This window comes from Epinephelus fuscoguttatus, linkage group LG10 (genome assembly GCF_011397635.1).
Source record: "Epinephelus fuscoguttatus linkage group LG10, E.fuscoguttatus.final_Chr_v1".
NCBI lineage: Eukaryota > Metazoa > Chordata > Actinopteri > Perciformes > Serranidae > Epinephelus > Epinephelus fuscoguttatus.
Window position 1 is genome coordinate 18,848,613 of NC_064761.1, and position 288,358 is coordinate 19,136,970.

The 288,358-nt window shown below is 40.6% G+C and overlaps 12 protein-coding genes across 16 annotated transcripts in view; 6 read left to right on the forward strand and 6 right to left on the reverse strand.

The window, feature by feature from the left end:
- Window positions 1-1,433: 1,433 nt before the first annotated feature.
- LOC125896212 (uncharacterized) lies at window positions 1,434-6,888 on the reverse strand. Its single transcript, XM_049588606.1, has 8 exons — window positions 6,369-6,888; window positions 5,999-6,108; window positions 4,376-4,464; window positions 3,916-4,022; window positions 2,658-2,779; window positions 2,303-2,489; window positions 2,142-2,227; window positions 1,434-1,848 (listed from the first exon to the last, which is right to left on the reverse strand). Exons 1-8 carry the CDS (start codon window positions 6,886-6,888, stop codon window positions 1,720-1,722), a joined length of 1,350 nt encoding a protein of 449 aa, XP_049444563.1. The 3' UTR covers window positions 1,434-1,719.
- A 1,289-nt stretch (window positions 6,889-8,177) lies between these two features.
- On the forward strand, window positions 8,178-10,405 carry LOC125895601 (ubiquitin-60S ribosomal protein L40). The gene is made up of 5 exons (XM_049587570.1): window positions 8,178-8,236; window positions 8,671-8,782; window positions 9,192-9,278; window positions 9,620-9,722; window positions 10,252-10,405. The coding sequence occupies exons 2-5, from the start codon at window positions 8,680-8,682 to the stop codon at window positions 10,343-10,345; spliced, it is 387 nt and encodes a 128-aa protein (XP_049443527.1). The 5' UTR covers window positions 8,178-8,236; window positions 8,671-8,679; the 3' UTR covers window positions 10,346-10,405.
- Window positions 10,406-13,000: 2,595 nt separating this feature from the next.
- On the reverse strand, window positions 13,001-90,350 carry LOC125896213 (homer protein homolog 3-like). The gene is given in 13 exon segments (XM_049588607.1): window positions 13,001-15,569; window positions 18,214-18,294; window positions 19,370-19,480; window positions 30,505-30,661; window positions 40,446-40,582; window positions 45,212-45,220; window positions 55,155-55,262; window positions 56,819-56,950; window positions 60,880-61,036; window positions 88,294-88,363; window positions 88,610-88,746; window positions 88,748-88,846; window positions 90,331-90,350. Coding segments are annotated over 13 exon segments (1,404 nt in total). The 3' UTR covers window positions 13,001-15,383.
- A 4,132-nt stretch (window positions 90,351-94,482) lies between these two features.
- ddx49 (DEAD (Asp-Glu-Ala-Asp) box polypeptide 49) lies at window positions 94,483-102,841 on the forward strand. Its single transcript, XM_049587328.1, has 13 exons — window positions 94,483-94,729; window positions 95,345-95,468; window positions 96,310-96,395; window positions 96,554-96,675; window positions 97,017-97,204; window positions 98,084-98,224; window positions 99,931-100,006; window positions 100,397-100,473; window positions 100,659-100,756; window positions 100,903-100,977; window positions 101,412-101,500; window positions 101,759-101,830; window positions 102,570-102,841. The coding sequence occupies exons 1-13, from the start codon at window positions 94,615-94,617 to the stop codon at window positions 102,744-102,746; spliced, it is 1,440 nt and encodes a 479-aa protein (XP_049443285.1). The 5' UTR covers window positions 94,483-94,614; the 3' UTR covers window positions 102,747-102,841.
- Window positions 102,842-102,859: 18 nt separating this feature from the next.
- LOC125895465 (regulator of nonsense transcripts 1-like) lies at window positions 102,860-120,785 on the reverse strand. 3 transcript variants are annotated; one of them, XM_049587326.1, is made up of 24 exons: window positions 120,378-120,785; window positions 119,831-119,973; window positions 118,293-118,382; window positions 117,566-117,733; window positions 115,868-116,048; window positions 115,530-115,691; window positions 115,081-115,165; window positions 114,704-114,802; window positions 114,075-114,183; window positions 113,642-113,801; window positions 113,228-113,346; window positions 112,921-113,085; window positions 112,370-112,484; window positions 111,852-111,995; window positions 109,648-109,861; window positions 109,409-109,526; window positions 108,974-109,130; window positions 108,626-108,768; window positions 108,039-108,213; window positions 107,238-107,319; window positions 106,929-107,093; window positions 106,413-106,633; window positions 106,047-106,169; window positions 102,860-105,728 (listed from the first exon to the last, which is right to left on the reverse strand). In XM_049587326.1, exons 1-23 carry the CDS (start codon window positions 120,546-120,548, stop codon window positions 106,050-106,052), a joined length of 3,306 nt encoding a protein of 1,101 aa, XP_049443283.1. In that variant the 5' UTR covers window positions 120,549-120,785; the 3' UTR covers window positions 102,860-105,728; window positions 106,047-106,049. The 3 variants fall into 3 exon arrangements, with proteins under 3 accessions (XP_049443283.1, XP_049443281.1, XP_049443284.1); XM_049587324.1 differs by having other exon boundaries at window positions 115,078-115,165; XM_049587327.1 differs by having other exon boundaries at window positions 115,039-115,165.
- A 3,180-nt stretch (window positions 120,786-123,965) lies between these two features.
- On the reverse strand, window positions 123,966-133,541 carry LOC125896068 (pyroglutamyl-peptidase 1-like). Its single transcript, XM_049588397.1, has 5 exons — window positions 133,381-133,541; window positions 131,306-131,358; window positions 129,750-129,866; window positions 128,996-129,228; window positions 123,966-126,653 (listed from the first exon to the last, which is right to left on the reverse strand). The coding sequence occupies exons 1-5, from the start codon at window positions 133,412-133,414 to the stop codon at window positions 126,455-126,457; spliced, it is 636 nt and encodes a 211-aa protein (XP_049444354.1). The 5' UTR covers window positions 133,415-133,541; the 3' UTR covers window positions 123,966-126,454.
- A 1,729-nt stretch (window positions 133,542-135,270) lies between these two features.
- lsm4 (LSM4 homolog, U6 small nuclear RNA and mRNA degradation associated) lies at window positions 135,271-143,127 on the forward strand. Its single transcript, XM_049588719.1, has 5 exons — window positions 135,271-135,380; window positions 135,937-135,978; window positions 137,294-137,392; window positions 137,822-138,002; window positions 142,194-143,127. Exons 1-5 carry the CDS (start codon window positions 135,378-135,380, stop codon window positions 142,307-142,309), a joined length of 441 nt encoding a protein of 146 aa, XP_049444676.1. The 5' UTR covers window positions 135,271-135,377; the 3' UTR covers window positions 142,310-143,127.
- A 1,537-nt stretch (window positions 143,128-144,664) lies between these two features.
- Window positions 144,665-218,335, reverse strand: LOC125895590 (E3 ubiquitin-protein ligase rnf213-alpha-like). 2 transcript variants are annotated; one of them, XM_049587541.1, is made up of 67 exons: window positions 218,140-218,335; window positions 208,084-208,190; window positions 207,539-207,657; window positions 199,998-200,729; window positions 199,623-199,819; window positions 199,284-199,433; window positions 198,849-199,048; window positions 198,129-198,391; window positions 197,729-197,982; window positions 197,005-197,211; window positions 196,412-196,604; window positions 195,802-195,857; window positions 195,538-195,697; window positions 189,670-189,801; window positions 189,424-189,522; window positions 189,208-189,330; window positions 188,087-188,276; window positions 187,624-187,797; window positions 183,798-183,947; window positions 182,766-183,388; window positions 182,120-182,279; window positions 181,824-182,041; window positions 180,004-180,141; window positions 179,584-179,739; window positions 178,145-179,426; window positions 177,237-177,421; window positions 176,947-177,090; window positions 172,849-176,451; window positions 170,053-170,183; window positions 169,712-169,807; window positions 169,474-169,595; window positions 169,167-169,280; window positions 168,978-169,027; window positions 168,074-168,224; window positions 167,781-167,916; window positions 167,315-167,500; window positions 166,006-166,130; window positions 165,713-165,873; window positions 164,899-165,102; window positions 164,325-164,512; window positions 163,213-163,333; window positions 162,848-162,948; window positions 162,548-162,727; window positions 162,018-162,163; window positions 161,661-161,763; window positions 161,292-161,406; window positions 160,093-160,300; window positions 159,813-160,003; window positions 159,548-159,670; window positions 156,121-156,231; window positions 154,450-154,692; window positions 154,111-154,198; window positions 153,822-153,856; window positions 153,602-153,705; window positions 152,984-153,128; window positions 152,565-152,739; window positions 151,966-152,054; window positions 151,419-151,670; window positions 150,317-150,446; window positions 150,062-150,139; window positions 149,042-149,222; window positions 148,562-148,766; window positions 148,109-148,186; window positions 147,357-147,554; window positions 146,762-146,851; window positions 146,351-146,529; window positions 144,665-146,001 (listed from the first exon to the last, which is right to left on the reverse strand). In XM_049587541.1, the coding sequence occupies exons 1-67, from the start codon at window positions 218,160-218,162 to the stop codon at window positions 145,845-145,847; spliced, it is 15,528 nt and encodes a 5,175-aa protein (XP_049443498.1). In that variant the 5' UTR covers window positions 218,163-218,335; the 3' UTR covers window positions 144,665-145,844. The 2 variants fall into 2 exon arrangements, with proteins under 2 accessions (XP_049443498.1, XP_049443499.1); XM_049587542.1 differs by lacking the exon at window positions 218,140-218,335 and adding an exon at window positions 208,811-208,860.
- A 12,122-nt stretch (window positions 218,336-230,457) lies between these two features.
- Window positions 230,458-232,504, forward strand: LOC125896285 (transcription factor JunD-like). Its single transcript, XM_049588722.1, has one exon. The coding sequence runs from the start codon at window positions 230,648-230,650 to the stop codon at window positions 231,467-231,469; it is 822 nt and encodes a 273-aa protein (XP_049444679.1). The 5' UTR covers window positions 230,458-230,647; the 3' UTR covers window positions 231,470-232,504.
- A 2,865-nt stretch (window positions 232,505-235,369) lies between these two features.
- On the reverse strand, window positions 235,370-267,562 carry rab3ab (RAB3A, member RAS oncogene family, b). Its single transcript, XM_049588720.1, has 5 exons — window positions 267,485-267,562; window positions 246,797-247,021; window positions 241,023-241,141; window positions 238,692-238,816; window positions 235,370-238,407 (listed from the first exon to the last, which is right to left on the reverse strand). The coding sequence occupies exons 2-5, from the start codon at window positions 247,019-247,021 to the stop codon at window positions 238,217-238,219; spliced, it is 660 nt and encodes a 219-aa protein (XP_049444677.1). The 5' UTR covers window positions 267,485-267,562; the 3' UTR covers window positions 235,370-238,216.
- A 3,337-nt stretch (window positions 267,563-270,899) lies between these two features.
- The window catches only part of LOC125896304 (mpv17-like protein 2), a 35,795-nt gene continuing 18,336 nt past the window's right edge, over window positions 270,900-288,358 (forward strand). Inside the window, exons 1-6 of one of the 2 annotated variants that reach the window (XM_049588754.1) lie at window positions 270,900-271,000; window positions 274,104-274,427; window positions 274,579-274,740; window positions 275,116-275,192; window positions 276,172-276,300; window positions 276,792-279,301. In XM_049588754.1, the coding sequence (XP_049444711.1) occupies window positions 274,238-274,427; window positions 274,579-274,740; window positions 275,116-275,192; window positions 276,172-276,300; window positions 276,792-276,890 (657 nt within the window). In that variant the 5' untranslated portion in view covers window positions 270,900-271,000; window positions 274,104-274,237 and the 3' untranslated portion in view covers window positions 276,891-279,301. Of the gene's footprint in view, window positions 271,001-274,103; window positions 274,428-274,578; window positions 274,741-275,115; window positions 275,193-276,171; window positions 276,301-276,791; window positions 279,302-288,358 lie in introns of those variants that run through there. The other variant, XM_049588756.1, reaches the window with a different exon arrangement.
- Window positions 283,020-287,067, forward strand: LOC125896305 (mpv17-like protein 2). Its single transcript, XM_049588757.1, has 5 exons — window positions 283,020-283,209; window positions 284,087-284,248; window positions 284,348-284,424; window positions 286,657-286,785; window positions 286,931-287,067. Exons 1-5 carry the CDS (start codon window positions 283,020-283,022, stop codon window positions 287,027-287,029), a joined length of 657 nt encoding a protein of 218 aa, XP_049444714.1. The 3' UTR covers window positions 287,030-287,067.

Consider the following 288,358-nt stretch of genomic DNA (forward strand, 5'->3'; position numbering starts at 1 on the left):
CGAAAACATATAAAAGTAATAATGTAATAATTAAAAAGATCAAACCAAACAAATGTAGTGTAAAATACACTGTAGAGGAGAAATCTGAAACACCTCAGTAGAACCTGGTGTCTCTGTTTTGTTTATTTTGAAGTCATGTGCCTCAGTATTTGACAGAGTCCCTCACATGATCACCATGTCACATGTTGTCTGACACTGGGGTGAGGGATGTAGGCTATGACAGGGTGGCATCACTGAAGCAGCTGTCTTTGTGAAACCTTCTCAGTTGTAAACTCTTTCAGGTATACCAAATACTAATATTTCATATGGTGATACATAAAACCACTGGACACTTAATTTGTGGCTTTTCTTATCAAATTGTGTCACTATAATCTCACAGAGTGCAATAAATAACTGCTGAGGCATTTGCATGCTCAAATGTCTGTAATGGTGTTTTTCAAACTAGCAAGGTCATAGGTGTGATTCAGGTGAATCTCCTTGAGCTGGACTGACCTGCTCACCTGTTTTTAAATGGCAGCTGCAATTTTCCATACATTCTACAGTCTTAAATTAACATATCTGACTAGAAATTAAATTGCATTTTAACCAGTTTTATAGGTCACATGTCATTTGTATTTGGCGCAGCTCCTGGCAACAGACAGGCAAATTAAAACAAGAGCTGTCTAGTCTATTCTGGATTGTCACCTAGTATTAAACCATGTCCTTGCTGCTGCACCCTTTGAACCTGAGCCTGTTGGCCAGCTGACATTCCAGCCCATACCTGGACTGCGGCCTTTTCACCGGGTTGATGAACTCCAGATTTAGTTTATTTACATCTGCTCACCAACTTTTTTTTTTTTTTTTTTTTTTTTTTATCAACACAGCCTGCATCTTTGGGTCAAGGCTGTGTTATTGCTACAACATAGGTTGTTTTTACACAGTTTTGTGGTCAATCATGCTTGAAGGAGGGGATGAGAATCTTTCTGCAACACAGACGTTAACCTTCTTCTTAGCAGTTAGTGTTGACACTGTAAACAGGGTGGAAGAAGTAGGACAGTCAAGTGCGAGGCTACCTACCTCCCTGGCCCAAATATGACAGGCTGGGCTGTATGGTTTATGTTTAAACCACCTGCTAAAGCTGCACTTGCACAGTGACAAAACATTTCACACTCTGATGGCCCCTGAACTGCTCTAGGTAAACATTTGTTTATTTATCAGCCCAGTAAGATTATTATTCTCATGCAGAAACACTGTAGGATGATGTGACAGAGTGGCTTTAGTTGGATGCATGACTTAAATTTAAAGGAGTTTTAAGCCATAATGAGTGGGAAGAATGAGGTTAAATTTCTGCACATGAATAAAATATATGACTTCTTCTGTTGGGGTTGTTGTCTGGGACATGTAGGTCATTTTCATATCCCTGTTACTCCTTTGTTCACAATGGAATTCTCAGTTGACTTTGGATGTCTTCTTTGGATGTCTACCACTCACAAGGACACCACTACAATGACTTCTTTGCATAATAGTTTACTTGTATGTAACATTAAAGACATGTTTAACTGCATATTATGTTAGTGTGTTGTTATTTGTTCAGCAGTTGTACACGTGTGCCCATTTGAAAAGTGCAGTTGCAGCACTGTCAAAAACTCTGCATCCATAAAAGTATATACATAGTATATAAAAGTTTTATCTAGAGCTGGGTGGGTACACAAGAGCAAGTGACCAAGGTGCAACTCACAGTCACTGCATGACAAAATGAGTGCAGAACTGGCTGCAGCCGGGACGCTGCATGATCAAAGGTTTGGCGGTGTAGTCTTCACTGTGGGTGGTGCTGTAATGCTGACGATCCAGCGGGAACCTGATGTTGCTCTATGGTTGACAGAAAGACAGACAGATAGTATCATATTATAATATAATATTATGGAACCCACGTACAAAGACATGGGAACATATCACATCCACTTTCTCAGGAGCATGAAACAGAAACTGCTGCTGGTGCTCCTTCTCTTAACTACTACAATTACTACTATTTCTTACCACTACTCTCAGTGCTATTGCCATATTATTATTTGTTACTACTATGACAACTACCACACTGCTGCTGCTTGTTACCCTTATTACACAAGTGAGTGGGAACATTTTTGACTTTTGTACTCTCTCACCCCCTGCATTGATGGACAAGGTGTCTGTCTGCAGACCTTTAAAGGGATGTAGTCAGTCTTGGTGGTGCTGGACTTCCACTCGTGTCCTGCCAAACACATTAAACACATTTAATATCTACATGCACCTCCCTTTGAACACACAAACATGACCGATCCGTCACCTGGTCCACTCAGTATGTTGCTCGGCAGCTGGATGGCTGGTCTGGCCCGCTCTCCATCCTGTTTGCTGTAGTGCTCTTTGGCAGTGGTTGTGTAGTACAGGCCCGACAGACAGGGTGGGCTGAACTGTACATGGCTATTGGTCATCAGGTCAGACCCAAGCACATACACTGGACGCTCTGTGTGGCGCTAGTGCAGGGAGAAACCTTGTCAGCATTATCAGATATGACACAGTGGGATCATCACACGAAACTTTAAACATAAACTCCATCCTTCCATCCAGTAATGTGCCAAAAATAATTTTATAAATACAAAAATAACTAGAAGAAGAAGATGTAAGAAGATCTGTTGTCTCACATCAGAGAAGGATATGCTATTGGTGGTGACAGACATCCTCTCCTTGTTGCGCCCCGAATCAGTGTCCCCCTTGGGTAAGGAACTGGAATTTTGGTTCCTCCTTATCACAACAACTGGATCTCCTGTGAGATAAACCAAATAGACTAATCCAAGCAGGACAACAGGGATAGATTAGAAGAGTCGGGTTTCGTCTGTATCTCAATGTTATGTCACCTTAGTTTGATTGGTTTAGAACAAGAATACTTAACTTGCTTTGCCTCAGGGGCCACCTTTGCACAATGACGGGAGATCAGGGGCCAGTTAATAAACAAACATTAATTATATTAATCAGTCTATATAATGAATCAGTTGCTGCCCTTACTCAACTTTGCCAAGAGGCAAATTCAGTCGCAGCAGCCCTGCACAGGTCAGGTGGAAGCAGGGGCCTTTCTAGGATTTAAGGACATTCAGGGCTCAGCCTAGACCTCTGTCAGGGGGGTCCAAGGGATCCTCCTCTGGCACTTTTTCTTTGATGAACGAGCTCTATTTTAAAACTTTTTTATGCACTTTGGCACCTTATTTAAATTTCAAGTACAAAGCAAAATTCCCAGTGTGAATCTATTTTCATTGTGAATTAGAAAATGGTCAGCAGGCCACACAGCACCCTATCACAGGCCAGATTTGGCCCACGGACTGTGAGTTAAGTATCACTGGTTTACAATGAAGGTAAGACAAATTTACAAATTGTGAAATTGCAAAACTTAAGCACTCATATTCTCAGTGTCTCTGTAATTAAAATGTGCATTGTACAGTCAGCTGGATCATCCAGACCCTGGATGAAACTCTAAGTTAGTCCCTCACTGATATTTTTTCTGATTTTACTAATGGCAACATGAATGTGATGTACAGAACAGTAGCTGAATAAGCAGCGTACATTACACCAAGGCTTTGTGTAAACTTTTGAAGTTGTGATCAAGCAGTAGCACTAAAAATAACCATCCAGTGTTGAAATGGAGAGGCAACTGTGGGTCATGAGGTAGAGCGGATTGTCCACTAATTGGAAGGTTTGATTCCTGACTCCTCCAGTCCACATGTCGAAGTATCCTTGGGCAAGATTCTGAACCCCAAATTGCACCCCATTGGTGTGTGAGTGTGAGCCTCTGGGCATAAATAAATGCTCTGAGCAGCTACTTAGTACTAACTTAAAGTGCTGACGACATTTTCACCATGAGAACTTCAAAGTATTAGAATGAAAACTAAGGGCAAAGGAAAGACTCACCCAGCTTGTAGTGGCCAAAGGTCTCTCTGGTTGTGGACAGCCATAAATCCTTAGAGAACTTTCCAAGGTCGAGCTTCAAAGGTTCCTTTACCACAGGTGGTCTGTATCTAAAACACAGATAATGCTTATATTTGTGTGGGGATAAACTCAACACCAGATAATCTAAGCTTTCAGAGAGTGACAAATAATATATCTGAAAAGTAACATTTTAGACCACTTTGAAATTTACATTTTTGAGGCCTTTCAGTCAATCAAGTGTCACTTGTTGCATCTAAGACACCACAAATCTCCTGGAACGCCAAATCAAAACATGCAGTGAAACCAAGAGAGGTCTTAAAATAGATCTGAGGGGTGACACCAGGCCGTACAGTTTCCTCTACAGTTTGACGTGTGTTTGTGTAGGATGTAAACTGTGTCACGTGGCAGGAAGATTTTCCAGTGAGGCAGAAAGGCTGCGGACCTGCAGACAGTGGGTCGGATGAATGACGCAGCATGGGTCGTCTCTCTCTCCACAATCTTTGCAGGATCACCCAGAGCCACTGAGGAGGGCTGAAGAAAGATATAGTAAAAACAGTCACTGTCACGGTTTGTGCCAATAATACCCATTTCACGGAATGCTGCATTAAAAGGTCAATGCCCCTGTCACTCTTGTGTCTACTCAAAGCTGATGCAATGTTAGTAAACCAGGTCATAATGCCCCTTCCCTTAGCATACACAGAACCGAGCATTCAATACTTCAGCCTGCATTCTGGTTAAACCTGAGTCTGTGTGCTAAAGTCAGAGAAGTGGCTTCTCTGGAGCTGCAGAGTATTTCAAGACTACAGATTTATTTATTTTTGTAAAGATTAATAAACCACTTTACTCCTAAATATGTGCCATTACCAAAGCAGTGATAACACACCAAGGGCTGTAAACCGATCAATATTTTGATTAGTGAGTGCCAATTAAGGGAGCCAGCATGTGATTGAGGGCCACACAGGAAAAGTGAGCTGACCACTGAAATCGCTAACTAGCTAACAGCACTAGCTGCCCTGCAACCAGTAGCTTTCTACAAGTTGTCATCCCTGACAGCTCAAAAATATGTGTTCATGTTAAAGCTATGACTTGGAATGCCCACATACTTCCATGTGTCCTTTATGTTGGCATACATGTCCAGTAGATAGCACCAAAGGGCAGAGTCAAAAGTTTCTAACAAGAATGATTTTCATTTTCAAAATGTCTTACAGTTGTCTCGCTTGAACTTTGTTATACTGTCCCACAGTCTCTGGTGGTACTGCTGCATTTTCTATATGCGTAAGCTTTCAGAAAACATGCACAAATATAGACGAAGTGAACGCACAATACAGACAGAAGGCATGATTTGATGCAGTCTGCTATGACATTATTAAATGTAAACTATTGAAAACTAAAGTGTTGAAATGGATCGCAAATTATTAAAATATTATGCATGCAAACCACATCATGCTCAGGGACCACCCACATGCATTTTCCGAGGGCCGCCATCGGTCCGTGGACTGCACTTTGACCAACAAATAATTATTCAGATCTTTTACTCAAGTAAAAATAGCTATTCAACAATAGAAAAGTAGTTAATTCATGTTCTGCATCCAAAATCTCACTCAGGTGACAGTATAAAAAAATAATTGAGCCACTGAGGTACACTGAGGTCTAAGGTAGGAGGAAATGGAAATTTGTTAAGTAAAAATATCTCAAAGTAAACTTTACAGAGCTTACATTTAGGCATGTAGACTTTTTGGTGCAGTTTTTAGGCTCAGAGCAGAAAATGTTTTAATTAAAAATGTGGTATTGTGTCTGCTGCTCATTCTGAATTTGATCAAAAGAGTAAACAGGAAGGATTCTGCATTATAAGGGAGAAATGGCCTCCAGTGCTAAGTGGAGAGGACAGTGTGGTATTGTGGTGATTTTTCTTATTTTCATTGTGATTTTTAAAACACTGCCAGCATAAATCCATGGCAAAAGTTCCCCTTGAGAATTGGCAGGTTTTCAATCAAGCCATGTTTTGTTTGGTGAGAAAAAAACTCCATCTCGGATCACGACCAACATCTGCTGCTGCCTTTTTTACCTTTTCCACAGGTTTAGCTGCTCTGGTCCAGGCTCCCTGGAAGGTGTCGTTGTACTGGGAGGCAAAACGTTGATGGCGCCTGTCCCCTTTGATCGTGGGAAAGCCCTCTTCTACAGAGAAAATTGAAAATTGACATGAACCGTTCAGCAGGACTGAGAAATAACCCTCACACAGATTCCCTTACTGTTATTCATTACAAGTCGATGATGTTGTAAGGCTGACAGTTGACACATTTGTTCGCAGTTAATTCCTAACTGAGTCTGATGACTGTTTGCATCAATCATTTTTGTCTTGGCACTGAATTCATCATCTTATCAGGATTTATCACTTTTAAAATAATCAGAATGAAATTCAGAATGCAGTCACTAACCTAGATGTTTACTTGCGGCTTTTACAACAGGACAGTGGTGGTGTGGAGTGAAGGAGGCTTTGCTGGTGCTTTCTGGGAGCGTTTCCACATGCTGGATCTTCTTGGTGGCCTCTGTGTGTTGGATGGGAGTGGGAGGATGCTGGAAAGGCCAGGGTTGGAATTTCTGGGAATGTGTGGTGAGGAAAGTAACCTCCCCAGGGTCTGTTTGCATCTTGAAGTTGGTGTGAAGTGCTGTCAAGGGTGGGGTGCGAGTGATCTGTGGCAGTGGGTGACAGTGGTAGGACACCCTCGCCTCTGTCAGGTACTCCTTGATGTGCCTCAAGTCCTTGTGGTCCACCTGGGCTGGGATGGGCAGAGAAACAACTTCCCGCTTCTTTGAAGAAAAAGGCTGGAAATCCTCCTGGAAACGTTTTGTGAATGCATCTGGATTGTTCCTGTCCAGAAATGGGATGTTGGTAGACAAGAGGCAGTCTTTGCCCACAGGACGGGCTTGGATCAGTGTTTTTACCACTGCTGTCATTTTGGATACCACCAGTGTCCCGTAGCTCTTTGCTTAAGCCAGCTATCTTCTTCTGAAGCAGGTGAAAAATGCTACAGTGCCTCACCATGGAAACCTCTGTGCTGTGGAACATGATGATGTTGATGCTGTTGCTGCTGCTGCAGAGAAACAAATGCATGCCACGGTGTCCAGTTACCTGGTTATATGCAATGAATGGAGTGGACACACAAAACTATTCAACTGTAACATTTTATTCCACAATAAGGACTCACACAAACAACTGCTCACACTTAAGTACTGAGTCAGAAAAGAATAAAATGTTTCTTGGTATTCATGATCTAATAGTGTCACTATACACTTCTTTATTTTGGCTGCCTATCAAGGCAGCTTGATATGAGTTTCCTCACCAGTAAGAACCTACTAAATATTTGGAGTGGACGCATTTCCCCTTTTCAAGAGTCATATGCATTATTCAGCATTACCTTAGATACACTTACAATATCAGCTTGCAGAGTGGCTTGATTTGGTCTGCGCTTGAGTACACAATGCAATACTTTATGTAGTGCCTTTCAAATACTATCTATCTGTACAGTATGTACATACATAACACCACATTAAACAGAAGGCTCTGGTTAGTTATAACATGCACGTCATATTGGCTATAGAAGTGCATGCATTTCAAATAGCATAAACAGATTTAATGTAATTTGATTTTAAATTTAACGCAATAATACACAGTATTTGCTTGCTATACTTGCACACATAGCACGTTTTGTTCATGCATGTTCACTGTGGCCCTGCATTACTTGCGTCGGTACAACAGCAGGTGTCAGTCAAACTTCATTTTGGAGCAGCTGTTTCCAACCTGGACAGTTACCCTCATAAAAAAAATGAAAGGCAAATCATAGTAGGTGCTCAAAAGTCAAAATGTGAACCAAAACTGTTTCCCAGTCACTGATTTTGTTTATTTGATTTTGTTTGTTTGTTTGTTTTATTAGGCACTTATGTTTGATGAATTATCAGCTGAATTTCATTCTTACTGCTCACTGTCGCCCTCCTCGTTTTTTTTGGTCTATTTTGTGGAATATATATCATACATTTAATACCATAAATGTACCGTAACCGGCAGTTTCAATTTAAACGGCTGTCCTTAATACAGATTTTTGTAATAAATAATGACTAAATAAAAAGTTACGTTTTTCAATAAGTTGTGTTGTCTTTTCAAGAATGAAATTAATAAAATTAAATAATAATAATTTAAAAAAAGTTAAAATAGCGTACTCTCTCGAGGTGCTCAGCAGGAGGAAGTGATGTAATTTAACGTTACCCTGTTCCGCTCTCTTTTCGTTGAGGCTCAGCTAACGGCCGGGTGGGTACACGTTTCGTCCAGCACATATTTCTCGGTTTTTAGTGAATATTGTGTCGTTTGAAACGATTTAAACAACATATTTACTGTCGAATATAGAGAGTTATTGTGTAGTAAATGTCACTGGCTCATCTCGAAGGCCTGAAATAGAGAAAATTGAAACTGACGCTGCGCTAACGGTACGCATGTGGCGAGGCCCCTACCATGACCACTCTGTTGCTAACATTAGCTAACATCGTTAGCTGCTGACCAGAAGCCGGCAAATTGCAGTATTCAATACAAATAATTAAAAACGGAGACTATATTAACAGTTGTATTATAATGGATGTGTACGGCAGGTCTTTGTGTCGTTATTGTACTGTAAAAGATGCTGTCAGTAACGGTGTGGTCAGAGGAACGTGTAAACCTGGAAGCTAATGTCAGTTTTTGTGTCTCAGCCTGCAAACATGCAGATCTTCGTGAAGACGTTGACGGGGAAGACCATCACCCTCGAGGTCGAGCCCAGCGACACCATCGAAAATGTCAAGGCAAAGATCCAGGACAAGGAAGGTGAGCCGTTACCTTTTAGTCTTAACCTGAAGGGAGCCTCGACGGTTTGGTAACGTTCATTAGCAACTAACACTTTGTGACACCACGAAAACGTCTCTGGAGGCCATTTATTACCTTCAAGTTTACTATTAATGCGAAGTGTTGTATAACAATGTGTTAAGGTGGTAAGTCAGTCTGCTTTTAGAAAAAGCCAGTAGATTTGGTGTAATGATAGACAAGGCCTCTGGCCCTTACGTCAGACCATTATGCCACTTGTTTTCGTCTGTTAAAGTAGGATATTTGATGTGTGTGACTCAGTGATTAGTCCTTTCAACCATTTGGCATCCCTGTCTCTTCTATTCAAATATAACTAATTGTCCATGGTCAAATATAAAATGCACTGTTGTTGATAAGTGTTGTTGGCTTGCAGGAATTCCTCCTGATCAGCAGCGTCTGATTTTCGCTGGCAAACAGTTGGAAGATGGACGCACACTGTCTGACTACAACATCCAGAAAGGTGAGTTTGTTCAGAACAAGTCCAGATGCACAATCGACAAGATTCTTACTGTAAAACTAAGTGTTAACTTTAAAAACTTAAACAAGCAAGTTACAACAGGAGTCTCCCACGAATTGTACTACTAATACAAATAAGTGTAGGGTTTTCTAATTTCATTACATTATGCATTTAACTCCTCATTTTATAAGTGTGTACCACCATTGTTTCTTTCTTAAAAGGGCACATCTGTAAGCTTTTAAAATGTACCAATGTGTGCTTAGATAGAGAGGGTTTTCTGTTGTGCTGGATGTAAATGTAAATTAATCTGAGATTGACATCAATGTGTTTTAACCACCCACCAGAATCCACTCTGCATCTGGTCCTGCGTCTGCGTGGTGGCATCATTGAGCCCTCTCTCAGACAGCTGGCCCAGAAATACAACTGCGACAAGATGATCTGCCGCAAGTAAGTCTCGAAAATCAGCAAGCAGTTCGTTTTAAATGTGGGTAATGCTGCTGTTATTTAATGTTGAGTGTTAAGGCAGAGTTGAGACAAACTCCTTTTTGAAATGGCACCACAAGAAGTGTGCTTTGGTCAGTTGGTGATTGATAAAGCGTAAATATGTGGGGTGGTGTGGTTAACTTGTGTAAATACAGGCTGAAATGACAAAGACAACAGCTGTGGATCCTCAGGCTCTTTTTTTTTTTTTTTTTTTTAAACTGACCTTAAATGTTGGCTTGTGTTACATTATTTAATACATGCCCAATTCAGTAAAATTTATTTATTAGCACCTAATAGTGGTGGAAATTTTTTAGAGCATTTCTCCAGTGTTTCACAGTGTTTAGATTTATGTGGTTTTGATTTGTTTCCCCTTAATGTGGCACATGTATTCCTAAATTCGATAGCACCAGAAATAAATCTACTAGTGTTTAGAACATAAATGTTGTTCAGGACATATTTCCTTATAGTTGACCCCTGGCCACTTGTTTTGCAGGTGCTATGCCCGTCTGCACCCCCGTGCTGTCAACTGCCGCAAGAAGAAGTGTGGACATACCAACAACCTTCGCCCCAAGAAGAAGCTGAAGTAGACATTTTGACTGAATCGGCTTTCTTTGCCATTTTGTGTTAAAATAAATGTAAGAAAAGTATGCTGCTTGTCTGACCTTTATTCTTGAAATAGTGAATCTTTGGCATAATGTGAAATCATGTCTGCAGTTCCTGGTTGTGAGGCTGTACAGGGGGGAATCTTAATGTAAGGACAGTGTAACCAGACTGACTGAAATGAGATAAAGCCGGTGCAGTGAACTCTTTTTACTGTTTGCCAAACGCTCCCAAATTAAGATTGAAGATATTCATGAGAAGAATTTGGCAAGTAGCTAATGTCAGAGGCTTGTTCTAAGAAGCCTGTCCACGGAGTTATCTGGGTAATTCAGTAAACCTGCTGTTTGGAATTGGCGCTGGTTGAAACTAACAGTGGGTGCACTCCAAAACCTGACTGCAAAGTGCCAGGTTTCACTGGTTTTGAGTGTTTTCAACTTTTATTTCAGTTTGGCACTCTACACAGCGCATGCTATTTGTGTCAGTCTAAATAGACGTCACTGTGCAGCCCAAACAAAACGCCGTGTGTCCCAACTGCGTCGTTAACAGTGGAATAATAAACACATTTTACAAGGCTGGCGGCTGAATAACAAACACAGGATGGCACTGTCTGTTCCAAAAGCTGTGAAAAGTTTATCACAGCATTTCCAACACCACCTGCTGTTTGATTATCAGCTGAAAGAAATTCAGTATATCTGCCACCTCATATGCTACCCGCATTACATTTATACTGGTTTCTCAACCCTTGCTGCTACATAGTGAGCAGCATGACTAAATGTAATGCAGCCACTGTCAGCTCAAAGTGTGATGAACCAAGTCAGTCCGAGCTGACAGCTGAATACGAAATTCTTCATTTCAGTAGGAGGAAACAAAACCAGTCTAGAAAAAAAATTAAATGGTGAAAGTGTAAAGTGCAAACTGTAGGAATGCTGAAATACACAACACAACCCTGAGTTTCTCACCCCCCCCCCCCCATCACAAAGACTACGGCAATGACTTTGCATGACTGAGTTTTAATGTTAAACAGTTCTATACAAATATAAGGAACTAATCTCACATTGTCAAATACCATACAAACATCTGCTCTCAAATTCAGTTCTTCTCGTGACAACAAAATCATAGTCTTGAGCTGACCAACACCAGTCGACAATTTTTCCTCTTATTTCCAGATGAAACTAACCTGAACTAACTTAAGTATTCTGAGGTATTTTGAGTCGTACTGACAGGTCGAATATCAGACAATGAGTAACTCCAAACGTAAGCAGAATATAAAATATCTGAGATGAACGCTGAGCATCATGCAGAAGTCGTGTGTTTATTCCAGTTGATGTGGCTTTAGTGTGACAGTGGTGCATCTTTGGTACTGCATTCTCTCTTGTAGCTGTAGCTTGTAACAGAAAGCCTTATTCCAGTGTATTTAAGGAGGAATCCACCCACAGTTACTCAAATATATTCTGTATATTATTGCTGTTTATTGTAGGGTTTTGTTGTATTTATGCTTCAGCTGGAGACTTCTGAATTTCCCAAAGTGTACTCTGAGATAACCCTATAGGGAGTACAAGTGTTTTGCTATCCAGGATGGGCGTATTTTACCAGAATATGAACATCGCCGGTGAAATAGTCTCAAATATAAGATGGATTTCTCCTCAAAGCAGTTGTAAATGCACAATAATACTGAAGATCTTACTCACGTTCTATAAGAAATAGCAACACAGCTGACTGTATAGTGTACCCTTAATACTTACACCCTTTTCAGTACAATAATGCAATACTTACTTAATGGTGAAAGGAACAAAATGTCCTCTCTGTTGTCCCCAAAATTTCTCAAAAGCGAGGTCAGACACCAGGGAGGATGCTGGCTTTTACATTTAATCTCTCTACCTCCCTTTTCTGTGTACACAGGAACTACTGCTAATGTATTTACACAGTGTTATTGTGCATTAATGACACACTGGAACAAGGCTGTTGTGAAGCAAAGTGTTTCTGACATCAACCGCCAGGAGCTTAGTGCTGAGGGGCTGCTGCATTTTCTTCATGCTTGACAAAAGGCTGGGAGCACTCTGTTGTAATCTGGTGAAGCCATGACAGAAAAAAAACACCAGTTGTGGGGAAAAAAAGCACTTCTGTTGTTAAAATAGAGGAGAACAGGCTTTACAGAGGTCTCATTACCTACAAATTACTTGTATTTACTATGAACAGGCATCTATGCTAGAAACGTTATTGCTAATTAAGTGATGCTTGCATGTAGCAGCTGACGTCAGAACTTATAGATGGTGTAGTAACTTGTCAAAATGAGGAAACGTCAATCTTATATGACTAAAAGATAGAACATAACCTCTTAATGCAGTAACATAGCATAACTTATTACTGTACTTTTAATAACAGGGTGCTAGTACATTATCTGTTAGTTTATTACACTGAAGGTGGAGTCTGCGATTCTGGAGAAAGATTATATGAACTCAACACCCAAACAAATACTCCCCCTCCATCATGTGCCAGATTTACCATCCCTTTGTCTTTCACCTTGTTCTGTGCACAAGCACAAACGCCCCTTTGCTGATTGGCTGGAATAGTGTTGTTTGCCTCGGTCCAAGCCACCTTGTTTGTTCCCCATTAACAAAGCCAGGGCTGTGTATGAACATCTGATTTTTCTTTTTCTTTTTCTTTTTTTTTTTTGGCGCACACAGAATGGACAGCAAGTGGACCGTGATGAGACATGATTGGATCAGAATCGCAGACTGCACCTTGTAATGACCTAAATCACATTTTGACATGTTAGTATGATTCTGGCAGTTACTGCGTCATCAGCTGCAATAGACTGCACCTTATCTGCACCTATATTACTGTCATATGAAGAAATCAATAACTCATCAGGGGGCGAGAAGCAAAGATCAATAGATAATGTGCATCAGAACTTCATATACAAAGCTGACAGACAAGTCAATTAAGTACCTATTTTACTAAAACTACTGCAGTTGTGCTTTTTAACTCTCAGGTTGCACACTGCTAGGTATTGTGCACACACACACATACACACACAGCTTCACATTCCTTGGCAGGTACGGGGCTTCTGCAGAGCTCATGCAGTGCTCTCATAGTGATCTATGCTCTGCAGCTCTGCTGAGCCTCTTTCTAGGGTTATTATTACTATTATGGTAAATGGTAGTGTTGAGCAACACAGAAAAAAGTACATAAACCATTTCGTGAACACTGACACATGTAAACAAAATCAAACTTGGCACAAACATAATCAAGTGCAATCTCAGGTTCAATTCGACAGAGTGAGAAAACACCACCACAGGCCACAGCGACACATCTGGACCTCTCCTTCAATCACTCGTCTACCTGTCAAAGTGGCCTGGCAGAGAGAACAAACCAAGCAGAGATCTGGCCGGTAGCCATGTCTCATTTCCCATCACAACTGCGAGTAACTGTTAATGAACATGAATAATCTAAAGTGGTGAGAAAAGAGCAGTCCTCATGAAATGTTACCAAAAAAAAAAAAAAAAAAAAAAAAAAAAGGTCATACGCTGGCGATCCTCAGAGGACAGAATGGGAGCAGGTTGTTGCATCTGAGTTTGCTGATGTTCTGGCTGGTATGAGGCCAGTCCAGGCTGCTGATGGTGAACCAGAGCTGACTTTATTCAAGACCTTTGCCTCAATGTGTCCTTATCCTGACTCCTACTGGGTGCATCTCCACAGTGCTAAAGGAAGGATGACACCAACATGAGCTGAAGGGTTGTTATTCTGTAAAAGTAGACACTTGTTCACTTGTATAGCCTGTCTTTGTATATTTGTCTTACTCACGCTGACTTCTGTGATCTACCAATAACCTAAGAAAATGCATTCCTAAAAGCCGAGTCATACAGGACTGTTAAGTGTGAGCCTCAGGCTATGAGTTTTTTTGTGTCAGCCTTCTGCCAAACCCCATTGAAAAAAAACATCTATGCACAGTTGCTTTGCTCTTTCTATAACCCAAATGTCCAGAATTATGATCAAATATTTATGTTTAGTATAGGTATATAAATGTTATTGTCCATAAAATTAGTTTTCAACCATTTCAAGTCCTGACTCGAGCGTTGCTGTTACAGGGCTGCAGTTTTACTGTCTGTGCTCAGCCACCGTTAAATGGCTGAGACCTCTGCAGGAAAACACAGCAACACTGGCTTTATTTAACACCGCCAGACCATTATCTTTTGATTCTTTCCGAGTTTTACTGCCACCCTTGCCTCTTAATTCAGTAAGAGAGTATACTAACACAAGTAGATTGCCTGCTTTGTGTTAAATAAAGATACATCACGCAAAAATAAACTAACAAGTAAAAAAAATCATTTGATACTAGTTGCAAATGTCCACTTTTACAAAATAGCAAACCACTTTTGGTGCAAGTCCTCTTTTTAAAAGGTGCTTTAAGTAGAGTTTGCTATCAATAAATCATTTCTTCAGTCCTTTTAAGACATCAGTATCATTACCATCAACAAGTGAGACCATCACTGAAAAAATGTTTAGCTCCCAGCAGCCACTAATCCACATTTTACATTGAAAACCACCAGGTCAGATTTAGGCAAAATACACTGACTTGCAATGGCACCCAAAAGAGGTGGAGGGCGCTGTTCTTCCAGAGCAAATTGATCTAAAGCTGTAAAGAGTGCTCAGTGATGGCAGATGGTGTAAAAATTATATTATCCTCTTCAGGGGCTCAAGGATATGCAGCTGCTGGGAACTATGATATAGAAAAATAATGGTAGTATCCAGTTAGACCACACTGTCAACTGTTTATAATACGGTTGCAGTATTAAGGTGATATTGATGTTTTATTCTGCACATAGCACCTTTAAGAGGTTTTTGACGCCTGTTTGCCTGCACTGATCTTAAAAAAAAAAACAGATCCATGAAGGTGAACATCTGTATGTTTTCCTCCATATTGCTTTGATTGCTGCTCCGCTGATAAAGCAGTAAAACACAAATCAAGGCCGCATGGTTGGAACCTGTGCCAACTGTGGAGATGCAGCCCAACTGCTGCTGTGGCTATTTGTCGATGAGTTTTGCCAGGCTCTGTCTCAGCTCGTTCAGGTCGCAGATTTTGACGTCCAGAACGTCGATGATGCGTCGGACCTCGACCTCCGCCTGGTTCTGCTCCTCCTGACTGGAGGCCAGCGTCTTTTCAGCACTCTGGACCCGATCCTCCAATTCGTGGTTTCGTCTCTCCAGATCCTGCAGAAACATGAATTGTTGTTAATACAGTTTTCTCATCTAGATGTATTTCTGGATATTTTCTGTGTGGGTTGGTGACAAAATTTTATGCTTTTCTCATGTTATTTTGTGACATTAGTGTGAACAACCAGCGCTCTTAAATTAATCTGTTTAGGACATTCATTTGTTTTCCGTAACCACTTATCCTGCTCGCGGTTGCAGGGGTGCTGGAGGGTGAAAGGTGGGGTACACCCTGGACAGGACGCCATACTATTGCAGGGCTGACACACAGAGACAATCACTTACACTCACATTCACACCTACAGCCAATTTTGAATCACCAATTAACCTGACATTATGTTGTAGATGACCTTTATGTGTGACTATATGATGTACGTGACCTGACATAGACTTATTATCATGACGTGACTTCAGCCAAATGATCTGGCAGGATTCTGGCCAAATTTTGTTATGGAAGGAGAAACAATTGTTCTCTGAGCTGGCTGATTAACTGCAAACTGAATGTAATTATTGGTAAAATTTCTCCCACTGTATGTTTACATTTCTCTACTGTTTCTATAGTACAGATGCAAACAGTAACAAAGACTAAAATTGCACATTCAAACTGAGACACAGAACACAGCAGGTACAAGCAGAGCATCTTGCTTAAAGGCACGTTGGCAGTTAAATGCCTGTAAATTCTTCATTCCTCGTGTGGCTGCTGACTGCAGTAAAGTTTAATGAGAATGTCATCGGGATAATTTACTCGAAACTGTTTATATCGCATATTCAAATGTGCAATTTTGTGTTTGATGAGGTTATATTGTACGCCAAATGAATAGATATGGAATAAACACAAGGACAGCAAAGGTCAAATAAGAATATAAATAACTTACAACTGACACCACAACTAAAACTGAAGAGGAGGCAATGGAATATGCATAAGGTATAATCTGCATTAGTATGGAGACTCAATACTATTTGTTTTCTCCTTGAAGCCCTCAGTTCTCCTGTACTGATTCTCTGCTGCAGGTCTGAACTGTGCTGCCTCTTTCATAGGTACAGTATCAGTGGTTTGATTTTCCATTAATCGACTGGGTGGCTCAGTTTGGTTTGGAGAACAACAGAAAACAACATGAATGCTGTAAAACATAAAAAAGAAATGTAATATGGTGAATACAACAAAACCAGATACATCAGTAACATCAAAAGACACCATGAACATTTCTGCTATGAATATCTGCAGAGTAGAAATCAGTAAAGCTGACTTGAAAAGAAAATCCTTTAAAGACTGAACTGGTGACCATCAATGGAGAACAAACAAATGAATGTCTCTGAAGGTGAAATGCTTTTATCTCCCTCCCTTTCAATAGAGCCGTTTTCTTGCCTTTCTGTCGTATAAAACAAGCTCTATGAGGTTAAGTTACGAGAAAAATGTAGGTGAGCAAAACCAATTTGTGCAGCTGTATCACCAACCAGTCCCATTCATCAGGTTTTGAGTTGTAGCCTTGAAAAGGTCTGCTAACAGTCTGTCTATAAAGTGTTAGAATTTCTTAAGACCTTGATACACTCATCCTCTCCTCAAGGAATATATAAAGACAAGCAACAAACAAAAAATGTAGAAGATTAATAAAAAAAAATACGCAGGATTCCAACTGCTTATCAGGTTAGAAGATATTTTCCTTAATGCAGAGACTAAAATTTCACAGCAAATGTAATTAGTTTGTATTATTTTGTTAATTTTCTTATTACTGAAAGATCTCAGTCATATAGAAAGGAAAATGTTGGTTCCTAAGGACTATTTCAGTGAAGATATTCTCTGATGTCTATTCACTAACTGAAATCACTGGGGAATTGGCAGCTTGGCCTAACAAATGCTTTTATAGCATAGCAATCTATATCGGGTATGAGTTCATTTTCCCCTCTTCTAGTTCATTTGTTGTCACTCTTTCTCTTGCTGTACGTTGCTGTTTATTAAATGGCAAATCTTTTGTACAACTTTAAAATTGTGTATTCAATGTACAGCTTTACATTTAATAAGGGTGGGGGAAAAATAGATACAGCATAGTATCGCGTTTTTTTTTTTGTGGCAATATTGTATCGATACACAGATGCCAGGTATTGATCGTTTATTATATACATCATTAAGTTTTGCAAATGCACATTTTAATAAAATGAAATGCAAGCGCACACAAGTGAGCGCGGAGCACAGAGAAGCAGTCAGAGCTACAGGCTACAGTGAGGCTAAAAAGAGAGTTCAAATGACGTTTGAAGACTTTTTATGTCGGGGCTGCAGGACACTTGGATCACTACGGATGAGCATGTTGGAGATATTTTGTGGTTTCAATTTTGTGTTCTTGGATGTTAGTCTGGGGCATCGTCAGCCATTAGGTGTGCTAGCCGCTCCCCCCACAATCTCCGCAAGGGATGTGAGGATTCTAAAACTTCACCAGAGCCTCCCTCGGCATGAGGGTGAGTAGATAATGGCTGAATTTTCATTTTTGGGTGCACTATCCCTTTAAGTATGTTCTTTTACCATAGAACCTGTATGAGGTACAGTATAGGCCATTTCCCACTAACACACTTGTAAAGTAAAGTGAAGTTTACTGCAACGTGATGTTTCACAGAAGAGAGAAACACACTCTGCCAGTTGTCATCATCTTACCTGGAGTCTCTGCATGGCCTCCTCTCTCTCCTTCTCCAGCTCGCCCACATCTGTCTTCTTGCTCTGAAGGTTGTGAATTTCCTGAAAACAAAGTGATTTCAAACTGTCACAACACCACTTCCCACACAACCACCACCCCTGTTTATCAGAACGCTGCACATTCATCTTAGTGTTTGCACCAAAAATACATAATGTGGCTCTAAAAGAAGCAGACTCATTTATCATTCACCACGTTGGTGATAAGATTTGGGACACCTTGATGTTTTTGGGGAGGCTGACTCGGCCCCTGGGAAAACATGCCACCGTGACCTTGCAAGATTCCTGTTGCCAAAAGTGAAATGTATTTAGATGAGGTGACAGACATGGTTATGTTAATCAGGCTGGAGGACAGCAGCGAGCTGCTTTCAAGGAATATTTCACTTTAATGTCCGTCTTATTTATCCAGAGAAAATGGGTTCTGGCTGAGTGGGTTCCATTTGATGGCCACTGACTTTGCTCAAAGGCAGAATATCCACAAGGTGATACTTTGGCATCATAAAAAATCATATTAAAGCAAGGCCGGAAACGGTTATGAAGGTGAATCAGAGTCCTAATTTCACTTAACATGTAGGTGGCAGCTCTGGACATCTGCATCTTGTCTCAAGCCCGGAAAGCTGTGGTATTTATCAAAGCTCTGTCTGAAGAATTACAATGCGTCGTAGATAAATTAGCGACTTTGTAGAAATAGACACTGGAAGGGCATAAGTAAAATCCCTGAAGCACATTCTCTACTCAGCATTTTGTTTAGCAATTATCTTTTGTTTCAGAGAAAAACAAGATTATTGAACCAGAAAGATCTCATTAAAAGCCTTGAAGATGGTTTTGAGAAAAAATACTCAAACTGGCACTTATACATTTCCAGCTCTCCTGGCTCAATACATTTACTTAGTAACATTTTACTGAATGTTTCCAGTTTTTTTTTCTTCCAAAATATAAATGAATATCAGATGGACACTGAGGCTCCATTTTCCCAAACCAAAAACAAAAATGTCCAAGTGATTACTGGTAATACATTGAGCGCACTGGTGTATGTATAAGCTAGCTCTCTACACAGGGGTTCTCTTTAAGATGGTAAATGGGTTCGGACAGTGTGCAGTCAAGTGAACTGATGTCTTGCCTGATCTTTGGCGCTCAGCAGGGCCTCCAGCTCCTCCAGTGACCGACTCAGCTCCTCTCTAGCAGTCTGACTAGCAGCAGGATGCCCCAGCTGGGCCTCAAGCTCTGCCACCTGGAACACAGACACACAATCAGTACATATAAATCTAATTTAGAAAGCACATTTCAGTTTTCTCAGACATTTCCCAAGATAAGAAGACTGAGAGTTTCTAGCCATGCTAACCCTTTGAGGCTGTACTTCAATCCATCAAATCTTTATTAAAACATAAGAACACAAAGCCACAAGCTTAAGCCTCATGGTGGTGCACATGAAAAGGTCAGGGGATCGCCAAAGTCAGGGGGATTCATTCTCTCGGAGCTGCTGAAATATTTCAGTCTCAGTTGTGTTGGACCAACATACAGACTGACATTTCTACATCAATAACGTTAAATCCAGGAGTTTGGGGAGCATTAGGAAGGAAGGGACGATTGAAACAGGTTGGTTTAGTGAGATCTTTTGAATGTTGAAAGAGTGGGGGCTGATTTACTGAAGGTAAAGAAATCCAGAAAGAGAGAGCAGCAACTGAAAAGGCCCCATCATCCCAGGTTTGGCATCACGGGACCTGAGGCAACAGGAAAGGGTGAACTGGAAGTGGATTTTGTGTTTCCAATAATAGCAAAGGCATGACCTGCCCTTCTCTGCCTTATTCTGCCTCTGACTAGCTTACCCTGACATTCTTACCCTAACCCTAACCTCAACCCTGCTTCCTAAACCTAACTAACCCAAACAACAAAGGCGATGAGTACAAGCCTGTCAGACGGAGAGTAGGGCAGGTCTTGCCTTCGCCATCCTACAAAAGAAAAGCTTGTGGACTGGAGAAGGAAATCATGGAAGGAAGGCAGGAGCTACGTTACTGAGAGTATTGGAGCAGGTAAGAGTGAGAGCATTATTCAAAATTTCGCTGGGAGCTATCAGCAGTCAGGGAGAACTGGAGGGACGTGGTCTTTGAAGTAGGTGCAGTTGAACTAGCACCAGTAGAGTATACAAGTCATGGTAAATACAATCTTGGAACTAGGGTTGTCACGATACTGGAATTTCTGACTTGAATACAATGTCTTCTATAAAATCAATATTTGATACAATTTTTGATACCATGGGGAAAACTGACATTAAGGCCATACATTATTTTTTAATTAAAAGATAAATCTAACAAGGCTACAACATGACAATGATGACTCATCTTTTCTTGGTAAATAGCAAAAGAACAGAAGGATGACTGTAGAAAACATTAACAACAGAAGAGTGTGAGAAAGTCCAGCTGGTACTGGGATGAGTTTTGAAACCGTTTCAAATATTCAGAATCAAAATATATCAATAAATTTATATTTCTGACAACAGAACTTGGAAAGCATCGGCTATCGGTCTAACAAAGATAAGCCTCTGGGGGCAACTGCCAATATTACGGGGGTTCTGGTGTAGCCAGTGGATATCCAGGCGAAGACCTCCTCTGCTATGCACCAGTAATTTTGGCTGACCTCTGTCAACAGATATCTGCACACAAATGCAGATAAATATGCTGTTGTATGCCTCCGTGAACCAGTTACGCTACAGTTTATATTCATGTCTGTCCAGAGTCATATACAACCATGATGGTAGATAATGTTTCAAATATGGATGTTGCCGCACAGAAGCTACGTATTCTAAAACATGGATGCTTCAGACACTTCTTCAACCTGGCTGCTAAGAAGATTTATACAATCAGCACAGTTTAAAGATGGACACCCAAGATGAGTGTCATGAATTCAGTATTGGACCAAATGTCTCCCCTTCTGTTCAACCAATGTCAGTCTTATTAATTCAGAGAAAACGGATTGTGGCTGAACATGCCCTGCACGCATTTGATGGACATTGACTTTGCTCAAAGACAAAATATCCACAAGGTGATACTTTGGCATCATAAAAAAATCATATTAAAGGAAGCCCAGAAATGGTTATGAAGGTGAATCAGAGTCCTGAAGGTAAATTCAGTAGTACTGGACCAAATGTTTCCCCTTCTGTTCCTGAGTTATGAGAGAACATTATGATGTCACAGTGAAGCTGAGGTTTGACCTTTTGGATATAAAATCACTTTTTCATTTGAGCGTATTAGACATTTGTGTTTTATGTTGCCATAATTAATGCAAGAATTCTTGAGTTGTGGCCAAAAACATGTTTTGTAAGGTCACGGTGACCTTAGACTTTGACCACCAAATCCTTATTAGTTTTCTTTTTGCCAAATTTGAGGGATTAAGACATTCACGACAATGAGACACATGCAAGGTCATAGTGATCTTGACCTTTGACCACCAAACTCAAATCAGTTAATTGCTCAGTCCAAGTGGATGTTTGTGCAAAATTTGAAGGAATGCCCTGACGGTGTTCTTGAAGTATTGTGATCACAACAATGAGATGTACCAGGTCACAGTGACCTTGACCTTTGACCTATGACCACCTAAATCTAATCAGTTCATAGTTAAATCCATGTGGACGTTTGTGCTAAATTTAAGGAAATGCCCTCAAGATGTTCTTAATATATCACATCTAAGAGAATGAGATGGACACAAGAACATATTAACCTTGACCTTCGAACACCAAAATTTGATCAGTTCATCATTGAGTCCAAGTGGACGTTTGTGCCAGATATGAAGGAATTCTCTTAAGGGGTTCCTTAGGCTGTTCACTAGAAAGGGACGGACAGTCATCCTGAAAACATAATGCCTCTGGCCACAGTTATTGCCAACATAAAGAATAAAGAGCTAAATCGTCGTCAGACTATAGCCAATAAGTTCAAAGACTGCATATCACTCAGTGTGAGCATGCAGATTGTTCACCTGTAGCTCAAATGTGACTGATCTATATTATTCAGACTACAAATGGAAATCAGATCACTTCTGATACCAAAATCTTATATCGTTGCAGACAGATTCTACATATGCTCTGTTTACAGAGATTATGTTAAATATAATACTGCACAAAACACAACGCGACATAGTTTTCATTCGGAGCCTGATTGATGAAAGTCAGCAGCAGACGATACATGTAAAAACCATGAATTTCAGCAATGCTGAACAACTCTATCTTGCTGTTACACTCAAGCACAAAGTTCCTCTAATGTTAAATTGATTTTAAATTGATCCTGTGGGGCCCAAAAAAAAAAGAAAAAGAAAAAAAAAGAAATCAGGAGTCTCTGTCTGATTAAGTTTTATAATCTAATCTAAGCAATTTAGTCTGAAGCTGATCAGTCCAGGTTTCATGGGAATATGTAATCAGGTTTTTCCATAATTTGCTGATGGGCAAACACGAGAAACAAAAATCTGCTTGCTAAAAAAACAAGGGTAAACAGAAACCCATTGTAATGAGAAAAAGTACTGGGATCTCATTTTTAGCAGCTGTCCAGTGAGAAGCATTGAAAAGGCTGTATAAACCTAATATATGGGGTAATTTCATAAATACAGAGAACAACACATGATCCTTCACCTCCAGCAAAAACAGGGTAACCAGCGAAACTAGCATTAAAGGGTTTTTTGTACGAACATCAGCATATAAACACAATAATATGGTCACACAAATACACTTAAGTTTGATGATTACTACTGATGGAAATGAGGAGAACCAACAGAGGGTCATCACCTACCCGCCTACACATATCCATCTACACATGATGATTCATTCTCTCTCTAATCTCTGCTCAATCTCCACACACAGACACAGACACAGACACACACACACACACACACACACACACACACACACACACACACACACACAATAGCAGCACCCAACTATGATGCCTCTATGGAAAAAAGCTTTACTGCCAGTGGTCACAGTGCTAAACTCTCTCGCCTTGGAGAGCCTTTTTCTTTTTTTTTTTTTAAATTGCCGGAGAGATGTGACCTTGTGAAAAATAATGAAAAATAAAATTTCCCCATGTGACCCACTTCCTTGTGTTTAACATATTAATGGAAAAGTCAGAGACGGTGAGTGGCAGTTTGACTAAACAAGGACAATCGGTTCAGCCTTTGAAGTCTGAACATGATGTGATTTAAAAGTTTGTGGCTCACTGTGTATCTTCAAGGCGCTGACACTGCTGAGATTCGGGGTGCCACTGGGCCTTCAAAAGAAAAATAATATAGCACAATTTTTGCATGCTCTGGGAGTAATCAGATTAAGACAATAATCTAATTGTGTCCTGAGAGTTTGCACAGCTTAAAGTACAATAACAGGATTAGTTGATAACAAGCTTTATATAGATTCATATAAACACAGATAAGACTCATATGACATCATCACGTTGCTTGTTTTCTACATCTGCCATGGCTCTACTGACCTCTGCAGAGTTTAATAAGATAAATAAATCTCAACAATGTGTTTATATGAACTAGAAAATGGACGTGTTGTTCATAAATCTGTGTGTTGAATAATTAGGTCTAATCTGACAGTCCTCCCATTAAGATAATTAAATATAAAAAAGGTTTACAGGACAGTCCTGCGTTAATTTGATTAAATGGATCAAATGTGCCTGTGCATGTCAGTGTGGACTCATTACTGTCAGCTGCTGTGGTAGGACCAGACTTCAAATGTGATCAAAGCTGACGGGTGAAACATTTGTTTGCTAATTTACACTAGGGCTGTTCATCTTTTACACACAGTTACTTATAATTAGGGATGCACGATATTGGATTTTTTTTGCTGATATCCGATATGCTGATATGTAACAACTCATTTGACCAATAACTGATACCGATATCTCTGCTTTTTTCCTTATCTAATTTTACTGATCATAAAGTCTCTTCTGTAGTGGATTTAACATCATATTATGCACACATACTCTTATTGCGATGGCCCACCAGCAGATGGAGACATGAAATACAATACTATTCAATGTATGTAATATTCATTGTGCAAATTAAGACAAAGCATGTTGGCCGATTCTGACAGTGCATTTTAAAGCCAACATCTGCCAATATTATTGTGCATCCCTACTCATAATAACTGGAATAATCTTAAATCTCTTGACTGCTGGTGAAATATTGAGCTGTGACGAGCGTAAGAATTGAAATCACAGCGCCATATAAAGCTGAAATTATTAACCTGGGGCAGGTTGCTTATTTTTGGCATCATTGGGCAAAAATCCCATAATAAACTTTCAGCATTTTGTAATTCAAGTGGACTGAGTGAACACTAGTTTTCTGCACCTCTTCTTGGCTCTGTTTTCAGACTTTAGAAAATCTAAAAGCCCAGGAAGAGAGGCTCTTTCCAATCAGAGACTATTTTCAGAAAGAGGGCGTTCTGATTGGCTGTTCTTCAAATGCAGATCCACATGCACTTCCCTTTGGTGAAAGCCTGAATTAATGGCAAAGAGTCCTGCAGAGAAAGTTGCTATTCCAGCACTGGCAACAACTGCCTACACTGCAAAGCAGGAAAATAGACAGCCCAACCTCACCACTGGATCAGCAAACTTTCTGTTGCTGCCATTACACAAGTTAGACCCAGCACTGCCACCGGCCACCAGCCCCCTGTAACACCTGGCCTTAAGGGTGTGTGGCTGAATTCTAGCTGCTACAGCCACCAACCGAAGGTCCATCTCAGAGCTGCTGCCTGCTCTCCTCCTGGGAATACAGTCCACAGCAGCGGAAAACAAGGTAGAGGGACGGTGCAGCAGCTAAGTAGCTTTTTCTTGTCTTGTTTGTGGTTTGATAAACAGAGAGAGAAAGAGCTGAGCAAGGATGGCTGGATGAATACAATGAAACAAGATTAAATAAATCAATGTATGGGAAACACTGGGTTACTGTATGAGGCACAATTCCATTTTCTCATATGTGAATATCTGCTGGTTTTGTTTGGTCCTCTGTATACATAAAGTGACTATCTTTGGGTTTTGACTGTGGACTGTGCAATTTAAAGATGATGCCTTGGGCTTTGGGAAATTGTGATGGATATCCTCTCTCTATTTTCTACAATTTTAAAAACAAAACCATTTATCTGATTTGAGAAAATAGCTGACAGATTGTTACAGACAGACATAAAGGTAATAGGATTTTGTTGCAACCTTTGATATGTGACGATGCTGTGTCTTTGTATTGACAATATATGATAGATAAGGGAGTGTTAAAGAAATCTGAGATAAAAATAAAAAGGTAAACAGAGCAAGTCAAACAGATACCTTAACTCATCTGCTGCATCTGCTCAATGTCTGAAATCTAAATGTGAGCGTGAAGGGAGGGAGGGTTTTTCTGCTCCCATGTCAACATTTTCCTTTCCCTCCCTTTAGCATCTCCTCTGCATTTTCACAGACAATTTCAAAGTGTCTCTTTATAGATTCCACGCTACGCCACGACGCATGCCAAGTTCAGAAAACCGCTGCCGGCTGAGAAGGGGGTGGGGGTTGGTCCACATGATCCCAGAGGACTCAACCCCTTCATATCCACTCTGTATGTGACAGCTACTGTCCCCAGAGGCACCAGCTCCATGTCTCTGAACTCCATGCAAATATACATGAAGAGAGAAACCTATGAAACATCTGATTTTTTCTAAATTAATGTTCCCAGGAACATTTTACTCTCAACAGATTGACAGGAGATTGAAAACTCAATGGTGTTATATACACACACACACACACACACACACACACACACACACAGTATAGGCGTCTAGAAGCAGTGAGCTGAGTAAGCTATCGATGCAGATGCAGGGAAAAAAAAACAGATGTTGACTGTCGAACAGTGAGCACCTTGGCTTATCAACTTATTATTCACTTATTATACCACAGTAAAGGAATTCATTCATATCACCCTCACTCCTAGGAGTACATATGGTCTTGGTCAGAACCATTCTGTCCTGGCTCCTATATAAGTTTAACTAAACTATCTGACAAAATTATAATTGTGCTGCTTTGGTGGAGGTATGTACTCTCTGAGCTCATTATCTTTAGACAGAGTTGGAGCGTTTACCAATGTTTATCTATGGAATTAATTTTGTTCTGTTTCTACAAATTTGATTTACATCCAAAATTCACAGTTGCTCAAAATAAATCCCCAAAACTCAGAAACACAAACAAAAAGGCAAACAGTGCAGTCACGTAGGAACTATGGGTTTTGGATGCAAATCAAATTTCTTTGTATTTCATTATTTAGCTTTTTGTTGTATTTTGTATTCTTGTTTGGGCCCCTGTGGTTCTTCAAACAACAAAGGCCCCACAACAGATATTAAAGATACACTATGCAGGATTTTTCTAAAAATAAAGCAATATATAGACTCATACAGAAGTATCCCTCTAAATCAGGGGTGTCAAACTTATTTCAGTTCATGGGCCACATACAGTCTGATTCCATCGCAGGTGGGCCGGACCAGTACAACCATTACATAATATCCTATGAATAATAAACGCCTCCAAATTTTCCCTTTTTTTTGTTTAAAGAAGTATATTTTAAAAACGCTCGCCCATTTACAAAATAGATGACAAACAGTTTGTGATGCCTTCAGAGGAATGAGTGCAATTTCAACAATATTTTTCAGTTTTTCCACATGCTGTCAGTCTGGTACTCACTCACTGTCATTCCATGTGCATTTTTCTATACATTTCCAATCCTGTATAGTAGTCTTGACATCACCACACCAAACTAAAGTGAATGATGTATTATGGTCGGGGTGGAAAAAACATTTTACATTAGGAAAGCTACTCGTTGTTCAACCTGCTCCTTAAACCTAGCACCTCTTAGCCTTAACAAGTGCTTTACTATTAGGTGTGCAACGTCATCCAGTGGGTCAGATTGGACCCTTTGGACACCCCTGCTCTAAATCATCACGTATGACTCACTGGAAGTGTGTGGCGGTGTATTTTTCTGTAGCGATTCTCTCAATCTGTATTTTCTGGGATGTATATGGGACATTTATGGGCGTGTACCCCTTCAGTGCTCAGGTGGGATTGCCGCTTTAAAAAATGGTAGCGACCAGGTTGCCAGACCATAAGCAGCTGGCATCTAAGAGGCACAGTGCCGGAAAAACGCCAAACCACAGATAACTTGGGGTTTTACTTTCACTATCGCCGGCGAGCATGTTTACAAATCTGCATCGTATACTTTTATTCCAAATGTAGCAAAAACTAAACACAGTCAAAAAAAAAAAGCAAAAGTGAAACAAAAAAAAACAGCGAACATGAACAAGTACAAAAGAAGCTATTCACGTATCCTTCAGTAACATACACTATATAACCTAAGTATCGTTCTCCATGTGTTGCTAATTCTCATTAAAACCAAGAAGAGGTCAGAGTCAACCCAGAAACCCAGAAAATAAACCCTCTGCCGTGGTGGAACACAAACATGGCTGAAGCCGAGAGTGCGACGAGGGAGGGAAAAGCCAGCCAACCTCTCTTCTTCTGCACCTATGATGATTTATCTTCTTCCTCTAACTGGGGCAGAGAGGGGGGAGGATGGTGGGCAGTATAGGGTGTCCTGTCCCAAAAAAAAAAAAAAAAAAAAAATCCCTGCCCCCCTCAACACCCCGTTGCCAAACCCTAGAGGCCTGCTCTACTTCCAGCCACCTGGTTGACTTTGCTGCAGTGTGTGTGTAGCTGCATGTGTGTTTGGGGGGGTTAACCTTCACCTGGTCTCGTAGAGATAAATGAAACCACAGAGTGCGCTAAAAATAAAAGGGCCAGTTTTCTGTCACCAGTGGTAATAGTTTCGTGGCAGGCCGGTTTGCGGCAGCACTGTCACATTGAAGATGCCTTTTTAAGCTTGACCAAGGGCATAATTTTCTCTCCCTAAATTAAAGATGAAATGTCTGCGTTCTGGCCCTGCGATTATCACGGGAGCCTGTCAACAGAAATATCTCAAGGAGGCGGGGCTGGATGAAAAATGCATCTGCAGTTTGGAAGAGACCAAGTCCATGTGGGGATTTTAGTGTGATAGTTGTAGATGTATGAATAAAAAATATCTGCATAATATCCAGTTGCTATCTGAGCAGGCACATAGTGAGAGAAAGAACGGAAAATGTTTCACAGAGTGAAATCATACACTGAGTTTCTGCTTTGATTTAAATATATTTAAATATTGTCATTTTAAGCCATATGGAGGACCTTAATCATACCTCCTTTTAATAAGCCTAGTTTATAATTCACCCAGTAATACATACTCTAATAAAAGTCTTAGGTGTACTAAATTTTCTTTATGTGTTATGATCACATATATTTAAACTACACTAAAGAGAATGACTATGCAGTGGGTGTAGATGCCCTAAATAAAAGACAGGGATGTTTATTGAGTGACTTGTTTTGCAGAGATTTGCTGGAGGACATATTTCCTCCTTTGGGTATGAAATGATTGGCAGGAAGCAGAGCATCACATAATGCAGCACTGATATGAAAACACTTAACTCAGCACTGTGAAATACAACAGGAAGTCTGTCCAGGCTTATTGAGGTGAACCATCCTGTTTTATGCAAGTAGCTGCCATATTTGCATTTCTTTAAATTATCTTTGGTGACTAAAGTGTTGACTGTTGGACCTCCTGTGACACTAATCTATACGAAGACAACAGAAAATACTTATTTCTGATTAATTTGCAGGGGAACAATGGTTCTGACGTGGTGCTACAGTCAAGTCAATTTTAAATGCATCTCATAGAGCCAAAAATCTGTCCAGAAAAACGGCATCTTTGTACACCAGTGGTTTCCAACCTTTTTCCTTATGGGACCTCTTTTCTATCATTGAATAAACTGATGACCCCCGACTAAATTACATATATCATGGAATTTCAAATCACATTCAGTGCATAACAATAACAGTACAGAACAAGTGATAACCTGTACAATTTGAACCCACTTCCCCTACAACAAGCACTTTGGATTAATTTGAACAGACTTAGCCTTTGTACACGGGGCGCCAGCTCTACCAGGTGAGCTTGTGGCAACCTCATGTACAAAGGCTATGTCCTTGCCACAGCAGCCGTGGGTTGATTCCAACTCAGGCCCTTTGCTGCGTGTCGCCCCGTCTCTCTCTCTCTCTCTCCCAATTTCATGCTAGACTTTCCTATCTTAAAAAAAATAAATAAATAATTAATTAATTAAATATTTTTTAAAAATCTAATAATAATAATAACAATAATAATTTGAGCAGATTATATCCAGTGAATACTTAATCAGTAATGGGGTTTCCTGATATTTGTAGGAACTTTTTTTACATAATTCTTTTAATTTAATTTAACTTATACTAGCCTTATTTTTTTTTCTCCCTGACCCTTGTTCTATCAGCTCTTTGGTTGTTTTAACTATGTACTTTATTTAATACAGGACAAGGCTGTTGAGCAGAGAGAGAAGGCTCTGTGAATGTAGCTACACGGTGCCCTTATCCTGTAAGATCTTTGTTTAAAGTTTACAACTTGAATAATAATCTATATTTAAAAATAACAAACTCATTTAGCTTTTCTCACAGAAATGAATGAAATGTAGAGATACAGCATTTACTGCTACTACTGTATATTATTTTAAAAAAAAGTTTTCTTACCCCTTAAAACTAAAAAGGCCTTGCGACCCCCTATCAAGCTTTGGTGATCCCTAGTGGGGGTCAGGACCCCCAGGTTGGGAACCTGTATTTTAGACCCTCAATTCTGATTGCAAAAATACAACAAAAACAAAACTTGGAAAACTGCCACTCAAGGCACAGTATTTGAAACTGCAAGTAACCATGGCAAAACCACTGATGCTTCACGCTACTCTCACGGTTGAAACTGAGCCAACAATGGGTTAAACAGATTACAAACTATTGAAACATAGCCTCTTTTATCCCTTTGGTCATGGTGTGATAATACACTTTGAAGTGTCCCAGAATAAGGAAATAATCATCCTCTCATACTGTGAAAGCTTGTTGTGCATCATTGCTTATTGTGACCTGGACTGCTGGTGCAAACACTCAGTGCAAACACTTTAAAAATGATGAGATGAGTCAAGAGTAACTCTCAAAATGTTGTTAAGTAGAGTATTTGCTTTGTAACACTTCAAACTGCACCCTCAGAAATGACCGCTAAGTGAAATCATCAACACCTGACCACAAACACCATGAGCTATTAGCTGCAGGGATATTGTATTATGAGGTGTTCATTTGTCCACTCTCTGTGCATCACCTGGTCTCTGAGGCGATCCGTCTCCTCCTGGTATTCAGCCAGCTGTTTCTTCCACTGCTCCACGCTGCTGTTGGCTTCCTCCAGTGCTTCCACCAGCTTGGAGTTACTGTCCTGCAGGGTGAAGAGTTCAGCCTCCAGGTTTATCTCACACACAGACCTGAGGGGACAGACGCAGAGACTTAACTTAAAGCAGGAATCATCTGTTTTCCTTGGTTCTGAGGAGGTTATCAGTATATCTGAGCCATTTTTTAAAATCAGAGCTTTCATATTTAACATATTCATTTGATCGATTGTTAATATGAAAAATATTGATTAGTGCAGCTTTTAAGACGTGATGCTGGTCGACTGTTACACTGTCAGAAAGAAGATTTGCTGATGAGGAAAATGCAGAGGATAATGAGGTAATGAAGTGAAACATTTATATCATGCTGCACCAGCTGTTAGGAGACATTTGATGTGACATTTACTTGATTTAAAGAGCAATGAGGTTTTCAGAGAAGTTTAACACAGAATCAGATTCATTCACAGACTTGTAAATTACCCTTAAATGTGACTTTTTATTACCTTTTTATTTTTTGACCTATAATTTTAATCATTTAAAGGGGACCTATTGTGCTCATTTTCAGGTTCATACTTGCATTTTGGGTTTCTTCTAGAACATGTTAAAATGATTTAATGTTTAAAAAAACACTTTATTTTCCTCATTCTGTCTGTGCTGGAACATCTGTATTCCTCCTCTGTCTCCGTTTTATCGCCTGTCTCTTAAAGACCCTGTCCCAAAAAAGTCCAGTCTGCTCTGATTGGTCTGTGTTTCCCAGTCTTGCATATCTCAGTGTCTCTGTACCGTCACTGCAGTTGGAACAATGACTGTAACTGAGTATAGCAGCACTTTCTACTATGAAAAATCAGCAATAAAAGCTTCTATAAGATCACAATCAAACTTGTTTCAGTAGGAATATCCTCATGAGACCCGAACTTTTGTTTTGTTTGCAATTTTAATTTTTCCTACCTATTTGGGATCAATCGGATCCAATAAGTATAAAAAAAAACTAAACATTGTCAGTGATAATTAAATCCAAATGTCTTCGAACAGTGTCAAGTAATTCATAATTAACAGTGTCTTATCTTGTTACTGTTGCTTTTGCCGGAAAGCTGCGAGCGTCTAGACACAGAGCCGGATTGGCGAGTTGATCCGAGGTGCCCAATTTTCTGCCTCGTAGGGTGGACATATTGGCAGAACCCTTTTAGTTTAAACAGACCGAGACGGCCTTCCGCAACGGGAGGGGCTGTTGAAGACTCATGGGAGGAGCTGTTGATGACGCCGCATGGGCGACCCACTCGTGGTGGATAAACAGTAAACAGCTGATAGCAGGAATTAGCGAGTAGCTAGTAGCAAGAGGGAAACGCAAACCTGACAGACACTGTAAAGATGAGCAACTGGGGAGACAAGGAATTGTGCGCCCTCCTTGCCCTCGCAAATGAAGAGGCCATTAATCGTCAGATAATGGGAACTGTGAAGGACAGGCCGACTTAAGAGAGAATCACCGAAGGACTGACCAGCCGCGGCTTCTCTCCCACGTCACTGTTTACGCCACACGCTGAGCAACACATTTTGTTACTTGCTCACGCCCCCCACTGCCCCGAAAAAGGCGCATTCTGTATAAACAAAAGCAGGTAGACAGCATTTTGCCGCACTCCCGATTTTGTTTTCATACTGCCAATGCTGAAAAAAGACTGATTGGGCTTTCCTGCAAATTTGGACAACTCCTATCTAAAAAGGGCTATAGGTTAGTGTACTGTGCTCTTATTACCACTAGATGGCACAAAAAAAGTGGGTCAAGTGGGACAACAAGTTAAGTAGAACGAAGTACAAGGTCAAGTCAACCCAAAATGTGACGTCCTCACACTAGGACACAGGGTCTCAGGGGGATATGATCCAAAATTGAGGAGAAATTTCAAACTTTGGGAAGCAAGAGGTTTTTCCTCACAGTGATTACTTTTACATATGATCACCTTATTATTTGAAATTTTCACTGTGTTTAATGTGAACATCCAACACTGCAATATTTTATATATGACAGAAGATAAGGAAAAGCATAAGAAGTCCCCTTTAAATATTCTCTCTCTCTTTGTCATTTCTCTTTTGTCATTCATGCTTACAATGCAATCCTGCACAAATCTTTTTATGAACTAATAAGTCCACCGTGGTTTCAGATGCTCCTGTCCTGCCCAGTTTAAAAAATATATAACACATTAGTCAGTGTGGTTTGTTTTCTGGGGTGTTTTTGTGTGCATTTTTTAAAACAATTTGGCTTATACCCTGCAAGAGAACGAACAGTGTGCTCCTTTTACAGTGGAGAATTACAGAGAACAGGGGGTGCTGTGGGGAGAAATAAACCAACACAGGGAGAGATGGATCAGGTTCTGTGTGACAGAAAAGGTCAGGATCCAGGTGGGATATTTAATAAACCAGAGAGCTATCACATAAGAAGATGCGGTTTAGGAAACAGAGTCTTTGTCATGACGACCAAACTAATGGCTTGGCAACCATAAAACTACTCACCATAGCAACAGGAAGAAAAAGCCTGCGTAGGCTTATGACAATCATAAAATGAAACTGTTGGGATAATAGGTTGTAAAGCAGCCGGGTATGAGTGTTTTTTCTGCTTCCTGGTCTCAGATGGAAGGTTGAGTGATCAATAATGGGCACCATAATGATGATAATTATGAGCTGCTAAATTCAGCGCCAGTCAGGCCTGGCTGATCTTAAGACATGGACACACACACACCGACACACACACTTTTTGTTTGATTGTCTCATTTCTGCTCTTCTAGCTTATCAACGCTATTAGCTTTCTTAAGAGCTGAAAGTGAGCTTTTCTTACACCCCAGAGCAGCCAGTCTGTGATGCTTCGGGTGAGTTGTTACCTCTCAGGAGAGCATTCATTCACTGCTGTTAAAGAAACTGTTTGTTTTTCGTGACTTTTAGTCTAGTACAAGTTAAGCACCAAAATCCCTGGCTCATCTGGTCCTAATAAACCCCAGCACTGCATGTCCTCCCTCTCTTCATACTCTGCTGCATACAACTAGCGCGTCCGGACAAATGCATGTATTTGAACTCTGCTCATGCATTTCATTGAGGTGAGCTCAAATGAACGACCTTGCCCAGGCACACAACTTATCTCTGCAAGAGGATGTTTACGTGGAAGTGTTTCAAATAGTAAGGTTTGAGTAAAAAAGCATGTGTTTGGGTATAAGCAGCATACAGCTGGATAAATGACACCTGGATTATACTGCACAAGTTGTGTGACTTTGTAAATGGATGCTTTGATATGCTGTTAAATGCTGCCCCGATTTACTCCAATTCATCAAGAACTTCTGTGTTTTTTGGATTCTTCGTTCACCATGGAGGCATATGAGTAAAACAAAGTTTTCTTCACAGATTCAGTGTAACACGGGTCAGTAACTGATAAACAAATGGTCACTGGGAGGGGTGAGGTATTTATTAGACTGCTGCAGTATCCCTTTTCACCTGCAGTAAGTGAAGTTTTTGGCCTGTCAAATATGAATACGATATAAAAACAACGTCGACATGCCTACAGCTTCTATTTTTTTTATATATACTTTATCAATCCCCCTGAGAGGAAATTAATTTTTTTCATTCTGTTATCAATTACACACAGGTCCGAAATACACATATGCACAAACAGGACCAACACATGCACTAAGTGCAGAGATGTCAGAGTGAGGGGCCCATGGACAGGCGCCCTGAGCGGTTTGGGGGGGGGGGTTGGTGCCTTGCTCAAGGGCACCTCAGCAGTGCCCAGGAGGTGAACTGGTACCTCTCCAACTACCAGTCCACGCTCCATACTTGGTCCGGATGGGGACTTGAACAGGCAACCCTCCAGTTCCCAACCCAAGTCCCTATGGACTGAGCTACTGAACTTGCTTACACAGAGCAACTACAGCAATCAAAAAAACAAAAAACAAAACAAAACAAAACAAAAAAACAGTTGGCACAGTTGTTGGCAAACAGTTAAAAATCCTGCAGTCATGGAGCAACATTATCATTCAGGAGTCGAGTTTCTGAAAATGTGGTGAATGTAAGTCCTAAATGAACTCTCTTTTAGCTCTGTTTTTGGTCTCTACCAACTCCTGAGGGAAGTATCTGTCTCTCTAGTTGCTAAATGGTCCACTATAGCCCAGTTTTCACTCAGCAGTACGGTACGGTACAGTTCAATTCAATTTGGTGTGCTTTTTTTCCCGTTTCTACTGTTGTGGATGGTACCAATGGAACCGTTCTGTACATCCCCATTTTTGGTCCCCCCTCTGTTGGGGTACCTAGCACACAGATCTGGTACTAAACACTGCTATGAAGTACAGTCGGACTTTAAACTACACTGGGTGACTGCCAGCAATGTTTGAACGTCGTTCCTGTTGACTCCGGCAACACTAAACCCCTGAGCTTACCTTAGAAGGACTAAATGCACAAACCTGCTATTTTTAAATATCCCATGGAGAGAGACTCTCACTGCAGCCTGTTTTATTTTGCTCTCAAAATGTCAGTGTGCAGCCTCATTCTGTGGATGATAAATGAGGTGCAGACTAATACAGGAGTGCTGGACGGAGCAGTGAGTGACAACAACCCTACCCATAGTTTGCAGTTGAAACGCTAGGGTCTAGGTACCATGTCTGAAGGGTTACTTGTGGTTCCAAAGGTACCATATCAAAAGTGTTAGATGGGCTTATGTTAACCAGATAGTTGCTAACTGTGTCTGCCTGTTGTTTGGCGCCTAGCAGGTCATGTAAAGTGAGATTTTAGAGCTGTTTCACTGATAACATATCCTATTGTGGCTGAAAACAATGCCACGAGAGCTCTGACAGTGAAAACTGTGAAGTAGCAGACCAGAGAGATAAACCATGATCTTTAACTTGATATAAATCGCTGAAAATATCACTTAGCATAGCACTTTAAATTTGGATTCACTGTGGCTACAGCATCTCAGTCAGTAGGAATGTGGCGCTCCTCTGTGCTTCAGCCACACCTTAGTGAAACACAAATATTTCCGGTTTACAAAATATTTTTTTATTTCCTGCTGTCAGTTATGTGTCACCTTTATCAAACAGCAGCTCAAAAAGAACCCCCTCAGTTGTAGTGTGGGTACCAGCTCGGCTCTCTGGATGGATAACAGTATGTGTTGTTTGTACAGTAAATCCAGAGTCCTGTCTCTACAAAACTTGTTCCCTGTGCCAATGAGGTCATGTTTTCAGCTTTGTTTGTCAAAGGAATATCTCAAAAACCTGTGAACAGCTTTCAGTGAATTCTGGTGAAAAGTTGGACCATATGGGCTAGAGGAAAAATGAGAAAAGTTTGTTCCTGCTATTTTCTCATGATCTAATAAAATCACTTGAAACACTTATGAAAAAGCATTGTGATACAAACATTTCATAAATATTGTCAAATTGTGAAGCCTTAGCAGAGTATTCACTCTTTAAATGCTCTTATAATCGTTGCGAGGACAGGCTTTTAGTAAATTTCCTTCACTATACAGAGCTCAACAAAGTGCTCGGGGTATTTCCATCTGCTCACATAGCCAAGCTCAGGGTTAGAGACGGGATTACAACCTTTGTAGTAAACTTTCTGAACTCTACCAGATAACATTTCCATTCCAGCACTCCCACACACTCACATCTGCTGCTCTCTCCGTTGTTTTCTATCAATGCGTGCTTTATGTCTCTGTGTTTTGTGTATTATTGCTATAGACTGTTGTTTTTATGGTGTATGTGTTGCTGCAAGCCAAATATTCTTTCATAGACATCAGAAGCTCCGAGCATAACATTTTACTGCATGATGTCCTTCGCTTTCTGTTCCTCATGTTTTTGTCTCTCTGCCTTGTGTTGTCAAATAAATATCCAAAATAAAATCTAAGTGTGTTGTCGGATGATTGTTATAGCTGCACTAGAATAAAAGTTTTTTTTCATCTATATTATATTGAGCAAAAAGAAGAACATAAAAAAAAAACATCAGTGAGACATATTTAAACAGTCCTCATGATGGAAATGTTCCTGTGTCTCTTGATTTGAACAGATCACACTGAACATACCATGTGATGTACAGCGATCTACAGATACAGTTGATCGTGGGAGTGCACCAGCTTATATAATGTTGTGCTCCCTCTGAGAGGAAAAGAAAGCTAACATTCGCCTTATAATTATGAATTTATTATATTGATTAGAGTGGTCTGGAATGTTTGAAGGATTACTGCATAGAAGCTGTTTTGATGCACGAGCAGCATGTCGAATGAAAATAAAAATTTTAAAGTCTCCTAAAGTGCTTTTAATGAGATCCTCTCAAGGTCTGAGCACACGTTCTGATCATTTCAATTTATTAATGTAAAACTATAAGGCGGTGGTGGAAAGTAACCAAACACATGTACTCAACTGTACTACTACAGTCTGACATTACATTATTTTCCATCTACTTCACTACATCCCAACGAGGAAATATTGTATGTTTCACTCCACTACATTTATTTGACTGATACAGTTACTAGGTACTTGTTAAAATTAAAAAAAACACATGATATGCTTACACCTAGTAGCATGCAAAGTATCAAGTTGGCTCCACATTGACAAACTACAACATTATATTGCTCTTACATGTATTCACTATTGATAGAAACAAAATAATGTCATTTTCTATGATGATATAACACTTTGAAATGAGACATTGTGCATTATGGGTACTTCTACTTTTGATTATTTAAAAGGTATACTATGTGAAACTGAGAGTAAAAGCAAACCACAGATTCACTCCTTTGGCATTTCACCTTAATATATTTGCGTTTTTTGCACAGTGTCTCTGGAAATCCAGACTCAAATCTAAAAAGACTTTGAGTCTGGCCCTCACCAATACACCCTTCCTACCCAAGGGGTGGCACTAACTGAGGTATTTCAAATGTCGCCACACGGAATTGGATAGCACCATGGCCAATCAGAGCAAAACACAAGGTGACGTATTCATTGCACTAAGCCCCATTGGTTTGCTGACCAGTGGGGCTAACTGATACATTATGCTTTTGCTGTATCCCATCGGCAAAACAGCAAAAACGTCCTTCCTGGAAACGAAGGCTTCTAGGGCAGTCTTCTGTTCCTCTCCCAAGGAAAAAGATAAGTGTAGTTGGCTTAGCGTCTCTTCCAAAGCTAAACTGAATGGACGCGGTCCTTCAGCAGCTGCCATCCTGGCTATTTAGTTTTCGACTCCTACGGCGCAGCGTTGTCTTCATCATGTTATGCCCACCCAGAGCCCGCCTCTGTCAGATAGACTGATCTGACTGGTCCGATTGGTGATTCAGCGGGCTCTGCTCATCAGGGCCAGATTCCTGTGCAGTGCAAATTCGAATTTGCTAGGGGCGGGGCATCTGGATTTCCAGGTTAGCAAAGCATATCTTTACATACATTTTGCTAATAACACTTTTGTGCTTTTACTAGCCCTGCTTAAAATTGGCCAATTTCAATGTTAAATTCTGGAAAGCAGATTAAATAAGTGCACAGAATCTAATATTCATACAGATCAGACCAGGTTTATCAACAACAGATTCTATTTTTTAAGCTCAGAAAAAATGTCAGCATTACACATTTGATAAATCATCAAGACAAGCCATTTCGTGCCTTGATGCTGAAAAGGCTTTGGACCAGGTTGAGTGGAGGCATTTACTCAGAGTTCTGGAGAGGTTTGGTCTCGGTGCTTATTTTTTTTGGCTTTTTTGCCTTTAATGTATAGGACAGAGTGAAATGGGGCGAGAGAGAGAGCGGGGGGTGACATGCAGTAAATGGTTGCAAGCCAGACTCGAACCTGCGACCACTGCATCGAGGCATCGCCTCTGTACATGGGGCGCTGGCACTATCCACTACGCTACTGACGCCCCTGGTCTTGGTGCTTCTTTCAGTCTCTGGGTGCACTTGATATTTTCTAATCCTGCTGCCTCCATCCTCACAAATCAGGATAAATTGTCTCCCCTTTCCTCTCAGCAGGGCTGAACCCTTTCGCTGCTTCTCTTTGCCTTGGCCATTGGGCCTCTGGCAATCAGCATAAAGGAGCACACACTTATCAAGCCTGTAACACTGGGTGGGGGGAGACCACATGATTTTACTTTACGTTGATGACATTGTGCTCTTTGTATGTGACTCCGAACAATCTGTCCCCATCCAATCCAGTGACTCTTTTAGAGAAGACTCAGGTTACACCATAAACTGTCAGAAAAGTGACCTTATCTCACTTACAGCAAACCTGGATCCTCAATTTCTGAATACCACTGAATTAAGAATAGCCTCATATTGTATGAAGTATTTGGGCATTAAATTATCCAAATGTCCCAGGACTCTTGACTTTTTAAATCAATTTCACTGAAAGGTTGAACAAGTTAAAAGAGAATATTGTTGCTGTTAAGATGGTTTCCCTGCTGAGATTTCTGTACTTATTTCAGAATATCTTTATTTTCATCCCTAGATTTTACTTTAAGTCAATTGACTCTGTAGTTATGCCATTAATTTGGGGATATAAAGCAAATAGAACCTCAAAAGGCCACCTTCAGAAACCCAGGGAATATGGTGGCCTGGGGTTACCATGTTTTTACCATCAGAGTCATGATATACTGGCAGTATGTATTTGAACGAGGAGAAAGATCTAACCTTTTCTCAGTGGCTGCCTGTTAAAAAAAAACAAAAAACTTGCCCTTAAGACGTTCTCTCTTGCTCTTCTTTTTCTCATTATCTACACCTCCTGCCACTTTCACAGAGAACCGCTTTACACTGTCAAACGCTCAGACAATCTGGCACCAAATTAGGAAATTCTGTGAGCTTCCAAAAACATCAATACACGCTCCAATTTGGCACAACCATGCATTCTCTTCATCTTTTTCAGATGTTGCCTTTAGAGAAAGGACCAAAAAAGGAATAGTCATTATAAAAAGATCTCTACACAAGCAGACATTTTCAACATCGTTTGATCAACTATTATCAAAACTCTCACTGTTCAAAACTAGATTCTTTAGAAATAATGCTTGACAAGACATTCTGTCCTTTGAATTCCCACCTGAAGACAATCCAATACTCAGACTTTTGCTGCCCCCCCCCCCTCCCCAGAAGCTAAAAACCGTACTGCGTCTTTCCTGCAAATCTTTTCAAACAAATTAGGAGAACCCATGACTAAAATAAAACACTGAAACTAATAATGACATTTGGAACAAAGCACTAATAAGAACAAAACCTTGTTCTGTTAAATCTAGGCTACAACTGATCCATATCAAAGTTACACATAATCTACATGACTAAGGCTAGACTGCACACATTTTCCTTGATCTATCACCTTTATGCAATAGATGCAACAGATGCTGAGATAGATAGATGCTGAGAGTATTTACATAATTTTTGGTGTCTTTTGTTTCAATATTATTCTAATGTCTTAAAGGTTACTTTAACTCCTGACTCGGTAACAGCTCTGCTTGGACATTCCACAACATTGGAAAAGCCGGACCATAACACCCGCTCAGTCTTGGTTTATGGCATGTTAATTTCCAAGAGATGCATATAACTCTGGAAATCTGACTCCCCAGTTTGAAACCTGTTTGAGAGAACTTATAGCTGTCTTTCATGTAGAGAGGCTGAGATATGATTTGTCTTGTAATCTCTGGACATTCTACAGCACACTGAACCCAGTGCTACAGTACATAAAGGACCAACAGACCTACCCACCAGGTGTCAGGTGTTTCTCAAAGATAGCAGTGAAGATGTGTAAAAACTGTTGACAATACTGCCCTAATGTCATGGCTTGTCATAAAGTAACTATGGGCACTAAGCTTTCTTTTCTTCAGACAATAGGCCTGTGATCAGAAGCATGAGGTATAAACGCCCTTCTGAAGTAAAGAAAACATTGTCATTACCCTTCAGACAACATCTTCTTCACCCTCTCCTTCTCAGCCGTCAGCTGCACCTCGGCGCTCTTGCTGCGAAATAGTTTTTCCTCGCCCGGCCCATTGACTGTGAGCAGCGGTGGAGAATGGCGGTCCTCCGATAACTGCTGAAACAAAAGGGAGGAGAACAGAAACAGGACATTGCCTCTATTTTAAAGCTGAAATGAAATCAATAGCAGCCCTGTTAACGCAGCATTAGTTTCATTCTGTATTAGCACCTTTAGTGTAAGTGATGAAAACTAGAAAGGAAAATATGTTTCTTGTAGTTGTTTGGGGTTATTGTGTAAATCCTAATTAACTACCCTGCAGTTTCCCAACAGCAGACCAGAGTCCTCTAATAGAAAGAGCCCATCATTTAGAGGACAAGAGCACTTAACAGGGTACAACCGGCACTTTTTGTCTGCACTACATTATTTTATTCAGAGTGGGTGATCTAAATGCAGCTATGGAAAGTAACTAAGTACATTTAATTAAGCACTGTTCTGAAGTACAATTCTGGGATTATACTTGAGTACTACATTCTGAACACAGGATTTTTTACTTGCAACAGATAATTCCTGCACTGTGGTATTTCTACTTTTACTTAAAAGGTCCAGTGTGTAGGATTTAGTAGCATCTAGTGGTGAGGTTGCAGAACTTTCTCCCGTGTGCTCATCGTGTAGGAGAACTACTGTGGTTGACGCCAAAACGCAAATGGCCCTATCTAGAGCTAGTGTTTGATTTGGCAGTTATGGGCCACTGGAGAAACAACACGGTGGACTGCATGGAAGAGGACCTGCTCCTTAGATATAAATGGATCATTCTAAGGTAACAAAAACACAACAATTCTTATTTTCAGGTGATTATACACAAAAAACAGACTTATGAATATAATCCATTTGTTCCAATAGATGCCCCTTAATCCTACACACTGAACCTTTAAGTACAGGATTTCTTCTTCCACCGCTGTTTAAACAAAATTAAAAATGTTCCAATATGCTGACATACCCTTTGACAAAAATTATTGATTGACTACTGATACAAGATTAAGTACAGATAATTAGATATTGGCCCAGAGGTTCAGGCCTGAGCTGGTGACAGGTCTATTACTATCTCTAAATCCAGACCTGTCATCAAAACAAAACGGGCGAGACACCGCAGCGGGACAGGACAGAGCTCAACCTGTCAGAGCCTGATATGTTCCATCTGGGCTCCTGTAAACAGGCTCCATGCAGAGCGAGCAGCCATGTGTGGAGCCCAGCTGCCTTCTCTTCATGCAGCCTAAGAGATATGATTGGACACTGATTCAACAGGAAATGACTGAAGTACAGTTCCTCGCTGCAAGCGTTCATCTGGTGTCTGTAAAAAATGTGCACATGCTGGTAATCCTGCTGTAATGTGTGTGTCTGTTGAGATATCACTGCACATCTGGCAATAGACTCACAGCATTGCAGGTTTCACTCGGTACCAAAATACTAGTGTAATTATAGGTTCATTTTGGCACCTGACCTACATTATCAGTCTTAATCTTTTTACTAAAAGCTATTAGTTTTAGTTACAATTTGGTCATGTCATTGTAAACTTTATTAAAAGAAAAAAAAAAGATAATAATATTATAAGAAAGATCTTCAAAGATCATCTCAAAACAATCTCACCAAAAGCCCCATTTCCACAGAGCAGTACGGTACGGTACATTTCAGTTTGGTACGCGTTTTTTCCGTTTCCACTGTGAACAGTTGTGGATGGTACCAATGGAACCATTCCACACGGTCCCCATTTTTGGTCCCCTTTCTGCTGGGGTACCTAGCACACAGATCTGGTAATAAAAAGTGGAGCTGTGAACACTGCAGTCTGTTGATTGTTCAATAGCGGACGGTCACTCTGCTCAGAGCCGAGTCGTGGTTGGTTTTGAGGCTCATGTAACCTCTGTTCATACCGTGGAGAGTTACATGTATTAGTGGACTGTGACTATAAAAAGAAAGGATGTTTTGCTGCCTCTTGCAGCAGCTGGAGTCAGAGAAAAAAATAACTTAATTCACTGGGCCGACTGTCGGCGACTTTTAAGTTGGAATGTTAACTTGCAATGTTACTCAATGAGGTGACGACCTGAATAAATCAGCACACCGCACACCATTTAACTTTAACAACGTTGACCATCACTTTAGTTTTTATTGTCTCTCTTGGATGACAAACACTTTTAGTAATGAGTGGATCTTCAAGTGTTTACATATATTAATTTCGAACGGGCTATGTGAACTGCATATATCCCAATACTCACCTGGAGAAAAAAAAAAAGCGCTGTGGATCGTCGTTCCTGTGGGCTCCGACAACACTAAACTCCCGAGCTTGCCTTAGAAGGTCCAAATGCACAAACCAGCTATTTTTAAATATCCCATGGAGAGAGACTCTCACTGCAGCCTGTTTTATTTTGTTCTGAAAATGTCCGCTTGCAACCTCGTTCTGTGGATGATAAACGAGGTGCAGACTTACATCTGTGTCACAGGTAATGAGGAAATACAATGAGTGCTGGACGGATCAGTGAGTGACAATAACCCCGCTCACATTATAGTACTGTTTACAATGGAAACTCTAGGGTCTAGGTACCATGTCTGTAGGGTTACTTTTTGTTCCAAAACCTACCATATCCGAAGTATTTGGTGAAAACGGGGCTTAAATGTCAGTTGAGTGGCTGTTCTGTAGCTTTTCTTCACATCACATAGTCTTTCTCAGCAGATGTAGAATTGCAGATGTCCACATTTTCATTTCTATCTGAGCACTTCTTGTAAATCGTCATCCTGTTGTATACTAAATTTTATATTTTACAGCTGTATTTTACCAATTAAGATAATCTTGTTTCAGTTAATTCAGATTTTACAAGATGATGTTTCATTTTCATTCATGCCTTTTCTTATCAAGTTGCACTTTTTATGAATCCATGAAACAATAGGTCAAGCATCCAGATACTGTAGTTTTGATTGAGCTGATTTTAACAATAGATTAACTTTATGATACATTTATTACTAATAATACAGTGATATACAGGGGCTCGAATGTAATGAGGTTTCTATCATTTGTTTTGTTGGGAACTAAATAATCAGTGATCCATGTGACTGGTTTCTTTTTTATTTGTTTAGATGCCAGTAAAACCAGAAGCACCATCATATCACTAATACAAGTAACTACTGACTCGTACATGATTGTCGATATTAACTCATGAGGTTAGCGTGAAAGTTAGAATCAGCATTTTGATGTAGAGATTAGGGCTACAAACAATACAGTTTGTGTCTCACATATCGCACCAGTGACCTTTAGTTTGATCACTGAATGGATCTGCAACTTTAATACAAGAAGGTTCAACTCGTTCCTTGTTTGCAGCCTGGTTACTACAGCTGGACATGAAGTTATTTGGGAACAGATGTAGCCAAAAGGTGATTTATGAGTGAAGTAAACAGCTCTACTTGCAACATAAAAGTCAGCAGTCTTTGCCTTTGCTCTCTTTTTTTCTTACCTCATTAAAAGTATCCAGTGCAGTATAAAATACAGGTTAAATGAGAAAAGCCATTTATCGTCCTCTCGTGTCAAATGGATACTTTGAGTATGACATTACAGCATGCAGATGGCTTGACTCCAGCCTGGCACAGTCAAGTCTGACCAATCTGCTTTGATATTTTCCTTCCCTGCTGCCCAGAAATGGGTTCAAGCTTCCTTTCACACAGTTTTGTGAACCATTTTCCTCAGTTTGAGGCTGTGGGCTATGACGCTGAAAGAAAACACTGAAAGAACGTCTCTTCTTTAAAAGCTTGCAGATGAATTAGCTTGTGCACATTTCTTTACCCCGTCCCCTTCTTTCTTCTTCTCTCTGCGTGGTAACCTAAACCTGAACCTGTAACCGACCAAGTGCCTCGATGCAGCATTAAAACCCTGCACTTATTGGAGAAAAATCTTGTATTATTAATCTGAGCGAGCCTGAGTGTATTCCCCTGAGGACGATGGCTTATTATCTATAGCTGAGCAGCTCTCTGTCTGACCCTATGTATGGATATGGATAAAACACAGCCGACTCAGAGCCGTGTCCAGAGGAAGGAGCTCGAAAACGTGAAAAATCAAAGCTGAGACAACTCCAGTCCGACCCCAAAGCCAACGGATCGGCTGTGCGTACCTCTGAATAATTTATGCTATGGATCATGTTTAAGTCATAAATGGTATTACAAATTTACAGCAGTTTTTCCGTATGTTGTTCGCTAACAGGCTGAGTGGAAACAAGGCAGAGACACTAGAGCACAAGCCCGTGACCACGACTAATTAGGCAGAGTTCAAAGGAATTTTCACATTTAAAGGACAATTCTGCGCACTGTCTGTTCCCAGGGGAGGTGCTCAGTCTGGATCTCCTCAATGCTGATGAAACAAATTCAGATGAACTTTGCTGCACATTGCCTCATTTTGTGCATCTTCGATAAAATGAGCAGATCAAATTTTATGTTGCTGTTGCCGTCGTTAACAAAGCTTTTACTGTTTTGTAGCAAACGCAAGCTGTGCTTTGAAGCTAAATTTGCTCTGAAGTCAACTTTGATCAGACTCCAGATGAATTATTGAGTGTGATAGTCCGTGCAACGCTGAGACGCATGACTATGAACACCGCAGTTGCTCAGACAAAAGAAGATGGTTGTCTTTGTGTTGCTTTTTGATTGTGGGGTGGAGTGTGTGTGTGTGTGTGTGTGTGTGTGTGTGTGTGTGTGTGTGTGTGTGTTTTCACGCACCTGGGAGAGCTGAGAGATGAACATGTCCCATGATGCATCAGGGAGATGGAGAGGAAAGAGGCAGATGAGGAGAAACAGAAAAAATTGTTGTTAGATAATTAAAACCATAGCGTTATTTTGACCACACAGTGTTCCATCCTGTGCTCATGAAAGCTTCACCATTCACTGTTTTCCACTTTGTTTGATCTTTGTTTCTGCACAGGTACTGATTCATTTTAGATAGATAGAGATAGACAGACAATAAGTTACATATAATAAAAGAGGTTTGTTTGGAGTGAACGGAAGAAGCAGAGGGTCCTCAGTAGGAGCAGTGACTGTAACTGAAGGCTGAACAAAGAAGACTAAGTGTATCAAAAGAGGAGGTCACAGTCCCGCCCACATTTTTTTAAGTGACATGTGACCCCTGGGAAATGAGCGGCAAGCACTCAGCAACAACAATACAGATGCAGATTCAACAAATTCATGTTTTCCTCTTCGTTATTTTATCACCAACAATGTGAAATATAATTAAAAAAACATAAAATCCAATAAAAACCATCCACATGGACACGATCTGCAAAATAATTATGCACATGTGAAAATGTGTGTTGTATTTTAAACTCCAGAGCAGCAGCTAAAAAAACTTTTCAGGGGCCCCCGGAGGAGGGTCACCTTGTAATCGATGGAAATCCCAGATACTTTAAATATTCAACAGCTTTCCTGAGAGCTTTCGTCATGACGTCTCTGCGCCACTGTTCGTCTTAAGTACATCTACACTGTTTACTTATTTATCCCAGCATCCGTCCATTTGCTCTCTCGGCTTCAGAAAAGCTCCTGTTTCTACACCCCGTGTTTCACACACCTGATTTATTTATTCATGTGTCCATGCATCAGAGTGTACATGCTTGGGCTTCCCTTGAAGTACCTGTCCTCCTGACTACACAACACAAAAGACACACACACACACACACACACACACACACACACAAAGACACACACACACACACACCTCTTTTGCGAGTTTTAATGCCAAGTCTGTGGTTTAAAATATTGATGACTGGCATTTCTCTTTGCCTCTCTGCCTCTGCATAGATACCATGCATGGGAGGAGATAGCCAAGGAGAAAAGCTCCAATCAGCAGGCGCAAACAAATGACAGCTGTTACCTGTCAGCGGAGAGAAACTGGCTCTGAGTCCTGCTGTGTTTACACTGTTGTTTGGATGATTTATGTGCAGTAATGTCAGTTCTTCTACAGCCCTCTTGACATTTATTTACTTCACTGTGTGGCTCAGTGGTCCCGACCTTTTCATTGTCTGACAAGCACCACAGCCCTGCATCTGAGCTCATTAACACCATACGTCGTCTTCTTAATGCATTTATTTGAACATACTCTAAACACAGTTAATCCTATTAATTGTAAAGATGGATGCTGTTACAATAATTTGTTCATACAAAACACAATGGTCCTGGAATTCTGAATGCTTGGGCTTTTGTTAAGTTTGCATTTGTAGGCTACTACTACCACTTAGACTGACAGAAGATGGACATTTCAGCTTTTTATCCATTACTAGTCCATACCCATTGGTAGCTTTGTCACCTTCTACCTATGCCAATCCTCAATGCCTATGTGCAGTTTCACATAGATTGACCATGTCAGTGAGTAGAAAAAAAACGTGGGACAGACAGAATGACTGACTGACAGAATGACACACTGACAGTTTCCGTGATTATGTGCAGCATACCATACCATGACTTAGTCATACCAAAAATTAGGAAAAAAAAACAAAAAACATCAACATTGGGCCACAGGGGGAGCCACAGCGATTGGTCGCATTTTAGCCATTTTTAAGCATTTTTCTGTTGTTATAGCACCACCCAGTTGCCAATTAGAGTTAAATTTCTCCAGTCACCTTGAGGCGTCCTGTTCTACATATCTATCAAGTTTAGTAAAAATCAGTTAGGCCTAGATAAGAAATTAGCACTGTAGCGCCCCCATTTTGTTTGATCGGGTCAATAATGGAGGGGTCCCCTCAGATTATGTGTGGTCATATGCCTACAAAGTTGCGTGGTGATCGGTGAAACCCTTGAGATGTTATACACCTTTATGTGATGAGCCACGCCCTCCGCAATATTCATTGCCTTATAGAAGCTCAGTTTTAGTAAGTTTTCCAACTTTTGCCAAGAGGGAACTTTAGATGTTGGTCCCTAGATTATGTTCACCGAGTTTCATGCAGATCAGGCAAACTTCCTAGGAAGAGATCCATTTGAAGTGTTTTTCAAAAAAATCAAAATGGCGGAAAATCTATATAACCAGAAGTTATGGGTTCTTGAGGCAAATTTGTTCCTCATGAGGAGAGGCATCTCTGTGCAAAGTTTCATGTCTCTACAACATACGGGGCATGAGATATGCCCATTGAAAGTTTGCAATGTCAATTGGTTGCTATAGCTCCCCCCTTTGGCCAATTGGTGTAATATTGCTTCATTCGCATTCTCCCATGACCCTCTACCACTGTGCCAAATTTCACATGGATTGACCAAGTCAGTGAGGAGAAAAACATGGAACAGACACACATACAGACAGAGTTTTCGTCATTATATAGTAAGATAGTAAGATGAAGCAATCTATTGAGGTTGATACCTCTTGGATGTCTGCAGAGTACATGCGACAGCCAGCAGTCAGTTAGCTTAACTTAGCATAAAGACTGGAAAAAGGGGGAAACAGCTCGCCTGGCTCTGTCCAGTGGTTACAAAATCAGCCTTCCAGCTCCTCTAAAGCTCACTAATTAACACGTTATATCTCGTTTAACAAAAACCCAAGCACATAAATGACTTGCAGTTTTACGGGGGACAAACTATTTCTCTTTTAGGACCAGTAACTTCCTGGAGTTTCCTCTGGTTGCCTGGAAACTGTTCTTGGCCAAGAAATAGTCTGACCCATAACCCTGTGTAATACTGCCAGATATGATGGACTGATATGGGAACACATACTTTCCAGAAACAAACAACAATTTATCTTCTATCTTCTATATCATTTCCATTTTATAACTCTATTTATCTGCTTTACTGTTGTAAAAAAAAAAAAAAAAAAGCTTTATTTAGCTACACAACACGTGACCTAAGTAGGGCCATGGTTAAGAGTGTCGATACTAAAACCCATAACAATGAAGCACCTACTAAAAAATAAATATATTCCATAAATATTATTTCATGCCAGAAAATTTATTGTGCTTCTTTGCACTTGTCAGCTCCACGATGCTCTCTGTATTGCTCTGTTTATTATTCTTCATTTTTTATCTCACTGAACTTCACCATCTCCTCCTCCATCTTATCTCTGAGCTCTGCAAATAAGCCCGAAAGCTGCAGCTTTACCGCATGCAGATCCCCTGCTGCCATCCACATATCAGAGGCAGAATATGCCCAGAAAGCTCCGAGCTGCACTGATACAGCTCTGCAACACTGTAGATGGTCACTGACCAGGGCTTTTACTGACCAGCTGAATGTGCTGCAAAACCAACTGATAAAGAAGAGGAAAATAAAACAAGATAAAATACCTCCAGTGCTGTAGAAACCAGCATTTTCTGTAGATTCACCAGTTTATCATGATGTAAGGTTTGCATGTATGTTTACTTCCAGGAATATAGAAACATTGTTGTTCCATTCACTAACATTTAAAGGAACAGTGTGTAAGATTTAGGAGGACTTAGTGGCAGCTAGCAGTGAGGACTGCAGACTGCAACCAGCTACATCTCCCAGTTAGGATTTGTTCAGTGTTCATTGTTCAGGAGGTTTTTACCAAGAGATGAATTATCTGTAGAAGTCTCTTCTTCTCTAAAACAAAAGGACCAGATGATTTAAATCAGTAAAAAAAACTGAAAAAAGAGAGGGGGAAAAAAAAAAGCAGTTTCATGTTTCAAATCAGTGTTTCTCCGACACCGTTCGACATCTCAAAGATGGGGCCACTAGCCCAGCACCTGCTAATGTGTGATCACCTTCTCTTCTCTGATTACTTTTATCATGTGCTAAATTAACTGCAGAGGTCTCCTTCTCTCCAAAACAACGGTCCGATGATTTAAACCAACACTGAATAAAGCAGGATCATGTTACAAATCAGTGTTTTTCTGATGCTATTCAGCATGTCAAAGACAGGCCCGCTAGCCCAGCACCTGCTAATGTGTGTTCTCAGCTAACTTAAAGGTATAGTGCACCCAAAAATAAAAATTCAGCCATTATCTACTCACCCATATACCCATATGTGTTTTTGAACGTTCTAAGCTGGGGCGCCCAGCCTGCATTAGGTGGAGTTGGGTTGCTACCCCCTCTCCCCCTGGATCTCCGCAAGTGTTGTGGAGGACTCTAAAACTTCACCTGAGCCTCCATCAGCATATGGGTGAGTGAATTTTCATTTTTGGGTACACTATCCCTTTAAGATCCAGACGTTTAGGAGATTTTCACTGGTTGACGAATAATCCGCAGAGGTTTCTTCAAAACAAACAGACCCAGTGAATAAAAACGGTAAAAAACACTGAATAAAGCAGTTTCACGTAAAAAAAAAATAAAAAATAAAAATCTAGATTTTTCTGATGCTTTCATCTGGGAGGGGCCTCTAACTAAGGTGACCAACGTAAAAACATGAACGGCCCGATCTAGAGTCAGTGTTTGGTTTGTCTGTTTTTGGCTACTGTAGAAACATGGCAGTGCAACATGACAAACTCTGTGGACGAGGACCTGCTCCCTATGTAGATATGAACGGCTAATTCTAAGATAACGAAAACACAAAAATTCTTATTTTCAGGTGATTATACACTAAAGAAAACATGCCTATTGAATCATATTGCATTTCTGCCAATTAATCCCCCTAAATGCTACACACTGGACCTTTAACTCAAGCATTGCTTTTACCTAAAACTCCAGTTTTGAAAAAGTTTTTGATCTTAAGTTTTGTTCTCCTCACCATAGGACCAGGGGTCTGTGAAAAGCTTTAAACAGGTGTCAGATGTTGGTGTAAAAAAGCCTTAATGGAGCTCTTAACTGGCGAAACAGCCACACTGGAGCTGCCATCAATACTTGGCTCTAGTTCATACATACAATAACCTTGTGTACTCACACTCTATAACAGCTTTGATTGGGTATTATTTCTATATTACGCAGGTTCAGGCAGTCAGCAGTGTGGTGTTTTACAACGTGCAGCGGTGAGTCAGAAGATGTGATAATAACCACAACACCACCTCTGTGTTTACCGCCTGACACAAAATCAATGACGGCTGTGTTTTCTAGAAATCAGCACAGTGTGCTTGCGACTAACCTTGCAGCTCCATCCGTGTGGTGTTTCTGTGTGTGTGTGTGTGTGTGTGTGTGTGTGTGTGTGTGTGTGTGTTTGTATGTGCTTGATTAATCGATTTAGTATGTGTGTATGCATGACCATGTGTCCCTCTGCTGTGTGTATTTTACCCAACAGACAAACAGGCCTCTGGTTGCCGTGGTAACAGGATGTAAAGCCTCCACTTACTGACCCTGACCTCTGACCTCTGTGTGTGCAGTTTGACTCCACATTTCAAATTGAGGGCATGAATTTTATGCTTCACTTCCTCACAGCGATTGACAAATGCCTTGTTGTGCTCTCCATTTTTATTCCTACATACCAATATTTTGCACGTGTACAACTGGCAGAAACTGAAATATCAACATGCAACACATGTGTGTGACTTGTGAGGCATCGCCAAACCAATTTCACAAATGCAATTAAGTCTGGAACCTCCTGGCAGAGGTGGGAGTAAGTCACAACTCCCTGAGTTCAAGTCGATCCATTAAGCTGATAAGTTAAAGCTAAAGAGACACATTTACATACATGTCTTTGTGATTTTGCACTGATGGATGAAGTTGGATGTTGTGGTGATCATGTCACTGATTTCTGAGCTGCAGATCTTGCATACCACTGTTCTCCTTTTACTACTGTCAACGGCAACATCATCCTTGAATCCAAATGTTATTCTTTTTGGACGAACTCACTCAATGATTGCTGCCTTGTGCGCTAGCCACTGCTGGTCTGCCACCTCCAAGTGGGTTGCCAGGTTTGTGCACATTGCACCAGAAATCCCCTTAACTTCTCAATATCTAGAAAAATGTAAATATTTATCGAAAAAGTCAAGTCTTTGCGAGTCATCTGTCTCAACTCTAAGTCAAGTCTCAAGTCATGAATACCAAGTCAAAGTTAAGTCGAGTCTTTAATCAATGTTATTCAAGCAAGTCTTCAAATTTGCGACTTAAATCTGACTCAAGTCAAGTCATGTGACTCGAGTCCCCCACCCTGCCTCTCCTTTCATTTACGTTTTGCAAGGGGCTTTATCAAGGGTGGCAGACAAAACTGCCTCTAGACACAACTGGTTAGATATGGAACCAATCAGAGCAACAAAACGTGGAGTAGCGCTGAGCAACAGACAAATGTAAACAGTCTTCAGCACACAGAGATGAGCTGTGATGATGTTGCTTTAATATGTCTGTGAGTACAGCAACACTTGTTCACAGACACATTCACGCTGCACCATTTTCCATCAGACTTTGAAAATAGCACTTTAGAAGGAAGTGCAGCTGCAGCCATCTTGATTGAAAATACCTCAGCAGCACTCCTCTTTACTGAGCTAGATTTGTGCTGCTGTCATGCCCATAGTCTAAAAGTTAGAGATATTTGAGTGATCAAAAGGAAAGTACCCATCTAATGTCAAATACACTCAGACTTTAGCACACCTATCCCAGATCTGGAGTATGAACATTAATCAAAGTATGAGAGCTTAAAATCAAATCTGCAGTTTAAAGGCATCAAAAGGACTTTTTCCACTTTAGGGTGAATCATGTTACAAAATGTATTTTGATTTAGAGGAGAATGACAGTATTATCAGTATTAGTTTTGAGTTGTCTGACCCAAAATTCAAATCTATGACTCAGGGGTGGGGGGTGGGGGGGGGGGTCAGTACAGCATAGCAGTGCAATATTTTGCATGGTGATATTATATCGATACACAGGTGCAGAAGTATCGATCTTTTATGATATACATTATTAATTTTTACAAATACACATTTTGCAAGTACAACTTTTGGTACTAGAAAAATAAACGGAAGTTCTATTTCGGTCCACTAGATGGACATGGATATGCACTGGTGAGGTCAGCAGAGGTTTCAGTCAGGTGCATTTGGCAGGAAGTTCATCAAAACAAAGATGGACGCACTGGAAAAAGAAATCAGAAACGCAACGTTGGTGTTTAAATTAAATGTCTGGACTCTTTTAGAATTTCTTTAACATGGAAGAAAAGGAGGACTTGGGTATGACACATGCAATTGACAAGCAGTGTCATATGAGAATAAAATACTCCGAGAATAACACGAACATGACGGCCCCCTGGAACCCAGGTATGTGACTCCGAAGTGAAGCACAAAGCTGAGGAATCTTTGAGTACAGCAGGAATGATGGCATTAACTTGTGACGCCTGGACTTCCAAGGTAAGTGGATTCATATGTGACTATAACGGCACATCATCTCACAGAGAACTGGTGACTGCTGTCTCACGTTCTCCAAACAAGAGCAGTACATGAAAGTCACACTGGAGCAAACATCCTGCAAAATACAGCACAAGAATGGGCGATTGGGGTTGTAGCAGATGACACCTCTAACATGGGTGTTGCCATTCATTTAGCAGGATACCTGCATGTGAAGTGTTTTGCTCTCATGTTTAATCTGGCCTCTCAGAGGGCGTTAAATCTTCCAACAGTTGAACATTTCTGGTGTATGCAGTATTTGTGACAGAGTTGGTCAGTCTGTCTGTTTTGCATCACATTTTGCTGCAATAAAAATAATTAAAGTCAGATGAACACACTGAAAACTTTATCTGATGAGGTAAAATGATGTAAGTTTTCCTTTGGGGAAAAATTTACAATTTTTTTTTTTAAAGCAATAAATCACAATACTCATCATATCGCAATAATATCGTATCGTGACCTAAGTATCGTGATAATATCGTATAGTGGGTCCTCATGCAGAAGACACATGTTACATTATGTAAACAGGTGGAGGATGATTAAGAAAAAATTACTGAACCAGTTGACCTGTGACCTACGAGTCTCACGGCTGCATCTGTGCAGCTCAGTTCAGCATCGACACTGAGAGAAAGCTGGTCCCCGGCCCTGATGAAAACAATATCTAATACAACTTCACCATTAAATGTCAGCTACTTTGATGAAATATTGTTCAATTTGTGCACCACACTTCTTGTGCTGTTGACCTTCTTGGTATTGATGCTCTGTTTTGTTGTACCCAGTGGTGTTTTCTCTCTGTCCTCACTGAATAAACCGACAAGACAAACCATCAGCTCTTATCTGAGTGTCTCGGAGCTGAGGTCGTGGCTGGCAGCGTGACTCTGCAGTCTCTTAGACCTGCTGAGTGGCTCTTTGTTAGGACTTCCACATAGTGCTAATACACACAAACACACACACTTTAGTCTGTTATGAACCCATGTCACTACAACAATCCAACACGCTAATACTTGGCAGAACTAACTAATAAACAAGACTAGCAGAGCAGCTCTGACGCCCCACTAAAGTTAGTTTCCTCCGTGTTTGTACAGTTGAAATCACAGCCGCCAAAACAGGGCGTGTGCTATTTTTGATGCTGCAAATGTCAGAAGAACTGCCCCAGAAAAAAATATCTGTGTGTCTTGTGATCTACTTGTAATGTCACGACAGGGCGGCTTGTTTTGGGAGGGGGAAAAGCTCAGGGACAGAAAGTTTCCACTGCAGACAAACTTTCACTTTTTCCAACTGAACCTCAAGAGTTATCAAAGCTGGCCATTGTCCTTTCAGCAGCAGCCAGATTCCCTTCAATTATAGATGATTCAGCTCTCCACCCTTCCTCCACCCCCCCCCATCTCCATTCTCCTGATCCCTCATTCTTCTTTCTTTCAGTCCCGGCCATTACTGCCCCTCCAAACACCTTCAGCGCCAGCGTCTCCTTCTGCCTCCCATCTCCATTTGTCATGCATGAAATCTTTTAATGGAGTTAACCAATGGGAGAATAATGGAGCAGCCAGATGGGGATACATCTAATCCCTCGTGATTCTGTATATGTTTAAAATAGAAACAAAGCCACTGAGTTCATTGAGATGTTACTGTGCCGCTCTGTCATACGGACATGGGGGTAACAGACACCATCATGTCCCTTTGAGGTCCTGAACCTGTTGTCCTTACTAGAGGCAATGTCCAGACTTTTCCCACATGTTTAAAAATACATTTCCTCTAAAGTCTGAACTGCAAACACTTGCACTGTAAGCTTCTCAGATTTTATTTACAGAATGAGACCAGCGGTTTTTAAACCCTAACTAACTGTGGCAGCTCCCTTGGTGGACATTTTGCTCCTTATAATGGCCACACTGATAAAAAAAAATCCTATTTTTCTGACTCCTCATTACCCCAAATTCAGTAAGTTGGAATGACACTATCCTCAATGCAGATAGCTTTGATTTATTTATTTTTTTTTAACTCTGCCATTTGAGAATACTTCCACCGTCCCAGTATAATAGAGGTGAATGAACCTTATTTGTGTCATTTAAAGCATCTCAAAACTCAATTTAAGAAACTCAACAGTAATGTGTCTCTTCAGAAACAACGTCCTGATTACTCAGACTAATCTTCCACCTCCCTGTGGTGGAAGTTTCATATTAGCAAATGGAAAAGCTTTCATGAGGTGATTTATTGTTATAATCTAAAATTACTAACAGATCACCATAGCAAAATGCATATGTTACTACGTAAATGTTCCCTTATTATTCACTTGCTTTGGTGGATTAGGCCTTTATCATATCTATTATGATGGCACAACTTTGGTTATTTGGAGTTTCTTCCTCTAATCAGCCAAAATAAGAAGGGAAATTTGTGCGGGCAGACACACACACAAGCTTTAAGAAAGTAGAGCAGTGCTTTACCTCTGGAGCTGCAATGTTGAGAGCAGGGTTAGCCAGTTCAAACCTCTCCTGAGATTTCTCTCTGGCCAGGCGGGCTGCCTCCTTCACCTCCTTAAACTGCTCTGCAAACTGTAGGTGGAGACACAAGACAGAGGTTACACTCTGCTGAGAGATAACTGGAAAACTCAAAACGCACGACACCTACATCATCACTGTCTTAAAGCTTCCAAAGCTACCTTTGACATTTTTTTATACTGCAATTTCAATGTAGTAATCTAAGCATATTTACACTCACTTTTGATGGCAGTTTAAAGGGACAGTTCACTCCAAAATCAACAATACATGCTTTCCTGTTTCCTGTAGTGCTATTTATCAGTCCAGATCGTTTGGTGTGAGTTGCCAAGTGTTGGAGATATCAGCTGTAGAGATGTCTGCCTTCTCTCTAATATAATTGAACTAGATACCACTCAGCTTGCGGTGCTCAAAGTGCCAACAAAATTAAAAATTAAAAATAAATAAAAATACATTTGAAAAACTAAACAGCAATGTCTCTTTCCAGAAATCATGACCGGGTTTGAAAAATAATCCACAGACCTCGTTGTGAGCAGTTTCATGAAGGAACTATTTTTCTCATAGTAAACCACACCAGCCAACCATATCACCACGCAGATGGAAGCATACATCTACCCATGGACGAGAAGATCATGGTCGTGACACGGCAAGATGTAAACATTAATGGCGTCCTCCTCGGCTGAGCTGTAACGTACATGGGGTAGAGCACTAGAGCAAGAAAATGCAGGTAATATAGGTAAAGTGCAGGTGATGAACAGCAGGTGTGTGACGGGGTAAGCGAACAGTATTTTGACCGTGAAGAGTGGCAGCATGAAGAGTTTGTAGCATGGAGACTAAAACTGATGAATGACACTTAACTACTGAATGGACACTAACCTGTGGTTGAATCAGAAACTGTTAAGTGGAAACCTACCTGAGATTAACACACAATGTTTACCTGTGAGAGTTGAGCACGTTTTAAACAAATAGGTCATTGCATTCAAAGTGGACATTGGTTTATTATCGTTTCCCAGAACACGCGTTCAAAAAGTTCTCCCCATTTTTTTTATTGAAAGACTACAATATGTTTGGCGGGTGTAGTTCGGTAGAAAGAAAATAGTTCCTTCATGAATCTGCTCACAACAAGGTCTGTGGATTATCTCGAGTAACCCATCTAGCTATCTAGTTCCATTTAATTACGAGAGAAGGCAGACATCTCTACAGCCGATATGGCCAACACTCGACAACTCACACTAAAACAACCTAGACTGATAAATAGCACTACAGGTAAGAGGAAAGATATGCATTTTGATTTGGGGTATTCCTTTAATTTAATGAACAAAAATAAATCAATTTAATGTGTGTGACAGATTGATCATTTTGTGTTTACGTGTAAATATAATCCAGCTGTGTCAGACACTGACAGAGTAAAAGCTGTGTTAATATGAATTAAATATGGTGGAAAAATGACTCATTGATCATCACATCACTGTCCTCTCCTGCTCCAATGCCCCTCTTCCTACCCCTCATCCTCTGTGTGTGATATCTAATAAATACAACTATTTCAAGTATTTTGTTTGAATGTTGCCGAAGTGTGTGTGTGTACGGTATGTGTGTGTGTGGGCGGTGTTAACCTGCTGCAGCTGTTGCTCTGTGGAGAAGCCCAGGCCGTAGACGGTGTTGGCCCGGCTGTCTGCCCACTGGCCAAACTTCTGGGAGGTTTTGGTGAAGGTCATGTTGGGGGTGATGGTGCTGTTGATGATGGCCTGACACCACAGGGGAAAGAAGCAGTAGTAAATAACATGAACAAAGAAATAAGATAAATGGTCCCAGTTGGAAAAGTGAACATTTTTTGATAAATAACTTGATCTTAAACAGAAATTCAGGATATATATAAAAGCAGAGCGAGAACAGAGAGGGATGCAAATGTGAAACATGTTGTGTTGAATATGCACACTGGAAGGTGTTCAGCCAAAATCTATAAGGGATCAACCCCAACATAAATCTCAAATACAGAAAGAATTTATTTCTTTTTATGATTTATATTTTAGACATTTATTATAAAGACAAACTCATTGTTCACTGGAACACAATTATTATTCATTATTTTGCATTATGTCTTAATGTTTGTGTGATTTCTTTGAAATCAAACTGTTACATTTTCTTCAGCACTGTTTACATCCGTGTTTTCATCTCACACATTTCTTCAGGATTTGATTTTTCTAAGTAAAACCACTTCTACAGTAGCTGGGATGAAGCTGCACTGACTCAAATTCTGCAGGTGCACTGCACTTGGATGTATTTTTTATTTACTTTTTTTTTTTTTTCCAAATTTTCAATGTCAATGTCAAGGTCACGGTCAAGGTCATGGTCAACTTTTTTGCCCACAAGGGAAATTTGGCTTGGGCTTCCACCCCTGCTGCAGCCACAAAAACACATACACAAAACAGTGACTGAAATATACAAAAGACATGGGCGGGACCCAACAGTACCAGTGCATCAATAGTGATCCTATCTTGTACATTCGATCTATTTCAATGCCTCATTTAACAGTTTAATTGACACAGGGACAAAGGAGCTTTTAAATCTGTTTAAATTACACCTGGGTAACCTGTACCTCCTACCAGAAGGCATCAGTACATACTCATCATGTAATACGTGGGCTGCATCACCAACTACCTTATAAGCCTGTCTTAGAGAAGCCTGTTCATAGATGACTGCAGAGAGAGAATTTAACAAAACATACAGAAACCAAATCATCTCCCTGCCCCCCCACATACGAACCAAAAGAGGACCTAACTCAAAAAGAGGTGGGTAGTAATCAATATATATATATATATATATATATATATATAAAAAATACAAAAAAAAAAAAAACTCCCGACAGGGGGTTCTATTCCCCTGAAGGGAGTTGTTTTCCCAGTATTCACCAGCTCATTATACATTATCCCGCTTATTACACGGCTAATTATCAGTTAAATAAATAATTTGAGACAGAATATTGATTAATTATATGATTTTTATTGATTTATAAATTAAATCGGGAGGAGAGAAAAAAAAACTGCCGGCAACGGCTGAAACTGCACTACAATAGCTACAGGGAATCAAGAGAAAATGAAAATCAGCGTCCCTAGCAACGCTGGGCTACATAGCAACGGTCATTACACAGTAATATCAGACCTCTGAATGCCGCGACTGACCAATCAGAATACAGCATTTAATAGAGCCGTGTAATAAATACAACATAATCCTGCCTTAATCAGAGGACTACTGGTGTATCAATCTGGTATCCTTTTTATAACAAATCTAATAGAGATGTTGGTAAAGTATCAGTATATGTCAAGTAGGGCTGCCAAATCTTTGAAAAGGTGTTGTATTAGTTTCTTAGAGTATATGTGATCTTTTCAAGTGGAATGCAGCTGTTCATTTCTGAAAACCACCTGGCTATGGGAAGATGGGAATCAAAGCTATTTCCAAAAACCTCTTTTGGAAGTTCCGTAAAGAAGCACTAATGGTTGTAAAGTTCCCCAGTAGGCAGATTTGTGGTACCAGTGGGAAAGCAAATCCTACAAGTTTTGTCATGACTTCACTCAATTTGTGCCAAAATGTATAGAGCTTTGTACATGACCAGGTGCAAATCAGAAACGAGCCCTCCTCTATACCACATCAAAAACATCTGTCTAGTGTTGCACAGTATTCCGGTACTAAAATAGTACCGCGGTACTAGAGTATTCCAAACGGTACTATACTGCATTTGGAAAATACCGGTACTTTTTAAATTGATTCAATTCATTAATTTATTTAATTCATTTATGTACACAAACGCCTTCCTTGCTCCTACTGGAGCACAGATTGCGCAAGTGGTGTGTATGACAACACCTGTATCAACATTCGCAGCTGGTGCACGTGAAAAAAGACAAGAGAAAGTCTGCCTCGCAAAGGGAGACAACACGAGACAACACAAACTTGGTGGAACATTTGAGTTACCAAACTGTGACGTCCGTACCGAGGTACTTACCGAACCATGATTTTTTTGGTATCGTTACACCCTTACTATTTATTGTTCTAAAGGTTTGTATCCAAAAGGACTTATCCTTAGGAAAAGTACCGAAAGAATATCGAAAAGTATCGAAATTCATATTGGTATTGGTACCGAAACAAAGATTTTGGTATCGTGACACTACATCACTACAACACTACATCTGTCTGATAACTCAGGTTTATATTGTTTTTTTATTATATTCACCGAGTTGGTGAAGAGTTGGATGTAATTGCATGCATTTATCATGTGCTTAAAAAGCCTGTTTTTTTTGGGTTTTTTTTTAAAAAGGTCATTTTTAAGGAGAAAGAATTCAGAATACCCAGAATCAACAAGAACATTCATAATGTATGTCACCTTTAAATGCCAAATACATTGCAGCTCATTGTTATTTTTTTCTTATGCATGTACTTGACTGGCAAATATGCTGATTTTCATCTTTTTATCGAGAAGCCAACTCTTCACTGTGCAGCAGCTGATTACAGTGAACAGGCTGGTGACTGCTTTGAGGTCTGTGGTTTTCATTAGGATCAGTAGCAGCAGTAAATAACACAGCAACATTAATCCAACTGTAACACTTAGATTATATTGTCGTCCAAATCTGCAGTTGTTTAACTAACAATTAAAAAAAAAAAACCCCTGTGGAGGTTGACTGTAGAGGTGTGCGTGCAAATAAAGATATCCAACAGCTCGGGCCAGAAAAAGAGCTAAGTGAAAAAGCTTGTTGTGGTGTGCGATGATCTGTTCAGAAATACTCCTGAGTGAGCAGTCTGATGAGGTGGATTTGTTGCCAAATGTAGATTTCTTTGGTCTCCTCTCCAAAAGCCTCAAGTCTCCGGGCGCTATATTGGCACAACTGGGTGATAACTACAAAGAGTTTTCATTTAGGTGCTAACGAGATACGCTGTCAGAGTTGGAACTCCCAGGTACTTTACTGTGCTTGTGGATGCCGTATTACCGCTGTGGGTGTGTTATAAATATTCTGCTGACAATGTGCAGCTTCGACTAATGCATTCCCACCCGTAACAGCCACAACCAAATGGAAAACAGATTTATTTCTCTTTATTTGAAGAATCTCAGGATAGGGTGCGCAGAGGAAGCTAAATAAAAAGCAAGCCAGTGAGATATGATACTGCACAAATGATGAGTTGTTACATTAATACACTAATAATACAAGAAATATAATAATATGAGGAAAATGCTATTAACTAACTGCTGAGTGCGACAAGCTGCAGCATGTTACTTCAAAAATAATGGACTCAGTGAAAGCTTAATTTGATATTTCTTGCTGCATCTCATGCTGGCTTTCTTTGGCAGAAATACTACAATCAATAAAAACTAGAATTACTATCTTGCAGTTGTCTATCTCTGTGAACCCGTCAAGTTGCAGTTACAGTCTACATCATGCATACATATGTCTGTCCAGACTCATATGAAGCCATGACAGCTGACAATGCTTCAAATATGGATGTTGCTGCAAAGAAGCTTCATATTCTAAAACATGGACGCTTCAGACACATCTTCAACCAGATTTTCCTCTTCAAAGAATTTTAGTAGAACTATGTGTCTCGACCTGATAACAATATGTGTGATGTGAACCTATGACAAAGCGTTAACGCGTGCATCTGTACAGACATATGTGTGGAGGGACCCCACCTTCGTTCCGCCCACGCTAATGATGCGGTAGACGCTGCGGCTGGCATCGTAGAAGAAGGACACGGTGACGGCATGTTTGCTGGCCGGCAGCCAGTTGCGTTTGGTGGCCGGGTCGATCTGGAAGACATGAGCTCTGGCGCTGAAGATGGGCTGCTCCCTTTAAAACACACAGCAAAAAAACAGTTAATGTCACGGGAGATTTAATGTCACATTTAATTAAAAACATTACTGAATATATGGAGGCGGCTCCCACCGCCCTGCTGTTAAGTCACCATGTTTTCAAAGAGGACCTTTCTCTCTGTAGAAGAAGAGGGGTTTCTGTTATATAAAGCTGTGACTGTTTACAGCACTCATGTGTGTTTGGTACAGTGTTAGCTGGATTCTTTGCAATATTAACATCACTTTATTAAATTTGCATAAGTGGAGTAGATAGAGTACAGTATCCTGACTCCTGCCCTCCTTGCACTCTGTATGTATGGATAACATCAAACCACATGCTAATGCACAGACAAACATGCAGATGCTGTATGAACATTCAGTTTCATATACTGACAAACAACCATACAAATCCATTTATGACCGCAGGTTTTCGAGAATGGGCTGTTTTGTAACCCTGCAGTCTTTAACCTGTGTTTTTTAATTACTTGTTCATGTAACATGTTTATGGGTATGAGTATGGCATGTCATCAATTTTCTATTTTTGGACAAGCCAGAGAGCAAGACAACATCAGGCTTTTTCCATGTTGTATTTCTTTATTTCATTTTATCTTGATTGCATTGTATTGTTTTCCATTAGTTTATGCTGTTATTGTCCCATGAGCACCACCTGGCATTCATGCAGTAGTAATTTCCCAGCTCAGGATGTCTCTATGAAAATAACTTAAATTCCTGTTTTCGTGACAGTTTCAGAAGCTAATTTCTTCCTTTATTTTAAAGTGAAAACAAAAATTAAAAAAAAAAAGAAATGTTTTATGTTTTCCAATTAGGCTTAAAAAAGAGAAAAGCCATGGTTGTTTTTTTCATGGCAAGAATAATTTACCAGTAAGAAGACCAGTTTTTATATATAATAGAATTATGCAAACAGAAAAAAAATGAAAACAAAATGATCACGAGTTTAAGCTTTAAGAACAAACTTCTTGGAGAGCATCTAATTTGTTTAAACGCTGTGCTGTTGATCATTTTGTAACAGCAGGTGTCACCTTTTTAAAGGAGGCATATAAATCTCTTTTTTTTCCCCCTGAACTCTTCAGTTGTCACTCAGCTCTATCACAATCTGTGAGGGGAGCCTGAGGTTGAGTGTTACACGCCCGACATTTAAGAGGCATAAATCTGCCTGCGAGTGACACTCGTCACTGAGCCAGTTTATCTGTGGAGAAATTCACCTCAGGGGCTCCGAAGATAAAGATGAGCGAGCAGACTCTCACTCCAAGTCTAATGCAAACTCTATCCATCTGTAGCAAACACTGATCCGAGAGAGTTGGTTTAGACTACAAAATAACATATTTATTTTTTACCTCTGCTTGAACTAACTTTACTGTTAGTCAAACTTTATGATCTCACACTTTAACAACACAAGTGGATGGAAATCTGTTTGTGGGGCTCAAAGAAGAGAATTCAAAAAACAGCTTTTGAAAGACACTTTTCAAGATATAATGCCACAGTTTTTCCCAGTTTTATAATAATTCAGCATACAATACGACTTTTTATTGCCAGGATAAGATTACTCATTCACTCATTTTCCGTAAACGCTTAAACTGTTTGGGGGCTGGAGCCTATCCCAGCTGACATTGGGCAAGAGGTGGGGTACACCCTGGACAGACAACCATTCATACTCATATTCACACCTACGGCCAATTTAGAGTCACCAATTAACCTGCATGTCTCTGGACTGTGGGAGGAAGCCGGAGTACCCAGAGAAAACCCACGCTGACACGCTGAGAGCATGCAGACTCTGTGGGTTCGAACCAGGAAACCTCTTGATGTGAGGTGACAATGATAACCCGAGCATAAGATTAAAGAACTAAAAAACTCTTCAAAGCAAATTTGTAGATAATCCTGAATTACTGGGACATGCAGATATGTACATTTCAGTGCTCTGATCACCACAACTTCAATTCATCTACTTTTTTTTTTAGGGTTTTGTCATGAAACATTGACAAATAAAACCAAACCTCAGGTAGACAAACAGCTTTTGTGGTGTGTTGTGACACCGAAATTCAATTTTTGAGCCTGTTTGAGGTCCTCAGCTAAAACTAAAAATGAACTAAACTGAAAAACTAATTAATACTTTTTGTGTTCTGAAGTTTCAGGACTCCATGTCAAACCCAGACAAAAAAAGGAATACTCGCTTGGTATAACATGAGCATGCAGATGCAGATATCAGGTTTGTTACAGAAAAACTGAGTTTCTGTAGCGTTCTACTGTGACCAACATTAGAGAGCAGACTCAGAAACGAGTGTGCACATTATTTCATCCCCAAAGTGGATTGTAGCGTTCAGAATTTGTTTTGTGCTCTCTCAGATACCCCCATACCGTTTGCTGTGTTCATTTTATTTACAGTATGTAAAGTAATATACTACCTGTAAGTATCTTTTTGGATGGCATCATTATTCGGAAAAAGACTCATTTCACTTAACCAGCTCTCAAGTGCTTGTTTATCACAGAAATATGCCAACAGTGATAAAAATGTATCCCCTTTTCTCCTTATGAGTTATGCAATACTTGAAAATGGAAATATCACACACAGGAAATCTTCATTAGTACACTGATCAAAGCCAAAAGGCTAAAACATCTGTACCCATCATTAAAATTATCTGAACATCATTATCATCTTGTTCATCTGAGCGCAAACCATTGACTTGTTTGGCGCTTTGGGGACCCCGCTCTCCCATTGAGCGTGGTGAACAAAGCTATAAATAGGGGCAAAAATACCACTAATTTCCGAATGTGATTGTGTTTTTCAGCAACCTCGAGGTCATTGATGTTCTCCTGGTGTAATGAGGCTATTTGTGCAAATGAGGCTGAGGATTTGCTAACCGCTAGCAGTCCAATTAGCCATCCTGCTCCCTTTGAAGAACCACGCACTCACTGTAGGCACTAAAAGTGGATACGGCACGCAGGACAATGAGGGACTATGCGGGCACTTTGGTGAATTCATGCAACATTACACAGCTAATAGAGTTTGCATAATGTTAACGTATGCAATGAGCCGTTCCCATTGCGAGTCAATTATATGCTGACATTAATGAGGATAATGTGCGCGGGGAGGAGGCTCTGTTCTTTGTCTAAGCAAGAGAAACAACCATTTATATAGGTCAGCAGCACTGGCTATATGAAGCATTGTTCCCACTAGGTTTGGCTGGAATTACTGTACATTTGCATACAAACAATAGTCGGTATTGTTTCAACACAGATTACTGGAGCTACAATTGACAATAGACAATCGCAGCGCAGCCAAGAAAGCAGATTTTAGGTGTCAGTCAGGTTCAGGATAGCAGAGGCTCGAGATGCAATACATATCATTGATAGATGATATAAACATGGGTCTATGACGACTGAACAACATGGAGTCACTGGACAAAAGTGACAGACATGAAGAGCAAACTACTGAGTCTCTAAGTTGTGATACACTTGGCTCTCAGGATCTGACGCATTGGTTTTCTCACAAGAGTTAGACTGATGTTTGGTTGCTGCCACATATACAGGATTTCTGAATGATAGTTGGTTGAGGACTTGAGGAAACAGGAAGCATGAGGTTTGATTTTTATGGGTTTTTTTTTTTAGGTAAAGTTTAATCAATGCACACAAGAATTCATTTATAATATAAAATGTTATATAAAAAAAGATCCGATACTGTACATAGTGCACATTATCTATATGCAACCCAACTAGACTGATACCTACTGTTTATTCGTCAGTATTTTTATGATCCATACTCTTAACCTCATTTTGGCTTTATATATATATATATATATATATATAGTATATATTTCAGATTTTTTTCCCACTTTCTATTCCAAGTGCTGCACAGCAGTTTACCTCGGGATAAATCAAGTTTTCCTCTTATCTTAATCTTAATGGATGGAGTTTTGGGGTTTACATCATTTAAAAAGTACAAAGGTCAATGTGAAAGAAAATACACTGAACAAAAACTGAAATGTAACACTTTTGTTTTTACTCCCCTTTTCCCCATGTTTAAGTTAAAGATCCAGGATTATTTTTCTCTAAAATTCTGGTCACAAATTTGTCAGAATCCATGTCAGTGAGCACTTTTCCTCTTCCAAGATAATCCATCCACCTGACAGGTGTGACATATCAAGATGCTGATTAAACAGCATCATCACCACACAGGTGTGTTGAGACAGTCTCAATAAAATGCCATTGATACTTTTGAAATTGGTGCTACATGATCAGAGAAAACAGAGGAAAAAGCCTGTGCACTGCCCCTCACCGGGTCAACGAATGGTCCCACTGGAGGGTGATGTAATGCAAGCTTGTCCGTTTTGATACAGGAAACAAAATGGCGTCCGATGGATAACAAACTATGTCAAATTATAGTTAAACAGTAAGTTAAAAAAAGTTTCTGAAAACATTTGATGTGAGAAATAGGCAATACAGTAACAGGAGCTTGGTTCTTATTTGATCAGCGATCTCAGATTTTTCCAGTATGTGAAACAGCATCTCATATTACAGCCAAACAGTGCACTAAAATATGTTTTCGATACATCTTAGGTTTGAAATAGGCAATACAGTAACAGAACCTTGGTTTCTGTTTGATCAGCACTGTTGAGTTTTACAGTTTGATCTGAGTTTGGTTTGGCGAGAGAGGAGTGATCTCTTGCTTTCCCAAGATCTGCTTCCACACTGTTTGTGTCCGTGGTGGCAAGCATTCAAAAATGCAGAAGTGCAACCTGTAGTTTGAGCAACAGCCTTGAGTCAGCAGATTTGAGCTGAGAAATGAGCAGGGAGATCTCGTCACTGGTAAAATGGAGACATTTCCCACAGTTCATTTACACATACCTACGTTGTTCTGATACAAAGATGGTTGATAAATCAGCAAAGTATCTCTTTAATGATCTTGTTAGCATCTAACTAGCTTAGATAGCTTGGATTGTTGTGTCTTTGACTGCATTTAGCCTGATCCTTCATCACTGGGCATCAGCCGGATGAGTTCAGTGCTGCAAACTGTTTTACAAGACAGCTACTTGTTGCTTTAAAAGGTGCATTAAGTATGTGGGCTTATTCCATGGACATTTGATGTGTTTAGAATGAATGGTGCAATCATTAACATTAATAATGGATGCTATTCACTTAATGGGACACTTAATGGAAAGAAGCCAATAATGTTTTTATTTATACCCAGGCTTTTATCTCCATAACAAATCAAAATATCTGCTAATAAAAAGACTGACAAGATCAGCAACTATCTCAACTATCAACAGGGAGCTGTTCAGTGCTGACTCTCCCCAAGCTGTTCTTTCAAACATTAATGGTGCTGCAATTAACGTCCTGCTGTTGGAATACAACTGTTACTATGATAGCAGGGAACCAAACAGTTGTACGTCCTGTTTGGGTAAATCTTAGAACACAGTATGTAATATCTTTATTTTACTGCTTGTTTAATTTGCTTTATGATTGCACTGTTTGGACTGTAGTTTTCATGTCACTGCCAGAGACCAGAAAAATGATGAAAAGTGATAAATGTTTTCATATTAAACATACACCAACTGTACAAACTTGTGGCAAAATGCTTTGGATTGCAACTTATGCATTTGTCCACTATAGAAAATGTTGTCACAGCAAAACGGCAAGTAATGAAGTTGCAGGAGATTTAAAAATCACTAATTTAGCAACTGTAGGAACAAAATCTCAATACTCTGAAGATCAATACCATATATAGACATGTAGTTTAGAGAGTATGCTGCTGACCTTGTGTGCTGGTTTTGTTTTACTGTGTCCTTGAACACATTTTATCTGTGTATGAGAGATTGCTGCTCTCACAGAAGTTATCAGTAAACCAGAGGCCTCGCTTTTGCTCTCCCTCTTCTTACTTTTAGTTATATTATGTGTCCGAATCTGTTTCTTTGTCAGACCTATGGAGGACCTCTGTCAGAGCTCTGACCTTTCAGCTGAAATAATATTGACTCTGTTATAACTCTCATTATTCTGTTTTACCACTTTATTACATAACACGAAAGGCAACTTGATCGTTTCATGCTTTATTTGTTCACTTCTGCCACCGCAGCAACAATGTATGCAACAGAGCATCACTTGGCCAGAATTTTTTATTTATTTTTTTTGGCGCTCACAAAAAAAAAAAAAAAAAAAAAACCCACCCAGATTATTCCAGCATGTGACCTCAATTAACCGCGCCTGGGAACCAGACAAATCTGCAAGCTCATGTTGGAATTTGCATTTGTGCAATTATGCCCCCAAGAAATCTTGAGAAAAGTTCAGTCTGCTTCCTGACAAAGACAATAACCTAACGCTGTTACAGACAGGGCATCTGTAGGGCACTGTCAATGTTGCTTCCAAGCGTTCAATTACTGCGTCAGATTTTTTCCAGCTTGAGCATATTAGTGTATGAGTTATCATCTCTATCACCTTTAACAGCCACTGTTCAGTTGCCCTTGAGCAAGGCCATTTTGGCGACAATTTATCAAGTGAAACATGAATAACAGGAAAAAGACTGAGGAGAAGTGGCCATTTTTCTGACACTCTAAGACAGGGGGAAAAATGCTCAGATTTCAAAGCTTTTCAGGTGGGACAGTTTGGTCTGAGGTTTGTGGTTACCCTCAACGTTGATCTCACTGTCAGGAGGTAAAATCCTGCTCAAACATCTTACTCAAACTGAGCAAATTAACAGCACCATCAAAGAACATAATTATGCAGAATAAAATTAATCATCTGGTCGCTTAACTGAAAACCAGGACGGTAAAGGAAATGAGCCAGTAAGCCAAAAAATAAATAAGAATTAACTTCAAAGTAAAGGAGCCTCTGTCAGGATTTCCATTCTATCATATTCTCATCTTAATGAGAAAAGATGAGTGACTGCTCATCAGCTCCCAGCCGTCACAGCGGATCACACAGAGATTAATGTCCCGTCATTCATTTGACGTCGCTCTGTGAAAAGCCCGTCACGCTAATCAGCTCAGACAGGATGCATCACGTCGAGGTTTGATGATATGAGCAGATTAAAACTGGATTAAATCCCTCCTGAGGTGAAGGAGAGCAAACAGCAGCTTGACAGCCACAGAGGCCTTGTCTCACTTAATGCAGAGCAGGAGAGAGGAGTGTAGTCTGAATTACACACACCTGATCCAATTAACAAGAAACTGTGTAGCGTTTAATCAAATCAGGTGTTGTGAGGGTAAAACCCTGCGTGACTGGGTAGAAGGAGAGCTCCTCATATCTGGCACCCTGAGGAGCTGTCATAAAGCTTGAACTATAAATCAGTCCAATGTATTTAACCCGACGGGAAGGCAAGTTACCAGATTCATGTCTGATAAAAGAGCAGGATGTGATCTGAATAACTCAACTGGTGGTGCAGAAGCAACACCACCATGAATATGCTCGATTACAATTTAAGTCCTGCTCTCAACATTTTATATAAGTTAAAGTACAGACATATTTGCGGCGAAATATATGGATATAAGAAGTTAAAAACAAAATGACAAAAAATCTCACACTACAATATCAGTGGATCCTTAATGAACTCAGTGGTGGGAATAATGCTGCATTCAAATGGGGTCAGGTTGACCTTGTGGACACGACTTCAAATGTCATAAACACAAGCTCCATTTAAATGCAGCATAAGTCACAAGTTACTGTCTTTGTGGGTTTTGTATTAATGGATAAAGTTGGACGCTGTGGTGGTCGTGTCTCAAATTTCTGAGCTGCAGATGTTGTATTTTACCACTGTCATTCACAATATAATCTTTGAATCCATTTCACTAGAAATCTCCCAGTCACGTTTCAAAAACAAAACACAACTGCATCTAGAAAAAACGCAAATATTTAATTAAACAAAGTCAAGTCTTCTCAAGTCATCTGTCTCAAGTCATGTCTAAGTTATGAATACCAAGTCAAAGTATTTTATCAATGTTAGTCAAGCAAGTCTCAAGTCCTCAAATTTGCAAGTGAGTCTCAGTCTTGAGTCAAGTCATCGCCCAACCTCTGACATGTAAACAGAATTAAAGGGAAACCAGCTTTGCGTCATAACAATGTGGGCTGTATGTGTCAATGAACTGTGGTAAACTTCCCTCCATCTAACCAGTGCCTATGTATCCATCTTCGCCCCCCATCCCCAGCAAAGCTCTGCTGGATGATGTAATTTACGTCATCCAGCAGAGTTTTGCTGACTCTCCAACTGCTGCTCGAACTACAGCCTGTACTTCCGCATTGTCATATTGCCCATCACCCATGTTGCCACTGAGAACATAAAGAGTGTAGAAGCAGCTCCAATGACAGACCTGTACCTCTGTCTGTCTCAAACTTGGCTCAAAATCTGATAAAGAAGTAAAACTAAGCAGTGCTGATTGAATATTTATCAAGATTACATTACTGTATTGCCTTTTTCTCGCCTACAGTGCTTTTAGAAACATATTTTAGTGTCGTGTTTAGCTTTAATAGTGAGAGTTTATGAACAGGAAGGGGGGCCCATACTGTTTCCTGCACAATGAAAACACAGGCTGAAAAAACTTGGATTAAATGGTAAAACTAGACAGCGCTAATCACATATAGACCAAGATTCTGTTACTGAGTTGCCTATTTCTTGCCTAAAATGTTTTCAGAAACTGTTTAACTGTAATGCCAATGCGGCAGAGTACGAACTACAACATTTACCTCCATCAAGGATGTTATGTTTTTGCTTTGTCTGTTTGTCAGCAGGATTATGGAAAAATTCCCAGAGTTACTATAGTCCACTCTGAAATAGAGTGTAAATGTAAAGCAGCTTTTATACAGCAGATACTGTGCTGAGGGCATTTCCACCTCCTGCTGTGAGCCAGAGGCCTCAATCCAGTAAGGGGTCATCTGGATCAATTATTGTTAATCTATTCCAGGTCACATATACATCACTCAACCCCCCCTACATCCCCCCCCCGTCATACTATACACACTTACTGCTGCACATCTATGTGTGAGCAGAGGAAGAGCTGTGTTCACATTACAGCTCAGTAATTAAAGGGGTCAGTAAAATGACAACGTGTTATCTGAGGTGTAAACTGACATCACATTGTTCTCTTTCTCTTTCTGTTTTCTGTCTGTGGAAATTATCTGCTTCAGCTTTGCCTCTTCTGTGTTTGTGCAGTTTGTCCTCTTTCCAGGTAACATGGTAAAGAGGTTCGGTCTCTATATGTCTGGTGACACCTGGAAGCTGCTTGACATCCTCCCACATCTATTGTTCTCCTTAGATGTTCAGATTCTATGTGTCATTTTGTCAGGATTGGCAAGGATTTTCTACACTGTAATTTCATTATGTTGGTGTGTTCTGTACACACGACATCTACTGGGGGAGTTTATTTTTGTCCGCGGCGAGAATCAGAGAACACAGGGTATTGTACACTGTACAGATTGTGAAGCAAGAATTGGGACTTGTGATACTGGGCTATGTAAATACAATTGGCTTGACATGACATTTGTTTTTTTTCAAGATTGAGAAACTACAAATGTCTTTATTTGTCTCATAATGTCCTACAAAAGCCTTCAAGTGGGTGAGGTCCTTGGGGAGGCTAACAAAATTTTAGGTTAAAGGAATACTTCACCCACAACATAATCATTTGTCTATTAATTACTTACTCTGTGTTACTTTGAATTCCGGTTTGTTTTTCTCGCTTGCCTCCACGGTGAATGACAAATCCAAAAACTGAGATAACGCTTGATGAATTGAAGTGATAGAGGTCCATGTTTAACAACAGCAAAACTACATGAAACATCCTTTAAACAACCAAGTGTCAGTGTTTCCCAAACACATGCACATCTCACTATTTAACACTGAGGCATAAACAGTCTCAGACAGAGAAGAGTAGCACGCCTGGGCAAGCATGTGCATCTGAACCCTGCTTGATGGAATGCACAGGCAGTTTAGACAAATGCACTTGCCCAGGCGCGCATTTGCACCCCTAATTTCTACTTCTTCTCGATATCTGCTTAAATGAAAAATATTTTTAAAAATATCCATCATCCTTTTTAGTGATAACAGTGCTTGAACTATAGATGTGCTAAAAACTAATGGCATTACCTGAAAAGCTTTTGAGAGCTGGGTTTGTTGGGGGAAACTCTGAACCCCTTTTTCATTTACGGAAAAAACCCAAACTCCTTGGGATCTTTTTTTTGTTGTTGTTGTATTCAAGGTCCAAGTGGAGGAGACAGAAAAAGACAGAGTTTTAAAACATGGGAGACACAGGAGAGGAAGCTCAGCTGGGATCTGAGCCCAGGCAGGTGGGAGTGAATCCTCAAGAGTGGCTCAATTCTCTATGGGCAAAACCACTTTTCATGCCTCTCTGGGACATTTTATCTTCACTTCTGCACGTCTCTGCGTTCATACCACACATGTCTTCAGCGGTCTGTCACCGCGGGATCATGATTTTGATATTGTGCCAAATGATGGATTTAAAACTACACTTTCCCTCGAGAAACTTCTAAAAGTTTGCTGTAAAAAATAACTTCCTTTGATATTCTGCCATTGTCAGAGAATGGGAGAGTAAAGCAGCTGAGTCTGAGCTGATGGCTGAGTTTTTTTTAATCCATAACTGTCCTCTTCATTTCCCTTTAAAAAAAACACAGCAGTGACACCAGATAGAGGCGGAGGCACGCAGCCCTGAGGCCATCAGCTCCACTCCACCATCATGATATATTAATTGGCATGAAGCATTCAGATGAATTTCGAGGTTACATACAGCATGAGAGACCTGATGAAATGTTGGACCGAGCCAAACAGCCAGCCCTCCTGGAAAGGCTTCTGCTGATGCACGCAGGCTCTTTCTCTGCTTCACATCCATACAGATGAAATAATTCCTCTCAGGGACAGGAAAATATTACAACTACAAAAGGTATTTGGCTGCTGCCTGCAGCAAAGGCCATAAACTGAGGGACTTCCATGATAGCTCCATCTGGACGAGCTGGAAGATGCACAGGACGAGGGCTGAGCTTTCTGCAGGGAGCCATCAGAGAACAAGGAGGCTTTAATACGCTTCCTCTGACCTACGAGGCTGCATTCACTGCATGCTCAATTCCAAATTACTCCTCGGACATCTCTGATAACGGTTCATTACCTCCTCTGGAATAGAAATCACATCTCATATAGATATAAACTGACAGTGATGTAGGAAAGACACGTGCTGAGTTCAGCTAAACCCAGTGTGAATCTACAGTTGCATGAAAAAGTTTGGGCACCCCTTGTCAAAATTTCGTCTACTGCATATAGCTAAGCAAGTAAAAGATGACCTTATTTCCGAAAGGCATAAAGTTAAAGATGACACAGTTCTTCAATATTTAAGCTTTGTTTGGGCACCCTGCATGGTCAGTAAATGGTGGCTCCCCCTTTGGTTAAGTATCACAGCTACTAAATGGTTTTTGTAGCCAATTAAAGGTCTTTCAGTTCTTGTTCGAGGGATTTTCCCCCATTCTTCCTGCAAAAGGCTTCTAGTTCTGTGAGATTCTTAGGCTGTCTTGCATGCACTGCTCTTTTGAGGTCCATCAACAGATTTTCAATGATGTCTAGTTCGGGGAACTGTGAGGGCCATGGCAAAACCTTCAGTTTGTGCCTCTTGAAGTAGAAAATTGTGGATTTTAAGGTGTGTTTATGATCCTTGTCTTGTTGTAGAAGCCATCCTCTCTTCATCAGCTTTTTTACAGTTGATGTGACGTTTGCTTCCAGAATTTACTAGAATTGAACTGAATCCATTTTGCCCTCTACCTGTGAAATGTTTCCCGTGCCAATGGCTGCAACACAAGCCCGAAGCATGATTGAAGCAACCCCCTGTTTAACAGTTGGACAGGTGTCCTTCCCATGAAATTCTGCACCCTGTTTTCTCCAAAAGTTCCTTTGCTCATTGTGTCCAAAAGTTTTATTTTAACTTCAGTCCACATGACTTTTTTCCAAAAAGCATCAGGCTTGTTCAGATATTCCTTTGCAAATTTCTGATGCTGAATTTTGTGGTGAGGACACAGGAAAGGTTTTCCTCTGATGACTCTTCTATGAAGATCATATTTGTACAGGTGTCGCTGCACAGTGGAACAGTGCACCAAAGCTCCAGAGTCTGATAAACCTTCCTGCATATCTTTTGCAGTCAAACAGGGATTTTGATTTGCCTTTGTAGCAATCCAACAAGCAACTTTCTCAGAAAGTTTTCTTGGTCTTCCAGACCGCAACTTGACCTCCACAGTTTCTGTTAACCACCATTTCTTGATTACATTGTGAACTGAGGAAACAGCCACCTGAAAACACTTCTTATAGCCTTCTCCTGCTTTGTGGGCATCAGTTATTTCGGATTGCTAGGGAGCTGTTTAGAGGAGCTTGTGGCTGCTGATTGTTGGGACAAGGTTTTGGGAGTTGGAGAATTTATATAGCTTTGAAATTTGCTTCACTTGGCCTTTCCTAATGATGACTGTGAACAAGCCATAGCCTTAACAAGCTAATAAAGGTCTGAGACCCTGGTAAAAGTTGTCTGAGAGCTCAAAAGTCTTGGGGTGCCCAAACTCTAGCATGGTGCTCCTTTCCTTTTTTTTACTCTAAAGTTGTACAAAACAAAAACAATACACTAATATTGCTTAAAATGTTGAAAATTATTACTAATTATTACTATTACCATTATATACTCCATGCCTTTTGGATACAAGTTTATCATCTACTCACTTAACTACTCACAATAAAGTAAATTTTGATCAGGGGTGTCCAAACTGTTGCACGCCACTGTACACATGGAGAGGATGCCGATGTTTTATTATATTCCCTTTACTTTTGCATCAATAGAAAGATTTGTCTGCTGCCTTCAAATCAAGTCGAGAATATCAGACTTAAGAGTGGAGCCAACAAAGTGGGAAACACAACTTGAAAATTTGACACTTGATGACATCCTATAAACTACAGGTTGTCAAAGGGCTGCAACTAAAGCCCTATTGCAACTAGACTAGTATTACCTGGGGGTGTTACATTATTTCCAATATGCTGTCAAAACTTTCAATTATGATTGCCAACACAGCCTCCACAATTCTCGACCAGGAAAGAGGCAAAGAGGAAAGAGGCATGGATAAATCAAAAACACCTAAATATGACACTAAATCACAGAGATGATGATCATCACCAGACTAATATCATCACATGATCTCTGTGTTCGGTGAAATTTGGTGAGTAATTTGCAGTGGAGTTTTTGCTTGACAAATCATGGACAGGGCAGATTTACAAATTAATTTTTTTTATTTAATTTGCTACAGAAATGCAGCAAATTCAGAAGCTGGAACTTTGCATGTTTGTTGAAAAATTACTTACTATAAAAATAGGGATACATTAATTTTCTGTCAACTAATTATTGTAGGTCTAGTCTTCATGGGTTTCAAAATTTTGGACCTGTCCTGAAACAGGGCTCCCGCAAAACCCACCTGACCCAAACATGGATCTACAGTATAATTATTCTTTATAAGAAACAAAGTCCCATATCCGACAGGTACATGAGGACAGTCGGACCTAATCTAATTAGACCTGATCCAAAATGTTGTCGTCCAAAGCAGACCCACACAGAGAGAAAGCACCATCACTTTGTGATTTGCTACCAAACAACTGTGGTCATAAAGTGTCATTTTTCTCAGCAGATCACAGTTCACACTCTCTGTCTGCCGCAGAATAACACATTTCTCCAAGATAATTATGACACACCATGTTATCAGTCCTGAAAGCAAGTCTGCTTGGCATCACAACAGGACCCTTTCTGACCTGATTAGACTGAATATAATTAACAACCAAGTCAGGCCAGGTGGATACATGCAGACATGTTTGCTCACGTTGTATCACAAATCTAAATAGAAAGGTTTTGTGTCTTTATGTTGACGTCTGCTGGCAAAGTACTAACACAGGGAATATAGTGGAATCAAGTAAAACTGTTTTTGAGTGTGCAGAGGTTCCTAACTAAAAGAAATAGCTCAAGGCTGTTATGACCACACAGCATGTGAAGGTTACTGCTCATTCCTTGAAAACAACAAGACAACAACCAAGAAGTGGAGCAGTTCTGTGGGCACACAGTTAAGCCCAGAACCAGTGTCCTCCACAGAGGACTAATCACTGAGCTACAGACTCCGAACAGCACAACATCACTCTCGGTGTCTGAGTGCAGGAGAGTGTCCTAACTCTGTGTAACAAATAGGATGGCACTTTGTGAAATCGCTTTACCTGAATGGACAGAGACGTTTCTGTGCGCAGTGAAGTTTGAGGCTGTATGTCGTGTTTGTTTTTCACTTCCTGAGGAGTAAAATTGTTCTGTTGAGTCAAATCAAAACACTTTCTGTCATTGTCAAATAGATTGTGCTTATTCTGTGGCCTGCCCAAGTTGTTCGATCAGGCCCCATCACTGAATGTTTAAAATCCAAGCCAAAAACAACTTGTTTTCTCTGTCTTTTTACGTGTTTTGGGTAAGTCAGTGTGTTTTTGTCATTGCTTGTTGTAATTGTTCACTTCCTGTACTTTTTCCTTATTATTGTGCAAAGCCCTTCGGTCGATCACTGGTCATGTTTATACTTTGTGATATGAGTAAACTGACTTGACTTTGATGTCAAAATGCTATTGTCAGTTTATCTCATAAGCAAAGTTTGCAGAGTTTTGGACTCAGAAAGTCTGTAGAAAGTAGAAGAGAGAATCACTACAGGCCTCACGATACAATATCAGTTATTTTAAGTGAGTATTTCGATAATATATAGCAATATATTGTGATTTATTACCTTTTTGGAACTGTAAATTATGTTTAATCTAACAAGAGAAATCTTTTAGTCAATTTATCTCACTTCAGTTATTTTCATTTCAGCAAATGACATCGATTGAACTGAAAGAACAATTGATTCTATATTTCTATACAGCTACCAAGGGTTTAATTTGTATTTGTAATATTAGTAATTTATGTAATTAATAAAATGATACTTGGCATCCATGTATCGATGTGACAGGGTCAATTATACAGCAGTAATATGTGTAACAAAGTCAAATGAACATTTGTAATATTAGATATTATAATTATGAAAAATGTTTTTCAGTTGTTACCATCTGACATGCTTAGACCTCATTGCTCCCATAGTAAATTCCATGTTTTAGCGCTGCTAAGCTATGTTTATGAGTTCATTTTCAGCCTAAACCTATTGTATAACATGCTAACATAGGGGCTCGAGTTATATGGTTGTAATGGACGGATGATTTTGTTTTTTCCTCTCGCTGTCAGAGTCGTAAAGATAAACGGAGATCGCCTCCAAAGATGTCCACCCTTTTCATATCAACACAACACAGACATCACTAGAGTCCACTGGTTACATTGATACAATATTACCAAGCAAAAATATTGTGACACTACCCTGTATCAATTTTTCCACCACCCGGAGCATCAAGGGCTCAAAAAGTCAGAGAGGCCTCAAACAGTTAGTCACTTCGCTTTGGAACAGTCCTTCATAAAGATAAAATGCTGAAGTGCTGCTGAGCAACACACAGTGCCCTCAGTTCCAACAGCACATATATATCTGCACACAAAACAAACAATACCAATACAATGAGTATCACTAGTAAACCATTTTAATGGTGAAATTTAATATATAAAAATCTGACTTTCTCCAAGTTTGTAAGGCTTATGAGTAAATTAAGAAAATGCTCACTGTATTTCTTACTGCCACCAAACACACACACATGCACCATGGTTGTGTTGTGTGTCTTCGCCCCAAGTCATCCCTTTCTAATCCTCTCTTGCTGCTCTCCTCATCTCTCCTCTTAACTTCAGGACCCCTTCACCACCCTGAATCTCTGATCTGTGAAACAGAAGCTGCTCCCTCCTGTCTGGCCCCGCAGTCAGACCCAACCAGTCGCTTCTGTAGTTGAGAAAGTACTTCTCAAACTGCCAATAATGGAGCTCTATAAGCTCTGCGGGCTGTAAATAGCCTGGGGGGAGGGCGAAGCTGCAAAACCTGCTTGCCAAAAATCCTATTGGTTGTATTTAAAAGCTGAGTGTTCACACTTGAAACAGAAAATCAGAAATCCTGTGGGAGATCTGATGAAGGGGGGAAATGGCTGAAAGGTTAATAAGTAAGTTTCATGAAAATGATCAGTAATGGTAACTGTGTAGAAAGGTCATACGATATTGTTGCTATATAACCCAATCTGGGATTTTTACTGCACTGTGTAACGAGATTTATACCCAAGAGCATGTTTAAAGGAAAAGGACACAAAAATAATGACTGACTGTGACTGGCTGATTATTCCGTGCCAGAGAAGCAGTAAAATAAAACCCCTGACATTAGTTTTGATGCTCTGAATATGAATATACTGTTTATCCAACATTAAAAAAGACCTTATAAATCACATGGATAATGTAGATCTAAAATAATTTGCCTGTAAATCAATTCATCAAATGTCAGAAAACTACCTGACAAAAATTTTGATAATTAGTTCATCATTTATCAAACAAAAATGTTAAATCTCTGCTGACTCCAGCTTCTTAAACTGTGAGGATTTGCCGTTTTTCCCAGTTTTATATATAATTGTACATCTTCCATGCTCTGGGCACATGTGATAGACATTTTTCATACGTTCTTGACATTTTCAAGACTAAACAATTCATATATTAATTCATATATTAAATGTGATTATACTACAATTCTATTTCCAAAGCCTTCAACATTTGTCAGGCCAAGGACCCCTTAGCTGAAAGAGAGACGGAGATACTCCCTACTACATATATTGGATAAAATGGCCGAAAGGTTAATAAGTAAGTTTCATGAAAATGATCAGTAATGGTAAACTAGGTGGCACTTGAGCCAATTCTCGCACTTGCCTGTAGCTGCTCGGTCTGCAGCAGTTACAGCTTGGCCAGGTGCATTAGCCTTCAACCTCTGCACTTTCACCGCTGGTTTCTGGGTGTGGAGTGGACGGTGTGTAAGTGTCTTAATTTAAAAGTTATGAAACGATCCACTGCACTGTGGCTCAAAAGAACACATTCATTCATTCATTCATCTTCTAACCGCTTCATCCTCTTGAGGGTTGCGGGGGGGCTGGAGCCTATCCCAGCTGACATCGGGCGAGAGGCCGGGTACACCCTGGACAGGTCGCCAGACTATCACAGGGCTGACACATAGAGACAAACAACCATTCACGCTCACATTCACACCTACGGACAATTTAGAGTGACCAATTAACCTAGTCCCCAATCTGCATGTCTTTGGACTGTAGGATGAAGCCGGAGTGCTCGGAGAGAACCCACGCTGACACGGGGAGAACATGCAAACTCCGTACAGAAGGGCTCCCGTGCCTGGAATCGAACCGGCAACCCTCTTGCTGTGAGGCGAGAGTGCTAACCACCACACCACCGTGCCGCCCCCAAAAGAACACATGTACACTTGAAATAATAACACAGATAATTTGCCAATATGTTTCAATAGTACATGATTGTTAGCTAACTAGTTCACCTCGCCGTTATGGACAGATGCCACACAGTGATTTAACGTTAGCTAGCTCCCATGACTGCACAAGGATTCATGGGTAACAGCTAGCCTATCACTAATCTTGTGTATTACACCCTGGGCAGGTCGCCAGACTATCACAGGGCTGACACATAAACTCCTTTTACACTGCCAGATTATCCCCAAATGTTGGGCTGTTTTGCCGGCAAGCTGCAAGCGTTTAGACACACAGAGCCGGATCCGAGGTGCCCAATTTTCCGCCTCGTAGGGTAGACATATTGGTGGAACCGTTTTAGTTTAAACAGACCGAGGCAGCCTTCCGCAACGGGAGGAGCTGTTGATGACGCCACACGTGCGACACACTGGTGGTAGTGAGCAGCTAGTAGCAAGAGGGAGACAAGGAATTGTGTGCCCTCCTTGTCCACGCAATCGAAGAGGCCATTAACCGTCAGATGACGGGAATGGTGAAGAGCGGGCCGACTTACGAGAGAATAGCCGGAGGACTGACTAGCTACAGCTTCCCTCCCATGTCACTGTTTACGTCACACGCCGAGCTACACATTTTGTTACTTGCTCACGCCCCCCATTGCCCCAAAAAAGGTCCATTCTGCATAAACAAAAGTAGGTAGGCGGCATTTTGCCGCACTCCCCGATTTTGTATTCATACTGCCAATGCTGAAAGAAGACTGATTGGGCTTTCCTGCAAATTTTCACAATTCCTATCTAAAAAGGGCTTTAGAGACAGACAACCAGTCACTCTCACATTCACTCCTACGGCCAACTTAGAGTCACCAATTAACCTGCATGTCTTTGGGCTGAGGGAGGAAGATGGAGTACCCGGAGAAACCCCCACTGACACAAGGGGGAACATGCAAACTCCACACAGAGGGGCTCCCCCACCCCTTGCCTCAAACCAGTAACCCTGTTGCTGTGAGGCAACAATGCTAACCACCACATCACCATGCAAACTAAACCAAAATATCTAACAACACACACACACATTCACATTTTTAAGTCTGTCTGTAAACAATATTCAACCATATTTGTCTTAGTCAGAATGCTGAAGCCTCATATCAGTTTGCCTTTAACACACAGAACTGGGACTGTGTGTACTAACACTTTTAGTGACAGAATTAAAATACATGAATCTTTCCTTTGTGTGAGCTGTTAGTGTTGCAGTATCGCTGTTACAGTGGAGATGTAACACTGTGAAGACTGCAGATGGTCTTACACAACATTATTGGATCGCATTTATTTTTTTCAGTCACTTCATGAAAATTTGATGCAACAACTCACATTATATTCCTCAGATACAAGTTTCTGTCCAGTTGAAAAGAGCAAAGCTGTACAGATGAGAGGGTGAAAACGGGTTATCTATAGAAATCGTATAATAGTTGTATAGAAATATTAAATTATTTACAGAGACCCATGTTCAGTCTGTCAGGTTAAATAACACGTGTTGAACCATAAGCCTGAAAAAGAGTTGAATTCAGTCTAAATGTGAGCGTCAGCTGAGCGCTTCAGCACAGCATCATTTTTCACCATCTGTGCATTAAGTCAACACAAAACTGGAACTCTGCTCTGGTTTTACAGCCCTGGGGACTTCAGGGGTTGTTGGGTTTTTTTGGTTTATTTTGGGCAGATTCTCTTTGTTCCTCTCAAAGCTAAATTTCTCCATTAAGGGTCTGCTGCCTCTGACCTCTGAGAGTAAGCCGCCTTGTGTCCACATCCACTAAGCCAGCGAAAGTGTCTTGTCCTGTCCGGCAACATGACACGCTACAACCACATACCAAAATAGCACAGCAAGGGGAAACGCTAACTCATAATGTGGCAGCTCAGCCGTCTCACCGTATCTGCAGCACAACATATTCTCTGCCAATGTTTTCATGCTGGAAAGATGTGGAGTGAGTTCTGCTTGTGTTTAAAGACAGCACAGCACTTATCTGAAGGTCAGACTGTGCTTTGTATAGTGCTGTCTCCCATTGTGAAGGTGACACAATGAGGTTTTCTGTATTCAGGATATAAGGGTCACAGGGAGACACATGGAAAAAGAGATGATCTTTCATCACGATGCTGCCGTGGCACCTTCATTGCTTTCATGACAATAAAACTCAGTGGAAGTGGACGAAGAGAGTGAGCTAGGATGAGTGTTTATCCATGCAGTTGCAGATGTCTTCAAAACAGCGATTAAGAAGCTCTTCTCCCCACAGAGCAGCTGCTTTCTCCTTGGCCAGTGGGAGGACGCAGACGCTGAGCAGCTTTTATGGTGTTATTGCTGCAGATTAACTGAATATGTTCCCGCTGAAACCAAAGTTTAGACGTCCTCTGCGCTGCACAGAGAGGCTGCACGGTGACATTAAGAGAGATTTCAACAGTGGATGAGGTGATAAGAACAGCAATATCAACCTCAGCCCATAAAAGTCCTCTGTTATTATATAGATAGATGTTCATACTGTGACCCACCTTTCCACATACTGAATATATATGCTGCTTTCAAACAGTTCTAACAAGTGGTTATGCTGCAACTCTCTGAGTTAAGGGAATAGTTTAACAATTTGGGTTATCTTTTTCTGAGAGTTAGGTAGGAAGATCGATACCACTCTTGAGGGCGGTATCGATCTTCTTATCTAACATTTCTCACCGAAATGTTGCAACTAGAATTTTACTTGATGTGATATTCCATCGTTTGTGTATCAAACGCTAGAAAAGTGTCTATAAAATGCACTTTACAGTGCACAGTGGCTGTGGTTAGCTTGGATTTGTGTCAGCTGAGACATTGTGCATCCAAAAAGGTCTTCTGCCTACCCAGGTTCTCCTACACTGTGCCGCTCCTCCGTCACACATGCAACCAAAAATGTCATGTGTGGCTTAATATTTTCACCGGTCACACTGATGCTCCTGACATTTAGCAGGGCTGTCACTGTGTGTGTGTATTTTTTCCCCACCTGAATTTTGCAAAGACTCGACTCTGCTCTGCCTCTGATTGGCTCTGACCCTGACATTCTTCTTTGCTGCACAACCTTAAAACATACCAATAATTCAAAATGAAGAGACCAGCCTTGCCTGTTACACCTATCCACGGACCAACATTATCAGTGGAGGTAGGGTTGCAATGGTATGAGATTTTCATGGTACAATAACCATCTTAGAAAAGATAGCAGTTTCACGGTATCACAGTATTACAGAATTTATATTTGTATGCCTTAAAGACATAGTGCACCCAAAAATGAAAATTCAGCCATTATCTACTCACCCATATGCCGAGGGAGGCTCAGGTGAAGTTTTAGAGTCCTCACAACACTTGCGGAGATCCAAGGGGGAAGTGGGTAGCAGCACAACTCCACCTAATGGAGGCTTATGGCACCCCAGATTCAAACGTCCAAAAACACATACCTCTAGGCTACAATGAGGCTAAAAACAGAGTTCAAATGACGTTTTTCCAAACAACTTTTTATGTCGGGGCTTCAGGACACTTGGATCACTATGGACGAACAGTATGGAGATATTTTGTGGTTTCAATTATGTGTTTTTGGACGTTTGAAACTGGGGCGCTGTAAGCCTCCAATAGGTGGAGTTGTGTTGCTACCTGGTGGTGAGATAACCACTCCACCACCTGTCTCCCCTGTAAGATGCCTTACCCTAACCCATCATCTTTGATGTTTACAGTCATAATGTGTTAAGAAACTACCAGTGTGTATGGGAACTTACAGAAACGGTCAAGCTTAAAATGTATTATTGTGGTGCCAACAGGTGCGGTAAAAATTTGGGGTGCTTTGCTTGTTCACCTAAGTGGAAAAACATTCGGCACCCCAGTGCAACCAATGTAAAAAGTTAGTCTGGAGCCCTGGCACCTTGCACTGGCTACCAGTGGCTGCTTGAATCCAGTTCAAGACACTGGTGTTTGCCTATTGTGCTGTAAAGGGCTCAGGCTCATCCTAAATCCAGGACACTGCCAACTGGCCCACGACTTCCTCTCTACCAAAGCCTGGCTACCTCTCTGTAAAGCTGTCCTGGCTCCACAGTGGTGGAACAAGGTCCCTGCTGCCATAAGGACAACAGATACTCTACAAATCGTCTGTCGCAGAATGAAAACTCTCTGTTCACACTTCACCTTGGCCCATAAAATGACAAAAAATAAAATCTCTTATTGTCTGTGAAGGCAGCACTTGAAGCTGTTCAGCATATTTACTGAAGCTGATGTACTGGCATGATTCTCACAGTTTTTGTCGTTGTACCGTCATGGTTGAACACACTTATTGTCAGTTGCTTTGGATAAAAGCATCAGCTATATAACTGTAATGTAATGTGTCTCTTGAGAATTTCCATTGTGTGATTTTACACTTTCATTCCACTACAAGTCAGAGGAAAACACTGTATTTGTTCACACCACTATATATCTTTTACGTTTCACAGTTTGACATGCACAACAAACAACTGACAGAATATGAATATACGCAATCCAATAGTATATGGAGCAGTGGAGCTGCAATGGAGCAACCGACAAGGGGACAATATGATGAAAGAGACACCAGACAAGAGGAGGAGAGCGTGCTGACAACATCTGCACATCATGACAAGCATGAAACCTCCACTGGGTGAACTAGATCTTACAGTTAACAGCATACTGAAGGGAGGATAAACATTATGGGGATGTGAAGAGGGTGGATTTTATTCAAAGGCAAATAAATGTTTGATGAAGTAGGGATGGGCAGACTGATCCCCAAAGTATCAATAGTACAGATCCTGATGTTGTATTCTTGAATATCAAACAGAGCCAAAGAGCTTTTTCTCAATTTCATGATGCAATGTTGACTTTTCCATCAAAAGCTGCCTTATACTGAAATTTTACCAGGGCTTCTTTGTTACCATTTAGCCAATTTCCTTGTTTTTTTGCCAAATAACATCTATATTCAGACAAGGTAATAAATTATGAATAAATACTTCAGTCCAGGCAGACGTTTAAGCAGTTTTTGCTGATGGAAGGTATCAATAACAGTCATCTGATTCTCTGTATCATCTGGGAGGAGGATCAAAAACTAAACTTTAGTTTGTCACCCATCCCTGCCATGCAGAACCACAACAAAGACACAATGTGCGTTTGTACCTCTCTCGATGTAGCGGGAACATTTTACAGCTCGAAGACAACTCCTCTGCAGCAGAACAAGAGGGAAGAGCATCCAGGTTACACAGTGGAAATAATAACCTGTGGAGCTTGTCAGGCATTGTGTAGTGATGTCCCAGTGAAGTAGCTGCGGATACTGAATGCTAATCCAATAATGACATTTTTCAACACAGTGCGGCTACACCTCATACAACAAGTAGACTGGAGGTGGAAACTTTAATTCAGTTAACTGGAAATGTGCTTAAATGGCAATGATCAACTAAGAGAAAAGCACCTTATTTTCACTGAGAAAATAAATAGGGATACACAATCATGTATATTTTGCCGATACCCGATATGTAACAACTTATTTGGCTGATAACCGATACTGATATCGATATATCCACTTTTTTCACCAGCTAATATTAGTGATCATAAAGTCTCTTGTGTAGTGGAATTAACATCATATTATGTATGCATACTCTTATCATGATGGCCCACCAGCGGATGAACATGAAATACAATACTTTTCAATATATGTAATATTTATTCATTGCGCAAAATAAGAAAAAGCATGTTGGCCAATTCTGATTCATTTTAAAGCCAATATTGGCCAAAACCAATGACGTTCTGATATTATCGTGCATCCCTAAAAATAAACAAACTACACAAACATCATTCATAGCTCTTTCAAACATAAAAACACCAACCAGTTAATATAATTATCATCTATGGATACATTGCTGCTTGTTATTTATACTGTGTTTTGTAAGGTGTACTTGAGTGCTCTGAAAGGCGCCTATAAATAAAATGCATTATTATCATTATCATTAAATGTGACCAGGAAATACAGCTTTTTTAGGCACAAATTTGGAGCAGACCTCTGGTGAATCACTCACTGCCTTCAGCGTTTCTTAATCAATTGCAGCGTTCATTTGGTGCATTCGAGCGGTCCTCTTTACCCATTAAGAAACAATATGTTCCAAACACACACACACACACACAAAATATTGTTATGGTGGATTTCTACTCTAATGCACTCATAAATCACTAGCATTTTTTTAATTAGGATACTTAATTATGTTTTATTTTTTTGGGAGAATCTTAACGCAGAAACCACCTAACAGTAAAAATAACAGTAAATGGTCTTAACAGAGCTTTTTTTTTCCAACAAAAATATAAGCTTATTTATTTTTCATCAATTGTTAACTGATATTAATGAATAAAGTGAATGCATTATAACAAATTAGAACAGTATTTCTTTATTTAATTCCCGGTGACACTCAGATCTACTGTCTATTCTAATGGATGAGTGTTTTTTTTAAAAAAAAAAATCCAGAGTAAAAGTTCAGTCTTTCATATAATTTTTTGACATGTACAAGTAATATAACATTTTATGTTTACTTTAAACACAGTTTAAACACAAATAATGTACTTAAACAATATGATAAATAGATTTAAATGTGCCTTGGCTTCCTCGTTGCCTCACAGTCGGCCATGCTTGATAAGAAAAGGGGGCGTGGTTCACTGCAATCCACTTTAGATAATACTGAATTCTGTGATTGGCTAATAGACATACAAATAAATAATTATGTGTGCCTGGGTGGAGTCAGATGACAATAATCATAGATCTAGACATCCTAGCAAAGTTATGTCCATTGGAATGGAGAGGGCTCTGAATTCAGAGAATATATGACATGGCCACTTTGTGTTTAACAGGTATTTGCTTTCATGTGGTCATCAGCTTCTGATATATGTATAATTTAACTGAATGGATCGAAAAGCTGCTGCTGCGGGTTGTAAATAATGAAAGCTGACAGCAGCCTGTTATAGAAAAATAGAGGATCTCTATTAAATCAAGACTCTCTCTCCATCAAATGACATATTGTACTTGGACAGGAACCTTCATGGGTCAGGTGATATGTTTAATAAGTACCTTAAGACAAGCTGTACACAGCATGAGAGCACCTGCGCACTCAACACTGATTTTGTTTATGGACCTGAAGTGGTTGTTAATCAAGACTCCTCCTGGCACTCGCCTCTGTCAAGAGGGCAGAGCGGCTACGTGCCGTCTCCATCTGTCAAGAGTTGTTCAGATTTCTGTCTGAGTGCGCACGGTGGCCCGCAGGTCCTTCATGACTTTCATTTGGACCAGGTGATTTAACTAAGCTGCATGCAGTCACCACAGAGGGGTGAAGCCGAGCTGATGTCTGGTCTAAGCTCTGACTGTGTAAAAGCATCAGACACAAGCCATCAGACCAGATGTCTGTCAAAGGAACAGCATTCCCACTTGGGTGCAGATGTTAAACAGCAGGTTTGTATGGGTGGTGGTGTGCCAATGACACCACTTGAAAGGGCACAGTCTACCTGAAGCTTTCTGTGGCACAGTGACAGTATGTGCTGCGGATACTAACTTGGTCTATGCCACCCTCATTTACACATCCATAAACATATCCATGCATAACTGGGGCACCAGTAGCTCAGTCCATATGGGAACCAGAGGTTGACAGCTCATGTGTCCGTACAGACCAAGTGTGGAGTGTGGACTGGTGGCTGGAGAGGTGCCAGTTTGCCTTCTGGGCACTGCCAAGGTGCCCTTGAGCAAGGCACTGAACCCCAGGTGCTAAAGAGCTGTGTGTAGTCAACTCAGATCACTTGTCTTAAAGTACTGCAGTCTCTGTACATGTGGAATATGGAACTAGACTGAGATATTTCTAAGAATCCTGATACAGTTTCACCAATAAGTCGCCCATGCTGAAGCGAGACATCTAAACTCAGGTATTTACCACTCTGTTGGCTATATGAGAGCAACACCCAGGTGGTGCACTTGGAAATGTGACTTAATAAATTGTTGAGGACCGCCTGAATGCACCATTAGTTTCTGTGTGACTCATCTAAGGAGGAGACACGTTTTCAGTCTGATCTTGAGGACAATCAAAGGACACACTTTCTAGTCTTTGGCGGGAAGCAGCAACTGAAGGCACTGTTGCAGTTTGGGCAACAAACGGGTCCGAATGGGAACTGATGAGATTTTATTGATACCAATGCCTGTCACCGATTCTGCTTATGAGCCAGATTGTTCATTGATTCCTTTATTGGTTCCTGATCAATTACATGTGTGGAAAAAAAAAGTAGTCAGTGTTTTATCAACCCTGTGTCTGAACACAGTGTATAAACAGACTAGGAAAAAGGGCATGCATGTGATTCAGGTGTGCAAAAGCTCCACTGTGCTAAGAAAAAACGTGTTAATGTTACTATAACATGATATTCACCATTGGTAACAGACGCTGCCCTACTGGGAAGCAGTGACACTCATGAGTAGTGTCTTTCCTTGAATTTAAGACCATGCCGCATAGAAAGATGCTTCAGCATAGAGCTGGTGTTTCCACTCTTACTTAAAATTATTATTTTACAGACATTATGGCAGCACTTTTGTCATCTTTCTTAAGCTTCATTTTAGCTGACAAATTTCCAGAGGTGCAGACACTTGAGTTTGACACCACTGTTTTGCATTGTGCAACTATCAGAAAAACATGCCGGCATTGATAAAAGGAAGTGATAAACTTGGAGGTATGCGATTCCAATTTGGAACCAGTTCTCAACCAATACAAACAGGGGAGTACTAAGACTATGCTGCAATTTGGACATCCCAATGACACCTTCTTACGTAGTGTAAGTTGTAAGTAAATGGACCATACGTCTATAATAAAACTGTTTTTTGCATGCAATGTATTTTAAGTGTCACTGAAAAGGGAATACGGCCAAACTGCATACGTGTATAAATAATGTTCTTCCAAAAGCACATCAGTCAAAGCCTAATAGAGATAACAGAGCACTGAGGACGCTCTAATACTGATCTCAGTCAGTCATCTGAGAAGCAACTCAACTCAAGTGTCACTAAACCCACCAACAGCATGGACTCTGGTAATGTGAGGAGGGTTCAGGTGTGTCTGAACAGAGCTGAAAGCCTGCATGTATAATTCAACACACACACACACACACACACACACACACACACACACACACACACACACATATGCAGCTAATGAGAATGACCACGGTTTGACACCAGGGGCTTCCCATTGCAAACCCACCCAGGATCCCCTGCACAACAGTCGGCCTGGACGTGGCCAGGATGTGTGTGTGTGTGTGTGTGTGTGTGTGTGTGTGTGTGTGTAAATAGAGGAATAGAGAACAGGAAATCACAGTAAGTCTGTTCGCTGCAGGATGCATGAGTAATCTGCTTGTTTTGTCACGGGTTTAATAAAATGTGATTACATTTTATTAAACCAGTGTGTGTGTATCAGACACATAGTTTCATGTAATGCAGCCATGGTCGGTCAACATATGAGTTTGACCTTTTTACGGTCACACGTGTCATTAGGGTGTAAACGGACATCAGACTGGGTCTCGAGCTCTGCTGTTCACACATAAAGGACTCCTCTCTCGGCAATGTCCACCAGAGTGTACACAAAGAAAACAATGCAGTGTCACATGTGAACTGGTGTTGATCTGATCGACAGGCTTTGGTTGGACCAAACAAGCACGAGCTCAGAAAATTCCCACAAGTCACCACAAACTTCACTTTGTGAGTGTTTCGCCATTTGAACAAATCACTTCCAGACAGCAGGAGTGCGCCAGCTGCACATTTCATACACAAATGTCTAACTTACCCCATGCTCTGAGGATCTAGATGCTGTGTAGAGGACTGATTCCACACACAAACCCACTTTTTGTCCTTTTCTCAGCGGTTTCCAAACGGATTCACTTCTTCTCCGATATCCTGACGAAACTTACATTTCCAAAAAAAAAAAAAAAAAAAAAATGACAAATCACTTCCGACTCCAGATTTCCCCCGTTTCCCCTCCAACAGTACTCCTCTCCTCTCAAGTCAGTTGTACTCCAGTCTGTCTGCCTTCCTTTGTCCACCGGTGGGTTTCCACCGCCAACAACACCGCGGATCTGTCGTCCCCGTGCGTAATTACGCACCGTGACCCGTCAGGCTCCGTCCTGCGGGTCGGACAGGCGGAGGAATGCCGATAAAAGTCAGGCAGCACAGGGCTTTTGGCTCAAACCTCGTCCAGGACTTGTGCAGCACTCCCCTCCCGCCTCTGTGGCAGATCACTGGGATCCCATTCAACTCTATCTGTAGGACCGTGGAGCCTCTTAAGCGCCATCTGATGGCCACAGTGCAAACTACTACCCCCCACCCCACCCCCATTGCATCTTCCTCATCCCCACCTTCCACTTAAATGTCAGAATGTGAAATACTACATGTGGAAATAGCCTGAGGACAGTCTTAAAAGCCCCCCTCAGTGCGTATTTATGAGATGCAGCGTAATAAAAACAAGAAGCATCTGAAAATACTGGTGGAAGAGCAGAAGCCAAATGGCTGTTTACTATAAAAAAGCTTCCCCAAATAATCACTCAGATGTACAATCCTGCACCCACTGACTGTGCTGATCTCACCATAAATCAGATTATATTATACATAAAGCTGTTTATAAAGAGCTATATGGTAATCACACGAAGCACTATGACGGATGAAATCTAAAAAATCAAATAAATATTTTGCTGTTCATGGGACAGTGAAAAATTTATATAATCTGGTTGTGAGAATACCACAAAGCTCACTTAACTCACTGTGCTACATTTACATTGAGACCCTACAGGAATATTATGCAGTTAGTAAAACGGTTCTATTCATTAGGGAGCAGAGCGTATTTCATAGCAGTGATTATATAATCAAGTGACCGTGTTCATCTCACTGAAAGTCACATCACATCAGGGGGTTTCAAAGATATTTGTTTAAACAGAACTGTAGAAAACCTGACAAAAGATATGACCCTTTAAATCTCACACAGAACATTATCCACATCAAAACAAAAAATGCACACAATAAAAGTAATATACACTGCTCAGTTTAATTTTATTTTATTTTTATAGCCCAACATCACACATCACTAGTTGCCTCAGAGGGCTTTACAATATAGGACCCCAAAAAACCCTTTCAAAAAAATGAAAGAAACTCATGAAGAGCAAGTGAGGAGGGATTCGTCTTCCAGGATGCACAGACATGCCATATTTATTGTATACAGATCAACATTATAAAATTAGAGTGCTCCATATGACAAAATCATAAGTAGAAGGAGAGAGATGCACAGCAACAACAATAACAACCATATAATGTCAAAATATGAATAATAATTATAGTAGCATTAATTAGTTTATATCTTATATCCATCCATTCATTTTCATCCACTTGTCCAGGGCCAGGTCATGGGGGCAGCAGGCCAAGCAAAGCACCCAAGATGTCCCTCTCCCCAGCACAATTTCCAGCTCCTCCTGGGGGACCCCAATTCCCAGGCCCAGTCATTTCGGTCGCTTGTGATCTCATTCTTTCAGCCACCACCCAGAGTTCATGACCATAGGTGAGGGTTGGGACGTAGATGGACCAGTAAATCGAAAGCTTCACCTTCCGGCTCAGCTCCCTCTTCACCACGGCGGTCCAGCGCAGTGCCTGCATCACTGCCAAACCGCCAATCCATTTCACGCTCCATTCTACCCTCACTCATGAACCTGAGATACTTGAACTCCCTTGCTTGGGGCAGTAACTCTCCCCCAACCCGGAGAGGGCAATCCACCATTTTCCAGCAGAGAACCATGGCCTCAGATTTGGAGGTGATGACTCTCATCCCAACACTTCGCACTTGGCTGCAAACTGCCCCATTGCATGCTGGAGGTCACGGTGTGATGAAACCAACGGAACCGCAAAAAGTAGATGATGTGGTTCAGGACCCCTTCCTCTCCGCGGCTGCACCTCGAAATCCTGTCCATGAAAATCACAAACAGTATCGGTGACAAGGGAGAACCCCCTTGAATGCGTTTGACTTTACGCTGAGAATGCAAATGCAGCTCTGGTTATACAGGGACAAGATATCTCATACTATCTTAAAGTATGACTAATACTAATAGCAGTAGTAGCAGGGATCAGGCAGGACAACAGCAGCAGCACAACCACAATCCAGGTGCAACCCCGATCTGTGAGAACCTCCAAGAGGAGAAAGCAGAAGGGTAAGAAGCCAAGTTAGTAATATGCATAAATGGGACATGAATATTTGTAAATGAAGAGAGAAACAGAGGAGAAGACAGGAGCTCAGTGTATCTTAGGAAGTCCCCTGGCAGACTAGGCCTTTATCAGCCTCACTAGGGGCTGGTTCAATGCAAGCCTGAGCCAGCCCTGACTAATTACTGACACTGAAAACTCTGTGGAAATATAATTTGGTTGTTCCGGTGATTTTTTGGCAGATAGAGTTTATAAAATGCTTTGCCTAGTCATGAATCAGATCAGTGTTCGGGTCTTGAATTGTCTTTTACTGATCACATTTATAAGATTTATGAAATCCACATATTGTTTTAAAGTTCTTCATAAATCTGATTTGATATGACATGTTATATACAGTAACAAATGAGCACTGACACACACATGCACATATAAACATTGTGTGGAATATAGTAATCACCCAAAAGATGGTATAAAATGCCATTATTAATTATAAGGTTTTGGCAGTTTTATAGTGGAGTTTTGTGAATGTGAAACTTTGCTAATTGGTGAAAAGACGACAAGAAAACCAGAGAGCACTTAACCCACTTACTTCTTTATATTAAAGCTTCACAACTCTCCTTATAAAACTGTAGAAAATCACTGTTGCGTGACACGTAGGAGCTGCACTTCATCTTGTTAATTCATACAGGCCTTGGTTTTGAGTCACCACTGATTTAAAAGAGACTATATTTGCATAAATATGAGGTGAGCATAGGAGAGCAGGGCATGCTCAAATGTAGTGGAAGAGCGATGGGAGCAGCTCTTGTGCACTAATCGTGCTGCTCAGTGGCCTGTTACAGCGATGCAGCTGGCTGCTGCTATGTGCTGCAGGGAGGCAGCAGGGAACATCAGATCTCTGTCTTACATGCAAACAACCCTCGTGTTCATTTAGAAAGACACTTTTCAGCTGGTCCGAGGCAGTTTGCAGCACAGCTGGATGGACTGGGCAGGATGGAGCTGAACCTCCAGGCCTCTGCCTTAACACAAAGGGTATTAATCACCTCTGGCAGCACCAGCATGCACACACAGATGGGTCGGCTTGGAGAAGATTTCTCTCCTTTTTCAGGTCAAGCAGCGGCTGAATCAAACTCATAGTGTCTTCTTCATGTTCACTGTGGCAGGAGGCACAGAAAGACAAACACCAGTATGATGTGGCAAACAAGGCATCATCAGCACTGGAAATAAAGCCTACAGCCAGTGATTACATTTTTAAAGAGGCTGTTTTGCAATTAATGTGATTGTCTGACTTTAATTTTTTATGCAAGAAGATGTTCTTCAGTCAAAAGATTATGCAAATTTCCACAGCACCAAGTGATTTTGTCTTCATGTGTATTCCTGTCTAAATCATTCATCACATGTTGGAAGCTCTGACATCCAAGTTGTAAGTGGGCAGTTGAGGAGCAGCAAAGAGTAGCAAAATATTTTTCTTTGTGTATTGATGATCTCCTTCTGGAGTTTCATAGCTCATACATGCAATCTTCTTAACTCTGGAATGTCAGACCAACACATAAAAATCAGCTGCAGAGGGTGATTCAGGCCCCAATTACTTCAGGTCAGTCAGTCAGAGGAACACGTCAGTGTGATCAGCAGGAAAGCGCAGAGAGCCAGTAAAGACTTATTAAGGTGATAGTTCAAGGTTAATATCCATTCAGGCCAGCTGGAGCTGTGGAGGCTGTAAATGCACCACAACACACATTAGCCACCTGCTGATAATCGCTTATTAAAAATCACTGACGAAAAACTAATTCAGGACCAGTGGTAGAAAGTAATTAAGTATATTTGCTCAAGTACAATTTTGAAGTCCTTCACTTCCATTTTCTTCTGCTTAACACTTCTACTCCACTACATTTCAGAGGAAACTGTTACATTTTTTACTCCATTACATTTCAAATCAAATCAGACTTCATTCAAATACCACCTTTCATACAATCATGAAGCCCAAAGTGCTTCACACCTCAGGATTAGAACAGCACAGAAAAAGTTATAGATAAATAACTAGGCATTACAACAATAAACAATAAAATGTTTGAAATAAATAACATTTAAAAGAACAAATAAACACAAGGGCCCAGGAGACATTTGTATGTAGGGTCTATGTGTGTAGTAAATGGACTGAAAAATGGGACTGACCATGGGTTCCATAATGGCCCCATGCCAGTTGGCCACATGAATGGGTTTACCTGTGGTAGTGGGGTTATGCTAGGGCTACCTGGGTACCAGGTGGGTATGGGCCCAAAATGGGCATCTTATCTGGGGCCCGTGGGTAAACCCACCTTTATGGGCAACTGACATGGGGCCATTATGGAACCTATGGTCAGTCCCATATAGGGCCCATTTTTCAGCCCATTTACTACACACATAGGCTCCACATACAAATGTTGGGGGGGAATGTTTGCAGATTCAGATTATTAATACAAAACATAATCAAAAATAAATTAGGATTTATTAGCCTACTGAGAATAAAGATAAGACTTAATTGATCCCTAGGTGAAATTCACAAACTACCTGACAGTGTACATCATAAAAAATAGCTTCACCTTTAACAGCTGTAACATTAAAGTAATGCACATATTAATGTATCAATAATTATAATTAAATGTACAGAATATATTTGATGCTAATACTTTGTACCTTAACTTGAATACAATTTTAATGCAGGACTTTTGCCTGTAGCAATATTTCTACACTGTGGTATTGTTACTTTTGCCCAATTAAAGGAGCCAGTTGCGCAAAACACCTTAATTTGTCATTTTATGACACCTGAAACTTAATTTTTCCTAAGATGAGGGATTTACTAATGGATGTTGCATGTAATCCCTGAGAAGGTTTCCTTTGTCAGGTAAAAATGGTTAGGCATTTACTGCATTGAAAACATTGACAGTGGTAAAATACAACAGTCCATGATAACCATTTGTTTGCTTGCATTCAAGTTTGTGATACCTTAGTCTTTTGTGCAATAGTGTGACTTACTTTAAGGAATTCCTTGAGTATAAGACCATGATAAGGAGAAAACCTTAAACACCGTAAACATTTTAAGGAGACCTGAGGGAGGAGACGTGTTTTGGGCAACTGATTTTTTCTTGAGAAAGCCTCAACATGGACTTGTCAAACATACAGCCTGTGGGCCAGAACCAGCCAGCCAAAGGGTCCGATCCGGCCCACTAGATGACTGGACTAAGAGGTGCCAGGTTTCAGGAGCAAGTTAAACATGCCGACTTCATGTAAAATTCTGCTTCAGAGGCTTTTCCACCCGGACCAGAATAAAGTTATCTGATATAACAATGAATGCATACTGTGACCATGTTTAAAGATATTAAACATTGTGCAAAATAAAAAGTAAAAAGTAGTAGTAAAAGGATGGACGTCTACAAAAATAATTCTTTACACCAAAAAGGGAAAATGTTGGAGCTGATGTTAACGATGGTTTTATTGGTGTGACCCATATGAGATCAAATTGGGCTGTACATGGCCAATGAAATAAAATGAGTTGCCTTGAGGTGTTTTGTGCCACTGGCCCTTGAGTACTTTATTCACCACCAACGTCAACGTGACCTTAAAATACCTAAAACAGTTAAAGGTAAGGGGGCCAGCTCATCAACAATAAATAAAGTAAAACTATGGTGTAATCAACATCACGTTTTAAACTTCTCCAGGGCCAAAAACATCTGACCAGTAGGGGGCAGCAACGCGCATGCGCTACCTTCACTCTGCCACAACTTGGTGAAGAAGGCACGCTATCGTCATGCGGTTACGTAATCATACAGCGACCAACGATGTGACACACGAGGATGTTTTACTCTACGTTCAAATAGAGGATTTCAGCTATTATTTTGTCAAATAAAGAAGAAAGAGCGACTCACCTAGCCGCAGAGGACGAGATAAACCAAACATGGCGGACTTTTCGTCGCTGGGTCTCTCAGACTGGCTGGTTAAACAGTGTAAACAGCTGGGCATCAACAAACCCACTCCTGTGCAGGAGAACTGTATGCCAGCTATACTAGAAGGTAAGACAGCTTCTACTCAGTCTTAAGGGTAGAAACATATCACCAGGCTATCTAACGTTACCTATAATGTAAACCTCTTCTTGTGAACGGCAGAATGAGCAGTCTGTAAAGTTAATTATACAGATACGGTACAGGTATTCATAGCAAATGTAACTTAGTGTTCTTTAAGAAAGGTTAACACTTGGAAAAAGACTAATACTCTAAATTAGCATTAGTATTGTATAGTTCTTCTGTTATATATATATTTTTTTATAACTGATTACCATGTTTCCACAGATTCAGAGATCTGGGACCAGGCTGCTTTTCTCCCATGACTTTTCTTCAAAATACACATTCTTGGTTGTCATCAAAAATATGTCCCATCTGACTGCTGCCGAATTTGCCAGAATAAGCTGTAGATCAGAAAATGTGAAAGTAGTGATCTTGAAAGTGTGCGAGTTTGTAGTCAAGCAAAGACACAACAAATTATGTGATTTATTTTATGGAGATTGGGTTGGGCCCCATGATGAGGAATGTATTGTAATTCTTTAAGAGAAACCCTCCAAAGTCACCACATGGTACAGTCAGTTAAGTTCAGAGCAGGTGAATAAAGGTGTTCTGTGTTTTTCCCTGCAGGTCGGGACTGTTTGGGCTGTGCTAAGACCGGAAGTGGAAAGACAGCAGCTTTTGTGCTGCCAGTGCTGCAGAAACTGTCAGAGGATCCATACGGCATCTTCTGCTTGGTGCTCACTCCCACTAGGTCAGTGCCAAATATCTGTCCAACTACTTTAAGTGTTTTATATTCAACAAGATGCAGCCTGACGTATTGTATTCGTTTTAGATTCAAAAGTTCAAAAACACCTTTTTTATATACAGAAGCAACTGGACTAAATCATGTTATTATTCAGTGTAAGATTGTTTGCTGAATGGTTCTTTTTCTTGTTCATTACTGGTCATTTCAGATAATTTCATTTCCAGGTATTCCCAAAAAAGAAGAGTAAATGTTTCAAGATCTAAAACATGGGTGTCAGTCCTTCAAAATAAAAGACTCTTTGTCTCAAACTGAACAATCAAAATATAAAAGTCTTGGAATGTTAGATCCAGGCATCAGATCCTAAATAATGTTTCTGAGATATGAAGAGAAAGAGATGTAAAGAGTCTTATTCAAAACCACCGAATCTACATTTAGGATTTATGTCGATACCTTTAATTTACCCCCCAAAAAACCCTCAAAAACCTTGATTCAGAATTTAATTTCTTCCATATTAATATTTGTATGTAGAAGGCAATCAAATTTGGGTTAAGAAACTAAAGAGAAGTAACTGGCAATATTTCTGAGAGTTGATGGTCAGAAAACTCACATAAAGCATCAAGCTATTCAATGTTTTTAGTTTCCTACCATACCAGTCAGGGTTTCAACTCGAGGGGTTGTCATTTCAGCTCACTAGGACAAACAGAGTTGAAAACATTTTTCAAATAAATCTGTTTCTGTCGCAAAAGTAATGCACTTGTCATTGACACTTTAGCTAAGATGAAAAGCACTGCGTGTAGTATGTTCCAGTATTTCCAGCTGATAATATTGTACATGTGATGCCATGCAGGGAGCTGGCCTATCAGATTGCAGAGCAGTTTCGAGTCTTGGGGAAGCCGTTGGGTCTAAAAGACTGCATCATCGTTGGTGGAATGGGTAATTATTAGATTATTATGAAAGTCTGCTGGAGTTTTAAAGCTGTGATGATACACTGCTGCTGCAGGAACCTAAACAAAACACTGCTGCCAGTTACCGTTTAATTCTGTCTGAACCTCTCCTCTGTGCTGACATTGTCACTGCTGTGTTACTAACAGACATGGTGAGCCAGGCCCTGGAGCTGTCCAACCAACCACATGTGGTCGTAGCGACGCCAGGCCGGCTGGCTGATCACATCCGCAGCTCCAACACCTTCAGCATGAGCAAGATCCAGTTTCTGGTGAGTTCAGGAAGGACCACAAACCGAGACTTGGACAAGGTTTCGGCGCTCTGTCTCTGCTGCAGCTCTCATATTCTTAAAGGGACAGTTTGGATCTGTTGAAGTGGGGTTGTATGAGGTACTTATCCAGAGTCAGTTTATAACATACAGCAAATATCAGTCCACACGTCACCAGTTTCGAGTGAAATCCTTTGTTAAAATCAATTTTATTAATGTCTGAAATGTTAGATCTGTGTATGAGGAGACTATGTAAGTATAGTGAAGGTTAAAGAATAATAAGGTCAGGTTCGGACATTTGAAGGCACGTCTTCACATGGCATCATCTTTTGTGTGTTTGTCAGATTATGGACGAGGCGGACCGGCTGTTGGAGCAGGGCTGCACTGACTTCACCAAAGACCTGGAGACGATCTTGGGGATTTTACCGGCTAAACGGCAGACACTGCTGTTCAGCGCCACACTCACTGACACTCTGCACGAGCTGAAAAACATCGCCATGAACAAACCTTTCTTCTGGGAGAGCATGTCAGAGTGAGTAACCTGCTGCCGTCTAAAGGCTGTTTGTGGAAATAATTAGAAAAATCCACAGTCAGGGAGAAGACAGAAAGACGTTACAGGTGTTTAAAACCTTGTTTACAGAGGTAATTTTCTAGGTAATAAATTAGTTATTTCAGGTCCTTTTATTAAAATAAAAGATAACACTGAGGGTCACAGTTGCTTTAGCTTCTGTGCCTCATTTCAGATGCATTGTGTGCAAGAAATCTTGTGTGTTATTTATAAAACAGGAGCACCAGCCTGGAAGATTAGTTTGCTTGTCATCTGATCTGAGGTGCAACTGATCACTGAAGCATATCTCTCCCACAAATGCCTTTGGATGCAAGGCAGAGTTGTGCAAATAATGGGAGTGAAGTGTGGCTGACTGAGCATTCTGCTAGATTTACTGATGCTCAGATATGTGCAGGGAGCAGCTACAAACTCATGCAGGTGTGTTCGGTGTGAAGCAGAAAGTGTACCACCAGTGACGGCAAACTCAAAGTGGGTGCAGAACAAAACATTATCACCGCTTGACTTCATTGTTCTCAGTTACAGTGTGGGCAGAAAAATGAGTTGCGTCTAATTTCCTTCAGGCTGAACATGACTGCAGCACTCAGGCTTTTGAACGCTGTGCCGTCGAGCAGATTTTCTCTCACTCTCTGCAGCTGAATATGAAAGCATTCTGATCTGATCATAACAATGACATTTAAATTCTCCTTGTGCAGAATTCTTGTGAACCCTGGCCTGAATCCATACCAGCTTTAGAGCTGCTGTTCTGTAGAACAACCTCCGACTTCTCTGCCAACAGATAATGAATCTATCTGTGTCTAACTAACTACAGGGAACAGTGACATATGACATCATTGTTGTTAACAGGACTCGAACCGTGGAAGAGCTGGACCAGAGGTACATCCTCACTCCAGAGAAAGTGAAGGACGCTTACCTCGTCCATCTGATCCAGAAGTTTACTGACGAACATGACGACTGGTCCATCATCATCTTCACCAACACGTGCAAGTAAGAAGCACAGAAGTAATTAAAATACCTTATAGATCACATGCCTGACACAATCTTAATCCTAATGCAATAGAAGAAGAAGAAGTACTTCATTAATCCCAGAGGGGTATTTCATTTTTTTCACTCTGTTGTCATATACACTCAGGCCCGAAATACATACAAGCGCAAACGGGACCTGTACATGCATTACATGGAGAGATGTCAGAGTGAGGGGGCTGCCTTGGACAGGCACCCCAAGCATTTGAAGGTTCAGTGCCTTAGTCAATGGCACCTCGGCAGTGCGAACTGGCATCTCTCCACTCACCAGTCTACTCTCAATACTTGGGTCTGTATGGGGACTTGAACTGGTGACCCAAACCACATTCCTGTGGGCTGAGCTACTGCCGCCCATAGATGAACTGCCCAACATGGGGCTCCAACCCACAACCCTGAAATTAAGTCTCATGCTCTACCAACTGAGGTAGCTAGGTGACAAATGCAGGGTTTTCTCAAAGAAACCTTGTAGCCCTTTTGAAGCTTGAAGTTTTGCCAGTATGGTGTTGCTTCAACTCCATGATTTTTAAGGATGTAGTTTTGGCGAATTGGGTTGTGATTTTTAGTGTAATACATACGTTTTTGTCTTTCATTAGTAAATGGGCGGCTGCAGGCTACAAAATTAGCACCATCCACTAACCAAATGTTGGTAATGTATGCAAGTGGCTGGTAGATTTGCTTCACTCACCAGCCAAAGATTTGTGGTAATCTATTGAGGTGTTGGTTAGGTTTGAACTCTGACTAGCCATTTTGTCAAATTTAAAGGTGAACTACTGGGGTGTGCCATATCATCTAGTTAACAATAATATCGCAATATTTTTTAACATAATATGAAAAATTCATATTGTGATACTCGTGACATTGACATCATACTGTTACCCAAGCATGGCTGAAAGCAAAATTATTACAGACTCTGTGGTGGTCCAAAAAAGAGGAACAGCATCAGTAGTGTGGATTAAACTGTGGTGGCGGTTGTTTAGGCATCATTTTTGTTTGAATATTTGAAGGCAAACTGTTGACGTGTAAAGTACACCACCTATTTTGTTGCAGTTCTATTTTCTTAAAATGAATACCCCTGAAATATCATGATACTAATTTATCGCCCACCCCTTGTATATTATTCATGATTTGTAAATGCGCTTGCCATCGAAAAGTAAAAATAAAAGCCAACCCCAGATTCACTCTTGTTTGGCATTTCGCCTCAGTATATTTGGAATTTTTCTGTGCTGTTTCTTTTGGATGCCCGTTGCTTACTGTCTGACACCTGGTCGCTACTTTTTTTTATAAAGTCCTGACCTCAGATGAGCACAGATGGGGTACACGTCCATAGACATCCTTAACACAGAAGAGAGTTAACACAGGCAGAGGGCTGAGTCTCTGCAGAAAAATACATTACCACACACTTCTAGTGGGTCATAAGAGATGATTGAGAGGGATAACTTCTGTACAAGTGTATACATTGTTTTTTGGGAAAATCCTCTATAGTGTATCTTTAATTTTGTGCCTTGGGTCGACAGATATTTAGAATAAAACGTGGGGGTTTTTTCTTGTCTATGAAACTTAAGCCTGAGTGCAGTCAGTATCCAGGGGTATGTAACTGTTAGTGTTGATTTGGTGTGGTTCGTATGAAAAGCACATTTATTGCCTAAAATAAGTTTGTTTTTCTTTCTCAGGAACTGTCAGATCCTCACCATGATGCTGCGTGAGTTTAACTTTCCTACCATCTCCCTGCACTCCATGATGAAACAGGTGAGAAATCACAAGCTCTCTTTTTCAGCTCTGAACTGAGTCTGTCACTGAGAAAACAGTAAAGGGAGGCCTGCTCTAGGATGTTTTTAGGGTTATAAGGGAGTCTGTATCAGAATCTGTTTTACTGGTCCATTTAGTTTGCACATACAAAGAATTTTAATGCTTCAAGTGACAAAAAGGTGAGACTCTGTCTTTCCTCCAAAATGATTTTGTTTCCCTTATCGCCCATCCTCAGAGCTCTTCAACAAGCTCACGTCGGACGTGGAAATTACATTCGTCTCATTAAAGCCGTTGTGATCATGTAGGAACTGTCAGTGTAAGGGATTAACGCAGATTAAAGAAAGTGAAAGGGGGCCAGCCGAATGAACACCTGCTCTTTATCTTCTCCAGAAACAACGATTTGCAAACCTCGCCAAGTTCAAGGCCAGCGTCTTCAAAATCCTGATTGCGACAGACGTGGCTGCCAGGTAAGAAGCTCCGCTGAGCCGCTGCGTGTCTCAGGCATGATGGCAGCCATTTTTACACCTTTTAAAAGTTTAACATTTGTAAATTCTTCCCTGAGTTGCCACACAGTTTCAGACTTAGAGATTCAGCTGTAGACAGTCTGAAATCACCTTGTTCTGATATCCTTCTTGTTCTTTCTGAATTGCAGAGGTTTGGATATTCCAACAGTCCAGGTCGTCATCAACCACAACACCCCCGGCCTTCCCAAGATCTACATCCACAGGGTCGGACGAACAGCAAGAGCAGGTAACCTTTGATAACTTCCTAGAAGATTTTAACTTCCCTCGTTAAGTGAAAAGATCAGAAACGCTAACATCAGTGACTCACTCTGGTTTCATTTCACATCCAAAATAAATGCAGCTTATACATGACAAGGTTTTCCTCCTCTGCAGGGAGGAACGGAGTGTCTATCACACTGGTGACGCAGTACGACATCCACCTGGTGCACTCCATTGAAGGACAGATTCGTAAGTTAGTTGGTTATGAGACTGAATTAAAATCTGGGGTAAAACTTGTAGCAAATCCAGTGTTCACTCACACAGGATAGAGAAGTCCTTATGGTCAGGTACTACGTTTACCAGCACTTGTCAGCTGTGACTTTTTATACAGATGCTCCCTTTCCATTTCTTGGTGCTTTTTCTGACCGTGAGCTACGTTAACATGTTCGCTTCTAAAGCATCAATATGACTAGTAGCTCCTCTTATGTAAATGTGATAGTCTTTATTAGTCTTTGATCTTTATTAAATAAACTGAAAAGGAAAACCATAGACAGTGTAGACTGATAAGAATACAGTTTCATAGCATTTACCACTTACCGGTAACCCAAAGAAGCTGTAAATACCAGGTCCTGGTGTGTGTTGTAAACCTCCAGTGTGTGTACATGTGTGTGGTGTATCTCCAGAGACTAAGCTGAAGGAATATCCTGTGGAGGAGAAAGACGTCCTGAAGATCCTCACCCAGGTCAACGTGACCAGACGGGAGTGTGAAATAGTACGAACGCCTCTTTTCTTTATTTTCAGTCATATCATGGTAGTTTAGTGTGTGATAGTTCGTGATAACTGGGTCTGTCAAGTGTTCTGGGTTATATTCCTGATGGATTTGTTAGAGGCAGTACCTGAATAACATTCTCATTTCTTTGACTTAATGAGTGTGTAAGTCTTCAGTCATGGCTGTGTGTATATTAGACATGGATTTTCTCACTGAAATGACTCGTATTGACTTGATGATAAACTCTTTTCTGTGTCGTAGAAACTCGAGTCGACAGACTTCGATGAGAAAAAGGAGATCAACAAGAGGAAACAGCTGATCTTGGAGGGGAAGGTACGTTCCTTTCTTTTTGTTAACAGCCATTCAACGTTGCTTTTGTTTCACCAGAGCCAACACATTTTAGTAACGTCAGGTTTTCCTGTACATTTATGTAAAGGTTTTGGATAGCATGTGGTGGTAATCATAGGTGAAATGGAGAAAGTAATAATTTACCAGACTACTTCATCTGAACATGCAAAAAGTGATGCTTACAGGAAATTGACTTCAACTCAAATGGTAAATGAAAGGAGCAGCATGTAAGATTTAAGGAGATTTGGTGGCATCTAGCAGTGACGACTGCAGATTTCAACCCGTTGTAACTTCTCCAGGTTAAAATTCCTTTGTTGAGGAGGTTTTGACTGGGTGCCAAATTATCCAAAGATGTCTCTCCACCTCCAAAACAAAGAGAGGAGAGGATTTAAACCAGTAAAAAAAGAACAAAAAAACACCAAATAAAGCAGTTTCATGTTGAAAACAATCAGTGATTTCCGGTGCTGCTCATCACAGAGGGGCTTCTAACTATGACAGTCAATAGGAAAACAGGATTTGCCCTATCTGGAGCCAGTGTTTCGTTTGTCCGTTCTGGCCTTCTTTAGCATGGCGGTGCAACATGGTGATCTCTGTGGATATGATTTACTCTTTTCAGGTGATGATACACTAAAGGAAACACTCCATTTCTGCCATTTATCCCCCTGACTACGACACACTGAGTCTTAAAGTTGATTGTTGATTTGTGATCAAACTGCTGTTTCAGGATCCAGACCTGGAGGCTAAGAGGAAGGCTGAGCTGGAGAAGATCCGGAGCAAGAAGAAGAAGTTCAAACAGAAAATCGAGGAGAGCATTCAGAAACAGAAACATGGACAGCTGAAAAAGAAACTGGCAAAGAGAAAACAGATGAGAAAGAAAAAGGCGGCACAGGAAACGGCGTGAAAACTGCCGTGACCCATGTATATACTCAAAGATTTATGACTGTACAATAATGTTTTCATATGTGAGCAAATAAATTTGAACCTTTCTGAATTCCATACCATCGAAACATCGTCTCAAATTGACAGCCTTTATTGATTCAGTTTAACAAGGAACCACCATGTTGTGATGAAACTTCACTGCAAAGACATTTCAAATAGGTATTTACATCACATTGAGCTCTCAATCTCTGTTGACGTAGAGAATCAAGGGTTTCGATGCAAATGTTTCAACAACTAATTTACAACTGAATCACTTCTTCACTGCACATGTTGCAATTCATTGTGGCTCAGAAGATGGAAAAAAACATCAAAGCAATAATATTACGGCAGCGGGTTTTTAAAGCTATAACATGTTAGGAGTTCGGTGGAACGGGTTGATATGGGAAACTAATTCATCCAACAAAACAGAACTACTTCTAAGTCAATTAAACATGGTGACGTCTACTTGCAACATGATTGTCACATGTCTGCTGAAATAAGAAGCAGGTGAGAAGAAACAGTGGAATACATTCTTACTGTGTTCAGAAAGCATCTTTCCTGGAAGAGTTAAAAAACTACAATCCCTCAGACAGTTTGAGGAACAGATACAAAATTAATGAAGGAAAACGGTGTCCGCCTCATTCCTGTTGTCAGCAAGTTGCTACAAAAATGGATTTATTTATTTTTTTTAGTAAAACTACACAAAATGGCTAAATAACACCCAACTGAACAAAACGTGACACACAAAGCAGCGAATCCTCCGACAAAAGCAAAGTTTGGATCAACTCAAGGTTCAGGTTTCACACAGTTCTCCAGGAAGAGGGTTTAAGGATCCACATAAATCTCAAGAGGAACTCTACAAGGAATACATAATGCAGGCAAAACAGCTTTGCACAAATCAAAAGTCCACAGAAGGGAAAAGAAATTCTACCAGTCTTCATTTTGTTTAACTCCACAGAGAAGGAAGGTGGCTTTTTCATCCGCCCGTCCTTTTGAGAAACGACCCAGCTGCTAAACTCACTGACCTTGTGTTTACCTGGCCTGATTTTATTATTAAAAAAATAAAATACAACAAGTCCTTTTCTGTGAGTTTCTTGAGCCCTCTGGTGTCTGGAAGGTTTTTTAAATGCTGGTAGTTTGATTTTTAACTACATTCATGCTTGTGCTGCAGCTGTTTATTTGAAGGTGATTGGTTATAGGCACTGATTCAGGTTTCTCGTTCACTTTTCTTTGTCTCCTTGCCATCGTCTAATCGGTACTGATGGCGTTTCCACTGTGTGTAACTGGGGTTTAGTAAAGTTTCAAAATATATTCATCCACACAGGAACCAAAGCTCTTTCAGATTGTGGTGATTTATAAATTATAGGGTTATGCTAAGATTCTACACATATTTCTTAATTATTCAACCCCTGATTATCTTTAGTTTTTCGTGGCTGGGCAATATGGCCGTCAGCCTGGCTATATTGCTTGTCCTGAATACAATTCACAAACTCAAAACGCTGTGTGAAATGACACTGGGTTTTGCGACTACATCTAATGTGTGGTCATCTTTTGGGACAGTCCTAAAGCAACATTTTCCTCGACATGTTTAACCCCAGTGATTACCTGAACTCATTTTCCAGATGTGGAAACTCTCGTATTCTCCTCAGCCACCTTCCTTTTCTACTCCTTACCTGTGGTGGATTGATTGCCACGACCGCCTGTAAGCCTCGACTACTATCATCCTTCTCCCCCCCGACTCCCTCCTGTTTGGTTTCTTTCACCTCCAGCAGGGATTTGTGTGATGAGTGTGTACAGTCCACAATCCCCTGAGGACTCAATCAATGCAAAGCATTCAAGCATTTGCCAATCTAAGCGTATACAGAGTGTTGTCAAAAAGACATCTGGTCATGAAGCACAGCAGGACATCAACAACCCCTGCTTTCAAAAAGAATAAAATAAGGAAAAGCCTTTGTTGAAACATCAAATGACATTGAGTTGAAAGTTCAATGCTGGTCGTGTTTGATAGTTTCAAATGACTTTTTTGCAATTTTGTGCTCTGTGATAAGAAAGGTACTTCAGAGAAGAAAAAACTGTCCCATGATGGTCGCGATATCAGTGGGATTCGCGCGTCATGTCTTGAAAAAACAGTCTGAAATCCCCGTGCCACTCCACCACTGACGTGTGGTCGAAACCACCCTGTTAAAGACCTCGTGAATGAGCCAGTGGTTCTCAAGGCAAATGAACGGTATTTCAATTCAAGGCTCTTTAATCTCAGACTCAAGCACAGAAACCGTGTTTTTATTTCCTCTCCGAGAGGGTGTGTCGACTGCTGCTTCCTTCAGAGGCTGCTGAGGTTTATGGGCCCACTACATGATCGTTGGTGCCGCTCTCCTCCCATGATAAACCAAATTGAAGAGATCCAGGTTGAGAAACCAACCGTCATTTTAGCATGGGGAGTTTGAGTTTCCTGTTTGATGGCTTTCTGTATTCATGCCCCCCTGCAAGTTTGGAGAACTAGTTCTTCAAATTCAGTTGGAAGGCTCTGAGTGTTCCTTCCTCTCCTGGAGGCTGTGGGTTGAGGGGGCAGGCTGGATTATTTTGTTGGGAGTTGAGCGCCTCATTTGGATTCCCATTAGAGACCGTTGAGATCTCCCCTTTCGTTTCCCTCAGCAGCTCTACCACACGCTGCCATCTTCTCGACTTCCCTCCTTCACTGTGCACGGGCATCGGTCCCTGCCTCTCGCTTGTTCACTCGGCCTCTCTTGCCATCTCCCTGCCCGTCTGTTCGTGCTCTCTTCTTCTTCTACCCTCTTATTTCTCTCGCTGGTCATTGGTTTGGTTTCGCTATCCCGTCGCTTTCACTCGGTGGTGCTTCGGTTGTAGCAGAGGAAAACAGGTATCCATTTTATGTTTTTATTATTTCCCAGATTAAAAAGCTGATGAACTAAGCTCAGCTCAAGCCTAGCTCCCTTCTTCAAGTGACCTGCAAGACACAAAACAAGCTCATAAACAGTTGCTAAAGTTTCAAATGTCACAAAGTCACAATGACATTCATCAAAGATTGGGTTTCACATTGGTTGCAGGACAGATGGACGTCACAAAGTGCAGGTAGGATACATCACACTACAGTGACACCAACTATCCCCACATGATCCAAATCATCAAAAGGCAATTTAGCGTCTATCCATCTAAGAGCAGGAAATTCAGAATGTGTGAATTCTCAAAAGCTTAAAAAGGCTGGACGAATTTTTCATAAGGTTAGGCCTGTACAACAAAATGTGAGTAGGTTTTATGTACTTACACTCTAATACTGTGACAGTCCAGTCACCCCACCATGCTGGTATGCACGTTCACCCTGGTAAGTCGAGTCCTGGGACAAAGCCACATCGATTTGGGACTTGAACTCATCACCCAGGTAGCTGTCCTGGAGAACAGGAGGACAGAAACATCATTGTAAATACATTTTTGGTCTTCATCACTGAGTGTAATCTCTTTAATGCAGACCTATTATATCATTCCAACCTTACATTAATTAATCTATGAAAAAATTATAAATCATAAAATGAAAAGGGATTTTAGATATTCAAAATAGAAATTTGAAAATTAATTATCATGAACATATCTTATACGATAACGCTTCATTCACTAAGTGAACGTGTTGTGTTACCTGAGACAGCTCTGGCTGGGAGAGGCCAGGCTGGCTCATCTGAGAGGGCTGGCTCATGGAGATGTAGCCCTGCGTCAGCGGCCCCTGGGAGAAGGGCTGGGAGGCCCCGTCCTGGCTGGCCTGGCTGTTTGGTCCGTTACCCTGACTGGCACCCTGGTGTGCCGACCCACGGACCCTCTGCCGCCCGCCACGTCCAGGCTTACCCTTCATAGCTCCACGACCTTGATGGAAAAAGGAGATCAGGATTAGATTCAAAACGATCACCATAACCACCCGTCGTACCGAGATCATAATTTATTTACACTATATGGGAGAAGAATCACTAAATGAAGTTTGGGATTTACAGAGAATTATTGTTGGTGGCCAATAAAGACAGGGCGTGATAGTCGAGCTCATAGCACGAAACATTACGTGAGGAAGTAACTAGTCCAGACTGTAGTCGGACCAGTTTGACCAAAGTTTGTTCATTTCCAGTTTATGTAATGTTCAGTGGACTATCTCAGTGTTGTATTGTACCTGCAGCCGGGCCATTGGTCTGACCCAGGTAACTGGGCGGAGGCATTGGTGGCATCACCAGGTTGAAGGGTATGGGAAGATTCATGGCGGCCATGTGACCAGGGCCTGCCCCAATCATCCCGATCTGGTCGTGAGTTTGAAAGTACATGTTGGACGGACGTCCGGCTGAAAGAAAGTACGCAGAATGAGACTCATGTTGTTTTTGTAAATGAAGAAAACAAGACCAGGCAAACCTGGTTTTGTGGGACTGCGATGCAGCCTGTTGATAAAAAAAAGTTATTATCTTGAGTCAAACCATAAAATAAATACCAGCATTGCTGCGATCATAGGCGGAGCCGGGGATGAGGGCTTCACGGGCATCGTACATCGCAGTGCTCATAAAACGTCCTCCCTGGGAAAAAGACAATCGCCATTTTGTCAAGTTGGATAATTCACAGATTTAGAGATGCAAATATCAATAATTTTCACTAATAAAAAAAAAAAAAGTCCATGTAACACAAAATGTTCTAATTTTCCTGACCCCCGCTAAGTGTCTTCAAATGGTTTGTTATGTTATATGATAAACAGGCCTGCTCCCTGAAAGTCAGAGATTCAAATCACCAGTTGGAGACCCCTCAGTCCGCTGAGATAGCTGCAAGTCGAGCAGTTGGGGGGTTTTTGCTAGTCAGTGTGCTGTACAGTGTACTTCTGGAGACATTTTGGTCCTCGGATTTTGCTTCAGAGTGAGCGCTCATGATTTTCACGCTTCTCTTTGATACAGAGAGGTGCAGACAGGCAGGCAGTGGCCTAGAGAGGCAGAGGCTTTGAACTCTAAGGCTCTGAGATAACATTATCTTCACTCTTCTGTTGAGAAGTGGTGAATTTACAGCTCACAGCCACTTAATATGAGACTTTTGGGGGTTTTTTGGCTTTTGTTTGATATCTAGTGTCAGCAAAAAATGTTGCTACACATTTCCAAACCGTCTTTAGCAATAGTTACCTTGTTTACTATATTGCATGAATGCCGCTGTCTCACTGAATTACTTTAAACTTTATATGGAGGAGAACAAAAAGATTTGTCAAATATTTGTGTTAAATGGCCAGATTCAGACAGTGTTTTATTCTACTCACAGGGTTGATGGTGTTGACCAGCTTGCGGGGCTTGCTGAACTGCATGAGGCTCTCCCGCAGGTTGTTGAGCGGTCCCTCCACGAGGACTTTCTGCTCCTTGTAGTTGTTCAGCAGGTTGTTCCACAGCGGCTGCTTGGAGAGGGCTTTGGGGTTTCCCACAATGATCACACCATACCTTCATTCACAACACACACAAGACGACTGCTCAGGGACGGGGACGAAATCTTGTACTGAACCGCACTTTATGTAGTATCTTTAGCGAAAATAACATCTTTTAAATTATTCTCGCATAAGGTTTTGTGTGTAAAATTCCAGTGGTCTGATAATTCCTACAATACACACAGCTACATACAATGAATAGTGGGCATGTCTTATTTAAATTGTCAAGACTGTAACAGAGTAGATGCAATGTGTGTTCATGTTGCAACAAGTCACCCTAAAAACTTCACAAGATGAAGTGTAGCTGTCAATAGTATCTGATTTGCACAATTCCTAATCAACTTCTACAGGCAAATCTAAATAGCTCATCATAAACTAACAAGCTGTCTGTGTGCTGTGCCATGATTATCCACTGTGAAGCTTCTTACTTGGCTCTGGTCAGCGCCACGTTTAGACGACGTGGGTCATTCAGGAAACCGATGCCCTGGTGCTCATTGGCACGGACACAAGACAGGATGATGAAGTCCTTCTCTCTGCCCTGGAAGGCGTCCACACTGGCAATTTCCACTTGCTATAATAGGACAGGACAAGAGGAGGATGAGAGGAAGACTGCACAGTACAAACAGAGGAAGAGATTTTGTCCAGCACCGCAGAGTGATCTCACTAAACAAAATTTACAATCAAGTCAAATTTAAAAGAAGTTTCAGCTCAGGTAATTACAAAGGATGAAGTTAAAATGCATCCAATCGGGACTGTGTCTCAGCCGTGTGTGGTACCTGATAGAGTTTGGTGTGCAGGGAGCCGCTGAACTGCATGTACTGGACCAGGTAGGAGCGCTGACCCTCGTATGGGGTGATGATGCCGATCTGGTCAGGTTTGGCTCCAGCCTTCAGCAGCCTGGTGGTGATCTTCTCTACGTTGGCAGCCTCCGTCCTTGAAAACATCAGTGTCAGTTAAATACTGTATTGCTCAGTCCTTAGAAAATTACACTTGAAGTTTAATGATAGTAGGCTAATGATGGCTTAAAAATGCAAATTATGTCTATGGAGCCTCACAATCCTGTTCATGACTGACAGGAGAGGGCTCTCCCACCATTAAGGTTTGCAACTATTACAGCCTGCCATACTGGTTTTGATGTGAAGGCTGTAAGGAGAGCTCCCCCTACTGTGTGGTTTCAGCACGCCCTTTTCCAACCTCTTTAATAATGTCACCTGTTAAGGTAGGAGGTCCCAGAGCTGGCAATCTCCTCCTGACCCTGAGTCACGTAGAAGAACATAGGCTTGTCCGGCTGCGGCCACTGGAAGTCAAAGCCCTTCTTGATGCGGTCAGCTGAGGAGAACATGAAGATTTCATTACATTTTTAGAGTTTGTAGATATTTTTATGTGCTACAGTCACAATTAATTTGCCCCTCCATCAAACCAGATAATGAACAGCTGAATCTTGACAAACCTGCAGTGACGCCATTCTGCAGGGAGCCCTCATAGAAGATGTTGGAGGGGAAGGCACTGAGAGCCGGGTGCATGCGGTACTGGACCTGCAGGCGGATTGGCCGGATCCCCAGAACCACCAAGCGTTCAAACAGGGACTGGGACAGACCTGCTTTGGCTGCTTTCTTACACATCACCACAGGCCCCAGCTGGCAGTGATCACCCACCAGAATGAGCTGGGAGGAGGAAGATGAGCCACACAAGTGTGACAATTGGGTTAATATAATATAACATATATATAACAGCAATGAAGGAAGCTCTTGTTCTGGATATTCAGGACAAATCATTTTGCTTAACCCAACATATTTAATTCATAATGTTAGCCATATAATTTACTCAAGTGTCTACAGTTATCAGACTTACATTCAGTGATTTTTAAGAATTTTTCCAAGAGAATTTTAAACCAAATTTAAGACTAATTTTTGGACAACTCATTGTTTTACTTATTCAAACACTACAGGTAAGTACAAAAGGCAAGTAGGGCTGCATCTACTTATTTTAATTTTCGATTAATATGTCAGTTATTTTTCTGACTTATCAATTACTCATGTGGTCAGAAGTATTAAGAAAACTGTGAAAAATGTTGATCAGTGTTTCCAAAAGCTAAAGATGGCACCCTTAAATGTCTTGTTTCATCCAAAACCTAAAGATATTCAGTTTACTGCCATTAGGAAGTAAAGAAATTGGAGAATATTCATATTTATGTAGCTGGAATCTGAAAATATTTACTTTTTTCCCCCTTATATAATTACTCAAACCGATTAACTGATCATCAAATTAGTTGTTGATTAATTTAATAGCTGACAACTAATTGATTTATCAGCTCTAAAGTCAAGTAGAATATATTTAGCCCCATGCAGAGGTAGGTTTTATGTAGGAATATGGTTATTAGAGGGAGTTAAGTTAATATAAATTTTGCCAACATCTGGACTTTCACGCAGAAGAACTTGACTAATTTTGAAAAAAAGATATTTAAAAAAAAAAAAGGGATAAGCCAAATATGATAAAATATTTGTGGCAATTAAGACCCCAAAAATTCAGATTTAGGACTATTCAATGACATTTAAGGCCAAAAATTTATAAAAATGGAATTTACAACATGTTAAGACTTTTTAAGGACATGCAGACGTCCTGTTTATTTAACATAATGACTTGCACCGATTATAATTTTTTGGGCCGATCCCGATTTGCAGAGCACTTGGATGGCCGATTCTGATTTCATTTTTTTCAAACCACTTTACAGCACACAAGATATTGCAATATCTTCTAACTATCCTTTGTTAGAGCATTTCAACCAAGATACAACCAGCTTTTCAATAATCATCTCAAACAAACAAACAAAAACAGTGACACAGGTTGAGAAACAGTTTCCTTTTTGCTCAAATATAACTTCAGGTACAGTATTTGAATAAATAAGTAAAAAAGGCATACATAAATAAAAACATAGTTAAATAAAATAATAATTCTTGGTGTATAGCATTTGTGGATAATTTCTTGAATGGACAAAAAATCTCCTGTGGAAAATTCACACAGGTCTTCACATCTACAAAGTGCAGTGTTATGGACATTCTTATTTTAACAACTAGAAAAAAGGTGCACATTCTTCGGCACCGTGGACATGCACATCTTCAGCATGCGGACACGTGCCTCGTCAGTTTCAAGCAGCACAGTTCAGCAGTGAGAGCTCTGCAGTTAAATTTAACACAGACAATTAACAACTTTCTCCTTCTCTCTTGGATGTGTGTGCGTGAATGATTAAGGCGAGAAGCCGCCCATGTTTCACTTCCTCACATCGCTCAAGCCGTGAGTTGCGCATGTGTGTGTGTGCGCGCGCTGCTGATGTTACACAATGTCAATCATGCGGCGCAGCGGGACTTTGACTGGTGTTTTAAATTGGCATATTTTAGACTGACCAGCAGAAAAATGCCGGCAGTAGCAGCTGCAGATGTTCCTATGACAATTCCTATTTTCTTATTCACAATTGTTTATTGCTGCTTCAGTGGTGCTCTTTTCAGTTTTCATTCACTGTTGTTGTTAAAATAATGAATTAATAAATAATAATAAATAAAACATGAACAGGCAGTGCTGGCCAACACTGTTTTACTACGTTTATCCAGTTAGTTGTTCACCATTAGTTGTTTTATAGCTGTGTGGGTGGACGTTTACCTGCTTGGCTCCAAGCACCACGGGCACCATACACTCCGGCTCGGTGGCCTGGGTGCTCTCATCAATCAGGATGGAGCGGAACTGCATCTTGGCCAGGCGAGGGTCTCCAGCACCGACGCAGGTACAACAGATAACATCAGCATTCTGGGCAACAAGGAGGAAGATCATTTACAATCCTGAAACAGGGCAGGGGCTAGGATAATGATGAACAGTTATAATCCCGTCAGATAGTATTGTTTCTATACTGAGATTACTAACGCAGGCCTGTAGTGTTTTTTGTACGGATGAGAACAAGAGCAAAAGAAAACAAAAACAAGATTAGCAACAAGCTTCCTAAACAGAGAAGGTCACAGCACCTGCTTATACAGAATAATAAGAACAGTCAAAATGAGTTTGTAACTGCTCAGCAGAAACTACTTGTTGCATTAGCAGTGCCTGAAAAGCAGTAGGGGGCCTCTTTGTAAGCCGAGTTTCAACCTTGAGCTATTTTGGTTCAACGCTTTGAGGCTCCTCCTCACCATGAGCAGCTCCCTCTCAGCTGTGCGTTTCAAAGCCCTGTAGCGTTTCTCATCAGCAGACGACAGCTCGCCCGTCTCATCCTTCAGCTGCTGCAGCTTCTGAAGCTCCGGCATACTAGGAAATCAAAGACACATCAAGGTGACTACAGAGAACACACACTAGAATTACACACTATTAAACTAATCTGTGATCTAGGGCAGGAGTGTTAAAAAAAAACCCTGCCCTTGCCGCTTTTGGAACTACAGTTCCCATAACTTCGGGGGATGTAAACAGGAAGGATAATGCTGTCATGAAGTCAGTTAATTAGCTGCAGACTACAACTTGAGCTTCATTTTTCCTCACAGTTTGACAACTTCTGATCTAGGGACCAGGGAAATGTCAGCATCTTGTGATGGTTGATTGGCTGACTTGATTTGATTGACTTGATTTCCTCAGTTGAGGAATACCCCAGTCAATGACCAGGTGAGTATGACAAAGAGAACTGAGTGCATTTTGAGGTCAAAGCGACCGAAAAAGATGTCCAGAATCAATTTCCCTATGTGCTACTGACCTGTCCATGTTGCTGATCTGGTTGTGTAAAGCCAGGAAGGACACTGGTGACTCGATGGCCTCTCGGCTCTTGGCACACAGCCGGACGACCTTAAGTCCAGTCTTGTCAATCTTCTCAGTCAACTGATCCACGGCAATGTTACTGGGAGCACACACCAGAACTGGTCTGCAAACACATACACACATACGCACACCAGGTAGACAGTTAGGACATGGACAGTTTTGTGAAATACAGCTGGTGGAATAACAAAAAGAAAAACATTACAGAATTCTTTATGTATGAAACTATTAAACTCTTAGCATTTTACCCATTGCCTTGTCGGGACAGGTGGTAGACGATAGTGGCAGAGGTGACAGTCTTCCCAGTGCCAGGAGGACCCTGGATCAGACTGAGGGGCCTCTGCAGCACGGTCTTCACAGCATACACCTGAACACACCAGTTAAAAAAAAAAAAAAAAAAAAAAAATGCAATAATGATGATGTGAGATCCAAATCCCTCACTTAAACCAAACCAAATAACATGTTTTGCCCACTTAAATAAAGGTTTGCCCTACTAAGTCAGACGCTTCCCTTGCTTTTCAAAACTATTCAATCTAGGTGACCTCTATCGACACTGCTGTACGTGATAAATCACAGTAAACAAGACAACTCGACTCGTACTTTTTCCTGCTGTCATGTCACAAAGAAATAACAGGGATAACAGGCGTTTCGTGGGAAGTGACCTGTGAGTGATTGAGGTCAGGCAGGCCCTGGGCAGTGAAGCGCTTTGGCAGCTGGCACTTGATGGTGACATCCTCCACCTCGTGGCCCAGCAGTTTATGGTAAATGTAGCCAGACACGGAAGTCTCGTCCACCGCAAACGTCTTCAGGGCGCTCTGCATCCTGCAGCAACACAAATGTGAGTCATTATCACTTGTTTGTATCATCACTGAACCTCTGACCTTTCCAAGTAGGTGAATTTGGGCTGACATCTTTACAAATGATAGACAAAACTACCTCCTGTAAAAATGCAAACAATTTATTTCTGTGCACTCTTTAAGGTACAGGAAAAAGAAAAAATAACATACAATGTGGAGTCATACTGTGAATTGAGAGTAGTAAATTTAAATGTTTTCGAGTACATTAGGGATTTGAGGATATAAAGTTCCAGCCTACCTGTCAAACGACGTGGACTTCCACACAAAGTCCACCTGGAAGTTGTGGGGGATTTCCACAGGCGCTCCAACACTGCTCCTCAACTCGATGGCAATTTCATCCCCATAGTCTTTAAACACGGGCTGTTAAGGAAATAAACAGGCTGTCTACACTAGTTAAGTTTTATACTAACGACCAGTGGGGATTTGAGGAGGAACACCATCCCCTATCCTGGCCATGATTAGACACTGTAGGAGAGCGGAGATTCTTATCTTTCTAATTATACCTGTATTGTTTTTATAATCCAAATATGAACCAAAATACATCATATTACTCAATGACTGTCACTGGGCCATGATTATGAGGAAAAAAAGGCCTGTGACGTTTGTAACAACTGGCCACAAAGATACATGACAGAGCTTACTGGCCTTCTAAACTGGTTTAGACAGTGTAGACATGTAACGTTATATTTTGATGCACAATGCTAAGCTGCTTAGAACTAGCTCAAGCAGGTCGCAAGTATGGTTGTTAAATGAAACAAACCAGATCCATCCTCCATTAAAATAAAGTGTCCATGTAATGAGCCAGACGTAAAGACGCTGTAATGCAATGGCTGATATGTATGCAACTGCTAACAGTGTACAGGATACTGTCAGGGACTTTGATGACATGGCCGATGCCTTTCCACAGCGGGGCCAGGTCTCCCTTGTACCGCAAACAGATCTCATCACCTTGCATCAGCCGCATATCTGGGATTGATACAAAAACACCAGTTAGACACTATCTATGCCCAAAATAACCAACTAATAAACTAAAAAGATGGGCTACGTTTAAATGATACAGTACCGTGCAAGCACAAAAACCCACTACAGAACACAGTACAGAAATAAAACCAAGCACACATGCCACCAAAAGATGCAGGGTTGGGGGAGGTTGCGTGCAATTCTCAGGACTGAAGGGGGATGGGGAGGGGCTCTATCTGTACCACAGAACCACAGGGAGGATGTCAAGCTCAGAGAATTACCACCTGAATCCGTCTTGGGCAGTGTGAAATAGGCAATCCGCTTTTTATTCAGCCCCAGGTCCCACCTGACTGTAATATTGTCTTGGGTCTGCAAAAGGAAAACAAAAAATGCATAAATAAAAAATCAACAAGTAATAACAAGGTCAAAGGTCACATCGCTGTGGCATTATTTCTGTTACCCTACAGACAAAACAGAGCTTAAGCAGGATGCCTCACACTGAAAAATAAGTCTCAGTGTGGTCTGGATTCACACTGCTTCTCTTTATAGACATTTACTGTGATCACAGCACAAGAATAATATCTTCAATGTACATTTGAAACTATGTAATGGGTTACTAAACAAGTTTTCATGTCAGATAAAACTGCCCTAAATGTTTACAACCATGGACATTTAAGGAAGAAAAACACTGTTCTCTGAGTTAGTTCGCTACTTAGAGGTGAAGTTCAGATACCTGGGACTCCTTAAGCTTTTTGTCGTAGTCCGCCTCCAGTTTGACCAAAGGGCCAAAGATGTTTTGGTACTGGTAAGCGTCCTCATAGCGCAGCAGCACGTGCTGGGGCTCCTCGTCCACTCCAGGTTTCTCCAGGTCTTCCAAGGTGGCAGTGGGGTTGTCCTGAGAGGAGACAGAGCCAAGAAACTGTCAATTCAAAGTACATCAGACAAACTGCAGCTGTCACTTACAAAACTTCAGCCTGTGCTTACCACTTAAAAGTTTACAACGGTCTGGTCAAAACATTGCTCTGAAACTGTAACACTGGAGGAAAGCCTCCCAGCCTGTAAGCTGTATACCTTCCAGAGCTCCTCCAACTTGTTGATCTGCTGAGCGGTGATCTGACGGGCCCGAAGCTGCTCCTGCTCCGATGGGATCTTCACCAGCCAGGACAGAAAGCAGCGGTCCTGGATCAGTGGTTGCCACTGTGAGCTGTCCCAGTTGATGTCCTTCAGGCTACTCTGGCTGGCACAGGGCTGTCTGCGTGGAGATTAAAGGTTCATACAAACACAAACTTAGCTTATTTGTAGGTTTTTACAGTATTTAACTTTTGCAGAAAATGTAAAAAAAAATGCAGTTTGTCCACCTGTCTTAAGTTCATTTCAGTACTTCTTGCCATATGAGCCCACAGAAAGTGTTAGATTAACTGCCACGGGGCAGGAAGCACTACATAAAAAGGTCTGTGGACATCAGCATAGAGTTCGCCAAGCAACAGCTGCAGACTTAATAGCCGATTACTCACGTATGTCTGCCAGTCAAGTCCCATTTTGAGGAAATCTAACATGTGGTTAAATAAATGTGATATTAATCAGCACAAGCAAGATGTCAAAGATATGTTTGAGGTTATTAGAAACAGTGTCCCCATTACACAGTTTGTACACCAGGGAGTAAAATGTCCTGCTCAGTACAGATTTTTATCCTATTTGATAACCAAATTTATGAGATCCTCTTCTCTTGGGCTTTTGTATTTCATCATATTGAAATCACACTATCCCATTCATCTTTTTAATTATATTTTTGTTAATCTGTGATGTTTCATCTCATTGTAATTTAGATAATGTAACCTGTAACTCTTCTGGAGCAGGGCTATCGCTAATGGTTAAGCACAATATTTGTTTATGTTCATTTTATCACTGATGAGGGAATTTTTTGCTATTAAGTTTTATCAGCTGGCTTTTTTCACATCTGGCTGACTACTGAAGCACTTAAGAGACTCTGCACCTGTTTCCTTAGCCACAGGGTACATGACAACTCATAAGGTCGTAAGGGCTGAAACCTGAATAAACCTCACAACAAACTTCCTGTTTCAAAGCAAGAATTTGCATTGCTAGCTGTGAGTTCCTCCAGAGTATCATATAATGCTTGTCACTTACTGACAATGCTGTCCCCAAGGGACACCTCTTGACAGAACACATGAGATTTGTGGGCACTGGTTACTGGACAGTCTGCCTTCGTACAAGGCAGCCACCCCACCGGTAGTACAGAGTATATGCAGGAATCCTGAGGTTAATTTCAATACCTTTTTAAGACTTTTTTAAGACCTTCCAAAAAAACCTTAAGACCTCATCGCCACTTAAAGCTGTCTTTAGTAGCAACGCATCTTTAACTTACTAATCAGTTGTAGTTTGCAATTAAATATATGGAGCACAAACATACAACAGAACTCAGATAAGATGAGGAGGATTTTTTATTGTCTTTTGCTCCTCTGTTTGGGGCCTGGACGTGCGCCGTCTCGTGATGTCACACAGGTACGCACACGGCCCCGAGTGGCAGTCTGAGTGTGCCTAACTACACATTGTTGTTTGTAATAGTCGCAAGGAGGAAAATAAATTATACATTCATGGATACTTTTTGTCAAAGTTTGAATGCCAAGAAAATTTAATACTTCATAAAATCGCGATTAAGACTTTTTAATACTTTTTAAGGGCCTTAATTTTCCAACATTTGATTCATCAACTTTTAATACTTTTTAAGACCCCGCGGACACCCTGAGTTACCTGCAAAGTAGCACCACTACGGAATCAGCCTTGGCAGGGATGAAACCCAAGAGGAAGACGTTGCGGCAGCCGCAGTTGTAACACTCCAGCACCGTCTCTCCAAGTGGCCCGTCTTTATGCAGCGTCACCTCTTTGCATTTGGCTCTCACCAAGTGGTTCACGATGTGACTGGAAGTCAGAGAGCGAGAGTCAAACGACTGAGAAAACAATAAGATAACACTTTTATCTCCTGGTTGCAATGCTGCAAAAATCTATTGATAGTTTGCAGAACAACACATACTTAACCTAAGTACAAAAACAGGACAGATAAAACAGACGACTTCTCAGTTTCAAAACACATCATAAAATGGGTCCGGTGGTTTATTCCCTAAACTGTCGCTTGTTGATGTCACACAGCTGAAGGGGCGTAAACTTAGACCCACACCGTTTCCTACCAATGTGACAGCAATGACGAGCTCTGAAGAAACTACATCATACAGATCTCTCTTTACACACAAACACCACTGTATGTGTGAAAGAGTCTGGCTGATTGTGAAAACTGTGTTAAATGACAGTCATAATTTAAAAACTTAATAGTAGAATAACTCACATTCAATGCAGTGTGTATTATTTTGATTATTGTGTCAAATTTAAATGGGATGTTAACATGTTTGGTCTACCTCTGTGGCTTTTTCATTCTGGTGCTTATATGTGGGGCAATAAAGGAAAAGATGAGTAGACTACACACCTGCCAGATGTGTTTCCACGTCCATTACAGAACCACTTCTTGCTTGTATTACAGTACACAACACACGCTGGATCATGGATACCACAGTAGCTGAAAGACAATATTGCATCAAGACAGCATCTGAATTACTGCAGTAGTTATGAAGTCAAGATACTACATGAGTGCAGGACCTCGCTCGACCCAAAAGCAAGGCCGTGCCATAATGACAGCAGGCTGAATTACAGAGGAAGTGCACACATAATATCAAGTGTCAGAGGGGTTAGCATGTTGTATCTGACATGTAACGTGTTTTTAGATAATTTAACAGTAAACATGTTTTTGCTTGCATTTTTTGGTTTCATGCCCTCTCAATATATACAGGACGCTTACACACTCCAGTTGAACTCCGAAAAGTGTTTGTCAAAAACTTAAACTGAAGTTTTCAACTCAGTTTTAACAACTTTTCTAATTCATACATGTTATTCCTATGGTCTAAGACGGTCCAAAAATATTAGTAAACATAAACGACTCTCCCCCAAATCCAAAAACAAGAGTGCTGAAACTCAAATTTGTGATGTCACAGGGTATAAAGTCCAGAGCTGCTCCACTGACAATGAATTGGGAAAGACGTTCTAGATGATACTGAAAACACCCAGAATATATGGGTTATTTTTCTGTCTCAGAACTAAAAGCACAACAATAGAATAAAGAAAACAAACATTCCACAGGCCACAAAATCAAGCTCCCATTCATTGTTTATGGAGCAGCTCCAGATTTTATGCTTGACAACATCACAAGTTTGAGACTTTTTTCTGTGGTTTCTGGCTTTGAGAGAGAGTCCCTCACATTCACAAATACTGAACCTTCCTAGACCATCGAAATAACATATTGAAATTATTGTGGTTATTGTTATTGTTTAAAGTGGTGTTCCACTTTAAAATTAAAATGGATGTGTATTACATTCAAAATTAATAGCAAACACTCCTAACCCAGAACTGTTAAAGAAATCAATTCAGACAAACTGTCCCAAAGCTGGGAGTCAATCACATTTCAACTACAATAATAATATTTCCCCTCCTTTTCTAAGGTAACACCTTACACTGCAGATTTCTCAATAGCTTCTTAAACTAAAACAATTTTCTAAATGCATTTTACTTTATCTTTAGTAAGATAAATGGTGTGCATACAGGACCATTAATCATGGAAAGAGAGTCAATATTGGACCTGCAATAATGATCTGAAACCTGTCACTGCAGCTGGCTGGTGTGTTACCAGTGTACCAGTGTCTGGCTTGTGTTATCTGTAAGTCTTATATGGGTAACATTTGTAAACTCTGACAGCTTATCAGAAAAGTTGTAATGAATTTAATGAACTGTGGTGAGTTTTGTAAGCTCTGCGGGTGGTGTGTAAGATCCCGGAAAACTACACTACAGTAAATACTATAAATACAGTACTGGGTAAGCATCAAGTAAACAAACAACGCTGATAGACTGTAATCACTTCCTCAGTGATCTACAGTAATCTGACATCCTGTCATGATGTGGCTCATGTCAGCGTACCTGCATGCGTGCACAGGCAGGTCTTTGGTGTAATACGTGTCTTCTTCATCCTCCTCAAAGTTGAGCTCGGCCAACAGCTGGCTGGCTTTGGCCACGGAGTCATCCACTCCACCGTTGTGAAGACCCTCATCAGGACCATTAACCTGTAGCACAACACAAGCTTTACCAAACAAACTGAATGCTAACGATTAGCAGCTAGCGGCTAGGAGACGCTGCGCGAAAAAGGCAGGTAATTTGAAGTTGATGACTGAATGTCAGTGCTCTTAACTCTTATTTTTGGTCATTAAAGTTACCGCTGTGTATCTGGTTTGCTGCAAACAGTTCAAAACAAACATGTCAAGACACATAATGTTACTTTAGGAGTTTAGGTAATGTGCTAGCTAGCAGCGAGCTAACGGCAACGGCTAGCTAACATGAAGCTAGTTAACGCTGGATCCAATAATAGCGGGCTAGCATGCAGCGCTGTGTGAGCTAACCTAGCTAACTGCCGCTAACGTCAGTAAACCGCGCTCTATTGTGGCTTCTGGTTAAAATGAAAGCCCCAGACCTGACTGTCCAGCTGGCTCTGAGTCTGGCCTTGAGTTTGCGTCTGGCTGGGAAGGGTGAAGTCGGTGAAGTCGTACTCGGAGCCCTGGGTGTCCGCTCCGAGCAACTCCGCTTCCTCGGTGTCTAGGAAGGTGAGGGTCTGGGAGCTCGGCCCGTACGCCTCCACACTCATCTCGACTCAACTTTCGCTTCGCTGAGCGGCTTCCGGTGTTCGTCTGAAGATGAACAAAATCCTCACGATATTTGTTTATCGAAAACTGGTTCAGAGGCCGAGGCTCGGGGTCTGGATTCGAACCCAAACAAAAATGGTACCGATCAGAACCTCGAAAGCTCCAGCAGGTCCAACAGCGACGGTGACGAACTCCCCTGCGCCGCTCAACGTGTGACGTTCACACTGTCGGCTGTGGAGACCGATCATCAACCGAGACAGAGCGCTCACTCTGATCTTATTTCCGGGTATCAAAACAGAACAGTGGACCCCTGCAGGACAACTCGGGAATTACAAGTATAACCCATAGAGGCCTGAACTTTTGTTTGGTATGGATTTTCTATTTCTCCTAGATATTTGAGATCAGTAGGACCCGATAAGTATAAAAAACTAAACACTGTCAACAATTATAAAGTCTCAGTGTCCTCAAATGAGACAATAAAAGGCTCCTAATGTCCTCAAGTGTGATGATAATAAAGTCCCAATGTCCTCAAAAGAGACTACGCCCTGATGTCCTCAAACATGACAGTAATAAAGTCCCAGTGTCCTCAAATGAGATGACAATAAAGTCCCAATGTCGTCAAGTGTGACTATAATAAAGTCCCAATGTCCTCAGATGAGACAATAAAACAGTCCATCCCAATGTTGACAAACAATGACAATAAAATCCCAGTATCCTCAAACAAGACTATCAATGTCCTCAAATGTGACAATAATAACATCCCAATGTCCTCAAATGTGACGACAATAAAGTCCCAATGTCCTCAAAGGAGACTGCCCTGATGTCCTCAAACGTGACAATAATAGTCCCAATGTCCTTAGATGAGACAATAAAAAAAAGTCCCAATGTCCATAAACGAGACTACATCCCAATGTCCTCACATGTGATAATAATGAAGTCCCAGTGTTCTCAAACGAGACAATAATAATGTCCCAGTGCCCTCAGATGAGACAATAAAACAGTCCCAATGTTCACAAACGAGATGACAATAAAGTCCCAATGTCCTCAAACGTTACAATAATAAAGTCCAAATGTCCTCAAATGAGACTACAATAATGTCTCATTGTCCTCAGATGAGACAATAATAAAGTCTCAGTGTCCTCAAATGAGACTATGTCACAATGCCCTCAAACATGATGATAATAAAGTCACAGTGTCCTCAAATTAGACAACAATAAAGTCCCAATGTCCTAAAATGAGACGATAATAATGTCCCTATGTCCTCTAACGTGATGATAATGAAGTCCCAATGTCTTCAAACGAGTACTTCCAAATTAACAACGTCTTAGCTTGTTACTTTGCTAAAATGGGTCAAATTTGTTGCCATATCAAACTACAAACGTTATTAATCATAAATAAACAGGTTTCAAATATAACGTGATCAGATTCTGGACCTTGTCCACTTTTGTGTCAGGATCGGCTGCAGACTGACTTGGCAGAGACGGCTTGTTTTCCATCTATAAGTGTATCATGCTCTTGTGCACTAGATGACACATAAGAGCATCCATGAACAAGGACAACTGGTCTAAGTTAAGCAGAATGAAGTATAAGGTGCAGTAAAACCCAAAATGTGAGTCCTCATATGAAGACACAGGGTCTCAGGAGAATAATATCAAAATTAAGAACATTTTACTCTTGCCTACTAAGTACAATTTTGATGTACTTGTACTTTACATGAGTATTTTTATGTTATGTTCCTTTATAACTCTACTCCACTACATTTTGGAGGCAAACATTGTAGCCTATTTTTTCACCACTACATTTAAGTTTACAGTGTTTGATTTTTCCACAGTGGGCTACTGTAGAAACAACACTGTGGACTCAGTGAAAGAGGACATGCTACATATGAACTGTATATATAAACTGCTTACCCTAAGGAAACAAACACACAACAATTCCTAATTTCAGGTGATTCATCTTCATCTGTTTTTCACTACTTCACGGTAAGGAGGAAAGAATTTTGCCATCAGCTAATGAAAACATAGTTGAACATTATACACACATACACACTGGACCTTTACTGCATCATTACAACACAGTTATATATTATTCTGAAATGGGCCCCTCACTGAATGCAGGACTTTTACTTGTATTTCTACACAGTGGTATTGCTACTTTTACTTGAGTAGAAGATCTGAGTATTACTTCCAGCACTGGGAGATACCCACACTGAAGTTAATCTAACCATGATGTCAATATGCATTCATCACAAGGCTGATAATCAACCAAGAAAAAATGTTGCTTTTACCCCTGGACCCTGCGGCAGGTTGATCCAGCCATTATTTATTACTCTAGTAATCTCACAAAATGCGTACACTTAACTTTAAAATAGCGTTCATGCTAAAATCTCCCAATTCTGAGTGTTAATTGCTAACACTGTAACAAATCTCAATTGGCAAAAGAAGTGTTGAAAAGAGTGTAAACCACCCAGGGAGCAGTGTTCCATCAAAACATTCCCAAAGATCCACGGGTGATTCTCCTTGGAGCAATCCCTTAAGGGTTTGAGAGAAAGTCTACCTATTACAGATCCTCTTGGGGGCTGCGATTAAACGTATCACAATTAGATATTTGAATCCTGAATATCCAATGTACAACATCTGGATTACAAAATATGAGAACTGTAGGAGATGGAATCACATATGCATCAAGGCTGCAAAGACCAAGATGTATACAGAGGTGGAGTCCTGTAATGAGTTTGTCTATTCCCTTCCTACTTCTGTATTTCTAAGTTTACTCTATATTTACATTTTTTTCTCCTTTTTCTTCTTTTTTTACTAATGAGTGTACATGTAGTCAAACAGGTACGTTCGTAATCATATTATTATTGGCATCTCATTTCCTTTCTTTCTCCTTGCAAGTTTGAATCTCAGGTACATTTTACCGTACTTGAACACTTCACCATACTTGTCTTTAACCTGGATAGATATTACTGCAGCTGAAAACTTTGTACAATGATCAAAGTACTATGTGAGCTATGTAAAAACTGCTTTGCTTGTATAGAATGCTGAAGTTGAAATAAAAAAATGAGTTAAAAAAAAGTGTAAAGAAGCCTGTTGTTAAAAAGTTTTAAAATTTGAAACTGGGAGCTGACATCTTTCACCTATATGATACTGGATTCATTTTTTTGCATACTAAGTGCTAAACCACATATTGTTAAGCAACAGGCAATGCCTTTTTTTTAATCTTTGGTGATGCAAAATTGCTCAAGTCAAACCAAGAGTCACGTCAACTATTTGCAACACAGCGGTACTTCATTTTCACATCTATGATCTTTGACAGGCATTTTCTTCCAACCAGCTTTATATAAACACAATAACAAGTCAATGACATGCTTTTAATAGGCATAACTAATACGTACTGGAAAAACAGACACAAAGATGTTACTTGTTACTTCTCTTTATTTCAAAACGTTTCTTTTTTTACAAAGCCAAGATTACGTATTGTAACAGTGCTTTGTTAATGTCAGAAGCAGAAGAAGACACCTTTCAGAGGATTCTCCCTAAACTCACAATAAATCACAGAGCCGTAATGTTATTGTACAACAGAGCACACACCGAGATACAAAAGTATTTTTGAGGTAGCCACACATCTGACTGGACAGCATCAGTAATATATCTTTGAATTGACCCGCTGGGTATTTTAAGGCCTTTTCATAACACACATAAACAATAGCAAGGCACAGGAAAGAGTCGGGGTCAGAGGTCACCTCGTATGTAAACTTGAGGCTCTTCACTTTTGTGAGCGAACATTTAGGGGCGTCTACTCCACATCCCTTTAACTTCTCAGCACTCACAAAGCCACACGGTGAAATATCAGCACCTACAAACTCAGAACTAAAACCTGTCTGTCAGAAGAGATTTTTAAACCAAACAACCAATATGTAAAAGATAAAAATTTAGGTCCGAGAATAGGTTCAGTTCTGTTTAGCTCAGTGCTCTAGGTTGCCACTCTGTGGTACATACCATGGTGCTGAGTGGTAATTAAAAAGACACACACTGCTAAAAATAATGCCAATCTGCTTAAACACACTGGCACCAACTTGCTCAACTGCTCAAAAAATTTAATTAAAAACTAAATGACAGCCCATGAGAACATTTCTGCTGCAACGCAAAGCATAGTGTTAGTGTCCTAAGACTAGCTACGACAGTTCAACTATAGCTTTGTTTCCCACAGGCTGTTTTATCTGGGGATACACATGGTGCTGAAGCAGAATGCAGACCATTCAATGTTATACATCTCTACTAAAATACATCAAACTGAAGCGGGGTTTGGTGACCATTCAAAAAGACACAAAAACAAACAGAACATTTAAACATTTTCACTTGGGAGATGCACCATCACAGTTTGTTTAAGGGTCAGAGCAAACCAATGCTCAGGGAAATAAAGCAAAAATCACCTATAAAGCATACCTCACATGCATAATCATAATCACTGTGGGACAAAAGAAAAAAAAAAGATGCATGTATGTCTGGAAAGCTCCATATTTTAAGGTAAAGTGACTGAAAATAAAAATACAAAATGCAAGCATACACATACCTCAAATTGCTGTCTGTATTCCAGATTAAGTAAAAATGTAAAACAAACAAAAAAACAAAGTGCTACAGAAATAAAACTCCAGGCCCAACTCTGACTCAACCAAGAGTCCGACTCCATCAAATCAAATCGTCAGGTAAAATAAGCAGCTGTATCTGATTCAATGAAGGGAACAACAGAAAGCTTTCATCGAGAAATAACAATTAGGGCTGCTCAGAGAGGAAAATGTCAGATTTTGGTCTTGAAATGCTGCTGTGAGAAACAAACTGCATGTTTATGCACAGTTGAATATGAATGAATATCTTGAATAATATCTTATTATATCAAAAGAAAAAAGAATGTTATGAACCATAATGTCACAAGTTAAAGAGGAAACTTTGTTTAACTCAATCTGAAAACGGTTGTAGTGATAATTACAATATTTTGTCAAGTAACTTTGCAGCCATAATACAATTATGATAAACCTAAAAGACTGAACTTGAGATCTGTAAAATAACATTGCACATCCTGGGGGCCAGATCTCAGTGGGGTGGATTTGGGGTGGGGGTTTCTGTCAGAATTGGGCCAATAAACTGGGGGAAGATGAGCTGGAACCAACCCGTTCCCTGATTTAAATAACCTTTGTAAAAGAAGGCAAAATTACAACTTCTTATAAAGAAAAAAGGACTCGAGAAACAATTCAACATCAAGTGTGAAACAGCACAGCTAGGCTTTAGAGCAGCTGGGAAAAGCTATCCGAAAGAGACTGAAATTAGCAACACAGTTTACTGCTACACATTTCTATTTAAACCATGTATCATGTACATTTAGAGGGACAACATCTGACACATAATGAGTGAAATTAAAATTTGAGGATGAAGCATTTTGAAAGTCAAATACTGTAGAGTACAATCAACTGTTCCCCCAAACGTGACCTCTATAACCATTTCAATACCCCTAACCCTATAAGGTGCATTCATAGAGGTCACATTCGAGGTTACAGAACTTCTGCACAGCTGCTGTGACTTTTTTCACATATTTTTAACCCCAAAGTCAGAATGTTTTATGTTTATGTTCACAGTGGGACAAAAACTTGCATTACAACATGACTGAGGGTTGACTTGAGACTCCCATTTTATATTCTCACTACTGGGAGACATTAAAATGACTAAATGAGGCCTAAATAAACTTGAAGCAAAAACATAAGAGAAACAAACGCTACACTGAAGTTTTCATTTTGTCCAAGTAAAGACAACAATTAAAAAAAAAGAGAAGAAGAAGTTTGGCTACTTGTGGTTAAGTGCAATTTCTTTTGTGTGGTGAGGGGTGGGGAGGCTGGTTGGCATCTGGAGGTCACTTAGTGGAAGTGGTGCTGCTGGCAGTGGATCTTCTCTTCGGCCTGGTCCAGAAGCTCCAGCATCTCCTGGATGATGGCCTGCAGCGCACGTCCCAGGTCCTCCCCGCTGTAAGGCTTTCCGAGGGGAGGCACATGAACGAAGGCAGAGCGACCGTGGCTCAGGTACAGAGACGTGTAGTAGGTGAAATCACACAGATACCTGTCAGGGAGGAGAGCACGGCAATGAAAAGACACATTAAGATTATAATAATACTGGATTTAAGTGCTCTACTGGTTCATTCATTAACACACTTCACTTATACATACAGTGTTCTCCAAGTTTTCCATTGCGCACATACATTTATTTCTAAGGTTCCCTACACCTGCCCGAAATATGATTACAACCAATAACATCTTTATGGCATAATTATAACTAACTGTAAGTGTCTGCATGCATACCTACACCGTAGATTAGCCGCACACACAGTTATTCACGCCCTCATCAACCAGATCACAAAATCAGCTGGCATACTTAAGGGGTGTGTTAAGTATTTTTCAACCTGGACCCAATTTTCACGTGTTTTTGTGTCTAAGTGACAAATGGAAACACTACATTTTTAAAATTCAGGTTCAGTATTGAGGATGATGGCAAAGCAGGCTGCAAAGTAACCACTCAGAGCATGTGTGTACTGTCAATGTACATTCACTGTAAGTGCTTGTTTTGTCACTGACAGGCTCAGATTATTATTTTACATGTCTGACAACATTATGGAGAGGATCCCTATGGATGAAGACCTTTTTGTTATAGACTCCATTTAAGTAAAGTAATTTTAGTGTGTATGGATCCAACATATTTTCATATCTAACTGAGGGGATTGAGGGTTTATTTTAGCCAAACCAGATTTGGTTGTTGGAACAGTGGAAAGATGAACCAAGACAGGTTTTGTGAGTTTTATTTTGTGACTGTCAACTCTGAATAAGTGTGTTTTGTGATGGTAAAATTACTGTTTATTTAAATGGAGTCTGGTGGTTTTGGTGATAGCTATTTCAGGGCTGTTTCTGGTTTAAAAAAAACCCAACAGGATCTTACTCTTTAAAGGGATCCTTTCCATAAATTGCCAGACACTAAAAAAATAGTTTCAGTGGCAAAAACAAGCATTTTCAGTGGACGTAATTGACTGTATGAACTTGCCCCAAGTGGTTAAATTGCTTGTTTCGTCTGCCATCTGCAGCACTCGCGCAATCCTCGACCAACTACAAAATTGTTGTTCCTAACTCACTTTCACAAAGAAAAAAAACATGGGAAAATTGGGACTTGGTTTAAAAATACTAAATTTACCTTTTAGTAACACAATTTTTACTATCAGTTTGGATAAACCTACCACTGTTGATGCTGTCACTACAACCTGACTAATATCTCAGCATGGCTGATTTTATCTTATTACAGATCTTATATCAGCACAATTGTCAGCTGGTAAGAACAAGACATTTTAGCACACCTGGCTAAAGCTAATGCATCTTATACAACAATCCTGCAGTAAATTCTACCTTCATGGAGGTTGTAATGTTTAGTTTTTGTTTGTGTGTGTTTGGAACTCAGAAACTGTGTGTCCTTTTTGGAAGATGCAGTTTGTGGAGCTGTTAAACTATATTGTGTTTTACTTACCGATTTTTCTAACATTTTTTCCAACTCATCTATATCAAGGAGGGTAAACTCAATAACAGGAATACATTTTTGTTGAGTACAACGAAGCTACAGAGACTGCTTAACACCTGCTCTAAGATTAGGGGGATGTCCCAGCTCAGTCTCTGCACTCTGGCCTACTCACCCCATCCTGTGTATCAGGGTTCCACCTGCTGCCCTCTGGGCGGAGGTATAATGTCCCTATGCTCTGGATTTACAGAGCTCAAGGCTCCTTCATCTTTAAAGCGAATGCTGCCATTAACCACAAACTACAGTCCACCTTTTTGTTGCACTTTGTATATTCTGCTGCTTGCACTTTTTTATTCATTGTGCTTTGCAAACTTGACGTTTGCTATCACTTGTAGTTCATAGTATTCATGTTGTGGCCTAAACGTTTTACCCGTGTTTTTTTTGTTGTTGTTTATTGAGCTGTCACAGAATTGCCCTCAAGGGACGATAAAGATTTATTGAATTGAACCTATCTGTATTATGCAATACAGTTCAACAGCATCACCAACTGCAGCTTCAAAAATGATCATCCCAGTCCCACTCTGTGTTATTTAATATGTTGGATGACTGACTTTATATGGTAATTTGCTACTTTTACTCCTCTGTTCCACTTGATTTGCACAGATTGAACAGATCTGAATTATTGTTAAGCAATAGTGCATCCTACTTTTACTACACACTTTGTTGCACAGTTTCACTTGAGCTATCTGTCAAACTAGAACATGCCATATTGCAGACAGTTAACACGGTGTGCAGCTGATTTGTGCATTTAACAAAGTGATGTCAATTTGTGGAGCCGGAGCACGTGGCCAGGAGGTGAGTGGCAGAACAAATGGCTGACTCTGTAACAAATAAGTGTAAATAATTACCTTCCAGCGTCTTTGGAGACAGAGACAGCTACTCCCAGCCCCGAGGCACTCACTCTCTTACAGACTGATTCCATGTCAATAACTGAGTTGATACAGTCCGGGCCTCCCACAATGCAACACTGTGAATCAGGACAGAAGCTGCTGTTGTCCAGGCCCTTATAGCCATGATTTCTGCCACACTTCTCCAACGTGACAGTGGTGGCCATACCTGAGACTCCAACATGAACGACCAACTGGCAAACAAAGGAAGAAATTCAGCACAAGTCAGGATTAAGAAAATATCCCTGTCCCAAACATAAATTAATCACAATATGTCTGTGGCAACATTTTTTTGACTTCTCTGCTTGTTTGAACCTGAGGTGTCTAAAATGAACAGAAACGCTCTTATATTTGACACAAAACACAGATCTGAACCCAAGAACTATGAAACCAGAGCCAATATGAAACCTAAGTATCAATTTTCACATTTCAAACGCCCTCACAGAGAGCTTGCGTCAGAGCTACGCTCAAGCCAGTAATTTGATAATTGCATGTAATTTAATTCAGCTCAGAGTGTGTTGCGCACATTCATTATTATCTGATTATTCTCAGGGCCTCGCAGATCCAGTTATAACTTAAATATGCCTTTACACAAGACCTGAGACCTGTGGCAGTAAAATCAGACCAAACCTGAAACTGAGGCAGACACAAGTTTCTGTATTGCACCTTTAAAATTGGAATAATGCGGAGAGGTCACACCCCGTTCTCCTCTTACCAGTGGACGATACTTCTTCCATAATGAAGGAACCAAACTCTGGACTGTCTGGTACTCTACAGGAACCTCGGATACATGCAAGTCCACTTCACTGCCCAGTCCAAGCTTCTTCAATTCCTGTCGGGACAATCAAAAGCATAAAAACTGAAACACGTACTTGCATTTAAAAATTGCTGTTTTTTCCTGAGCATCTTGCAGTGATGAAGGTGACGATGAGTGAATCTAGAAGGTGGATCTTTGAGTTAAGAGGACACACATGTTTTGAAACTGTAGCTGATAACCGTGATGAAGAGAATGCATTGTTTAATTCGCCATTCACGTCTCCAGTTGTGTGTTAGTTTAGTAAATTAACACAATTAACACTGCTCATTATTCTCTCTTTGCCTACTCCCTCAGCACTCATACTTACTGCACACTGACAGCTAATTTTTCCTTAAAATATGTCCTTAAATTTTGCTGTACTCTTGATATTACGAGCATTCGCACATTTCTTAGTCCATATTTTACATATTCATCCTCTCTGTTTTTGACATTGTACAGCTGTTTTCATTTAAAAAAAAACAGACACAAAATATATTTTTTGTTTTTTTTGTAAATTCCTATTTTAGATTCATGATTCTTGACTTTTGTAGTACTTGTTTTTCATTATGCACAAGTCAGATTCCTTGTTTAAAAAACAAACAAACAAACAAACAAACAAACAAACGAAAACTATTTCTGAACCAATGGTGATGATGTACAGCCCAATATTTCTGTGGAATTTTAGTTACCTGCTAAACTAAGCAGGTATGTTTCAGCCCTGTTTTGCTCTTTCTTAGAAGACCTATGTCTCTAACTTGCCCTGTCCTTTTCAAATAATTTTACCTTGCGCTTAAATTGAAAAATGTGCATTATGACAACCAAAAAAAATTGAATTGCGACACTCAACAGTCTTCATATATAGTATAAAACAAATCAAGAAATAAAAGATGCAATCATACATGTTTTAAGTAAGATAAATCTGTGTCAGTTCACAGCCAGTGGGCTGACACCTCCCCCTGTCTCCCTGCAGGACAAATAGCCCTGGACACTGACCCCCACTTGTATTGAAAAGAGGCTTGTTTGACCACGTCTGTGACCCCGCCACAAAGCGGCCTTTTGTTTGCCTTTAATATCCTTATCAAGTCCGTCTAGACACCCTGACAACCAACCTCATCCCCCACATGCAGTTTCCCCAGCAGGACACAGAGAGCCTCCATGACACTGCTGCATGCCATGAAGCCGGCTGGTAACTATCAGAGCATCATGTCACCACCACTAATCAGGCTATACGTTCGTTATTCATTTTGAAAAAGTCACAATTTATGCAGACTGTCAAATTTTGGCTACAAACATAATGAGATTTATCCAGTTGTATGCCATATCTACGATGTGATCAATAGTGATGTTTTTGAATCTTAACAGTCTCCTTTTAATCCAAGAACCTGCCGTACTGATTTCTGTTTGATTTATTTTAACACCATAGAAAAAAGAAATAAATATGTGCATCAAAACAGCGATAGAAGGGTAAAACACACCTGTACTGCTACCCAGCTGGCGTTGACTGTGTGCTCTCCAAATGGCCCAAAACCTGCAAAACACGTACGTTTATTTAATGTTAACGAACCTGTTTGGATTCTTCTCAAAATGACTAAAATTTGCACCTTCACAAACAGAAATGAAGAGCAACTATGTTCTGTTTGTCCTTCCAAAATGAACAGTGAACATTTTTGGTGGTATCAAACCAAAACAAATGCAAATACATTTAATTTTGCAGAAATATGAATGTAGTGTAACCTCCAAAAAGGCTATGAGCTATCATACGTAAGCTTACTATACCAACTGTGTTGTTGTTGCTAGGGCTTGAATAGGGATGACTAAAAATATTTTAAAAATTAAAAATGTATTGAGATTACTTTGCTGAATACAATATAAACTGTTAACAGTATACAGACATAAACCTTCCAAGATACTAGATTTTCAGATAAAATTAACACTTCAAAATAACATTATAAATGTCTACAGTGCTGCAGCATGCTGCTTTCCATGAATTACCAAATTAAAATCAATCACTATCACTAATAGTCCCTCCACACACCACTCCATATGACCTGTGAAATCACAGCAGCAGCCTATGTATATTCACTCAGGCTTGTTTATGTAGAGATCTATGAGCTGATCCCCTTCCACCACCCTTGCAAGGGTCAGTGAGTCCCTGGGGGATGGGTGGAGGGGGGGATCAGTCTGTCTGACAGGCTGCTGAAAAGAAGCAGAGTGAGGGGCCGGCAGCTGCCAGCCGGCCGGCTATTGTGAAGATGCTGTTCCCAGGCAATCTACACGTCTTTTATCAGCTGGGACTGCGAGCTTCTGCACCCCTTTGTGTCTGAAAAGTCACTGCTTCTGTTTTCCTCCACAGACTCAGACTGTAGCCTGTGCTCTTATAAAATGTTAGATTTAAGTGGCATGAAGTGAACTTAAAATTAGTCTTGTTTTGGGAAAAATAACCATTAATAATACATCAATATTCACTGATATATCCATGCCACTGCAATCATTGCTTGGGTTTTCTTCTGATTTAATAAATAGTAGGACTGTGTGTTTTCTAAAATGAAACATGCGGAGCAGCTTCAAAGACAGATTGGACACAGATGGAAATAAGAGTTGTAGACCAGACTTTGTAATGCACAGCAATGTTATTAGATCTAAAAACAAATTGGATGAGCTTCCATACAGAAACTAATACAGTGAAATATCAATACTGGAATAGTGTTGATTACTTGTAGTAATGTAACTTACTTCTAACTATCAGCTCTATAATGACACCATGTCTGGACAGAGGCCTGATGCAGAGAGCAGGTCCAACTGTTGTGAAACTCACAATACAAAGCCATGAGGAAGAAGCACTCAGGCACAGTTTTTTCTTTGTCAGAAAAGCTTAAGATGATTCACTCTTGCTACAAAATTCCTCCCTAAGATACTCCATATGAGTCCTACAAAAATTAAGGTAATACATGGTTAATATCAACAATAATTTGAGCCATAGATTCCTCATTCATGGTTGTCCGTCTAGTTTATTGTTCCTGGAACATACTGAAGTGAAAGTTAATAACTACATTATAGCTTTGATATCATTATAATAATAACAGCAATAATAACCATAAATAATGTTTGAGTTAACTGTGATTGTATTATTCAATCTATGTATTGGGGCCACATTTTTATCATTGTAAGCTCTATAGAGAATTAGCAAACATTAAATTCTTACTGAATGATGTTAGCATTAGCCGACATGTTTAACGTTACCTTATATTGATTGATGTGGCCTTTTTAATACGACAGGAAATAACGGCAAATAGATGTCACCTAGCTCGTCAGAAGCACTACTTATATATAACTACACCTAAAATAGCTGAACACCGCTGATACGTTGTTATTAATACAGCTGTAAGCAAAACCTGTCCTTAAACTGTCAGTAACTGCTGCGGAGTGAAACACTAACAGCCTGACGCCATTAACGTTAGCGGCTGTCATGTCCACAACTTTTCCCCCACTTCACTGTGATGTTCAGTGTGCCCACAGAGACGACAACAATGGCTGTAAGACGGAGACAAACCTGTAACGACCACAGTCCGTTTACTGTTATCCATCTCCCGTCCTGTCGCTGAGGCTCCGTTGCCGTTTTTAGGTCTTTACTTTGAACCAGGACCGGAGAGAGACAGTCAGTACCCTCCACAGCTGACGGCTCCGTCTCCCAGACACAAATGAAACCTGTCCGCCTCGCTGCGGGATGCGTGAGACGTGACGTGATGACGTCGGACCAAACAGGGTCTCAAATGTGACGTAATAAACAAATAATACTGTGCATTAAATTGAAAATAATCAATAAATAACGAAATGACATGTGGCCATGCCAATAATAAAATATTTAAAATTATTTTAAAACGTAATAATTGATAATGCCGTATAAATTAAAGTAATTAGATTATAAAATATTCTTATAGTAGGCCTATGAGAAAATTACTGAAAGACAACAAGCTTTTCCACAATTCTTTTTAACGGGTTGTATTTTTTTTCCTTTTTCACTACATATAGTCCCACAGGATCTTTGCCTAGTTGTTCTCAACCCCTTTCGCTGGGGGACTTGCAGGCTTCTAGTCCATACTCAGCACAGATGTTCCTGTACACTATCCATGCCACTTGGTTGTGCCTCTCAGTGTACATTGTCCCAGCTTGCATCTGATATCCTGCTGCTGGACTGATCTTAGGGGCCACTTTGCACAGCCTGCACCTGCACCTCGGGTCCTATCTACTATGGTAGACCCGTGCCTTTATGGATCTGGTGCTCAGGGCCTGTTCTTGTGCTGCCACGATCAAGACCTCTGTGTTGTCCTTCAGGCAAGCCTTCTCAAGCCACTAGTAGGATTTCCTAATGTCAGCCACTTCCTCTATCTGCTGATGGTACATCCCATAGAGGGGTTTGGTCTTCCACAATATTTCCTCTTCCTCATCATCACCCTCTGTCCTCTGCTGCCAGAAGCACTCAGTGAGCAGGTCATCCTTGGGGGGCATCTTCCTGATGTATTTTTGGATGCTCAATGTTTAATCCTGAATCATGGCTCGGACACTCACTGATCCTTGCCCTCCCTCTTTTTGCTGCTCATAGAGTCTCAGGGTGCTTGACACTGGTTGGAACCCACCATGCATTCTGAGGAGTTTTCGTGTCTTGACATCAGTGGCATCCATTTCCTCCTGTGGCCAGCTCACTATTCCAGATGGGTATCTGATGACTGGTACGGTTTACATCTTGATGGCTTTGGTCTTATTCCTCCCATTGAGCTGCCGTCTTAGCACCTGCCTTATTCTCTGTAGAAGACCTGAGCACAAGCTATATTCACAGAGCCTTTACTCTCTGCTTCACAGCCTCGTCCTACATTTAAAAAGTATGCAGCAAAACAACCAAAGAGCTAATAGAACAATGGTCATATCTATCAGTTAGTAAGGAGTCGTCAGTTTACTTGTAAGAAAATAAAATAAAAAATATGTGGAACTCCTTACACAAAATAAATAAGTGGCAAAAAATTAAAAACATACTTTTAGTAGTCCCAACGTTTTTCATTTTTTGAAAAAAAAAAAAAAGTTTTAAAATTTTTCATTTATTTATTTCATGTACAAACATTTCATGTTTTTTAAATTTTCTTTTTACTTCATTTGTTAGAAAAGTTGAACAGCTTTTTGTTATCACTAGGGCCTATCCCTCCCTGGATCACTCGTCCTCCAAAATACTAAATGACAATTTAATAACTTAAGCTTTGACATCATTATAGTAATAACCATAAAATATTTCCATAAAATACTTCTGGTGGAAAATATCACCAGCCTTTTAGCGCTTCACTCTCACACATCTATTTGGCTCCACTCGACCTAAATATGATGTAGAAATGTCTGGCAGTACCTCTTCTTGACTGCAGAGGGCAGCATCTCACACAGCCATTATTACGCACCACAGCACCGGAAACGCATTATCAGAAGAAGAAGAGTAGGTTGCAAAATCGTGTTACTGAAGGTCCAAAACAGCAACTTGAAACTTAAACCTTAAAATATACTATCACAATGGTAAGTATTTTACTGTGGTGTTCAGATTAAGTGTTTTATTTTTAAGTAGTACCCCTGCTTCTAAGCTAACGCTAACTGTGTTGGCAGCACTGTAGCGCCGGGTCACAATGATGCTCGTTATGCTAGCCAAGTTAAGCTAATAGCTACTGTAGCTAAACTGAACATAATTGGCACAAAGCGGCTGTTTTAAAATGTGTGGCGACTTTACAAGCAGCGACAGGAAACCTCCATATCATGCTGAAGTGATTATATGAGCTTACTAAACGTTAAATTCTGTCAAAGCGGCAAGTTTGTATAGTGAGCGTGACGCTATGAACACAGGATTCACATAGAAATGCATGCTATGAGAAGCTGCAAATAACAACTGCCCCCGTCACCCTTTGTCAGACACACTGCTGGGTCAATCAATGTATCAGACAACTTCTAGTAACGTTAGCTGTGTATGTATGAAGATGAAAGTTGTAGTCCTGGGAGTCAAGCTTACTCAGGTAACTAGATAATGTTGATGACAGGTGGTTTCCTACATGTGACCTGTGTTTTTTCTGTCATTTAACAGCTTCCACTATCTCTGCTGAAGACTGCCCAGAACCATCCTATGGTGAGGAGACACTGAACTCTTTCTGCTGTCAAGTAACTTGTGATATCACTGTGGCAATTGCATATATTTTAATGCCAATTATCTATACATCATTTGATTAAATACCCTGTCAATCATTATGAGTAAGGTGTATGTCAGTGTATCAGATTAGAAAGTGATCAGTGAAAAAATCCATACAGACTGAAAGCAGTTGAGAAATACAGTAAGTGTCTTACTGTATGTAAAACTATGTAAAGCAAGTAATCTTTCACTGAATGTAGGTCTGTAAACAGAAGGTAATATTGTTTTAGTCTGTCATCCAATCAGTTTATTTTTTAGAACAACTTGTAGGCAGTTACATGGGTTTGGCTGTCTGCTTCCCTTTGACTTTGCTTACATTTTTAATATCAAATCAAATCTATCTATATAGCACATTTAAATCACATAGTACTATAACATGTACAAATAGGGCTGCAACAATTAGTCGACTTATCGATGACTAATCGACTATTAAAATAATCGGTGACTATTTTAGTACTTGACTAATTATTTGAGTCATTTTTCATAGAAAAGTACTATAAAAATACCCCAAAATACTCTTATTGCAGCTTCTTCCATTCAAATATTGGCAACTTTACACACCCTCCCATGATGGTGAAGTAAAACCCTTTGGCATGAGTACGAAACAAAACATTAGATGAAATAATTTTGGGGTTTGGGAGAGACAGACTGACATTTTTCAACATTTTAACACATTTTTCAATAAAATGATTAGTCAACAATGAAAATAATTATTAGTTGCAGCCTTATACACAAATACAAAACCGAGTAAGACCGAGATAATAAAAATACTGAAATATTAAAACTACTACGAGCAACCAAATGCCATTGAAAACATGTGCATCTTAAGATTTGTCTTAAAAGTGTTAATGGAGGGGAGCATTTGATCGAGAGTAGAAGGCTATTCCAAAGTGTTGGAGCAGCTACCGCAAAGGCGTGATCTTTACGGTCTAATGTCTTACTATGTATGTACTGCGTCTGTGTGCCTCTGTTACTACTTCAGCTTTGACTGGGTCAGTTTTCTGGTGAAATTTGTGTAACATGACTCGATAAATTACCTCCAATCTAGGCTGCCCTCTCACCTTCAAAATTTAATTGGCTGAAGTTCAGTTTGGTTGTTTTTGCTGTTATTAGGAAACAGCCTATAATCCCTGTGTGTAGTTTTTTGGGGTTATACCACAAGAAAACTTGTGCCCTAGCTTCTGTTGTACACCCTGCACTGTGTTGTCAAGACTCTAAAGCAGCTGGCTGTTTCTTTGTGCCCTTGTCTCCCCAGCTGGTGGAGCTGAAGAATGGGGAGACATACAATGGTCACCTGGTCAGCTGTGACAACTGGATGAACATCAACCTTAGAGAAGTCATCTGCACCTCGAGGGTAAAGCTGAGCTTGGGTTTTATACAATTATACATCTGTGTGTCCAGTGTTTACATGTAGCTTTAGCTGTAGGTGTCAGTGTCTGCAGAGTCCGCTGTAGATATGTAGGTGCATCTTTCTGAAAATGTAACAGCAAAGAAAGTGAGTGTTTACAAGCACTTAAAAGCATACAAGCATTCTAAAGTACACATTTTTAAGGTTTGTTTCTCTTTTTTTGTCCTGTAAATAATTACACAAACAACTTGGGACCTAAGAAAGAAAAACAGACAATAGAAATGTACAAATGTACAGTACAACCTGGCATTATAATCTTGATCTACAGACCTAAAAGGTGTAGAATGAAGCTCGTCATGGCCACCCTTTTTGCAAAACAAATTTGTCGTTAAAACGTGACTAGGATGTAATGACACCTCCACTCCACTCTAACAGGATGGAGATAAGTTCTGGAGGATGCCTGAGTGCTACATCAGAGGAAGCACCATCAAGTATCTGCGAATCCCCGACGAGATCATCGACATGGTGAAGGAGGAGGTCGTGTCGAAGGGCCGCGGACGTGGAGGTGCCCAGCAGAACAAACAGCAGGGCAAAGGAAGAGGAGGAGCCGGCAGGGGTGAGTGGAAACGCTCTCTGCTGATCAGACAGACTACTGCAGGGGCGTGCCTTTGTGCCTGCTGTCAATATTTACATCTAAGATCATAGAAAAATAGTCAACCCAGTGCAGTGATTTCCTCCAAGATAATATTTGCCACTTTGTTTGCAGTAAACAAAGTTTGTTGTTGTTTTTCAGTTTCAGTTATATATTGGGGGGGTATTTTGGGCATTGGGGGGGCATGTCCTCCTCAGTGTATATGGTGACTACGGCCCTGTCATGCATGTATAATTAGGCTACAGTTGTCTGAGTGCGCAAAGGTGAAGTGGCTGGTCTTGTCATACAAAGTTTGATGGAGTGTCAACTGGACAATATGGAGATATTTGCATCTTGAAAGCCGGACTACAAATGTGGATAGACAGGGAGAAACACACGCAAGCCTAAGACGTGGTAAGATACGATATTCCTCACTATATGAAGTGACTGATAACAAGATCTGTATAATGGATTGTAAAGAAATTCGTCAGGTTTTTATTTTGTAGACAATTAATCTGGATTTAAAGCATGATGGGATGACAGCACAATGATGTGTGTGGTATCACTGGAAAGCTCTGCTCCTGTGCTTTCATGTGATATGAGTGGCATTTCTGTGCAATGCTGCATTCGCGAGTAATCCATCCAAGAGTAATGTGTGTGCAGAGCTGTATGAAAGCTCTGTAATACATAATTTTAGTGTAACTTTATCATTTTTTTTTTTTTTTTTTGCTGTGAAAACATTGGACTACCGCTGTTTCATGTGATATGTGTGGCTTCTCGCTATGACGCACGGTCACGGAGAAAATCCACAGAGAAGAACAGGTGTGAATTTGGACGCATTATGCATCGTTCAGGCCCATAGTGTTAAACAGATGCAGATTATGGTGTACCAAATCACCAATGTACCAAATATAACAAATCCGGAAAGCTGTAAGTGAGAACACATTGCAAATAGAAATCTCTCTGAACAGCAATTATCACAGCTAACAAACATTAAAATATTTCTCATGTCGAACACTAATAGTGAAGTGGAACCAACGATGGTATGGGATACGATTAAAGCAATTATGAGAGGGAATTTGATATCACGGACAGCTTACATGAATAAAGTGAAGAGGCTAAGATATGAAAAATTACAGGAAGAATTGAAAAAATTAGAGAAACAAAAACAAACGAATATAGATGTAACACTGACGAACCAGTTAAAAGAAATCAGGAAACAAATAGATGCAATCCTGACTGATGAACTTGAAAAGAAAATTAGATTCACAAAACAAACCTTTTACGAATCTGGCCCTAAAGCAACAAAGATCCTGGCACGACGCCTTAGAAAACAACAAATTAAAAGCTGCATATCTAAGATTAGAGACCCATTGAATAACGTCATAACTTCTAAACCTCTGGAAATTGAAAATTGCTTCAAAAATATTACATGTCACTATACTCAGAACCAGATCCACTGGATGATGAGATGATTAAAAATACTTACTATCACTGGATCTCCCTCCATAGGTAAGGTACAAAATGAATCTTTATCCGCTCCAATTACAAAGAAAGAACTAGACAGAGCTATCAGCAATTTGAAAATAATAAATGCCCAGGAGTGATGAAACTTTAAGCAGTTACAAGATCTTTGGGGAGGACCTTGCACCCACATTACTTAAATCTTTGAATTGGACTCTTAAATATGGTAAAATACCCCATCATGGAAGGAAGCGGTGATTTCAGTGATACTAAAGGAAGGCAAAGACAAAGAGTTGTGTGAATCTTACCGACCGATTTCCATATTAAACGTAGATTATAAAATATTCACATCCATCATTTCTAGAAGGCTGGAACATCTTCTTCCTTACTTAATAGATGAAGACCAAACTGGATTTATAAAGGGCAGACAAACGCAGGATAATATCAGACGCACACTACATATTATAGAACATATTAATAATAGACAACTCAGTACAGCCTTGATTAGCCTCGATGCCGAGAAGGCATTTGATAGAGTTAGTTGGCCTTTTCTTTATAAAGTTCTGGAGAGATTTGGCTTTAATGACCAATTTATTAGTTGTATAAAAGCTCTCTACAGTAGCCCTATTGCCAGGCTGAGGATCAATGGCTCTCTGACAGACAATTTTAATCTTAACAGAGGTACAAGGCAGGGATGCTGCCTCAGCCCCTCCCTCTTTGCGTTATTTATAGAGCCGCTTGCTCAGAACATCAGACAAAATGATGAACTGGAAGGGATTAACATAGCAACAGAGGAGCATAAAATAGGCCTGTTTGCTGACGACATTATCACCTATCTAAGGAATCCAAACGTAACAATCCCCAGACTTCTAACCACATATCAAAATTATGGCAAGATGTCAGGATACAAACTGAACATCAAAAAAACACAGGTACTTTGCTTAAATTACCTACCGAACAGTAAAATTAGGAGTAAATATAAACTAAAGTGGGACACAAAATGGATTAAGTATCTCGGTGTAATAATTACACAGAATTTAAATGACCTGTTTGAATTTAATTACCGTACTTTGACCAACAAAATTCAGAAAGATATAACACGTTGGTCAACATTAATTTTAGATTTCAGTTCGAGGATAGAGGTGATAAAAATGAATGTACTGCCTAGGCTATTATATGTCTTCCTCTCACTCCCCATTAGGATCCCAGAATTCCAGTTCTCTGTGTGGAACAAATTAATATCTAGATTTATTTGGGCAGGCGCAAAACCAAGGGTAAAACTCACAACGCTCCAGCTAGATAAAGCGCGAGGAGGTCTTGCCCTGCCTGACTTTAGACAGTATTATTATGCGGCTCAACTGCGATACATTGTCTACTGGTGTTCCCCAGAATATCAAGCCAAGTGGAAAAATATTGAACTCAATTTAGATAAAGTGCCACCCCCTGCTAGATTAGGGGGGAAAAAATGTATAGATCATAAGGAAGATAACACGATTTTGAGAAACACTTTGAAAACATGGTTTGAGATTGTTAAGAAAAACAAAATGGAAGGTGACAGTAGGTTGTTGATGTGGCCCTCTCATTCACCTGACTTTGGCCCCAGGGTATTAGATGACACGTTTATTAGGTGGACGGAGAGGGGCATAACAGCAATATGTACACTTGTTGAAGGGAAAACTTTTAAGAACTTTGATAAACTCAAACGGGAGTTTAATCTTGTAAACGGAGACCTGTACCGTTATTTACAGCTACGTAACTTTTATGACAAGGAAGTGAATAGGCACTTATCAGCGGAGACTAATGAGATGATTGTATTTTTGATGGGCGCATATAAAAGAACCCCCTCAAAGATTGTATCAAAACTGTATAGCAGCCTCCAAAAATGTAATGGAAGAAACTCATTATATATCAAATCAAAATGGGAACAAGAATTCAATGTCATATTGTCAGAGAATGATTGGTTTTCCATGTGCAACACACAACAATCTTCAACTAGTTCGAGAAGATGGCAAGAATTCGGCTGGAAAAAGCTTTTTTATCACTCCACACATTAAGACTAAACAAATACAACAACAACAGAAATGTTGGAGAGGGTGTGATCATGTAGTAGCCAATCATTCTCATATCTTCTGGACATGTGCAAAAATACAATTATTCTGGAATAATGTTATCCAAACAATGGAGGAAATTTTAAATCTAAGAGTGCCCAAAGACCCACGGACTGTATATCTGGGACTTATCCCTGTTGAAGTAATTGAAAAGAGAGACATTTACCTCTTTAAAATATTGACTATTGCTGCTAAAAAGGCCCTGACAAGAAACTGGATGAGAAGCGATCCCCCAGGGCCGAGACAATGGCTGGACATTGTTGAAGAAATATATGCCATGGAAAAATTGACTTTTTGTCTGAGAATTAAAGGAAGGGATTTTAATCAAAAGTGGCAAAAATGGACTACATTTAAGGTCAAATCCCAGCCACGCCCTTAAAGAAGAAGAAGAAAGGGAAAAAAAGAAAAGAATGACAATATACAACGTCTCCCCCAGGTTGTTATGTTATTATTGTTATTATCATTCTTTATTTTTATTTTTTATTTTCCATTTCATTTTTTCTCTTTCCTTCCCGTGTCACTTGAAAAAAGCAAAATAAAAAGTTTAAAAAAAAAAATATATATTTCTCATGTCTTTCTCGCTCTCTCCTATGTCTCTCTGTAGGTCTGTTTGGCGGTCGTGGCAGAGGAATGTCAGGTCCCGGTCGCGGTCAGCAGCAGCAGATGCAGCAGCAGGACAAGAAACCAGGCAAACCACAGGGAATGAAGAACCAGCACTGACGGACAACATCACACCTTCAACAACACATCCTGTTATTCAGAGTGATTTCTCCTTCAGTACACGAAGATAAAATGAACTCTCTGGTGTTTCCCTTTGCTGTGATGTTCGTCTGAACTGACCATTGCAGAAATCACACTGGGAGACTTTAGGAGAAGCTGTGCTTTTGCACTGAATTTTGTTTTTTTGTTGTTGTTTTTTTTTAGCATCTGTAAGTTGGTATTAACATTTTTTAGTATGACCATTTACCAGAGTATCAGTCACTTCTGACAGACTCCTTTTCTAGATTAATAATATTTATCATTACAACTCTGCAATAACATGATGCATCATAAACTACATTATATTAGCCCAAACTGTTTTACATCAGTTGGTACACTGGATTGTGGTTTTTATTTTCATTTTTTTTTTGGTCTCTTCAGGTGTAGTTTTCATGGTGAAAAACCTCCTCAGCCCCAACTTCTGTTGCATGAACATTTTTATAATGCTCTTTATCTTTGTCTTGTTTATGACGTTTTGTGGTCTGTCTGCTGCACCGCCATGTGGTCAGATGACGGCAGGTGAAACAGTAGACCTGGCAGTTGGGTGGGCCAAAGTTCAGTCCCCGAAAATAATCCCTTATGTTGAAGCATTTATATGATGACACATCATGATCAGTGAGATTTCCAGATTAAAAAAAAAAGATTCTCATATTCTTAAGTCTGAAATGGATAAGTCCAATATGTGTCATCATGGTTGGTTTTCATTTTATTTTTGTAACAAAAGACGATGTTGTAATTTATTTACACGAGAACATGAGAATAAAAAGACTTTTGTTAAAGCAGTCGTATTTACTTAAAACAGATCATTTGTGTTATGATTTAGTTGGTAGCTATTTGTTCTGCTAACGAAATACTTCACCCACTAAATGATCATTCATTGATCATCGAGACTAAAAATGAAACATGTCTATGCTTAAACTTTTAGTCCCTTTCAGAGAGGGCTGAAGGCAACGCATGGGTTAAGGAGGTACTGACAACACGACTGGATACAAGAGACTTGGATTATACTGTATGAGTTGTGTGAGAGTTTGTAAACAAATGATCTGAGGTAGTTTTGCTGTTGTTAAACATGGTCCCCAATTACTTCAGTTGACCTTCGCTAAGTCCCGCCCCCGGACACAGACTGACCAATCATAGCGTAGCATCGTGCTGGCTCAGACCAAGGTCTGACAACAACACAGCTGTGCTCCATTGACTCTAATGCAGTCCTTTCAGAGTTCCTTCATTTTCAGGCTGGTTTTGTGGATTTGGAGCTAAATGTTGTGCCTGGGGCACGTCGTGTATTAATGATACTCGTTACCTGGAGAGGTTGGAAAAAGATATACGTTTCTTCCCTGTTCCAAAACCAAAATCAGACCCTGAAAAGTGTAGGGTTAGCTAGCTAGCTACTGAAGATATAGCCTACTGAATGTATACACATGCTGCTTTTGCTTTTTAATGATTATAACAGTGAAAAAAAGGCCGACCCTGCTGTACAGGAACCAGTGACGGGAAGCAGGGAAACTTTGCTAATATTCAACCAGCTGTGTGTCATCACATTCTGAAACACTGGTCATCTGCACACACTGCGACGCCACACAGCTGGTTCAATATCAGCAGAGTTTCCCTTTATATTCATTGTCTTGTGTGGCGATCAGCAGTGATGTGGTGGTTCACTTTTACACTGTGATCTGTAGCCTATAGTTCGGCTTTAGCTTCTAACTATCTTTGTCTTTTTAACCTGTTGTTGCTGCTGAGTCAGTTTGACATCCTGGATATATCCTTCAAACACAGACTGTAGACCCCTCTGTCTGCTTCTCTCTGGAATCACTGTTTCATTGTTCCAAAAATATGATAATATTTCTTCAGGGAGTGCAGTTTGTGACAGAGTGGGCTCCATGCTTACTCTGACAGCTTGTTGGACCATCACAAAGGAGCGGGGCTTAGCAAAAGACCAATTAATCGACATAGTTTTCTTCCCAAAATTCAAGGTAACAGGGCTTGTGTAACTAATCTATAAATGGTCATTTTGTGGGTGAAGTATTCCTTTTAACAGCCTGGAATCAAATTGCAATATTTTTGCAGCTACACTCATTCACTTCCTTTAATTAGGTGTGTCCTTTACATTTTATATAGATATAATATTCTTGATTTGTATCCAGAATTAGCTACAGAAATTATTTTAAATACTTAGAAAAAAAGAAAAGTAGAACTGGAATGAGTGAGAAGGTGCATGTGGACCATATGCTGTATAATGAGAATAAAAGTTAATTCAAAGACAATGTCACAGTTTTCAGCAAAGATTCAGTCTCACCAGTTCAATAATCACATAAAGGATTTCATATAATAATCATAAACTTTATTTATTCAGCATTTTTTAAGACAAAGTCAAAACAGGGTTGAATAAAGTATAAAATATTTTAAGGACAATCAGGCAGATAAAGTCAGATGATGAAAATAAAACAGAATAAAAATACCCAACAATAATATAAGATAAAAAATATAAAATATAAAATATGCTAAAAGAATTTCATATAACAGCACCCGACTGTTCTTTTTCCTTTCTGAGTGAAAATCTGTTTACACTCGAAACAGTACGGCTGTTAATGTCTCAGGCTGCACATACATATGTATAAAATGATTCATTGATCACTTACACAAATTTAATAATTTCCAAACTTAGTAATCATTCATTTAGAAAATAGAAATATGAACTCCAGCTCACAAATGTACAATTGTGAAACTGACTGGAATCTCATGACACACATTATTTATTATTTGACATTTTAAAAATTGTCTTAAAAAGTTTGGAGACATTTTGCTCCCGATTTCCTTATTTAGATTTTCTAAAACTAGGAAAGACGCCCATATCCAGGTTTTCAAACATCCCTGGTGTCACTCATGGGTGACGTCAAACCCTGTGACCATTTTCCAGAGCCTGTCACCCTTTAACATGACCAGACGGAGCAAAAATAAATCAGATAAATCAAAAACATCAATTAAATTCTCTCAAATCAAAACAATCAGTAAGCTATTTTTACTTAAACCTATAAGAGATAAAGATAAAAGAGATTAAAAAAAAAGATAAAAATAAAATGCAAAAATGTGTATCACATTAGTATCACATTTTTTCTGCGCTTGCTTATAGTGCCACCGTGCAGATTCATTACCCTCATTATCAGATTGTGGTGGTCAATAGTAAAATATATTTTAGCACAAAAATGTAATCCTGAAACAGGTAATATAAAACAGTTACACATTATATACTAATCAAAGTCACACATTTCCTGAATGCATTGTTGTGTTGAGGCTCACACAGTAATTCTTAAACTGATTTATAATATAGCTGGTTGCTTCATTCCTTCTAAGACATTTTTAGTCTTTCATACGTAATTATCACAGAAAAAAAATAAAAATATAAACATGTAAAGGACAAAATAAAATGTAACTTCTTTGGTTGTTCAAAAATTAAACTGAAAAACTCAAATCTCATCTCAAATCTCCAAACTCCTCCAGTTCACCCCTCCCTCATCCAGTTGTGTCTGACTGAGACTGTGTATTTCCAGGTCTCCACAATCTGGGACAGCAGCAGATTTTCAGGAAATGTCTCCTCCACGTAACGAGGCACCTCAACTTCTTTCCGGTCCATGTAGGCACCCACTGTCTCTTTCACACTGACAAGAAGGAATAGTTTTTCAGTAAGGGCCATGTTTGCATACATGCAATACAGTATATACTGCACATATACTGTTTTCTGGCTTTTACCATGATAGGAGATTCTTGTTATTGATCCTTTATCTTTAAAAGTTGTTTTTCAACCAACTGGTACTTACAATACAAGGAATTTAAACACATAGAAGAGAGCAGCGACTCAAAACTGCAGCTGAGAAAATTCTAGGTTTAATTTCTGTTGTGGATTTGGGTGGAGTCAGTCAGGTTTAGGGAGTTAATACACATCTCTTTCCAGGGCGACTGGTGGGAATAACTGCATTAATAAGAAACGATTTTGTTTAAGATGTTTACCTCCAGGATGGTTTGAAGTTGTCGGTGGCCCGCAGGCGGCCCAGACTCAACAGGAGGAACTCGTGCATCTCAAGCAGCCATTGGTCCACGTTTCCCCTGACCACGAAGCCTCTCAGATCAATCTTGTTTTCCTCCGTCAGCGGCATCAGGTACTCAGCTGGATATCCCGAAAAGGGCTCCTTTTTATAGAAACAAGTCAAATTATTTGAAATGACTGAATTAAGAGTAGTGTAAGCTGTGATGCTAATGCCTGTGTTTTTTGTTTTTTGTTTGTTTGTTTTGTCTAAGTGATTTTCTGGGGCCCCCCCATCCCAGGTTCAAACCAGCTGTGAGGCAACGATGCTAACCACTGCACCACTGTGCCACCTACATTTAACCAGTCCCCCAAAATCCTGCATAAGGAAAACTTACCCTCCTGAGAGGCAGCATGTGTTCAGATTTGAGGGAGGAGAGGAGTTGCCACAGAGAAACACAGTGTCTGAGGTGACATCTGCCCAGAGCCTGAAGAGACAACACAGCAGAGTTAAGAGCCTGACAGCACACAGCGGGGAATTAAAAAAAGATATTAACTTACAGCTACAGTTTATTTTCTTTAGTTTATGGGGTTTTGAGGGTATAATTAAGATTTTTGGGACTTGGCCTTTACCTGGAAAATGCCACTTGAAAAGACATAGAAGACTATGAAGAGACACATGACCACAAAGAAACATGAAGTGACATAAAGGGACATAAAATGACTGACAGGTGCTAAACAGCTGCACAGAGACACAAAGAGACTCACAACAACTACAGAAAAAGACAAAACCAAGGACACAAAATGTCCACATAGAGACACTAAACCACAGAGGCTAAACAGCAATAAAGTCTGTGTGTCTTGCTCCTTTGTAGAAGAGGTGCTGACCTTTTGCATAACTGTGCCCAGGTGCCGTTATCTCATTTTCCACCTATGCTTGAGTTTTAGGAAACCTTAGAAATGATTGCAGACAGAGGCTGCATATGCACCGACCTGCAATACTTGGCCATCTATGTGGTCGGCCATCTTCAGAGTGTCGTGGAGGTAAGTGACCAGCGGCATTGTGGGATCACCACCAGTCATCGAGATGAAACCCAGGATCAGCTCTGCGATCTTGAGTGCCTCACACACCTCGCTGTAGGAGTGCAGCTCTCTGGACAGGGCGTTCCGGGTCAGAGAGGACAGAGCAGCCTACGGGGACAACAACAACAACAGCAACAACAAAGTATGACGCTTGAAGCCGAAATCTCCTGTAAATGTGTGACCTCTGTATCTGTATGTGCATAACAAATGTCAAATTGTAGAGTGAAAGGTGACGACTGTGAACTACATTTGCCATTCAACTTGACCTTAATGTAACAAAGCGGTTCTTGGCATTTAAGTGAAACTCGCGGATGTTTACACTGTTAATTACAACAGAGCAGCACTGTGAAAGAAAATAATGATCTGTTTTAGATAAGATTTATTAATGAGCAAAGAACCCTCGGCTGTGGTAACCTGTGTAAGACAATTTCAGTGTTTTCTGATATTTTATAGACATAAAATTACCAGTAGATTAATTGTGATAATGTGTAATTGCAGCCCTAGTAAAAGCAAACCTTAAATGCGTATTTGTCTTTCCGGCTGGGTTGGTGTGAGGTAAAACACATTTAAGGCAAAGCTAACTGTATAATCTAATATATAGTCAAACATCATAATTATGTTGCTAACTGTGCAAAAGCAGTGTACAGCATTCAGTCATTTACCTGAGGTACTTTTCCTTTGACAGCTTTAAAAATGGTTTCATAGTCTCTTTCTTGTGTGTTGACCAGCGTGGGGATCCCCTAAAATAAAACATAGTGAGCTGAGTGAAGCAGGGAAACAATACAATCACCCATTCTTGAGGATTGGGACAACTGTCGTCCTACCAAACAAAACAGAAAAAAAAGAAAAACCTTGAAATTATAACTCATCAACACACTAATTCTGTTTTTGGGGTGAAACTTTTTTCTAAAGGATTTATATGTATGACAAAAGTTCTCTATACCACAAGGACCCCTGTCTCACTTCCTGGTTTCCAAAAAGGCGGGACTGCTGCTCTAGTATTGGTAAGCAAGGTGGTGCAGTACACATTACACTGTACGGAAGTGGTTAAGCTTGTGTGTGTCCATAAATGCTCCTCTCATTTGCTTTAACTAAATCCGGCTGTGTGGACTCACTGTGCGGGTGATGAGGGGTTTTCCCTGCAGGAAGCGGGTGAGGATCTGCTGCTGGATCCTGGGCAGGTCGTACTGTGATATCGTCTCGTGGCCGCGTTCCAAGCTGTACTGGCAGTTGGATAAAACCAGAGGAAGCAGGTCCTTCTCCAGCTCATAGCGGATCACATGCTGCTCCGTTAGCTCCGCCACACTCACCCTGTAACTGCTGCGCACATCACCATCCAAATATGAACTTTATAGTCCAGTAATATCATTTATTTTCCCAAACTAATAAACCACAAGCCCCTTACTCCACATTTTTTGTTTTACAGTTGTTGTAGATCTTAGGAATACAGAAAATATATTTATCTTTGTGCTGTGTTTTTGCATGTTTAGCTTGTTCACTGCAGCTGTTTGAAAAGTCTGCATGTGCATTTTGGAAGTTTTTGGACTTGGACAAAAAAAAAGCTGTTTTTTTGTAGTTCCATGTGTAATTGGTACCTGCTGTCCTCTCCAGTGTGTTTATCCACAGCGTTCACCAGCTCATTGTGTAGAGCCACCAAGTAGCTGACCAGCCCTGTGGCACACAGGCCTGGACCCTGACGCCGGGGCAGGAGGTACTGCAAGTCGCTGGTCAGGTCCAAATCCTTGCTGCAAAATTCATCTGGGATCTTCAGCTCACCTGTAGGGCAAAAAAGACAGAAATGATTTCTTTTCCCAACATAACAGCATGTATGTATTCAGTGTGATATTTCATTAAATTTGTTCATTCAAACAATCACTGTTGCACCAAAGAAACTATTTCCACCAACTCCCTTTCCAACGACACCACTTTGAATCCAGTCTGTGGTGTGTGGGCAGAATCACAACATTCATTCATTCATTCATTTTCCATAACTGCTTATCCCGTTAGGGGTCGCAGGGGGGCTGGAGCCTATAACATTATAATAAATGCCCCCATGTTTGTAGTAAATGTAGTATAGCTGACATTGGACGAGAGGTGGGTACACCCTGGACAGGTCGCCAGACTATCACAGGGCTGACACATAGAGACAGACAACCATTCACACTCACATTCACACCTACGGGCAATTTAGAGTCACCATTAATGTAACCTGCATGTCTTTGGACCTGGGGTAAACCCATGCTAACACAGGGAGAACATGCAATCTCCGCACAGAGGGGCTCCACCACCCCGGGTTCAAACCAGGAACCCTCTTGCTGTGAGGTGACAGTGCTAATCTAATGCTATTCTGTTTACTTGACAAGATGAATTTAAGAGAGGAGTGACTATCAGAGCTCAAATAATGGAGCTACAGTAGATGTACTCTGATCACTGTGTAAATGCAAACAACATAACACTGCTCAAGTGCTCACAGGACACATGACACAATTGCAGAATTGCATTGCTCTGGTTACAAATGAGTTACTGAAGGTACATTTAAACTAAACTCTTCTTTATCTTTATGGCAATTTTAACAAGATGGAGTTCTCAAACAAAGGAGGAGGTGCTTTACTTACTGCTGGTTACAGACTCTCTGAGCAGATTCCATGTTTTCAGGAAGACGTCGATGTGTTTCTCATACCATGCCCTCATTTCTGAAAGAAAAAAAATTAAGTGAGACAAAGAAAAATCTGAGTGCGCAAAATGTCAGACATCTTTTTTGTTTCCTGTCCCCATCAATTAAGTGTCAGGCCATTAGATTTTAGCCAATACACTTTTAATAACAAACAAGTCTTAGGCCCAGTCATTCCTCAGAGATGTCACAGCTGTACCTGTCTGCCTCTCGATGAACTCTCCAATGGAGCCCACTATCTGGTCTGTTGCGTTCTGGAATTTTCTCACCAAGCGTTTCTGCAGGATTAGGATGTCTGGAAGGAGCTTAATCTGCCGAAATTCTCTCTCCTGAAAAAGAGTAACACAAATCAAACAGATGAGAATCAAGCCTTAACCATGTGCAGCATTTATAAAGTCATTAAGATAAATGATCATATTTCATCGTTAGCTATCCACTAGCTGTCAAGATAAAAAAAAAGTATGTCTTCATTTTACTGAAACTTTATTTCAATCTATTTTTTAGAGATTACTGGGACACTATGAAGAATATTTTATTCCCAAATTCTAATTAAATAGATGATAAAATGAATATAAACGTATTGTTCATTATGCCTCAAAATTGTTTTTGGAAATTAAAGTTAGGATCTCTCTCTCTCCTCTCCATGACATTTACACAAAATGGTAAATGGACCTGCATTTGTAAAGCACCTTTGTAGTCATCCAACCACCCAAAGCGCTTCTTATACTACAAGTCACATACACCCATTCACACACACATTTATACACTGGTGGCTGAGGCTACCAGTTTTTAAAACTCAGTTTTTAATACACTCACACCCCGATGGAAGCATCATCGGGAGCAATTTGGGGTTCAGCATCTTGCTCAAGCATACTTCGACATGCAGACTGGAGGAGCAGGGGATCGAACCACTGATCTTCCAATTGGTGGACCACCTGCTCTACCTCTGAGCCACAGCCGCCCCAAAATGCTGAACAAACACGGCCTCCAAGATCATTAAGGACTCCTCATACCCCTCCCACAGACTTGTCACCCTGCTGCCATCAGAAAAATGGCACCGGAGCATCTGATAAGGTCCTCCAGCTTGAGGAACAGCTCCCCCCGATAATTAATCCACCAATTAGATTAATTAGATTTTAATTTAAGATCATTGGTCAAGAGGTCAAAATAATTATGACTCTTCCTTTACAACAACCTCGCATGTGGTCAAGAAAGATGTCCTGCTCTGGTTCAAACTGTTTGATGGTGAAGTGAATTGAAAGCCATTTAGTCACAAGGCTTTACTCCGCACAGACATTCACCTTCTGCAGGAACCTCCAGAGAAGAGGCAGCTCCTCCTTTTGGTCATACTGCTCCACAGTGTGTGTGAGGCTGAGCAATGAGAGCCTCTCCCTGCAGCTCCACACCGGTGAGCTGTGGACCTGAGAGCCCTGCGGCAGCGACGTCAGGAAGGTACAATCATCGCCGAAGGTCGTCCGCATGATGAAGTTGGAGGACACACGGGAATCCGTCCTGATGCTCTCCTTTGCCTCTTGGAGGAGATGATCAAGATCCTAGACACAAAAGATTGGCAGTAGTGGAGGAAGAGTTTATTGCAGCAATGGAAACATTTGTCTTGTGCAAAAGAAAACCATGAAAATATCAGGTAATACATGTGAGAATATGAAGAGAAGCAGCTCATTCACATTAGACATAATATTTAGATCATACTAAAAACAGCTCATAATAAAAGTAGATACCCATGCATTACATCTATGTTAATGCACATTTTCAAATATTATAGAAGCTTTATCATTCTTCATAAGAGGAAAAGAAGAATATAAAAAGCTTTAAGGTGAAAGGTGTTACCCTCAACCGAGGCGTCATAATATCTGCAGCCACAGTAGTCTCCCAGGTGTTTCTGGATGCTTTGGTTGTTAGGCGAGGATCAATACCAGCTGGTTAGAGTCAAACAGAGCGTATATTATAAACACATAATGTACTGTTGTGTTTTCCATTCCTACAAAATATGTAAAAGTAAACAGAAACTTCCAGAAAGGTTACACTTCTTTCATACATGTAACATTTTCAGTGTATCCTACAGATTGAGAAAATTCAAAGCTCAAATCTCTAGTCATTAGTGTAGGTTGTGTGTCTGTACATACTGACAGACAAAAATCCTGGAATTCCTGACCAAGCAAGAATATCTCAGATGGTAAACTGACAGAGGGAGCAATAAGCTCCATGATTTATTTTATGACAGACACAATGTGGAAACAGCCACTTCCTGTCGATCCTGTTGTTTCCCATTCTCCATGAGCACCCGACACAAGATTTTGATCTATGTTTGTAATACAGAGTAACCAGTCGCTTCTCTTTGTCTAGTTTATAGAGCTTACTGGAACAGATAGAAACATTAACAACTGTGTGTGCTAACTGATCTTGGTGTTAACTAGTGGTGGTCTTACAGTGACTGCCCGGCACTAGCTCTTGCAGGGATTTGATCACCAAGTGGACAGTTGTAACAGTGTTGTCAGCGCCTCCTCCCAGTGCCTGTGACAGCTGATCCAGATCCTTTATTATGTGTTGACTGAGAAACAAACAAACATCCTCCACAGGTGGCTGGATGATGGTCTGAACGAACTAAAGAAACAAAGAGTGGGGGACAAGTCAGCAGGCACAATTATTTGTTACATTTATCTATTTTGCAGAGAGATCATTATTTGGATAGAAGCACTTTATATCTCAGCTACACACAATCCAGCAAAGTTAGCCAGAGTTACTTTGAAAGTACTATTACTGTTGTGTACTGCTGCTACAGCAGCTGCTGATGTACATTTTCATAGAGTTGATATCTCATTTTGAGAGTAACTCTTCATCCTCTCACCTGAGACTTCTCTGAGGCTCCCAGCAACATGGCCAAATGTGTAACCAGCCTGACCAGAGTGAACGGACCCAGAGACATGTTTTTGGTGTCTGGGTTGTTTCTCCGCTCAGGGTCTCCCAGGATGTGGCCAGGCCTTGTGCGATCACTGAAACAACAGATTGGGGAGTTTTTTCTTATCCAAAGTGAGGGTCCGTGACAGACCGTGATGTGTTGTTGTTGCTGTATATATTGTAAAAAAAAAACCTTGACGAGGGGTCTACAACATTTTTCAGGCCAAGGACCCCTTAGCTAAAGAGAGATGGAGCGGGGACCCCCAATTTTTTTGAGTCTCCAGAAATCACATGACATTGAAACAACTTGAAACCTAGTATTTCCCATCAATCTCAATAATATTGGCAGCTGGCAATATATTAGATATATCAGGAAGAGATTTGACAGGAAGTACACTTAATTCGGAGAAATCATTCATTCATTCATTCATTCATTCATTCATTCATCTTCTAACTGCTTCATCCTCTTGAGGGTCGCGGGGGGGCTGGAGCCTATCCCAGCTATCCCAACATACTTTTAAAAAATTCAGTTTTAACATGAATGCATGACTGTGGCTTGACCACTTACTGCTGCAGCTGAATTGGTCTGAATCCAAGAACGGCGAAATGATTTACCCCTCCAACCTGCTCACCACACTCCAAACATTTGCCTCTCTGCATGGGCAGGCCACACTGCAGCGGAACATAGTAGATCAGATCATTTTTTTCATCCACTGTATGTTTTTAGCACATCGTGTCATTAATCACTGCGCAAATAAATAAAGTACAGCTATGTAAAAATAGCTTACCTCATCAACAAAGCACGGATGATTATTTGGACATACTGTGAAAACATATAAAAACATAATAATTCTATATAACCTGGTTTACTGAGACAGAAAATGAATGAAATTTAGAAACAGTGGGTGGATTTATGCAACTCCTTTAGCATTCACTGTGATAATGCTAACCCAGAGCAATGCAATTTATCTGAGGACTTTCAGACATCTGCTATATTTGAGAAACTATCCCAGAAACCCAGGCTGCAAGAAAGTATAATTTAAAATTGTGGTTTATATATGAATGGATCATTCTTACCATACCAAGTGAGGTTCCCATAGTTTTGTTGTATGGCTGCCTGAGCAACAGCTAACATGTCATCAGGCATTGTGGGTATAAATGCCATCTGATAGACAAAATCAAATGAAAATGTAAAAATTAGCATGAAGGTAACATGAAGAAAAAAAAAATCATTTTTCATACAACTGTTCTGTTATAATAATCTGTCTTGGAAAAAAAATGCCCATCCACTTAAGTTTGAAAACACTCCCAACACTAACGTGAGGCACCTTAAGGCTGTAAAATTGATAGCCCTCTGTCATCTGACACGAAGGAGAGCTGCAATGATCAAGAAAGGCAAATATGACACATGCTTACCTGCATGTTTTCAGGAAACAGACCAAGTTGCTTGAGTGGCATCAGGAGGTGGTGATTCCCAGTGAGCAGCACAGCTGCCAGATGGATGGTCAGCTCAGTGATAGTGTGGTCCAGGATGGTATGATCAGGGTTTATGGACAAGGCTCCCAACCTGTTGTGAACCAGGGCTGAGGCAAAATCCCTTACTTCTCTTTGATGTAGGTACGTTGAGCCCTGGATGAGATCTCCAAATGCTTGACATCGCTGCAGGGAAAATGTAAGGTGTTATACAGTGGCAATGAGCAAGATCTTTAAAGCACCATTCTACAACATGACGATGAGATATTATCTTAAGGTTGCACTAGGGTGGTGACATTTCCATCTTTGTGTAATAAGTAAGTGGACACTGAAGCTCTGCAGTATGCAAGTGACTCATTTTATTTTAAATCAGTGGGTTGGATGTGTGTGCATGTACTGACAAATGGAAGGCCTTATTGCAGCCACAAAGCACTATCCCTCACTGGCTTCCCACTAGAGGCGCTGCTGCCTGAAGAAGGGCAAATGTTTCCTTTCTCTTTGACTCTGTCTACAAATTTTTGATAGATGACCTGCAGAATGTGTTCATCTTTCTTGTGCAAAGCTAAAGGGATTTGTTAGCGTTATGCACTGCTCACTGAGGTGCATCAATATGGAAGCATTTTCACTCAACATACAATCTTACTATATAATGACGAAAACTCTGAGTGTCTGTGGGTGTGTCTGTGTGTGTGTGTGTGTGTGTCTGTTCCACGTTTTTCTCCTCACTGACTTGGTCAATCCATGTGAAATTTGGCACAGTGGTAGAGGGTCATGGGAGGATGCAAATGAAGCAATATTAAATCAATTGGCCAAAGGGGACGCTACAACAACAGATTGAAATTGCAAACTTTGAATGGGCATATCTCATGCCCCGTATGTCATAGAGACATGAAACTTTGCACAGAGATGCCTCTCCTCATGAGGAACAAATTTGCGTCAGAACCCATAACTTCCGGTCATATAGTTTTTCTGCCATTTTGAATTTTTTGAAAAACACTTCAAATCGATCTCTTCCTAGGAAGTTTGACCGATCTGCATGAAACTGGGTGAACATAATCTAGGGACCAATATCTAAAGTTCCCTCTTGGCAAAAGTTGGAAAACTTACTAAAACTGAGCTTCTATAAGGCAATGAATATTGCGGAGGGCGTGGCTCATCACATAAAGGTGTATAACATCTCAAGGGTTTCACCGATCACCACGCAACTTTGTAGGCATATGACCACACATAATCTGAGGGGATCCCTCCATTATTGACCCCATCAAACAAAATGGGGGTGCTAGAGAGCTAATTTCTTATCTAGGCCTAACTGCCATATTGATTTTTACTAAACTTGGTAGATATGTAGAACAGGACGCCCCAAGGTGACTGGAGAAATTTAACTCTAATTGGCAACTGGGTGGCGCTATAACAACAGAAAAATGCTTAAAAATGGCTAAAATGCGACTGATCGCTGTGGCTCCCCCTGTGGCCCAATGTTGATGTTTTTTTTCTAATTTTTGATATGACTAAGTCATGGTATAGTATGCTGTACTCAATGGGTATGGACTAGTCCTTGGATTATTTTACACACACTAACACTACAGCACAGCATCAGCGTTTGGGGGTTGGTACCTCAGGGGTTGGATGGAGACCTGTATTTGCAGATCTGTACAGAGTGGTAACCTCTCGGAAAAGTGCCAGGAGGATGAACATTGTTCGATTCCTTGGTGGTGCGGTGCATCTCTAAATCAATGGAAAACAAACACAGATTAATTTGTGAGCAGCTGATATTCAGACTGACTAGAATTGGTCCTAGTATCAAATATAATAATGAAACAGATCTCAAGGAACAAGAGTTATAGCTCTTTAACTGCATAATTTTAGACCTTTAAATATATACAGTGGTGGAACAAAGTTTTCGGACACCCCATGCATTTGTGAAATATTGCATTAAGAATCACTCTTAGGTCTTCAAGTGCAATTTCTTTTAGTACAGTCACTGTCAAAATACTAAATAAATCCTAAAAAAGCCATAAAAAACTTAAAATTGATTGGTTCCATAAAAATACATAAGAAATTTTGAGTATTGGGTCATTTTGGTACCAGTGATGAAGGTCGTTCTTTTTATTAAAAGACACAATTTTTGTTGCCAAGCTTCATGTCTACATAAAGCCAGCACATTTGAAAGTTCTTCAGACACAAAAATGGCTAAAACAAGGAACCTAATTCAGGAAACACGCCTGAAGATAAAGATTCTCAGCCAGGAAGGGTACAGCTGCTGCCAGATAGCCAGGAAGTGCAGATGCAGTCCTTCAGCAGTTGGATATACTTTGCAGAAATACAGACGAACCAACAGCTTGGAAGACAAACCAAGATCTGGGCGTCCAAGGGTTTCTTCAGCAAGAAATGGCCGCATCCTGATCCGCATGTACAGGCAAAACCGCCGAATGACATCACAGGAGCTTCAGCAGCAGTGGTCAAACCAAACTGGTGTCCAGTGTTCCACCCGCACTGTACGTGGCCGACTTTTAGATCATGGCTTAAGGTCCTACAAGGCTATCAAGAAGCTCCTGATCAATGAGAGACAGAGGTTAGCCCGGCGTTGTTGGGCCCAGGCACACAAGAAGCCAGGAACTGGAAGAAGATTTTATGGTCAGATGAGTCCAGTTTCCAGCTTTATCTTCCTCCTACTAATGTGAGGGTACGCAGAAGGCCAGGCGAAGCATTATGTCCAGCATGTACAGTACCTACTGTCAAGCATGGTGGAGGCATTATCATGGTTTGGGGATGCATGAGTGCTGCTGGTGTTGGTCATCTCACTGTCTGTGATGGCACACTGAACTCTACCAAGTATTGTACCATTCTCGAAACCCACATGCTCCCTTCTGCGCGTGCACTGTTCCGTCGAGGTAAAAACTGGATGTTTCAACAAGATAATGCCCCTTGCCACACATCCAAGGCCAGTAGAACTTGGCTGCAGGAGCACAGTATCCAGGTCTTAGAGTGGCCAGCTCAATCCCCGGACATGAGCCCCATTGAAAATCTGTGGTGGATTATCAAAAGATCTGTTTCAAAGCATAAACCAAAGAATTTAGAAGAATTAAAAGCAGTAATTCAAGAAGAATGGGACAAGATTACCCCTCAACAGCGTGAAAGGCTCGTGGGGAACATGCCAGCCAGGATTAGAGCTCTACTACGTGCCAGTGGCAGGACTACTAAATATTAATTTGATGATGTGATGGTTTATTTATTTTTTGTTCAGTTTTGAACACATTCTCTGTTATTTGTTGACTTTGATACTGACAATGTTGAGAACTGACATATTGAAACTGTCTAGAATTTAGTTTTATTAGTTTTTCTTGCAAACAATAAACAAAAAATATATTTTGTATTTGTTTGTATCTGTCTAATGCAGCCACACCTTTTGAAACACAAAAAAGTTTTTTCCACAAATATTTCATGATAATATTTGAGATTGTGTAAAATTTTAAGGGTGTCCGAAAACTTTTTTCCACCACTGTATTTCCTCTACCAGGCAGTCATTGACTTCCATTCTATACAGTACTGTGTGAAAATCTGATTTGTGCAGTCCATCGCAGTGAATGTTGAGTCACTCAACTTATTTTTGGTCAACATTGCATCATCATTGCATGGTAATGCATTTTCAGAGCAGATTTCCTCACAGCAATACTAAAACTATCGGTGGTAACCCTAACCTTGACCCACTTAAAAAACCAAGACGCTGCTAGTGCAATTTCATACAAAACAGAAATTAAAGCCCCTACAAGGAACTTTCATTTTGAGTTGATTTTGGCAACCCTGTGGACAAAAGTGGTAGTGTTTTGCCGGAATGAAGCCTGCGTTTCCCATGAGCTCTAGCGCGTATTGTCGTAAAGACGCTTACCTGGCTCGCGCATGTGTTTGTTTTGGGGATGAATGAAACAACAAGATGGGAAAACTTTGCCCCCACTCCTATCGGGATCCCAGCTCAGCTCTGCCGCACCCCAGCTCTACCTCTCCAGCGTAAGCGCCACTGCCGCCGGGGTAAACGCAGCGGTCAGCTGGTAAGGATGAAAGGCTGTTTGGCGAGCACTTCCACGGCTTTTTGGACTGAGTATGGAGCGGTGCCTCGCCTCTTTATTTCTCGGCACTGGCTGGACCCTGTCGACGCCTGGCTGGTACCTGTCGTCGGCCCGGATGAGGTGTTCCAGCCCCGCGGCCCTTGCTCTCCTCGTCCCCGCTGGCGCGGGGTGAATCTGCGCAACCTGCAGCCTCTGTGTGTGGCTCCCTAGACAGCTGACCCGCCGGCTCCTGCCAGGATTGGGCTGGTAAATGCTAGATTGCTAACGAACAAAACGTTTATCTTGAATGATTTCCTGACTTCCCGAGGATTGGATTTTCTCTGTGTGACTGAGACGTGGCTGAGACTGTTGTTGAGTCCAGTGCTTTCACAGAACTTTTACCCGATGATTGCTGCTATTTTAACTCCCTGCGGACGTCGGGTCGAGGAGGAGGAATAGCGACTATTTATAAGAGTCACTATAAATGTAAGCAGCTAGGTAAGATGACGTGTGCCGTCTGAGTACCGTAAATCGTTTCATCCTGGAAGCAACCTGGGGCGGACCCAGAGACAGTTTCCTAAAGGTATGGATATACACTATATAGAAATAGCTTATCTTCACACCGATGGTCTCATTTGCTGTTGTAGGTCACGCACAGACATCACCAGAAACGAGAGACTTTTGCATATCCAGTTAAAAGTTCCTTGTAGTGGCTTTAATGGAAGCCATGTCTACAATGGTAAAGACTAAATAAAGTAGAATCCTAACACACAGCAGCATTGTTTGATTGATGAAAATGATCATCTGTGATGTAAAGTAAATGATTTCTGGTAAAAAGGCTAAAGATTAAAAGTCACTGACATACCGTGCATTACATTTACTGAATAACTGAAAAGACCTTATACATGAACTACCCATATAGATAGTTTGGAAGAGACCACATGGAACATTTAGTCTACTTATGGCAGCAAATTAGAGAGTAAATTGAATTCAAATACCTCACAGACATCTTCTATCTGCTCAACATCACCGTCCACAACTGCCTTGGCAACTGCATCCCTCACCGCCTTGTATTCCTCTCCATACACAAGATACTGGTCCATCTGGCCTCCGTCTTCATTCTGTTCACACCATGAGTGGAGTTAGAGGAGCAAAAACAATATTAATGTAATATAGCCAAATTGAGGTGTTATTTATAGATGTTCTGGTGGCTCCCTGATTCAGGATTTGTTGTAGTAGATTTGCTCATGAATGGTGGTGTACCTGCTGGAGGATCTCTGTAGGGAAAAGCCAGCTGAACTCTGGTTGTTTCACCAGCGTCTGGACGAACTCGACACCCTGCCATTCACTGAGCTTACGGATCAGGTAAACGCGGTACCAATCGTTCCCACTGTCCTCACAGAGCTTAATCACCATGTTCAGGAAATCTTCTGCTCCATCTGGGACACTGTTATCTGTAACGGCAGCGCAGTGCATAGACTCTTATTTCATTTTACTGCTAACCAATGCAAGCTGTCAGAGCAGTTGTGAATATATCTCTTACCGGACAGTCTGTCACTGATGAGGTGGGCAGCCATGGTGAGGGACAGACGCAATCGTGCAATGTGCTGCAGATGTTGAATAGACACTGCTGCTGAATCAGCAGTGACTTCAGCCACAAAGAAGCGCAAGAACTGTGTTTCACCATTGTAAAATGGCTTCAGTAGTTCATGCCTGTTGCCCTCCTGAGGCATTTTCTCCCACATGGAATCCTACAAAGACAAGATGTTGAAGTAGCATCAGTTACCTCACTTCAGACACTGAAACAGCAGTTTGTGGTACCGCACTGTAGGACAGTGCTAGGCAAACATGGTCCAAATCTGGCTCTCGAGCAAGTATCTAGCAGTATCTACCCCCCTGATAATGTCAAAGTTTTCTCTTTCATATCTGCCATCAAAACTTTTGCATATTTTTTTTTACATATTTAAATCTAGTTGTGTAGAGGTAGTTGATTGGGTGGGTGTACTGCCAGGGAGATAGGTAGGTTACCTTGTATACCCTCTACCACGCGACTGTGTAAATCCCAAATATGACCTTCTAACATGTAATACTACAGCCCATGAGGAGATAAATCAATATATAAATGAATTTGTTCCTTAAATGAATCAAAAGAAATAAACAAACATGTAAGAAGTCCAGACTTACATTTCCACTACACCTGTGCAACAATATAGAAAAAATGGCCTATGATTGAAGCTCATTGCTGCCCTCTGCTGGCGGGTATCCTGTAACTGTCTTGTTTTGTATAATGAGCCAACATAAAACACCTCCTGTAGGCTTACACTGTCCTTACATTACACCCAAACCTGCACTTTACCCAACACAAATTATGTTCAAAAGTCAAAAATGACAGAAATCACAACATCTTAGCCTCACTATTCATTTTTATCACCACACAAATAGAGTTTGAGTCCTACACTCAGATGCCCTGTAAAGACCTAATAGAAATAAATGGGATGTGCATTGTTCTGCTGGAGAAATAATTTGGTTTTGGGAGCTCATACTAAGTGTAGACTCTCACAGCAACACAGTTTCAATGCTGCTTCATAAATTGTAAAATGTTTTAAAAAGTTCCCCTCAGTTATTTTTTATGTGAGAACTGAATGTTTCGAAATCTTCACTTCCATCTTTCATTTGTTGATTTCTCCTCTATTAAACATAATAAAACAGTACTGTAATAGTTTTGTTTAAAAGATGTTTTACCTCCAAACAGTTGATGTACAAAGCGTAAAGCTCTGCTTTGTCCCCCTCATCCACAAATCTGCTTTCTTCAACAGATGACAAATGCTGCTGCAAATATTCCTGGACTTTATCAAAGCTGAAAAACAGTTAGGTTTGTTATACACTTGGTACAGCTGAGAAAAGCTTTGTAAGCTGAAAAAGAGGAGCTCTAATCTGTTCAGATATTTTTTCAAGTCCTTTCATGTGATTAAAGAAGTAATGTTGTCCAGCTCCTCTGCAGTGTTGCTGACAGAGCCACCATTTACATCTGTATGTAGCTCTACTGATCTATGATTATTTAAATTCATTTGTTGAATTTTAACATTACAGTGACATGTTAAGTTTACCAACCTGAACTTCAGCAGCAGCTTGAGGATCACAGATCGCACGACTGGGTTTTTATCTGGGGACTCGTCAAAAGGCGACAGATCTTTGGTGTACATCTGTTTTTGTTCTGGTTTAAGAGAAAATTTAGAGTAAATATTAGTAATAACCAATGAAATGAAAAAAGATAAATTATTATCATTGTCTAAAAAACAACCTGCATATATGTAAAATAAAACTGTATTGAAGGTCCCCAGTAATAGACGTTTTTGAATATAATGGCTAAAGCTGTCACATGCAATTTTCAGGCAAATCGAGGTTCATTGAGACAAAACCGATTTTGTTATTTCATTCTTTGATAAGGGGCTCTTCAGTAAGCAGTACCTGTCTCAACCATCAGGTAGGACAGCAGATGGTTGATGACATCTCTGGCTGGTGGCGTGTTGTCCTTGAAGCACACAGTGGAGAGCAAATCAATGAAGAAACCATTGCAGCGCCGCCGGAATTCTGCAATTTTCCCGATAGATATCCTGCGGTCATAATAATCATACATAAAAATAAAAAATAAAAAGCAATGGCATTTCATTAGTGTTTATTAGAAAATATCCAAATGTTACAAAGCATAGCCAACTGATTCCCCAAATATATATACACAGGATATATGTATGCACACATTTCTTTTATGATGAGCAGCTCATTAGACAGGGGTGCTAAGCACCGCAGGGTGCAAAAACAGGCTCCTGTGCACTTAACAACAGTGGTGCTGTGACTGAAGGCCTACAATCAAGTTAATAGCTTATATCCTGTTAACAGTTGAACCCTACAAGCTCTGCAATGGCTATTCTGTAACTAATCCTGAAAAGAGTGAGTTATACCTTTGGAATGATATATGAAATATTTAAAAAAAAAATTACCTGATATCCTCAGAGACGTTTGGCTGAAAGTTATCTGGTAACTGCTGCCTGCACCTGGGACAGGAGCTCTGTCCTGCATCAATGCTTTCCCTGATGCATGTTGAGCAGAAGATGTGATGGCATGGCAGCCCTACAGGGTCCTGAGGCTCCCTCATGCACACTGCACACTGAAATCCAAACCTAAAATAAAATAAATAAAAAATGAAACCAACACCAATTAGTGTGACTGAAGTGCAGCCAAAGAGCATTCATCACTATTTTATTCAAAATTACTGAACTGTCAAATGATCAAACTCTTACCTGAAAATCTGATCACTTGCCCCCTGCTTAGAGGACCTCAGTACTTTAATTACAGCTTGAAAAGCCTTCATTGATTTTACATCCGCATTTCCCTCCAGAACCTTAGAAATAGGTGAAAAATATTGGCCATAAATAAACCATGAGACACCAAAATTCTCCTCAGGGTAGATGAGTTAAAAAAGGACCTCCATCATATAAAAATCTTTTTGACCTATAATCAATTAAATACAGTACAGAAACAACATATTTAATGTTCAAACTGTTTTTATTTTTGTTTTGCACACCATCCCAACCTGAATCAGGATTCAAGTCGCACTGCTTGTGGCTATTTTGTCGAATACATTGCTCATTAAAAATCAACTCACCCTGCTTAAGGTCTGAATGTGATTCAGGACGAGTGTTCTGAGCTGATTCTCGTCATTCTGGAGACCCAGAAGCATGTGTTCCACAAACAATGAGAGGATGTGGATGCGCTTCCAGCCATTGCTATGAAATATTACAGACAATAATCACAGTTAGTTTGTTGTGGAAATATACGCAGAATAACCACAATCCAAGGCAAGAAATGTTACATCTGTGCAAGGTAAGCTCCAGAGGATGGTTTAAATAAAAGTCACAAAGACTTCCTCAGTCCTGATTTTCTCATTCTGCCTCCTTGTTTCTTGCCCAAATTTTAACTTCTTACGTCCCCAGATGCCCTCAGACTGTGTCCCACCTGTCCCACTCTCTTAATTGTCTGCTCGCTTGTTTCCACTTGTCCTGCAGTATATAACCAGCTGATTTCCGCTCATTCCCTGCCAGATTGTCACTCTTGCTTTTGCTTTCAAGATTCTGAAACCTATATCCTGTACCTGTACCTGCCTGGCTGCGCTTTTTCCCTGCCCCATTGCTGCTGTCTTACGAATTCAATACCTCTTCTGTTGGGACTTGCCATTGAGCGCATGTATCTTCACATCTTCAATTCACACTGTTACGGTCTGCCTCACACTTGATCTGCGTGTTAAACTCTGTGGGTAACCTTGCTCTGCTGCTTGAGTTAAAATCATTTTTAAGGTTTTTGCTGAGAGATGTTTGATAGACAAGTTGTAGAAGCAATCAATAAGCCCTCAGTAAGATTGAATGATTACTTTAATCTCATTTGAGGATCTAGATCACTGCTTTACTCTCTGACCCGCTCCCTCCAGTAGTTATTTTAATAACAGTAGTTGTGAATACAGTTTTGGGGCATTGCAATAAGTTGAATGAGGCTTTATTTATTTATTAATACATCTGTGCTATTTACTTTGACTCTGACATTTTCTTACCATGTCAAATACACAACCATCTAAGCACACTCACACTTATGAGCAATTTAAAACTAAGTCAGGTAACATGTTTGTGACCAGACTGTGGGAGGACACCAGAGCATCCAGACAAAACACATGCACACACATCATCTAGTATTTTACTCCCAATCCTGTACAGAGCAGCATCTTACCTGACACCAGGGAGTCTTTCTTTGCATCGCTCTCCATATTGTTTGGTGTTGTGTTGAGAGCCAATCAAATCCAAAGAGGCTTGCAGCCTCTTCACCTGCTTCAGCCACTGCTGGCAGAGCGCATCCGTATCTAAAGTAGGACGCTCCAGGCATTCAACACATGCCATGGCTGCATGGACATCCAAAACCTACAGGACAGCGAAACAGTTCGGAAGTGATTCAGTAGTTTTTGCAAAATTTGAAGGAATACTTTACCCACAAAAACCTGAGTACTTTAAATTTAACTGAAAATGAAACTCAACTAAGCTCTCTTCAAAGCCACACTTCAATCCTAGCATTTATTTCATTATTTTAATTTTTGATTTTTTTTTTTTTTTTTTTTGGAAAAAGCCTTTACTGAAGGTTCTGGTCTGATGTCTGTGATCAGTTGTAGCATGATCCATGCATGTGCATTGAAATTACTCAATGACAAATTAAAGAAAATATAAACATCACAGGCCTAAAGGTTTGTAGGATGGATATATATTTGTTTTATTTTTGCAGTCTGATAAGTCTCCTCAGGAAATGTGTTTACCATCTCTGGACAATCTCTATTGAGCTGCTTTCTTTGCAAAGGAGAAACAACCTCCGGATGTAGAGATATCATCCGTGAGAGGTTCTGAAGACGGCTCTGGTAGAAATGGTAGGCGATGTGGATGTCAGAGAGAGACAGCTCATTTTCATCTCTTCTCCGTGTCCGTACTTCATCCACACAGCTGGTCAGGGCCTGACACAAGAGCTGAGGAGGAAATGCACAAGTAGATCAATCACACAGTATTTGTTTTTAACTACAGCAGCCTTAATGAGTCAGTTAGTCAGTTAATGGTAAGTTTGACTGAAGCATTTTCAAGGTTTGTCAAATCAATTTCTTTGATAACCCAAGTATTACAAAATTAGAAAAAGGAAAATGTAAGTACATCGCTAATGCTTATTTATGTTCCATGAGTTAAAATTTTTCTGCCTTCTTCTAGCCATGTGCAGCATTTAACCACAGTTGTAATTACTGGTGGTTTTGCCTGTTTAGAACTTCATTATTAGTTTACATCTAGCCCACAGAGGGCCAAATCTGCCTATTACTTATCAAAAAGCACCAGGTTAGAATTGCAGTTTGAGTGTCATTTGTACAAATGCTTGCAAGGGACAATACTCTGCTTCAGAAAAGCAGGCGTAAATGTAGCACAAATGAAATTTACCAGAGCCACAAGGAAGGCTGTAGTAGGGGGAAAAGAAACTTGCATTAAAAATGAATGGTTTGTAATTAACAAAAAAACCCCACAGCATTAATGAGCATAATATCTGATTGCTGTAATGCAACGTATACAATACACACACACTTTGTTTACCCTCACCTTCAATTCTTCATCTGATGCCACTTTCATCGTCATGGAAACAAAATCCTGCAGGTAGCGCTGGAAGAATTCTTTCTTCATTTTTTTATTCACACTATTAGCAATGTAACTGCCAAGTGGAGTGTTCAAGAACACCTCCTGGAATTGACGAGGTGAATGAGCTGCAAAGAACAGTTAAGAATTTCACTAATAAGTTGGGGTTTAATCCGTCAGTTACAAAGCATGTTAAATGTACAGGACAAATTAAGGACAAAAGGTTTTTGGATATGTTATTTATACAGGAAGATATTTACTTTCATGTCTGGATGTCTGCATCATGAGCCCATCCAGGAAGTCTTTGATCCACCAGCTGAAGGGCATGACGCAGCGCATGGTGTGGCCACCTGTGCTATGGCTTTGTACCATTAAGACACCAGAGCTGAAAGAGAAGCAGGCAGTAAATATTATGAATGCATTTTTGCCAGACAGAGGAATCACATTATTCATTTTTTAGACAAAATACAAAAAATAACTTCTAGCTGGTGCTGTAATTCACTTGAATTTACTTGCATATTTTCTTGAGTCAGAAAGCAAACCATACAAAACCAGCAGATGGCAAAACTGGATTTTTTTTTTTTTTACAATTATTTTTCTTAAAAAAACAAAAAACAAAGCAAAACAAAACAAAACAAAAAAAATAATATATATATATATATATATATATATATAGCTTTGGGGTCGTATGCCTCTGGGAAAAGTTAAGTTGTGTTTGCTTGTGCTTATCCTATTAGACATTTGAGCAAAACTTGACCATAAACATGTTTTTTGTGGTCAAAGTGACCTTGACCTTTGACCACCAAATTCTAATCAGTTCATTCTTGAGTCCAGGTGGATGTTTGTGCCACTTTGAAGAAATTCCATCAAGGCCTTCTTGAGATATCATGTTCACAAGTATGAGACAAACGCAAGGTCACAGTGACCTTCATCTTTTGACCAAATTCCAATCAGTTTATCTTTGAGTCCAAGTAGACGTTTGTGCCAAAGTTAAAAAAAAATCCCTTGGGGTATGCTTAAGATATCATGTTCGCTAGAACGAGACAGACAAGGTTAGAGTGACCTTGGCCTTTGACCACCAGATTTTAATCAGTTCATTCTTGAGTCCAAGTGAACATTCTTGCTAAATTTAAAGAAATTCCCTAACAGTGTTCTTGAGAAATGCGACAAATGGGATCACAGTGACTTTGACCTTTGACCGCCAACTTCTTATCAGTTTATCTTTCAGTCAAAGTGGACATTTGTGCCAAAGTTGAAGAAATTCCCTCAGGGTATTCTTAAGATTTCACATTCACAAGAATGAGACACAAGTTAGAATGACCTTGGTCACTGACCACCGAGTTTTGATCACTTCAAGCGCATGTTTGTGCCAAATTTGAAGAAATTCCCTCAAGGATTTCTTGAAATATTGCGTTCATGGGAATAGGACAGAGGCATTAAAAAACTAGTTAAAAAACAGACTAAACAACATCAGTGGTATATTGTCAATAGTATTTTCAACATTCAGACCAAAGATCAAATCATTTGTGCTGAACAGATACCGTGATCATACAACCAAGAGATACTCACTTGCTTTCCACCCTTATGTAAGGTACATGGAGCATCTCCTTGCTCCCAAATATCTCAAGCCATAGGTTCCTGATGTCATCGCACTCATTCAGCAGAAGGTCCAAATTGCAATCTCGATCAATGACTGACACCAAGTTGGCTAGAAGTGGAGTAACAACTGCTTGGATTTTCCTCCACAGTGTGTGTCTGTGAGAAATATTGATGACTGTCTTAAATTCAGTCTGACATTTGCATATGGATTTAAAAAAGTGATAAAGTGACAGTGATAAATAGCTGAATATCTTGTTTCGCTGAAGTTTGCAATAAATGATGAATAAATGACAGCTGAAGATTGGATAGATAGATCGATAGATAGATAGATAGATAGATAGATAGATAGATAGATAGATGATAGATGGATGGATGGATGGATGGATGGATAGATAGATAGATAGATAGATAGATTAGGTAACTGCGAGGGACCTACAGGAACGTTCCCCCCTCTTGAAGAGCGCTGATATTGGATGCCTCCTTGAGAACCCAGCCCTTTGGATTGGGGGTGTCAGCCTCATAGTTCTCTAACAGTGAGTGGAGCCGCTTCCTCACAATGTTTGCAAACAGACCTTAAAAACAAAATGAATTTAGAAAAGCTCTTTTGCTTCAGTAAGGCAAATTTTGAAAAACATCTTGACCTTATAAATTTTCACTGCACATGGAGTAGGCGTATATAACAATGGCCTGTTATCAAAATATGACCCAGAATGAAACTTAATTTTTAACCTGGTGTCTGATCTTCATCCAGAAGTGTGAGCAGGTTCTCAACTCTGTTAGTGCTGAGTTCTCCACCGTCTGCCGCATCTCTGAGCATGCTCACTGCACTCTGCACACAGCTCCTTATCAGATCAGTTATATCAAACAAATCTCCCAAAACCTGCAAAAATATTAAAAAAATAAACAATGAACAATGGCAGCCCAGCATTTGAAAAAAACTTTGACAAAAATAAAAATCCTGGAAGTAAATCCTCCAGCAAAGTTCAAAAGCCCTGGTGATGATGGCACACTTTTGTCATACTATGGTAAAAACTGTGAAATCATGGTGAAACCATGAATTTTATGCCAAACCATAGAACAGTCTAAGCTGTGGATGGATTCTTCCCATTTTTCATCTCAGTATACCTCCTGACAATTACTTCTAGAAGAGTTCAGCTTGAGATCTTTATTACAACTCTCAAAGCCCTTCCCGACTGGTACCAGATTACATCACTGATCTCATCTAAACTGTATAATATATTCTATATCAAGTGTTTGATATAGACTTTACAGACCTAGCTCTCTTAAATTACTTGTTATGCTGGGTATGTCCTGTGTCACCAGTTAAAAAATACTGCACAAATAGATGAAAGCAGGGGAAAACTAGAGACCATCTTGCAATGGGATCACTCCAGCCACCATGCAGCAATCCACAACTTAAAAAAAATGAGCCATGGCCATAAAATGAGGGAAGGTAAGGGCCCCTTCCTACCCTTCCTAAATCGGCAGCAAATGTTAAACTGCTCAAGTTGGTTAGTACATGACCATGGAGAAAATACAATCATTAACTGAATTTTGGTCATGCGGCCTGACTCAGCATCAGCATTATCTTGTTCTTCCAGGTTTATAAATAAAGGTGATAAATTACACTTACAGTGGAGTCATCATTTTGTGGCACACCATTGTGGTCCTCTGTTTCCATGGCTTAGACATAAAGAAAATTAGAGGTGAATTTATTGTCTCACTTAAAATATATGTCAAAATGATTTTTGATAAATTTCCCTCAGGTGGAATATTTTCATAGACTTAATATACATATATAAAATGACTGATGATGAATTACCCTCTGGTGGATCTTTAAAAAGTTCACTGATGCGTCGTTTTTTCAAGGAGTGAACATCAGACACAAACTCTTTTGATCTTCTCAGATCATCAATGTGAACAGACCTCCACAGACCTGAAAATAAATAAATAATAATAATAATAATTATTATTATTTTTTTAAAAGTCAGATTAATGAAAACACAATATGTACGTTTTACTTGTTAGTTAAATTGTCTGTTCTTTCTATTTATTTGATTGATTTGATTTTGTGACCATTTTGCCAATTTTACTACTTGTGTTGATACATGGGTGACAGCAGGACTAACCTCCTTGAAACCCAACAAAGGAGGTCCCACCCTCGATTCGAGGAAGTTTGGTGATAAAGTACACAAATGTCTTTGTGTCATCAGTAGTGGCCCACTTATTTATTTCGTTGATGCATGAATACCTGAGAAATCAATGCATTAAGTATTAGTTAAAGAATAAAAAAGACAACAAATGTGATCTTTTGCAATAACGTTAGAGATGTAAAATAAAGTAAGATAATGTGGTCTTCACACTCACTTGGCTGAGGAAAGAATGTTCCTCCTGTGGGAGTCTTCATCATGGTCTGTTTGGATGATCAGCACTTTGTTTGCAGGTGTTGAGCCAAGGAATTCCCTAATACCAAGACACAGACATGAATTACATTTGAATAGACAGTGACCACTTGACAGTTGTATGGAGGCCCATATATTGTATTTTCTCGGTAAATGCACAATATTATCAGTTTTATAATTGTCCTATGACAAATCCCCCCCCTCCCACCCAAAAAAAAAACAGGCACAAGGACGTGTGGAAAAGGAATTAGCTAGAAATTAGCATATCAGCAGATGTGACATGCTGTTTATACTATATTTACGCACCTGATTTTCTTGAGGAACGAATACTCCGTGTCAAACTGCTGCAGAGATAGTAGCTTGATATCATCAAGCTTTATCACATTCTGCAGTTGTTGAGTGTCTGCTGCAGTCAGCAGCCTGGAAAATGTTGTGACCTTAAAACAGCCAAAAGAACTGAGAATTACAAAATGTCAAGTAATTCATTTTTCATTTTCCACTGCTAACAGAAAAGGCCTCCCACATACAGTACAGGCCAAAAGTTTGTTGAACACATGTGGAGTTATGTACTTAACAAAAAAAGGTGAAATAACTGAAAACATATTTTATATTCTAGTTTCTTCAAAATAGCCACCCTTTGCTCTGATTACTGCTTTGCACACTCTTGGCATTCTCTCCATGAGCTTCAAGAGGTAGTCACCTGAAATGGTTTCCACTTCACAGGTGTGCCTTATCAGGGTTAATTAGTGGAATTTCTTGCTTTATCAATGGGGTTGGGACCATCAGTTGTGTTGTGCAGAAGTCAGGTTAATACACAGCCAACAGCCCTATTGGACAACTGTTAAAATTCATATTATGGCAAGATGGCAAGTCACCTCTGCTTCTGAGGATAAGTTCATCCGAGTCACCAGCCTCAGAAATCGCAAGTTAACAGCAGCTCAGATCAGAGACCAGATGAATGCCACACAGAGTTCTAGCAGCAGACCCATCTCTAGAACAACTGTTAAGAGGAGACTGCGCGAATCAGGCCTTCATGGTCAAATAGCTGCTAGGAAACCACTGCTAAGGAGAGGTAACAAGCAGAAGAGATTTGTTTGGACCAAGAAACACAAGGAATGGACATTAGACCAGTGGAAATCTGTGCTTTGGCCTGATGAGTCCAAATTTGAGATCTTTGGTTCCAACCGCCGTGTCTTTGTGAGACGCAGAAAAGGTGAACGGATGGATTCCACATGCCTGGTTCCCACTGTGAAGCATGGAGGAGGAGGTGTGATGGTGTGGGGGTGTTTTGCTGGTGACACTGTTGGGGATTTATTCAAAATTGAAGGCACACTGAACCAGCATGGCTACCACAGCATCCTGCAGCGACATGCCATCCCATCCGGTTTGCGTTTAGTTGGACAATCATTTATTTTTCAACAGGACAATGACCCCAAACACACCTCCAGGCTGTGTAAGGGCTATTTGACCAAGAAGGAGAGTGATGGAGTGCTGCGGCAGATGACCTGGCCTCCACAGTCACCGGACCTGAACCCAATGGAGATGGTTTGGGGTGAGCTGGACCGCAGAGTGAAAGCAAAGGGGCCAACAAGTGCTAAACACCTCTGGGAACTCCTTCAAGACTGTTGGAAAACCATTTCAGGTGACTACCTCTTGAAGCTCATGGAGAGAATGCCAAGAGTGTGCAAAGCAGTAATCAGAGCAAAGGGTGGCTATTTTGAAGAAACTAGAATATAAAACATGTTTTCAGTTATTTCACCTTTTTTTGTTAAGTACATAACTCCACATGTGTTCATTCATAGTTTTGATGCCTTCAGTGAGAATCTACAATGTAAATAGTCATGAAAATAAAGAAAACGCATTGAATGAGAAGGTGTGTCCAAACTTTTGGCCTGTACTGTATAAACTACTACAGTACATTGTTTTGTGTCATCAGTTTGATATTATTTCTCATAAACACCGATCAGCCAGAACATTAAAACAACTGGCTGGTAAGGTGAAATGATCAATGCTGTCATTGATCGTTTTGTTACAATGCCCCCCCAGCAGGACAATGCACCATGCCACACCATAAAAACTGCTCAAGAGGAATGTGACAAAGTGCTCAAAGTGATGACCTGGCCTCTAACTTCCCAAGATTCCAATCTGATCAAGCTTCTCAAAATGTCTTTAGAGGAGCGCTTCCAGGACTCAAATTGTTTGCTGGAGGTGCTCTTTGGATGGGATGATTATATATAGCAAAACTCAGGAAACTCCAAGGCACTCTCTTTCAAAAAATTAAACAGCCTTTATTGTTATGGCTTGGTCATCTTAAACCTTTAAAAACTCTGACGCGTTTCGGCATACAAGCCTTCATCAGGGAGTCAAAAAAACGACTCCCTGACTCCCTGACGAAGGCTTGTATGCCGAAACATGTCAGAGTTTTTAAAGGTTTAAGATTCTGCATACAAGCCTTCGTCAGGGAGTCAAAAAACGACTCCCTGACTCCCTGACGAAGGCTTGTATGCCAAAACTCAAAGGACTTTCTGCTAATGCCATGGAGTTAGACACCACAGGACACCCCCAGAGGTACTGTGCTAACGCCTTGACAGGTTAGAGCCATGTTTGATTCAAGGAAGCTAAGGATCGGTGGTACCTCTGGGGTACCAGGTATGTCCCACAAATGCTTTTTAAGAACGGGATCTGGTGAATTTGGAGGACAGGTCTATGCCTTGAGCTCTTTATCATGTTCCTCGGACCACTCCTGAGCAGTTTTTATGGTCAAGCAGGATGCATTGTCCTGCTGAGGGAGGGGCACTGCCATCGGTGAGTGCCGTTGCCAAGAGGGGGCTACTTGGTCTGTAAGGTGTTAAGGTGGGTAGACTGCATCAAGTGGCATCCACTGGAATGGCAGGACCTAAGGTATTGCAGCAGAACGTTGCATTGGAACAAGATGATGAATGGCATTCACTTCACCAGTCAGTGGTTTTAATGTTTTGGTTGATTAGTGTACATATTGTAATAATTTATATATATATAATTTGTCTTACGTTAATTAACAATGTCACAGTGTTGTGGGTGGACTGTTTCCTGTAACATTTAATGGAACAGTAAAAAAATTACCTCAGTGAAGAAGACGTGGGACTGTTCCAGTTGCCTTGTGTGATAGACAATGTAGTCCCCCAGTGAACTGTGCATCTCATCTTGGACGTATTTTTCCATTAAATGTACTCTTTCCTCATCAGGCAGCCTGGATTTGTCCAAACGAACAACCGAGTCAGGAGTGGCACAGTTGAGCAGAATGTCTTTGGCTTTGTGCAGCATGGTCTGAGCGTCTGTTTCAGCACTTTTATTCTCTGTTTCAGCACTTTCATTCTCTGTTACTTGCAGGACCACAGAGGAACAAGTGTCTGAGTGGTAGCCAATGAAGACATCACTTGGAACATATTGCTTTTGCATGGAGTGTTGACTACTTAGGGAGACAAAATTGTCGACCCATTCCTGAAGTTGTCTGGCAATGTCCTTCTGGTCATCTCTGAGAACAGTGTTGATGTCAAGGTAGTGTTTCTCCAACCTGTTGATCAGTGGGATTGGAAATTGCTCATAGACCACCTCTTTCTCTTCAATGACGATGAGCCTGAAGTTTTTGTGAACTCTGCATTTCACACGATGTGTTCCTAATCCAAGATCAACATACTTTTGACCCCCCAAGGTCACATAGTATTGGTTGAGAGCATCATACAGACTTTCATACAGATTCTGAAGGTTCAGAAGCACAACTGTTTGTCCAGTCTCCATGCAAACCTTGACGCGATTGATGTTCCTACAAATCTGCGTGTACTCCTGATCCTTTGGGAAACTAGACCCAAAGATGATTTCTGGATGGATGTTGTGATGTAAGAATATCTGTTGGAGAATCTGAAGAGCTGCGTAGTTCTTTGTGAGGATCAACAGGTAACGACTTTCGTCTCCTTGGCAAGTTGGAGAGATACTTTTCTTGACCAAATCAATGGTGGTGAGGCTGGCATTGGCAAAGTCATCTCTGAGTTCCTCGCTGAATATGCCCATCACATTCACATCATCTTTTCCACTGAAGTTTCTCAGGACTGCTCCAGTGATTTGCTCTGCGGAGGGTCTCTTATTACCTGATTTGGTAATTGAAAATATCATCTTGATCAGACTGTAGAAATCCCGCAGACCAAAAAAGCCCCTGCCTTCTTTGCATACTCTCATATACGCCTTTGCAAAAGGCTCAAAGAGGTGTTCGATCTTTTTACGAACCATTTCTTCAGACGAGCATATCCCTTTAGCACTTTTGATGAGCTCTTTCTCATTTGGATCTCCACGGGACACAAATATTCCACGATTCATCTTGGCAGGGTCCAGTGCCCAGTTGGAAATTCCAATGAACCCAACCCTTTTATGAGCTTCTGGCTCATCATCGACACAGCCCTCTTCCAGTAGTGGGTGCAGTGTTTTCAGTGGCATTTTAGGGGAATCTTCAGCCAATCCAATCTCATCAAGAACAACTACTGAAATATATTCATCCAAGTTTTTGCTTTCCTGAAAGCGGGCACACTGTTTGAATGTGTTAATGATTCCTTCAGGAGTTGAATGAGGGCTGCACTGGAAAGACACCAGATGTATCTGCTTCAGCCTCTTGTAGAGCTCAGAATGAGAGGAAGGGCCCTGCATTGCATCTGCAATTAGGGTTTTGGACAGTGATTTGGAGCTCCCTGGTTTCCCAACGATAAACAGGGGAATTCTTAGCTCAACACAAATCACCATCATGAAGAAGTTTTCTTTCAAAGCCTCATTTCTGGCTATTGTCTTCCCCATGGGTACACCGTTGAGTAGGAGGTCCTGCATGAGATTGATTTCCTGCTGTACTCTCTTTGTGTTGTATTCACGAGGAAGCAACGGGCTGATGGTTTTCTGATATGGCGTTTTGTCCTCCAAGCAGGACTGATAGCACACTCCAGTGGCCATCAAGAGTGACCAAATTACTCTGTCATGAGCAGGTGAAAACGATGACATCTTAGTGTTTTTTTTCTGAGATGCATCTTGAAGGAATACTGTCAGCTGCGCAGCAAACATGGAGTGATTTTTGTGAAACCACACAAACACATGCATGCAACGCTCAACATCCCTCAAACTGACAAAGCTGCATTCATCTTTCCTCTCCCTCATGAACTTTTGTGATGACGACAGCACTTGAGTTATAGTTGGAATATAACTACTTGCAATCGAGTTGGCATTTGCCTCTCTTTGCACGATTTGTTTGATGTACATTTTCTCTGCTGAGTCACTGAGCTGCCCAAAGTCCCAAACAAGAGGAATCATGCTGGGGGGTAACGCATGTACACGATACACAAGCTGGCGGAGAGGGATGGAGCCAAGCCTTTCTTCAGTCTCCTCAGCCCTGACCCGGTAGCCCAATCCAGATGTCTCCAACCTTTCAATCATCTTGTCTGTATGCTTTCGGTAGGGGTTGCATGCAGCAAGAATCTGTAGTCCTGTTTGAGAGCCAAGTTGTTGTCCCTGCACAGAGTTATCACAAAGTATCTCCTTGATGCTGCTGATGGCTTCTGTGGTGTTTGCCTCATCAAAGAAAAGAACAGAGTAAAATTCATGATTCTCTTTATTGGTCCTTGCAAGATGTTCAGCTTCCCTCACTTTCTCATATATCATTGCTGATGTTGTTCCTCCATGGACCTTGACCAGTTTCATGTTTTCTGTGGGTGCTCCACACCTTCTCAACTCACACATAAACTTGATGAGCCTCGTCTTACCACATCCTGTTTCACCCATTATGATGACTGGGATGCCGCACCTAAATCTCATATGGATTGCCATCATTTTGAGAATATTATCGGTGGTCAGCTCATATGTTTCATCAGGATCTGTTGGCCACTTGATGCCAAGCACACTGCACAGATGCTCAATCTTGTCAGCTCGAGGAAGCTGATCAAAGTTCCTATTAAAAGGGACTCTCTGATGTCTTAAGCCGGTGTACAGCTCCTGAGTCATGATATTACTCTCTATCACCTCTCCTGTCAAGGGATCTATGGCATCAACCCCTCTCTGGTTATTGGGCTTCAGGTGAAACCCAATGAAAGTCATGGATATTCGGTCATCATTAAAAAAGATGTATGGATGTGGCTTGGATTCCCACCTTTTTCTGATGAGAAATGGGGCCAAGTCTCTTTCATTAAGCCCACTGATGTCAGCTTGTTGTCTCCCTGGGCTCTGGTCAGTGATGTTTAGTGAGGGGGTTGCAAAGTCTTTGGACATCAGGATCATGAACTTAACAACAAAGTTTTTGAACCCTTGAAGAGTGTCTCCAACCAACTCAAATTTGCAGAAGACTGAATTTTCACAGTCTTGCAACTGAAGATTAAGGAACCAGACAAAGTTACGTAACTCTGCCCAAGATGGATCGAGAACGCCACAGTAGAATAAGAATATCTGAAGACACTTTGCATGAGTCCCTTCAATGCCCTGGTAAGTGAAGTTGTCAAGATTGGTATTGTTGTAAAAACGCGTGAGGTACTGGTATGGTCTTTGATAAGCTTCACTCCTGAAACATTCGTCATCCATGAGAGGGTCATCACTCTCCAAGTCAGGGTTTTCCTCTTTCCTCATTTCCAAAGTCATAACATCCTTTGGTGCACGACAAAGTACCTTTGGAAAAACATCTGAGAAGGCAAAGTTTTCCTTTTGTCCCTAAAAATATAGAAATAAATATATTAAAGTTTATAATCAATTCAGCCTATCCTCTTATTCTAAAATCTTAAGAAATTTTAATTCACTAAATAGTTATATCTAAATCTCTTTCTATCTACTAATTGCAATCACCATTAATTATCCCTGTCCCGATAGCAATTAACACAATATGCTAGATGTGGTTGCACTTGGGGTATCACCATTTCATTTCCATCTCAATCGCTAAAATCAAAAGCAGGATTGGAGACATCAAAATCAAAATTTGAATCGAATTGTGAATCTAAAATCGAAACAAATGGTGAATTTGGTGAATCATGACTCCCCTAGTATCTCATTGTGTAGAACCACAAATCACATTAAGTTATTTGAGGGTCTTTTATCAAAACATTTCAAGGAGGGGTGGATGGACAAGGATACAACAATGATATCAATAATAAAAGGAAATCAATACAAATGTGTGGTATGACAAAACACAAACAGTAAATCTCAACTTACAGATCTGGGCTGAGTATTTGTGGATTCTAGTAACTCGACGATGTACAAGTGTTTGTGGCTGCAGCGCCACATCTGTCCATCTGAATCCATCAGGTACCGCAAAAAGAAAAGCTTGAATAGGAATTCATTCAAGCCTTTTTGCACCTGGGTATTAAAAATTGTATAAATAGAAAAAAGTCTTAATAGTATTGGATAAAGCAAATTTTGAACATCTCTAATATTCTCTGAGAACCACATTGTTCAAAAACTCAAATAACTTTTATTATCATGGTGATGTAAATATTGCTTACCGAGGATGTGACATCAAAGTGAAACACCTTGAGGTCTTTTTGCTTTGGTGTGTCATACAAAGACTGAAGAACCTTGTGGTCATCAATCTCATGTTCGGTTAGTCGGATGCACTTCTTAAATGCAGTTCCTTGTTCAACACTTCCCTCCAGCTTTTCATACAATCTTTGGACATACAATGACTTGCCTAAAATGGTAGAATAACCAGAAATCATTTGGTTGACTGAAATCATGGCATCAACAACAATAATCACTCATTAATAACTGAGTAGAATATGCTACAGATCTCTGTCTCTAGGAAGCAAAAATTTAATTCCCATAAATCACAAAACAAGATCAGTTTGATTCTGCAATCTGTTTTCTATAATTAAAAATGTATAACTGATTTCAGTCCAATGATCTTATAGACTTATAAGGTCATTTTCAAAATCACATAATCCAAACCTGAGAATGCTGATATTTACCTAGAGACAAGCATTATTCAATACAACAACTAGTTGAACAAAATGCAGTGACATTTCCCATACAACTCGAAGCCCGTTTTCAAAGGGCACACCAAAAAGTATTCCCATGTCTCACATTACCAAATATGTGACAAAAAAACTGCAAATTGTCTGGATATCCAGCAGACAACTTTGCCAAATGCACAGATTAAGACTTATGGAATAAAACACATGAATCTGCATATGGATTTCAAGATTTGGATGTCACTTCAAGATATATAAGCAAGTGATCTCTCTCAAGTTCAAATTATCAATATTTACCATCTAATGCATAGCTATAGAAATTGCTGTTATTTCTGTAGTTGGTTTTGTTGATGGGCTATCTGCATAACTACCTTACATATTCCTGACACAGAGAGTAAATTAGTGATATGAGGAGAGAGACCTACTGTACAGGTAATACCCACCTACTCCTGCACGTTGGGAAGCAACAATGCCAACAGAATGGCCACCTTTGAACACAGCATTCTTGTGATCTGAGGGGACGGTGTAATGCCTGGACAAGTACCTCTGAATCCTTTTCAATGACTCTTGTGGCACAAAGTCTCTTTTGAACTGACTGAATGCAGTAGGAATGTAAGTGTGCTCCCTGTCAGAACTGCAAAAGATTACTAGCCTGTAATGATGTTTAAACAGTGACCGCAGTTTTTGAAAACACTTTTCCATTGCACAGCTAACGTCATAGGTTAGTTGGTCTGCCCAAAGCATTGTGTAAATCTTCTGGCCGATGTCACCTGGTGTCAGGCATCTCCTCAGGAAAAGCTCTACCTGCTCGTAGGATGTTGCAGGGCTACACAAGAGGACCTCATCATAACTTGGCAGTGGCTGATAGTCACTGGTCATGTACAAGCAGATACTTGAAGTCAGGACCTCATCTTGTGGACAGATTATGACATTAGGTTGGTTTGGGTTAAGGCCTTTTGGGAGACTTCTTCTAAGAGAATCATCTTTTGACTCTGAGAGCACTGGTTCTTCCCATTCATTTTCAGTTTCGTTTTCTGTGACAGTCATCATTTTCAACAGATCCCCTAAACTCCTAACATCCAAAAGGTCATGGAAAAATATTCCCTCATTCTTGATGTAGCCATTCCACAACTCTTCCAGTTCTTTCAGACCAACAGTCTCGTCTGCTTTGTGTGCTGGATCATCGACTGTAAAATGACTCTCATTGGCTGAAGACATGTTGCTGTCTTCCTGGTGAAGAAAGTGACTTCGAAAGTCAATATCTCCATTTATCCTTTTTCCAGGATCAAATTGGTTGTGAAACCTTCTCCATGCGCTCCAGACATCTGATGTTGTGCAGTTTGGTTTGATGAAAGTGAGCATCATTAAAGCTTTGTCCTCTATATCTGCATTCACATTTGTCGGTGTCACAACAGTGCACAGGTAGAATATTTGTTCTGCTGTGAAGTAGTTAAGGTAATAGTGATCAGACCTCTGTTTGTCCATGAAGTTTCGCCAGTCATCAAGAAACAACTCCATCTTCTCGGACAGTGCTGTAAGTTGTTCAACTAGGCTTCCGCATATCTGGATGCACTGCTGGATCTTGCAAAAGTTGATGTCCATAATGATACATGGGTCACTCTGAGGTTTGCAATAAATCTTTGCTTCCCAACACCTGAATAGTGGGTTTCCTGCAGCATAGAGGTCTACAAATACTTTGGCAAGTCTTTGGACATTGTCAAACACCTAAATAAGAAGAGAGAAAAAATGAGACTACAGGCAATGTACAAAACGTAGATCATTCTTTTAAACATGAATTTACAGGAAAGCAGGCTTAAACTATACTGTTTTTTATAAGAGAACTATAAATCTCTTATCACGAAGATATACAATTAATATACACCTCAGCAAAATCTTCTACTTCACTCTGTTTTTGTTCCCCTCTTCCAGACATGAGCATAAGCTTATTTTGCAACTCTTTCAGGTCCTCATAGGTGTATGTCATGTTTTTCTCATGTCCGTCCTGAATTTGCAGCATCAGGGAAGTCTCTAAAGCAAGCTGTAGAGGGAGAAATCAATATGACATGGACTACATTAGCTTACATGTTTCACATAACATACACAAGACAATAAAATATATTTTAATTTTGTTGATTCATATTTACATTATTACTGTTAAAAATTGTTAGGTTTCTGTACAATATATTGTTATGTTTTTTGGTGTGTTTTGTTTTTTTTGTGTGTGTGTGTGTGTGTGTGTGTGTGTGTGTGTGTGTGTTTCTTTCAAATTAAAGCATTATTTCACATAGTCAATTTAGTGTACCTTTTTCTGGTTTTGGCCCTTGATGGTGTATATTCCTCTCTCATTGATGGATGTAGCCAGCGACAGGGATGAAAATTCAACAGATCCGTGGCTTTCCTTAACAGTCTTTAACCATTCCAGATGACGTGCTGTATCACACTGAAACAGACACCAAACAAAAAAGAATCTGAATGTAATTACAAAGTAAACTAAAAATGATCAAATTTTTTGTGCTCTATGAATAGCATTTATAGAAATGTATGAAACCGGATAAATAAGACTCAGCATACATAGCAAACTAGGTAGATAGATCGCGTTAGAGAATACTGCTTTTCCCAAAAAATTTGTATTAAATGTTGAATGTGCACTAATTATTGTTATTTCATATTTCATTTGACTGTAATTCCTATTCATTAAGATAAAATTTTACTGGCCAACCTAATTGCTGATATTTGTGAAAGAAGACACACTAGAAACTAGAAACTAAAATCTAGAAACTACTTAACAAGACCTCTGAAGCATTCACCACACTGATGCTAGTGGTTTTCGGGTGTAACCTTATCATTTACTTTTTTGGAGAGCTACTTCCTGTTTTGGGCGGCACGGTGGTGTGGTGGTTAGCACTCTCGCCTCACAGCAAGAGGGTTGCCGGTTCAATCCCCGAATTTCTCTCAATCCCTGTGCGGAGTTTGCATGTTCTCCCTGTGTCAGCGTGGGTTCTCTCCGGGCACTCCGGCTTCCTCCCACAGTCCAAAGACATGCAGACTGGGGACTAGGTTAATTGGTAACTCTAAATTGTCCATAGGTGTGAATGTGAGCGTGAATGGTTGTCTGTCTCTATGTGTCAGCCCTACGATAGTCTGGCGACCTGTCCAGGGTGTACCCTGCCTCTCGCCCGATGTCAGCTGGGATAGGCTCCAGCCCCCCCGCGACCCTCAAGAGGATGAAGCGGTTCGAAGATGAATGAATGAATGAATACTTCCTGTTTTAACCTTGACCTACCAAACTCTTTATAGTTCTCTTTATAGTATAGTGCATGTTCAGATATTGGATATAGCTGATTAATCAAACTTTATTTTTCACTTTCAAATACTTTGGTTTAGACAATATGACAGCAAAGACCCAGTTCTGACCGAAGACTCGCAACAAGACTGTTTAAAAACTTTACAGGGAAAAGCTGCAGCACTGTAATCTGGCCCCACTCAGCTCAGCTCAAGTCGGTTGATAGACGCTCTGCAACTTAAGGCACATCCTGTTTCATCTGTCCCCTGTATCTATGGGCTCTAGCTCACCTGTTGTCAAGAACTGCAGAGTTATTATCAGCTGTTCCCCGCTGAAACGCTCTCTAGATAGGAATTTCTCTGCTGATTAGAGATGCCACTTACTCCTCTAACCAATGAAACTGGTCAAGGAATAGATGTGAGAAATTGCCAAAAGACGGGACATCTTCTGTCCCAAATTCATGGCATAAATTTGCATAAATCCCCTTGGTATTCCATTGAAGCATCCATGGATGGCTCCAAAATCTCTAACCTCTTTTTTTTTTATGTCTGTGCCATTTAAAGGAAAAAAAAAAAGCCTGAAAAGCTAGTAAGGTAGGTTGGAAGTACAAAGAGTCGTTGTGATGGAGACAATACACCATCTCGTTTAGTTGCATTGGTGTAAACTGGCAGGTTTCAGAACATTGTAAACCGGCGCATTGCAAGTAGTTGGACGTTTTAACACATCATCTCATGAATCTTTGGTCTAAACTGGTCATTTTTGACAGCATGTTAAAATTTAGTGGTTCTTATTTAGTTATAGTGGCAGTAATGGTGGTAACATAAAGGGTGGAATCTCACCAGCTTCGTTGGTATCTCTTTGTCATTTTCAAATGCCTTCCACAATTTTGACAATGCCTCTTTGAAGGCCTCAAAGTCAGAGTCCTGCTTCAGTCCATACAACATGGAAGAGTAACCGAGAACAGCGTCATGAAAACAGGCCACTCGATCCACATCCAGGTCATTTTCTCCAGCAGAGATGGTTGCCAGGTCAACAAAAACTTTCAGCTCACTGATATCTGCAATTACAAATTTCCTTAAGCTGACACAAATCGTTGTGTTTAACACTTGATAACAAATAATGGTATCTACTGTACCTTTAAGTTCTTCTTTAACCCATAGGACAAACTTTCTGCTCTGACTGAGCTTCTGAAGACATTCCCTGCGATCCTTCGTAATATCCATTAGAATCGTTTTGGCCTTTATGAAGGTATCATCTATGTAATTCAGGTTGTTTTTCTTGAAGTTAGCTTGATTCTGAAAAAAAAAAGAATGTACAGTATGAAGTTGCTGGGTTTATGATTCATGATTCCAGTTTAGATGGCACTATAACAGCCCAACTGACACAACAGTTTATGACTACACGAAGTTCAATCTTGTGAAACTCTAATCTTAATGATATAGGACAGTGAGTGATGTACTCATCAAAGCATATTATTTCAATCTTCATTTCACATTTCAATCTACACAACCATGAATGTGTACAGTGGAATAGCTAATTACTAATTGACCCCAATGTACTTCAGTATGTCTACAATCGTGCATGTAGAAAATACATATTTTACAGCTGAATACAACTACATCTTCTTCTATATCCACCAAGAGTATTCCTTCCTTATGAATGATGCCATGTCAGTAGGTCTGCTGCTAATGTCTTAAAGGCGTTTCTGTAAAACACCTTTTTAAAGGAGAGATCTGGTCTTCCGAACTTTAGGAGGAGCAGCAAATTGTTAGGAAACGTACCATTTGCAGCAATTTCTCCAATGCTTTAAAGTCTCCATCTGGACATATTGTGTTCCTGATATCCACAATGATTTTGGCAGATTCCATTGCAAGATGAAGATCATGGTACTGTTGAATCTGCTGAATCCTCCTTGTGATCCATCTTCTGTTGTCAGATGGATTTGTTCTGCACATGATGTACAAATCTGTCTGCAAGTCTTTGTACTTTCCCTTATAGTCCTCAAAGAGGTTGTCTATTTCCTCCAGTAACAGTTCCCCACTCTTCAGACCATCATAAAGCTCTTTGTACTTGCTGTAGCAGTTTTGGAATATTCGACTGTAGACCAGGTCGAGAGTGTAGATTTCTTCATTGACATGATGTTCAGTGTCATCTGTATCTCTATCAGGTTCGCTTCTTGACAACTCTTCCACTTGATTCATCCAGCACATTTTGAAGATTGAGCTTTCTTTAATGGCATGGAGTTCTGAAGCCATCTGACGGGTCTTATCACAAAGGTTGAAATAAGTGACCTGCCCAGCTGTCGGAGAGGTCTGTCCATAAAGAGTGTGAACCTTCATGAATTCACTCAGATTCATCATCTCAATGTCCTGATTCAGTTTTTTGTCCAACCCATTGAAGTCAACTGTGGATTAAAAATATATTATTAAAGATGGTGTTTTCATAAAACTAGGCTGTCTATGCAGTAACAAGACACAATCACTTTCTGAAATTGGTGCTACATGATCAAAGAAAAGAGAGGAAAAAGGCTTTGGCAATTGCTTTTGCTCAGTAAGTAGAAAAACTACCTAAATGCACTGTGTTGCACCACAGCATTAAATGCTCCCACTGGTAGGGGACATAATGCAAGGTCTGTTTGACCCACTGGCAGCCAGCTGGTAACAAATGATCTCCTATTACAGTTGAACAGTAAGCTAAAACATGTTTCTGAAGACATTTGAGGCGAGAAATAGGCAAAGCAGTAACAGAATCATGGTTCTAAAATAAGCTTGAATTTTAAACATTTTTTGTCTCAGTGTGCCAGGACTGCCTACCTTTGACATGTTGTGGAAGCTCCTGACAGATTTGAAGAAGACCCTTGACCAACTCCTTCTCACGATGGACAGCTTCTGCTTCATCTTTTCTTAGTTTCAGTAATTCTCTCATACTGTCATCTCTACATCGACCATCATCACAGAGGCCATCTAAAGGAAATTACAGAGGAAATTACAGATTAACAGTAGCACAACAGTAGACTTACAACTGTGAGCCTCAACAAAGAGTAACAACCACTGGACCTGTTAAATATCCCCATACTGATGTATGTACAAACACACAGCATACAAAAAGAATATGAAGATAGGCATGCTTTAAGCAGTGGTTCCCCCCTCCCACCAAAGATCACAAGATAAATCTGAGGATTTCTGAGATGATGATGAGGTAGGAAACAGTAGAAAACAAACTTCTGTGACACAATGGCCCATTCATTTTTCTGATTTTTCTCTGATCTTTTTTTTTATTTTTAGTAAAATATTGAATAATTGACCAGTCCTAAGTACCAACCCCTTAATTACTGTTGCTAGGTCAGACAACCTTATCTAAAAGAAAACATGATGATGCTGGATCACGCAATGTAGCTTCAGAAAGCTGTGTAGAGAACTAGTATGACAAGACTGTTAGTTACCATCGCTCCTGCACTGCTGGGAATGTGTCCCCTTTACCCCTCCTGAGGATCAGTAAAAATACTATATATGCACTTACTGACTACAGACCATGGTGCTGACCTATGCTGTATCTCAAATCGCGTACTTCTGTACTTCCACTTAATATTTTGAGTGCATAAGTGCGTTCACACTGAGAAGTATGGAAATATGCAGTGCACTATGAGTACCCGGATGGTGCACTCAAAACAGTCAAGAAGTTAAGTGTGGAACTATGGACACTTCTCACCCTCAATGGTTGCCACTGGGCCACTTTTAAAACTGGTAATGGCGGCCGAGGACTGTGCAACCGTGAATGTCACTGCATTGTACAACTTCATGTTTTTTGCACAAAGCACCACTATACTGTTGTCGGGAATAAGCCAGCAGTATGTTTATTGGGTTAATTTAGTCTGTAATGATTTGGTACTGCAAACAATAACGTGAATGCTAATGCTAGTTTGCTAACTAGCTAATTTGCGGTCGTCATTTCCAGTGAGTGCACAACGGCCGTGTTTGGTTTGAGACAACACTACCCTGTCAAAATTCGCACACTACGCCAGTAAGTACATAGTGCACAAAGTATACTACATGGAAGTGTACTAAGGGAAGTTTGTGATTTGAGACACAGCACTAGTCTCTCTTTTTACTGTAGAAAGTTACTTTGGGGCAGCACATTGCCTTACAGAGATAATATGAACATAACTTATATGAACTATAATTTAAGTCATCCTAAAATATGTCAACAAATTAACATTACTACCGAAATAGGGAGGAAACAAACCTGGTTGACGCTGGTGATCTGACATTAGACTAACTCCTCTTGAGGCAATACGTTAGCTAGCTAGTTTGCTAGCATTTCACTAACATTAGCTAACTTAAAATGTGACTATACTAGATTGTGAATATTCCCCAGCCACATCTTTTAGCCACCTTCAAAGTTTGGTTTTCCCATAGCATATCTAAGTCCAGAGGACAGGGGAAAGTTGAAAGGTTCTGCCATGTACCAAAATTGCTCAACCGTTATTGGAGCACAGAGTGAAAGGGGCGGGACATAGGAGGGGCTAATTTGACCTCTATATGCTTTGAACTGCTGCAGTCTTATGCTCCAAGCTTTAACAAGTGTAGACTGAAATACACTATTAGGTTGAGCTGCTGACAACTCATAAACAACCGATGCGGGATTTATACTTGTGCCTCAGCTCTACGCAGAGTCAACGCCATAGTCTACGCACGTGGCCTACGCTGTTGTGAGCATTTATACTTGTGCAGTGGTGTGCCTGTGTCACTCTGCAGTTACACCTCCAAACCACTAGTTGGAGGTGGAGGTTTCTGTGAAGTGCTGTAAAGTTTAGTTGATTCAAAACATACATTAAATATGGCTTAATAGAGACAATTTCAAACACAAGTACAAATCGGCTTCATTATAACTCGCAGCATTCACAGACAAAGCACTTGTCTTTATCTGAACACATTTTCCCCACAAATACAACATGCTAATGTTATTAGCACAAGCATTTGGCATTTTACATTGTATAATTAGCCTTGCAGCTAGCGAACTTCTCTCTACTCATGTGAAGCCAGGAACAACAGCAACATTTGACAAAGGTAATATTACAAAATTCAGCTAAATTACAACTCACAAGATTCACCAATAAAACAACTTCCTTATACTAAACACATCCTCCAAACAAATATAACATGCTAACATTATTAGCACAAGGCTATGGCATTTTACATTGTAGAAATTAGGCTAGCGACGAGTGAAGATTTCCTCTACCCGTATGAAACCAGGATAAATCCCACACAAGACTTAAAATGCTATTTTGTGGAGGCTTTATTGTCCTCACAATTTATTGTTTCTTATCTGTGAAATTGAAGTAAAAAAAACTTTGTTTCCACTGAGGGTTTCAGCTTACAAAAATATACAGGAGGTCTGTGTCACTGTGACGTGTAGTTATATTTCTGCAGAGGTGCACATCAGGCTACGGTGTAGGCTACAGCGTAGGCTCTATGTCGACGCAGAGGCTACACTGTAGGTACAGCATAGATTCCACGCAGAAGTATAAATCCGACTTAAAACTACACAGGGCCACAACTACACTTAGTCTCTTACACAGACGCCGATGATGTCAGCACGCTGGCTGACTCTGTCGTCTGTGGACCTTCCCATAGGAAAGTTGTAATAGAACTAGTGCTGGCTCCCAGCGACAGTGATGTGATTGGATCCAAATCTGTGCACTTCTGTACTTCCTCGACCAACGGCTGATTAGCTTTGCCTTACACCCGCCTACACCGGAATTGCTGTTCCACGAATTGTTGTCCGTAGTACAACAGAAAAGGAAGTGTTCAGTGCATCGCAAGAAGAGATTAAAATGGATATGATTTCATTTGATTCAGCTACAGTGCAGAGCTGCAACATCTCTGTTACATGTAACACACATGCCGCACCTATAACAACACCGTCACATGGTCTGGATATCCCCGCCCCTGTCTATTACAAAACAAAAGACGAATGTCCCCAGACTCCCATTCCGAAGTAAGGGAGGCTGGTCACGCGAGACTAAACTACACACTGCTTTTTTGATAGGAGGTACCAAGGCTGGAGACCACTACTTTAAAGGATTAGTTCATGTAGTTCATCACAGAGACCTCTGCTGCCCCTGCAATACAGTGCTGGTGATTATTAATTTGATTGGGCTGCTGATAGCACGAAAGCATTATGACTCCATATGAAAATTCAACAGCATTGTCTTAAGAACTATATCATTCTTACTATTGGCTGGCTGAACACCCCCCCGCCCAAAAAAAAACTCAGTTTGTCCATTGCATTGGAATTGCAGTAGAGGTCTCATTGATGGAGATCTCAAAAGTTGATTAAATAAAAACAAATCTACCTGCATCATTGGATATGACCACTAAGAGTAAGTGGGAAAACTGCACTAGCATTGACATGACTAAGGAATACAGAACTAAATTATTTTAAATATTTCACACTTTAGTACAAATGTGTTCCAAAACACATGTACAACTTCAGCTCATACTTAACTTTACACAGATAATCTGGAGTAGCAGTAGAAGAAGTAGAGGAAGTAAAAAAAAAAAATGAATAAAGAGAAGTCAAAGCAAGAGTAAGTTGTGGAGAACGAGCAGCAGAAATAAAACAGATATTCCTTCTCACCGATCTTCAGCAAGTCAAGAAATTCATGTTCTTTCTGGAGGATTTGCTTTAAAGTTTTCATTTGGATTTCTCCACTGAGGAACTTCTCTGACACAGATTTGAATGCTGAAGTTGCCAAAGTCATCCTGATTTGTGCGTCATCGGACAATTTGTCAGTCAGTCTTCCTCTTAAACCTGGAAAACAAGCATGCAACCATAAACAACAAAAGAGTTTACTGTGCGTTAAGTACACAAGAAAACCTATAAAAACAGTTGATCACTAAAAAAAATTACTGTGAGACAATAATTAAATAGACTGACTTGAGATAAGCCCAAAACCGCCCAATGCCAGCCAGCCTTCACTCTCTTTCTTTAAGCATTACTATTATCGTTTAAGTAAGAGAGTGCCTGTATGCTATTCATTAATAAAGAACAGATTCCAAACTCATTCTTGTAACATTGTTTATTATATTTAAGTATTTACCTGTCATTTGGAAAACAGTTTTGGCCATTGGCCAGTTTAGAAGGTACTCAAATATTGATTCCTCGCCTTCGATGTATTTTCCATTTGTATCTGTGGGCCATGTCTTCATCACAACAACAGACATCAGCTTTCCAAACTTTGTGATATCATATTTCTCAAATAGAGCTGAAACAGCTCTGCCAGATTTATCCTAAACAGAAAAAAAAGGTTACAGTGAATATAAAATCATTTAGTACCAAACACTGGTAGAGTCCAGCCTATGAAAATTGTTGCTCTTTTTTATATTTTGTTAAGAAGATTCAGAAAAAAATGTGCACATCTAATATTTGTCATGTAGGTGTGTTGGAGGGGAGCTCAAAATCTTAAAGAAAAGAGAGATGTAGTGATTTCATCAATGCATTAATTGCATGAGAATCTTTTTGGTCAAAATTGTATTTTTTGTCTTTCTTTACAAGGTTAAGTGTCTTTGGAAGTCATTTATTACAGGTATTCATAATTGCAGCCTTGTCATATTAATATGAGTTGTTAAATAATTGTTATAAACCCTTAAATAGTTTGCAACATTAATGCTCAAAGTGTGGCCTGTGGGCCAATGGCAGCCATCAGAAAAATTATGTGTAGCCCCCAACTATTACATGAAATGCATGCATTATACTTTCAGTTGTGGTCCATTTCAATAATTTTAGCTTACATTTAATACACAAGGAGACTGCATCAAACTGCGCCTCCCTAACAAGCGTCTGTCAGGTTATGGATTGACAACTTGTTGAAAGCTATTGGTTGCATAGCAACAAATGCTGCCGCACAAGTGTCCTGAGAATTACATTTTATCATCAGCGCTAATGGCTAAAGTTAGTGATTTTTGTGAACAAATCATAGCTGCACTTTTCCTGTACGGCTCTCAATCATTTGCTGGCTTCCTAAACTGGCACTTAATCATCAAAAGTTTGGGCACCACTTATCTACACAATCTCTCACTGCTTATAGAAGGAGTTACAATTATATAATAATAAACACAAAAAAAGAGATATCCTTAAGCACTTACATTTACATTATATGATATTACAAAGCGTTCATTAACTGCTTATTCACCACCTCAAATCCCAAAGCAGAAATCATACCTGACAAACAGCTGCAACTGCCTCCAATGCACATTTCTCCATTGTGTTGCATAACAGTGGACTTGTCTTGCTCAGTTCTTCCATCTTGTTTGAGTATATTCCAATTTGATTCACTGGGTGTTCCTAGCACAGCAGCACACATGTTCAGTTTTGTTTCTCAAGTGCACATGTAAAGATCTGTACAGCATATAAACACAAACACAACTTCAGTCTTACTTGTTTTAGTTTTCCTTCAAACTCTTCCATGAAGGTTCTTCTCCAGAATGAAGTATGTTCCTCGTGACTGAAGGATATTGAAAGTAACTTCTCCCATACCTTGAAAGAGAGACATTGATTTTAATATGTCAGCTCTGTCACAAGTACTTTATACAACATCAAATGGCTATCACACTGGAAAAAGACTATTTCAAGGTAAAACCATAACAGAGAACAACATATACATTAAAATATATTTGGGCTCACCTTGATTTCATCAAGTACAGCAAAGGAACACCTCCAATCATTGAGCAGTTTGTTTTTGAAGGTTTTTCTCCGCCATTCCCTCACTGTCTCCAGTGTCTCCCCTACTGACTCTTCATGAATTCTCTCTCTTGCCTGGAACAGCAGTTCAAAGTTACAATGGATGTCTCTATCTTTTGAATTTATTTTACATGATCCAAAATCTCTGCTTGCATTTATGCATTAAATTTAGCTAGTCATTACTTTAAGCCTTGCTGTGTACCTTGCTTTAAATGATGAACAACAAATTAACAAACAAACATGAGACTTCTTTTAAACACATGAAAGTGTAGCTACATATCCCAAAACTGGTGGTCACAGTATAAAACCAAGTCAGTTTAACTTCTGGGATATCAGTCCATCCATTTAGGAAGCACAAGTGATTGTGAATCAGGTTCATCTGCTTTGGTGCAAATGAAAGTGACAACAGGTGCAATGAAGAGTTGTGTGTGTTGTGTTTTTACATGTGGTGGCCACAGACAGTTGCTCTCTCCTTATCCTTCCTGACTGATTCTGCTCTACTTTTGTGTTCTGCTGGTGTCCTTGTCACTGCTGGTAGCATGAGGCAGTACCTGCAGCCTATTCGGTTTGCACAGGTGATACAGCGCAGTCTCAAGAGCATGGAGGAGATACCAGGAGACCAGCCATTACACAAGGAGAGCTGGAGGGACAAGAGGAGCACTGCTGGGTCAGTGATGGTGTGGGAAGGCATAACCTTGGAGGGTCACACAGACATTGATGTCATAGCCGACAGTACCCTGACTGCTTTTAGGTATGGAGATGAAATCCTCACAGCAATTGTCAGACCTTATGCTGGTGCAGTGGGCCCTGGGTTCCTCCTTGTGCAGTGGGCCCTGGGTTCCTCCTGGTGCAGTGGGCCCTGGGTTCCTCCTGGTGCAGCGGGCCCTGGCTTCCTCCTGGTGCAGTGGGCCCTGGGTTCCTCCTGGTACAGTGGGCCCTGGGTTCCTCCTGGTGCAGGACAATGCCTTGCCTCATGTGACCAGAGTGTGTAGGCAGTTCCTGGATGATGAAGGTATTGATGCCACTGACTGGCCCTCTCATTCTCCTGACCTAAATACAATTGAGCACCTGTGTTTTGGTGCATCTGACGCCACCAGGACCATCACAGACTGTCCAGGAGCTCAGTGAAGTCCTAATCCAGGTCTGTGAGGAGATGCCCAAGGACACCATCTGCCGATTCATCAGGAGCATGCCCAGACCTTGTTTGGAATGCATACAGGCACGTGGGGGCCATACACACTACTGAGTCACATTATGAATTGCAGTGATAAAATGTATGCAAGTTGGATCAGCCTGTGATTTCAATATTTACTTTGATTTTCATTATGATTTTAAATTCAGCCCCCTTTGTTGATTTAATTTTGTTCAAATTACACAATGTACATCAATAAAACCTTTCAACTTGAATGTGTCATGATCCTCATCATGGCAGCCCCTCCCTCTTCCTTATGTGTGTCTGTCATTCCCTGTCTGTATTACTTCTCCTGTGTTTCTCCCCGTCTGTTCTGTGTGTGACTAGCCATGACACTAGTAACCAACTGTTGAGCTTGCGCCAGGGTTCTCTTAGTGCAGCCAATTACTCAGTCGAGTTCCGTACTCTGGCGGCTGAACTAGGGTGGGACGACAAAGCACTCCAGAGCATTTTTTGAAAGGACTTAATGAAACTGTTAAAGACTGTCTCGTGGGTAGGGTAGAGCCCAAGAGTTTACAGGAGCTAATCGCATTAGCCATTAAAGTGGACAATAGGCTAAGAGAGCGACGCAGAGACAGAGCATAGGTTGTGAAATCACCTGGTACTGCTGCTTCACCTATTGCTCCACGTTGGCCTGTTGAATCTACTACTGCAAATAATTACCAGTCTGTTGCTCCCACAAGACAAGAGGAACCCATGCAGTTGGGTCGTAACTGGCTAACCCCAGCCGAGCGCAGTCGGCGCTTCAAAGAAGGACTGTGTATCTACTGTGGACAACCTGGACATCAACTCGCCACCTGCCCTCAACGTTTAAACCCAAGTCCTCACCAGTCGCAGCCGGGGTTCTGGTGAGTAGCACTGTGGTCCCTATGTTACCCCGTAAACGCATTAACAATGAAGCCTGTATTTTGCTAAACGGTGAAACCTTTAAACTGGAGGCTCTAGTTGATTCTGGCTCTGATTCCAATTTGCTTGATTCCCAGTTTGTTGAACAAACCCTGATTAATACTTTCCCCATTGACACACCTCTTGTGGCCAACGCATTAAATGGGGAGTTACTGTCTCACATCTCCCACCAAACAGAGACAATATCACTGTTGCTGGCTGGTAATCATCGGGAACAAATATCCTTTCATATCATGCCATCCTCTCACGCCCCTCTAGTACTCGGGTTACCCTGGCTCCAAAAACATAATCCAGTCATCGATTGGGCAGCCGGTAAAATTACAAGTTGGAGTTCATTCTGTCATACCTCATGTCTCAAGTCTGCTCTTCCTCCAAGCTCAAGTAAACACAGTGCTACCCCACCAGAACCTCCGGACCTCTCCTCTGTACCATCTGTGTATCACGACCTAGCTGAGGTGTTCAGCAAGCAGCGGGCTCAATCATTACCACCTCACAGACCTTACGACTGCGCCATTGAGCTGCTGCCCGGAGTCCCTCTTCCCACCAGCAGGCTCTACAACCTCTCCGCACCTGAACGAGAAAGCATGGAGACCTACATAACAGACTTCCTGAACTCAGGTATCATACGCCCTTCCTCTTCTCTGCTTGGTGCCGGGTTCTTTTTTGTGGGTAAAAAAGATAAGACACTGAGACCCTGCATTGACTTTCAGGGGTTGAACAATATCACTGTCAAAAATAAATATCCATTACCCCTCATTAACTCTGCTTTTGAACCTCTCCATGGTGCAACAATCTTCACGAAGCTGGACCTGCGTAACGCCTACCACCTGGTGGTATAAAAGAGGGTGAGTGGAAAACGGCACCCCTGGGACATTTCGAGTACCTTGTGATGCTGTTTGGGTTAACCAATGCTCCAGCTGTATTCCAAGCTTTGGTTAATGATGTATTGAGAGACTTCCTAAACCATTCTATGTTCGTTTATCTGGACGACATTTTGATTTTCTCCCGCAACCTCGAGGAGCACATTGTGCATGTTCGACAGGTTCTGCAGAGGTTGTTGGAGAATAAGCTGTTTGTTAAGGGGGAGAAGTGTGAGTTTCATGTGACCTCTGTTTCCTTCCTGGGGTACATCTTGGAGAGCGGACAGATGAGGACGGATCCTGCGAAGATCCATGCGGTGACGGACTGGCCCCAACCCAAGTCCCGCAAGCAGCTCCAGAGGTTCCTGGGCTTCGCGAATTCTACCGGCGCTTCATCAGGAACTACAGTCAGGCAGTTGCACCATTAACCCAACTCACTTCTTCCTCTGTGCCTTTTGTCTGGTCTCCTGTGGCTGAGGAGGCTTTCAGGGATCTGAAGAAGCGCTTCACCTCGGCTCCCGTCCTGGTTCAGCCAGATCCTGCCCGCCAGTTCGTGGTTGAAGTCAACGCTTCTGACGTCGGTGTGGGTGCTGTGCTGTCCCAAAGAGCCGCAGGAGACAACAAGCTACATCCTTGTGCATTCTTTTCCAAGAAACTGTCACCTGCGGAGCGAAACTACGATGTGGGAAACCGGGAGCTGCTGGCTGTCAAGTTGGCACTGGAGGAGTGGAGACACTGGCTGGAGGGAGCGGAATCACCTTTCACGGTATGGACTGATCATAAAAATTTGGCTTACATTCAAAGTGCTAAACGTTTGAACTCTCGCTAAGCCCAGTGGGCTTTGTTTTTTGGCCGATTCAACTTTAACCTCACTTACCGGCCAGGGAGCAAGAATGTTAAGCCTGACGCATTATCGAGACAGTTTCACGATGACGGGGGCAGCCCACCTGTGCCAGACACCATTCTCCCCCCATCTTGTCTTGTTGGCTCTCTGACCTGGGAGATTGAGTCCGTGGTAAGGACAGCTCTCCGTACTGACCCAGATCCTGGTGGTGGTCCCCAGGGTCGTTTGTTTGTGCCTGTCTCCGTCCGTCGTCAGGTCCTCCAATGGGGGCACACATCCCGGTTCGCCTGCCATCCTGGAGCCTGACACACCCTGACGCTCCTACAACGCCACTTCTGGTGGCCCACCATGTCTTCGGACACCCGTGAATATGTCAAGGCCTGTACTGTGTGTGCCCGCAGTAAAGCGACCCATCAGCCACCTGCTGGACTCCTCCATCCACTCCCAGTGCCCGGCCGTCCATGGTCCCACATAGCCTTGGATTTCGTGACCAGATTACCTCCATCCCAAGGTAAAGACACCATTCTAACGATTGTGGATCATTTTTCCAAGGCTGTTCATTTTGTGGGCCTTCCTAAACTGCCCTCTGCTGCTGAAACTGCGGAACCAGCTCAACCTGCGCAAGATCTGCAGAATCTGGAGGGAGACCAAAGCGGCTCTCCTGCACACCCAGGACCAGAACCGGAGGTTGGCTGACCGGCAGCGTACTCCTGCTCTGCAGTACAAACCACGCCAAAAGGTTTGGTTGAATGCGAAGGACATTCCCCTCAGTGTGGCTTCTAAGAAACTCTCTCCCAGATTCATTGGTCCGTTTGAAGTTGAGTCAGTTGTTAATCCCTTTGCTGTTCGCCTCAGACTCCCTGCCTCTTTAAAGATCCACCCTACATTCCATGTTTCCCAGTTAAAACCTGTCTCCACCAGTACATTGTGCCCTCCTACCATCGCCCCACCACCCCCCCGTCTCGTTGCTGGACACCCGGCCTTCACAGTCAGCCGCATAGTGGATGTTCGCTGCAGGGGCCGAGGAGAGGAGCTGGATTGTTCGGGGGCTTATCCTGGACCCCTCTCTCCTCGCTGACTTCTACCGGACACACCCCAACAAGCCTGGTAGACCATCTGGAGTTGGTCATTGAGGGGGGGGTACTGTCATGATCCTCATGGCAGCCCCTCCCTCTTTATGTGTGTGTGTGTGTCATTCCCTGTCTGTATTACTCCTCCTGTGTTTCTCCCCCTGTCTGTTCTGTGTGTGTATGTGGGCGTGGCTTCCTTCCACAGGCAGCGCCAGGTGAATCCACTCCAGCAATCAACCTCTCCATAAAGCCTCTGGATTCCTCCCTACTCGTTGCCAGATCGTTTCATCAGTCTGTGTGGTAGTTTGTATCCTGGCTCCTCTGTGTTTTTGCCCTCGTGCCTTATTAGCTTGTGTAGCTAATGTCTCTGTGTTTCTTCCGCCTCACCTCAGATTGCTGTGCTTGCCTCGTGATCTCGTGTGTGCTTCTTCACTGCCTGCCTGTGGACCTTCCTGCCGCCGTCTGCTCTCCTGTGTTGTCTCCTGTGGAGTGAGTACACTCGAGAAGACGGAACCTACTGCGCCGTGCCGCAGCACCGCCGCCATTACCACGTGGCGGATGCCACACCACAGACACTCTCACTCTCCTCCTCACCGGTGCCTTCACGAGACACGTCGGGATCCTGGGACCACGCTCCATCCCTCCCCCTTGCACTTACCAGCACGTTTAGCATTAAAGATTTGTTATTCACTGTGTACCCATTTCCTGAGTCGTGCTTTTGGGTCCAGGCTTTGAACTAAACCTTAACAGAATGCCTCATTTATCAAGATCTGTTTTTGAGCAGTGTAATTAGTAATCCATTGAGTTGAATCTTTTTTCTCTATGCAAAATAAAGAAACTGTTGCTGTTAACTGCTTCAGGCATTTTCAGCCTTGACTCTGGCTAAGTATGGACACGTTAAAGTGTGGCCTGTCAAATAGACTGACAGATGAGTCTCACCTGGGAATTGGTGTGGTCGTATGCCTTGGTAATGAGACAGACCAGATCAAGGAAGTAAATAGGAACATCACAGCGACCTGGATCTGTTGTGCGATGGCAGATAGAACCAAGAAGCCTTGCTGCAGTTTTCAGGCAACACTCTCCATATTTGTCATCAAAACTATGGAGAAAAATATTTGATTATTGTTGTGTATGCATAAATTTTGCTGAAATTCCTAAGCATTACTGCAGAGATACTGTATTACTGTATTAATTATTTTTTACCCTTTACTGCGATGTCTTTCTCTGTCTATAAGACATCGTGCCAGGTCTTCCAAAGCCTGTAACACATAATATGAAGATATAGTAGTGAAAGCTTTTATATACACATGCAATAACTGGGGTCAGCGGAACAAGTTATAAAACTGACATCATCATCATCTTTCAAGTTGATACTGCAAGTTAGTAATTAGTGTTAGTAAACATTTGTCTATCCAGTATTTAGCTCTCTTAGTTCTGTTTTTGGTCTCTTACAAGTCTTGAAGGAGATTTGTGGCTCTTTAGCTGCTAAATTCTCTATAATGTTGCGCAGCCAGTATCTAACTATGTCTGCCTGTTGTTTGGTGCTGAGGAGGTTATCCACAGTGGGTTTTGAGTGTTATTTTCTACTGAATGTAAGCAGTGAGAGTGAACCAAAAAATTGCAGGTAAGAGACTTAAACAACAGGCTTAAACTTGATATAAAGCTTCATAAAGCCGAGGGTGATAATTCTCTGAAGATTAATAACCATGAGTGACCCCTTTCATATTGTTGCATTGTTTTTACACTCATTTGATGCCATCGATTTATTGTTATTATAAAAATATGATCTTATAGACAATTTAAGGATACATACCGTGTAGTTGGAGTGATTGATCCCAGATTTGATACTGAACTGTATGTAATGAAGAATGTCTAGGAGCTCCACGCGCACGCTGGACATGAAACTTTTTAGCTCATCCACATTCAGCAAAGACATCCAAGAGTGCACAAGAAGACGATCAATGTCTGCCAGGTACGCATGCTCTTTCATGGTCCAGATCACATTCCTTGGGGGTGCCAGGTGGTGAGGTTAAGAAAAAGAAAATCAGAATATTCCACAAATAATACATATCACAATCTGGGCTGCTCTAATAGCAAATCAAGGGGCCCCAACAGGCCAACAGAAGAACATTTACTCACTTATATTAGGTTTCTTTAGGGAATATGTAGGATAAGCAATGACATACATTTCAATCTTAATGATACAATGCTGGCTATTGCGTGAAGAAGTTTGTGTTTAGGAAATATATGAGGACAAAACATTTGGGTTTGGAATTTCTGAGTATTTAAGTGATGTGCAAGATTGTTTTTTTTTTATGATTTTTTTGTTTAAAGACTTTTCCAGATATTTCAAAAGGTTCTTTAAGCCTTTATGTGTTAAAGTTTTTATAGGGGAAAAACACATACCTAAGATAATCATCCTTGTTTGAATGTGCTCTGTTGCTCCCACTCAAACCCGCCCAGGATTCAAACTCTGGATTCAGTTCGGGTGGAACTGGCCCAAATGGTTTGCTTTCTCCTCTCAGTAGGTGGATCAGAGGGATGACCAAGACCCACTTCTCAATTTGGCGTTGTCTAGCATTGTTGCACAACATCTCAACAGCATCTGCAACACTTGAAGCCAATAAGAAGTCAATGTTTAGTTTCATTATATTTACACAGGAAAAAAAGAATTCAACATTTGAAAGTTCAGCATCTATATTAAAGTGCCAAAACAACAGAAAAACACTGGCATCTCCTCCTCTTCCGACTCTTTGATTTAATAGCACTAATTTTTCCTGTCTTGTTTTTGACTACTCTATACAAATAAATAAACAAACCTGAAGTTTACGCCAAGTTGAATTTTGGATCATGTATGAGAACAGCTAACAGGGTCCTCTGACTGATACAATTTCCTGGCCAAATAACAAAACTGACTGAACTTTTAACGTTAGAGTGAAGTGCCTATGTAGTGTTCAGGGTGACAGTCACTATGTCTTCTCTTAAAATTAAAATCTAAGGGTCTCTTGGTAATATTTTTTCCACTGTTTTTTTCTAAATTATGATGTGTATTGTCATCATGATAATAGTAGAAATAATAATAATAGAAACATTTGTTATTTTATGCAAACTTAACTCACACATCAATTACCTCTTTTTATCAGTCAAAGGGCCTGCAAAGTCTTTCCAGAAAGAGAAGAAATCACGTGGTGGTATCTTCGGCAGGCAAAGAAGATCACACAAGTTGGATAGCTGATCCATCATGTCAACTTTCAGATACTTGTTGTAGATGAGCAAACTAACAACTCCTGCATGCAGAGGTAAGAGGGATTTCGTTGTTCCTTTTTGCCCTCTGGGTTTGAGATTGATGTTCTCTTTCAGAACGTGCCTGAGCAGGTTTTTCACCTAGAAAAAGTAAAGGAAGAAAGTAACAATCAAGGTCTCCACTGTACTGTACTGTACTGTACTGAAAGCTCTTTTTAAACTAATTTAATTTGCCTCAGATTCTCAGGGACCATGAGCTGTTCTAGAACAAAATACTTGAGATGTACCTGTTCTTCACTGTATGGTAATCCCCATGGTTTTATCATGCCATCATGAAGTACAGGATAGCTGTATGTATGAAAGAACTGCCGGAGCAGTAAAAAGAAGTTGTCCACATTTGGCTCAGTCCAAGTTGTAAGAAGGTCAAAGATCATATCCAGCATCACCCTGCCAGCTTCATCTCTCCCTTTAATCACAATGTCTTTGATTGAACGCCAGAAACCCTTCTTCAGCTCAGGATAGATCACATCATCATACTGGTGCCACTCCCCTTGAAAGTCCAACAGATCAAAATTAATAGGGAAATTTTATGTGCTACAGAACCAAGCCTTCAACCAAATCAAACTGTATAACCATAAATGGTTAAATCCTTGAAACAAGTGTCTCTGACTAACATGTATTACATACATATTGGCTGACAAAGACTGCAACACTGTACAGCTGGTTGGATACAGAGAAACAGACAAATATACTATGTGCCCAAACAGCCAATCAGACTGAATCTCTATACCGCTTTTCAGCACTGCACATATGCATCTTATTGTTTGGAGGTCAGCTGCTGTCCTAGATCTTAGCATCCATCCCCATTGGTGACCCAGTATAAACTTGACAGTGTTTTCTGGTAGACAATCTATGTATTGTAAGACTGTGTCTCTAAGAGACCTCAAAGGTATGTTTTGAGACATTTATGTGCTGCAATTTCTTGTAAATTATCAGTCAAAACTTACCTTCATGTGTTAAAAACTGCTGATTGATTGTCAGGCACCTGTTGATTAATTGATTTCCATCTTTCTGGTAGATTGTCTCATACATAGGTTCCTTTTCATTGTGCTTGTAAATTACATATTTGTAGGGTATGTATTCATGAATGATATTCTTGGAAATCATGACTCGTCCTTCGACGAGATAGCTCTTGTCTCCTAGAGGCCTGTGAAACACAGCGGTGATTATGAGTGATAGGACAGGCAAACATGTGACAAACTCATAATTTCAGAGAAGACAATCAACTGGATAATAGTCACTATACTGCTAGATGATGAAGAAAACTAAAAGAAAAACATGCACACCATCACGGTCTGATTTTATTATTTCTAGGTGGAGCAATGACAAAACAGTTGCTCTGGTATGATTGTAAAGAATGTGTTTTTCAAAGGAAGCCATACCTAGAGAAGGACATTTGCATGCCATGTTTATGCCATCCTCCAAACATTTTTTCCGACCTTAAGAAAATCATATCCTTCTCTGGATCCAAATGAAAATCTTTGGAAGTGACAGCATGGAAGCACACAGGCATATAGTCACTGCTCAGTAAACTGAAAAAGAAAAACAATGTAGATAGAAGTTAACATACATCATATTTTCTTTAAAAAATCAAAACCACATTATCAAAATATTTTGTAATGGATAACATACTGGATTAGAAATACCATAAAAACCTGACGAAATTATAGCGATTAAATTAGATTCAGTTTTTGTAACTCTAAAACTTATTATAAACGTACATTTGTGTAGCCTGAAGGTCGGTTGATGTTTCTGAGATATTTGCTGCCACTAAAGGACCGGCCTTCTCATCAGTCCAACCAGAAGGGCTGGAGGGCACTGGTGGCCTGCCGACATTTACATCTCTGCTGCCTGGCTGTTGTTCCTGTCTCTCGGCCAAGCGTGTGCTTGTTTTCTCATCTGATTTGGTGTCAACAGCCTGCGAGGAATAATCAAGATTTGAAGATTACACAAATGTAAAACAACAAGTTTCTGAAGCCCTGCAAGACAGAAAGAATCAGCTGTGTAGATCATGCCTGTCAACTCTCACAATTTACTTGTGAAACTCAAACTATATTGTCTTTGCTATTTATAAAAATCTTGACAATATAAACTACCTCAGTGTTTTGGTAGGTTTCCTTTGTTGCTGGACAGGGATCAGCAGAATACTCAGACTTTTTGGTTGGGTCATCTGTGTAACATCTCTTATCTCTGGCTTCTTGATCTTCTTTGGTGTCGGTTTGCTTAGCAAATGTATGCTGTTCAGTGTTAGGCTGATTTTCATTATCAGAGAGATTTTGTGTCTCCCGAGATATTGTCTCATCCTTATTTTGTACAGAGGCAGACCTATTTACCATCAAATCACATTCTTGAGGGATTTGCTCGGATCTTTCAGGTGCAGTGGAACCTGTTTCTTTAGCTGATGTTAGAGATGACAGTGGCCCAGATTGAGTGTTACTCGGCCTGTCAGCAGGAATTTGAACTGCATCAGGTCTGTCCTCTGTACTGTTATCTGATGAGACCTCTGTTTGTTGCTCTGTTGGTTTATCACTGACAGGTGTCAGGGAGGGCGGGCCGGCGGAATCAGCCAGGTTGGATTCAGGTGCCGCGTCACTGCATGGCTGAGAGTCTCTTTCAGGAGCTGTGGCAGAAAGCCTCTCTTCCTCTGTACGAGTCTCAGGGACTTGTGTCCTCTTGGTAGTGACAGATTCACCATCTGAGACTGTCTGGCTGGGGGATGAGGGTGTGGCTCCTTTTTCCAGAGTGGCTGGGCTGGCAGCGTTATCTGATGACTCCTGTGTTGTAGCGTCACCTCTGGCTGCCCCTACGTCATCACTGACTGGCTGCACCTAAAAGAGTCGAAAATGTTAGCATGGCAAGTTGGCAGACATCAGTTTCAGACTTACAGACCTATCTCTAAGAGGCAGAAATTACCTCATTATTTGAATGGTTGATGTGTGAAGCCAGTGAACCATAGTTTTTTCAGAAAATATATTAAGATAAAAAAGAAAGGCAGTGCCATGTTTTTTTAGTCATTTATAGCCATGTGAAACTGAAATGATAGTAGTAGCTGTTAGATCGGTCTGAACTTGCAGGTCGAACTGGGTCTACTTGGCAAACTAGGTCACTATAATAACTTAATGTGACTGACTTGATTTCAGTAAAGGTCCAGTGTTTGAAATTTAGGGGGATAAACTTGGAAAAACTGAATATAATAAGTATATTTTCTTTAGTGTATATTCACCTGAATATAAGAATCAGTGGGTGAGTTTAAGTACTTTTAAGGACTTCCTCATGACGTTATGCCTTGAACTTTGACCCTCTAACTCATATATCTGTTACCATGGAGATAAAACAAAATGTTGTTCACTAAGCTCGCCAGAGATGGAGTTCAACCCAGATGGCACTGATATTGTTATTTTGCAACATGTGATAACAGCATACATTGTAGATTCTAACATATTATATACACAATAGTAAAATTACAAAGGTTACACATTTCTCTGTCACTGTTATTTAATACTTAGGCCCTTATGTTGTTGGTTATATTTATAATTATTTTATTCAAGTAAACATTTAATATTCCTATTGCTGCATTCCAGGTAAGTTTCTGAGCCCGTAAGTCACCACTTCAAGTCACGACTCATGACTTCATAACGTTCCAGGCAAGTCACACCAAACTGTCAAACCAACATGGCGGACCGTGCGGGGTTTTTGTTTGTTTACGATCACTTCTATTGCCAAAGGTGCTGGTTCCTTGCTCATTTGAGCGAAACGGAGTAGGAGAAATGGTGCATAAAGTCACAGATGCTATTATACTTTTTATTTGATGTTATCTGTGTGTTTGGAAATGTATCAATTTATTCTTGCACTGGAAACTAGCTGTTAGAGCGGCTGCCAATAATGCATTAACATTAGCAGATTTAACGTTAACGTTAGAGCAATACCTTGCTATAATACTCCATGGGGGCTGCCATTGTTGTTTAGAGGGCTGTGTGACGTCAGAGAGCGTAACTGAGAGTACATTGATCTGGTAAGAGTTCACGGGTGGTAAATTATGGGTTTGACTGCCGTTCCAGTGCACGCTCCTGGGTAGAAGGTTGTAAAAACATGGGTTACGGGTTGCCTGGAACGCGCCATATCATTGTGACTTCTGACAGTCAATGTGATATATCTTTCGCTGCACAGAGGATTGTGGGTCAGAATACCCAGAGAATAGGGCCAGAGATATTGGATAAAGCGAGATACCCCACTCAGCTCACTTCCTGATTCAGTGACGTCAGCGCCACGCCCCCGTAGGAGACTTGCGGCAGTTCTGAATGTATTGTCATCAATGAGGAAAATGAACGTGATCACAATTTATGGTCAATTCTTTCGCCCTATAGTCACTAAAGTAAATATTGGGTTCATTTTCCACAAGCCACACATCTTAACAACATTCTGACACTAAAGCTGCATTTTTCATCCGCACAGATCCGCACAGAGAAAATTAAATTTGTTTGAGCCGTGTCCGTCTCAGAAAACAAGTTCTCGCGAGATCTCGTGATCTTGATAAACAGGCAGTAAAATCACAGTTAGCTTAAAAGGGAGGGAGAACAGGCTCTGATTGGAGGGAGAGCTAACCACGCCCACTTAGGAGACAGGAAGAGTAACCGTTTTCTTAACATTGGATAAGCCTACAGTGGGGTATCTCCTTTATCCAATATCTCTGATAGGGCCGTAACGGTACATGTATTAGTGTTGAACCGTTCAATACGGGAGTTTCGGTTCGGCACAACCCTGTACCGAATTATTGGGCGCAGGATATTATTTTATTTTATTTTGTTTTATTTTAATTCCGTTTTTGCGAGCCGAACCATTTAAAATATTTAGTTCTCCGACGGACATAATTGAGTGACGGACCCACAGACCCACCTGCAAACCTTAAGTCCTCCTTTTGGGAACACTTTGGTTTCAGGGTAAAATACGAAGATGGAAATAAACAAGTGGACAAGACAAAAGCAGTGTGTCGACACTGCAGAACAGCGGTCGGGTATGTACTTGGAAACACGTCTAACATGCTAACACATCTAAAGCGACACCACCCGAGTTTGGACAACGACTAGAAAAAGCAATCTGGTGCAAACTACGATATCGTCGTCGTTTAAAAAGAAAGAGCGTTTCCCTGACCATCGCGCTAAAGAAATAACCAACGCCATTGGAGTTGAGTTGTTTAAGCTGCACTTTAGATATAAGCATGTTTTGTTTACTGCACTTTAGCAAAGTGGGAAAGCTGAATCTGAGCAGGCTTTAAAGCTGACCAGCTACACTATACTTTTTATTTTAATTGAGTAAAACTGTTAAAGCAGAAATTTATATTTTTTCATTCAAAAAATGTGTTAAAAAATAGCAGGATTTTATTTTTCACTTTTATATTTCTATTTTCATTCAAACAATGTGAAAAAGCAGGATTTTATATGTATTTGTTTGATTCAAAAAATGTGTAAAAAGAGTTAACTGCTGTGGTGGTATGTTTTAATAAGGTTACCAATAAGTAAAAGATATTTAATAGTTGTCTATTCTTTTCTTTACTATACCCAAAAAAAAACCAAACTGTGACTTTGTGTACCGAGGTACGTACCAAACCGTGATTTTGTGTACCGTTACACACCTACCAGAGAAGTATGCTAGCTTGCATTCTGCAAAATTGGACCGGATGTAGTAGAACATCGTGGCATTTTTGGCAGACTGCAGCAGGTTAAAAACATGAGCAGAAATAATTTATGTAATTCTTATTTTTTTGTGGTATGTGTTCCATTATATTATTTAGTAATTTTACCAAAGTCCCTCACTTCTTCTGTTGTTTCAAAGTTAGTCTTGGGAGTGGGAGTACTCTATTTGTTAGTGTGACTGCGCCCTCTGCTGACTGTGAGTTGATGTACCGCGCTACTTCCGGCCTCTCTTCTTTTACTTCCGGCCTCTCGTCTTCTCCTGGTTTTGATTTAAGTGCACAGAGCAGCGTATCAACACATGATATAACCAGGATAGATGATTTGAGTAGGTTTTCTGTTGGGCATTTTACCTGTAAAGTGAATTTTGAGAGATTGGGTGAACTAGCTAACCACATTGTTTCTGTGTGTGCTAGCGTCCGCCATGGCATAAGCACGTTTAAGCTTGTCTTTTTCTCGTGTTAGGCCTCTTGTTGTGAAGATAGAATACACATGACAGCGTTTTGCTCTCTCTGGACTCAAAACAGGTAGCCCTATGTGTGTTTGTGTTGTACTCTCATTACCATGTTCCACAAATATATTATTTATTCCAGAGTTTCTGTATGAAGTGACTGTGATGCAGAGTAGTTTTCATGACAGCTGGTTTGCTTGATGTCAAACATATCAAGGTGATTTTTTAACTAAAGGTGTAAATCAGAACATCTGTTATTCAGGCTCCATTGTATTTTATTTTTTTTGTATTTAATGTACATGTTTTGTGTTAGTTTCAAGTTGTTAGTCAGTCTGCAATGAACTTGGCATTTTGCTCTCTGTGGACTCATAACAGGAATAAACCTGAGTTTGACAAGATATGTCAGTGTCCAGCATTTGATTGTGCACCAAACACAACGCAGTGTGGCCAGCATCTGCAGACCGTTCCAGCTGCACATTTGACATACTATGTATTAGGATACAGGCTACTACATCTTTTTCTGGCAAACAATATAGTATTGTAGGACAGGTATTGTAACGCGTTTTCTTTACCTTAGAATGAGCTGTTTGAGATTGCCATGTTGCATCGCCATGTTTCTAGCCCAAGCTGGACATTGCCTTTTTACATGGGACGCCTATGCAACCCACTGAGCTACTGGGCACCCTGCCCACATCGTGTTTTAAATATAGGCCTCTACCAAGCAGTTGATATGTCACTTCATGGTAATGGTAAAATAGAAAGAAAAAATTTAAATTACAAATCATGTACTGTTATGATGCCTACAATATGGACATATATGTCAATTTCTAACCCATGGAAGTAGTAGTATTAGCTGCATTATTATTACTGTATCTCCACATATTTGTTCTAGATATTTATCATTACTGTATTTTGAAAACCTCTCAGAAATGAAAAAAAAAAACACTGATAGAATTCTTTTCATCAAATATGTAATGGAGTAACATAAATGTATGGTATTAACAACTGTGAATATTCATCCTTTTTTATTTGATAAAAATTGTTAATTTATTATTTTAGCATCACTGCATTAACCATAAAATGCCAAGTCAACCATTTGGTTCAGCATGGCTTTAGACAGTAAAAAATCATATTTATAAAATTATTTCACCGTATATATAATTATAACATTAAATGCGTCATTTAACAACAATGAATGATTGGAAGATTTTTTATTTCCTAGCAAATAGCTTTATTAGCTTTACAATTAACAGACAAATGAAGTGTTTGGTAGAGCACTACATAAATCTGTTCAGTAAGACCTCTGAATTTATAACATGCTGAATAAATCTGCCTACCTTTGAAAATCCCACCACACACAGACAATATCTAGAGTGACTTTCTTTGTAACTTCCTGCAGGAGGCAGACTGCAAAGGCATACCATTAAAAGAGACTGCGACATCTAGTGGATTTTTTTAGCATGACATACTTCAACTGAATGGTAGAGATAGTGATTCAGGGTTTCACCACCTGACAGGCACATCTGTGGTCCTCCTTGATTTTGGGGCCAAGATGGGGCCTCCAACAAGCCAAAGGCCCAATCCCAATACACCCCTTAACCCTGCCACTTGCCCCTACTCCTCTGTTTTGCGCGTTCACGCATAGGGGTAGAGATGTCCCGATTCTCATTGAGGCAGAGGAGAAGGACGGAGTGCTAGGGCTATATGGCCCTCCAAACGGAGTTTTTTCAGAGGCACACTTCAAAGCGAGTGCTACAAGAAATCTCCCAGAATGCCTTGTGAATCCTTGGCAAGATGGCAGGAAAGGCTTCAGAGGCAGTGAAAGAAAACCATAAATTTTCTTCGTAACTAAAGATTTAAAGACTATGATAACCATCGGAAATGTCGTTTCGATGTATTATATACATTTGTTCTAACAAACATAACAAAAACAAAATCGCTAGTAGTGAGGTTTCCCCGGCAACATACTCGTTGTGTCTTTTTATGACGTCACTGACGACTAATGATGACGTTTCCGGGTATGAAGGGTTGTCCCATTTCATAGGGGAATATTTCAACCCCTACCCCTTGTAACTTTGTTGCAAGGGGCAAGGGGCACTCGAAAAAGAGGGGTAGGGATAGGCGTAGGGGCGAAAATGAGAAATGGGATTGGGCCAAAGTGTCACCTTAGGCTGAAGCCCTTTCGAGTCCCAAGTTGCCAACCTGGTCTCACTCTGAAGATGTTGAAATCTGATGCATGGGCAGTGACTTGCAGTGTCAGACACTGATGAAAAAAGCTGGCCTTTAACATTGGCATGACCCACAGCCGGTTGCCATTATAGTTGAACGCAGTCGGCGGCGTGATAAGAATGAAAATCAAGGTGGCAAAAGACTGAGGTTAGTAGGCGGGAGGGGTGGTGGATGGGCCCAGCAAACACTGACCTTCACCTGGGAGAGAGGTGTTCACATCTCACAAGATTATAAAGCCAAACCTTGTTAGTTTACTGTATGTAAACTGTAAATTTCCTGTGAAAATGGAAGTGTAGTTTGAAAGAAGACAATGTATGTCACAGGCAGAGCTTGACACTGCATCCCAGAACGTCAGCATACAATGCACCCAGGGTTGTTTCAAGATGTGGAAAGTCCACGACCAACCGCTGATATGTGGTCAGGGTCAGAGTAAGAATGTGTTGAAGTTATGCCGACAAAGCCCGGTAGCATTATGATACATTTGTCATATGTTTACATTAATGTCTACATGAGTTTTTATCATACAAGCATGGCTATAATAATGTCAGAATCCTTCAGAATTTCATATTACTCAGTCACACCAGAGTTGGAGCACTGAGCAACACACTCTCTGTTCAGCTCTCAGTTTGCTTTCACTCCTATGTATTTGTTTCTGCTTTCAGATATTGGCCTTATTACTTTTCACTAATAATTTCCGCAGTCATATCGAAGCTGTGAAATTACTGCTGGTACAAACCAAACATATCTGCTGCTTTGTTGTAGCTGTGTTATTGTTAAATAAAAAATAGTCGGCATAACTTTATATGGACACATTCAGCGTTATTTGGTCAGCTAAAGTGTTAAGGAAAAGGAAGGAAATCACAGAGGGTCAGGAAGATAAAAAGCTGCAGGTGGAAGGCTCTTACTGCAGCTATCAGGGTAGACTAACTCAAACCAACACCACAGCACAATTCTATCTTTACAAAACAAAGATGTTTAGTTTTTGTTGACACTGTCACAGAGATTTTAATTCAGCCATATGTTGATGACTGAGATAGTAGTTGGAGGTGGTGTTACACTGGATAATATTGTCTTGAAAGGTATTTTCCATTTGCTAATGATCAAACCTGTTCCTCCTGTTCCTGCAGTGTATGCATGTAGACAGAACGTGTTTAAATTTAATACAAGAGGAAGTACAAGTTGCTTCAGACTGAAAAACAGTGCATGGACTCTTTCTCTTTTGATTTTTTTTTTTAAAGGTTGTTGGTTAACTGTTTCTTAGCCTTGTCACCTTTATCTGGGCGGTGTTTTTCTTGTCCTCTGTAACACCTTTGGTGACCTGGTCTTGATCCTCCTTTTGGTTCTTTTCCTCAGCAGTAGCTGAGGGTGAGTCTGCTGACGGGGCCCCATCTGGATAATAATTAATGTTATATGACATATTAGTTAGATAACACAGTAAAGGTATCAGTCTTTTAAGGTAACAGGACAATAAATGACACACTTCAGCTGTAAGGCAAAACAAGCTGGGCTTTCTGCTGATAGATAAATCATACTTATGCAGCACAACACTGTTTATGGCGATGGAAAACACAGTCTATCACAGAAGACTAGTAGGTGTAAAGTCCTTTTTTTTTCTCATTTTCATCTTGGTTAAAAGTCCACCTGCAGCACTGTTTTATGTTTGTATATGAGGAAGCGTTCTGTGACTGTGATGACATTGATAGCACATTAGTTGTTCATACATTAACAGATGGATGTCAAAACAAACCTGCACTACTATCTATTTCACCCATTACTGACATTAGAGGGAAAAAAACAGTTTGTGGGAAAACTTACCTCGGCTCCTGTTTTGGGTCAAGACAGATAACTTGAAGCCACATTCAGGACAGAATTTATATGACCGATCCACCTGATTTCCACACTCAGGGCAAAACATGATGAACCTGTTCGGACACATGACATAAAGAATGGAGGCAAAGATTTTGATGTAGTTGCTGACAAGGGCATAGGTTTCATTTCAACACTGAGAAGGACACATATGAAACAGGCGGTGTGGTGGGCGTATGGCAGAAAAAAACACTTCCCTGCATTCTGATGACTTGTTATGCATCAATGTCTGCAAGTTTCTGTGTTTGTCTTTAATTTTTCCTTAAATTACCATATGTTATAGTAGTTATAGGCTACTATAACTGTGTGGTAATTCACCCCAGTATGAAACTAATAAAGGATTTATGTCTTCCTGTGTTATACGTGTAGTAGCCTTTTAACAGGACTTATTTTCTCACTTTCTTCTCCTCCACCTTTTATCATTTTAACTAGAACACAGCACAAGATGGTCTGGGAAACCCTCTTAAAATTAGATAGCATAAAGTCAAGACAAATCCTATGATGAATTAACAAAGAATACTCATAGTAATGCAAAGAGAAGTAAAAAGAAAAAAGCTGGTAATATGACTAACCTCAGATTTAATATTACAGACACACCACTTGAATATTCTAGTCAACAAAATCTCTTAGATTACTCTCAAACTTGTCAGTATAATGAACTGTTGAGATAACCTACCTTGTTTGCTCATCTTCCTTGCATGTTGGCACTAAATGTCTGAGCTCACAGCTGACGTTATATAGGCTACTGAGGCTCATGGATTTAGTTTTGCTTTCATTTACAATAACGGGTGTGGCTATTTTTTGGCTTCACGCTCATTGAGCAATGACTTGCCACAATGTCTGAGACATTTTGAAACGGCTTGTTTTGTCAGGCTAAGAGAGATGTTTCATGTACTCTTATAGATGACAAAAAAACAGCAAATCTTTACATCTGAGAAACTGGAGCAATGGATTAGGTCAAGGTCCTCATTCAAAACAGAATAATTCATTATCAGAATAATTGCTGATACATATTTTTTTTTTCAATCACCTAAAAATGCCTCTGACACTTTTAATATTATTTATGCAAATACCATTAACAGAGACCACCTTTACAAAGAAGACAAAGCATAAAGTGCAATCTAATGTATGATGCATCAAGGTGTTTCCAAGGTGGGAACGATCTCATTGATACTAGTAACTTCTACTACAAATTAAATAGTTCTTATGTAACTCTGTCTTTCAAATGAACATCAAACTGACAGATTAAATGACTTACTTTAAAAATGCAATCAATTAAATTCAAATTTTAAATTCTAAAAATATGAAAGTAACAAGTGAGAGGTTCACAAAAAATACAGGTGCAAGAGAGAGAGGTTTCTTGCCTGTGCTTTTATGTATGTGTTTATGCCCAATGAGCCTTAAAGCTGCCACGCCTGCTATTAAAACAGGAATGACTTTCTGTAGCCTCGGCCAAAGTACAACGCCCTTATCTGTTAACTGGTTCTCACCAATGACTTGAGGCTGGTGGCCCACTAATGTGTGGCTAAACATAACTGAACCATAGATAAGATCTTACTGGGACACCTACATGATTTTGTTTGCTGATCCATACTCTCCTGCCTTACTCTCCCTTCAAGGGGCACTTCACCACAAAATCGAAAAATATATATTTTTCCTCATACCTGTATAACTGTTTAACAGTCTGGATTGTTTTGTTGTGAGTTGCCAGCTGTTATCTGGAGTTATCGGCCATAGAGATGTCTGTCTTCTCTTGAATATGATGGAACTAGATGGCACTTGGCTTGTGGGGCTCAAAGTTCCCAAAAAACAACAACACACATTTAAAAAAAAAACTCAGCAGCAAGGTTTCTTTCCTGAAATCGTGACCTAGTTACTCAAGACAGTCCACAGACCTTGTTGTGAGCAGTTACATGTAAGAACTAAGCACACAGCTACTTACGGACAATAGGGAGAGCGTGAGATATAAACACCAATGGCATTCTCCTCAGCTGAGCTGTAACGTTGGCTAGCTCAGTGGTGCTAGGTGAGCTAATAGATGTACGCTTCCATCTGCAACATGATATGGTTGGCGGCTGTAGTTTGGTGCAAAGAAAATAGTTCCTCCATGAAACTGTTCACAACAAGGTCTGTTGATTATCTTGAGTAACCAAGTCATGATTAAAATGTATTTTTGGCACCACAAGCCGAGTGCCATCTATTTTCATTGTATTCAAGAGAAGGCAGACATCTCCACAGCCGATATCTCCAACACTCAACAGCTCACACCAAAATAAGACTGATAAATAACACTATAGGGAAGAGGAAAAATATGTTTCTGATTTTGAAGTGAACTGTCCCTTTAATCCTCTGCCTCCAGCTCAAAGAGATTATGATAAGTATTCACTCTGTGGTCTTTTCATACACTGCCATTCCCGAACTGTCCAGCAGCCGTCACTAAAGAGCTTTCCTGCCCCGGCTATCACCTAAAGCTGTTGCCTGTTCCCCCGGCACAGCCTAGTATTAGCACTCAGCCAGTACCTTCCCATTGCAAGTTTACCAGCTCTAGAGTACCAACCATTACTCTGTCTTGTCTGCCCTTCTCAGACCCACTGACCACCTGCCTGCCCTTAGCCTTCTTAGTACTCTGTTGTCCACATTTAAGTTCCAACTCTGTGTACAGATTGTGATGCCACCTGTCCAGGTTAACCATTAAGTTTTGATATAGGACAACCACCGCTCCACCTAGCTTAGTCTTGGCATGGTGCTGGAAACATCAATAAGTCCAAACTGGTAGAAAAGATCTCTGCACACTTACGTCTGTGCTGTGTGTTACTTTACAACTGAAAGTGAAACACTGCAGAGATGTAAATGTGCAGAAATCTTTTCATCCATAAGTTTTGAAATCCATAATGTCATCACATCCATCTTTGCAGTGGAGTGTTATAAAGTAACGCTGCAACTTTATCATGATGGAGACACTTTCCACAGGGACATCCTGGACATCTTTCAGCCACCTTTTTCGGGTATCAGTCTGACAGAACTACTGCCAAGACATCATGACCTGGCTTCTGTACTTAAACATACCCTGTGGAGATACCCACATAGAGATGACACAATGCACATTACTATCAACAAAAGACTTATTGGAGGCACTTTGATTTTCTTTTCTTGTAAATCTCCACTTTATTCTTTTTAAAGAGGAGTCGTTTTTCTCAGAATAGCCTATGGCAGCTTCGGTTTTTGTTTTTATCTCCAATTGTAGCTCTAAGATATTGTCTTACATTTCCTCAGATTAAAGCACAAAATTACATTTCTTGATGACTGGACTTTGAATGCTTCAGAGGAGTGCTGTTGCCTAACAGAACCAGTTTAGGGCCCAGAAGACAAGGAGGAAGTGTCGACCAGAAGCGCCCTACCAACCTGAGTTGCCCATACCATTTCACTTATCATTTCCGTAAATACTGGATTAATGTTTAAACACCAGATTGCAGGATGACATTTTCACTGTATGACAAACAAGTTCACCCTATCTGTAGCTGGAATGTGTTGCATTGTAGCTTTAGCATTTTGGATATGTACAGTAAATGTTGGAGAAAAAACAGATGTAACATTCATTGTTCTTTAAAATAAAACACGAAGGGTTGTAAACACTGACTGAGAGAGCTAGAAAATGGACAACTGGAAGAAAAATTGCAGTAAAGAAAAAGATCATGGGGCAGAGCAACCTTTGAAATGTGATTAAATTCAGAACTAAGGCTTTGCCAAAGCAGCTGAATTGCCACAAGGTCTATTTTAATGGCGCTGTAATGAAACTGCGGGATGTAATGAGTTCATGTGGGGGGAATGTGCAGAATATTTTCCTCCCAAAATGCATGCATGCATAATAGCCAAGATGGCATTTGTAAGGGGGAGGAAAATAGCACTATTTTGCACTGCCTCTGAAGTCAGTGCTCAAGGAGCGTGCTAAATCATATCATCTTATTGCCAGGCTGAATTGTTGACCGTGCTAACAGGCTTGGACTGTGTGTGTGTGTGTGTGTGTGTGTGTGTGTGTGCGTGTGCGTGTGTGTCTGCTGGGGGTGTGGGGGCTAATCTCAATGCCGGGCTATTGAGTCCTCCTCCTCTTCTTTACCACCCACACATCTCTTCCACACACATTGCAGTCGCCAGCCAATCGCTACCTCTCCCCCTTTCTTTTCCTTTTACCTGCGTCACTCTGCATGTGTTGCCATGGCGATCACTGATGCTCCCCCCACACTTTGTCTCTCTGCCTCTTCCAGTATGAGGATGAAGCCGACTTGTGGCTGATGATGCAGGCAGGCTGCACACGTCATCACTTCCCTCGGGAAGAAGGCCTATTTTTACCACTGGGCACAAAGTATACCAAGCTGCCCAACATATTTATGGAACCGCATCTAATCCCAGCCTGCCTGGAAAACATCTCTCCCCACGCTCCACATCTCTCTCTCTCCCTCCCTCTCCATTCATCTCAAAGAAATGCCATTCCTTCAAAGGCATATTTTTATCCCTTTAATTGAGATGACAGCACTTGTGAAGGTTTTGATAAAATCTTGTTTTAGTATCTGCACTGTTTTATCTGTGGTACTGAGGGAAGATTCCACAAACATACTCACTCTCCACAGGGAAGTCAGAGGTCAGTGGTCACAGTCAGCCAAGAAGCACTGGCCCCACAGCTGGAAAAGATTCAGTGTTTTGCTTGAGGCTACTTCAGCTGCCTGTTGTATCAGGGACAGTGAAGGAAATCAGCATGACATTGCCCGCAGGTTTCTGACTGGTCATTTTGAAACCAGGAATTTGTGTTTTCTGTAGAGTTATGTTGTATTTTTGGAGGCAGAACATCCACAGCCGGGCACAGAAAAAAGAAAGCCAAGTGGACTAATAAGAACTTTATAAGGTTACTGCACACTACCACGAATCAAGAATGTGCTAGATGCAAAAAATATAATAAATGGAAAAAAGTTAAGATGTTCACTGATTGTTTGCAACGGAGATAAGAGTGTGGATGTTTTGTCTTCTTTTCAAGGCAGACCAAAATTCACTGTGTTATCTAATGCAGACCTACTGTGGCAACTGAAGATGGTGCATACACTCCAGGCTTCAACTAGGACAGAGAAAGCTGGAGCTCAGCTCTGTCTCCTTCAGTATCACATCCTATCACACTAGTCTTTTAGTTATTTAGTCTCTCCTTAACAATAACATTATTTTGATAAGTGATTTTCTGCAAAGCCAATTTCTACAACCAAGCTGATGTTGACAGCTAGCGATTAATGTTATCAATTTTTGTTGCTTTGTTGTTTTGAATATGACAAAGGCAGGTGGGCAGGTATTTCTTGTTTTACAGATGGTAAAACAAAAAAACAGAAACAACTGAAAAGCTTCTATAAAGAAGCAGATAATAAAATATAAGCACACAATTTAAAAATACAATAACTTGCCAATTGCTTTAGTCAGTCTTCACGACAAGCTTAAGTCATAAATAGATTGTTACACAATGATATACAGTACAGGCCAAAAGTTTGGACACACCTTCTCATTCAATGCGTTTTCTTTATTTCCATGACTGTTTACATTGTAGATTATCACTGAAGGCATCAAAACTATGAATGAACACATGTGGAGTTACGTACTTAACAAAAAAAGGTGAAATAACTGAAAACATGTTTTATATTCTAGTTTCTTCAAAATAGCCACCCTTTGCTCTGATTACTGCTTTGCACACTCTTGGCATTCTCTCCATGAGCTTCAAGAGGTAGTCACCTGAAATGGTTTTCCAACAGTCTTGAAGGAGTTCCCAGAGGTGTTTAGCACTTGTTGGCCCTTTGCCTTCACTCTGCGGTCCAGCTCACCCCAAACCATCTCGATTGGGTTCAGGTCCGGTGACTGTGGAGGCCAGGTCATCTGCCGCAGCACTCCATCACTCTCCTTCTTGGTCAAATAGCCCTTACACAGCCTGGAGGTGTGTTTGGGGTCATTGTCCTGTTGAAAAATAAATGATCGTCCAACTAAACGCAAACCGGATGGGATGGCATGTCGCTGCAGGATGCTGTGGTAGCCATGCTGGTTCAGTGTGCCTTCAATTTTGAATAAATCCCCAACAGTGTCACCAGCAAAACACCCCCACACCATCACACCTCCTCTTCCATGCTTCACAGTGGGAACCAGGCATGTGGAATCCATCCGCTCACCTTTTCTCGTCTCACAAAGACACGGTTGGAACCAGAGATCTCAAATTTGGACTCATCAGACCAAAGCACAGATTTCCACTGGTCTAATGTCCATTCCTTGTGTTTCTTGGCCCAAACACATCTCTTCTGCTTGTTGCCTCTCCTTAGCAGTGGTTTCCTAGCAGCTATTTGACCATGAAGGCCTGATTCGCGCAGTCTCCTCTTAACAGTTGTTCTAGAGATGGGTCTGCTGCTAGAACTCTGTGTGGCATTCATCTGGTCTCTGATCTGAGCTGCTGTTAACTTGCGATTTCTGAGGCTGGTGACTCAGATGAACTTATCCTCAGAAGCAGAGGTGACTCTTTGTCTTCCTTTCCTGGGTCGGTCCTCATGTGTGCCAGTTTCGTTGTAGCGCTTGATGGTTTTTGCGACTCCATTTAAAGTTTTTGCAATTTTCCGGACTGACTGACCTTCATTTCTTAAAGTAATGATGGCCACTCGTTTTTCTTTAGTTAGCTGATTAGTTCTTGCCATAATATGAATTTTAACAGTTGTCCAATAGGGCTGTCGGCTGTGTATTAACCTGACTTCTGCACAACACAACTGATGGTCCCAACCCCATTGATAAAGCAAGAAATTCCACTAATTAACCCTGATAAGGCACACCTGTGAAGTGGAAACCATTTCAGGTGACTACCTCTTGAAGCTCATGGAGAGAATGCCAAGAGTGTGCAAAGCAGTAATCAGAGCAAAGAGTGGCTATTTTGAAGAAACTAGAATATAAAACATGTTTTCAGTTATTTCACCTTTGTTAAGTACGTAACTCCACATGTGTTCATTCATAGTTTTGATGCCTTCAGTGAGAATCTACAATGTAAATAGTCATGAAAATAAAGAAAACGCATTGAATGAGAAGGTGTGTCCAAACTTTTGGCCTGTACTGTAGGCAAGCTGAAACCAGGAGACTTTCTGACTATGGAATGCATCCGGGTGTCTATAGATATAACCAAGTTCAAATTGAACAGTAAGGAATAATGTCAACAACTGGGTAAGTTTAAGTTTAATGTTACTTTCTTACTTATGCCTTACACCCCTTTTGGGGTATAGGCCGTTGACAAGGGACCCCCAGAGTACCCGATCACTGGCATTCTTTTCTATCTGTGACCAGGTGTATCCCATCTTCTTGGTGTCTCCCTGCAGATCCCTTTGCCAGGTGTTTCTTGGCCGACCTCTCTTTCTCTTCCCCTGAGGATTCCACGTCAGAGCCTGTCTGGTGATGTTTGACATTAGTTTTCTTAGAGTGTGCCCTATCCATTTCCATCTTCTTCGTCCAATGTCATCTTTAGCTGGAATTTGCTGTGTCTTCGTCCAAAGATCTTCGTTGGTGATCTTGTCTGGCCAATGGATTTTCAAGATTCTTCTCAGGCACCTGTTTATGAAGCTTTGCACTTTGCTACCTGTGTTATTTGTTTTTCTCCAGGTCTCAGCTCCATAGAACAGGACTGATTTTACATTGGAGTTGAAGATTCTTATTTTTGTTTGTTGTTGTATCTCCTTTGAGCACCATATGTTCTTAAGTTGTAGGAAGGCTGCCCTTGTCTTACGTATTCTGGCTTTGACATCTGCATCAGTTCCTCCCTCTTTGTTGATGATGCTGCCCAAGTAGGTGAAGGACTCTACTTCTTCAAGTTGAGTATCTTCAAGTGATATTGGTCCCACAGTTTAAGGTTAGAAAGTTTAATGTATTTAATGTAAAAAGAAAAAAAATCTCATCGCTGTCATACATGCTTTTTATTATTGCAATTCTCTGGTCCGTTCAATAATTGTAAACAGTCATTGGGTCTGTCAGGCTAGAGAACTTTTTGCGGTAATGTGACCAAAAATATTTGAGGCCCATCAAATATGAATTTAAGACTTTTCAAGGCTTTATATTAAGAAAACTTAATATCAGACATTTTTAAGGACTTGTAGACACCCTGATACATGTTCAGAGGGGCAGTAAATACTGTCACTAACAACATTTAAATAAGGTGAATCTTGACCTAGATTATTTATGTAAACCCAGAGTCACAGAGGTCCTAGGATCGTTCCCTGGGGGACATCATTTAGGGAAGTGGAAGTGATGCCTTCAGCTTGTATCAAATCATGTGACTTGCATGTCTTTGGACTTTGGTAGGAAATCTGGGCACCCAGGGAAAACCCGCACAGACATGGGGAAGTACAGAAAAACACAGAAAGCATCAGCACGGCTATTCAAACCCACCTTTCCTGCTGTGAGGTGGCAGTACCAACCACTGAGCCACTGTACTGCCCAGCAGCAGCAGCAGCAGCAGCAGCAGAAGAAGAGTTTATGTTCAGATGTGGCAGATCAACCTGTTGTTGTCCCACATTCACTGTAAGTCTTTGTGGCGACATTTAGCATAAGACCAAACAACCAACCTCAAGGGTGATATTGACATGGCATGAGACAGTCACAAAACCTTTCCACACAATGTCATTTAGATTTTTCTGTTTCATAGTCTGTTTGGAAAATGGATGGAAACCTCCATTTGAGGTAAATGAAGTACATTGTTTAACACTTCTGTCTCTACTATCACTCTCATTTTCTTTATCTTTGGTTCTGTGGGATTATTAGATTGTTGAGACAGCAAAATAATAAGAATAAATGCATACATATTAAAAAAATGATACTGCAAAACTTGCTTAAATTAAACTCAACAGGCCTATATCAGGGACAGGCACCTATATGGGACAGGCCTTTAATTCATTTTACACATAACTGTTGCTAAGCAAAGATGGGGAAAACAATCAAATTGTTGATTTAAACCAGTATTGCATAAAAAATTAGGCTACAAATAACAGCAATTATGTGTCATGTTAGGAGACTTTTTTCACAGCACTCGAAGATAACACCACTTTCTCCTGTTAAAACAGTTTTCATAACTTTTATTTTACTGACAAAAGTTTAAACATTTGTATGTGCAATCTAAACAGCTATCTAATGTTATCTCAGTTGGGTAGTCAATAGTCTGGTTTTATACATCCAAAGAACTTCTATAAAAAAATATATGCTTGGCAACCAGACCAGGCGTCTAACTGACCTATGGCTAAGCCACGCCCCCCTCCACTCACTCAGACAAAGTATCAACATTCAGTGACCGGCGCTATGGCAGGTGTCACAGTACACGGCATTTCGCAGGAGGCAATTGATGATTTTTGGGGACATAACGATCAGATGTCATTGAGAAGTAACCAAAAGGGCCTAAACTACACATTGGAGGGATATAGTCATCATTTTATTGTTGAGAAGGTCGATGAAAAGCTTAAATTACAAGCCAAAATTTACAGGTCACAGTGTACGCTTGTGAACCGCATCTTGTTGCCGTCACCATCAAAGACAACAAGTTAAAGTGCCACTGAAGTTAAGGTTTTTGGCTCAGAATATGAGAAAAGGATAACAGCCTTTTTACCATCTTTACCAACAGTGTCTTTTCATTAGTTTGGTGCTACAGTATTTACACTGAATCATTCAGAATAACTTTTTCCAACCTTTGTTATCTCTGCGATTACAGATAAATTAATGAAGCTAAGCTCCAGAAGTTAACGTTAGCTTAACTAGAGCCCTATGGACAACAGCTAACAATGATGTACGATCATGAAAGTACAAAACTAGAACAAAATAAGCTAATGATCTCCCAGCAAACAAGGTGACATGATGAACATGAACAACGCAGCTAGGAGCTAACATTAGGCTAACGTTAGCTAGAGATGTTAAAGATAACTTTATATTTCTTTCCAGCAAAGTGACGATGTTGCCTCAAACACATTGTTGACTTACCTTAAAACAGATGTAGGCATCATTGTTAATCTTATTCACGTTAAGTTGATGTTGTGGTCTACCGCACAACTTTATCCAAAGGAGACACTTTTCTCGATTGAGATGTGGTTTAGGAAAGGGTAAAAAAATACACCCCGTCGCCCAGCCTCTCAGGATACCTTGTGTCGGAGTTGCATGTACCCCATGCACACCATTTGATCATTTTTAAACTTCAAATCTCCGAAAAAGCTCATAAAACCGAACAAAACTGACTTTCTGTAATGCATTTCAATGAACGTCCAGGCAGAGAATGTCCGAGTGTATGGGAATGGCTACACGCACTGTGATTGGCTCATCACGTTTGAGGGCGGGACTTAGCCATAGGTCAATTGAGACAGGCGTTTATTTGTCTGAAAGTGTAGCTTCGTCAGGCTAATAAAAGGGACTGGGCATTTAGTTGGGATGAGGCTTTTAACTGAAGTTTTATGGTAATCTTTCTAAATTGCTACAAAACTAATGAGGGGTGAGCAAGATAAGCAGTTTAGTATAGCATTGAGTACACTCTCAGTTTCAGTCTTTTTTCAATTTTAAATAAGCAAGAAAACAGGTAAAAAAAAAAATAAATAAAAATAAGGAGTACCAAATGAGTTCAATACTGAAATTTCTTAATGTGAAGACTAATGTGGGGTAACATTAGCGTGCAATGCTCCAGTGTGTTACATGTGTAACATGTCATGGAAAAAAGTATTAATCAATTTTAAGATGCTTTTGTCTGTTTTTCTACAACAGCTTGTATTTAACTGTGAAAAGGCGTAGGCCTGATAAGGTTTTGTGGTTTAGTGTGTGAAACTGACAGAGTGTGTGTGGGTACAGGTGTGTTTTGTTGGAACACACACACACTTTGTGCACGGGCTTCTCACGTCCTCCACGAGCGGAACTTCCCACACTTTGAAACTACGTCATCAGGTGCAGTGGAGCAGGTTAGTGGGACAAATACTCATGTACCAATACTTGAGTTTTGTTTTTTTACCTTATTACTGAATGTATAGTGATGAAAACAAATCTTCATCTCAAAGTACCCGTCATAACTGAAAATTCAAAAGATGTTTCACCAAAATCCCATTCTTGTCCCTTTAAATAGATGAGGAGTGCAATGAGGACACAACACACTCCTCCCTTTATATATACACACTGAACCACAGAACCCTTTCACAATAAACATTTTAGGCATTGCATGATCTGATCTTTAATTAAATCAAAATGTTGCTATTCACCACAGCTGCAGCACCACATCTGCACATGGAGCAATATAAATTCCTGTAAACCCAGTATGATGTGTGAATGATAAGTGCTGCAAAAGGAAATGAGAGCTAAGATAAAGTTTTGTCTGAAAGGTTATTATTTTTGAGCACACATGCCCACACAATTCACGTACCTGCACTTTATCATTGTTGGCCCTACATTTATCTAGCTCACTTCTTTGAGAGAATGCCTTGCAAGCTTATATACTTCCATGTTTGCTTGCCAACCAGTTGTCAGCAAAGCTTCCGAACTTCACAGAAATGAGGGTGAAATTAAGCTTTAAAGTTTTGCCACACACAAGAAGATGAATGCTGGTTTCTATTTATACCTCCAACCACATATTGCTCAATACAGTACAAAATGTTCCTGATCTCCTTTGCACTCTTGTACAGCGGATGTTGAACTGCTCCAACCGATGCCAGGCATTCCTGACAGCTCATCACTCTGTGCCCCAACTTGCAGCAATACCCCACAGCCACCGATGACAAATTGTTGCTGGAGGCCTGAATTTACTCCTCAGCGCACCGTGACTGGCGTTTAAAGAATTTATAACATTTAACTGTCAGATGACACACCATTATTCATGTCATCAGTTTAGGTACACTTTCATTGCTTTTTCTTGCCATCATACGCCCCTTTACTCATCTTTTCTGAGAGGGAGCTGAAGCCATCTCAAAGCTACCAGACTCCACAAAAACAGTAATTTTACCTTGTAGAACATGAGTTGCTGATCTACCGCTGCCTTGAACACCTAGTGCATAAGGTCAAGTGGTGAAAATATTCCAAATATAGAGCACACTTAAACTGATATTGATTTTTTAGCTCTTTGTTTTTAGGTGTTTAAAATATATATCTTTTTTTGCTGTGGCCCCCGTCTACAACAGTCCACTGTTTATCCTTTGTGCTGATGGATTTGTTTTTATCAAATATCCCAACAAAGCAACACAGTACACAAAATAAGCACAACAGAAACGTCAGGTGGGACCTCCATGTTTAACTATTCATCTTTAAATGTTACAGTTACAGCTGAAAATGACAACAGACGTGAAGAGGTTTTCCCGCATATCTTTGCAATTGCCAGTTTAATTTACAAATTAAATTTTCTAGTTGCCAATTGCCAGTTGTCCGCTTGGAAGTGATTGTAGTCGTTGGTGCACCGTCACAGGAGTTTGATATTTTTCAACCTGAACCCTATTTTTTCTATGTTTTTGTGTCTAGTGACTAATTGAGACAACAATTCTTTGTGGTCCTGTGCTGAGAGAAAGAATGCTACGGGAAACTGTGCACCATCAATTTACATTCATGAAATGTGTATAGTTTTGCCACTGACAGGCTTAGATTGTTATTAGAAGTGTGTGACAACATTACAGACAGAACCCTACAAAGTCTGCACAGTAGTGATTTCCGCAGTGTCAAGGTCCCGCACAAACACCTGTATGACCAGTTGCAAGCAGTGCCATTGATTGTGAGAACACCGTTTGGCGAGCCTGCTCTCACACCGAAGTCTTCAAATCCACCACTTATGCAGTGACTTGCGGCATTATGCTGTGTTCCCACCAAACGCGATGAACGCGATTTATCGCTCGTAACGCGCCACCCGTAACGCGCGAGTTTGGACGCCTGACCATTTTGTTAATTCGCGTTATCGCGTCATTCGCGCGAGTAGCGGGGAAGCCAGCTGTGCAAACTGGAGCTAAGCTAGTGCTAACGTTCATAGTACAACCATTCTGCAAACTAATTAAAGACACATATTTACAGAACTTACCAAGTAGACCAGTCTCCTCGGCGTCTTTCACCCAAGCCTGCTCCTTTTTGTTGCGCTCTCTGTAGAGTAGACACGTAGTATCATATAGCTCCGGGTAGCCACTGACAACCATGGCTGAGATAACCACCATTGCTGCTTTGTACCTGCTCTGGAAGTCCCAGATGCGTCGGAGGGCCAAACGCCGTCGTTTTTGGGTTCACCCTATCCTGCAGAAGCGTATCCAGCTCGGCGAGTTTCACCACCTCCTCCAGGAACTCCGTCTGGATGATAGCCGCAGTGGTACTTCAGGCTGACTGGGGCCCAGTTTGAGGACCTGTTGGCGAGGGTTGGCGCCAGGATTTCCCGGTAGGACACCAACTACAGGCGCTCCATTTCAGCTGCAGAGCACCTGTCCATCTGTCTCCGGTGAGTAGCACTTTATTGCTGTGTCAACAACTGGACGTTGTTGACACACGTCAGTGATGTCGGGAGAATCTCAACACTGATTGGCTTTCGCGGCACAGCGTCACGCGAATTCGCCTCAAAAGTTGCCTCTATCGTTGCCTCTATCGTGTTCATCGTGTCGCGCTAGACGCGTCCATCGCGCCGCCCGGCGCAATTTCGCATCTAATTGCGTCTTTGCATTGACTTTGTATGTAATCTTGAAGCGCGAATTTGCGAATTCGCGTTTGGTGGAAACACAGCATTAGAAACCAACAGGAATGAAAGGCATCCTTTAACGTGGGCATGATACACGGCCAGTTGCTGTTATAGTTTAATGGCACCTGGCGGGACAAGGATGAAAGTTAAAAGTGCAGAAAGTCTGAGTGGGACAGGCGGGAGGGGTGGTAGATGGGTCTAATGCATCCCGTAAAATTCTAAAGCCAAACCCTGTTCTTTTTTCCGAAACCTATCTACGCGCTTTTGTTGCCTAAACCCAACCATGTGTGTTTGTTGTTGAAAGAGACTATATATAAACTAGGGTTTGGAATTTCTCTGTGATAGACGATTCGATACGTATCTAGATACACGGGTTACGATACGATTCAAAAAGGATATATTTTTAATACAGAATGATTCGATACGATTCGATACAGTGTAGGGACGATACGATTCGATACGATTCTATGGTTAACATTTGTTTTTGTAGACATTTGGCAGCGAATTCTATAAAAGTGACATTCTTACAGTATTTTCAAATTTGTAAAAGACCACATCCCCAAGCATTGTTGCTGTATGGCACTGGCAAAAATAAAATAAAAAGTCAAACAACAACAAAATCACATGTCAAATGTATTTATTTTTAGACATGGACCAAAATAAGTCTTGCTGAATGAACATCATTTTGTTGGATGGGATCAATATAAAAATGAGAAGAAGTTTTAAACTTTAAGTGAAGTGAACTTTAAGTAAAAATTTAAGTGTTTTAAACCTACTTGTTGTGTTGTTTTTATGGTATTGTCTGTGTTTTTGTATGTATCTTATATGGACTTGAGTCTGGAATAAAGTTTATTATAACGCTGTACAATATAAACATAAAGCAGAATAAAATAATAACATGCAATGTAGGGGCAGAATCTGACATCTCCTGTTATTAGTTGATATCATGGACTGTGATGACTAGCGGCTTATCACTGACAGCATGTCAGACTATTTCTCTTTGTTTGCTACACTCTGTGTTTGTCATTTATAAAAAGATAAATCACTTTTCTATAATACATCAATGATATTTCAATGAAATAAATTACTTATTGACTTATTCATACTTCAAAAACAGCATCAATCACTGATTAATATAGGGGGGATCAAAATAAAATAAATAAATAAAATAAAAATCAACCAGCCACCCTCCTACCCTGACAAGTAAAGAACAATCCCTAAAGTGCGGTGAGGTTTGTGGAAATGTGAACTGCTCGTTTCTCCTCTGACACATCACATACCTGTGTGCTGCCAGGGCTCGCCTGGTATTTCTGGGCAGTCATGACACCGACGAAGACTTCTTGGACCTGGAGCCGGGCTTGTCGGTCACCGGTAAGCCGTTATCATGCACCGCCATATTTGACAGGAATACGTATTTCTGTCTGTGTCTGTGACCCCACGTTCAACCCACAACCCACAACCCACAGGATTCGGCTGCCTGCTGCGGCTTGGCTGCTCCCTGGTTTATCCAACCGGCATTAGCTTCTGTTCCTCATCTCCACCGGTCAAGCTGGCACTGATGTTTACATCCATTATCGTTGTCAGTAATGCCTGCTATGGAGTATGCCGCCAGCTCTCACATTGTTTTAGAGATGCAAACTGTTAAAGCCAGTCAACCGATTGCTAGTCTCGTGACACCCGAATCCATGACTCTACAATCGATTCATCTAAGGATTCATGGCTGATTCGTATCGATTGAGGAGGCTGCTACCGACGTAGCCGTATCTCTCGCTTGTCAAACCGGATATCCGGTCGTATCGGTTAATCGTTCCCAACCCTAATGTAAACGGTAAATTTCCTGTCAAAATGGAAGTGTATTTTGAAAAAAGGCAATGCATGTAACAGGCAGAATTTAACACGGAGTCCCAGATGGACAACCAACGCACCCAGGGTACCTTGCACATCATGGGCTCTAGTTTCGCAGACCTGGCGAGGCGGAGGTGCAGCGGACCTGCGCTTCGCCAACTGGGTGTGGCCAGGTGGATTTTGCAAGTTTGGCACACCGTGCGCGCTGGCACAGCTACTCGCCTTTCCCACCTCCGTCCCTCCTACCTGCGCAAGTCGGAAAGAGGGAGGATAGAAGGTGTGGAGTGGGTTTTACACACATCACACCAATCAAATGAGCTCCTCTCCTCGCCCTTAAATGCGCCGCACGAAGGCGTAATGAGAGTTTACTCAATTTGCCATGGCAGAAGAGAGCCACAGTGTCAGATGGCCAAACTTCTCCCAGGAGGAAACTGATGTTTTGGTCCGGGAGGTCTGCTCGCAGTGTCCGTATATACGGAACTGCGAGCAGTCCTCCACGGGCTGATGATGCAAAGGTAGCCTGGGAGGAGGTCACCACAATTGCAAATCAGTGTTTGCGCTTTCTCTTTCTCTCTCGCAGTCTCAATCGGTTTCTTTTCTTCTGACTTTTCTAAGATGACAGATGCTGAATATATACTCCCTATCTGATGCTGTGGCTGTTTGTGGTTGGCTGAGAGGGATGTGAACTCATTAGTTTGCAGCTGTGTTAATCAAATCAAAATCAAATCAGCCAAACTTTGGCTTACACCGGCTGCACTCCCCCTGTGCTGACAGTAGACATGGTTTCAGATGGCGAGCTTTTAGCGCACCTTCGGCGAAGCCTTTTGGCACGAAACTGTCACTGCACCAAGCTGGTTCTGTCGACACCTCCCCCTGCTGCACCGCCACACCCATCTCAGCGCAACTCGGTCTGCCAAACTACCAAACTGCGCGCGCCTCGGGTTGCGCTGCTTGAAACTAGCTCTGTGCGGCGTTCACCACCCTGCGCCACCCCGCGCTGCTCTGGGAAACTAGAGCCCCATATCTGGAAGTGGAAAGTCCATGACCAAACATTGATAGGCTATGTGACGAGGTCGGAGTGAGAATGTGTTGAAAATACGTGGGTTACACACAAATTATTGGCTCATGATTAAATGGGATATGCACCAATTTTGGTGCACTGCTTTTTGTAGGAAAGTGATACAGTGAATAAGAACAGCCTGATTAATTGTGCACAATGGCCTGTAGGGAATACAATGCAGCCTGTTTCACTGCTGCAGCAGCAGCAGTCTCTCTCAAAACAGGATCAAGTTTTTTAAAAATGTCTTCATTAGTCACTTAGACATTAAAACATGGGAAAATAGGGTCCAGGTTCAAAAACCGTTTCCCTTTAAGCTGTAGTGACTCTGAGGATGACACCGCCTGTTGTCAGTTGGTCAGCACACCTCTTTGGTCCAGAGGGAAATATCTCGACAGCTATCTGATGCATTATCATGAAATTCACCACAGACAGTCGTGTTCCCCAAGGATGACTCTTGATGAGCTGTCAATCCTCCAACTGTTCATCTAGCGCCACAAGCAGGTCAACGTTTGTGCTTATCCAGTGAAATATCTCTGGGTCTAAAATTTAATTCAAAAGTCCAGTCTGCAGTTTCACTTTGAAATTAGGTTGTATATTTTCTGCCAGTTTGAAAATGCACATTAAATTAAATTTTCTTGGCAGTGACATGTTATAGTCTAACTATGCATTCACAAGCATGCAATTAAAATTCAGTTTTTACATTTTTGAGTTCAGTCATGCACACGCAAGAGATAAAATCTTGATTCATATTAACTCTACATTTCAACAGTTTTCTCTGTCATTTTTCACTGTTGTTGTTGTTTCATGCTCACATGCTATTTTTACATGCATGGTTAAAAATCAATCCACATGAAAATAGTCCTGCAACAAAATCGTCTTCTGCTTGCTCGGTATGTTTCACTGACATAAGTTCACTGCTTTTGTGTTTTGATTTTACACACTGATAACATGGCAACAAACATTTTAATGAGTGTTTCCACAGTCGTGCGGAGCTGATCATCACATGTCAAGAACAAATTCATTAACATTTATGTGATTATTAATGTGAGAGGAAACTGTTGTGTTTAACTCATTGTAAATGTATGTTGCTCACATTTTGTACTGGTGTCTTTCAAATTAAAGGGAAACGAAAGACTGTGGTGTGTGCATGTGCTCTGTGTGTGTGTGTGTGTGTGTGTGTGTATTACATCCTTTTCCAGCAACCGCTTACCCTTTTTTTCATGACTGCAGGCTCAGCACCCCCACTCTCCCTACACACTGATACCCAGCTTTCAGACAAAAATATCTCTCCTCTGTTGGTTTACTCCCCCCACCTCCATTTCCGCCACAGTGTTAAGAGATCTGACATCACAGGGTCCATCATGTGATCCACCCACACAGAGCTTTGCGGTGACGGATGGGATGGGGCCTACCTGTGACGCACATACCTCCTCTGCATAACCCTTTACAAGCCAGAGCACTGGTTGGTAGTGAAGGAAACAAGGACTATTATTTCATGATATTTGGTCACATCTATGTGTTTATGGACAAAAATAACATCACATGGAAAGGGAGGAAACCATCGCAGAGTTGTCACATTAAAGGAACAATCCATCTGCAGTATTCGGGTGCTTATTGTGTTTTATATTTATAAGCCACCTGATGAAAAATCACAACAATATCTCAAAAATTAATTTATTTAATTTACTACTTTATTTGCACAATAGTATGTTACCCTATGTATATATTTTAGTAGTTGTAGTTTAGTATATTGATGGCGTATTCTTGTATATTCTTATTATTGTGTATTCTATCTATCTATCTATCTTGCTGTGGCTTGAAGTGCATTTGTACACAATAGTAATTTTATACAAGTGTATAAAAGTATGGGATATTATAGGAGTTAGAAAAAATAATATGACTATTAAGGGGGATAAATGCCTATTGGATGTGGCAGCAGGAATAATATGGAAAATCCTGACGAGATGTATCACCATACAGAGCTTCCACTAAAATGAAGATTTTACCGAAGGTTTCCACCTCATTTATTTCACTTTTAAAGAAACCCACTTAAAACAGGCACTGCTAATATTCTTTAATGTCTTCTAGTTGATTCATACAATAAATATTAAGGGAAATACATTTCTAAAAATGCCAATTTGATATCAATTTAAAAATTAGGAGGGAAAAAATAGAAAATCTGTGATGGAAAATTGAAACTCTTGAGTGGAAACTGAAATAACCATGTGACTTCTTCATAGCAAGGGTGTTTTGGGTGTGTGAGACCAGATCCACCTCAAAAACATCTTGAAACTGTTAACTGACCGGAGCAAGTGTTGAAATCGGATCAGTTTCACATTCAACTTCTCCAAATTCTCAAGTGCAGGAAAACAAGTGCCTTGTCTGGGAGCATAAAACAGAAGCAGCCTTTCCTGAGGGCAGACAGCTGTTCATGTCCGGAATTATGCAAGCTGATATTTCCACTGTATCCTGTGGTTTAGCAATTATCATTCATATGTCGAATATAAAGGAATGAAAATGATAAAATGAGGAGAACATGGTGCAGAACATTCTAGCCTTTATATTATTTGTTTAAAAATGTTTGTGGTGTATCCCTCCTCTCCATGGCAACAAAACTGGTACCCAAGATCATCTATTGAGAAAATGAGTGACTCAGTATAAAAAAATCTCAACATGAAGTCCATTTATAGTTTTTCACAGAGCTTTCAACCACATTGACGCCATAACAAACTTCATATTAGTTGTTTTTTAAGGTAAATACTTTATTTAACTATAACTCAGGAAGTGGGGGAAAAAGAAAGATGTCATATTTTGTGGTCCTTATGCTAAATATGGTTGGTGTGTTTTGGGAAAACCCACAAAAACCATCTCTCAGACACAGTTAATATGAACATCAAGCATCCTTTTCATGGAAAAATTTACAACTTCAGTGACAGAAAAACTTTCAAGACTTTGAAAACATGCTGGATGTTCACTTGTGGACTTCCTGAAAAATAACACAATGAATCCCACACTGGGGTGCATTTTGCCTTTGACTTTGTGGGCATGTACAGAATAATTGTTAATCGTTTCCATTACTCGGTTGGACCCAGAGGGCACCTTAATGACGCTTATGAGTTTATAAAGTCAGCTAATTGACCCTTCGCTAAGTCTCGACTGGACACAGACTACAATGTTTCGGTCATGGACCTTCATCAGGTAGGTCATCTGACTGATGAAGGTCCATGGCTGAAACGTTGTAGTCTAATAAATTTAACCTTTTTCTGCAAGTGCAAACAGTGTGCAGGTGTTCTCCTTTTTTATTTATTGTTTGCCCCACCTATGCACCTGTGTAAGACTGTTTTGGTGTGCACAGGACTTTTTTGACTTTCCATCTCAAGTCTTAAAATAAAAGTAAGTCTTTCTGTACAGTATATTTTGTTTATAATCCCCAGCCATTGGGCCAATGTTGGAGGATCAACTTGCGAGTTATGGCTTTCCTGCTACTTGCCAAAAGTATCTTTAAAACCGTGTGAAACCCTTTGAAAGTGGCTTGATTTCTTTTAATCTCAAAAAACAGTGGAAAAACCAAGCAGGGCTTCCAAGGGCAAAATCACAAAAAGAAAAAATGAGGGAAGCCACTGTGAAGCAAAGAACACGTCTTTTATTGGCTCAAATCTACAGCAAACAGCGTTAGGCAGGCCACCCTTTGGCAACTCATTTTGTTCAACATGGACATTTGGAAACAGAACTAAACTTTTGCGTTATTGAAAAAAATTGAACCTTCTTCTCATGGTGGAGACTTTGAACGCAAACTCTTACAAGCAGAAGCACAGTGGATACACTACTTAAATACAATATCTCCACATGGCCTAAATGAGTCTCTAGATTTTCAATGCTTCTATTAACTAGCCTTTCTTCTTCTTTCTATTTTTCTGTGTATATGTGTATGTATATTGTTTGGTGCCTTACAGCTTAATAATTGCAATTCCTGTAATGCCATGCATTTTTGTGCAGCAGAAAGCTCCTTTTGACTGAGGTTTTTTTTTTTGTCTCAGTTGATTCATCTGTGTTGCAGACCACACCCTATCCACACCTGCCTAAGATGAAGTGATCACTAATTGAATCCTCCCCCCTACCTATATAGTTGACAGGACTGCACATGCTTACCATTGCTGCCTGAAGAAGAGTTTGACTCGAAATGCGTCGCAGAGTAGCAGAGTGGACTGCATGTTTAAGAGGCCGTTTACACGTGGCCGGCTATTTTCATAAACGGACATTTCACTGTCTCCGTTTTCAAAAAGATCTTCGTTTACACTTACCTGTGTGTATATATACACAAGAGCATGCCAAACCTGTAGGTAGCAGTGTAACGAGAAGCTCAAGCCTTCCATGTATCCACTGTCACCATAGCAACATAGGTCGCACTTTTGACACAGGCGCAAGTTCCGGTGCACACTGTGACGTCGGCTGCCTATAACTGTTTATCTCCGTTTATCTCAGTTTACATGCAAACGCGCAACCGGAGTTTTCCAAAATCTCCACTCTGGCCGGAGTTTTTAGAAAGACTCGTTTTCAGAGGAGAAATCTCCGTTTGCGTGTAAACGAAGGAAGATGTCTCCGTTTATCAAAATCACCGTGTACGTGTAAACGGCCTCCAAGAGTGTATGTGTTTTTTGGCCTGCCTAACGCTGTTTGCTGCAGATCTGAGCCATTAAAGGATGCGTTCTTTGCTTCGTGGCTTCCCTCATTGATTTATTTTAAAACACAGGGAGAAGGCAATGAACAATGAGAGAAAAAATTACCCAAAAATTAGCAAGAAATTAGTAAAAAGAAAAAAAAACCAAGAACAGGAAAATTGGTAAAAAAAAAAAAAAAAAAGAAAGAAAAAAGAAAATGACCAAGAAATAGTGCTTGAAAATTATAATAATTCTCTAACCTACTTTTAAAATGTCATAATTATAATATATATAGTTTATATGGCTTTTCTTTTTCCTTATTTTGTCTAAATCATTTTCTGAATCTATTTTATTTTTTATTTTTTTTTTGCAATTTCTGGGACATTTCTTACCACGTTTCGTATACCACGTTTTTGAAAGAAATGGCACCAATTTGCTCGAGGTTGAAAGGTTTGAATACTCGAGAAAGGCGTCTAAAGCAGCACAAGAAAAGTGATATTGCTCCAGCTTTCAAAGGGTTAATAAATACTTCTCTTTGTTTGGGGAAATTTAGGGTATTTTTCCTAAGTATAACGTGACATATGAATAGACAAAATCCATCAGAGTTATGTTATGATGTTTTTTGCTTTTAACAGTGGCCTAAGCACATGCAGAGAGACTCATGGGAGTTGAAGTTTTTGAGAAGCCAACATTTAAAAGCATGCAGTCACAGAAAAACTAAAAGCTTTGTATTACAGTAAACATGAATGGACATACCGTAATTCAATTTGATTATAATATTTTTAGGAGTAACACAGTACACTTGATATAGGCCTAATAAACATTATTACCATATATTTACATAGCCCACAGAGTACTATTTTAATACCTTATGTCCAGTGTGCACATCCCTCTGTCTCCTGGTCTGTATCTGGGGCAGAGTGAGACATCTGTCCTCTCTCCTCCTCTCTGCTCGGTTCGTCCCATTATTTAAATTACAATCTGGAAAACGTAATTTCTGCCCAATGCGCGCGCGCGCTGCTGTGACATAATGGAACGTGCCAGCCTAGAAAAGCTTGAGGCGGCGCGCGCGGGCGTGCAGTACGCTGAGATCCTGTGCGAGAGCAGAAGGCTGTCAACGGTCTCTGTTCAGTGTTAGACATATTTGTTCAGTACAAGATATTTAACAGTAGCTGCTGTGTGTTTCTGTGAGGTTATGGGTAGGGCGCCGCTGTGAGGGAGGGCCGAGCACAACTACTTGTCATTTTGTCCACGGAAATAATGATGAAGAAGGATATTAACTTGAGCCTGGCGGACGAGGCAGACCTCAAACCGCATCTCCGCGACGCCGAGAGCATCCTCAGCTCCCCGGACCTCGGGCTGCTCAAACTGGCCTCCCCGGAGCTGGAGAGGCTTATCATCCAGTCCAACGGAATGGTCACCACGACACCGACCAGCTCCCAGTTCCTCTACCCGAAGACGGTGACAGACGAGCAGGAATTCGCGGAGGGCTTCGTGAAGGCGCTGGAGGACTTACACAAGCAGAACCAGCTGAGCGGAGCCGGGCAGACGAACAGCAGCCTGGACCTGGGCGCTAACATCGCCCCGGTCACCGTTCAGCCGGACCTACCGGTGTACACGAACTTGAACAGTTACGGCAGCGGGCCACTGGAAACCACTGTCAACTACTCCACAGACACGGTCCCTTTCCCGCCTCCTCCGTCGCATCATTTGGGGACAGCCCCGCCGCAGCCGGAGCTGTCTCGGGTCCAGCCGCTGAAGGAGGAGCCTCAGACGGTCCCGGACGTTCAGAGCTTCGGGGAGAGCCCGCCGCTGTCTCCCATCGACATTGACTCACAGGAGCGCATGAAAGCCGAGAGGAAGAGGCTCAGGAACCGGATTGCAGCCTCCAAGTGTCGGATGCGCAAGCTGGAGCGGATCTCCAGGCTGGAGGACAAGGTCAAATCTCTGAAAAGCCACAACACGGATCTGGCCTCCACGGCTAGCCTGCTCAGAGATCAGGTGGCCCAGCTGAAACAGAAAGTCCTCACCCATGTTAACAGCGGCTGCCAGCTGCTGCCACACGAAGTACAAGTACACTAGTCGGAGGTGCTGACCTGCAGTGGGGCTACTGACCAGCATATAAGCTTCATGGACAAACTTAATGTTGGTTATTCTGTATGTAGCGTAGCCCAGATGTGTGCTGTTGCCAGGAGAATGAAGGGTGCCAGGCTATGTAGGCCAGATGGTACATTAAAAATCGGCTTTTTAAATGGCTTTGAGCATCGGTGATATGTAAAAATACATGGTAGAACACAATTCAAGATAATGTGTGACGAGACTCTTCTGATGTTATCGGCTAGACATTTCATTCGTAAAGCAATTTACATGATCCACCTTGTCGCCTCCGCCCAGTTGAGACCACACTTTGGTATCAGTCACTTCATTTAAACATAAATAATCACGAATTGGCTTATTGGATTAATGCCGAATTGAAGATCGTTGGCCTGCAATATGATCTGTGTATTAAATCCTGTTCTACCTCGTATACATGTGTCCTGGTGAACAAAGCAGCATTAAACTGCAGTTCTTTTCAATGGACATTGGCCATGATGACAGAAAGAGGCGCTTATTGGGACTATATGCTCAACTTCATTACAGAATGGACATATCCAGATATTTTTTTCTTGTAAAAATGTTTACAGACTGGCTTTAAATATATACAGTCTCAAACCTGGACCAAACATATTTAAAGTATTTCTACAGTGATATAACATTTATGACATATATCCTTAATATATGAGGAATTGGCTGTAAGATATAAAAAAAATGCATATACACTCGCATCTACCATTTATTTATGTAGGGGACAATTTGCATGTTGTTTACATACTCGAATGTTGCCCACAGCTGGGTGTCAAAGGGTGCAATTAATCAGTGTTTATAATCTTTGCTCTTTACAAACACATGTATTAATCTTTTTTTTAAGAACTCTACTGTGTCCCTATTTCACTGTGTTCTTGTTTCAGTGTGAGGAGTTGTAATGTTTTTGTTGCACTGACTGTTGCTGTCACCTCCAGCCTACAGTTGTTTGGCTGTATGCTGCTGTGTTCTGAATTAAATGCTGCTTGGCAATAACCACTGTTTCCTCCATTTTGGTGAAGCTCTCATATTTATGTGCATGTTGGCATTATTCTAATCAGAGGTACATCTATAGTTGCTCCTCTGATGGAGACTGAATAAGTGAAGCCAGTGTTGTGTAATAACAGGATATTGGGACTGTGTGTGTAGATATATGCATCACATCATCATATTGGTGTCTTTCTCCCTCTGCTGGTTAGTTGGGATATTGCAAATGATGTTGCAGCGATACTGGTTGAAATTGCGTTTTGGTGAATATATCTCGGCAGTTTTTGATATCAAAGGATATGAGCCCAGCCATTAAGTTAGATGAGTGGTAGTGGGCTGTTTTGCTGCTGTTAGGTATGCCACATTTTGTCCAAATCCATCTCTCCCTGCCTCAAAGTGACTGACTTCCTCCAGTGGTAGAGATCAATATGCCCAAAACAGCATATCTGTTCCCACACTTTAACCCAGCATAAACATTACATGATTAAATGTTGCAATTATTGTTGAACAGCTTGTAGTGCAGATTGGTATTGTATGAGTAATAGTAATGTTAACAGTAGTAATTAATTTCAGTCCTTATTAACATGAAGATGAATGCATGTAAAAAGAAAAAAATAACAATGAGGCATTAAATTATTGGGCAGATTGATCTCCAGCACTGGGTGAAGATCTAATTATTGCCCTACAGGTCAGGTCATATGGTATGACAGAAGGAAGCATGCTGTCAGTCACTTTGAGCCAGGGACAGATGGGATTTTGACAAAATGTAGCACAACTGTGGGCGGCATGGTGGTGCAGTGGTGAGCATTGACGCGTCACAGCAAGAGGGTTCCTGGTTCAAACCAAAAGGTATGACAGAAGGAAGCATGTTCTCAGTCACTTGAGGCAGGGATAGATGGTTCTCTTCTATGCAGAGATTGTTCTCCCCGTGTCAGCGTGGGTTTTCTCTGGGTACTCCAGCTTCCTCCCACAGTCCAAAGACATGCAGGTTAATTGGTGGCTCTAAATTGTCCGTAGGTGTGAATGTGAGTGTGACTGGTTGTCTGTCTCTATGTGTCAGCCCTGTGATAGTCTGGTGACCTGTCCAGGGTGTACCCTGCCTCCTGCCCAACGTCAGCTGGGATAGGCTCCATCCTCCCAGTGACCTCCAACAGAATAAGTGTTTACAGAAAATGAATGAATGTAGCATAACTAACAGCCCACCACCACTTGTCTCATCTCGCCCTGGGCTCATATTCTTTGCTGATATGAAAGTCATTTTTGCGGAAATTCTAATGTAACACATGAGCAATAGTGGATCATAGTTTTCACATTCACCTGGATAGTCTGTTCGATGTCAGGAGCCCAGTGCATGGGTGGATTATGCCTCTGGGCGCAGGTATGCAAAAGGCCCAACCACCTCTCATATATAGAGGCAAGACACATACTTTGTGGTGGTTTTGTGTCTCCTTGTCTCCATTTCTTTGCAGTTTGTTGTGTTGTTGACTTCGTTTTGTGTCACTTGGAGGCAATTTTGTGTCTCCTCGGTCAGTATGCATTCATTTCAGTGACATTTTGCAAATAAAGGCCTGGGAGCCTGTGAAACTTTGGGTCCCTAGGCCTGTGCCCTGTAGGCCTGCTCAGTAATCCATTTGTGGCACACTATGCACTAATTAATTATGTACTCACTGAGTGTGTGTGTGTGTGTGTGTGTGTGTGTGTGTGTGTGTGTGTGTGTGTGTGTTTTCACTATAAGCAGCAACTCTGAAGAGCTGCTTCTTGCTGCACAATATATTTCTGCATCACTTAACGGTTGTGTTGCTGCCATGGTCCTGCCTAATCTGTTTTGTACACACACCTATTACACATCTGTCATCCTGGAAGAGGGATCCTTCCTCAGTTGCTCTTCGTGAGGTTTCTACCATTTTTACCCTTGTCAGAGGTTTTTTTGGGGGAGTTTTTCCTTATCTGCTGTGAGGGTCCAAGGACAGAGGGATGTCATATGCTGTGAAGCCCTCTGAGGCAAACTGTGATTTGTGATATTAGGCTTTATGCATAAAATTGAACTAATTTGAATTGCCAAAGAAAAGTGAAACAGTGACATCTTGAGGCTGCTGGGGCAATATGCATCCAAACATTTGCCATCAACGTGACAAATAATCTGCTAAACCTATGTGACTCTGAACTTTCATGACACCAAAACATTAAGTTTTTCTAAATAATTTTTTCCACCTGCAGTTAAAACAACATTTATGATGCAGTACAAGTTTTTTCTCAGTTAGTGTGTATCTATAACATCAGTTAAAGCAGAGCTAAATGGTAAACAAACATGGCAGCACACCAGTAAGGTAAGACAACACGTTTACATGTCATTTTCTATATGTTCTCTGACATTTATCCTAACGATATGAGGCGGTCTTTGTGGAAAAAAAGCTTGTTTAGTGGACTAACTTTGCACTTGAAGGTTGCCTGTTCACTTACGTTTTAACAGGTCTGATGCTACTATGCGCCCCGGCTGTATCTAGGCTAACGGCTAACATGCTAACTATTATTTTTATGTCACTAGTCACTTGAAACAAATTTAGGACGATAGGAGACAGGTTGAAATAAACCGAAATTTCCCTTTAATTTAAGGATTCTTAACAGCAGATACCCATCTCACCCTCGATGGCACAAATCTTCAAAAACAAGAATCAACTGATTGTTAGTAACTTTTTATTGTTTTACCACAAAGTACAGATAAAAACATCCACAGCATATTCTCTCACCTTAATGGCCCAAACTGAGGAGGAAGTGACGAGGCAGTGATACGAGACCAAAGAAAGTACATGTTCCTGCGTGCTAGTAGAAGATCTACAGTCGGCAACTTCTACCAAGCTTGATGGCATTTCTTTTTGTGTGTGTGTGTGTGTGTGTGTGTAGATGCTGTAGTGTGTATTGCTTTTGTAACAGAGTGACACATTCATTCACAAGCAGGCCTAGTAATGAATGCAGATACAGTACAACATGGCTCTTTTAGGGGTTTTCAGGTTTTTACTGTCATTTTTTTCCTCTTTTTTTTTTTCTTTGTTGCAAGCCTGAGTCGATACAACACAATCCACACATATGACTCAAAGGTACAGTATTTACAGATCTGGTTTATATAGAGAGGAAGACGTATTAGAAAGGAGAGAACAGTTTAAAAGTTTGGATTTTACCAGAAAAGAAACAGTCACAACCAGTAAGGAGTAAAATATACGCAGGGTCGAGATCGTCTCCCAGGTTTGTCGTGATCATCACTCCCTTTCTTATAGTAATCAATACTTTGGTGGGTCACTGACTGGGGCCTCATTTTCTCACACTTTAACAGCTCGTCTGTGATTTCAGGTTGGTGTGCTACACTTGACTAAACTTAACTAATGCAATGATTAACTCTCAAAATAGATGCTTTCCTGGATCTGATCTGCTTTAATCACATGGTGGTCAATGATTCCGACCACCATAATGACTTTGCTTGACGAAACATGACATAAAATTATCCCTAAATGACCAGAGTTCACTTCAGCGCTTGTTTTATTACAGTTTTAAACTCAGACATGCTGCTCGTTCTGGCATCCTACAGCAAAAACAGTGAGCTACTTCTACAGCAATCTTTGGTGAGGTGAAAAGGAGTACCCGGCAAACCAACTTTAGCTGCGGAAACTGTATTAAAACAAGTGCACAAACATGGTCTGAGTGTCTGGTGTAGGGGGGATAATGCACGCCCAGAGTGGGTGATGGTGTGTAGCCTTGTTGTTACACAGCATTGGAACCAATCTCTAGTGTTAGAAAACTGAGCAGGTCTGTGAGCATTTCAGCCTCCAGCTGTTTGATGCTTGTTTGACTTTTAACAGTGCTGTCCATACTTCACCTGAAGACTGAGCATCGGAAATAACGTTACACACAAACAGACATGCAGACACTGTAATACTGATTTTGAAGAAGCTGCTTACTGTCAGGCTGTCTGTTACGAAGCTAGGGAACCCTATACTGCTGTGTGTTGGCTGTATAGTGATTTTTCCTTTCACTTTCTGGGTCAAACTATCAGATAAAGGCAAAATACCACAAAAATGATGCCACAAAAAATATTGTTTGCATCTTCTAAACTAATTCCATCATGCTTTTACAGCAGAAACAGGAACTTTTGATGTTTGACAAAGTAGCTGTGACCTGAAACAGAAAAAACTAAAAGTTTGCAACTGTAGTCAAGAAATTGCACATTTAGCATTGTTTTTAGATTTTTAGATATCCTTTAATTTCCTTTTTTTTTGTATCAGTACCAGTAGGAATCATCTTGAGGCTGTTGGGACAAGAAGCATCAACCCTAATTACAGTGTTACCGCTCACCAGGAGTGAAATCAAATAAAGATTTGAGCCTTGTCCAGCTCCAATCTTTATTTTATTTTGAAAACCTCCTGATTTCAGCTTCACTACAGTCGCTGTCTGGCTTAACTCAACATTTATGATGCAGCACAAATCCCCTTCTTCTAATCTGAGAGCCATTTTAAAATGCTTCAGTTTACTAGCAGTCGTGCTAGGAATCACACTCGGTGAATTTGAAGGATGATAAATGCATCAGTAATTTTTCAAGGGTCACAAGCAGGACGTTTGAATTTCTGATGTCTCTGAAAGGAGGCGTGAGACCAAACCGACGGGGAAATGAAATGATTCACGGAGGAGCTGCCGAGGCTGCAAACAATTCCACACATCATCCAAACAAACCCAACAACACAGACCTCTTATATTTGTTACTATCCTCATAGAACTTCATACCTTTTCAAATTCATTTCAAGAAATGCATACCTGTAGATATTATATATATTGCACAACATTTATATGTACATTTGAAATAAATATAATTAAATAAAATGTGTCTCTTCTTTTTTTTTTTTTTTGCAATTTTTTTTTTTACGTAGCTCTATCTTGTTCGTATTTTCCCCCGCCCAGTGTTGAAAGAATAAATGCGGCACCAGAATACAAAACATAAAAAAAAAACAAGGCCAAATGAAAAGGCTCGGATGAATAATGAAAACAAAACACTTGCTCAAACCTGCGATATCCATGTTTAGATAGCAGCTGAGACAACAAATGAAACAGACGTTTGATTCTGTGTGCATCCAGAATCATAAAAGAAACATAACACATCAGGATGGAGCAGATTTCAGCTGGATCATCCCTCCCACACTCACTCCACTGTGACTTTCTCGGTCACCAAATCCGAGGCTGACATCTATTCAAGACATCTGACTGACATGAAACAAAGTACTGTAAACATCGGAAGGATTTAAATGGCACTCTGAGGACGGACGCCGTCAAATCCTTCTTGTAAAACCACACTGAGGAACAGGGAGACAACGGAAGATGGCTTGGAGACCTTCAAGAACCTGGTTTGTAAAGAGTCTGAAACACTGGTTTGATTAAACTTGCTTTGGCATCAGACCAACGCCCACACTGATCAAAGAAACACTTTCTAGCTCTTTTATTAGGAGGAACCAGACACAAACACACCTCTAGCACTGATCCACTAGCATCTCCAAGTGTTTCAGACACTTTTCAACCTGGTTCTTGTGCCCCTACGCAAATGATCCTTGCTAGGTTACAGAAAGAAGCAGGAAAGTGAGCAAAGAGGGTGATGGGAGAATTTGACCCGAGGCTTGAGGCTCGAGGCCCGAGGCTGAAGGACGACAAGGAGGAGGAGGGAGGAAAAGGGGGGAGTAGTCAGCTTTAACATGCACAGTCCTGGTGAGGAGGAGCGGGCTGCTCTGTCAGCTGGGGCCCCTGTTTGGCCCCTGTGACGGCGGGATCTCCGGCGTCCAGGCTCTCGGACATCTTTTCACAGATGATGTCGACCAGGCGCTCAAAGGTCTGCTTCACGTTGATGTTGTCCTTAGCGCTTGCCTCAAAGAACTCAAAACCTGGAGAGGAAACAGGATGTGGAAGAGGGTAAGAGGTTTACTGAGGATGTGGTGTGTAACTCCATAAAATGGTAAAATGCAAACGTAGCAGCTTGTTCTCTTGGTCAGTGCACAGTGAAATATCCTGAAAGCTTATAAGATAGATGTTTTGATCCCCTGACTTTTCATCCAGCTACACAAACAGACCAAACTTCCTGCCTGTCAGTTCAGTTCAGGTCAGTTTACCTAACAATGAGTCACAGACAGAAAGTGTGTATTTGCGTTTGTGTGCACCACAAACTCACCAAGGTGCTCAGACAGCTGCCGGCCTCTATCTCCGCCCACCACTCGCTCGTCCTCCATGTCGCACTTGTTCCCAACCAGCAGCACCTGGGCATTGTCCCACGAGTACGTCTTAATCTGAGTCGACCTGGGAACCAACACAGCCAGCAGTCAGAGACTGTGAACACACTGCATGCAGGCTGAACGTGACCCAAAGTACCAGTTGTTCCTCTCACGTGTTTTCTAATCAACGTGTACAGTAAAAAAGCTACATCCAGTCTTCAAACCAAGTTCTGGATCACAGTGACTGAACAAAGCTACAAGATTAGAAATTGACAGCAAGGAAATTTTATTGCATTATTATTTTTGGCACAATTTGGTACAGTGTTAGAAAAAAACTTGATGTTTCAGTCACAGCTGAAAAAATCAGACTGTATATGAAATGTTTTGTTACAAGAATGAAAATCTGTTTCTCGGGTATGTCCTCAGAAATTCCAAAGCACAAGAATATTTGTTGAAATATTGCAAACTTAACCCTCGGGCTGTGACTAACAATTACTTTCTTGATCAGGTGATTATTTGTTTGGTCTATAAAATGTCAGAAAATACTAAAAAAATGTCAATCAGAGTTTAAGCCCAAGATGGCGTCTTCAAGTGTCTTGTTTTGTCCTCAACCCAAAGATATTCACTTTACTGTCATATAGGAGCAAAGAAACCAGAAAATATTTACATTTAAGGGGCTGGAATTTTAACATTTTGACTTTTTTTTTTTTTTTTTTTTTAGGAAATTATATGATAGTTGACAACTAATTAATGAATAGATTAATCCTTGCAGGTGTAACCCCATCCGTAACTCCTTCGACCTCTCTGTACATTGATTGGCCAGGAGTCCAGCTCAGCCACATCTCAACAGTAAACATGATCAAGACAAGCTTTTCCTATGACCCTTATACCCTATCTTACTATCTTACTATATAATGACAAAAACTCTGTCTGTCTGTGTGTCTGTGTGTCTGTTTCATGTTTTTCTCCTCACTGACTTGGTCAGTCCATGTGAAATTTGGCACAGTGGTAGAGGGTCATGGGAGGATGCGAATGAAGCAATATTACACCAACTGGCCAAAGGGGGGCGCTATAGCAACCGATTGACATTGCAAACTTTGAATGGGCATATCTCATGCCCCGTATGTCGTAGAGACATGAAACTTTGCACAGAGATGCCTCTCCTCATGAGGAACAAATTTGCCTCAAGAACCCATAACTTCCGGTTATATAGATTTTCCGCCATTCTGAATTTTTTGAAAAACACTTCAAATCGATCTCTTCTTAGGAAGTTTGACCGATCTGCATGAAACTCGGTGAACATAATCTAGGGACAGTATCTAAAGTTCCCTCTTGGCAAAAGTTGGAAAACTTACTAAAACTGAGCTTCTATAAGGCAATGAATATTGCGGAGGGCGTGGCTCATCACATAAAGGTGTATAACATCTCAAGGGTTTCACCGATCACCACACAACTTTGTAGGCATATGACCACACATAATCTGAGGGGACCCCTCCATTATTGACCCCATCAAACAAAATGGAGGCGCTAGAGAGCTAATTTCTTATCTAGGCCTAACCGCCATATCGATTTTTACTAAACTTGGTAGATATGTAGAACAGGACGCCTCAAGGTGACTGGAGAAATTTAACTCTAATTGGCAACTGGGAGGCGCTATAACAACAGAAAAATGCTTAAAAATGGCTAAAATGCGACCGATCGCTGTGGCTCCCCCTGTGGCCAGATGTTGATGTTTTTTTTCTAATTTTTGGTATGACTAAGTCATGGTATGGTATGCTGTACTCAATGGGTATGGACTAGTGAGTGTTATTAGAGTTTCACTTTCCGCCATGATCAGGTTTTTTGTTTCATCCTCTTAAATTATAAGTAGACTGTAGATGGAAAGCAAGAGCTGCTCTTAGTATGATGAAAAGAAAAAGGATGAAAGTGGCATTGAAATAAAAGCTAGACTTTGACATACTGTAGTAGAGCAGTTCACAATGAAATTAAGATGAGCTTTAAAAACCTCTGGACTTTTTCTTTAAGGACAAATGAGAAGACACAACAAGCCAAAGTCCCAGTAGGAGACAAAATTTGATGCTCTGCACCGTTAAAACAACACATGCAGAAACTTGAACCTGATCATGTGCTCTGTTCATCAGTGTATCTCTGCATCTGTTTCCACGCCAGTTATCTCGATAGCACTTGATCCATCCTCCGCACAGCACTCCCTCTCACAGGCAAAACTCCACGGTGTCAGTTTACACTCCAGTCATGTGACACACACACACACCAACAAGCTAATCACATACCAGTCCTGGACGGCGCTGAAGGACTCCTCGTTAGTGATGTCGTACATGAGGATGAAGCCCATGGCTCCTCGGTAGTAGGCCGTGGTGATGGTGCGGTAGCGCTCCTGACCCGCCGTGTCCTGGACAAAAATCAAAAACAAACAACACCAGCAGTTAGTTTTAATTAAAATCTTAAAGAATCAATTTCACAATGACTTCTGACTGATTAGGGTGAGAATAAACGTTTAGTCTAATGGATCTTTTTTTCCTTATTTCTCACGTCAGACATTTGGCACATGATCTGCAAACACTCTGCAACAACAATATCATCACTTATTCTGTTAGTCAAAACCTCAAAGACAACAAAAGACAATAGGCTGAGCAGAAACATTAGGGTTTTTAAAGTCTATTTTTCAGACTGTCAACACACACAGTATCAAATTAAAACATCAGAATCAAGCTCATAAAGAGGAAACCGTCATGATCCTAGGTTTTTGTTCATATTCTGTTGTCCTGTGGACTTTGTTTAGGAGTTTTCTGTTTGTGTTCCTTGTTTCATGTTATTCGATCATGTTTAATCTGCTTCCTGTTTTATTTTGTAGATTCTCTCCTCATGTGTCGTGTCAGGTTTTACTTCCTGTCTTTGTGTGTTTTCCCGCCTGTTTTCTGTCACACCTGTCTTCCTTCAGTCTCGTTAGTCCTTCCCTGTTCCCAGACTCTTCTCTTCACACCTGTTCTCTATTAGTCTTGTTTGCTCCACCCTTGTTGTTAGCCATTTTCCTCCTTTTGCCCATGTCTTCCTACTCCAGCTGTGTCTCGTTCTTGTGATTAGTTTTCTAATCTTCTTCTTTACTGGATGATTTCAATTGCCTTCCTCCCGTAAACCGTAACATAACAGAAATATTGAGAAATCAAAACAAAAAGCACTGTGGAAGCAGAAACAGCTGATCAGTCATGTGAGTTAAATGTTATGCTACGTTGACGGACACACAGCTATTGGCTCATTGATAAGCCTCTGTTATTCTGACATGAGTAGTAGGCATACTAAAATTCACTGCCGGTCTGCCAGCTTTTTCACCCCATGTCATTTTTATACATGTCTAAGCTTAAATAAAAAGACCAATCCAGATTTTCTCAGGCTTCAGGTTATGATAATTAACTGGTATTATACAGCAGGATAATATTGTCATAGTGCAGCAATCTAATTAGAGATGGTCTAACCCAACTAGCAAATACCCAAGAGCCAGATAGTGTTGAACTGTTCGATTTATATGTCTAACATGATAATGAAACACTTTTAATAGCCACCACAACACACAAAACAGTCAGCAGCTCAGTGTTATTTCAGTGTAATAAGGTACTTCATCTATGCTATGAAAGAGAAACACCGCCCACACTGCTGACGACTGCAGAAGAGAAATTAGGAGAAACTTTTGTTCTGCACTCAAAGCTTTGGTGCATCAGCAAATCAATACAAGCCAACATTTTCAAATCTAGTGCTTTAACCTAATGAATCTGGCTCGCCAAATGATGAAGTAGAATCTGTATGGTGCAGAATTTCAGGCCAAATTCACAAGCTGTCGAATCATTTTTAATGTTACCTGGTTTTGTATTTAAAGACAGAAAAAGAAATCCTTGATCGGTTTACGACACACCACTCTCTCATAGCTAGAGTCATGTTCACCAATCTTGTGTCCTGCAAGATTTACATACCCGATTTTAACAAACAAACAACAAAACAAAACACAAAGTGTTTTATGAGATGTATAGACACAGTGCAAAGATTCAGGAACTTATTTGAGAAATTATTCACAAATTTAAGACCAAAAAACAACTTTGGGTTCTCTGTAATGATTTCAGAATACCTGAGCCTAAAGAAAGTCTTAACATTCAACATGTCACACTGACCCATAATTCACAGGTGCTCCAGTACAGCCAGCGTATTAAAGGGCCTACCGTTTATAAAATCTTCATCACCTTTATTTTTGCTGCAGGTTTTATCAAACAGTGATCCGGCCTCCCTCTCCCTCGCGCTCTCTCTCTGTGCTTGGCCCCAAACCCATGTGAGATTGGATGTCAGTACTAAGCCCTAATGAATGCTCAGAGAACCAGAGCCCGGTGTTTCTGATACCCAGCCGAGCAGCTCCTGGTCCAACAGCATCTCTCTTCAGTCAGTGTGGAGACCAGCAGAGCAACAGACTGAGACTGACATGGAACCAGCTGCAATCACTGCCGCTACTGTGAACGGACAGCTTTTTGGTGTACCTCGTTACTTACGAGTATTCACAAATTGCTTACAACTACGACTAGGTGTATCACAAACCATTTATCAACTGTTAATACACTGCTTAAAGGGACAGTTCGCCCCCAAACAAAAAAATCCATGTTTTTCCTCTTTCCTGTAGTGCTATTTATCAGTCTAGATTGTTTTGATGTGTGTGAGCAGTTTCATGTAGGAACTATTTTCCTTCAACTGAATTATACCTCTCAACTGTGTCACTGCGCAGAAGGAAGCGTGCATCTACTCATGGACAACAGGTTGGTGCTTTTAACAGTGCAAGATGTAAACGTTAATAGTGTCCTCCTTGGCTGAGCTCTAACATTAGCTAGCTCAGTGGTGCTAAGTCAGCTAGCAGTGGATGCACACTTCCTTTTGTGCAGTTATTCTTTCCTGATCCAGTCAGTGTATGGTGAACTCCCAAGCTCGTCCAACCTGCATTGCTGGGCGCTAGCAAAAACCCAAGCATGTCCACTGTGCCCAGCAAGAGGTTCCCCAGAGCACATTGTGAGCTGCTGCCCTAAAGCCCTGGGAAAGGGGAGGTACTCCTGGTGCCATGACCAGGTGCTGAAGGCAGTGGCGGACATCCAGCAGAGGTAACATCAGCTCCCAGCAAGCCACAACATTGCCTTTGTCAGAGCAGGCAAGAAACCTCGGGCAGAGCGTAAGGTCTCAACTGGGCTGCTAGCCTCAGCTTGTGACTGGCAGCTGAAAGTGGACCTTGGGAGGCAGCTTAAATTTCCAGAGCATATTGCAAGGGTGTCACCAGGGCCAGATTTGGTCATCATCTGAGAGAAGGAAAACATCTCAATAGCCAATATCTCACACACTCAGCAGCTCACATCAAAACAATCTAGACTGATAAATAGCACTACAGGAAAGAGGAAAAATGTGTTTTTGATTTTGTGGTGAACTTTCCCTTTAAAAATGCAAAAAAAACCAACAGGCTGTACACAGATACACCTCTTGGCTTTTCTGTTCCTTTCTTGGGCTCATTAATGTTCATATTCACACACTCACACTACAGAATATTATGTGAGATGTATTGTAGCGAGCTGCAGCTCTGACATTTCCATACTGCTGGTTATAATGTACTGCTGCTTTATGTCCTGTTCATCCACTCAGTGTGCTGCAGGCCACTTAGGATGAGAGTATCAGCTCTATACCTAAAATGTGTAGTCGTGTAGGTAGCACTGAGTGGTGTTACATAATGAACACATTGGAGTACTCATCTTTCGTTTCGTCTTTCGTGTTCTTTTTACAGCAGGGAGATATAATCCAGTTAACTGGTCTAATACGGTGAGAGGCTGGACGTAAACTTGTCATGAATACTTGAGAAAATCAAGAAAGAAAAGAATCAAATTTTTAAATTTAAAGGGAAAATATACAGTTTTTAAATATTTGGGCTTTATTAATTATTGATAATATAGTCAGCCCAACATCTGAAAAAAGAGGGTGTGCAACCTTCATTGTGATCTACAGAACACCAACATTGTGGCATTTACTGTTCAACATAATACACACTGAATTAATGGAAATAATGCTACTGTTTCAAGTGAGATAATATGTATGACACACTCTATAAGTGTGCATCTGCATTAATCTATATAAATGGGATTAACTGCACACTGTGAAATAAATGTGTACATACTGTATGTTGACTTTTGAGCTCATGACCAACCATTTTCATTTTTACTCTCAGCTGAGAGATGGGGGGATTTTATGTGTGTGTGTGTGTGTGTGTGTGTGTGTGTGTGTGTGTGTGTGTGTGTGTGTGTGTGTGTTTAATATCTACTCGGGTGAGATGTGTTGTAGTGGGGGAGGGGAGAGCAGCACCCAGTCATCTATTTCTCGTGCTCTGATTGGCCGATATGTCTGCCTTACCAGAGGCAAGACCTGGCAAAGGCTGACAACAGAGACAGCTCTACACACACACACACACACACACACACACACACACACACAAGGCTCTGCTCACCATCACTGCTCTGTCTGCAGCAGACCATGTAGTAAAGGTGGAGATGATGCTTTGATTGGTTCCTCGGGGAGCTTGTCTTTACTCTGCTCTATGATTGTGTTTACTGCTGAGTCCTCAGGAGACAACACATTTCTAATGCAACAAACGCCACCCTGTTTCCTCCTAAAGGCACAGCAGAGTTACTCACTGTGTTTTGGTCATTATTACTTCTATTGTATTCGACCCCATCTGAGGGTCAGCTGAATGAGCAGGCTGCAGAGAGGACAACACTGCGTGCAAATGTGTGTGTTTACTGTGATCTGAGGACAGTTTGCGTAATAAAACTGCACCAAAGGGCAGCGTTTCACAGAGCCTGCTGCTCTGTTGAACATGTTATGAAATATCTTATGAAATGTTATTTACTGTATCATTAGACATCGTAAAAAACAGGACTAACATTCAGGCGTTGCTTTAGAGATTCAGTATTTCGAGGACAGAGCATCATCTGAGTCTAGCTCACCTTCTAATCCTGATTTTGGAAACATGCCTCAGATGTGGAGCAGGTGCTGGTATGCTCAAAACTAATTTGTACAACATGTTGTGTGAACACCAAATGCAAAAGTGTTTGTAGCTGCTCTGAACTGGGTGAAATGCTTTGGTGAATAATGGCTTGCAATAATGTTTCACTCGTTTGTTTTCATTAAAAGTGACAGAAATAGTTGTGTTATGGTGTGAAGGAGAGGGGCTTTCAAACATTCAGCTATACAACATGCATTTTGTTTGATGCATACCAATGCCCAGGGAATTAAGAGGCCACTTTGTGTCTGTACAGGTGCTGCCTTTGCAGCCATAACAGTGCAGAAAACCTCTAACAACTTCAGCAGATCTATCCTGGAACTGTGCAGAAATGAATAGAGGACAGAAAAAACAAATACACCTGAAACATGGTGGAAGCACAGTAAACAAGGTTGGAAATATGTAGCTCAAAGATCATATGTGAAAATGCTGCTCACATGTTAGTCTCGCCACCAGACAATCAGAGATCTCCGCCTTCTGATAGTCTGGGGACACTCCTTTCTAAAGTGTGTTTAACACACCGGAGAAAATGGCCGGCAACAAAGCAACGGCTCTTGCATTTTTTTAAAAGGACATGCCCTCCCGGAAATGTGCACTCCCCCTTTTCTCATCCACAAGGAAACAAACACACAGACAGCTTGAAAATGGATGCCGAGAGATTTAACTCCATTTTATCAAACGTGTGCTCAGTCCACAAGATTGTGGAAATGAAGGACTTACAACGACTTTGTTTAAAACTTTTAACGCAGTAGGACTATGTTTACGAGCACAAGAGTTAAGCAAAGCGTCTAAAGACTGACTTGTGAGTCTACTCATATGTTATATGTCATACTAGAGGCAGACCCTGTTGTGTCATCTGTGTTAAAAGGTTGGGTGAAGAAAATCAGTGGGACTCACTGAACGTCAGCCTGAAATTCACCGCATACATACATGTTAATTATCTGTTTCATGAACTCCCCTTCTAGGAAACTCAACATTTCTTACCCAGATCTGTAATTTGATCCTCTTGTCGTTCCTGTAGATGGTCTTCACCTTGAAGTCGATGCCCACCGTACTGACAAAGGCCGGTGTGAAGGAGTCATCGGCATAGCGGAACAAGAAGGAGGTTTTGCCCACACTGCTGTTGCCAATGATGAGGATCTTGAACATATAGTCAAAGTTTTGGTCCGAAGACTCCTTCTGCCCATAGGTCGCTGTTGCTGAGGCCATCTGTGGACAGGGACAAAGGAGAAACACAGAACTTTAATCAAATGGCCGCTGTGAGTTCAGTCGTGGCTGCTGCAAGTGGTGCAACTGCACAGAGCCTCACAATGCAGTCTGATGCCCTAACCCAATAAACTTTAAAGCTAATTTTGTGTCTGTCTAGTGACAATACAAAAGTCACATGAAAAAAAAAAAAACATCTATGGAATTTTGGAAATCCCAGTTGGAAATTTCAACTGGAATGCCTTGAAGTCAGAGGAACTTCACCAACCCCAAGCTCTAAATTTCAAGATGGCTTGAAACCTGTAGCACTTCTGTCTGATTTGTGTCTCATTAAAATGGTCATACAGACAGTCCTGTCCTGTGTCCTCCTGTGGACATGTTCCTTTGTGGACTGTATGTGCAAAATACAGCATAATGCATTGTAATCAATTAGATTGCTAACAACAGCTAACCTGGCTTGAACTAGTATTGCTAACAATATCTTATTTTTCTGACTTGAGCTGAAAAGCAGACAACTCGGGTGTGACATCATTCCCAGCTTTGACCTCTGAGGTACATGGAGCACAGCATGATTTCTTCCTGGGTGGAGGTCCAGGGTATACCATACTATTTTAACAATAAAAGGATATGGCATCTGAGATATTACACAGATTTTACCACTGAGTTTGCTGCAGAGAGAGCAAAAAAAAGTGATTTTTTTTTTTGTAATTAGTCACATTTAGCTTATGATGAGTCCATCTACAGGATTTCTTGTAGCGTTTCTGTATTAAAATGCAGCAGTGTGACTGTCAAATAAAAAGTTCTACATTTTTTTTTCTCAGGCTTTACCTGTGCCCAGTCACCCAGCTCCCATTCAGTAATTTTCAATTCACCCTGGTTTTCAGCACCTCAGCATTAGTCACGCTCACATCACCAAGGCTCCTCAGTTCACCTGTTCCTCATCGCTCACAGCCAGTATAAATACTCCAGCCTCACAAACACTCGTTGCCAGATTGTTCTTCACCATTCATGCAAGACTCTCTAGCACTTTGTTCCAGATTGATTTCCTGTTGCCAACCCTGCCCGCCTCTGACCTGCCTGCCTCGTCTGATTTCCAGTGAATGCATCAGTATTCTGTCCCTGACCATGAGACCTGTGTCTGCGTCCTTGGTTCCTGTTTGCTTGTGGCTGCTTGACATTAACCATCCGACAACAACGCTACAGTGTGACTGTGTGTTTCCTGTGGTCCAGAGATTTTCACCATGTAGCCAGACTTGCAATTGTGTGCACGTCCTGTGGGTACTGACCTACTACTCTCTGCCTGTACCCTACTGGCTTGTCTGGTTGGACAGTGTGTTTACATGGTTCCGGATCTCTGGTCTTCATGACTTTGTCTCCTGCCTTATAGGCCAATGTCACCGCCCACTCACCTGCTTCCCGGCCCGATTTGACCTTCCAGACCAGCCAGGCCATCAGAGACTTTGTGAAGAGAGAACTGCCCTGTGTTTACCTGCCCTGTGCCTGCTGAGTTGTGCTATTAAACGTCATTACCAACTGTTCCTGGCTTCATTGTGTGCTGCAATTGGGTCCTAATACAACCTGTTACATGAAAATTGTGTTGTACAATTTAACTTGACTAATTTAATTCAACTAACCAGACTACCTCACTCTCCTCCCACATCAATATTGGTGGCAGCACTTTAAAATAGACCTTTTCTTTTTTTTAAAGATATTTTTTTTTACCTTTAATGGACAGGACAGTTAAGTGTGAAAGGGGGAGAGAGAGGGGGGATGACATGCAGCAAAGGGCCACAGGCTGGACTCGAACCCAGGCCGCTGCGACAACAGCCTTGTACATGGGGCGCCTGCTCTACTACTAAGCCACCGACGCCCCAAAATAGACCTTTTCTGAAAGAAAAAAAAAATTCTTTGATCCACTCCTGAAACTTTCTTTCAAGTAAGGTGATAAAAGTTTTAGGGTAAGATTTGGTGGCACCATGAGGTTCTATGATGAAATCTATGCCGCAAGTTTCCAGCTCATCCTTTTCCCCCTTTAAAGGGATAGTGCACCCAAAAATGAAAATTCAGCCATTATCTACTCACCCATATGCCGATGGAGGCCCTGGTGAAGTTTTAGAGTCCTCACATCCCTTGCGGAGATCGGCAGGGGGAGGGGCTAGCACACCTAATGGCATATGGCGCCCCAGACTAACGTCCAAGAACACAAAAATTAAACCACAAAATAACTCCAACATGCTCATCCATAGCGATCCAAGTGTGCTGAATCCCCGACATAAAAAGTTGTTTCGAAAAACCTCATTTGAATTACACCACCAGGTTTCCGTTGCTCGACTCCGGTATTCTGCGGCTGGCTGAGGGTTAGGCTCATGAGCTGTGGCGGCTGCTTCGTCCAGTAACCTGAATTCCGTGTCCGCGTCTACTGGACGAAGCATCCACCGCAGCTCATGAGCCTAACCCTCAGCCAGCCGCAGAATACCGGAGTCGAGCACTGGAAACCTGGTGGTGTAGTTGTTTCAAATGCAAAGCAATGCCAACGGATGATGAAAGTCTTTGCTGCTCAGACTGGGAATTGGTGATGCCTGCACTTGAGAATCTGGACATCAGTACTGACGAGACTGCTGCTCTTCAGATACTGTGCATCACCGATCACCCTGAGCACGCACACGTGAACGCGGAGCACAGAGAAGCAGTCAGAGCTACAGGCTACAGTGAGGATAAAAACAGAGTTCAAATGATGTTTTTTGAAACATCTTTTTATGTCAAGGCTTCAGGACACTTGGATCACTACAGATGAGCATGTTGGAGATATTTTGTGGTTTCAATTTTGTGTTCTTGGACGTTAGTCTGGGGCGCCGTCAGCCATTAGGTGTGCTAGCCGCTCCCCCACCGATCTCCGGAAGGGATGTGAGGACTCTAAAACTTCACCAGGGCCTCCATCGGCAAACTGGTGAGTAGATAATGGCTGAATTTTCATTTTTGAGTGCACTATCCCTTTAAGGGCAGTGGCTTTGTGGGTAACCTGTGAGGGTGTGAAGTGTGTTTCACTCTGCGTATGGAGGGAAGCAGCTTTCTCAGGGTGTCATGGTGAAGACTCATGCAGCAAAGAGTGATCATAGTCAACAGAATTAGGTCTCTGGATAATGTCAGGGCTACTGTTAAGCCTCATGAGAAGTAATGTCATTGTTGTGAATGGCACCTGAACACTTAACCATCCCTCCTTTTGCAGAGTGGTCCGGACCACTACAAGCTGGTTACCAGCTAAGAACAAGCCAAGCTAAAATTAATGTTAATAAGCCAGCGTGTTCCCAACCACGGTTGGAGCCAGTAAGCTGTCACTGAGAGACGTAATGTATACATCTGAGGTATTGTAGAGAAATTTGGAGAAAAAATCTACTACACAGTCTGGATATTTACAGGAAAAACACAACAATCTTTTTAAACACAAATCAGGAGCAATGGAGCAACAGAGAAGAGCATCCAATCCACCCCCCAAAAGGGATATAACTATACAGAAGATCTATATATAACTTAAGAACATAAAGAAATCTGTAACTACAAAGGTGAGAATGCTAAGACAAGTTAGCTGATCTGATACAGCTTAAGGTAAAACTACTTGAGAAAATGAGGTGTAGAGGTGCAAGGATTAGTTTGCTTGATTGAGTCATCGTTTGAATCATTTTGTCTAAGAAAAAAAAATGATGGTTTGAGCAGATTTGCTGCTTTGCTGTGCCATTAATGAGAGTAAACTCAACTGTTGGTCAAATAAAACAAGCTTTTGACTACATCTCCTTGGGCTGTGGGAAATATACTGTTTTTCAGAAAATTTTATAAACAAAAATGTCAGTCCGTTAATTGAGATAGAGCTAAACGATCAAGGACTCTTGCTGATTTAGATGCAGAGACTGCATAGTTTAAATTCTGGACATATGTGCCAGAGTGCCACAATCCTTCATCCAGGCACATCTGCTCCTCCTGATGTAGGTGTTGGACAGAACTCTGGGGGGTTTCTGCCTTATCTGAATTAACAACCGCCTCCTTTACAGTCATGAGCAAAAAACACACTTAAATAAAATGAAACCCAAAAAACCCTTTAAAAACATTGGAGGGTATTTTTCATATAAAGGTCATGCATTTAATGATTGTTTAGACAAAAGATGAGGTTCTGTCAGCATCTGTAAGACTCAGCCTAACAGATGATGGTGATTAACTTGTCAGGCTTAAACACTGCACATTTGCTTTATGGTAATTAATCAAAGCGGCACATTGCTATGTCAGGGGAAAACAGAAAACCCATCGGCGTTTTCTCAATTTGGCAAAAAAGGGTGGAGGCAAATGGCTCAATCAGTCACAATCAGCTGGGGATGTGCGAGGAATAATTCACTGCACAACCAGCTGCACGTTGAAGTCAGTTTGGACTTTGGTATTCAGCTGCTAAACCTGTATTTTAACATCAACAGCTTGTTTTGATGTACCATAAATCAGCATTTTAAGAGGATTATTTAGGGTCAAGTGTGACAAACATTGTTGATGGTCCCTTAATGACAGGAGTCTCATGCTTAAAGCTAAAGTTACAGCCTAGGAAAGAAGCAGCCTGACATCTACACCAATGATCACAGCCCTAACAAAGGATTATATGTCAGTGACAACTTTAAATTCAATGGCGTACACACTCACAATGTACAATGGCAGGTATTTACATCAGGGTTAGCGCTATCTGCTGATCATGCATTTCCTTCATCAGCTACATGAATTTCCAGGGATCTACTTTCTTTGTTTGCTATCGATCGGACTCGAAGAGCCTCATGCCATTTGCCCACATTGCTTTTGTGCTTGTGAAGGTTCAGAAATCTCTATAACTGTGGTGAGTAAAATGTTATCATGACAAACTTATTAACACCCAGGCTGACGGATACCAAATTTCCCTTTAACAGCCTGAATGTGACACAGATCATTAATAAATCCTGAACTGGCTTGAGGTTGCATGCAGGTGGACATATACAGGCCACATTAAGAGACATGTGAGTGGTTATTTCTTTTATATATGTATGTACAATTTGTATAAAGTTAAAAATTGTCTTCCTCTGTTTTGAAACTGCCCCTTGACACAAATTTAAGCAACCAACCGACTTGCTTAATGTGCAGGTCTGCATGATGCGTTGTTGTGATTTGAGGGGTGTGTGTGTTGGCTTCTCTGCAAACCTGAATGGACCCTTACACACACACACCGTAAACCTGAAATTATCTGTACAGTACATTACCCAGAGGAGCTGTATGTGAGAATGCAATTTCCGAATCTCAGACATTAAACTGACTTTACCCTGATGGCTACCTAGAACAAAGTCGGTCTAATGTCCGATTGTGTGAATACAGCAGGTCACTGTCCGAAGGGCTCACAGCAAGCAAGTGGGTGTGTGGATCAGATTTCTACAATGTGATTCATGCAAAACCGTACGAAAACAAACATACAAGGGTGGAGAACATGGGTCATCACAAAAAGATGCCAATGAAAATGTCTAACTGGAGAGATGACGAGATATGGGCAATTCTATTGGAAGGACCAAAGCCAAAATCATCGGACAAATTCAAGGAACAGTTTGAGACTTTGCTATTTATGATCAGATTACGAAACGGTGACATGATCGCAGTGTAATCTGCGTCATGTTCCGCTTTCTGCGTGCTCTACCCAGGCACCACCCCTTGGCCTAGACCAAACTGAGTATTTCCAGGAGGTGAGAATGCTTGTGACACAGACATCTCCTGTTGTGTGCTACATGTGTGAAACTAAGTTCATAAGAGAAGGGTTACCTCTAACACCTATTACTGCAAAGGTCTACACTGAAGTGTACTTGGAGACCTTCGCATATGGGTCTGGTTATACTTTAAAAGAGCAAGTTGGTACACTAGTCAATCAGAAATCAAAAGTGTTAAAACTGTACACCTTGGAAGGCTGGATGACAAGCCGGCTATTATACATGTGGGGGGTGGGGGGGGTGTAGATGTGATACTGGTAACATATGGGGATAACAGGGCACATCCAGGTGTCTCCTGGAAGAATTCACAATGTTGACCTTGGCTGTTCACGTGAATAGTGACAGAAATTGTTGTGTAAAGAATGAAAAAAGAGAGCAAGAGAGAGAAGTTCAAACCCTGCTTCCACCTCCACACAGCTGACCAAACATGGCATGAGGTGGGTGTGAATTGTCAGTTTCGGAAAGTCACAGTAATAATCGGACACGTGCGACCAAATCCATTTGACCATCTGACAAACAGCTTTGAAGAGGCATGCTGGCACCTTAATTCTGACCTCAGTAGAAAAAACAATCAGCTAAATGACTGAGACTTGCAACATTTGCTGGTATGCAACTACGCTATCTACGAGTGGGCTCCGAGAGTTCAGGGCTACAAGGGCTAAAACAATTCAGGAAACCTTGTCGACTCTTGAGAGCACAATGACTCGAGCCCACAGGCCTTGGAGTTGCTGCACCCTGCTCTATATTTAGACCGTTATCTCCACTCGGCTGCAGCGGAACACGAGAACTCACAGGGAATAAAGCACAAGCAAAACAACTGCACCCTCCTTCGAGCTCCGGCCTATCGGTTTACATGAAGGAACACAGAGATGCTTGTTAAATAATGAAGAAGCACCGACCCTTCCTCAACACATTGTGGTGTTTTTATGCAAAGAAGCTGAGGAGGCAGTCAGAGATGTGAGTTAAAGTCATCACCAAACCTGATACACACAACGTAACTGTATATGGGGTTCGACACAGGAAGCTGAACTGAAAAACAGTAATGAAACCAGAAATCACACAAAAACAGTTTTCATCATTTCGGGTTTTATTCATGTAAAATAGGATTTTTTTCCCCAGATGCCTTATTTGAGAACATCTCAAAGAAAACATAGCAGCACGGTTGTCAATTTCAATATTTGTTCCTCAGTGTCATTTAACCTTTATTTAACTAGGGAGTCACACTGAGATTGAAACCTCCTTTACAAGTGAGACCAATAACTGAGAATAGGTTAAACAGCAGCATCCAAAACAAACAGGACGACAGCATCAAATCACTACAACAGGTACAAAATACATCACATAATATGATGCATTCACGAGGATGCAATATTTAGTCAAGAGACTGTTACTTAATTGAAGCAACTGAAGCTAGCTGTAACCGCTTACTTATTCTAAAGGCCCAAATACACCAAACCAATATCAAAGAACGAAGGCTGAATGTTGCATCTCCTTGTGTCTGTCTTGGCCAAAAAGTTGCACTTGAAAACACTGAAAAGACTACAGCCAACAACAACAACAACAACAACAACAACTAGCAAGTACGTTCTGCACCTGTGAGAGTAAATAACTCTCCATACTAGCAGGTGGCGGTTGTTTGTATTTGTCATTCAAAAAGGGAAACCAGGAATCAAGATGATAGGCAGTTAGCACATTAACAACACAATCCACTCTTGAAAGAACAAAGAATATTTACCGTGTGCTAGCATACAATGTAATACATGTAATACAAACAATTACAAACCATTTCTGCTTAAGAGCTCATTGGCTAAAAAAAAAAAGTCTGACCTTATGGAACAAATTTGTTTTGGTTTCACCCTCTCTTTGTTTACTTTCCTCACTTCCATGTCATTTCTTGTGCTCTGAGCTGACCTGCCAATCAGAGTGATTTCATTCACTGACAGGCTCTGCTGTCGCCACTTCCAACCAGAGAAAAAACACGACAAGGGGCAGCTGTGTGTGACACACCACACCAACTAAAGCAACAGATGCTCATTGACGGCCCAACGTTGACCGACGCCTGATCGTCAGCTTGGTGTGTCAGGCCCTAAGTTTAAAATCATTTTAAGAAGTAAGGGTCACAAGTGTAAGGTTTGGTCTGCAGACTGTTCCAGGAACAAGGACCATATTAGATCTCACTTACTGGGGCAACCTCCAGCTCACCTGGCAGAGGGTGTGCCTCATATAGGCTGAGCCCTATGTAGCGGCCCGCGTTCCATTCCAACCTGCGGACCTGCTGCGTGTCATCCCCACTTTTTCTGCCATACTTCCTGTCTTCCTTCAGCTATACCATTATTAAAGACAAAAACTGCCCATAAAATAATCTTTTTAAAAGAGAACAGGCTTGGTTTGCCAGCCTCTGTGTTGATAAAAGGCACCTTAAACCTGAAGCCATTTGTGTGACCTACAATTACTGCTAATTATGTCTGCAGATTTAAAATCATCTGTCTTAGCTGAGTAGGAAATTTGCCCCAGGTGATCTTATAGACTAAATGCTCAAGTGTTACCTACACAACCCACACATTGTGAGAGACGACCATCCTGCTGTGTTGTGTAAGGTACAATGATGGCGGCTGGAGCTAGAATTAGTGACATCCTGCACCTCAAGGCTGAGTGTTACAGGGGGTCAAGTTTGGACAAGGTGAATGATGAGGCAGATCTCTAAATAGTTTCACCAAAATCAATCTGAGTCAGAAACAGGCCTTGGTCTAAGTGTTTTCTTGATGTCATAGAAAAGCAAGGACTTTAGCCTGTACAGAAATACCAGTGTAAATGTAATGTCTTTATGAGATAATCAGCAGTGTTGAAAATTTGACTTTTGTCCAACCTAATTCCTGAGTATTTGTAGTTATCCACTGACTGAGACACCAGAATCCTCTCATATTAAAAAAAAACCTAGCCCTCTGGTGTGTTGCTTGCTCATTGTTCTCAATGTTTTGGCTCTTTTTTGGCACACTGCGTTCATATTTTCAGGCATCCATTCAACATTAGGACTTATTTATACTAATTTGTCCAACTACTCTCCATCTCCAGCCTTTACAACGGGCCACAGTTCCTGCACTGTTCATTAGCGGCAGACGTAAACAACTTCAAATCAGCCATGACTCAGCGTTTTAACCCTGCCGCACTTGATCGGCATCCAATCAAGTCTTTTTAGAGATGACTGAAAATGTGAGTCTCATTGCTCTGCAGTGAAGTGAACTGCAGTGTGACTCACTGAGGGGGAGAGCATAATCCACACCAACCACAGGAAATGAGAACAAACACAGAGGTTGAAGGAGACATACAGTACGATGACAACCGAAGATCCTGCCTGAGTCAACTGACCCACAGGAGATACTGCCATCCCACAATTCATTGATCCAACAGCACTCAAAGGACAACACGCCTACAGACCAGTGCCACATGATTATGCAGTCTAGTGTACGTATTAGATTCTCTTAGCAGGAAAAGACTGGTCTGAACATTAACAAGGAAAAACAAAAAGAAGAACTGGTCTGATGTCTGAAATGATCCACGTCAGTCATGTGTGCAAATGTAAGGTTGCTTTCATGCACTGTTTGTATGTATACAAATATATGAGTTTCTCTCTGTCTCCGCCCTCTTTCAGAGCCACACACTCCATTTGATTTCCTCATTCATTCAGTCAGCAGGCGAGTTTTGCCGTAGTGTAGTTCTGCCGTCTGTCATTAAAAAAATCATTAAGAAAATCAGAGTCAGTATAGGCTATATTAGAAGTCCATTAGGCACAGTATGTGGCGACTTTTTTCACTAACATGGCATGTCCTTCTGATAACGATCCCGTGGATGAAGGAGCAGCATTACTGCGCAGAGAATTAAATATTCGTCGAGAGATGGTTATCAGACCGCGCATAGATGTTCTAGCATTTCCAGACAATTATATTTTTGAGCTGTACCGTTTCACGTCACAGTCCATCATCTACATACACAACCTAATCCGTCCTTACATTTGCAACATTACCAATCGTAGTCATGCTCTCACATCCCAGCAGATATTGTGTGTTGCGCTGCGTTTCTTTGCAAATGGAAGTTTTTTGTACAATGTCGGAGATGCTGAGCACTTGAGTAAGGCAACTGTACATGTATGCAGGGCGGTCAGAAAAGTGTGCTCGTTTTACGGGCATCTGCCTTCTTTCTGCTGGCTGAGTAGAAGTCTGTGTTAGTTTAAATAGGCTTAATTATTTAACAGAACATGATATAGATGAGAACACATTTATGTGTGTGAAAACAGTATTATGTTGGGGATAAAACAACTGCACAGTCAAACAGCCACTTAATATTTACTTTACAATGTAAAACATGATCAAAATGAGGTACACCATGAGATTATGCCGAGGTCTTACCTGTTTGAACAATGTTTTTATATTTCATCCTGAACTGCTGCCAAATACGCTTCTCCCGCGGGATTGCATCTAAATGAAATAAATTAATAGGCTACCATTCAAGCAGTTTTCCCCTGTAATATTAGTGTGGTTGCAAAGGACTACATGTAAACTTACGCATTGACCCGAGCAGCAATGTTCTCCCACGCCGTCTCCCTCTCTTTTGCAGCTGCAGCGGTGTTGCACTTCTTTTTGAAAACGTGTTCAAACTCGCCGTATGAGCGCATTAAGATTTTTAATTCTAGTGGGGTGAAAAACGCAGCCCTCCTCTTCCCCGTTGCCATGGTGACTCGTCGAATCGGGGCTCCATTGATGCTGGCTTTTTATAGTCGTGGTGCACGCGCTTAACTCCAGGTGAAACTACTCCGAGTTGATTAAACTGATTCACATCAGCTGTTCTGGAACCGGAAACTCAGAGTTTCCTATCTCAGAGTAGATCAACTCAGAGTTCAGGATTAGACTCAGAGTTTGTTGAACCTGCTTTGTGAAACGGACCCCAGGTGAACTCCGAGCTTTTTTACGGTATATCATCACAATGTTTCTTTTCCTAAATCTAACCTACATAACTGTACTTGCTTAAACCTGACCTAGGCTACGTAACTTTAAGTTAAGTACATAAGTTTCCATGAAGTATGTCATTGTCATTGTCATTGGTGGAGTGCTAATTCATTAGATATTATACAAACTGTTGTACGGGCATACCTTGTCTTGAAAATGTTTTTACCTTAATTTTTATATGGACTGTTGAAAGAATGGCCTTGAACTAAAAGAGATCCCGATACACAAAATGTAAAAATTGTGACTTTTGTTTATAAGCCCTGGTTGGTTTGTTCTAGAGCATTACAATACGTAAACTTAAAATCTGTTAGCATTGGATCCAGTATATGCTCATCCAGATAATGTTTATTTATTGAAGAGATTATTTTCCTGATGCAAAAACTTAACAAAAAACCCCCTCTAATCCTAACCTAGTTGAAAGAAATACAGATGGGTGACATGTTAACCAGAAAAGAACAACATTAAGTGTCTTTATATGATGTTGAACCACAACAAGCTGCCTGAACAAATTAAAGAACACTAAAAGATACTCATGTTATAATCATATTATTTTGATGATGGTGGCCAAAATGCTGACCAACACAATGCTCCAAAATCTCCCACGGGTGTTAAGTTTGGTTAAGATCTGTCCAAAGTTAAAACTTTGCCTAGCTATAACTTAAGGTATTTTCTAAGTTGAGATTTATCACTAAGTCAAAACGGGTTGCACCAGTGATGTTTTTTGTGCCCAAGGCACACCAAAGAGCAAATCAAAATCTCATGGAACACCTGTATCTGTGCACAATAGCCTTTGTAACATACGCTATCACTTTTATCACAAAATAAGACAATAAAAATAAGAATAAGAAAAAGAAATATAAGGTAAAAGGTAGCTTTTGTGTTAGTCTCCACACATAGTAGTTCTTATGTACAGGTTAGCTGTTACAAGTTATTTACACTCAGTAACTGTGAGGTGTAACTGCTGTGTAACAAACTGATTGAAACAAATGTTAACTTGCTAATATATGACATATTAAAGGGATATTATTGGTGAAGTTTCCATCCAAATGTTGTGCAAACTTGAAATGAATTTTCAAAAATTCTATAATGAGTTAAGTGCATCCAGGTTAACAGTCGGTGGTGCTGATTCTACAGGTGGGTGACATCGAACCACTGCAGTGTGTGCATGTTACTAAACTGCTTTTTTAATTATGTTGTTGTGGCAACATATTCACTGAATGAATTATGTTCAGAGACAACGTTTCTTTCCCCTAATGAAACACTAGATGCTTGTGCAGTGTAGACTTTGCAAGGAAGTGGTCGGGAAGGATGGTGGGCGCGCAAAGTACAGGATCTTGACACCAGAACTTCTGGTTTGCATCCAAAATCCTGTCTTAGGTTTGGGCAACAAATGCACTTTGGTTAGTAGTCGCTACAAGTGGATACTCCCTCAAAATGTATTTGCTGTTTCAAATAAGTTGTGTATAAATGTAATTTATAGGAGACAAGGCTGTGGGGTCTCCTCACAGATTCACCTGGCGCCATTTTTCATCTTGTCAGCTGAAGCTTCAGTGACAAAAAGGTCACACGTGCATCATGATTTATTCACTCAGTCTGTGTACATTTGCATTTTGTTTTTATCAATACATCCACGTTTCCTCCTCAGCCAAGGGTAAAAGTCTTTTTGCAAAATGTTTTACGTGTAGGATTTTCATTCAGTTTTTATGATGCGTAAATTAAAAATGCACACACGACAGGTGGAGACACACACTCTTATCAACACATCTGATGTCGTGCTCAATCAACTACATGATAACGTCAGGTGGGAAGATTTTAACAAACTGAATCTAAAAATGTGACAAAGAGTTTTTCTCTGGCACTGACTAAAACAAACCTGCTGGAAGTTAGATCACACTTGATCACAGTCGGGGTTTGGTGTTCGATTTCGTCTTTGGCCGGCCTTATTAAAAATGTATCTGCTCGTGTTACTGTTGCACCAAAGTGTCTACTCAGCACAGCAGATATTTCAGGCCATGTGCTCTTTTATCGATGAGTTTCTCTGGGCTGAGTCAGCCGTGTTGCAGTTATAGCGCATTAGGCGATAAGTTTTAAACTTAGAAACAGACATTCAAGCCAAGGTCTTACAGTCCGTTTAGATTCTCCTCTTCTTCTAAAAGTTCTGATTAAGCTTTCCACCTCTGCCCTTTAAACCTTTCTCTTTTCTTTCAATCAGCACTTCAGTGATATTTGCTGCAGCATGATCTGACCCTTTGACTCTTTCCTAATGTTTTTTTAAAATGTTGGGTATCTAATGATTTGTGGAACTTGTTCTGGACCAAAGTGCTGGTTTAAATACCAAAAAATGAAACGCTAGCATGTGACAGTTATTAATAGCTGCGATTAGAGGAGGTTAAAAATTAGCAGCCACAGTTGGAAGCCTGGATCTTGTCAAACACTATCACAGACTTCTGTTGGCTGTTGAGTCTCTACTGTTGGTGGTGAGATTACTGCAGCCTTTCCGCTGCGTCTCTGAGATTAGCTGTGCAGAAGAGAGTTGGCTTAACCTTCACCAAACACTAATTTGATACAGAAGCTTACAGACCACGGGCCTCTGTGCTTAATCTCAAAGTAATTAACAAATTCTCATTATGCAAATGTATTTCGGGCTGCACGACGTTGCTGCTGCTTTCATTTGGCCTTGATGGTAAACTGCCTCTGAACAAAGCAACAAGTCAGGTGTGCTGGACTGTGAGTTTGTTACAACTTATGATTTAAAGAAATTGTATTCGTACAATGGACTATAAATTACATTTATGTGACGCCTGGAGCTATGGAGCTGTAACTAACAAAGTGTTACGTCATTGATTGTTAGTCTTTGATATCTTTGAATCTTTTGCCTGAAAAATCCCAAAAATAGTGGAAAATGCACATCAGCTTTTTTTTTTTTTTTACTGCCGTAGGTGACGTCTTCAGATGTCTTGTTTTGCCTGACCAACAGTCCAAAACCCGTAAAATATTTATTATGATATAAAACTGAAAATTTCTCTCACTGGAGAAGCTGGAGACAGATCATTTTTAGCATTTTTGCTTTTAAAAAATGACTAAAACAGTAATTCGACCATCAAAATAGTTGCTAATTAATTTTCTATCAATTATCGATTACAAACACAACAACAACAAACACCAACTTTCAACCAAGAGAGCGGTGTTCGTGTCCCTTAAGATTCTAAAGCCAAACCCTGTCCTTTTTTCCTAAACCTAAACACATGCGTTGATTGTTGAAGGAAAGAAACGTCAGTTTGCAATGTCGTACCGATATACGATGTAGTGCGTTTATTTTGAAAGAGACTGTATGTAAACCTTAGATTTCCTGTGTAAACGGCAGTGTATTCTGAAAGAAGACAATGCATGTAAGAGGCAGAATTTGACACAGTGTCCCAGGACGTCAACAACCAACGCACCCAGGGTACCTTGCACTTTGTATGTGGACATGGAAAGTTCATGACCAAAACGTTATTATGTGATGAAGACGGAGTGAGAATGTGTTGACTTATTTCAAATGGAATTTTTGAGCTCATTCTCCATTTGTCCTTTTCGCTGCTGAATGTGCTGACTCATGACTCTATATCAATCAATCAATGAAGTTTCATCATGATTATTATTATCATTTAACATTTGGTATAGCGCAGTAATATTGACTTTTTAAAATAGATTTCCTGTATTTCCTGTGTGTCAAACTGATTCTAATGGTGCAAGAAGAAATGAAACAATCTCCAAAATGAAAGGCAAAATTCTAAAGGTCCCGTCAAACTGGCATCAAGAGTAAATTGCTCTCCTGCAGTTTGATGTCCAGAAACAGGCCGCTGAGGCGAGACTGAATGTCAGGAGGGATGTGATTTGAAAGGTCAAACTAGGCTGCGAAATGGACACTGACACTTGCTGCTAAGGATAACTCGGCTCCACCGTCATGAAAGAGAAGGGACACGATAGTATCAGAGAGAGAGAGAAATCTGTTAATAATAACGATGGCCAGACAACACAGAAATCCCTGTCTGATGTCATTGCTGTCAATTAAAGACCCTGTTTAAACATGGTATCAACATGCATCTTGGGCGATCAGATCACAAGCAGATAGAAGAAGTGTGAATGCAGCCAATGCATCCTCAATGCATCTTGCGACCCCATCGCTCAGACTACTGTGGGACGTGGTCTGGGCCACATGTGGCTACTCTTTTAAAGCAGTGTGTTTGCTAGTGTGTTCGAGGCCACATTAAAGAATCATCTACTTGGCTGGCGGTCTCTGCATAGGTGAAAGTACATTCTTATTTGCACACTAATGGCATCATTTTAAAGTGAGAAACACACCACATATATAACACATTACCAGTGCAACAAATATCTTGGGCAATTTGGTTTGCTTAGAACACGCCAAGGAATGGAGCCCGTCTGTATTGTTTTGGTTTGACCCACGTGTCAGTGTCTTGCAATGTTCTTCTTCATCTTCATCTTTTATCTTTCGGCAGACTAGGCAAACTAAGTACATAGTACAGGTGAAAACAAACAGACATAGAGGTGTCTATATGTGATCTGATCACTCAAGCATGTGTTAATATGAGGTGTAAACATGGCCGTAGTTTTACATGGTGAGATGGTTGTCCAAATATGAAAAGGTTTTTATGTGATATAAAAATTGCTTTAAAAGTTATGAAATTATGAAAACTCTATGGAGAAAACATTCAGCTCCACATCCATCCACTTTCACTGACGCAACTCAAGAGCACATTGTCAGTAGTTACACCTTCGAGCCCCCCTCTCTAACCAAGTGTTTTTCACTAATCCTAATTCAATCATGACTAAGAGTTGAGAGCGTCTGTGCTGGACAATGACATCATCAAGCTCTCCTCTAAACCTGTCACCTAAAGGAGATTGACGTCCTCCAGGAGCTGAATTGATCCATAGCTAAGTGCTGCTGCGGCCAGCTAGTCAGACTCATTTAATCAGTCGTAGCTGGCTTCCTGCGGACTGACAGCTGATCCTCAGCTGATCCCTGATCATCCAAACACCGTCCTGCTTTAAGATAGTTACTGACGAACCCACTGAGACGAGTGATGGAGGCGTCTTCACCATCATGTGGCAAAGAAAAACATGTTGGAGTTTTCTGAGGTGGGGATAATCTCAGTGGTTTAAGTTAAAGTTTGCTGAATCTGGGGAAGTTATATGATGCTTGGTGGAAAGTAACTGAGTACTGCACTTATGTACAGTTTAGAGGTACTTGTGAATTACTTGAGACATCTCTTTTCTGCTACTTTATTCACTTGGAGTATTAATACAAAATATAATCAACAAATAAATTATGATGTAATGTTAAAGATTAAACTATCAAACGGACTATAACGTCATTAAAATTAGCTCCACCTTTACCAGCTGCGACATTTAAGTGATGTACTCATTGACACACCAATACTTAATAATGTAATGTAATACATTACTCTGAAATGGGTCATTCTGCATGAGGAGTACTTTTACATTTGGTACTTCAAGTACATTTTGTTGCGAATACTTTTGAAGTATTTGAATGCATGGTTTTTATTTGTAACAGTATTTCTACATCATTATTATAGTAATGTTGCTTTTAATTCCTTCGCCCTTTTCAGAGTCAGATGGCCAAAGTAAAGTGGCTGAGCTAAATATCTAGTCGGCAGGGTTGCCTAATTTGTTTCATGTGTCACAGGATCAAAACAGCAAAATCGGAAACGTCTTTACAATGTCTATTTTGACCAAAAGCACTTAGCAGCACAGTTCATGGTGCTGTCTGACGACCACATCCATACAACTGATACTAGAAAACACTTGAATGCAGCATATAAAAAAACGAACTGGCTGAAACTGGAAAGACAAAAGTCTTACACGTTGTGGAAAATCTCAGAGAAAATGAACAAGCATCAAGCACACGTGATCTCACGTGATATGTTTAAACTAGCTAACATTAGCATTCAACAAACTATTAAGTATAAACCTCCAAATCAAAACTTGCACTGCCAGTCATGACGCAGCCCTCTTGTTCTATTGCCTGTACTCTTCATACCCAGTTATACAAATAGGTACCTTGAAAAGGCATCATCTTCCGAATCAAGCAGTAACTTCCTACCTCTCTCTTTAACCAACATTAGTGAGTGTGGCTATTTCACAGATCAAATGTCAACCAGATTGATCTTCACACAAATAAAACAATTTTGCAACAGTGAGTGAATGCATCACATTTCCCTCCTTATCAGAACAAACAGGCAGTAGTGGAAAGTAATAAAGTACATTTACACTGGTATTGTACTTAAATACAATATTGAGTGTCTCCAGTTTATGCTATTAATGATTAAAAGTAGTTTAAGTCAGCTCCACCGCGACCAGCTTCAACATTTACATTTTTAATTCTGTACCACTAAAATATTAATACATCAAAAATAATAAGCCAGTAATATGATATAACACTGACAAGGGCCATTTAGCATAAAGAGTACTTTTACTTATGCTACTGTATAGAGCTGGGTATTGTTTAAAAAATGATGATACCAGTATGAATACCAGTACCCTTCGGTGTTACCAATAGACGAGTACTTTTGTACAGTACATTTGAGCCTAGGGATGCACAATATTGGATTTTTTGGCTGATAACTAATACGATATATCCACTTTTTTCAACACCTAATTTTCGTGATCATCAAGTTTCTTCTGTAGTGGAATTAACATCATGGAGCCTATCCTATCCCAACTGATATTGGGCGAGAAGCAGGGTACACCCCAGACTATCACAAGGAAGACACATAGAGACAGACAACCATTCATGGTCATATTGACACCTATGGGCAATTTACAATTGACCTAACCTGCATGTCTTTGGACTGTGGGAGGAAGCTGAAGTGCCCGTAGAAAACCCATGCTGACATGGTGAGAACATGCAAACTCCGCACAGAAGACCTGCCCCACCCCTGGGTTCAAACCCCCCACCCTGGGTATGATCCAGCAATCTTCTTGCTGTGAGGCGACAATACTAACCACTGCACCACTGTGCTTCCTGGCTGTATGCAAAACCATACAAATAGTCATATTTTTGTAGATCTGGGTACAAGAAGAAGTCGGTATTGTTTGGGAGAAGTTTTGATACTACTTGGTATTGGCTTATTTCGGTCTATACTTTAAAGTATTCGGTCCTAATTCCCAGCCCCACTTCTTTGAATACATGTTGTTGCCAAAACTTCTACTTCTGTAATTTACATTGTTTGTATAGCATGGTATATCAGTACTTTTACTTTGTTATTTTTACTTAAAGAAATGATTAAAATATTTCTCTCACCACTGCAAATAGGCTGCAAACAGACTCCAGATGTGAACAGACTGAAAGCTTAAAAGGTTTGCACAGTTCTGAAATGTTCTACCAAACATGAGAATTATGTTTTCTCACCCAAACTCACAACCAGGACCAGTTAGGAAGCTAGTAAATCTAAAATTAATTAAACAGTGTGCCAAACTTTGATGATTGTAATATTTGTCTACCACTGGATTAAATCAAGCATAATACAAACTCAAAATATCTGTGAAAATGTGTAAAATAGACCACTCACACTGCTGTTTGCATCTGTCCTCGCTGCCTGTTGTGCTGCTCTCTTTTTTAATAAATGTCTACTAATCAGTGGTTTTGATGCTAAATGCTAAGAATAAAGAAATAAATAAGATTCAGACTTATTTTCTCAGCAGGGAGCAAAAGTGGGACACTAAAAATTGCACCATTGCAACACAAAGTTGTACAAAAAATCATTGAAATAAATCCAACAACACTTCACCTCATTTATCCGCACATCAGACAGCCCTGTGTGTGAAACAATAACCACCCATGTACCAAAGCAGAGAAGATGCAGTGGCTTTATGCAGCTGCTGTCCTGCTCCCAGGTTGCCTGAGACGGCATTTTCCCCCTTTTCCTCCAATCACGTGTCTCCTTTTCTAGGAAGCGTGGGGATGCAGATGAGAGGAGGGGAAGCTAAAAATAGCTTCTCTTCTTTCTTTCTGTTTTTTCTTTCTCCACAGCAAACAGAGAGCAGAGGGCGGGGGGCACTCGGGATGTGGGAGGGGTTTTTTGGAGCTGGAGTCTGCAGGTGAATCCAGGACGGTTTGGATTAAATACAGTGTCTGTTTGTGAACTGGTTTGTACTGAATTCATAAATATTTATGTGACACATCTCTGCCTTGTTTTTATGTGCCTGTTTCTGAAACATACTGATTGAAATGTAAAGGCTGTTGTTGAGGTAGAAATCTTTTTTCTTTCTGCACAATGACACTTATGGATATAGCGTATTTGTTTTTTCTTATTAGTGTGTAGCAACATCAGATCATTAGACAGTAGGTATAAAATGTCTTAATTTAGACATAAATCTGAACTTTGAGTCTGTTTTTCAGCAGCTGTGGTCACACGAGACTCATAACTCTGACAGACTGACTCGAATGTAATAAAGTTATCGACCCAGCGAATGACTCTGATTCTGCTTGGTGCTGTAGCCGTGTTTGTCACAGGCTACATGGACGCGTGTTTAACCCAGGAGAGGCAGCAGATGCGTCACTCTTGCCTCCAAGTCTCACTGCCGGTAACTTTACTGTCAGCAGAGGAAGTGCAGATGCGACCTGCAGACTGTTGGCTCACATTTAGACTCATCAAACACAAGAAACTTTGCAATCCCTGCAGGCAAAATGAAAAATCACTGCAAGAAGTGTCTCAATCTTATAGTTTATATAACTCTATTGTACAATAATATACATTTATTCTAATGATCAAACTGCTGACTGACAAGGCTGAAGCAACAATCACATTATTACACAGTTTTCAATGCTGTAAAGCTTTGAAATCAGCACACACACACACACACACACACACACACTTATAGACTCAACTGATAATATCCATTCACACACCTATACTAAGGAACCTGGGAGCTATGTTATATGTATTTTTCCTCCTGTATGTGCAGGACAACTATGTATATATAGCCTTTTTTTCCTTTTACATATCCATTCATTCTGAGGTGAAATGTGCTGTTGCAGGAAGCTCACACATACACGCCAATTTCCATGAAGGCACAAACCTACATCTACACCTAACCCCAGGAACACAACAGTCCCCCATATGGCTCGTTTCTTGTCTTAGATTATAAAATAATACTCCTGTAATCATTAATATATTTGGACTAATGGTAATTCCATGGTGACCCAGCACGTTATTTCATGATAATGATCAAAATGCATGTAAAATAAACACACAGGCTATGACTGCTCTCGCCTGGTTTGCCGTATTAGTTGATCTGAAGTGTTTGAATTTATTCTTTTGTTCCTGCCTCACACACATTTAGACCCATTTTCCTGGTGTAAACCATCGGACGGTGTGAAACGCCTTTTCTCCTGCAGGACAGGCCCCGAGTCAAACCACAGATCCACTACACCAGCAGCAGCCTTCATATCCAGCCTCACAGATTACACCAATACATATGCATTTCATTCATTTACGACGGATTTATGTGTTGTTGTTTTTTACAATAAAATCAGCTGTTCTGAAGCATCTTATGCCAAAGGGTCTTTAATCTGAAATCATTTAGTATATACTCAAACAGAAGCGCCCAATACAACAACAATATATACAACACAATATAAATATAACATGTATGTGTATGCGATAGATTAATAAAGACGGATATCCCACCTTTATAGATTTCTATCCGGCTGATATCCACCGCGTCCAGCACCCGCAGATACACCACCACTGTCAAGTCAAAGAGGCTGAATAACACAACTTCCGGCGGAAATTTCAGAATAAAAGCCGTTAAAAATGACCTGAGCCTTTTTTCTTTTTTTTTTGGCTGTTTTTTGTTTTTGTTTTTTTTAAAAAGGAAAATCACAATACATGATTAAAGAAAACAAATCAATGTTACTACTCTGATTTCTACGGAAGAGGTTGAAGACTGTGGTATGTTGTCTTTATGCAGTCTCTGTGTGTTAGTATGAAAAAAATGTAAGTTATTACTCAATAATAACTCAATGTCATTACTTTATTTTATTGTTATTATTATTATTATTATTATTATTATTATTATTCGTTACACTCCTTGACATAATACATTGAGCCTACATTACACCTCATAAAATTATTGATTGTGTCCTTTATCCTCAAAATTCAGACTTTGCACGTGTCCATCTGTGTAAGGCAGTTCAGGCTATAAACCATGCATTTAGCCAGGGCTTCTTGTACACATGACTGGTATTTTCCCAAGGATCAGACTGAAAGGCAAACAGTCAGTCATAGAGATAGGCAACATTTCATCCACCACGTATCCAGCCACATGTTTGATTAAAGTTTTCTAACTTGTGGCCTGAAATTGCTCACGATTACAATCCAGTTTTGGGGTGCCAGTAGCTTAGTGGGTAGAATCCTAGGCTAGTGAAGGACTGATCCACCTTTTTCTGCCTTATTCTGCTTCAGATTGGCTGACCCTGACCTCCGTACCCTAACCCTAAGTAATCCCAATCCTCTGGAATTAACCTAGGCAATTCAACCAATGAAGGCAACAAGTACTAGCCAATGACAGGGAGAGTAGGGCAGGTCATTCCTTTTCAACCCTAGGATTCGCAAATTTGCGATCTATGTACGAAGCAATGTGTTACCTGTAGTGGACATGGATTGGATCCCAGCCAAAGGCCCTTTGCTTCATGTCATCTGTTCTCTTTATCCCCCCTTTAACCCTTATACTGTCCTTAAAAGCAAAAGCCAAAAAAAGTCTTCCAAAAAAAAAATCTGTTTTGGTTGGTGAGCCAGTGTAGGGCTCACTTTTGGTGGGGTGTATTTCCTGGTACTTCTCGTTACAGCAGTGTGTTTCAGGAGGTTTGTGGGTGTGTTTTTTTCAGTGGAAGGTGTCTTTGTACCACTATCTGGAACAACAATGTTCTTTCTTGAAAGCAAACATTTCTATCTTCCAAATGAACTTGCCATTTTGTTATGTACATACACAATGAAAAATTAATCCCAGGGATGTGATTAATTGCTGAACTTCACATCAGTTGTGGGGGGTGATAATAAAAGTAAGGTTGTAATGTGTTATTTGGTTTTGGGGAACTGTAATAAAATTATTGAATTGTTATGTTAAACTACTTGTTACTAGGAAAAGTAATTTTCTGACTGTAGTGGGTTACTGCCAAAACTGGTTGCAGCTAAAGTAGCCTGATGCCTCAAGAGGCCTGGTTAGTACTTCACTACACCCCTCCAGGCTGTTTCCATTTTCAAATTTGTAGTCTCTACACCCAACAGACACTGTCTCAAGTGACATTACTTTAAATTTAACGAGCTCGTGCTCTCTACCTTCACGCAAGTCAATGATTTTACTGTGAAAGAAAGACACAATTCCGGCGTTTCTGTACCTCCGCCAGCTTTACGCAACCAGAGCAGTGTTGAATGACAGGTGGGCGGGATTTTGTGGAGGATTGACAGTCCGTCTGACCAATGAGAATCCAAGCGTGACAACTGTCCTGAAACACCCCGCCTTAAATACTCAGCCTGACATTTTTTATTGATGAACGCTGCCGGAGAGACTGAATTATTGATCAGGAGGTCAGCAGTAACCACTGCAGCCGTTTCCACCCATTAACAAAAATATTACTGCAAAAACACAGGCCTGTCAATATTATAGGAATAAAAAATAAATAAAATGAATAAAAAGTTTAATCAGTCATAAGCATAGTTAAGAATATTAAAGGATAAGTAGGCCTATAGTAATACTGGTGTATGTAATGTAAGTCTGCTGATTATTCCAGTGAGATTAAATTAGCAACAACATATTTGCAATGATAAATCATAAAAAAAATAAAGGGAAAGCACACAAAGCCTGTTTTAAAAAGAGGTTAAAGAAATACTTGAATGAACAGAACACCAGCCCATCTCAAAGAGATGATGTCATATAATATCTGACTGTATGAATCTTAATGTGAAACTCCTCTGGTCTTTTATTTCTCACTCACTGTTTACGCTGCTTTTAGTAGTACTGTTAATTTTGAGCTGTAACATTATTTTATTTCTGACAATTTAGAAACAGTGATTTTTTGATGATTGTTTTTGTAGTTTTCCTGTTTTCTTAAGTATGTTGTTCCTTTTTGCCTTGAATTTTTGAATATATATATATTTTTACGTTATGTTGTAATGTTTACTTGTGTGAACCCCAGGAAGAGTAGTTATTTTGTAGTGGCTAATGGGGATCCAAATAAATAAAAAAAGACCTGAAATAAGATACAGGACATTGGAATGGAACAATCACAACATATTTCAGAGATATAGATGGTGATAAGATGGTCTAGTTTTTATACATAAGTCTCTGTAATAATAGAGAGGGAACACAGGAGGAAGTCTCTCTGACACAGACACACACCTGTAGACTGATGCAAAAACACAGATATCAACCAGCAGTGTTTTGTCAGCAGAAACAGAACAAGAGACAACAGAAGATGAATGTAGTGTTTTACATTTTTATGGAATAATAGGCTAGTTATAAAATGTAAATATGAAAAATGGGATTTGTTTTTGTTCATGAAAATAGATGTAATGCAGATAATGGTGCTATATTTGATTAAATCAAATGTCCTATGACATTTTCAAGTTGGCACAAGGCCAGTACAGACAATAGTAGACTAAAAATAGCCAGACAAATCAAATCTTGGCAAAACAAATAGCTATTTGTGAAATTTTATCCCAATTTATCCCATCTCGTCTAGCTTCAACAGTAAAATATATACACATTTTTCTTGATTTGTTTTTATTGATATTATTTATACGTATTTACTCTGTATTTTATGTCTGTTTCTTCCTCTTCTGTTGTTGTTGTTTATGTTCTTGTTGAAGAAGAAGAAGAAGAAGAAGAAAAAAATAGAAAGAAAAAATAAATAAATAAAAAACTAATAAGAGAGGGGAAAAATGAAAAAAAATATATAGTGTATAAAGCTAGAAGATATTGTGGATTGTGTTACAAAGACCAAACACTGAGTCAAACCGTGATCTGTAGGTTCAATGGAGCTGTTTTGACAACTGTTCATCCAGACCAGCAGGTGGCGCTTTAACATTTACTGTAGCCTGTGTAAAACAGGTCTGGTGTCAAAGTCTGTTTCCCCACCAGGTGGTGTTTCTCTCCTGTAGGACGAGTGTTTCTCCCTATAGTTTCTGATCCGTGGTTGGGTTAAGGTAAGGTTGTGTTCAGATTAAGCACATTTAAGTGTTTGGGGTCAAATTAGGTCAACGGGGGGACTGCATATTACGGGGGAGCAGATTTCTTCATGACACCGCCTCAGACGGGGAACACGTCCGTCAGTTGCATGTGGCGTCCAATGGAAAACACTGAGCCCATTGTAAAAATAAAAGTATTATTTTGTACACATAAGGTGAATGTCAGTGCGGGAGTTGTACATGATAATAAACGGTACATTAACCGGTTGTCTCCGGCATCATGGTGAGGGCAGCCGAGCGGTTAGTCATGGTTTAAATTAGCCAGGCAGCCTCAATGATAGCTAATGGCTAATGGCTAACGGCTAACTGCTAATGTCATTCACAGCAGCACCTGCGTGATCTTTGGACCTAACTCTTACACAAGTTTCTGTCTGTGTCATCTGCTGATGTACAGGCGAGCCTATAAATATAAGATTAATCCCCTGTTAAACAACGAAATAATTGACATGATAAGCAGTCCATGCAACAAAGTATATTTAAAGTATATTCATTTAAAGGCAGGATCAGTGAACACAGGAGCTCCATCCATACAGGGCACAATTGTTTGCTGCGCACCTCACTAAATTGGTGTGGTGGTCAGGTTTTTATTCTTTCTTTAATAAATCAGATACAGTATGCAAGGCATACATGGAATAGTTCTGGAAAAATAAAAGTAACCAGCGATGGAAGAAGTATTATATGATATTTTAAGTAAAGTACCAATACTACAGCATAAAGTATGTTACAGGTAAAATTCAAACTCTTTGACCAGTACAAAACTATTAGCATCAGAATATATTCAAGGTACCAAAGGTAAAAGTAGGCACGACCATTATTCCTTCAATCCAGTGGTGTAAATATAAAAAGTGCAGGCAGTGCGATTGCACTGGGGCCCCTGTGATGGAGGAGCCTGTAGAGATAGCGGGCCCTTGCAAGTGATTCAGATTGCCACCTTGGAAATATACCTGTGTTCAAAGATAAATGATAGAAAGAAAAGAATATTATTAGGTGCCTTTTGCTATGTATGTCCTCAAAAAGTCAAACCCATCTGTGTCACTTTTTTTTTTTTAATAATCTGTAGCTATCTAAAACAAAATGATGTGCTCTTTCTACATAAGCTATAAAATCTATACATGTACTATAAAACCAGTCAGTTAAGTAATTCATTTCTTGCTTTCTTTCATATTTTTTTCAGATATTCAATGATGATTGCTGGGTAATATGAATATTGATGTTGTCCAGTGTCAAGTCTCTATTTTTGTTAAGACTATACATGCATGAAAACGTGCATGGGGCCCGTCGTAACTTCTTGTGCGACTGCTTCAGTCATATATATTATCCTGTACTATTATCCTGTACTGTATTTGTAATCATTGATATATTAATGCTGCAGCAGGTAAAGGTGGAGTTATTGTCATTTTTATGACAAAATATAAAAACAAGATACTGTTTCACGTCTAAAACCGGCACATTTAAATCTCTAAAATTATTCAATTAATAAATTGATAAGTAAATAAATCTAAAATAGAAGCTACTAAAAAGGCCAATAAAGTGCAGGGAGAAAGAGTGCAGTCAGAAGACTGGTGAGTTCTACAGTTCAACAGTCTGATTGCTGAAGGATAAAACTGTTCCTCAGATGTGTTGTCCTGCAACAAATGCTCATAATTTATGATGTTATTCATATTTTGTATTTGTAATCTCAATTTGTAAAGTAGGTAAAGTTATCAAATAAATGTAGCAGAGTAAAAAGTACAATATGTGCCTGAACTGTAGTGGAGCAGAAGCATGAAGCAGCATAAAACAGAAATACTCAAGTAAAGTACAAGGACCTCAAAATTGTACTTTAAGACAGTACTTTGATAAATGTTCTTTGCTGAATTCCACCATTGAAAGTAGGCTAACCAAACCAATACAAAGCCACTCTGGAGTCCAATCAGAGCACATTCAGGTGTAGACTGAGACCAGCGAGGAGCAACAACAGGGGATCTTCTCTACCTGTGGCCATCAAACAGATAACTCCTCTCCCTTCTGTAGGGAGGAGAGCTCAAACAAAGGACACTGACCACAATATTCACCTACATTAGGTGCACTATTACTTAATATGATGCATATTATTACTTTTTAATATCTTGTGCAATATTATTCTTTAATATAATGTCCACTGCAATATCATTTTCTCAGTCGTGTTATTATCATATTTAATATAACATTGATTATCAGGAGCAGTCTGTTTTTCCACTATTTTAGTTCATTTTTAGTAACTCTTGTACTTCTGTCTTGTATATTTGTATGTTTTGCCAGATATTTAATACTCTATTGTTTTAAAACTGGGCCCAGTGAGTGACCCTGACCTGGAGAACCCATTAGTTGACTGGTTTGTGCTGGTTGTGAGGCGTTAAAATTGTAGTTACTGCACTTAGTGTTACTGTAATTCGAAGCATTGTCTGGCACAAGAATTTTTTTTGGGATACATAAAGTTCTACTGAATTGAACTGAATACAGCTTGCCTACAAGTCTGAAAATATCTGGCATTAAATGGAAAATGAAGCCGACAGAGCCTTTGTAATGACCACTATATTTTCTTTGTGCAGCTTGCATGGGGCCCTAAGTGGTGTGGGCCCCTGGGCCTGTACACAGAATGCCCATTGGATGATTGCCCAGGACCTAGAACACCCAGTAGCCTGACATTTTTTATTCATGGATTGGTATTGATCAGGTCAGTTTGGGACCCAGAGGCAGTGATATGACTTCCTTAGGAAACAAAAAGAAGCCATCTGGATTTACAATTTTAGAAGCTAGCAATCGAATAAGAATGAAGATATTAGCATCCGAGAGCTTTACAGTCATTTTAGCAACTATTTGATAAAGATTTTAAATACCCAGGTTTGATATTCTTATTTTTGTGAAGACATTTTATGACTGTGAGGTGTTTGTTATTTTGAACGCTCTGCTGTGTTGAAAGTGCAGCATCATTTGGAGGCTGGTCGTCTATGTCTGTAGCCCTCACTGGATAACCGATGGACATTCAGCTTGCTTGTAGAGTATCTATAGTCTGTTTTTTTTCCCTCTTCTTTAACTTTAGGTAGATCACCCTGATGAAGGCCCTGCGGTGAAACACATTAAAATAAAGAAGGTTCTTCCAATTCATCAACTTTCCTACAGAGAGAGTCGGAGAGGTGTTTTTCTCCCGCCGATGAAAGCACTCTCGCTGCAGTCATGCTTCCCCGGGTCGGTAAAGAGTTTCTGGTCCGGATACGATTCAACTGGCAGCCATTTTTCCGGGGCCGGGCCCTGCTGATCACAAACACCCTGAGCGGAGGAGTCATGCTGGGGACAGGAGACATCGTGCAGCAGAGCTGGGAGAACTTCAAGAAGCCAGGCAGAGTCAGAGACTGGAGGAGGACAGGTGAGAAAGAGGGAAAAGTTGAACTCTGTCACTCAGTAAATCTCTCAAGTCTTACTACAACATGGTGATTTGGAGAATAGTTGTGCAATGTGTTAAATTTTGTCATTGTTATGAGTCTCTTTCTTTGTCCCTCGAATTTCTCTGCCTACAGGTTTCATGTTTTCGGTGGGCTGCTCCATGGGCCCACTGCTGCACTACTGGTACATCTGGCTGGATGGAGCGTTCGTGGGTAAAGCTCTAAAAACAGTTTGCAAGAAGGTTCTGGTGGACCAGGTGGTCGCCTCACCGTTTTTGGGGATGTGGTATTTTTTAGGTGAGAAAGACTTCACATTTTATTGACACTAAGCAGCCTGTCTCCTTCTTCTCTTAGTGCCCACATACACACCTCAACATTAGTCAAGGTGTGTGCACATAAGCAGTTTCACTATGAAACACACGCGTAAAACAGAGTGAGTCAAAGGTTGTGCTTAAAGACGTAGGTGAGGTAAGACGAAAGTCGATGTGTGTCAGTATCAAAGGTGGATGAAGTTCAAAGGTCGTCTGTGATAAACAGTTTGGATCTGACTGAGGTTCTGTTCATGATTGTCAGTCATGTTTTATAAGAGCTCGTCCAGCCCTTATCTGAAGTTGGTATTGATGATGCGTGACGCTGATGCACATCTGACAGACTAAACTCTGTTTATTGCAGGTATGGGTCTCATGGAGGGACACACTTTGGCTGAAGGTTGGAAGGAGTTCACAGACAAGTTCTGGGAATTTTATAAGGTGAGTAACATGTAGGGGTGTACATCACCAGTTTCATCACCATACAATACCATATAGATTCTCTGGACAACAATACAATATTTGCAGATATCACAAAGATTGCCATGATATGATTTCGAATCGATTTCATTCAGGGGCCTGCAAGCGGTATGAGATGGTATTATATGCCCATTTAACACACATATACACAGACACACACATATACACAGACACACACAGAAGGTGGAAGGAGCTGCCACCCTCCTTAACTGTAACCGATTAAGTGCAGTAAGTTTACTTTAAATTAACTCCACTAACACACATAACACAGCACATGGGATAAGGTAACCGTAAATCGTTTCATTTTAACCCAAAATATAATCTTTTCCCTAAAACTTCAGCCCTATCTGGCTCAAAGCCCTGAAGGCAACCTTTCCAAACAGCCATCTAACAAGATGACTAACAAGATCATTTAACAAAAGCAAACATTTTAGCTCAATAATAACTGTCAAGGTTCATAGACAAAACAAGTATTTTTGCTTGCCACTGTCCGAATCAAAAGCCAAATTAAAAAGATAGGTCTTTAATTTATGTTTTTAAAATGCAGAGAGAGCTCACCGTTCTAATATCCAGAGGTAGTGAATTCCACAGTTAAGGGGCGTAAAAACAGAAAGCGCTCTCACCAGTGCTTTTATGGGACACATGAGGAACATTTAAAAGTGAAGCAGTGGAGGACCTTAGTGATAGAAAATCTGTGATGTATGTAGTTAATGTATTATTATTATTATTATTATTATTATTATATTAATGACCTCTGCATGATATTTTTTTTATATCGTTAAGATAATAATGTCTGTGAAAAAGCTTACTGGCAGTTTCCTCTCAATGATTATTAAAACAGATATTTTGGTTAACAGTCAGCTGAAAGTAGCCGTTTCTACAATATTTGCTCTGTGTCATCAGCCACACTTTGTTTATGCTCATTTGTGTTGTTCTACAGGCGGACTGCTGTGTTTGGCCTGCCGCTCAGATGATCAACTTCTACTTTCTCTCACCCAAATTCCGTGTTGTCTACATCAACTTCGTCACCCTAGGGTGGGACACCTACCTTTCCTACCTCAAACACAGAGTAAGTCCACCACACAGGAGATTCAACAGAAATTCTGCATGCTGAATAGTTTTCACCTCTTTTATAAAGAGAATGGGTTTAGTTTGGGGGGCAGACAGCATGTTGCCTGTTACATCATGTGGGCTGCGTTGTTGAGCGCAGTGGCACTGAGAACATTACGTTAAACACAGTTTGAGCTGTTCGAAGAATCGTTTGGTTTGTAATACATACTAAACCAAAAGCCTCATACTGAACGGTTCAATACAAATACATGCATTGTTACACCCCTACTATGCAGGATTTTCCTCATAAAAGATAATGTATCGACTCAAACAGAAGAAATTCCTCTTAATCATCAATTAAAACCCACTGGAAGTGTGTGGTGAAGTGTTTTTCTGCAGACTCTGCGCTCTAGCTACAACTCTTCTCCACTATTTCTCTGCTCATGCTGTCGATTCTGTCTGTCAAAGTTTGATTGGTAATGTGTGTGCTGGTTTCTGTTGTGTTGACAGGTTGACAGCCCCCCCACTGAGCTGGTATCAGACAGCAGTGCTGTAGATGTACAGCAAGAAACGCTCCCACCGCCCAAACCTCTGAAGGAAAAGGCTTAGAGACGGAGTTCACACTCAACTGTGAAGTCCCTCATTGAGGCAAAAGAACATTTTGCTTTTTTATCCATTTAAACTTATTTTCTGCCTCTGCATTTGTAAGACTGTAATAACAGATGGTGTTTTTCCTCCGACAAACCGTTCCTCTCTCAAGAACACAACCGTGTTTCAATCTGGACTCTAAAGAGTTGTGGATGTGTAATCAGAAGTGCTGGAACACTTTCCCCGTCATGTCTGTAGAGTTTTAATGTGTCTCCGTCTCATTTGTCAGTTTATTTATATCTTAATGATGTGCACTTCTGCAGGAACATTCAGGGATGGAAAGCTGTCTCACTGCCTGTCATGTTAATGATGGTACTGCTTCTCTTTTTTATCACGTCCTGAGTGAGTGTTACTGCTGCATTAACAAGACCTCAGTGTAAGTCCCCGTAGATGAGAGTGTCTGTAGTGTGAAACTCGCATCGTTGTTGCACTCAAAGATTTAAACTGTCTAACATCCAACTATCCAAGTGTCATTCCTTTTATTCAACATATTATATATTTGACATGAAAGAATCATTGTTGATGTGAAAGAGCTGCTATGTTTTTATAACTATTATATTAACAAGAACAAACATTGACTTAATATATAAACCTGTGCTATGCTCCCTTTTTAATGCCAAATGACCTTGTGTTCAGTTTGTCCCTTTGAGGTAGCTATAAAAACAAATGCATGATTATGATTATGTGTTTAAAGAAAATGTAGAACAGGATTATTTTTAAAGATCTTCTATTTTTTTGTTATATTAAATTGATTGTGCAGCCGTAAGTGGAAACCTGATCCAAGACTGCAGTAGTATTATACTGGTGACTGTACATGTGAATATCTCCAGCTGCCAATTTATGACTGAGGCAGGTTTAGTTTTGGCAGGTGATTAAACAGCTCAGTGCATAACTGTTTGTGTGTATATCTTTAGTGTTGCTGCTGTGTTTATATAACAGACTTACCACCAATTAGAACTCCTAATACAACATAACATGTATCATTAGCATACCAGTGTTGTTGTTTTTTAATTTTTTAATACATCACCGTAGAGGCCTTTAAAGAAATCTGACTGCTGAAGAGGTGCTTTTGTTTTATGTTTTTTTATTGTTGAGTAACATGAAAGTGCGCGATGACTTTATTGTATTACCTTGTGTCCGAATTATACATTTTGTGGCATATAAGCAGAATCTTTAAACATACCTAGCTGTTATATAAATTATGGAGCAATAAAGAATCAGGAGAGACAGACCTTCCAGGAAGTGTTATTTTTTTACTTTGATCTGCTTATATCTACAAATGTGCTTTTTTTTTTTTTTTTTTTTTTTAAATTAATGTACTGTTGCAGGTTCAGTTCTTTGCACTCGTAACATTTACTGCTCTTTGATATTTTCATGTCAAACAAGAAAAAGACAGGGACATTCACTGTAGGTAATGTGTGTGTGTCATCTTTGCATTGCTCTGCTAAGTATATTTGTCAGTCCAGTTTTGCAACATTTTTTTTAATATTATACAAACAGCAACACTATGCAAAGTATAAATGCAAGTTTATTTGTGTAGCAGCACCTTTCTATTGTAATTCAACCTTATTGTCATGTCTTGTCATTCCAAGATGGTGCAACCTGCTAAAACATGTAAAAGTACACAAAAAATAACTGAAGGTTTTGTGGAAAATTCTGCAAGGTAATTTTATACACTGTCAACAACCTAAAGACACAACATGCATTGAAACAACAGTCAAAAATAGGAGTTTATTATAGTAAAATGAGTTGAAAACATGAAAGGAGATATTTGGCTGCACAGAAAGTAAAACATCACACTGTGTGTCGCAGGAAAGAGCTTCAATTGTAATTGGTGACTATTTAGAACCACCATCGTACAAAGTGAATGTCTATGTGTAGCAGCTGCCAGGTGTATAGTATAGATATTTAGACACCTCTTACGTGAGCCAGATAGAAATTTCCCTGTTTATTACTGTGCATAAATCTTCTGTGTGTACTTTGGCCTCCAGCTCAAGAAACCCTCTGGTGCTGGCACTTTGTGTGTGCACAGTTTTTTGAGTGTGCAAATAATAGATAAATAAATAAAACAAAATAAAATGTGGTAGGGATGCCCTTTTTTTCCACTTGAAAAGTGGAAACAAAAGTGCAAAACGTCTGTGCACAGCACTGGGCCCCAAACAGCCATATTTGTTTCGAAATGAAAAATGTTGAATTATGTTATTATTCTAAGTCACTGTACCCCAAAATAACAAACAAAATGTCCAAAAGTACTTAAAAAATATGCAACTCCGCTGTATATACTACCTCCTAGCTGTGTTGTGTACTTGAGAGGAAAACATTGCACTACTGCATTTACTCATCAGAGAAATGTTACTTATGTTGCAGATTCAGATTTTACCATCAAAACACAATAAATGTGATGAATTGGAAAAGCACTCAGAGAGTGCAGGCCTCTGCCAAGTATGTGATATCCCTAACCCAACACAGAACATTAACTTCCAACTTTAGAATTACAACAATATTTAGGAAGTAGAACGAGACGTGCTTTCCGTCCACCAGATGGTGCTATTTTCACCGAAATTGGAATTGCTGCTGAGGTTGTCAGACGATAGACTTTATTTATTATTTTATCCACTTTGCTTCAACCGATCACCACCAAAATTTTATCATCTGTTCCTTGTCCCATTATCCACCTTTCCTCAAAATATGTTCATAACTTTCTGAGTTATTTTGCAGATAAACAAACAAACAAACAGACAGACAAACAAACAGATAAACAAACAGACCAACGCCAGTGAAAACATAACCTCCTTGGTGGAGGTAATAATTATTATTAAACTATCAAACAGTTTATTAGAATTAAAAGCTCCACCATGAACATAAAGAGGCAACAAATAGGATTCAGGGTTTTTTTTTAGCTTGGCGCCACCTAGTGTCAGTGGTGTTGCATTGCACTATCGCAACGACCAAATTGACTGTGGGGATCAGAGATAATCAATAAAATGTAGGCTGTAAAGCCACCGGTATACCTCTATGTATTTGTAGAATGAGAAGGTGTGTGGGCATTTTTTTATTTATTACTAGCGGTAAATAACTGTTTGTAAGCTAACTGTGATTTTGCGCCTGATTTTACCGCCTGTTTATCAAGATCACAAGATCTTGCGAGAACTTGTTTTCTGAGAGAGACAGGGCTCAAACAAAGTTAACTTTCTCTTGATCTGTGCAGATGAAAAATGCAGCTTTAGTGTCAGAATGTTGGTAAGATGTGTGGCTTGTGGAAAATGAACCCAATATTTACTTTAGTGACTATAGGGCGAAAGAATTGGCCATAAATTGTGATCACGTTCATTTTCCTCATTGACGACAATACATTCAGAGCTGCCGCAAGTCTCCTATGGGGGCATGGCGCTGATGTCACTGAATCAGGAAGTGAGCTGAATGGGGTATCTTGCTTTATCCAATATCTCTGCAGAAGCTTATTGCAAAGCCACTAAGTAACCTATGTAAACACTGATAGTCTGATTTTACTGTGGCCACTACCCTGTACAACCCACGTTATTTTCATAATGATATATTTAGGAAAAGATGCTATCTGTTGCCTCTTTAAATACATTTATTATGTGGTATTAATAGTTTTACTATCAGTAATTAATAGTTTTACTTAAGAAAAACTAAGTTTTGGGTACTTCTTCTACCACTGCTAATACCAACAGATCACAAAATCTGCCCCTGAAAAACAGCTGCTCGCGGTCAGAACCACTGGTGAAATACACGTAGCACAGGTGTTCATTTCCAATCGTTAATCGTTTGCTTTGATATAAACACTGAGGTGTAGAGTGTAGAGTTAGTGTAGAGTTAATGGATATCATGGCTATAATAAGCAAGGATATTTTGCTGACGGTAATGTTTTTAGTGTTAGAAGTTAGAATAGTTAAACACACTTTAAGTTGTAATGGCAGGGTGGGGCTGCCTGTGCTCCTTGACTTCAGGGTAGTGAAGAGAGTCCTTAGTAATATTAGTAAATCCACCATCAAGCAGCAAAGTAAACTCAGTCCACACTGCAATGTCCTTGGGTGCCCAGGTATACAGTATGAGTGTGTGAAGTAGATTCTACGCACAGTTCTCAAGATATGTGTGTAAGGATATGCACACACACACAGAAACCCATATTCCGATGATGTATATCATGTTGTTTCTGGTATATTTTAATATGCTGTGTGATCTTATAAGGTTGCTGCCTTGGTGTAAAAGACATGTTTTGTCGTCTCCCCCTCTGTTCCTGAGATATGACATTAAGTAATGGCCAGAAAAGTGTTTTATGTCGAACATTATGATGTCGCAGTGAAGTTGACCTTTGACCTGTTGGATTTAAAACTTTTTATAACTTAATCATTTTATCACATTAGACATTTGTGTGAAGTTTTGTCATAATTAACATGAATTCTGGAGCTATGGCCAAAAACATATTTTGTGAGGTCACAGTGACCTTTGACCTTTGATGACAAGATTCTAATCAGTGTATTCTTCAGTCCAAGTTGACATTTGTGTTAAATTTAAAGAAATTCCCTAAAAGCGTTCTTGAGATGTCGTGTTCATGAGTATGAGACAGACAAGGTCACAGTGACCTTGATCTTTGACCACTCAAATCTAATCAGTTCATCACTGAGTCCAAGTGGACATTTGTGCCAAACTGAAGAAATTCCTTTGAGGTGTTCTTGAGATATCGTCTTCACAAGGATGGGACAGACAGATGGACAACCGAAAACATACAGAACATGCCACAGCCTTGGCTATTGCTTGTTTGGAGGACTGACAACAGAGGCAATTGCACTTAACACTATAATAACATTTCTCCACATCAGAAAACATGGATTGCCAGAAGCACCCAGGATGCCATCAACACACACTCTGCAACGTACGGCTAACAGCTGCAGTCTGGAAACATGGATAACAATTAAGCGGCAGCCTACAATGTAAGAAGAGCAGTAAAAAGTCAAAATGGGACCACAGGAGGAAAGTGGAACTACAGATCCAGGAGAGCAATCCTAGAATCATGTGGCAAGGTCTAAGAAGTATGCCAGATTACAAGCCCAGCCCCACCTTCTTGTCAAGTGCCGATGTGTCTTCAGTTAGTGAACTTAACAATTTCTATGCTCGCTTTAAGGCCATCAGTAGTCAACAAGCAAAAACAGCTGGATGGGTGGGTGCACTTTATACACTTGTCACCCTTCTGAGCATGGCATCAAGAGGGCCTTTAAACCTTGAACACCAAGAAAAACAGCAAGACCAGACAGTATGAGTCAAACTATGTACTGACCAACTAGTGCCAGTGTTGCCATGATATTCAACCTGTACCTAAGAAGTCCAGTCATTCTTGTGCCCAAGAAAACAAGACCAGCCTGCCTGAATGATGACTGCCCAGTGGCACTGACCTCAGTGATGAAGCGCTATGAACGACTGGTGAAGAATTACATCTGCTCCTCACTGCCCAGCACACTGGACCCACTGCAGTTTCTCTACTGTCCCTACTGATTAACAGAAGACACCGTAGCACACTTCCTCCACACCACCCTATCTCACCTGGTCAAAAAAAGGAGCTTCATGAGATTACTGTTCATTGACTACAGTCCAGTGTTAACACCACAGTTTCCGCCAGGATCGTCACAAAACTCAGGGATATGCCTGTGGACCCTTGACTTTCCTTGAATTCCTACAGGCAGACCCCCAGGGGATCAGGGCGGGTGGACAAACTTCTGTTGTTTTAAATACACAGCAAATAGCTGTACAAACAGTGACTAACCAACCTGTGTACTTTTGTGTTGAGCCGTCTGTGTTTCTGGTGCAGCATCATTTGGAGGCGGGCCACCTATGTCTCCAGCTCTCATTGGATAACTGATAAACATTCAGCTTTCTTGTGGTGAAGTCCTACATACATGGTGGTTTTTTTAACACTGGTAGATTACGCTGATGATGGCCTTGAGCTGAAACATGGAGTAAATAAAGAGGATAAACACCAACTTAGAAGTTAGTCAACTTGGCCACAGTGAGAGACAGAGAGCTGCTTCTCCTGCTGATGACAGACAGTACGTACTCTGAAGTCCAAAGGTCATGCTTCCCCGGGTGGGTAAAGAGTTTCTGGTCCGGATTCGGTTCAACTGGCGGCCATTTTTCCAGGGCCGGGCCCTGCTGGTCACAAACACCCTGAGCGGAGGAGTCATTTTGGCGCTGGGAGACATCGTGCAGCAGACCCGGGAGAACTTCAAGAATCCAGACAGAGTCCGAGACTGGAGGAGGACAGGTGAGAAAGAAAGAAGAGCAAAGCATGAGGGATGCAATTACTGCTTCGTCTAAATAGTTCACCATCAACCCTGGAGGTGCTGGTGACTGCTCTACACATGACTGAATGACTGGCCTCACAGTCAATGAAAAGAAATGTAGACAGTCATCATAGCGCAGTGTGTTGGATAAAAGTATCTGCCAAATGAATGTGGGGGCTCTTCATCAGACTGGTGACTGTCTGATGAAGAGCATAACGCTCGAAACGTCACTTCATTAAACATTTCAGCATTGGAGCCCTGCGGTGTGCGAGCTGTTTGTTCTTTGTTTCAAGATATATGGCATTGCAACCAAATTTCAAAATATTTTTCTAATAGTGTAATACCCCCACAATACAGTACCATGGCGCATTAGTTGAGAGGTTGAATCTCTTTTTTCAATGCAAAATAAAATTCCAAACTCTCTCAACCAGTATTTCCAAATCTCCATCTATTAACCCTTTGAAACCTGAGCAAATGGGCTTGATTTCCTTTAAAACATGGGGAGAAGACAATGAACAAAAATGAGCAAACAAATTAGCAAAAAGAGAGAATTAAAAATGAGAAATTTTGTTAAAGTAATGTTCGTAAAATGTTAGTAATTTATTTATTTTTGCAATTGGTGGGACATTTCTTACCAAGTCAGTTTTTTTCACATGTTTTTGAAAGAAATGGCACTAAATTGCTCGAGGTTCAAAGGTTCAAATACTCAAGAAAGGCTTCTAAGGCAGGACAAGAAAAGTGATGCTGTTCCAGGTTTTTTATAGAATAACAATTGTATTTTGGAGAATATTTGTGTTTTGAATGACTCATTCATTGCCATTAATTCTCCTGTTTCTTTCCTCGGCCCTTTACCCAAAGGTTTCATGTTTTCGGTGGGCTGCTCCATGGGCCCACTGTTGCAATACTGGTACATCTGGTTGGACGGAGTGTTCGTGGGTAAAGCTCTAAAAACAGTGGGAAAGAAGCTTCTGGTGGACCAGGTGGTCGCCTCACCGTTTTTTGGGATGTGGTATTTTTTAGGTGAGAAGGACGTATAAGAGCTCCTCCAGCCCTTAGCTGAAGTTGCTATTACTGAAGCGTGACGCTGAGGCACATCTGACAGACAACTGTTTCTTGCAGGTATGGGTCTCATGGAGGGACACACTTTGGCCGAAGGCTGGAAGGAGTTTACAGACAAGTTCTGGGAATTTTATAGGGTGAGTAACATGTAGGGGTGTAGATCACCAGTTTCATCACCACTACTACAGAAGAAGCTGCCACCCCTTTCTTTTTTGCTTTTGTCCATAAAAGATAAAAACAACACATAGATGAGTATAAATAAGTGCAACCAATTCAGTGCAGCAAAGTTTACTTCAAATTAATACCACTAACACACATAAAACAGCACATGGGATAAGTTGGTCTTTCTGAAGGAAATCTTTTCATTTTAACCCAAAATATAATCTTTTTCCTAAAACTTCAGCCCAATCTGGCTCAAAGCCCTGAAGGCAAACTTCTCCAAACAGCCAAACATGAATGACCAACAACATTGTTTAACAAAGGTATCACATTCAGCTCAGTGATAAGGTTCACAGATGAAACAAGTATTTTTTGCTTGGCACTCATTCTTAGCTGAAGCACTTTTACATTGCGTAGTCACTGCATGCTCCGACACAACAGCAGTGTTGAATTTCAGCCTACATGCTGAAACAGAGTAGCTAATGTTGCTGTAGCGAGAATTTAGCGTGTGAGATGCCAGTGAGGCAGGTGCAGTATTTTATCTCATAACAGCATTTTTTACATATCACATGTGCTTATTCTGTTCACGTGTATTTTCTCAGAAATCCAACATATTTCCATTCTGCTGATTTATTCCTGATCGTCTTCTTTTAGTATGTTCGCCATTATCTGCCTGGCACTGTCTGACAGTGACACAGAATTTCAAAATAAAGGCGTATCCTAATGACGAGGATGGCTCGATGCTTTCACTTTGCATCGATGATTTGATTTGATTTATTTATTTATTTATTTGAACATGTAAAAAATAAAAATAAAAATAAAATAAAAATAAGCAATTGATTAAAGCAATTAGAAAGAGAAGAAAACAATATATTCACATCTCATTTACATGTTCAAAAGGAGTAGGAAGAAGTATACACTTATCTGGTCCTACCCCTTGTTCACTCAATATTCATATCAATAATAATAATAATAATAATAATACTGTAATAACAACAACAATAGTAATGATAATAGTAACAATAATAACAACAACAACAACCACAACAACAATAACGACTACAACAATGACAATGACATACGACAACAACATATAGATACACTCACTTACATATAACATATCAGTTATGACTGTTGTAATCCCTCCTCCCTGTATTTGATATCAGATCATCGATCACTCAATCAATACATTGTCACAACCCTAATAACATGTCAGGACTCACCTGTAGATCTGGATCAGCAGATATATTTGCATTGTCATCTACTCATCACATCAGAAGTTTTCCTTTGTTCTTAACCAGAGATAAAAAATTAACTTTGAAGCTTTTTTTTGCATTTGCTTCTGTAAATTGAACTGTAGCCTACATGTCTCGTCTGTGCTTGTGTCCTTTGGTGTTTATGTAAATCGCAAGTAGAAAAAAAGTCTACCACTTTGATCCAACCTGAAATATTTCAAAATTGTTTGATGGATTATCAGGAAATTTCGCACAATTATTCATGACCTCTTGAGGATGAATTTTACTGACTTAAGCCATACCCTGACTTTTCCTCACCTGTAACTTCATGTTTATTGCTAATTAGCAAATGTAAACTGTTAACATGCTAAACTGAGAGTAAAGACGGTCAGTATTTAACCTGCTGAACATCAGCATGTTAGCACCATAGGTTAGCACTGACATTATGAGCATGTTAGAACGCTGACATTAGCATTTAGCTAAAAGTAGCAATGTGCCAAAGCACAGCCTCGCAGGGCTGCTGGAGTTCCTGAAGTCTCTCAGGCTTGTTTTGTGTTTTAAGGCTTCAAGTTGCAGAATATTTACTCACCTTCAGCATCAAACAGTTCTCCCAGTCTTTCTTTGTGTTACCACTGACCCTTTGAACTGTGATCAGTATAGTTGATTTGTAACAATCATTTGTAATCACCACGTTAGCTACACATGTAGCAGGAAACCACTTAGCGTTCAGCCATCTTGCAGTGCAGTGTAGTTAATGTATTAATGTATTGTTATTATTATATCACTAACTTCTGCAATGACTTTTTTATATCATTAAGAAAATAATGTCTGTGAAAAAGCTTACTGGCAGTTTCCTCTCAATGATTATTAAAACAGATATTTTGGTTAACAGTCAGCTGAAAGTGGCCGTTTCTACAATGTTTGCTCTGTGTCATCAGCCACACTTTGTTTATGCTCATTTGTGTTGTTCTACAGGCGGACTGCTGTGTTTGGCCTGCCGCTCAGACAATCAACTTCTTCTTTCTCTCGCCCAAATTCCGTGTTGTCTACATCAACTTCGTCACCCTAGGGTGGGACACCTACCTTTCCTACCTCAAACACAGAGTAAGTCCACCACACAGGAGATTCAACAGAAATTCTGCATGCTGAATAGTTTTCACTTCCTTTATAAAGAGAATGGGTTTAGTTTGGGGGGCAGACAGCATGTTGCCTGTTACATCATGTGTACTGCTTTCTGTTGCGTTGACAGGTTGACAGCCCCCCCACTGAGCTGGTATCAGAGAGCAGTGCTGTAGGTGTACAGTTGGAAACACTCCCACCGCTTACACCTCTGAAGGAAAAGGCTTAGAGACAGAGTTCACGCTCAACTGTGAAGTCCCTCATTGAGGCAAAAGAACATTTTGCTTTTTTATCTGTTCTATTTTCTGCCTCTGCATAATTTTGCAAAACTGTTATAATAGATGGTGTTTTTCCTCTGACAAACTGTTCCTCTCTCAAGAAAGCAAGCACATTTCTGTCTGAACTCTAAAGAGGAACATTCAGGGATAGAAAGCTGTCTCACTGCCTGTCATGTTAATGATGGTACTGGTTTTCTTTTTATCACGTTGTGAGTGAGTGTAACTGCTGCATTAACAAGACCTTAAATGAGACACTACGGAATCAAATTTGTTTCATATGTATTGTAACCGTGTGGAAACGTTTTGTAACTGTGTGAAAAAGTTTTGTGTGAATGCATTCAGATCTGTGAATGTGTAAAAAAATATCCGAACAAATACACTGAACTTTTGAATCCGTACAGAGATCCGTGGCTATGCATGACATTTTGTGAGCAAATGAAAAAGATTTACAGTTATGCATCAAAGTTGTATAGTTGTGGGGCGTCGGTAGTGTAGTGGATCGTGCTGGCGCCCCATATACAGAGGCGATGCCTCGCTGCAGCAGTCGCGGATTCGACTCCGGCTCACAGCCATTTGTTGGATGTCATCCCCCCACTCTCTCTCACTCTCCCATTTCACTCTGTCCTGTCAATTAAAGGCAAAAGCCCCCCCAAAAAATCTTTAAAAAAAAAAAGAAGAAAAAAAGAAAGAAAAAGTTTTACAGTTAAATTATTTTTTACAGTTACGCATCAGATTTTCACAAGTACAAAAAAGTGTTACAGTGCACCAAGTCCACAGTTACAGATCAGACCTTCAGGTACAAATCTAGTCAGTCAGGCATGAACTGATGAAGCCTCTTGGATGAGAGGTGAAACATCTTCACAGACAAATACCAAGTCCAGTTGCGTTCAGTTCGGTTTCCTTAAGACAGCTATTGAGTTGTTCACAGAAAAATAATGAACCAAAATGTCCTTTTATATTTTGAGAGTGACAACATGTTGTTGTAAACAAGCCTTACAGTTACAAAACCGTCGTGTTTTAAACAACGGTTAATAATGAAACACTGCATCCTCAGCTGCTACAGTTATCCATTAAGGGTAGGATTCTTTGCTCCACTATGACAGTAAACTGAATATGTTTTACCTGTGGACAAAACAAGACATTTGAGGACGTCATTTTGGGCTTGGACAAGATTTTTGGTTTTATATGTGTAGATGCTGTTTTTTGGACCATAAAATGGTTAAAAAAAAAAAAAAAAATCAGGTTCAGTTGATCAGTGTTTCTCAAACGGGGGTCAGCAG

Excerpts from the sequence above, each read along its gene's own strand:
- LOC125896212 (XM_049588606.1), bottom strand. The coding sequence starts at position 6,888 with ATGACAGCAGTGGTAAAAACACTGATCCAAGCCCGTCCTGTGGGCAAA. Across the intron at positions 4,465-5,998 it reads CAGCTAAACCTGTGGAAAAG|CCCTCCTCAGTGGCTCTGGG; the intron begins GTAAAAAAGGCA and ends ATCTTTCTTCAG. Across the intron at positions 2,490-2,657 it reads ATAGCATATCCTTCTCTGAT|CGCCACACAGAGCGTCCAGT; the intron begins GTGAGACAACAG and ends TCCCTGCACTAG.
- LOC125895601 (XM_049587570.1), top strand. The coding sequence starts at position 8,680 with ATGCAGATCTTCGTGAAGACGTTGACGGGGAAGACCATCACCCTCGAG. Across the intron at positions 8,783-9,191 it reads AAAGATCCAGGACAAGGAAG|GAATTCCTCCTGATCAGCAG; the intron begins GTGAGCCGTTAC and ends GTTGGCTTGCAG. Across the intron at positions 9,723-10,251 it reads GACAAGATGATCTGCCGCAA|GTGCTATGCCCGTCTGCACC; the intron begins GTAAGTCTCGAA and ends CTTGTTTTGCAG.
- ddx49 (XM_049587328.1), top strand. The coding sequence starts at position 94,615 with ATGGCGGACTTTTCGTCGCTGGGTCTCTCAGACTGGCTGGTTAAACAG. Across the intron at positions 97,205-98,083 it reads TTCTGGGAGAGCATGTCAGA|GACTCGAACCGTGGAAGAGC; the intron begins GTGAGTAACCTG and ends TGTTGTTAACAG. Across the intron at positions 101,501-101,758 it reads CCAGACGGGAGTGTGAAATA|AAACTCGAGTCGACAGACTT; the intron begins GTACGAACGCCT and ends TCTGTGTCGTAG.
- LOC125895465 (XM_049587327.1), bottom strand. The coding sequence starts at position 120,548 with ATGAGTGTGGAGGCGTACGGGCCGAGCTCCCAGACCCTCACCTTCCTA. Across the intron at positions 113,347-113,641 it reads CTGACCTCAATCACTCACAG|GTGTATGCTGTGAAGACCGT; the intron begins GTCACTTCCCAC and ends TGGTGTGTTCAG. Across the intron at positions 106,170-106,412 it reads CCCAGCCAGAGCTGTCTCAG|GACAGCTACCTGGGTGATGA; the intron begins GTAACACAACAC and ends CCTGTTCTCCAG.
- LOC125896068 (XM_049588397.1), bottom strand. The coding sequence starts at position 133,414 with ATGGATAACAGTAAACGGACTGTGGTCGTTACAG. Across the intron at positions 131,359-133,380 it reads ACGGACTGTGGTCGTTACAG|GTTTTGGGCCATTTGGAGAG; the intron begins GTTTGTCTCCGT and ends CGTGTTTTGCAG. Across the intron at positions 126,654-128,995 it reads GTCTCCAAAGACGCTGGAAG|GTATCTGTGTGATTTCACCT; the intron begins GTAATTATTTAC and ends CCTCCCTGACAG.
- lsm4 (XM_049588719.1), top strand. Across the intron at positions 135,979-137,293 it reads CTGCCCAGAACCATCCTATG|CTGGTGGAGCTGAAGAATGG; the intron begins GTGAGGAGACAC and ends TTGTCTCCCCAG. Across the intron at positions 138,003-142,193 it reads AAGAGGAGGAGCCGGCAGGG|GTCTGTTTGGCGGTCGTGGC; the intron begins GTGAGTGGAAAC and ends GTCTCTCTGTAG.
- LOC125895590 (XM_049587541.1), bottom strand. The coding sequence starts at position 218,162 with ATGATGCCTACATCTGTTTTAAG. Across the intron at positions 200,730-207,538 it reads AAAACACCGCCCAGATAAAG|GTGCAGCCAGTCAGTGATGA; the intron begins GTGACAAGGCTA and ends CGACTCTTTTAG. Across the intron at positions 183,389-183,797 it reads GCTTCCACAACATGTCAAAG|TTGACTTCAATGGGTTGGAC; the intron begins GTAGGCAGTCCT and ends TTTAATCCACAG.
- LOC125896285 (XM_049588722.1), top strand. The coding sequence starts at position 230,648 with ATGATGAAGAAGGATATTAACTTGAGCCTGGCGGACGAGGCAGACCTC.
- rab3ab (XM_049588720.1), bottom strand. The coding sequence starts at position 247,021 with ATGGCCTCAGCAACAGCGACCTATGGGCAGAAGGAGTCTTCGGACCAA. Across the intron at positions 241,142-246,796 it reads GGATCAAATTACAGATCTGG|GACACGGCGGGTCAGGAGCG; the intron begins GTAAGAAATGTT and ends ATTTTTGTCCAG. Across the intron at positions 238,817-241,022 it reads TTCAGCGCCGTCCAGGACTG|GTCGACTCAGATTAAGACGT; the intron begins GTATGTGATTAG and ends GTTGGTTCCCAG.
- LOC125896305 (XM_049588757.1), top strand. The coding sequence starts at position 283,020 with ATGCTTCCCCGGGTGGGTAAAGAGTTTCTGGTCCGGATTCGGTTCAAC. Across the intron at positions 284,425-286,656 it reads AGTTCTGGGAATTTTATAGG|GCGGACTGCTGTGTTTGGCC; the intron begins GTGAGTAACATG and ends GTTGTTCTACAG. Across the intron at positions 286,786-286,930 it reads TTTCCTACCTCAAACACAGA|GTTGACAGCCCCCCCACTGA; the intron begins GTAAGTCCACCA and ends TTGCGTTGACAG.